Source organism: Lontra canadensis, unplaced genomic scaffold (assembly GCF_010015895.1).
Source record: "Lontra canadensis isolate GAN:19392208 unplaced genomic scaffold, GSC_riverotter_1.0 scaffold103, whole genome shotgun sequence".
Taxonomy (NCBI): Eukaryota; Metazoa; Chordata; class Mammalia; order Carnivora; family Mustelidae; genus Lontra; species Lontra canadensis.
The window spans coordinates 6,517,353-6,805,710 of NW_022631097.1; the positions used below are offsets into that span (position 1 = coordinate 6,517,353).

A 288,358-nucleotide genomic window follows, 5' to 3' on the forward strand; every position below is an offset into this window, starting at 1 on the left:
CCAATTCATTATGCCCTGGCCTGTCACTCTCCTTATGTCACTTGTCTAGTCCCATGGCAGGCTGTGTAAGGACAGATCCATGTCCCAGGGAGGCTGTGGAGCACAGCTATATGGTGGCTTTCTTGTCATTTCGTGGGCAGAATGGAGGTAGCAGTGCAAATCTTATGCCAGCGGTGACCTCTTTTTATATCTGGGATACAGAAAGCCCATGTAACATGCACATATCAAGAGTGAAGCTGAGCGCCAGTTGGAACTGACTATAGGAATCAGCAGCCCAAAAAGAGAATGAACATGGCTTCAATGGAGAGGAAAGAAGAACAGAGAATCACTGGGGAACCCCTGAAGGTGGTCCAACAGAGGCTATCGAGGGCTGGGACAAGGCCGCAGGCTTCGGTTTTTCCCATCTGGGCAATGGGACACACCACCATTTGCCATGTGGCAGATCGGCTGGAAGGCATCTCATAAAGTGGGTTTGTGAATCCACAGCATAGCTTTTGTCACACAATAATGCAGCCATGTGATTTCTCCTCCCCTCTTCTGTCTTCTCACCCTTGTTCTTTCCCTCGGCCTGGAAGGGCTTTCTACCTTGTGTGTGCCTGGGCAGGAGAAGTGTGTGGACATCCACGTGACACCATGTTTCACATTGCAAAGGTGGGAGGGACCAAGGGCATCATGGAGACAGGCTCTCACTGCCAGTGTGGGTCTGGCCGCTCTCTGCAATCTTGCCTTATCTCCTTCTCTGGCAGGAGGTCCGGCAAGGCTGGCCCGGCCAGTGCCACCTGGGGAAGACGGAGTGGAAGGTAGACGTCGGCCCTCCGTGAGCAGTGCCTGGAGCCTGCAGGTGAAAGCCAACTGAGCTCCAGGGAGGTGACAGGGCTGGGATGGGCTTGCTGGAGAGGCCCTATGAGGAGGTAAGAAGAGAAGAGGGAGAAGCCCTATGAGGAGGTAAGAAGAGAAGAGGGAAAGGGGTGCCAGCAGCTCCCGGTGATGGCACGGGCAGACCTAACACTTTTGGGGTCAGGGATCATGAACCTGCCTGGGGGAAGCTCTTCCTGGGCCTGGGATGAGGGACTCTGGCAGGACTTGAGCAGGAAACCTGGTTCTGAGTCTTCAGAGAGGACGCGTGGAAGAAGGGCATAGGGAATGTGCAGAGGTAGGACTGGAACCTTCTCTACAGCGGCCAGCTGGAGCTGTGGCTCTGCCTCCTCCTTCCCTTGCAGGAACCATTCGACTGGCCCTTCCTTCTCCTTCCATTTACAATGAGAAGCAAATTGGGGTTGAGACTACAACAGCAGGGCTCTCCTCTCGCTTCACGGTTCATGGAGGCAAAGACCAGAGCCCCTGCCGGCCTCTCTCAGGAGCTCAGGGAGCTCGGGAGCTCGAGAGCAGGAATTCCTGCAGCATCTTCCCACACCCTTCCCCTCCTCTGAAAGAGCATCACACGTGCCACACGGCTCCATCATCACCTATTTGCGGCTGAGCCCTGTCGTAGGTACACAGCGCAAGTGAATTCAACGGCAGGGGCCCGAAGAAAACGTGAAATAAAAAATAGAAAGCCTGAGATTTCTGCCAGCCATCCCCCCACGATCCTCCTTTGCCCTAGAGCGGGAATATGCGAGTCTTTGCATCCAGTTCTGAACCTCTCTTGCCGGGAGCATCTCACACGCCAGTGTTTGAAGCTACGATGCATAATTTTCATACAACATGACCTCGAAACACGAGCCAAGCCAAGAGCTTCCTCGGGTGCTCAGCCGCGGAAACAGCCATCTGTTCGAGGGCTGCGGGGAAGCCGGCTGTGTTGTAGTTATTGGGAGGCTGCATTTCAGATGCCAACATACCACCTCCCCGAGGCATTTTTTTTTTTCTCTCCAAGAGTAATTTTGATTATATTTGATTTTCCTTGTGATACTGATGTGAGAATCTACCTAGATACTCCCAGAGAGGCAGCTCCACTGGCTTTCTTCCTTGCTCAGCCGGGAGCTCCTTGAAGAGTGGACCATATCTAATTCATGTTTTTCCTCCCAGTGCATGCCTGGCACGCAGCAGGCATGCAACCGTGCATGAACAAACCAGCTCGAGGGCAGCCGAGGACGGGTTCCTGGACTGCTGGCTCCTTTCCCTGGGGGTGGGCAGACTGAGGTTGTAGATGATGATTCAGTCATACTCGAGATACGGGGGAAGGGGATGGATGCTGGTCTAAGCCATGCTCACCCACTATACCTTCCAGTATTTCTTTGCAGGCTCTAGCTTGTGTTGGTAAAACCCAAACAGCTGACACACGTGAACTCTCGCCTCTCGTAAGGGACTGCAACTTGGTCTCAGTTTCCTTTGCGGGATCCTCTTTCTTTACCTAACTTCAAAAACTTTGGGAGTCCTAGTTTCAGTCTATGTGACAGGCCCAAACTGAGACACACCATCAGTGTACGTACACACTGGATCTTGAAGACTTAGTACAGGAAAACATGTAAAATATCTCATTAATGCTTTTGTATTGATTATGTGTTGAAATGATAAAACATTGGCTCCACCGGATTAAATCAAATACAGGAAACTTTGTGTCACCTGCTTCTTTAGACCTTGTTTTTAATGTGACTACTAGAAATTTTTAGATTAGCTTAGTGACTCACACCTTATTTCTATGGGACACTCTGATCTATATACTAACGACTCTGAAATTTCTATCTTGAGCTTCTTTTCTCTGAGTTTTGGAATGGCATATTACGGTTGTCTGGAGAAACAGAACCTGTAGGAGGCGCATCCACACACGTGTGTGTGTGTGTGTGTGTGTGTCTGTGTGTGTCTGTCTCTCTCTGTGTGTAGAGAGAGAGGGAGAAAGAGAGAGAGAGACTTTAAGGAATTAGTTTGCGTGATTTGGGGCCTGGCGAGTCCAAGATCTGCAAGGTAGGCTGGGAGGCTCGAGACTCAGGGTAGAGTTGGTGTTACAGTCTTGAGTCTGAAGGCAATCTGTAGGCAGAATTCCTTCTTCCTTGAAGATCCTCAGTCTTTTCTCTTAAGGCCTTCAACTGATTAGAGGAAGCCAACCCACAACATGGAGAATAATCTGCTTTCCTCTAAGTCTACCAATTTAAATGTTAATCTTATCTAAAAAAAAAAAAAAAAAAAAAGGAAAGAAAGAAGGAAACCTCCACAGCAACATCCAGAATGGTATCTAACCAAATACCAGCACCATGCCCAGCCAGGTTGACAGATAAAATTAGCCATGACAAGTGGGTTGGCCAACTTGGGGTCTCCACATGGTTGTCTCGTGGCCATCGTAGACTTTATGTGCCCGGAGCAGACCTCTCTGCTCCTCTCCACTCCAGTGGATAGGGTTCCCATTCACCCAGTTGCTCAGCCCAAACCCTAGGAGTCCCCGTGGCACTTTTCTTCCCTCCCTTCCCCTCTCCTGTCCATCAGCCAGTCCTGCCAGCTCTGCTGTTAGATCAGATCCTGATTCTGACATGGCCACACTGGTCCAAGCCACCGTCATGTCTCACCTGCACATGACAGTTCTCCAAACCACCTCCCACGTCCCCTGCCACCAACCTACACACAAGTCCCACAGCAAATATGCTCTCCTGTTTAAGACACCAACTGACCAAGGAACCCCTGGTCTCAAAACTCCGATGTCCATCACATTCAGAATAAAATAGGAAATCTTTATGGAAGCCCACAGGATGCAAAGACCAGCCCTTGCCAGTTTCTCTGAGCACCTGTTCTACGGCTCATCCCTGGTCAAACCGGCCCTCTTGTGGCTTCTCAGACACGTCAAGGGCACTCCTGTCCCAGGATTTCTGTATGCTTGGCTCTTCTCCCTGGTCTTGCGCTCCGTACGTCCTTCAGTGCAGAGGAAACCTGCCAGGCCTGCCCACTGCTAAGAACCGCCTCCCTTGGGCTGACACGGGGCCCGTTACACCTCTTCAGATGCTGATGTGTCTGTGCGAACCTTTCTGACCTCACTTGCCACGTGTCCATGGAGCTTCTGGGCTTCCATGCCAGGTCACACTAACCTCTGCTATCCTCAGTCTCTCATTGGGAATGACCGTAACAGGGGCTTCCATTTCACAGGTTTGTTTTGGGGGATTAAAGCGACAATCTTCATAAAGTGCTGGCCCATGGCAAATATTCAACAAATGCTAGCTAAAACATTGCCGATTTTAGTAGTGAAACTGACAGGCTACAGAACTGAGAGCCATGCAACAGGACAGGGGCAGCCTATAATCCAGGTTTTTGACTGTTTATGTCACCCCACCCCTGACTAAGAGCCTAAGGGGTAGGATTATTTGGGGGGTGGGTGTGGGGTACATAATGCAGTTTTTATTTTATTTTTTAGAGATTTTATTTATTTGATAGAGAGAGAGAGAGAGAGAGAGAGAGAGAACACAGGCAGAGAGAGCTGCCTGCAGAGGGAGAGGGAGAAACAGGCTTCCCCCTTGAGCAGGGAGCGCAATGTGGGGCTTGATCCCAGGACCCAAGGATCATGACCTGAGCCAAAGGCAGACACACCCGACTGAGCCATCCAGAAGTCCCCATAATTCAGTCTTTAAAAGGGAATAAAATTTCACATTAAATACAAAGTTACCAATGGTTACAGAGAGAGGGTTCAATATTTTCCCTTTTACTCTGTGTTTTCTTTATTGGGTTTGAATCCTCACAGCCTTTCAGTCTTCCTTTCTGCCAACTCAGCACATTTGGTCTTATGGTCTCAGCAAGGGACATACTGATTTTAAGGTGAAATCTGTTGTCCTGGCAAGTTAAGAGTGTACTGCGAGAACAGGCTTCCCACTGAAGCTGGTACATAAAATGGGAAGTACAGCCCCAAATCAATGAAAAAATAGAAGGAAGCAACACGCTGCTTTGCAAACTGCTAATGGGATTTGCAGATGTCATCTCAGAATCTTTGAGAAACGCAACACAGGGGAAGCACCAAGGGACCAGACACAGATAATGAGGCAGGAATTGTCGAAATGTGGAAACAATAAGAATACATGGAACGCCAGACAGGACATAACCCAATTTTGCTTCGACGATCTGGAGGGCGATTGAGAATCATGCCTTGCTTCAGGGCCATTACCCTAGGCAAGTTCATTGTGTACTGTAGATGGACAGATGTTCCCATTAACACACAAACTGCTAACAGTTAGCAGTTTCCTGGGCAACAGGGGTTGATCTGTTAATAATCGCTTCCATTTACTGGCCCCCTCTGTGCCATGAGCCATGTTCAGTGCTTTCTTTACATTTTCTTATTCACCCTTCCTGCCGCCCTCTGACCTCTGCATTGAGAGGTTGTCGACTTGGAGTGAGATAGCGTATGCGCAGACATCCGGGGAAAACCGTAGGACCTGAGACTCCGGCGCAGACGTATTTGTGTTGGGAGTTTCTCTTCACCACTACTCTGCGCTGCCTAGAAAAACCCAGATGGGTCTCTATGAGCAAGAGGCCAAAGAGAAGTCAGCGAAGGTGGTGGAGATAGACAGTGGTGAGAACAGGCAGGCGAGGCTCCTGTGAAATGCCTCACTCACTTCACAGTGAGGGCGAACTTTCCATGCTGGAAATCACAGTGTCCATGTGGGATGAACGTCGTTCTGCATGAAAATGCCAGGAGCTGCTTTCAACCAAAGGTTCAAAGTCATGTCACGTGATGGGAACTTGATTGGAGACTGGGGAATCTAGAAACTCACCCTGTGTAGGTTGTAGGTTTCCCATCTGTACGACCAATATCCATGCTCTGAAACCAACGTGTTGCTTATATTCTGTTGAGAGAAATGATTTTTTTTCTCCCGTTTTCCCATGTGCTACTTTGAATCACTGGATACTTCACGAGTCACAGACCCTGACCAGAAGCAAGTGGGACCCTCAAACTACATAATTAATGAGAGTTTCATGAAGGGGATATTCACAAAGATTTGGACAGGGTTGAAGGAGACCAGTAGGTTATGGAGAAGGTCTCAAGACTCCTGAGCTCACCTGCCGTAGAAGGGCCAAGAGGAGGGAGCAGATTCCAGAGCCTGAAGAGGGTCGCTATAGGCAAGTCTGCCTGACCTGAGCCTGCTCCCATAGAAGGATCCACAGAAGTGGGGTTGAAGGAGATCTAGGGGCGCTATGTTTTCTCCCCTCACTTTCTTCCCAACCCTCAAACCCTGCTGGTGCAGACCTAATGGAAGCCTCTGATCAGGAGACACTGTTCGTGTTCCCAGCATACAGATCAAGGTGCAGAAAGATGGAGAATGGATTGGGCTGGGGTTAATGGAAGATGCTACCACAATTCCCTACTTCCAAAACAGAGCGTCTGAATCGAAAATAGTTAAAACAAGGGCAAAAAGAAAAAAGCCAAGTGACCAAATGAAGTGATGAATTTTTTTTAATCAAAATAAACAACACCCATTGAGAGGTCACAAACAGAAATAACCCCAAGACTATCTGATTTGGCCTGCACATGCCTCACACACGTTTGCATTTATTGCCAAAACTTAAACATTGGGAAATTTTTACACAGACATCTGGATTTCCTGCTTTTCTTCCTTTAAAAAAAAAAATGGAAGAATAGCTGATACACAATATTGTATTTTTTGAAGGTGTACAACACGGTCATTCAATGTTTGTGTGTATCATAAAATGGTCCCCACAGTAAGTCTAGGTCCCATTTGTCACCATATGAAGTTGTTACAATATTACTGACTACTTTCCCTATGCTGTACATTACACCCCTGGAAGTTGTACCTTTTAGTCATCGTCACCTGTTTTCTCCATCCCTCACCCCAAACCCCTCCCCTCCAGCAAATACTGGTTTCTTCTCTGTATCTACGAGTCTGTTTTGTTTTGTTTATTCACTTGTCTTGATTTTTATTTTTATTTTTTAAAGATTTATTTATTTATTTGTGAGAGAGAGAGTGCGTGAGCAGGGAGAGGGGCAGAGGGGAAGCAGACTCCCCACTGAGCAGGACTACCAACTCTTAAGATCATGATCTGAGCCGAAACCAAGAGTTGGATGCTTAACCAACTCATTTGTCTTGTTTTTTAGATTCCACATGTAAGTGAAATCCTAAGGTACTTGTCTTTCTCTGTCTGAATTACTTCACTTAGCATAATACCCTCTAGTTTCATCTACATGGTTGCAAATGGCAAGATTTCATTCTTTTTTACCGCCTAGTAATAGCGCCCCCACACACACACCCCTACCACATCTTTATCCATTCATCTACCAATGAAAATTCTATTACTTTCATATCTTGTCTATGCTGCCATGGGCATGGCGGGGGGCACATGTCAAAATCGGTTTTGTTTTCTTTGAGTACGTAGCTAGAAGTGGAGCTACTGAATTGTATGGTAGCTCCATTTTTAATTTTTTGAGGAATCACCATACTGTTTTCCACAGCAACTACACCAATTTACATTCCCACCATGCACATGAGTATTCCCCCTTTTCTCCACATCCTCACCAACACTTATTTCTTGTCTTTCTGAGACCAGACATCCTGACAGGTGTGAGGTGAGATCTCGTAGTTGTGACAGCGTTGCCCTGATGATCCGTGATATTGAGCATCTTTTCATGTGTCTGTTGATTGTATTTTTTTTTTTTTTGAAAAGTGTCTCTTCAGGTCATCTGCCTATTTTTAAATCAGGTGGGTTGTATTTCAGTATTGAGTTTATTTGGATATTAACCCTTAAAGAGATTAGTCATCTGTGAATTTTTTCTCTTATGCAGTAGGCTGCCTTTTCATTTTGTTGATGATTTCCCTCGCTGCGCGATATCTCTTTAGTTTGCTGTAGTCCCATTCGTTTATTTTTGCATGTGTTGTCCTTGCCTGACGAGACAGACTCCCCCCGCCTGCCCCGCCAAAATACCGCAGACCAATATCAAAGAGCTTATCACCTATGTTTTCCTCTAGGAATTTTATGGTTTCAGGTTTCACACGTGAGTCTTTAATCCCTTTTGAGTTTATTTTTGTATATGGTCTAAGAAAGTGGTTCAGTTTCATTCTTTTGCTTGTGGCTGTCCAGTTTTCCCAGCACCATTTATTGAAGAGACTGTCTTTCTCCCATTGCATATTCTTGCCTCTTTTGTCATAGACTAATTGACCATATAATCATGAGTTTATTTCTGGGCTCTCTCTTCTGTTCATTGATCAAAACCATCCCGTTTTGATGACTACAGCTTTGTAGTGTATCGTTCCTTTTGCCTTGAGCACTGACATATCTGCCTTCATCTGTATCCCTCTGGTATTACCTTAGCTATTACGTCACTTCTTTCGGGCAAGCGTTGTCTCCAGAAGCTCCTACAGCATCCCCAGGCTAGTGAGGATCGCGCTGTGTTCTCACCTCTGGAGTTAATCTACAAGGATAGGGACTGAGCTTGTCTTTCCTCTTGTATCCACAGGTCCTCTGCATGACAGCCACTCAATACTGCTGGACAAATACACGGCCACACCCCAATCCCTAACAGTTTTAAAGAAACCAAAGTCAAGTCCTCTGTAGTTTGGTGTCCAAGATAACCAGTATGAAACAAGCAGCTCCTTGAAGAAAGTGAATGAGTTTGAAGAGAGTCATGAGCTCACTTCCCAGCAAGACCCGGCTCTGGCAAGCTCTTATCATTCTACCTCTCATGAGAAAACATTTGGTTTATAGGATGCTTCTGACCTGGCTTTGAAGAACCAAGAACACATTCAATTTAATTACCATTCAGCATTAGTCGGCTTGGATTTGCAGAAGTCCTCACTCTACATATTTATTAAGAAATCCATCGACCCTCATTTTTCTAGACAGGGCAATTTCAGACACTTCCTGTCTCCAAGAAGTCATTGCTAATATTGAATTCCAATAGTATGTGAAACTGTGGCTGGCAGCCAATAAAAGATGCTTTAAACCCCAGCCCTCCCTCGATAGCCCAGCAATTTGTGAGCAACCGAACAGGGAGTGGAATTCATAGAATTCTGAAATCCAAGCCTTTCTTTTTCGGTGGCAAGAGACAAGAAAGGATTGATGGCCCCATGGGGGCCAGTTTTGGAATCAGAGTTGCATGCGTTCATCCATCCTGTGTTCCCAAGGAAGTATTATTTTTCCAGAAGACTGGAAAACATACCCCAACGTGACAAGGGAAAATGCTAGAATGTATTTACTTTCTCCAACCCGAAGGTAGATGCCATTCCCAGACCTGACTCAGGCAAGGCAGGTGGGGGCCGGTGCCAGCCAGCATGGACCCCTGGCTGGTGACGGACCTCAGGTCCTTGGGAGACGAGAAAGCCCATCTGCTTGCCTAGCGTGACGTCGCTGTAATGTGTACAGCGGGTCCCTTGTATTTCCTCTCTGTGGGGATTTAATGTAATGTCTGTTGAGTGCAACCAGAATCTCAAAAGCATGGAGCCTTAGGGAGAGAAAGGGCCTCAAGCTGTAAATAGCAGCAGAATGAAACACCATGTTTTTTTGTTGACAGGTGCTCCCTGGGGGAGGCTCCCCCCTCCCCAGGAGGAGTGCCATCACCAGAGGCTTTCAGCACCCCTGACAGAAAGACATGACAGTCCACAAAAAGGTGTAGAAATGACTGCTCTGTTAGTACAACAAGATTAAATGGGACTCCTTGTCAGGGACAGGAACAAGCAGCGGTGATACACTTCTTCCTTTCTGCAGAAAATGGTCTGAGCTGCTGGGTGGCACGTGCTCTCTAGAATTAAGTCCGTCGTGCAATTAACAACTGGTTTCACAGAATCACAGGCTGTCACAGCTCCTATGGGACGTTGATGCCACACATCCAAGGTTCCACAAAAGGCATTTCACAGAGGAGGCATCCCAAACGGAGAAGTGATTTCCCCAGGGTTGTGCAGGGGGTTAGAAGCAGAGAGGGAAGCCAATTTCCCAATCCAAGCTATTCTCTTTCTTAGGGTGCTACTTCCCCGAGTACTCCAAGCCCTTCAACCTTGGGGTTTAGACAATCAGCCATACGCCTGTTTGGGCTGCTATATCCAAACTACAATAAGCCAGGTGGTTTAAACAACAAACACTTGTTTCTCACAGTCTGGAGACTGCAAAGTCCAAGATCGGGACTCCAGCAGATTCTGTGTGCCGTGAGAGCCTGCCTCCCAGTTCATAGCTGGCCACATTCTCAGTGTCCTCCCAGGGAGGAAGGAGCAAGGCTCTCTTTCCCAGGGCACTGATCCCATTCGTGAGAGCTCTGTTCTCACGTCCTAATCACATCCCAAATGCCCTACCTCCTAATACATCACCCTGGAGGTTCCAATTCAGCGTCAGAATTCTGTGCGGGCGCAACAAAGGCTCTATGGAGGTACCGGAAGTACCTAGGCCCAGACAGACGCTCAGTGGGAGGCAAGGAAGCATCTTGCTGCCCAGGCCCTGCCTCCTCCCAGCTCCCAGCCCAACTTTCTTTTCTCCCAAGACAGAGACAGAAAAGCCCAGAGCAGGAAGGTTTCCAAGATGGCAGACCACACTGTCGCAGGTCTGGAAGTCACTGGGCGGAGGGAAGTTCTCTCCCACTTTCAGCCCATTCCGCCTGCATCTTCCTGACAAGGTGACCCGCGCTGACCGGAAATTTAGCCATTTCCTCTTTTCAAAGTAAATACTTGTGAAGGGGACAGTGTCAAGGAGCCCAAGAGGGCTTTTTTTGGGGGGGGGGGGGGGGGAACAGGTGGAGAAGTGTGTCAGATACCCCAAGATGAAAAGCCGGACTGAGCAGGAAGAATGGAGCCAGTGGGTTTTTATTCTTAGGGGGTCGAAGTGCATGACAGCTTGTCCCCAGGCTCCAGCTCCGGGTTTATTTCTAAGGCCAGTTCTCAAAGGAACTCCCAAGTGCCTACAGACCGTCCCTGATGATCCGGGTGATGGGCTTTTCTTGCAGCCCAGATTTTGTACCGAATGCTTCCAGGTGTCAATGAGCTGCCAGCTTCTGGGCCTCGTGGCAGATCTGGGAGGGAAGTGCCGGGTGTGGAAAGGGTTATTTTGACCCCCGGGCCTTCCTGTGTCTGGAGGCAAAACTTCAGTGTCTGTGGACACTGTCCTTTAGCGATTAGGCTGACAGCCCCTAAAATGGGCTTTTGCAAATAAGGTGGGGGAGGGCTAAGCAGGGAGATGGGCCCATTGGCTCAATCAGTATTTCTTCCTCTACAACTGGACATGGAATATAGATGATGGATCTCAGAGTATTAAGAGGGAAAAAAGGCACTTTGTTCTCTCATTCCATTTGCTCACCAGGTAGGAGTGGGGCCAGCAACCTGTTCCAGAAGGCTTGGCTCTCAAGTGTGTTGAGTTCTGCCTCATCATTAGCTTCCCTAAGAATGTTTGCTTTTAAAAAAAAAATATTTAAATAATAATAATTGCTGTAGGGTCTACTTAAAAAGGAATAACTTGATTTTCTCACAAAACGGCTAAGACTGCTGGTCCCTGGTAAAAAGTCAATCTCTTCCTTATTCCACTGTGTCAGCCAGTCTGCCGCTAGGAATTTGCCAAAACAAATAATCCTAAATTCTGAAAAATCTACATTCAAGACAATGTTTAGTATGGCACTACTTATTAGCATGTAGAAACAGTAAACACTTTAAATATTTAATGATAGGGTGATACGAGTTAAGTAATCCATGTAAATTCCCAGGAAGGAATATTATTCAGTCATTACAAGTGATGAGAAAAATGCTAAGTCCACTGGAAATAAAAATGAGGATGTAAAATTAAATCATATCTGTGTACTTCTCTAGAGACATGGGAAAACCCTGCCATAAAATTTCCTAAAGCATTAACAGGGATTGCAGAAAGGTAGCAGGATCATGGATGATTTTTTTCGAAATTTTCAGATACATAATTGTATATTTGTAATAGAAAAATATGAATGTAACTTTTAAAAAAATGATTGCACAGACCCCCTGAGACATCTCATTCTTCTGGACCTAAAAGTCAGGTGTATGACTTGAGAGAAGTCCCCGTGTAGAGGACTTGGCAGTTTCGTGACTCAACATGAGTCACCGGTGAGTCAGCCTCGTGTGGACCAAGCAGGTAGTTGCTAGGACGGCTACGCTGGTTGGGTGGTATTCATTAAAGTGTGATTCTGCTGTTCTCTGCACTGGCCATCTGACCGTGGACTTTGCTGTCCAGAGCTGCATGTTACGGCAGCCAGGAAGTAGGGGTGACTAGAGGTGAGAAGTCAGGGTGACAAGGGACCTGAGGATCCTGGGATGGGAGCAGCTGTAGTCCCCAGATGGGCGTGTCATGCTGGGGAAAAAGGTGTAGCAACAGCCCATTGGTCATCCTCAAATATCTGAGAAACTGGAACCTTGTCTTGTTCCTAATATCTGCTCCCTCTTCCCTAGGAAGTTGGTATCTTTATCTAAGAGCCACCCAGGAAAATGTCACTCTTCATTTGTCGCCCTGGATCTGAGTCTCTAGGTGCCACGCCCTCGACGTCAAGTCCAGTGACCATCCTGCATGGTCCTTGTCTCCCTTACATCAGGGCCGATTGGCCAGGCACTGAATTCTTCCCTTGTAAGTGCTTCGACTCGACATGAACTGAACGTCCCTTGTCATTATTTCTATAGATAGAGTTGCTGCTCTTCCTCCTTTGCTTCTGTCTAAATCCATTCATGCCACAAACATTTTCGTGAGCCCTCACCGCATGCCAGCCCTGCACTGGGCACGGGGGTGCTAAATTACCCCAAAGAGACTACGGCTTTGCCCCCAGAAAACCTACGTTCTAGTGAGGTAGGAAGAGACAACAATTGGTAGGTATTTTTGTGTATTAATTAAATACTCATCCCAACCCTGCCGAAGGAGCACTATGATTATCTGCATCTTAGAGATGAAGACCTGGAGGAGCAAAGGTCCCGAGCAACATCCAAAGAGACAGAGCTGGGGAGCCTGGGAGGCTCCACGGGGTAAGCATCCAACCCTTGGTTTTGACTCAGGTCATGGTCTCAGAGTCATGGTCTCAGGGTCAGGGTCTCGGGGTCACCAGAAAGAGCCCGGGGCAGGCTCCATGGGGACTCTGCTTGTGATGCTCTCCCTCTCCCCTCTGTCGCTCCTGCTCGCCCACTTGTGCACTCTCAATCATCTCCCCATAAATCAATAAAATCTTAAAAACAAAACCCAAAGAGACAGAGCTGACGGTCCTCCGTCCTCCGTCCAGGCTGGATTTGCCTCTGTGCCGTCCCTACTTGTCTGAGTTGGCTGTCAGGAAATCCTCCCTCTGCTGCAGTGAGGTGGGAGGCGCCCCGAAGACGGAGTGTGAACAGGACGCGGAAGCGGAGGGCTACCCGATATCCTGATGACCTCCAACGGCCTTTGCGAGCGGCTCTGTCACACAGACTCAGTGCACCAGGCTCAGGCTTCCTCCAGCCAGTTCATGAGAATATCAGTTGTATTTTCTTAGAGCACATGAAAGTAAAAGATTTCTTTTCAAGCAAAATATTTTCTTGGCGGTAGCTCACTCTGGGAGCTCGTGTCCTAACCAGCTGGGATAATTGCTAAGTACAAGCTAAGGACCAGCACTGTGATGCAAGTGCCTCCCGCTAAGCACAGAACACAGAACCGTCCACCGAGGTGGGCGGGAATTCTAACCCACCAACCCACAAGGCTGAATTTTTACAGACAGCAGGATTTTCCTGATGACCATGACAGTTATAAGTTCAATTACCAGTTTTTTAACGGCATGAATCGAATAGGAAATGCTAGCTGACCTGTTCGTATAATGTTGCCTGTGAGCATTTTTGTTTTGTTTTGTTTTGTTTTTTACTGCTACACAGCTGAAGATGTTGAAAAGATCCTGAATGAGGAAGACACATTTTCCCTAGACTCTGGTGCCGAATTAAGAGAAAAAGTATCCTATATAGGGTTTTCCTGTAGAACCATTTTTCTCTTCAGGATTACATCCATTCTTTTGTTTTTAAAATTAATTTTACTTATTATTGCATTAACCTAATATTTTTTGAGTGCCCATCACACGTCTGGCATCTTTCTGGGCATTGACCAGAGATAAATAAGGCACACAAAACCTCTCAAGGAGTTCATATTTTGGGGGGGGGGGGAAGATAGCTAATAAAGAAAATACAAATAAGCACCCTCGTACACACTCTGCTGCATGCACTATATGCATACACTGCAATGTCACTCGGTCATTAACCACTATGGGAGAGAAAAGACGGGGTAAGAGGAGAGAATGTGAAGGCGAAAGGTGGCTTTAGCTGGGTCTCTGAGGAAGTGACACAGGCTGTGTGTCTTCAATGTCTTCAGTGACAACAGCGTAAGGTTCAGACCTGGCTGGGCACAAAGCCCACCTCCTTACAGCTGTAAGCAAGAGAGAGAGAGAGAGGGAGAGAGAGCATGAGCATGGGGAAGGACAGGGGGAGAGGGAGAAGCAGGCTCCCCACCGAGCAGGGAGCCCGAGACAGGGCTCCATCCCAGGACCCTGAGATCATGACCTGAGCCAAAGGCAGACGTTTAAACGACTGAGCACCCAGGTGCCCCATGGCTTTTCTTTTTAAAAGGAAGATGGTTGCTGTAAGCATAAGAAAAGTGTTACATAGGTTAAGTTCAAAACCTGTGTGTGAGGTTCAATGCAGACAGACTCAGGACCCTCTGGAGATTTCAGTTCTGGGGGTACTTCTTGGAAGGTCCACGCTCAGGGTGGTTACAACTTCCAGTGGAACCAGGCGAGGCAACAGTGTCGTGCTCCCCATCTACTTTCTCACAAAAGCCCTGTTACAGGTCAGATCGTGTCCCCCTGAAAGAGATATGCTGAAGTCCTAACGCCCCAGTACCTCAGAAGATGACCTTTTTTGGAAATCAGGCCTTTATGGATGCAATCCAGTCAAAATGAGGCTGAGGGGTGGGCTCTGATCTGATATGACCTAGTCCTCATGCAGAGGAGAAATGTGGACACAGGCACACAGAGAGGGAAGATAACGTGAAGACTTGCAGAAGTCGACCTTCTACAAGCCGAGAACTGTCTGAGGCCACCAGAGGCTGGGAGGGAAGGAAGCCTGGAGCCTTCCCTGCAGGTTTCAGAGCAACCAAGGTCCTGCTTACACATTGATTTTAGACCTCTAGCCTCCAGAACTATGACACGGCCAATTTCTGTTGTTGCAAGCCTCCTTGCTTGTGGAACGTTGTTATGGCCGCCCTAGGACTTCTAGCTGGAGTTGGAATTCCACATGGAGAATTTTCTAGAAAGAGATTAGTTGGTTCCTGTTTGAAGACCAGATTGGATTAAAAAGGTTTTTGTTTTGCTTTGTTCGAATGACATTGTCTTTTTAAATATAAGCATTGACCTGGACACCCTCCACCTCCACCCGCACCCCAATCTGGAGAATTCCTTATCATTCTGGCTAAAGCAGGATTTTATTCCTACTTTGGAAAAAGGAAAAAAAAATTGACAGGTAGTTAAATTTCGAGGTTTGTCTCCTCCAGGGCTTTGAAGATGAAGAAAAGCAGCTTAATTGGCTCTGGACTGTCTTGGGGGTGATTTGATATTCTTTTAAAAAATAGATAGCAAGGAAAATTGTCTCATATTGAAATGCAACTCCCTCAGACTCAGTTGTAAAGGCTCCCTTGCAGGCATCCCTCCCAGCTTCCCGAGAGCCCTGCTGGCTCTCTCATCTGCTCCCCAGGGCCAGCTGGAGAGAACGCTGCCTGAAGTCCCCTCTACTCTCCCCTCTGCCAGCGCCTCCTCCATTTCCTCATCATTTTTAGGATTTCCCCCTTTCATGATAAAGCTGAATCCTGAGGAAGTTTGGAAGAGGAAAATGCACTGCTGCTTCTTAGCTATGCTGTTGCTCCCCTGCTGAGTGGGGGAGAGAGGGCTCTGGCTCTAGGCTGGCTCAGAGGGAGTCTGTTCTCTCTTCCTTGTGCATCCCAACCTTGGCAGCGGGGCAAATCCCTGTCTCTGCGGCTCCAACCGTAGTCCAGTGCTGCTGAAGTGTGTTACACACCATTAGCTTCCAATTGCCTTGGCTTCTCAATTCATGTCATTTATTCCAAGTCATCTCCGGTGGATTTAGTGGAGCATAACCCTGGAATTTGAGGAGGACGAGAACATTTTGAAACCTCGTTAACTGTTAGCATCTTTTCTATTAAAATTCGAGGCCATAAAATTGCTCCATTTGGGTTTTTTTTTTCAATGCCAAGTTCTTCTGTGCTCTGATGAATTTCAGGCCACCACACTTGCACACGTGTAGGTGAAATGCACGCTAATAAAACCTAGGAACAATTATATGCCCAGATTTATTGATGACAAAAGAGCACCAGAAATGCCTCCTTTCCACCTTGCTTAGTTTAAGACTGTCCCTGAAGCTTCTGGTGGTGTCTGCTGTGGTCCAAGCGCTTGACCAAAATCTGGAGACTGGGGGCCTGGGGGCAAATTTTATTTTATTTTATTTTTTGTATAATTTAATCTAATTTATTTTCTTCAGAATATTTCATTATGCATATTAACAAAGTGCATCCATTAAATACTAACACACAGTCTTCTTATGATATCAACAATTTTTATGTCTGGGGGCAAATTTTAAATTCCTCTTCGGGTCTTTCACTGAGGTGTTAATAGTTCATAACGTGGAATCCTTTATGAAGGTTTCTGTTAAAGGGAAAGAGATATATAAGGAAAGAATCAGAGTAACAGTACCGTTATTGCAAATTACAGACCTCTCTGGAATTGTGTTTGATGTGAAATTATAGTCTGTCTTCAACTTCCTTTTTGCAGCTGTGAGTTGTTTACTATTTAACCGTGCAACCTTAAATTATAGAAGAGATGGGAAAAAGAATCCCTGCTTGGGGCATAGTCTATGCTCATCTTTGCAGATATCTTGGTGCGAACATAGCATGTTATTCCTATTAGTTGTCATATGGGTTAATTTTAGCACCCACCTCCTGGTTGCTCATGTAGTTTTCAAAGCAGTACATTCATAAATAAGGAAAAATCTGGAAAATCTGGAAAAATTTCAAAGCTGAACTGGAATACAGTGATCCGGTTTTAACCTTTAAAAAAATCAGCTTCATTATTAATTTCCCTTCAGACATCTCCTGGGATCTGGCAAAGGCAAATTGCAAAAAGGTCAGCCAGATTGCACTTGGGCAGAGAATCTTATTTAGATCATATTATCACAACCAACCAGCAGTATTTGGAAATCAGATATCAATAATGCCAGGGAATGAGGGCGGTAGGAAGGGCTTGTAGCCCTCACAGTGCCCGCCCAGACCCCGAATACCATGGGTGCCCGGTGAGCATCTGCTCTGCGTGGGGACAGGAGCAGCATGGGGGCCCGGGGGGCACGTCCACCACACAAAGGCTGGGAAAGCATCTAAATTTGAAGGCTTTAGTTCCCTCATCTGCTAGTTCCCTCATCTGTAAAAAGAGAGAATTAAAAGAGATGACCTCTAAGATTCCTTCCGGTGCAAAAAAAGTTCTGATTGTAGGCCGTTTTTAATTGGCTGACATTGCGTGCTTGTAGGAAGTCTTCAAGGAAGAAATGAAATCTGAGCAGTGCCATGAAAATTTGGTTCAAGAGTTCCAAGGGTATTCTAGGCTAGAAAGTGGTGTAACTGATGCTTTATGGGTAAGTGAGAACAGAACACGTGTAAATGGATGGATTGAAATTCCATTGAATCAGAAAGGGTGTGTTGGGGGGCATCTGGGTGATTCAGTTGGTTAAGCGTCCAACTCTTGATTTTGGCTCAGGTCATGATCTCATGGGTTGTGAGATCAAGCCCCATATCAGGCTCCACACTGGGCCTGGAGACTGCTTAAGATTCTCTCTCTCCCTCTTCCTCTGCCCCTCCTCTCTCTGCTTTCTTGCTCTCACTCCCTCTCTCTCTTAAAAAAGAAAAGAAAGGGTGTGTGTACAGAGGAAGAATATGTAAGAAGGAGCACTGTTAAAAAAGTCTGAAGCCTTGAGTCACAGACTATAGATTCCTATGAGCTCATGGCAATTGTGACCATCTACTGATCTACAAAGAGAATCTAGGAGCCAATGCATGAAAAGTGGAATTAGGTGGACAGAAGTAGGACAGACCACCAATCTGGGAGGTATCTGGTGTGCTGTGGTTTATCCTAAGAGGTGACATAGAGAATTAATTCTAGAAATTCCCAAGAGGTCAATAGTAATGAAAATCATGTGAACAACCGTACAAGGAAACCATACGAGGGCCAATGCAGAGCAGAAAAGTCCTGGGACTGGAAGCTTAGAAGCCAGCCCTGGTCAAGGTGAAAGGACGGGGTATGGAGAGGAGAAAACGTAAGAAGAGGGTTTCCAACATGCTAGGACGGCTCCTGCTCGTATGGGACACGGTACCCATGCGTTCCATGATAGGTTAAACGGATGCATGGACAGTATTCTTGAAGCTACAGATAGAGAAACAGCAAAGCACTGATAAGTGTTGCAAAAGGCAGAGACTATGGAAAAGCTCCATCATTTCCTTCTGCCCTGGTTGTGTTTTTGGATCCTCACTTCCTCACTTGTCCAAGAACTGTCTCAGGTGTCCCCGAACCTGGTGAAAGCCCACCAAGTCCTTGACTAGGGCTTTGCAGGAATCTTGAATGCAGGGTAATCACAGTCATTGTGCCTTTTGCCATCTCCTTTTCTCTTGTTATCTTCTTTGCTATTTCTCGGGCAGGCTTTCATTCTCTGACTCCCAGCCCAATGGTCTCCTGGTTGGTCTGTTCATCCAGGTTCCCTCCAGCATAAACCTTCAGATTATGTGGTGTCCCTGCTCAAAAATTACCCAAGGTTCTGCCTTGTGGGTAAGTTAGAACCCCAGCCCCTTTATTTGGCTCTTTCTTCCCAGCACACCTGTTCAAGCTCCTACTCTCCTCCTGGAATGCTCCAGGCCATTAGAGCTCTGCTCTCAAACTCCAGGTCACCTTTGCCTGTATGCTTATGCATTTCTCTTGCCTGCGAAGTCCTGGGTCCACCCACCTACCAGTCTTGAGGCGCTAATCTGTGTGTCCCTCCTCATCCCTTCTCACACCTTTCTTTTTTTCCTCTGGCCTTCATTCATCCACTCTCTTTTCTTTTCTTTTGGTGACCATAATGCCAATCTCAACTAGATAATAAACAGCCTGAAGGTAAAGATTACATTTTGTATTCCCTCCCCCATAGTATTAATCATAATATTAATCATAATCATAATATTAATATTAATCATAGTATTAATCATCTGATTAACAGAAAACTATATTAGTCTTCATGGGGTTTCTAAAGCACTTGTGAATTTACAAAGCCATTTTGAGTAAGTTTTATTAGTTAAAGTGAAGGAAACCTACCTTTCCAAAGGCCATATAAAAAAATAGACTTTTAAAATTAGACTTCCCATCTGAGTAATAAATTGAATTAAAATTTTGGATTAAAAAGAAAAGATGTGATATTAGCTTTTCATTTCTTCTGCTAGTTGTTTCCAGGCAACTTTGAACTTGTCATATAAAAAAGTATAGACAGAAGACTGAGATGTTTCACCTGATTTTGAGAATCCCTCTCTTGGTAGACTAAGAACACTATTCAGCATTACGACTAGACATTCCTTAAAGACCAACCCTCTTGGGGTGCCTGGATGGCTCAGTGAGTTAAAGCCTCTGCCTTCGGTTCAGGTCATGATCCCAGGGTCCTGGGGTCGAGCCCCGCATCGGGCTCTCTGCTCAGCAGGGAGCCTGCTTCCTCCTCTCTCTCTGCCTGCCTCTCTGCCTACTTGTGACCTCTGTCTGTCAAATAAATAAATAAAATCTTAAAAAAAAAAAAAAAAAGACCAACCCTCTTTTCTCACATTTGGTTTTCTTGGGGGATTTTAGGAAGAAAACTTGGTGTAGTGAAGAACATAGGATTTGGTGTTACATCCTCTGAATCATTTGAATCCTGGCTTTATTGACATGAGATTGGGAAAAATCATTTAAACTCTCTGAGCTTTGATGTCTTTGTCTCTGAAATAGGCATAACCCCCCAACCAGTCTACTGCTTAATAATGACAAGCATGCCATGTGACTGAACGGTTGTAAGAATCATAAAGGTGACTTTTGTCATCATCACCATCATCATAATCATCCACAGAAGCTCTAATAAAAGGGCAGGGAGGCGAGGTGGCCCTTCTGCCTAGCCAGGGTTCCAGGAGCATCCCTGGAGCTCCCCTCATCTGCTGTCCTCAGCACATATGTGGCTGCTGTCAGTTCCTAGACAACTGTCACATGGCTCCATATTCGCACAGCCAGAGTTACAACCAGCTTGGCTATCCCTTCTTGACATCCATGTCTTTAGTCCATAGCCAGCAATGACGGACTCCCAAATCAGCATTCACTTTGGCCCTTGGCCCCTGGCTTCCAGTATTTTCCAGCCACTGAGACCAATTTGGGGTGATCAAGACATGGCAGTGGGAAGGGCAGTTCCAGCCTGATTTGGGGATAAATCCAAGAGAGGCCTTTACCACTTGTTCTGAACTTGGTTTGAACCCTGATCACCCCCAAGTTCTGCCTTTGGCAACTTTCCTTTCCTTGTTCACACAGGGAAGGAACAATTACTATCCTTGTGAAAATGGCCAGGCCTCTGTTCCCCTTCTCTGTTCTCAGGCAGCACCAGACAGGGGGAGAAGCAACAAGAAAGTCATGGGGAACCCCTGAGGCTATTAACTTCTCCAAACCTCTTCAGTCTTCAGAGACTAATTCTGAGGATCTCCAAGAGAGAATTTCTAAATAAAAAGAGGGAATACTGAATTTATTTATTAAAAAACAAACAAACAAACTACTTCCTCCTGGCAAGGTAGAAGGAGCCTCCTGTCTCACCACAAAATATGCCATTTCAGAAGAAAGCTTTTTTTTTTTTTTTTTTTTTTTCTATTATGACAAAATAAAACGTTCCTTGGTCAGGAATGAGTAAACCTCATAAGAGGTAGCCCTTCCCTCCCCAGACACAAAGACTGGCTTCTACATTTTCTATTTTAAGATCAATTCAAATCCCTCACACATGATTTGAGAGCAGTGGTGGAGAACAATTCTTTTGAGGAGAGATTTTTCAAATGGCATTTTATATCCTCGAGTCTCACTCCCAAGGCTGGTTTGGGCCTCACCTGTCCATGGTGGCTGGCCCATCATTATTCTGCAATAATGTGCTCTTAGGAAACCTCATTATTCTTTGTCCTGACCCCACGAAGCTAATGAGACAGGCCCAATTATTAAGCCATATGGCAAAGGGATATTTGGGTAAACAAATTTGTATTTCAATAAAATTTAACTGTCCCGTATGATATAATAATTAAAATGTAAATGGCAGTAGGGGCGCTTGCTTAAAGCTGACTTCATAGCTTACCAGATGGTACATTGAGGGTGATTTGTATTCCATGAGCAAAAGTTCTTTGGCAGGTAATCATTGTGGTATTCTCTCTGTCCATGTTTCTGTTTGTTAATACTTCTGGTTGGCTGTGTGTCACCCCCGAGACCAGCTTGTTTTTGCAGAATTGCTTAGACCATGAACCTAGCAGTGCAATCTACTGAAGGGTTTCCTTGCTTTCTTTTTTTGTTGTACTTTTCTTGTTTACTTACATGAGTTCTCTCCTCCGGGATTAGAGGAAAGAAATAAAAAAGAGCAATCCCCCACCCCAACAATTCCCCTCTGTTTTCCGGTCTTTACTTCAAATGGCAAAGGCTAAAAGCAGCTTTGCGGTAGGGAGTGCTTTCCCACACTTCCCCGGGTGGGTAGGGTTAAGCTGTTGTTGGGACTGAGGGCCCAATGGGGTAGGAAGAGCTAAGAGCGTTCTCCTCTCTGCACTCATGCTCTCCCCATTGAGCTCTTTCCTGTTCATTTCTCTGCCCCTCCTTAGTCTACCCCTGGACTGGAGCTATGGGAAAGGGAGGGGGTCAAAGGGCAGGGCGAAATTACCAGCTGATTCTCTCTCACCTGGATTCCCTTTTGCAAGCAAAGGGCCCCCTCACTCTCAGCCTCTATCAACCACGTGAACATCTCTCCCTCTCCTTCTTGCGACACACGCAGTAGCCTGCAGCCTCGCTTCCAGCGGTCTGTTTCTGAAAGTAGCACTAACCAGCAGGGAGAGGTTAGAAGATCTAGATTCTAATTAAGGTCGCCTCTGATTGCACTAGACAAGTCCCTGCTGCTTAAAACAGGCTGAAAAATCTCAGATTAAGAAGGTTGTGGAGGATGGCACAGATCAGGACCAGGCGCACACATCAGCCCTCTTCCTGTGGACACTATCTAAAATGGGAGCTTGAAGAGGTTGTACAGTAAAATTAAAATAGTCAACAATACCACCCCTTGCTAAACCATGAATTAAGATAGAGCACGGAGGGCACCTGGCTGGCTCAGTTGGTTAAGTGTCTGCCTTCAGCTCCGTTTATGATCTCTGGGTCCTGGGATTGAGTCCCACGTCCAGCTTCCGGCTCAGCAGGGAGTCTGCTTCTCTCTCTCTCCCTCTGCCCCTCCCCACTGCTCACTCTCTCTCTCTCTCTCCCTGTCCATCAAATAAATAAAAATCTTTAAAAAAAAAAAAAGTTAGAGTACAGGGCAAATGGTGACACTCAACTGGGCACGCAGCTCTATCTGGTAAACCCTTGGTATAGAAAGATTCCAGGCCCTAAAGATGACGTTAGAGAGGTTAGAGGATGTGTAGGCTTTTCCCTTAAACCAGCAGTGTAAGAAGGTTCTACCACAGAAGTGCACAAAGTAAAATTGAGGTCAGTGCTCCTCCACCTGAAGAGGAAGAGCTGCCTTTCTGTAGGTGGGAACGGCAGAGTTCAGTGACCATGTGGGATACCCCTACCCCTTCCATCAGAATTTATTTTTCAGTAACTTTAAATTTGAAAATACGTAACTTCAAATATACAGAAATATTGCAAGGATAAGAGTAGTACACAGGGGGCGCCTGGGTGGCTCAGTGGGTTAAAGCCTCTGCCTTCGGCTCAGGTCATGGTCCCAGGGTGCTGGGATAGAGCCCTGCATCAGGCTCTCCGCTCAGCGGGGAGCCTGTTTCCTCCTCTCTCTGCCTGCCTCTCTGCCTACTTGTGATCTCTGTCTGTCAAATAAATAAAATCTAAAAAAAAAAAAAAAAGAAATCTTTAAAATAAAAAAGAGTAGTACACAGAACACCCATATCTCCCAGATTCACGTACTGTTAATATTTTGTTCCATTTGCTTTATTACCTGTGCACTGTAATTTTTATTTGTTACATTATACCATGTATTATATGAGCAAAAGACTATTTTTCTGAAGTATCTGAGAGTCAGTTACATAGAGTTGACCTTTGAACAACATGACTTTGAAATGTGTGCATCCATTTATTAAGATTTTTTCCAATAAACACAGTACAGTGTTGTAAATGTATTTTCTCTTCCTTATGATTTTCTCAGCAATGTTTACTCTTCTCTAGCTTGCTTCATTGTAAGTGACAGTATATAATACCTATAATATACAAAGCATGTGTTTGATTAATTGCTTAATTAAATGTACTGTAAATGTATGATAATATATTGTAATGTATTCTAAATGTAATGTAATGTAAATTGATTAATTTTGGGGTTATCAGAAAGGTTTTCAGTCAATAGTGGGCTATTTGTTAAGTTTGGGGGATCCAGAAGTTGTATGTGGATTTTTCAGCTGCATGGGTGGTTGGTGCCCCAACCCCTATGTTGTTCAAGGGCCAACTGTATATTTGGCCTCTTAATGTCTAAATACCTCAGTGTGCACTTCCTGTGAATGAGGCTAGGATCGATATCCTGATCAACATCCTTCATGTAACCTCTTCTCCATGTAGCTAATTGGGCTTCCTCGTAGCATGGCAGGCTCAGGGAAATGGAACCATTTTCATCACTTTTATGAGGGAGCATTCTAAGCATCAAAGGCAGAAATTACAGATCTCTTGAGAGCCAGCTCAGAAGTCACATGGCTTCACTGTCACTCCTTTTATTGGTACAGACAAGCCACAGGATCAGCTGGATTCAAGGGCAGGGCAATGCAACCTCTGGTGGGAAAGAATTGCTGGCCATCTTGAATCCATCTTGAATCCACTCATTTTCTATCTTGTGGTCTGGACATTAATGGATGATTCTCTGTCCCCTGCTGAAGTCTAATCAGCAAGTTCTTCGGAGATAGGGTTCCCGTCTGTCTCTTCTTAGCAACCTCCCCATGAAACTCAGCTCACTGCATTGCACATAGTAGGTGCTTAATACTTATGGAATAAAGATTGATTAGAAACAGCCTCCTCAATGGTCCAACCTGCTCGCCTTATTTCTGAGGACTCTGAAACCCTATGAAAGCTCTTTGGTAGTTTCAAGGTCACAGAGCACCATTGTGTGAATCCCAAGGACAGTCCTGTGAAACAGTGTTTCAGTAGAGAGGTGTGCCTGGGGCCTAAGGAGGCTGCTACAGGTGGTAGGAACGTGATATGGAAGGGACTGTTGGCTTTCTCACTTGGTGCCTATGTGTTTGAATAAAAACCCTTGATTTGAATGGTTAATTGGCTTACCTGGGTCTGAATGTATCCATAAAACAAGGTGGAAATATCTTTTTTCTGTATATGCTGTGAGGATGTTAGATTTAATATACCATGGGAAGGACATTGAGGGGAGACGGGTCTGTGGTTCTGGAAGTGGCAGTGGAGATGGTCAAAAGTTTGATCTGTCCACTTTGTCCCTCCCTGGTCCTTGTGACTGTGCTTAGGAATCCATACCATGAGTGTGGTCAATGTACTGGTCCACATTAGCCAGTACTCAGGGTCCCTAATGCAGCTGTACCCAGAGCTGAACAGGAGGCTTGAGCATTTTTCCTTCAGCCCAGCTGTGCTAGGTCAGAACGAATGCCCATGGCTTCTGCCTCATGGGCCAATTTGTTCAACTTCAATTTTGGTCCTCAATATTTTTGTTTTGACATTAAAAAAAATTACCTCGTCAGTCTATGGGCCCTGATTTGGGGGATGGTTCTGAATGAATTCTAATGAATTAGTGTATCTTTATGGATCTTTATGGAGATCCAGGAAGATAAATTGCATCTGTCTTCCAGGAGAGTTACAAATTCAGCAGAATGTCAGGTACAGCAGCTCCAACCAGCAGCCAGCACAGGCCGGAAGACCACAGGCTCTCAGACAAGGGAGACGGGACACAGGTGAAAGATATAAATGAACCGCACATTCCAGACCCCTGGGAAACCATCTGTGCCTATTAGGGAAGACTGTCCACGATTTTGGCCAAAGACGCAATATCTCACTTACCTGGTTGTCATTTAGATGACCACCTCTAGTATCTCCGATGCTGTCAAAACCTGGGAGGATGTGATGAAGTCCATGCATCTCGGAGGTGCTAAAAGAGATGTCTCAGAATCTGTGACAAAATCCATGAATTTTTAGACAAAATTGGTTATCTGGTGTCCAATTCCCAGTCAATAAGAAGCAGCTTTGGAAGAAGGCAGGAGGCTTCTAGAGGCTGAAGCTGAAAGAGTGGAGGGAAATCACAACCTGATGGGGGAGGAGACCAAGACAAAACCGAAACAAGCCCTAAAAACAGGCCAAAGTTCTCACCAAGCGCAGCATCCTGGGGGACCCCCTGGGAGGAGGCAGGTAACTCTTTAATCTCAGGTACCTGAGGGCAGAGCAGTGCCACCCTACTGCCTGATGTAAGAATGAAGACAAATGGGGTCTGCTGGTACCCACAAGGGGTTAAGATATGCCCATTACATTGTCATTTATAGAAGCAGTTTAGAAATGCAGCTCTCCAAAAATGATTAGACACATTTCTTAAACTTTTTACACTTAAAGGAATAGATTTTAGTTATCTGGGGAATGTGTGAACTAACGGTCTTAACCTGCTATGGCTGCCATAAGCAAATACCTTAGGCAGAGGGCTCAGACAACAGAAATCTGTTTTCTCAGGGTCCAGGAGGCTGAGGGTCCAAGATCAAAAGGTCAGCAGTGTTGGTCTCTCCTGAGCTTGTAGTAGATCACATTCTCCCTGTGTCCTCACAAGGCCTTTTCTCTGTTCACCTGCATGTCTGGTGTCTTCTCCTCTTATTGTAAGGACACTGGTCATATTGGACTAGGGTTCCACACTTATGACCTCATTTAACCTTAATCACTTCCTTCAGGACCCTATCTCCAAATAGAGTCACATTCTGAGGCACTGGGGGTTAAGACTTCAGTGTATGAATTCAGGGGAACACAATTCAGTCTGCAAGACTAATAAAATTTTCCGTCTTTATTTTTGCTTTATTTTGCATCAACACAACTAATTCAGCCTTGGGGGAAGAATGAGCAGAGCTGCCAGTAATCTTTTCTAGTTATTCTGGAGCAACAGACAAGAGGATTGAGGAAAACCTGTTTTTATGTAGCTTTTTCAATACATTACCCTCTCTTTCTCTCTCTCTCAATCTCTCTCTCTCTCTCTCTCTCTCACACACACACACACACACACATACACACACCCCTAGGAGATAAAGTCTTATTTATTTTATTTCTGACACATCTTTGAAACTTCTCCTCTCTCCTGTCACTGCTTTCATTCAGACCCTCATCATTTTTTTTCCTGAATTACAACATCCTCATCATCCCCCTGAAGAGGAGGTGATTTCCCCAAAACGCAGGTCCCATAATGCCACTTTCTGCTTACATCCCTTCAGCAGTTCCCCTGTTTGCTTTCAGGATTAACTTCAAACTCTTCAGCAGGTTTGAAAGGTGGCTGACCAAACCGATGTTATCAAGTGTCGGTGAGGGTGTGGAGCAACTGGAACTCTCTTACATAGCTGGTAGCAAAGCAAACCAATACAGCCACTTTGGGAAACAGTCTGGGAGTTTTGTTTGAATTCACATACATTTACCATATGACCCAACATCCTATCCCTACATGATTACCTTCAGAAAAATGAAAATCTGCATTCACACAGAAGTCTGTATACAAATGTTTATTATTCATGATTGCCAGAACCTGAAACAAGCCAAAGTCCCTTCACTGGTGAATAGATCTCAAACTGTGGGATATCTATAAAATGGAATACTCCTTAGCCATAAAAAGAAACACATTTTTTAATAAATATTTTATTTATTTGTCAGAGAGAGAGGGAGAGAGAGTGAGCACAGACAGACAGAATGGCAGGCAGAGGCAGAGGGAGAGGGAGAAGCAGGCTCCCCGCCGAGCAAGGAGCCCGATGTGGGACTCGATCCCAGGACAGTGGAATCATGACCTGAGCCGAAGGCAGCTGCTTAACCAACTGAGCCACCCAGGTGTCCCAAAAGAAACACATTTTGACAGAAGTAATAACATGTATGAATTTTATATGCACTGTGCTAAGAAGTCAGGTTCAAAAAGCTACATACTTGGTGAATCCATTTATTCACGCTCTTGCAAAGACAACAAGGGACAGAAAGATCACTGATTGTCAGGGATTGAGCTGGGGGAGGGGTTGATTACAAAGGGCGCGGGGCATGTGGGGAGAAGTGTGGAACTGTATCCATATCTTGATTGTGGGGTGATGGTTACGTAAGTGTATGTATGGGTTAAAATTCACAGAACTGTCTACTGAAAAGAACGAGTTTTACTGTGTGTAAACAGTTCCTTAATTTTCAAAAGTGAGAAAACAAAAGCATTACCCATATGTTCTGATGAGCCTGGTATTGCTCAGTTTTATGCTTGTTGTCCCAAGGTAATTTATTCTAGTTTCTTCCTTTTACTCTAAAAAATGTCCCAAAATTGCATAATCACAGGTGCCCAGGATAAACCTAGAAAGCAGCCCCTGAACTGAGGATTTGTGAATAGACACTTTGTTTTGGGAAGTGATTCCATGGAATAGGAATGGAAACTGGGAAAGAGTGAAACTGGGAAAGAGTGAAACAGGGAAAGAGGCAGAGCTAACACTAAAGGGTGTCCCTCTATCCTGTGTATAGCCGGGGCTTGTCTCCACAGGTTCTTAACCCTGTGTGGTTTGGAAAAGAAGAGCCTCTCTCCCCTGCTTTTCTCCTGCATTGGTCCAGCATGGCCCATGGAAGGCCATCTTTGAGGTTGTGCATCCTGCAGAGTGGGTGTGTTGATGCTGGCCTCCTATTTGGCATCAGAGAAGCCCCAGGAGGCAAAGGGAAGGTACAAGCAGAAGCTGAGACATGGTTCTGTTAGTCTACATCTGAGTAAAGGCAGTCGCTGCAGCAGTGGTTGGTGTAAAGAGTAGGCTGAGTGGACATGAGGTGGGATGCAAGAGATGTCTGATTTAGACATCTTCCTTAGAAGGCCCCTGAGCACTGGGTCCCTGATTTCTTTTCTGACCTGACCTCAAGCTAGTCCCTCACACGATCCCATTGCAACCACCTGACCCTGGACACTCTGTGCTCTTCCTGGCCTGTGAGACCCCAAGCTATTTCTTCTTTAGGGCTGCCACCCACGATGATACAGGTTGTACACTCTCCAAGGGCTCCTGGTGCAGGGGACAAGTTAGGACTGACATCCAGCCCAGTCTCCACTTACTGAACCAGGTGTCTACAGAGCACCTGTGTTATTCCCAGAGAGAATAACTTTTTATGACTGGCACCACGGCACCCTCTGGCCTGGAAACAAGCCCACTCCACATGGAATGTACCCTCTAGTTTCCACATGTCTCATTCCTCATGTCTCATGTCCTTCTCTGCCTGCCTACTATCTATCCTCCCATAAATAAATAAATAAATAAATAAATAAATAAATAAATAAATATCTCCTCTGGGAAGTCTTTCCAGATCCTCCTCCACCTCAGCCTTAAATACCCCTTGTTATGGGTTGAATTCTGTTCTCTCAAAATTCATATGGGACTCTATTTGGAGATAGGTCCTTTAAAGAAGTGATTACATTAAAATAAGCCCCCCCAGGGTGGGCTCTAATCCTTATAAGGATTATAAGGAGGAGGAGACACCAGACATGCAGGTGCAGAGTGAAGGCCACGTGATCCTACCGGGGGAATGGGATCTACAAGCTCAGGAGAGAGGCTTCAGGAGAAACCAACCCTGCCGACTCCTGGATCTTGGGCCTCCAGCCTCCTAGACTGTGAGAAAACAGCTTGTGGGGTTTTGTTATGGCCACCTGAGCTGACAAATTCAACCCTGTTCTGTGCCCTTGTGATACCTTGAGCATATATCTATTAGCTTGTATTCCAGAGTTTGAAAATGCCTGGTATCCCTGCTTCCTCTCCCCACTGGATCATGGGCTCCTTGAGGGTGGTGTGATCTTGTTAGCATTCATTCCCTATCACCCAGTGCAGTGCTCCACATCAATATTTGTAGAATGAATGACTAGGCAGAAAAATCCTTATCTCATTTGGCATCCTGAGAAGACAGTAGCTGCTGGTGCCATTAGAGGCTCAAATGAAAGAAGCCTATTTTATGAAAAATATATTCAGAAACACAGTTTCATTCCATAAAATGTGTACAATATAGATAATACGGTGTCAGCAGCAGGAAATTACGGCTTCCCATTAGCGATGGGCCTGGCTTCTATCTGTGTTCCAAATTTAACTCCTCTCATTCTTTACCTGGGTCACTGTGCTGTAACAAAGATAAACATTTTGCTGCTTCTCTCCCTGCCTCTCTCCCCAGCCACTGCTGTCCACCTACCACACACTTCCTCAGCATGTTGGGTCAGATTACTTGCTGCTGCCTTGTGCTGCCCTTCTGGCTGGTTTCCCACTTCATTCTGATAGCTCTCATTCTCCTCCTAAGACTGTGCCAAGGTTCATCTCCTCCAAGAACTCTCCCATGACTGCTTCAGGCTAGATCAAACACTTCTGGATGCTGTCTTTACACCCAGGAGTACAGCTTTCATATCTTTACCACAGTATATCACAGATATCCATTTCCATGGCTGTCTCCCCAATATACCATAAATTCCTTGAAAGCAAGGACCTTGTTCTCTTTCATTGAAAAATCCTTGGTGCCTGGCAGTATGTCCAGTTTATGTCACTCAACACGGGATAGCTGTTATGATCATTTCTAATAAAATAGTAGTAAATCATGGGAAGGACAGTTAGGTATCATAAAAGTTAGTATGAATTATTTATAAACTACATTTTTTTCTTCTCAGTTTTGCTTCTTTTTCTTCAAATTGCTTTTTAACATAAGTTTTTTCTAACTACTGATCTTTAAGATTAGTGAGTAAAAATAGGAGAAAGAAAAGACAAAGTTAAAGAGAGTGAGGGAAAACATACGTAGACACACACACACACACACACACAAGTACAATTGAGCACAAGGATTTTATGTGCTTAAATACCCAGACTGTAGCACTGATTCCCTCAATACCCTAAGATAAAGTTTATATAGTCCATAGTCTCCAAAACTAGAGATGCAAAACATATCTCTTTTAACAAGGGGCTGAACGGATTAATAAATGCTTACAAAGTTCTTTAAAAATGAAAATTGGCACACAAATCCTTATTAATATTATTTATGCTCTGTATAATAAGGCTTAGATGTGAAATTTATGTAAAAAATCAAATAACATGGCTCAAAAGTAGGAAAGCATGTACAAAATACACATTCAGCATCCACATTAATCATCTAATCAACAACTCCCAAACGCTCCTTCCTGACTGAGCTACCAATTAATCCTTTGTGTACTTTCCAATGTGATTATTGGCAGTGTTGAGCTTTTTGAAGTATATTTCAATGTACTTCTAGAAGATTTCCCTTTTTTGTGTGGTAGATACATTAGAAAGACTCCATTCTGATCTTTCTTTTTCCCCCCCAGTGGAGGAAAAAACCAACAGCACTACGAAAATTCATATATTTTATTTTATAAGATTTGAAATGCTGGGTTTTGCCATTATGCATCTATTGTGCAGGAGACAACCAAGCCATTATAACGATAATGATTTCTTCTGTCACTTTTCTTCAGTTTGGATGAGAGTCCTTAAGCTCTTTATAAGAAAGAGCTACTTTTCACTACTCTGAAACAGGGAGATCCTTATAGGTGATAATACTCCTATTTTATGGTAATTGCTTATTTAATGTCTGTCTTCTCCCTCAGATGGTAGCCTCACAAAGCAAGATGCCTGCCTTCTCACATGATATTTGGCACAGCAGGTGTTCAGTAAACATCCTCTACAAAGTGGAGAAGGTAGGTGCAGAGAAAGGGAGCATAGATATTAGTGATATCAATACTATCTAAAAGAGAGAGAAAGACATGGAAGAAGGGAGAGACTGATGGAAAGGACACCGTCTAGAAGGCTAAAGAACAATGTTTTGAGATTGAGTAGAAGGTCCCAGTTTGCTAAGGTGATAAATCTGGGTTCAAACTACTCAATTATGTACATATGGTTTTGCTAATACTTAAGCCTTATTATCTGAAGGAAAAAAAAAGATAACATGGTTTTCTCTGAAATTGCTTGCTCTAAAAGGCAGGTATATGCCTTATGATAAGTCAGGTAAAAGGTCGAGCTCTCTGGAATTCAGTCTTGCTCATTTGGTTGTGCCAACAGCACTTTGGTGGTATTTTGCCCACAACTATTTCTCTGTGAGGTATGTGGACTGACTGTTGACGTTATCATTAGCTATCATTTATGGAACCCTTCCTCTTTGTCAGGTTGGGCTCAGAAATTCTCATTGTTCATCTCCGATTCTCACTGCTGTGCATCAGGAACCTCCTTAGAGCTATTTTACAGAATAAGGAAGCCAGAGCCCAAATTACACACAGATATTAAGAAGCAGAGTGTGGATTTGAACCCCCTTACTCGAATGATCTTTTCCCTACATTGTGCCGTGTTCGGGGGAAAGACTGCTTTCAGGACTTAAGCGTGTCATTTGAACATGTCGTTTAACTTTTATGAGCATCCGTTTCCTTGTCTGGAGTGAAGGTGTGAAAATAGTTAATCATTCAGGTCTGTTTTCCTCTAAAACTCTACAAGCAAAAGGAGGCAGGGAAGATATTCCCTGCTGTGTTGGAGCTGTCCACGGTCCTGACAAGACTGGAACCAATAAAGCCATAATCACCTTATCAAAGGAAGAAGCACAACAGGCCGGGAACGCCTCCATTAATAAAGATCTTACTCTTATTCTCTGGGTCTCTTAAGTAATTAAGCATGCTCTCTCTTACTGCTGAGCGTATGGATTATGCCAGGAGCCAAGCCACCGCAAATTAAAGATGCAGGTAAACATGCATACCCTCTTCCCCCCTCTACAGACACACCTGAAATAGTCCATGTGTTCCAGCCAAATGAGCTGTGGGCTATCTTGTCTCCATTTTTTTATTTTTATTTTTTGCTTGGAATTACAGATTCTTTTGCTGGGCAACAGATGTTCTTGAGCCTAATTTTCCAAGCTTAGCCACCCTAAGAACCAAGTGAGATTAATTGAACGAGTTATTTAAGAAACCAAGTAAGTTCATTTGTTTTAGTATATTTTCATTCTTTTTTTCCATTTATTCATAGGGATATGTATCTCACATGTATTTGTGTCAAGGGACATATATTTATTGTGTAAGCAGTAATTTAAAAAAAAAATTTGGTGGATACAAGGATGTGAAAACACAAGATGAGTACCCACTGGTATGTTTTCTCTGTTGATCATGGCTAGTCACTGAATTTTATATCATCATTTTTCATCATTTACAAGTTAACCCGAATGTATAATGTAACCTGTAAAATAGCATTAATAATAAACCTCTGGTATTTTGAAATTTTTTTACTCTCTGATGGCTTTGCAAGGTTTTTTTTTTTGTTTTTTTTTGTTTTTTTTTAAGCTATATTTAAAGGCATAAGGAGTTCTCTCCAAACACAGTGTGTCCCATTGAGGATTAATTATAAGCTAGAACTGTGTTAATAAAGGTATATTGGGCCACAGTAAAAGTAAAATTCTAAAAACAACAAGAGGTAAAATTATAGCTAGGCACTACTTTTAGTGGCTGCTTGAGTCCCTTTTTGAAATCTGTGTTCATTCATATATCTGCATATATAAATATGGTTTTACATTTTCAAATACACACACATATATTTCCTTACACTCATGTATTAGTAAATATATATGGTAAATCTAAGCCATTTCCATATAAGGCCAGTGAGGATTCATTGTTTTCTCTTGCAAATTACCTTCCTGAGGGATTTGCAAGAGGAAGAGGGTCTTCAAAGGGAAAGTTTTTTAAGGTCCTTGAAGCAAATAATGAACAGGTAAATTCCTAAATTAAGCCAAAGGAAGGAGTCAAAGAGCCTGGAGCCAATATGATGCTCATCCCAGCCTCAAAGACTAAGATAAATCTTAGGGAGAGGAGCGTTTCTCCCAATCCATGCATAGAAAGACAGACTCTAGTGCTGGGAGGTAGGGGGGGAACTGAAGTCTATCTGGGCTCCTAGAGAGTTTGCAGCTTTGGGGGTTTTGGAAGCAGCTGCCAGGGGCAGAGGCAGCATCACCCCCCAAGGCTTGGCAGAAATAACTACCAGTGATGAAGTTCTAGAACATAGGTGAGGTTCAGTAGGGTGAGGTCCGGAGCCAATGACCAAGAAGGAATGCTTGAGACATCTTTGGTGCAACATGGTGGTTTATTAAAGCACAGGGACAGGACCCATGGGCAGGAAGAGCTGCTGCCCTGGTATCCTGAGGAGTGGCTGATTATATACACAGGAGTTGGGTAGGTGAGGACAAAGGGGGTGTTCAGAAGGGCTGTCACAGTAAAGAAGACTGTCAGGATACTGGAGGCCTGGTTATTGTCAAGCTGATGAAGTTCTAGAACATAGGTGAGGTTCGGTGGGGTGAGGTCCAGAGCTGATAACCAAGAAAAAATTCTTGAGACATCTTTGGTGCAAAATGGTGGTTTATTAAAGCACGGGGACAGGACCCGTGGGCAGGAAGAGCTGCTGCTCCGGGGATGTCAGGAGTGGTCTATTATATACCTGTAAGTTAGGGAGGGGATTAAGGATGGCGTAAGTCTCTAAGGAATTTTGGAAGCAAGGTTCCAACACCTTGAGGGGCTAGCTATTGTCTGGGGAAAAGGTTATTCATTACCAGTAATAAATCCTTCTCATGAGACCCTTTAGATGTAGATCAGTGGGTCATATGCTTGGGAATGATTGTCGACACTATCTTGGAGGTTTAGAGATATAAAGTTTCCTAAAGGAATTGTTAAAGTAGACTTACAGGATCCTGGTTGGGGGTAGGGGTCAGTCAGGCTAGGATTGTCCTTTGCCCTTAGCAAAGCCTTAAGGTGGGGGTAGTTGAGTCCCTAGAGGAGAGTCACTTGGCCAGTTTTAAGCGCTTGTCAGTAGGTAAGGAAATTTAATAATTATTCTTCTGCCTCTGTTTCTCACATCACCAGGACATGGTTAGTGGCCATCACCCGGGGTGGCTGTGTGCAGGCCTGGCCAAGCAACAGCAACAGAGCGTGTACAGGCTGAGCGAATTCCTCAGTATGCAGCAAGGACCTAGGGAAGGCATCCATTCAGCTGTGTCTGGGGGAATTAATAGCAACCTCCAAATCAGTTCTGACATGCTTTTGCCACATTATTGTCTATACTTATTTAAATTTAATTTTTAAGTAAATTAGTAATGCACAAATATATGCTTCCTTGGAAAATATTCACAAATAGAGAAAGGCTAAAATCCCAATTACCATCACCCCTAAACCTGGTTTCCTCTTCTTTTTTTAAAGAAAAATCATGATTTGGTCCTGCCATATTAATATCTATCCAGAAGAAAAATTATAGACCAGAAGTCAATGAGAATATGGGTTTTAATACTGTCTTTTTTTTTTTAGACTAAAAAAGACATGAAACATGAAAAAGAATATAGGGAATACAAACAGGGGAAGGGGAAAAAAAAAAAAGAGCTTCTGATGAGATGTTGGAGATATTTACCTCTGTTAGCCCAGCCTTACAAATACAACATTTCTCAAGGGGAAGGAAAATGTAGTGAAAGGTTTGGGCCCACATTGATTGATGCACCCCTCCAGTGTGTTTCTGGAGAGAAAAAAAAGAAGGAAGGGAAGGAGGAAGGAAGGAAGAAAGGGAGGGAAGAAGGGAGGGAGGGAGGGAGGAAGGAAAAAACCATATTACCGAGGTTGTAGCTACATAGGGCAAGCCTCTGCTGGCAATGTCTAATCATCTTCCTCGAAGCTACTTCATCTTCCACGTTGATGATTCAAGGTAGTTAAGAGATAAGAGGTTAGGCAGCCTTTCACGGAGTGGCCTATTAACAATTTATAAGCAAAATTCCCTGATTTGACAGGTTTCATGGAGTAGACAGGATTCCTAAGGCACCAAATAAATAGTCAAGGCCTCCACATGCTAGTTAATTTCTTATTCACATGTTTTAATGGAGCCATGTGATTATCATTATTTAATTAAATGAGGCAGGTGTTCTGATTACTGTGAAATAGTAATCTGGTAAATGGCACTTTCATGGCCTCCTAGAGTTAATGCAGGTTCCCTCTGGCTTACTGTCCAGGGGCAGAGTCCCCACTTCTGGAGCATTTTGTTCTCTATCAACATGGCACATAACTGATGACAGATGACTTAGCAGTCCTCTGAAGTGTCTGGCAGGTGAGGCAGGAGTCCCGTCCCATCTAGGGGAGATAAGTTGAAGATGAGTGAGCTGGATGCCCATGACCAATACATCCCTAGTTATGGGATATCTCCTGCCTTTGCAGCCAGCATCTCAAGATCACCTTGCAGGACACAAGGACGACCAAATCTTCACAGTCGTCCCTTTCTGCAGGAAAATACTCTGTGGGCCTCTGAAGAAGAGGTCACCCTTGCTTTCTCTCCCAGTAACCGATGCCCAGGCAACGGTGTCATAACCCAGCTTATGATAAATGTGAGCAAGGTATTTTGTAGAAGTTATTTGGAAGGTGTGGCTTTTTGGGCTGATAGAATTTCAGCCCAAAGTGTTGATTCAAAGAGAGGATAAATTGGGGATTGTGATGGCCACACAGCTTGGGGGGAAATGGGTCCATGGCCTGTTGCCCTGAGTCTATTCTGGATTGCTCAGTTGTGTGTGGGCATCACAAATGATTTGGGAAAAAGAACAACCCTCCACACACACACAACTTGGGTGAACCCACAAAGCTGGGGAGTGGGTCTGGGTGGGTGAACACTTTCCTAACCATTAGCCTTCAGACTGAGAATCAGGTCTATCTATTCAACAACTGAGAGACTGTGAAGGATGAGGGAGGTCAACAAAGGAATAACCCAGTCCCTGACCTTGAGGGAGTGACAGTTATGTATCCAAGCAGTCAGAGATGAATTGACCTTGCTGTCACGTGCACACCACACAAGCCTAGCCGACACCAGGTACTCAGTACGGCTGTGCTCACAGCTGTAAGTATGACCAGGATGCTGTGAAAGTGGGCAGCCTGAAGCCAGAACGTGCCCGCACACGACGGGCAGAGGTGATGGGATCGAGGATTCCATGTGCGGTGAGGAAGTGTGGGTAGTGTCTGAGAAGTGCAATTTGGCCACGTGGACAGTTCATGTTTGAGAGCACTGGCATGGGAGTCAGGCAGGCCTGATCCAAATTCTGACTGCCACTTACTGGCTCTGTGATCCTGGGCAGATTCCTGCGTATTTCTGAGGCTCCGTTTCCTCATCTCTGAAGCGGGATCAATGATACCTACTTTGAAGCATTGTTCTACAAGTGAAGAAAGATGACATATGGTAAGCTTTTAACCCAGTGCCTGTTTACAGTCGATAAATAGAAGTGCTTACTCTTCTGGGGAAGGTATGAAAGAGCGATGTGTGGAGGGAACAACCAGTAACTTAGTCAGGGTGGACCTGGACACAGCCAAGAGGGAGGAGCTGGAAGCAGCCATCCTGAGAGAACGTTGTAGGTCAGAGTGTGGGCTACGTGCAGAGAAGTGGTGGAAGGTTGAGTTAGGACAGGGGTGAGGTGTGGACTGACAGCCGGGATAGTCAGGTGGTGGAACAGAGAAGGGAAGAGGGGTCTCAAGAAGTCCATCTCCACAGGCGCCTGGGTGGCCCAGTTGTTTAAGTGTTTGCCTTCGGCTCAGGTCATGATCCCAAGGTCCTGGGATCGAGCCCCGTTTCAAGCCCCACATCACGCTCCCTGATCAGCACGAAGCCTGCTTCTCTTTCTCCCACTATCCCTGCTTGTGCTCCCTCTCTTGCTGCGTCTCTCTCTGTCAAATAAATAAATAAAATCTTAAAAAAAAAAAAAAGCCCATCTCCACCCATTACCCCTCAACTGATTGGAAGAGAGAAGCCAACAAGCCCAGAAATCCTTGCTGCCCAGCGTGTTGGCAGCGCCACAAGAACTTACAAACTTCTCTAAGCTCCTTGTATCGTATCTTAACAACCAAGGGTATTTTCTTGCGCCACGTTTTGATTAAATGCACAGAGTGAAGATTGGTCATATGGGAAGCTGGCCCGGAGCTGGGCACACGGTGGGCTGTCCTTTAATTGGATCTGATTCCCCGACTTGCTCTCAAGAAGATACATGGAGACACTAATTTTCTACTTACAAAGGTCCTGTAATCTTTTTTAAGATAACTAAAGAAATTGTGGGGAATATGAATATTGATCCCAGGCAGGGAGAAAAAGAACTTTTCAAAACGAGACTTCACCACTTACCAGCTCTTTGATCCTAGAGGAGTTTCCAGACCTCAGTGTCTCCGTCTGTAAAATAGGGATGATAGTGTCTACCTCACTGGGGCTCCTGGGAGGACTCAGGAGAGCAACAGCCTGGAGCTCCTGGCAACGCGGAAGCCTTCGGTAAATGGTAAGGGAGCAGGCCTGCCGCTCCCGCGTAGGATGGTGATGGCGACAGACTCAGACACCTACCAAATGAGGATTCAGAGATGGGAGCTCCAGAATAGAAAGGCAGTGACTACAACTCATCTCTCCCTTCTGTTTCTGGAAAAGAAAGAAAGAAAGAAAGAAAGAAAGAAAGAAAGAAAGAAAGAAAGGGAAAGAGAAAAAAACCAAAACAAAAAACCCCCAAAAAACAGCAACAACAACCAAACCAAAAATAAAACGACAAAATATCATTCAGGGCCTGCTCAGTGCAAAATTTCAAAATGGGCAAATTTTATCTTTGGCTTTCACTACCCTTAACTTTAAAAAAGAAACTAATAAAATACACCTAATGTAAAACTTATCTTCTTAACCCCTTTCAAGTGTGTAGTTCATTAGTCTTTTTTTTTTTTTTTAAGATTTTATTTATTTATTTGACAGAGAGAGAGTGAGAGAAGGAACACAAGCATGGGGAGTGGAAGAGAGAGAAGCAGGCTTCCAGCTGAGCAGGGATCCCAATGCAGGGCTCAGTCTTGGGACCCTGGGATCGTGATCTGAGCCAAAGGCAGACGCTGAACGTCTGAGCCACCCAGGCGCCCTGATATTTGTCTTTTTTTATCACTGGCTTATTTTACGTAGCATAATGTCTTCAACGTTCATCACCATAGTAGCCTGTGGACTGAAAAATCTCTCCTTGTGCATACAGACTTCATTTTGTTTATCCATTCACCTCTCAATAGATATCTGGGTGGTTTCCTCCTTTTGGCTATTGTGAATAATGCTGCCAGGAACGTGGGAAGACCCATAAGTCCCCTTCTTTCTCTCTCCCTCTCTCCGTTTCATAATCCAACCTTCGGATCGCACCCTATTCAACATTCTGCCGTCAGGAAAGAAGATGTGAGAAATCATTAACACCTTGCTGCAAATGTGCTTGATGTGTTACCTCTAAATGAAAGCGTCTGAATTTTAAAAAGAGGACCAAAGGGAAAGGAACATAAGGGAATGAATATCAAATGGTAGAGTCCCCGGGTGGGCGCTCTGTGGGCTTATGGGCCTCCCAGCACATCTCAGAACCCATGGGAATTCGCTACCAATAGAAGCAGGACTCTGTTCCCGTTAGCCCAGAACTTTCTCGTCTTGGGTGCCAGCTCCAAACTGAGTCCATCTTTACCATGAAACGCACGGAGGAAATAGAAAAATTCAGCATACGCTCATCTTCAACTGTAATCATTTCATGTCGTGCTGGAAGAGAAAGTCCTTACACCGTGCTGGGGAAAGCTCATTCCTCACACTGTGGTTTCCTTCAGATCCCAGAACATGCCTTCCCACCGAGCCGTTCTTCGCTCCAGCGTCTCTGCGGCCACAGCTTCTGCACAGCTGTAATCCTCCCCAGCGAGGGTTTACTAATCTCTATTATCTTTTCCTTATGACAGGCTCTTGCTCTGCTTTGCCACACCTGTCAATTCATTCTCCTCTCCAAGTTCACCACCACGCTCACACTGTTGCCGGAAACGCAAGTCCTCCCACATCTAAAGATATGCAACCTAGGAAATCTTTTTCTTCCTACAGACTTTACCCACTGCATTCTCAGAAAATGTTACTAAAGCTGCAAGAATGCGTGGCGGGTTGAATGGAATCTCTCTATTCTTTTCTTCCGCTGTAATGTCGACAGCTGTGTCCTGTCACATCCACTCCGTTGCCCAGACCTATGTGCTTCCTTTTTGCAATGCTTCCAGCCTCTTAGCGGCTGGACACAGAAAATGGGCTTGATGCGGGACAATAGGGAAATACTGAGGCCGGTCTGGAAGGTTGATGCAGAGTTTGGAACCAAGCGGGATGCCTGGGTGGCTCAGTCCATTAGGCGTCTGCCTTGGTCTCAGGTCATGATCCCAGAGTCCTAGGATCAAGTCCCATGTAGGTCCCCTTTCTCAGTGAGGAGCCTACTTCTCCCTCTCCCTCTGCCACTCCCCCTGCTTCTGCTCTCTCTCTGACAAATAAATAAATAAAGTCTTAAAAAAAAAGAATTTGGAATCCTAACCAAGGTTAATTTGTGAGCAATGCACTGAGAGACCAGGACTTAGGTGAGCGGGAGTAGCCAGCTGTTAAGCAGGGGCAGAAGTGGAAGGGGAGAGGGATGGATGCCAGAGTAGTGGACCGGAATTCTGGAACTGCACAGAAGTGAGAGGGCAGGAACCAAAGAGCTAAGGAGGGTATGGAGAAATGAATTTAATCCTGGAAATAGCTTTTCACTGGCTGCTTTTCTTTTTTATTTTTTGTTAAGCGGGCTCTCACCCAACCTGGGGCTTGAGCTCATGACCCCAAGATCAGCAGTGCCATGCTCTACCTAGGGAGCCAGCCAGGCACTCCTTGATGACTGCATTTAAAAGATTAGGTATACCACTCAGCTATGCTTTGAGGGAATTTCCTTTCTTTAGGACTTCCAATTCCCACTTAAAACTCTCATGGTATTTTAAAAATATCTTCCTGCCTGAGTTAAATCAGAGTCTCTGAAGCCAGGCCTTAGGCATTAAATAACAAAACAGCAATTTCCCGGGTGATTTTAAAGAAGCCAGAATGAACTACTGCTTTATTTTTTTTTAATTTTTAAAATATATATATATTTTATTTATTTGATAGAGAGGGAGAGGGCACAAGCAGGGGGAGGGGCAGGGGGAGAGGGACAAGCAGGATCTCCGCTGAGCAAGGAGCCCAGTGTGGGACTCCATCCCAGGACTCGATATCATGACCTGAGCTGAAGGCAGCCGCTTAATTGACTGAGCCACCCAGGCGCCCAGATCCACTGCTTTGGCCTCTCCCCAAGTATGCCTTTCCTCTACACTGCTTCCAGATAAATCTTTCAAAGTCTGATGCTTTGGAACCCTTCATTTTCTCTCCATTTACCTCTGACATTGATCGGGTTCCCTGGCCTGTCTTTGGAGACACTTTGTGTGGTGGCAGCCCATGGCAGCCTTAGCGCTGTGACTTGCTTGCCTTCTTATTATGCCTCATGGCCTGGTTATCTCCTGGGTATCTCCTGGTCTCCTCCAGGGGCCCTGAAAGGGACAGGCCTGGGTACAGGTGTGGGAGGGAAATTCCATCTGGCAGGCAGAATGGGGTATCTGCAGGCCATGCGTGCAAACATGAGGGAAGCCCACTGCAGGGACGGGAGAGGTCACATGAGGCTGGGTAGTCATATTCAGAGGCTCAAGCAGATAGGAAAATCACAGACCAAAGCAGGCTCCCAGCCATGGATTTGTAGTCCTAGAGCCGTAGAAGGAAAGCTTATCAAACCCAGCTGGGCAATAAGATAGAATGTCAAGCCCAGCCCCAGTGCAGCTCTATCCCCAGTGTTCACAATAATGATCTGGAAATCTGTCATTCCTGTCCCCTCTCCAAGGCAACAGCATCTGCCCAGGATGGCCCCTAATCAGCAGGATAGGCACAGTCCTTGGTTGCCGGACTCTGGAGGCCTGGAGCCCAGAAGACCGGTGGGAAGACCAAGCCACCCATCTGGGCGTGCTCTCCTGCCTCATTCCTGGCAGCCTCATTTCCTGGCCTCAGCCTGCCTCCTGCTTTCCCGCACTTCCACGGCCTGGACCCCTGGGCTCTGACCCGGCTCTGCGTCTGCCCCTCCCATGTGCTCTGCTCTGCCCTTCTGAAGTTTCAGCTTAGCGGTAAGCCCTAGCAGAGTCTCCCCACCCCCTCCCCGACCCCAGGAGGGTGGGGGCTTCTGTACCGGCTGGGAAACAGGTTGAATGGGTCATGTTCCCACTGCTCACCTGAGCTAGGCTTGTCATTGTGATCCCTTTCCAAAGCTACCACTCGCTCCTACTTCAGCCTGCGTTCAGCTCCACCGCCTTCTTGCTTGGTTCAGACCCCAAATGGCCCCTCCCCGACCTGTATGCTTTGCATCCAACTCCCTATCAGAGGGTAATGCTTAGAGGGAACAATTTAAAATCATGCTACAAAGAAATGTTTATCCATGTGGGTGTTTGGGTTTAATGAAAAAAAAAAAAAAAAAAAAAAAACAGACTTTCAGTGTGCATTTTTTGTGTTCAGTCCAGCTATGGGGTTAGACCATGCACAGAGCAAGGGTATTCAGTGATGTGAATATTACAAGGGTACAAGGGTACAGTCTACGTGGGTATTCAGCAATGTGTTAAGAGTAGTTGTCTTTGGGGTGGAATTATGGAAGTCTTCCTGCTGTCTCCTTTTTGTTTATCTCTATCGTCTAATTACTCTATAGTAAATTAGAATTGTTTTTTAGTAAGGAAAACAGTAAGAATTTTTTTTTAAGAATTTTTTATTTATTTGTCAGACAGAGATCACAAGTAGGCAGAGAGGCAGGCAGAGAGAGAGGAGGAAGCAGGCTCCCTGCTGAGCAGAGAGCCCGATGCGGAACTCGATCCCAGGACCCTGAGATCATGACCTGAGCCAAAGGCAGAGGCTTAACCCACTGAGCCACCCAGGCGCTCCCCCCTTTTTTTTTTACAAATAAAAAACGCAAGGTAACTTCATGGATCCTGATTTTCAGAACACCGTCGAGCACCAGCCCAGAAGCAGAGTTCAGTTTAAGAACTAGAGGTTGCAGCTGAATCCCAAAATGTGGGACCCACAATCCTGAGGGCAGGTGCTTAAGACTTAAGGGGGTGCTTAACACTGGTACTACTAGTATCTTGCTTGGGTTTGTATTCCAGCTCACCACCTGATAGCTGTGCAACTCTAGGCAAATTGCTTAACCTCTCTGTGCCTTGCTTTTCTGATGCTGAAAATGAGATAAGACAGTTTCATGGACAAGCTTATAGGAGTATTTTGGAGCCAAAATGATCATATCATGTCACAAGAACTTCAAAGGGTGCCTGGTACACAGTTAGTGCACAATCAATGTTAGCTATTACTGGAAGGCCAACAGGGAGGTTGAGGGAGGTTGAGGGTTGAGGGGGAGTAACACAGTTGCGTGTGTACTTGTTTCATTCCCTTTTTAGAACTAGACACCAGGAACCCGTGTCGTCCCTTCTGTGCTATCGCACACATTCACTCTTTGAGTCGTACCACACGTTTTGAAGACGATGCATTTGTCCTGCCAAAATGCTAACTGCGACCTCTCACCTGGGCCCCTGGGAAGTGCTGAGATTTACCGCTTTAGTGGAATACTTGTTGCTTGACACGTAGAAGGAAGAGTAACTGTACATTTAAAATGGTGAACTTCGGTGACTGGAAAGGCTGACTGCACCCAAGAGTGCACCCATTCCCATCTGTGTTACTTGCAAAGTAGGTTGCAAATAAGATCTCAGGTTGTTGGAGGAAACCAGTATCTGGCCACAAAGTTGCAAATGTCGGCGATGGCATCCAAGTGCTGAAGAGGGATGGCATCTCATTCCCGGCCAATTTTAACGGAGGAACTGTGCAAGGCTATGCAGTTGGCCTGTAGTCAGCAACGTTCTATTTGGAGAAGAAAAATGCTAAACTTGCGAGAGTTTTGTTTTATATTTACCTCCTACATGTCTTGGCAAATAAACTACATACGTCGTTTGTTATTTTCCATCTAGACCATACTTCCTTCTCAAATGTTTCTCTATTACCTTTGCGGGGCAGCCCCAGTATCTGAACTGTAGTGTTGCATCAGCATCTGTCAGTGGGAAGCGGTTAGAGGGTTGAGCACCTCTTCGCACACAGCTGTATGTTAGCGGCGTACACCGAAGCGACGTGGCTACAAATGAGAATTCAATGTCACAACACATTTGATCTGGGTTCAACGGCACGCCACACCACCTCCTGTCCCAAGCCCACTGAAAATTGATTAGCAAGCACTGTTGTTGCTTTGGATGTGGAATAGGCTCTCAATAAATGCTTATCGATGGGTTGCCTCGCAACGCTTGTTTAATGCCAATTTTTGAAAGACAGTGATTGTAGAAATGGTGTCTGCCCATAAGGAACCTGCCGTGTTCACCGGACAAAGAATTCCTGAATTGGGCTAGGGTGGTGGGAAAATACAGAGTACGTAAAGAGAATTAAAGGCGATGGTGGGTAACACAGAGCTTTGGGACATTGTGTCCACTGATGTCCTGCCTTGAAAGGTTGAGACCTATCTCTCTAAGACTTTTCTGAGCAGCAGGATGTTGGGGTGAGGAGGAGGTAGTGGGAATGTAATCTGCCCCAGCTTTGACCTCAGGGTCTTTGTTTATCCAGAAGCATTCCTGCTTTTCTCCTTGGCTCTTGGGACTTCCTCTGCATGTGTGGGAGGGAGTTAGGCATGAATGGATAGATGGATGTCTGTTGAGTTTGAAAACCTGGGACATAATGCGGGCCAAAATGGGCCAAGTTATTGGGAGGAGACATGTATTATTTACTGATTCAGAAAGATTTCAGCTTTCATTTATGATTTTAAAAATACAGCGGGGATCATTTTAAAAGAGAAAATGACTTCATTTTGAATCATTTGAAGAGAAATGTTACTATTACTATGGCATGTGGGGACAAGGTGGGGAGAGTGACAGATCAATGTTCTGTTGTTTCAGATCTAAAGACCCAATGCTAGGAAAAGGAAGAGAGGAAGACATGTGGGCACATGGAGGGGAGACAGGACAATGCTAAGCGAGCGTAACTGCCCAGCACCCAGAGCCCTCAAAGCCTTCACAGTACGTGGACAACATATCTGTTGTGCTGTAAGTTTCATGGTGCTACGCTGAAGGTTCTTTATCTTTCAGAAAACTGAAATTACAGAAAGATTGTGGGGCACTGTTAGTCTCCCTAGCCTGGTTGAGCTTGACCTCTTCTGGTTTCCACTGACAATCGAGTGGGAAACCGCTTTTAGCAAGGCTTCACAGCAAATCCATAAGTCATTAACTGTAGCTATATTTAAACCTACAAGAATCAATCTCTATGATCCCAGCAATTGTTATTGACATAAAGACAGGTTTCTCAAAAACTCCTTTAAAAACAATGATTTCAGATCTGGGGGCGGGGATTTGCACTACCCTGTCTTCCAGTCATCTTTGATTTGTTCCCTGGGGCTGGGATGCACACTTCCATCATGTTCTTAAGAGTACCTATCATTGGGTGGTCTCACAAGCAGGACTGCGATGTATCTTGTGTGTTGGGGCAGATGCAAAGTTAGAAACCACTGTATAAATATAAGTCAAAGCCAGTGTTTTCCAGGGAGGCTTTATTAATAATGCTGTTATGTGTTTAATTGTGCTCCCCCCATTCATATGTTGAAGTCCCAAACCCCAGGCCCTCAAAGTGTATCCACGCTGGGAGATGAGGTTTTTAATGAGACAATTTAGTCAAAATGAGGCTTTTAGGGTGGGACCCTAATCTGGTATGACTGCAGTACTGATAAGAAGAGAATGAGACACCAGTGGGTGTGTGCCCAGAAGGAACACCAGTGAAGACATAGCCAGAGGGTGGCCATCTGTAAGCCAGGGAAAGAGGTCTCAGGAGAAGCCTTGCTGGCACCATGACCTTGGACCTGCAGCCTCCTGAATGGTGAGAAATACATTTAAGGCCCCCAGCCCATGGCACGTTGTTGGCACTTTTGTGTAACAGCTCTAGCAAACTCATACAAAGGCTAAGTCATTTCTGGGTATGTTTATAGCTAAGTATTAGACATCATCTCATGATACTTATTTTGGACAGAAGCCTATCAGGAAGTGTTTCAGATATAGTACTGTTAGAAGGAGATGGTTCACTCCAAGGATGTCATTGTTGAGTTTAAGGAAGGGATGATTTCCAGATGTGTGCGTAAGGCGGAAGGGACAGAGGAGGATGGGGCAAACCAGGGACTGGCAAACAGTGGGATGCCATTAGTATACCTGACCTGAGGGACAAGGGGAAGAAAGTGTTGCTGGAGCCCCTGGCTGAACAGGAGCCGTGGAAGAGAGGCAGCTGGATGGAAACAGTAAGCATAGTATGGCAGGGGTTGGTGGGGGTAGAGGGTAGATAAATAAGCTGCCCACTCTGTCCTCATGGTCTCTTAACCTCTGCCAATGCCTCCCATTGCCTGAACTGTGCATTGATACAGCCCTTCAAGGTCAGGCAGAGAAGGGCAGGAACAGAGGAGGGTGAGCGCAGAGAATAGCTATGCCTCTCTCAGAAGACCCACCCCAGAGAACCTGCAGCATTTAGAGTGACGCTCCTTCACCCTGTGTTTCTTTGCTTTCTCCTTCTTCTCTCACTTTTGGTATTTTTCTTAGTTGCAGTTTCTTCATTTTTTTTAAAGATTTTATTTATTTATTTGACAGACAGAGATCACAGGTAGGCAGAGAGAGGAAAGGAAGCAGGCTCCCTGCTGAGCAGAGAGCCCAATGCGGGGCTCGATCCCAGGACCCTGGGATCATGACCTGAGCGAAAAGCAGAGGCTTTAACCCACTGAGCCACCCAGGCACCCCAGCAGTTTCTTCATTTTTAAAAGGGGGAGGTATAAATACCTTCTTCATGAAATTGTCGTGAACGAAACAACCTATAAACCTATTGAAAGCCCTTGGCATAGAGGAGGTCCTCTGTTAATCTCATCCGTTCTCTTTCACCCCGACTAGCTCCCTTCCCCGCTTGTATCTTCTCCATGATCTTCTTTAAACCTTCCAGAGGTCCACGCTAGATTCTCCTAGAGTGGCTCTATCAGCAGGTCGGTGAACTCTACAAAAATGGGACAGGAATAGGAAAGGAATAAGTAAGAAAGCACTTTTGTGTAATGGCCAGAATAGAGATAAAATAAATGTCCATTAAAGAAATGGAGAAAGAAGAAAAAGTGCAGAAGATCCATCACGAGAGAAGAAACAGGTGCTCTCTGGTTCTTTTTCTTTCCAAGGTCTGAAATCTCACTCTTGTTGAGGGAGAAGGGGAAAGAGAGTTGGGTGGATGGCTGGGTAGATTGGTGTTTGGAAAGATAGACTGGTGGATGAATGGATGGATGGATGGATGGATGGATGGTTAGATGGATGGTTGGATAGGTAGATGGCTGGATGGTTGGATGGATGGATGGTTGGTGGATAGATAGACGGTTGCATGGGTGAATAGAAGGATGGATGGTTAGATGGATGGATGGGTGGATGGATGGATGGTTGGTTGGTTGGATAGATAGATAGATGGATGGTTGGTTGGATAGACGGATGCATGGGTGAATACAAGGATGGGTGGATGGATGGATAGATAGATAAGTAGATGGAAGCTTGGGTTCCTGCATAACATAACTGCTCTGTTCCAATAACACCATTATGATTTGGGAAGCACAGAAAGAAGTGCTAAAGATCCTAAGCCAGAGTTAGGAAGGAAATTCTTACAAGGGTATCTGGGTACTGTTTTGCCAGGTAATCTAGTTGTCAAGAGTGGATGGGAGAGTGACAGGGGTGATAATATTAAAAAGAGATACAAGGTGCCTGGCTGGCTCCGTTGGTAGAGCATATGACCCTTGGTGGCAGGGTCATGAGTCTGAGCCCCAGGATTGGCTATAGAGATTACTTAAAAATAAAATCTTTTTTTAAAAAGTCACAAAAAGAGATACAAAAATACAAGGTGAATTTTAGCTCTTGGTTTTATTTTTGAGATGAGAACCATAAATAGCCACAATCTTACCCAGTCTTCATCCTTCTTGGCTTTTCATAGGGAACTCTTACCTAAGCGCAGAAGATGCATAGTCAGATCTAAGCTTCAAATAGATTTCATATCAAGAATTAGGAAAACTAGCAAGAATGCTTCTCACTTAGCATGATGTCTTTCTTAGGCTATCCCACACAAACAAAGGGGCATTTCCTGTCCAGGAAAATGTAGCCCCATAGTGGGTATCCTTTGGTATCACCAAAAGAGTTAAGTGAACCTCAGTTCTCAATAAAAATGCCAAAGTGTGGCTACTAGTAAGAGAAATGATGCTAAGGTATCATTAGTTTTAACATGTCTAAGGTAATGTCATAACACAATTGTTTTTTCCCTAAGAATCTGCCATTGTTGGTCTGTGTTATGTTGCTCAGAGCAAGCAAGCATAACCATGTCCATTGGGTTGAGCACGCTACCCTGGGGACTGCCAGTTGCTTGGTGATGTAAGCCCATGAATGAGGTCTCCAGTCTGTCAAGAGGAAGACCAGATTCTGGAGCAGAGGCATCCCAGCACACAGTGAGTGTCCAGTGAAGCTCTGCTTTCTCTGCATGTTCTTCTGCTTGTTTTCATTTCTCAAGGGCAACCTGGTTATGCACAAATTCTATGCAGTTTAGACTAAGTGGTGTGTCTTCCACTGACAAGTGTAAATAACTGAAGGATGATTTCTGAGATTGAATTAGGCACCCCATAGGTGTTTGAGTTAAAGAGGCAAACCACCCCTGATTTCATATAGCACCCAAGAAGAGTCGTGACTGTCAGGGAGAGGAGATCTTGTATGGGAGGTAATGATCATGGCCTTGCTCAGAGTCCTTCATCTTTTATATCTTCTACCATTGCATTTTAATTTTTTACTTTTCTAGATTTTATTTTTTATGTTTTAGATTTTATTTATTTATTTGACAGAGAGAGAGAGACAGTGAGAGAGGGAACACAAGCAGGGGGAGTGGGAGAGGGAGAAGCAGGCTTCCTGCTGAGCAGGGAGCCGGATGCGGGACTCCATCCCAGGACCCCGGGATCATGACCTGAGCTGAAGGCAGACGCTTAATGACTGAGCCACCCAGGTGCCCCACTTTTCTAGATTTTAAACCTAAATTATATTTACCCGATCTCTATTTCATTGTTTACACTTTTTTGACTTTCAGTCTTGATTCTCTTAAAATGTTTAATTGATGGTTTAAAGTACCATGAATTAATCCTAACTGATTAGATTTATTCTTCTCTTAAACAGCTGCCTTCCCTTTTATTCTTTCCTTTCTTTTCTCTGATATTTTAAATACTTTGTGATTTCATTTTAGGGATCATGCATAGTCCAGAATTTGATCTGGGGGATCACAGGATCAGACAGGAAACAGAAATATGTGACTTAAGCCAGATGGAAGACGACAGGGGGGTTGCCGGCACAGGTCCCTGGAGAGAACACTTCCTGACTAGAAGATCCAAATGTAGAAAAGCAACATGGATGCACATATCGTGCATGAAAAGCAGGAGTTAATGGTGCTAGTTCTTGAGCAGGATTATAGTTTGGTTTTTTCCTTTTGGTTTGTCTATGTTTTCAACATCTTACGAACGTCAATTACAATAATAATGAGGGGAGAGTAAAAACAAAAGCAAAAGACAACATAACGGAAACACTATCCCAGCCAGATAAACACCTCTGCTGGCTGTATATGGCCCGCGGGCTCCATGCGTGACCTTGGTTTATTTTCCTAATGGCAGGACAGAAACCCACATTACAAAGAGGGGAGGCTGGAGGCCCTGCTTCTCAGGGCAGCTACCCTCCAGCCCTCCTCCTCGGGCTCCATGCCTCTCAAGGAGAGTTCTCCCCAAATCTGTACTTGTCAGGTCTCCAAGCTCCCATCAGTAAAACTTCTTACTAGGGAAACTTAAGGAGTACTTTGTACGTTCCAGCGCTCCTCTTTCTTCTGAGCAACTAAATTCTTTTTGTTTAATAACTATCGGGCGTCGTCTTTCATTCTTTGGGTTGGCAGCTAGCTCGGAACCAAATCGGACAGTTGCTGTTCGTGATTTTAGTATTATCTCGCAAATGTCCAACTCATGTGTTTGTTCTTTGATTTTCTCATTAATCTGTAATCCTGTTTTTGTTGTCAGACACTTTAAATCTTCTTTGTAATAATATAGTGTATTCACAAAGTAACTAAATGAACATGACCTGCCTCACTGACTTCCTCAGTCTCATTTCTGTAAAAGTCTTTTCACACTGCTCTTTTACACAACACACACACACACACACACACACACACACACACACACCATATGCAGGGCTATCCAGAATTAACAGAGATATCTACCTGAACACACCGTACATCCTTCCTGCTTTACATTTGGTATCGCTTTACCCCCAGTTGGCCCTTTGCTTACTTTACTGATTCCCACTCATTCTTCCAGAGTTTGAATCTCCTGCTTCAGCCGCTCAATCTCCTCCTTCAGTTTCCCTCTCCTGCCTTTCCACTTAAGATACTTCTCTCAACGCTCATAGAACCCTCTAGAATAGTGCGTATCTTGACTGTAATCATCTGTTTGCTTCTCTTGATCTTCTCCACTAAACTAAAAATTCCCTGGGGCCTGGGACTTTCACTTTTTTGAATATTCCCTTTAAGTAAGTGCAAGTAAAATGTTCTCTGGACAGGTGCCCACATTGAAATGAGTGACGAAACGTAAAATAGAAAGCAGTGAGGACACTTCCAGAGGTATGGGCCTTTGTTTGGGTGGATACATCTAGTCTATGTAGATTTGATCTCGTCATTTCATCATGCATCAATGTCAATGGATGACATTACCTTAAATCGCCTGGATGCCCCTGGAGAGAAAGGTTTCACTCACTCTATTAATATCTGTCATGATAGATCACTTGGTTTGCTACACACTGACCTTGCATTCAGTTGTGTAGAGAGATGGTTCGGGTTTTCAGACTCTAAACCTTCACACAACTAGTGTTTGTGCATTTCTATCTCTTCTTTCATACGGTACCCAGTACATTTCCTTAGCATTCACCATCCAGCTCCAGATGTTTTCCTTCAAACCTGCTCTTTCTCCGGTCTACCCTGTAAAAACATCCTCCTGCTCCACCCCCCTACCCCCCAAAGCCTGAAAACTTGAAATTGGCTGACATTTTAATCTTCTCCTCTTCCAGTGCAGGGTCAAACCCCGCAGATCACTCTAGAACACACCCCCCCGGAACACGCCCCCTGTGTGCTCTTGCCTGTCCTCTCAGTTGTCACCTTCATTGCCTGTCACGTACTCCTCTTTCTTCTGTGATCCACTGCAACTGGGTAAAAGGAATCTTCAAAAGCGCTGCCCCCCTCCCCCAGCTCCCCGGCTCTCTGCACTCTTGTCACAGCGCTGGGCCCAGCCACCGGGCTCACACACTTTGTTGAGCGGACAAATTGTCTTCAGGGATGCCTCACCATCTTTGTCTGAATTCTGTACAAGACTCTAGTGACCCTACAGAGGTACAACCTAATCTCTTCTTCCAGCTTCTCTGCAACTTTCTTGGCATTTCCCAGTTCTGCAGTTTCTCTCAACTCTGCCATTTCATACCCTGGGGGCTCTCATCCAGTCTTCTCTGCTCACGCCAAGTGACATCTGTCCCTGAAGCTCAGCTTGGTTGGTACTTCTTTCATGCTTCCACTTGGATGGATATATTTTCCCTCTCCATGATATTCCAGTGGGATTCAATTTATAATTTACTTCTCTCCTAGAATCTACTACATTTTTTCCCTTAACTTACATTTTTGTTTGTTTGTTTTTGCATTTGAAAACATACTGAGTTTCCCTTTCTGTGCTGGAGGGATTCTCTTTGATGGCAAGAAAAACCATTATTCTTGGCTTGGCATCCTCCAAAACATCTTGCAACATATATCTCCTTTTAGGAATGCTTACTGAACATAATTAGTCCTTTGCATGTAGTAACTAAGAAAGCCTAATTATCTCTTAAGAGTGCTATAGGGTAGGACATGGGGATCACAAAGACGAATAAAACATCCCCTTCCCCCCAGCAGAATGACTCCAGCTGGGATCTCAGGTAATCAGGAAATCTGGGATTTGTTAAAATAAAAATTGTCTGAGGCCCAAGGCAAGTCATTTAACTTCCTTGTATCTCAGATAACTGATCTGTCAAGTATCGCATCTTCAAGGGCTTTTCCAAGGAAAACAAACTTTTCAAAACTGCCCAAATCTGTTAAGATCTTCAAATATTATAGGAAAAGTCTTTGCATAAATAACCCCCATATACGTGGGTTTGGTGTGTTTAACCAGCAAAATTCGCAGGCGCCGATGGCCAGGGGGAACGACTGATAATGAAGGCAAGTTCTTCAGGTAGCTTCCACCTGGGAGTTACTGCCCTGGTTGGTTTACGTAACTCTACCTGACCACAGCACAGAGATAAAAGCCGTCCTGGTCAATTGCAGCAGGTAATTCTGAAAACCACGCATTGCAAGACAGTGTTGTAAGCCCATTTCAGGAGCAAATTAGGAACAGTAATAACCCAAGCAGTAGAACAAAGACTCTGCATTTTAATAACTGAATTTGGAGCAATTGCTCTTCAATTTCTGTAATAATCTGAAGGTAGGGTACATGTGGGTCTTAAAGCCGCAGAGTTCTCAGACAGGGATGAGCAAATCAGAGGAGGCTCTCTGTGGGACCGGCACAGGACCATTCCTCTGACAATATCAGGCAACGGGGTTTGTTTTTAAAAATGTCCTATTGCAGTAGATCGGTGTATCCTATAGCTTACTGGCCATTTGCTTAAATGCGTAGAGTGAACTTCAGTTCGCTTCCTATGCTCTGGGTTAGTCAGTAAACTTTCTGCACTGTTTGTAAAATACTGATTCAAAACAGATTTCCTTCAGGTGGTGAAGGACATGGATCTCATCCATCGACAAGCGCAGTCTGGAGAGGGAAAGGGTTGAACATCATTAATGTTCTCTGGACACCGGCAATTGCACAGGGACTTTTAGGTTCATGTTATGTGAGGGAAATGGACGGGGCTCAGAGACATTAAGTTCCCTTCCTAAGGAAATGGTGGATACGGAGCGTGAATCCGCAGTGGTTTCATTCAAGGGCTCATGCCCTTTGCATCCTGTCCCCGTGCCTCCTAAGGTTCTGGGGTTCAGAGTAAGCAGACAATGAATGGTGTCTACTTATGGCCCATTTTCATCTTGCTCTAACACTCTCTGCAGCCAGGACACTTCGGGAAGTGGAACTCCTGGAAGGTCCAGGAGTTCTTCCTCCCCTCTTCCCCCAGCAAGGTCAGGACTGTGTGTCTATTGGAGGAGGGTCAAGCAAAATGGACAAGTGTCACGTGGGGCTAGGGCAGTGTGGAAACAGGCAGCTTACACAGGCCATGGTGTTTGGGGCTGTGCCCGCTGCCCGGCCTACCATCACCGGGGCACCTTTGTTCCTCCTGATGCTATTGTCATCAGCTTCATGATAATAAGAAGCCCATGGAAATTTCTGAGACTGATGCCTTGGAGCCCTCTGTCTTAAGTGCTGTTTGGATTGCTTGCATATTAGTTTTCCCTATGATATCATGAAAATCCATTCAACAAATATTAACTATGTGCCTGGCATGTGTTAGGAGCTAGGAGTTCAAGATGAGTAAGTCTCTGCTCTCTGGGAATTGCCTGCCTGGTGGCAGACAATGAGATGTGGTAGGAGAGGAGGGCGAAGGAGGTAAGGGGAGTCCAGGCGCCGGTGTGAAGATCTGCACCGAGGCTCTGGAGAGGGTGGCATTTGAATTGCGCTGTGAAAAATGAGATTCCCCAGTGGAGAAAGGCAGGGAAGGTATTCAGGCAGAAAATGTCCAGGCACACGGGAAGGCAGGGGTGCAGGAGGCTTTGGGGAAATTAGTTGGAGCTGGGCATTATTAAGGGTTTTATTTGACTTACCTCGTAGACGGTAGGAGCCTCTGAGGTTTTGAGCAGTGGAGACATGCAATTAGATCTGTGTTTTAAAAATCGCCCATGAGGGGCGACTGGGTGGCTCAGTGGGTTAAAGCCTCTGCCTTCGGCTCAGGTCATGATCCCAGGGTCCTGGGATCAAGTCCCACATCGTGCTCCTTGCTCGGCAGAGAGCCTGCTTCTGCCTCTGCCTGCCACTCCCCCTGCCTATGCACATGCTCTCTCTCTCTCTGAAAAATAAATACATAAAGTACTAAAAAAAAAAAAAAAGACCATGATATAATGCAAAGACAGACAAGAGGGGAATGAAGCCATGGGAAATGTATTAGGAATGCTATTCCAGCACAGAAGATGATGGCAACATTCTCGGCCTGAGTGGTGGCAACACGAAAGGAGTGGGGGGACAGATTGAGTGAAGTCCCAGCTGCGGCATCAGAATGGTGTGGACACATTGTCCTGCTGACTCCTTTAGTGACTTTCAGGGCTGTCCTGTCCACTGCAAAAACAGCCTTCCTGTGATAGTATCTCTTGAGCAGCCCTGATAAATAGCAAACTTTCTCCGTGTCTTATCTGTAAAGTGGGCATAACACCATATATCCTACAGATATTGTATTAAATATAACAAGTAAAACCATATGGCAAGTAGTGAATTCTCAATTCACGTTCATTATATTCACCTTCTCATTTTTTTTCTCACTTAAAAATAAAGTTAGTACCAATAGACTGCCCTGCCCTCATGAGATAATTGGGCCAATATTCCAAGTTAAGAGGAAGTTCCTCATTTTTCCCAGGCAGACTTTATTCTTGGAAGATGTGGGTATGTAGATACGTGTATTTATTTCACTCCGGTGTCATGATAAAAATAGATACTCTCCTTCAAAAGGAAGCTAGACCGAGTGAAGCATGTTTATAAAGATTTATGTATGGAGCTAAATTAATTCTTGAAAACTGAGGTATTTGTACTCAGCATTTCACTTCATTCTGAGAACAAGTACAAACGAACATGTCGAAAGTATGACAGTTATTGGGCTTTTAATTTGGTTTCTTACATATTCTAATTATACTCTTTTAATCAGTAACCACTCTGGTTCTTTAGCTTCCCCAAAGTAGGACTGAACTCAGTTCCTAATGCAAAAGAGTTTGTAATTTTTATGTGCTATGACACGCTATTAGGTAAAAAGAATGGCAATTGTTTTTTCACTGAAGAATTTGGAATGGTAAAGGAGAACTTAAGCTAATCACTGGGCAAGTATCTAATTTATAGAGCCTCTTGAAAAAGACAATGCATCATCACTACCCACATCATCTGATTAACGAAAAGATGACACTAGGACTATTTAACTGTGGGAACTTATCCAAGAGCTTGACCAGGCAAGGGTAAAGAGGAACAAAGATGACACATTTCAAGAGGTTTTTAAAATATCGTTGGGAAGATCTTAGGAACACGTTTGAGAGCTTGTTCAGTTGTCACAATAACACTAGACATCAGGCATTCAGCTCGCTGGTGGATCCAGAACTGGCTGCACCTTGGGCTTCATGCAAATCGTTTCACGAAAACACGAATGATGGCTCACTCACCTAGCATCACCAGAAATCTCTTAGTGTGGTCCCTTACCACCAGCCTCCTTTGCCCCTGAGTTTGATTTTACTATTTCCTCATGATACTGGTTCATGGGGATAAAGACATTCTATGTCAGACTGGACAGTTACTTACAGAAAACAAAAAGGGGAACAATGCATCTTGAGTAATTAGACACACCTTGTCTCTGTGGTCCCATTTGATATGCTCTGCTTGTCTTTTTTTATATACTAGAGCAATCAAGACATTTTTGCTCTTGGAGATATGTACTGAAGTATTTAAAGTGTCTTGGTGTCTGCAATTTGCCTTCAGTGGTTGAGTGAAGAAAAGTCATGTACACAGAGAGACAGAGACTCAATGAAGAATGAAGAAGCAAATATGGCGGTGCCTAGACATTCGGTGAATCCGGGTACAAGGTAGATAGGAGTTCATTGTACCGGTCCTTACATTTGAAAATTTTCAATGTAAAAATTGGGGGGAACCCCTAAATTGAAAAAAATATATATGTGATAAACTTTTTAAGATTTAGACTTTTTAAGATTTAAATCTTTTAAGATTTAACAATAGCTGAAGGGCAATAGAATTTGTCTGTAAATCCATTAAAGGCCTATAAATAAAATGAAGGTGACTTCTCCAAAAACAAACCTTATTTCCTTTTTATTATGTTAACTTCTGTTATTAACACATCTTCTGTTATTAACAAGTTAATTTTATTATGTTAACTTCTGTTATTAACTTCTTCTGTTATTAACACTTTGCATTTTTGTGGTTATAATTAATGAACCAATATTAACACATTTTTATTAACTAAAACCCATAGTTTACCTTAAAGTTCCCGTTTGTGTTGTATATGCTATGGATTTTGACAAATATATAATGTCATGTATTCACCATTGTAGTATCATATAGAATAGTTTCCCTGCCCTAAAAATCCTCTGTGCTCTGCCTATCTATTGCTCCTCCCCCCAACCCCTGGCAACCACTGATCTTTTTAGTCTTCATAGCTTTGCCTTTTCCAGACTCTCATAGTTGGAATCTACAGAATGAAGCCTTTTCAGATTGGCTTCTTTCACTTAGCAATACACATTTATGATTCCTCCATGTTTTTTCATGGCCTGATAGCTCATTCTTTTTATCACTGAATAATATCCTATCGTCTGGATGACAACAGTTTGCTTATACATTCACCTACTGAAGGATTGGCTGCTTCCAGTGTTTGGTGATTATAAATACACATTTGTGTGCAAGTTTTTGTGTGGCCATAAGTTTTCAACTCATTTGGGTAAATACGAAGGAGTACGATTGCTAGATTGTACGGTAAGGCTATGCTTGGCTTTGTGAAAAACTGCCACATTATCTTCCAAAATGGCTATACCATTTTGCATTCCCATCAACAGTGAATGAACATTCCCATTGCCCCACATCCTTACCAGAATTTGATATTATTAGTTTTTGGAATTTTAGCTATTCTAGAAGATGTGCTATTTCATTGTTGTTTTAGTTTGCAATTCTCTGACATATGCTATAGAGGATATCCTTATTTGCCATCTGTATATCGCCATCTCTACCTTGGTGAGATGTTTGTTCAGATCTTTGGCTCAATTTTAAACTGGGTTGTTGGTTTTCTTATTAAGATTTGAATGACTTTTTTTTTTAAAGTGTGTCATCTCATGAATAGAGTGAGTGTCCAATCACATATTCATTTATGCCACAACTATGGCAGAAACTGCATTCCCCTTCTCCTTTACTAACAAAAACCTGACATTGTTGCAGATAAGGTCCCTGGCCTTAAATACTTAGTATTTCAGACTGGCATTGAGTGGGGGTCAGGGGCAGGTGGTGGGGAAACGGTCAGTGTGACATAGTGCAGCCAGTAAGTGCTGGTTGGGGCTTCCCAGAAAAATAGTTAAAAAGGAAGACCCAGTTGGCATGCACTTCTTTGATCTTTTGCCCTTTACCCATATCCCTGCCATTTTCCAGAATGTGATACAGGACCCAGAATGGGAACAATCATCTTGTGAGGAGACAAAGTCACCTGACAAGGACAGCAGAACTGATGGATAGAAGGAATCTGAGGTACGATGACACCATGGAGGTGTTGCAGAAGCCCAGGATTGTCTCTAGACTTCTTGCTGTGTGATGAGAAGCACCCTCTATTTGGTAAGAATTTAGTCAAGTTTCTGTTACAGGCAACCAATTCACTCCCTGATATGGCAACGTTTTTTAAGCACCGTTAAGTGTGAGACGCTATCTCCCTAACAAGACTATTCTGAGCAATTTTTATTTAAAGGACTGGTTCACAGAAGTACTACATTTGAAAAAAATTTCTGTATATTATAGACACAATGCTAGGATGGAGTTATATTTACATGTTCAGCACTGCATTAGACATTATGGGGAGAGGAAGCAAGAGTATAAAATTAGAGATAAGACCAACCTATGTGAAACAATCCTGAACGCTTCAGGACAGTAAGATTAAAGGTTAATAGTGGATGTAAACTGAGTGTAGCAGCAGTCACGTAAGGTGGGCTCACTGAAGAGGGAAGGAGCAAGGGAAATGTGATTAGTAACTCTGAAAACACACTTTTTGTATCTTACAGCTTCCTATTTTTGAGTTTTTAAGTCAACGACCTAAATACAGACATGGAAGCTATTGCCGGGGTAAGTGAAGACAAAAATGAAGGAAAGTCATTTTAATTTGTATACCAATTCAGCTTTGAATTCAGAAGAAATTTATCACTCTAGTATCAATATTTCAAACACAGAACACTGTAAGAATTCACTACAGTTCTATTTACGTTATTAATTGTCAGTATATTTCATGTTGACATGAAATGGAAACTAAGTACATGTTACCTTAAAATAGGGCTTTTGAAATCGTTCCTTTGGAAGTAAGGTGGGTTAACAGATTAACATGAAGAGGGGCTTGGGATTTTTCTTTGGCACCTCTGGTATTGCAAACATTGCTAATATTGTTAGCAACTGCTATTCATTTTTCCTAGCTGGTAGTTGCTGTAACTAGCTGTAACAGATGTGAACCATTATCACATGTCTGTACAGTCAAGAGCAAGACAACCTGAATTAGTTTTTTCTGGACTCTTCATTGGGATTTGAACTTTTTTCTTAAGTTCTTCAATTTAGTGATTTTACTTGTAAATCAAAAAGAATAAAGGCATGCAAACCAAAATATAGATAACATTTCTATCTAATGTTTTTAACCTTTCCTTCAGGACCTAGGAGAACATACTTGGCTTTTCTTTCTTTTCTTCTCTTCCTTTCCTTTCCTCTTCCATTCTTAAGTTTACGCCTGAGTCATCAAGTACCACCTGGCTGCGTTTCATTGCTACGGGGTTTAGTTTCAATGTTATGTCATGTTTAATAGGCATTGTGAATTTTCTCACATGTGGGGTGGAGGGAGACTGGAGACAGGATGATTAAAAAGGGAAGACTCTGCAGAAGGATATGAGAATAGGCAGAAACGCTAACGGATTTGAGAAGGGCATAAAACCAACAGATGACGATGGCTATAATCCTCTCAAGGTTGCCCGAACCCTTAACCCTGCAGGACCTCTGACTACCTACAGGTAGATGGACGTTTTTGCAGGAGCCCTCAAAACCCAGGGAACGGGTGGAAACTCAAAGGGACTGCAATGGGTACATCGTCAGCAAAGGTGATGGAAAGGCCCCTTAAAATAAACTCGGCCCAAAGTATCCCTGCCTCCTCCGGATGCACTAGGGCCAAAGCCTCAGCGGGAATGGGAGGCGGACGACGGATCGTGAGAGCCACCTCCTCCGCAATCCCCCGCCCTTCGGCGCCGACGCTCCGCTCTCCTTCCGTTTTCCCATTGGCTGAGGCGCTCGCCAATCCTGGTGAAGCGGCTTGGTGAGAGGCCTCTGGTTGGTGGAGCCGGCGCTGAGTCCCCCTCTTGCTCGGGCCGGGCCCCCAGCCGAGAGGGGGCGTGGCCGCGGCCGTGGCCGGGCCGGAGGCGGCGTCGCTGGCGCCGCTGCGTGCGGTGTGCTGCGGGGCGGGGGCGCCGGGCGGCCGCGGCGCGGCGGGACCATGGAGCTCGGAGCGCAGCCCCGGGGCCGGCGGCGGAATCGCGGACCGGTGAGTGCGGGTTGCGGCCGGCCGGACTCCTCGGTCCTGGCCCCTTCGCTGCTTGGTTCTGGGCCGAGCGGCTGCCCCGGGGGAGGGGCGGGCGCGGGCCGGGCCCCCGCAGCCCCGTGGCTGAGTGAAGTTGCTGCATCGCGCCGGGCGCTCTCGGGCGGGCAGCGGGGCCCACTGCGGGCCGCGGCGCCGCCCCGCGCCTTGCCCTGCAGCCCAGCCGCATCCTCCGCGCTGGCTCCTGCGCCGGCTGGGGCTTCCCGTCGTCGCAGCGCGGCCCGGCGGCTGCTCTTGCCCGCGCCGTCTCCCCCAGTCCTCGGCCCCGGCGCTGCCCGGTGCGCGCTCCCCGGGCTGCGGGGCAGGCGCCCGCCATCCCGGCCGCAGGTGGCGCCCGGGCCTCCACTCGCGCCCCACGCAGAGTGCCCAGGGCTACCCCGCGTCCGGGACTTTAACATCCCTCGGTACCGCGCGCCCTGCCCGCATGTGGCCCAGTCCCCGCATGCCCATCGCCCTGGGTCGGGCCCGCTCCATGGCTTCGCCCTCCCCGAGCCTCTGCGCCGGGTGCCCCCTCCCCGGGGCTGCGGGCCCGCGGGGCTACCGGCCTCCGCAGCCAGGCTCGGCTCCCCGAGCGCAGGGCAGGGGGTCGTACAGCCGGGGACGGGCGCGCTGCAGGGCGAGGGGAGAGGGCTGCGCGCCCGGGAGCCGCTTCGCCGGCCTGGATCATCTCCGGGAGACTTTCCCTGCGCGGCAGGCGGGGGCCGCGGCGCCTGGCCTCTCGCCCTCCGCGCGGGAGCTCCAGCGAGTGGAAGACCTTCCCCTCTCCGTCTGTGGTACTTAGAGGCAATGGCGATTTCTTCTTGGTTTAGCCTCTCTGCAAGGGATAGTTTCGTGGCGGAGAGTAGAGTTCTTAATTATTAAGAAGCTAACCGATGGGCTTACGGATGAATGGGAGCATCTCATTTTCTTAGCTGCTGTTATGCGTATTAGGAATTCTTTCTCATGTGGGGATCAGTTTTAAATTCGCACTTAGTACCAGTAATAATTTTGGAGTTTTTAAAACACCGAGAATTAAAAGGTTTTTTTTTTTTTTTGGTTTTTTTTTTTTTGCTTTGTGATTGTCCAAATCAAATGCATGCTAGGGCATGAAATTTTAAGATTCAGGGCCCACATTTTATGAGGGGAGGGGCTAAGTATTTGAAATATTTTTTCATTTTATAAAAATTAGGTTTGTCTTAACTTAAAATGTCTCTGTCAAAACTAAGTTTAGAGTGTTATAATTGACTTATTTTTCTGTTGCCTCTAGGGCACATTCTGCTGAACCTTGGTTGCTTCTTTTTTGTATATGCTTTACTCAACTTTCCTTTTCTTGCAGTGAAACAATGCAGTGATTCTTGAAAGCTAGTTCTTTTATCTACGTGAGAGGTTAAACAAAGGAAAGCGAGGTTTGACCTTTCCCATAGGCAGTTTTTATTGTGTCTGGTCTCCTTTCTAATAGGGTCCCCATAGTGCTCATTTTTCTTCATTTTTGAAGATCTTAATTTGTATTCTCTAAAGTCGTGTCCTTTTGGATGTTTAAAACTCACTAGGTTTGGGAAGTTTGACTTTATATATTTACAATCTGACCTGTATTCACTGTTGTCTTCTAGCAGGGAAAAGAAGCTTGTTCTGGAACTATCCACATATAAAAATTATTCTTGCTACTTCCGGTTGTTGACACGGAGTTTCTTTATAGCATTGTTTTATCTGTTTCCTTAAAATTTATGACTTTATAGTCAATGTTGTGCTACAGTCTTTTTAAAAATTCTGAAAATAAAGGTGGAATGCACTTGGATAAGTGGTCATGCCAACGCTGTAGACTCCTGTCTATTCTAGCCGGTCTTTGTAGGTCTCCTTTACACTTCCCGTAGTAACCTGCATGTGGAAGTCACCTTTTGGTTTTTGGAATGTTCCACTAAAACAGTTGCTTAATATAAGTATTAAAAGAATTGTCTGCCCTGGCCGGCCAGTACAAGTTGTCTTCTTTTAGAGTTCCCAGAACTTTCTTTGAAGAATAATCACAGGTTATATTTTCCACTTATATACTGTTGTCATTCCTTATATTTTCTTGGGACTGCCTCCACACTGCTGTACAGATGTAGATGCTCACCTTCTCAGTCCTTTTTTTCTTAGAAGCCGGTTTTCCTCTTTAAGGTCAAGTTTTCTCGGGACTTGCTCTAGGGTGCGTGGAGCCAAACGCTGCTTGCAAGTGCATGCGTTCTTCAGGACTGGTTCTTTACACAGGATACATTTTATGCTGGCAATATAGGAATAGTGTATGGCAGTCATACTTAAATAAGGCATATTATAAAATCAATGGAGTATCACTGTGGAGATACATGGAGTAACAAATCTCAGTTCTCTTTACCTCCTCTTATTGGTGCCCTGTCCTGTTTCTTTCTCCAGAGGTAGCCACCCCTAATCCGGTGGGGTGGGGGCATCCAGAATTTTTTCAGTCGGCTTTTTTCTTTAGAAGCCGTTTTGTGGATGCTTGCTAAGTACCTGTACTATTTTGATACAGGCATAGCAGAAATAAGAGAGAAAAGCTCTCAAGATGTTGGTAGTCTGCCGAGACACACAATTTCAGCACGGTGCAATCAGTGCTGTGATGGCGTTAGTAAGCAGAGAAGGATGTGAAGCATCACATGAATGACCTAGTCAGTTCATTCGCTTGCTTTATTGCAGAGTTGATCCTATGTGCTGGGGATACTAAGATAAGCAAGGCGGATACCTCTTGCAGAGCCTGTTCAGCTGGGTTCTCTTGGACAGTTTTAACCATCGGTTATAGTGCAACATATGGTACGTGCCCTGAAAGGGGTCAGCTAGAGGAGCTCACAGGATGACCTCAAACCCAAGCTTCGGGATGATTCAGAGAGATCAGAAAGGCTTTCCAGAGCAATAAGAGAGAAGGAAATTGGTCCGAGTCAGGGCTGAGGAGAGGCTTGATAAAGGCTGTCGGAGAGAGGGTGCATTGGGGCAACTGGAAATGTTTGTGGCTCGGCCAATTGCAGAAGGGCAGGGAAGTGGCAAGAAACAGAGACACAGGTGACTAGGGGCCAAGCCATAGGGGGAGGGGGTCTTGTGATTCTTATTGTAAGGAGTTTGGACTCCTCTGTAGGCAAAAGGAAACAGTTGCAGAATTCTGAAGCAAAAGGGCATGATCCGATTTGCCCTTTACAGAATGGATGGAGGGGAGCAAGCGTGGAAGGCAAGAAGGTCAAGGAGGTGGAATTGCTGGGACTTGGTTCTTGGCTGGGGCTTGTGTGTGCGGTGGGGGAGTTGGGAGAGGGAGGAGTTCAGGGTGGTGCTGAGTCCTAGCTAGCCAGTTGGGTGGGTAATGATGCCTTTCTTATGGAGCAACAGCCATTTGGAGGAAAAAAAGACAGGTGCATTTGGCCTTGTTAAGTTTCAGGTGGCTATGGGACACAGTGTTTTAGGGATCTGGGTGTTGGGGGTGTCTGGACTGGAGACAGACATCTAAGAGTCCTTAGCACCACAGTTCCTAAACTGTGTGCTGATGTAGTGCAGTGAACTCACAGGGAGACGGCAGGATATTGAATTGTAGAAGGAAGCTCAAGGGTGCATAACATTTGTCCAACCCTGTGGGAAATGATAGCTTAAAGTCGTCAACAGCTTCTACTGTCTGTTGCGCTACCTTCCTTTTGATGATAAGTTTGTAAGGCTGGGTGTTCAGTGGTTGCATTTCCTGTGAAAATCAGTGTGGAACAGGAAATGAACGAGGTGATGTCCAGTCCAGCTCCAAGGTTTGAGAAATTGTACCTGTGGTTTATTTAATAATGATAGAAAGAGACTGATTTTTTTCTCAGTTGAAGTGTGCTTTTAAAAAATGGGTAATAAGTTGTTAGAGTAAAAAATACTTAAGATATTTGAACTTATCCAGTGTTTCAATTACTCAGGCATTACTTTTGGCCTGAGACACTAAGAGTGCAATGAACAGAGAAAGTCTCTTCTAGAGAAAAGCTCCAGAACTTTCTGGAATCTCTGCCTTTGCCTGTATTTGTTAATGGAGGCTGTTGGAGTGGATGAAGTTATTCAAGAAGTATGTACAGAGTGAGAAAAGGAGTGGTGTAGAATGTGATCTGAGGAGCTTTTGTGTTCGAAAGATAAGCAGTAGAGAATAGGCTCCTACATTGAGACTGAGGAGGGCAGTTGTGTGGTGGGGGAGGGGTCCATGAAGAGTGTCTTAGAAGCCATGGTCCAAGGGAACATCACTAAAGAGGGATGCTAAACCAGGAAGTTACTAGTAATATAGGTGGTGTCAGCGGTGACACGGTGATGGGGACATGGGCGGGATGGCCAGGGGTTTAATAGTGGGAGCCAGGAAGTGGTGCCAGAGTGCGCGCTAGCCAGAGATCCAGATAGAGTGTTGTTCCAAAGTTTCCAGTGGATTTAGCCCTAGGATCAAATTACTGGTTTTCACAGGAGGAGTCTCAGGGGAGCCTTACTTCTGTGGACTAAGGAGTGAATGGCACTCAGGCAGGGAAGCTAATCAGGGTGTGCAATGCTTTCTAAAACTTGGTTATGAGGAGGAAAGAAGGGCATTCACTAGAGAGGGACATCTGGTACAGGGTGAAATTTTTTTTTTTTTTTAACAACGACTTTATTTTATTAACTTCTTTTTTAAAAAGGATGCTTTTTTTCTTCTTTAAGACATGCTTTTCTTGGGACTCATGGGTCCTTGTCAGGGTGGGGTGCTCTGGGCAAGGCCGTGCCTCTTGCCAGCTCCTGGCATCCCCTGAAGGTTGTATTGTCTGTGACTGTGCTGTCCTGTTTTCCTTTCTGAGTGGACGCTTTCTGCTGTCAGTGTTCAAGGTCAGTTTTGTTTTGCGTAAGAGCCTATCCTCCCATCTTAGCAGATATCCTACCATTTTAGCAGATGTCCTTAGATTAGAATAATTTTTCCATACTCAGATTTCGCCCTTAATCTTTGGAGCCACCCTGTTTTGTTTCTTTTCCCTGGATCTGTGTCTCTCCTCTTTCAGGTTAGCTCTTTTCTTCTGTTCATTTTTTTTTTTTTTTTTTTTTTTTTAACTTTAAACATCTCAAATATCCCAGGGTAATTTCTCCTCTTTCAGGTCTGGTAGGAGCTTCTGGACCTCAACTCTGAGCTCAGTATCTGGGATCATTTCTCAGAGACTTTCTGCTTACGGAGTTTTCCCTTGGGTCTGTTCTTAAGGTGCCCTCTGACCTCTCGGAAGCAGTGGCCTTGAAATTGATCTGAAGACGTCTTCTGCTGTATTGTATATTCTTGCATTATTGCAGAGTTTTATTTATTTTGTTATTTTTCTTTTATATTTTGTTTTACGGTTCTTTGCAGCAGTCCACATGTTTGAATGCCTACCACAGATCATTCTGGTTACCAGTGATAATAGCATTGCTAGGACCAAGCTCCTGTCCTCCACACCTAGAGAGAGAAAGCAGAGGTAAATTGTCTTGCTAACTGTAAACTCATTGTGGGCAGGCACCAGACAGTACGGTGCCTTGTATATAGCCAGCACTTAGTAGATGTGTTCCAGCTCTGTTAAGTAACCTTTTAAGCAGGTGGTCATGTGCACACTGTTGTTTGGGTCACAACCTTTGTGGCCAGGGGTAATACCCAGTGCCTCCTTCGCTCCAACTGGCCATTTTCCCATAGACTTTGTGATCTCTGGTCCTTGAGTACTTCCTTTTACTAGTGATTGAAAGCCGTATTGGATTTTTAAAGTTGTGCTTCGGTGCATGCTGAAGATTTTATTACCATGCTGCTGCGGTTCCATTTTAGCTCATCTGGCTCCTCTCATTGCGTGCTGTTATCCATTTCGTGCACACGGGCGGTTTAGAGAAATTATATTGCAACAGAAGAGTATGAATGTGATTGACTGAACTACGAATCCATGTGGCCATTTTTTATCAGCTAAATGGAAGAAATGGTGTATTCTTTGCACATAGTAGATACTCAACAAATACTTTTTCATCACCTGAACGTGTCCTGTGTTTTGATTCAAGACCATAGAATAAGCAGAACACAGTCACTACTGGGTAATTTTTAAAAACCTGGGCTGAGTCACTAGGCCCTGTTAATGTCACACTTTTGTTTTCAGCCCCTCAAAACATGTACATGACACCCCCAGTCCCTGTTTTGTAATTCCGTCCTGTGTTAAAATTGTTACCTCGGCACAGTTCAGCTCTGAACTGACTTTGTAACTTTTTGCGGGCCCATATTCTACGCTGTTTAGAATGAACATTTATGGAGAAGTTCGTGGATTTAAATCGCTCCCTGTGGAACATGGAAGGAACAGTGTCTACACACTTAGGGGGTGGAGTATCTAGTCCAGTAGGGGGATGACATTAACCAGAAGAGTGGCAGGAGAGAGAGGAGAGAGGGAGCAGCTTCTGTTATATTTGTATCATTCTGACATTGTGGGAGAGTCTTTTCACAGCTTACAATGAGGAGGAACAGGCGGACGTGACTTCCATCCCTTCAAAAGTAAGATATTAATTTTGTGGGAAAAGATTGTAGTTTTTCAATATAGGATTCATCCCCATTTTTGATAGAAGTAGAAAAATACATTTTGTTTATAACCAAACCTAGAGAACTTAAAACATATCTCAGTTCTTGGTTTTCCATAGTATTTCTTTCCTGTTCTGTACATCTTTTAGAATTAATTATTCTGGTTAAAAACCAGAAATGCACAGAAACCCCTAAATTCCCCAGTCACCTGTCTTCAGATTTTAATTACACACTGCAAACAACATTGTTTCCAAAGGCTTTACTAAAATGTGAATTGTCCTTTGAGATATGCCAGGGGGCAAGGTTATTAAAATATTACCCCCTTTTTTATTTTTTTTTTTTGAAGGGGCATGGAGCCCAACACAGGGGCTTGGACTCACAACCCTGAGATCCGGACCTGCACTGAGATCAAGAGATCACTTAACTGACTGAGCCACCCAGGCTCCCCAGAACATTACTATTTTTTAAAAGCTGTTATTGTAATACTGAATGATTGCGAGGCTTATCAATGATAATGAAGTTCATACCTGAGTTATAGTTAAAATTTTCATAGTTCATACACTGTTTGTCTTTTACATTACATAGACTAATTAAAAAGTTCTTCCATTTCTGACATGTCTAGTTTTTTCCATACTACTTCTCAAAAAAAAAAAATGCAGTAACAACATAGCTTCATTGCATCACTTGATAGAATTATATAGGGATTGGGTATTACAGGGGTTAGAACATTTTTTCTTTTACGCTACATTTATGGTTACTTAGTCCTAGATAGGAGTTTAGAAATGTATTGTTCCATTTCCTAGGCTATTTGGTTTCTAGTGATTGTCCAATTCCATTTGAGACAAAATATATTGCCCTGCATTTTAGTATTTACCGAGTCTTCTTTCTTTCTGGACCCTGATACAGTTTATTCAACTGTTTATAAGTGAAAGTTACAAATAAGGTTTTCTCTGAATGTTTATATTTATCCAAATATGTGTTTATCCAACTATATTTTTTGAGATTTTTGTTGTTGGAGATGCTTACGGTTTTACTGAACACAAACAGTGGAGGTTTGTCCCTTGTCCCCCATTACATAAAGATTTGAATCAGCTGATAGGAAATACCCGTGACAATGAAGCTGAATATAAGTAATGAGAATTAAAGGTGTGTGAAGATCATGACTGAAAACAGTAAAACCTATTCTTTCAACAAGGTTCCAGCCTCCCAGGTCAGTGTTTTAGTCCTAGAGAGCTAAGTGCTTTACTCATGAAAGATTTCAGTGACTCAGCACAAAAAAGTTTTGGGGTCCTTCTGGGGTGGTCTCCCACAGGGCCCTTCTGGTAGTCAGGCTTTTTCCACTTGTGACTCAGCCTCCAATAGGAAGTGGGAACTTCCTCCTGCTCAATTCAGCGGGTGGGTAGGGAGAGAGCCAAGTCCTGTGGGAGGTTTTATTGGCCAGCACACACCACTTGTCATCCCACTGGCTGTACTCAAATGTAGGCTGGCTCTGAACCCCCGAGAAGAGAAGACACAGATACTGGTGACATAACCAGTTTGCAGACTGGAACTTGGCTGAGTGTCCTGATGGCCAAAAAGAAGGGAAAACATCCTCAGTTCTGTGCTGTAGTTTCATCACCCACAGAAAACATACCAGTTTCCTTTCCTTAATATGTTCTCTGAACTTACACTTCAGGTTTTGTATTGGTTACATTGAAAGTTGAAGTGAGTGACATGCAGCACAGAGAACATGTTTTTAATTTTTTTTTAATTTTTATTTTTTTGAAGTAGGCTCCATGTGCAGCGCAGAGCCCATTGTGGGCTTGAAATCACTATTCTGAGATCAAGACCTGAGCTGAGATCAAGAGTTGGACACTTGGGGCACCTCAGTGGCTCACTCTGGTAAGCCACTGCCTTGGGCTCAGGTCATGATCCCAAGGTGCTGGGATCGAGTCCCATGTCATGCCCCCTGCTCAGCGGGGAGTCTGCTTCTCCCTCTCCCCGGGCTCATGCTGTTTTTCGCTCACTCTCTCTTTCAAATAATGAATAAAATCTTAAGAAAAAAAAAAGAGTTGGACACTTATCCAATTGAGCCACGGACCCCTAGGACATGGTTTTTATGAGGCTGATTCTTCTCTGGTTTTAAATGAATTGAAACACAACTTATTTAAAACATTTCTGCGGAGGGTCAAACTAACTTTTATGTACTTTCTAGTCCTAAGAATAAATGCATTGCATATCTGTCAAAGTAGCCATTCAGGACTATATATTAGCTTCAAGTGGATTTTTTGGTAAAAGATTTGTAGAAGCTGGTTTGGAGTTACCTTTTCTGATGAGGTTGGAATGCTGGTATTTTATTTTGTCAATTAAAGGTAGCCTTAGAGACCAAGAACAGAAATGATTGATTAATTCAAAGTCAATGTACTGCATGCAAAGCTTATTCTAGGACCGGGGTTGGTAAACAGTAGCATTTGGGCCAAACCTGGTCTTTTGCCTGATTTTGTAAAGAAAATTTTATTGGAGCATGGGCTTGCCAACTCGTTTATATATTCTCTGGGGCTGCTTTCGTGCTATAAGGTAGAGCTGAGTAGTTGCGACAGGGATGGTCTAAACTACAGAGTACAAAATATTCACTATCTCTTTAGAGCACAACATCCCAAAACATCCCAACCGCTGTTCTAGAGGGTGAGGTTCTGCCCTTTCTTAGAGATCACATTCTAGTGTGGAGGTGGGGGATAATAAGTAAATAACATAAATATATGTAATGATAAGGGCTGTAGAGAAAATAAGCAAGAGGATAGAGTATCAGGGACTGCTGTTTGTCGTAATGTGGTCAGGGAAGTGGTCAGGAAAGGCATCCCTCAGATGACAGTTGACAGAAGTGTGATGAAGGTGAAGGAGTATACCAGGCAGGCAATTATTTTGGCAGCAAGCCTTGTGGAAGGAGGAACAGTAAGTGCAAAGGCCCTTGAGGTGGTAGGAAGGTAGTATGAGTAAGTGGTGTGTGTTGGCAGGGGGGGGTGGGGGTTTCAAAGGTAAAGGGCCAGATCCTGTAGGGTCCATGAGACTATGGTGGCACTTTGGATTTTATTCTGAGTGAGTTGGAAAGCCATTGCAAGTTTTTGAGCAGGGAAACAATATCATTTGACTTAGATTCTAAAAGGATCACTAGGTATGCATGTAGAGAATAGATTGTAGGGGACAAGAAAGAGTATGAAGGAGTGTGTCTGCCTGCTAGGTATTGGTATGCTGAGGATATCAAGATGAATCAAATGCTTCCTTTCCTTGAGGGGCGATAGTGTAACAGCTGAGAAAAACATGTAAAAAGATCACCGTGGTATACAGCTTTGGATGGGAAAGCCGAAAGTGCCCTGGGATTGCATGGGAGGGGTGTTTGGTCCAAGTGGGAGATGACACCCTGACCTGAGAAAATGGGAGGACACTGATGAAGACTAAATTGTATAGTTGTCCATTTTGTACCCTAGCTTGGAGAGTCTTGGGAAGACTGCACAGACAGACCGTCAGAAATTTGACCATCAAGCAGAGGTGGCAGTGGGTTTCGGATTGTAACGATTGCTGTCTAGAGCACTGTGGGAGAGTGATTCTAAGATTGCATTGGGCCTCAATGGGATACAATGCAGTGGGCGCTGAAGGGGCAGGGCTAATCTTAGCCGTCTTTGCCAGAGAGCAAGACAGTTCAGAAAAATGGAAGAGAAATCATACAGAAAAATGGAAGAGAAGTCATACACTATGGAGTGTATTGTGGCACATTGCTAACCTTTCCCATGAACCAAGCAGTGTGAATTAGTTGCAAAATATACCTCTGAATAATTAAACAAGTTGATCTGCTGTCTGGTGTTATTGGATCTGACCCAGGGAAATCTTGGAGGATGTCTATAATGATGATTTTTGAGATAGGTGCTATGAACTCATTTTGGATAATAATTGGCTGAAAAAATTGCTGCCGTTTTTACTGGCGTTGAGAAAGTTATTCACCTTTCTGTTCTCTTTTGTAGTGTGTCTAGATCATCTGAAGAGAATTTTAGTGATTATAATATAGGCTTTAATAGAAATAGGGAAATGAAAGAGATTCATTCATAATCATAGAGGGAGTTACTAATTTTTTTTTTACACAATGCTTGTATCAGAGTGAACAAACTTTAGTAAGGGTGTAGAAGATTTGAACAGCACAATTAATAAATTTGCCTTGCATGCCTAGATGTTGCCCCTAACAACTGCAGAATACACAATATATACTAGTGTTTGGGCATTCACCCCGGCTGTCAGCTTGTGGGACAAAAGCAAGTCTCAGGATACTTCAAAGGATCCGAGTCAAACGGAACAGTATAAGTTAAACTAAAATCAATAGCAAAAAGCAAAATTGTTTCTAAATAACCCATGAATCATAGAAGATAGGTTAATTACCATGGGAATTTTAAAAGATTGACAAAATATTTTGATCAGAATTAACATAAAAATACTGCATACCAAAATTGGTCGGGTGCAGCTAAAGTTGTAGTTAGAGGGAAGTTTATAGCTGTAGATGTATATTAGGAAAGAAGAAAGACTGAAAAAAAATTTAGTGATCTGTGCAGCCATCTCAAGAAGTTACGAAAAGAACAGCAGACTAAACCCAGAGGAAGTACAGTTGACCCTTAACATGGGGGTTAGTGGTGCCAATCCCTGGGCAGTCAAAAATTCACATATAACTTTTGGGTATGGATTTTAGGTCAGGGTCAGAAAACCTTTCCTTACACAAATGATTTCTTTAAGAACTTGGATAGTTTTCATTTTTTACATTTAGATTTCTGCTGTACTTGGAGTTTATTCTGATATGTGATATTAAGAATGGATTCAGTTGTCCCAACATTTCTGAAATCTGTCTTTGCTCAAGTCATTTGAGGTGCCACTATTGTTATATATTAGATTTCTAAATAGTAGGTTGGGTCTATTTTTGGGATTTTGGTTGCATTTTTGGGGTCTGTCTGCCTACTACCACAGTTTTAATCATGGAGCTTTGTTCTAATATTTGGTGGAGCTAGTTCTCCTTCGATAGCTCCTCCTAGTCAGTGTTAATTGAGTGTCAACTTGTGTAGCTCCATAAAGAAACTTCTGAGTAATTTTTGTTGGAATTGCATTCTATTTATAAATTAATTTAGGGAGAACTGACAACCTGATAAAGTTGTGATGTCTTGACCAAGAATGGTGAATTCTGGAGTCTCATTTTGTGTGCCTTTTAGGAATGTGTGAATCTATAGATTTCTTCATGTAAGTCTTGAACACTTCTTGTTAAGTTTATGTTCTTTTTTGTTGCTGTTTTAAATGGGGTTTTCTCTTCCATTGTACATTCTAACCAGTTATTATTTGTGTATATGAAAGCTATTATTATTTGTGTATATGAAGGTTTTGTTTTTTATATCCTGCTGCCTTGCTGAATTCTCTTTCTTGAGTTATTTTCATCATTAATTTTTTTGGTTTTCCAGGTTTACTGTCCTGTCATCAGCCAGTAAAGAATTTTATTTCTCCTTTTCCATTGTTTGCATCTTTGTTTCCTCTTATCTGACTATATTGGTGAATGCCTCCAGAACAGTATTAAATCATAGAAGAGGTAGTGGGCATCCTTGCTTGGTTCTTGGCCTTTGTGGGCATGCCTCTGGTTTTGGCCCAGTAGGATGTTGGTGCTCCTACTCATTCATTCCCTCTCTCTCCCTCTATTTCTCTCTTTCTCTCTCTCTCGGTAAAGTCATGTTAAGGATTATTCCTCCATTCCTGTTCATCCAAGAGAGGTTTTTTTTCAAAATTAGGAATGGATGTTGAATTTTGCCAGGGGCTTCTTCAGCCTTTTTGGAGGTAATTGTATATTTTATTTCCTTCTCCTCCTCCGCCCCCTCCATCTCCCCCATCCCCTCCCCCCTTGGTAATTAGGTATTTTCATCTCCCCCTACCAAAATTCTGTACCAACTGAATACTCCCCATTGTTTTCTTCCCCCAGCTCCTGGCAGCCACCGTTCTCCTTTCTGTCTATGATTTTGACTACTGTGGGTACTTTTTTTAAAAAAATACTTTATTTTTTTATTTGTGAGGGAGAAAGAGAGAGCGCGGGCACACAAGTGGGGGGAGGGGCAGAGGCAGAGGGAGAAGCAGGCTCATCTCTGAGCAGGGAGTCTGTCTGATGCTGGGCTCCGCTGGATCCCAGGACCCTGGGATCATGACCTCAGTTGAAGGCACAGGCTTAACCAACTGAGCCACCCAGGTGCTTCTAGATCTTTTACTTTTAGTCCTTATTTTTCTCCCCTTGACCTGTTTTATGTATTGAGTGGTGCCTGTCTCTTATTTATAGAGAGTTTCTATTTCTTTCTTCTTGGATTGGTTATAGTTTCTGTTACTAGGTTTACAGATGTTAATAAGATTTTTTTCATTGTGAAATAATAGCTTTTAGGATTTATCCATTCGAATACTTTTTGTCTTAAATTTTATTTTGTCTGGTATGATTGCAACCTAATTGTCTTCCATTTGTCTGATAAGTTCTTGTGTGTCCCTTTATTTTTAACCTTTTTTGAATCATTGCATTTTATTTTTTAAAAAAGATTTTATTTATTTATTTGACAGAGACACAGCGAGAGGGAACACAAGCAGGGGGAGTGGGAGAAGGAGAAGGAGAAGGAGAAGGAGGCTTCCTGCTGAGCAGGGAGCCCGATGAGGGGCTTGATCCCAGAACCCTGGGATCCTCACCAGAGCTGAAGACAGAGGCTTAACTGAGTGAGCCACCCAGGTGCCGAATGACTATATGCTTTCTACAGTTGTGGATGGATATTTGAGATTTTGATCCCTAGTTTTGATAATTAAGAATAATTGTTCTGTATACACTTTGATGTAATGGTTAAAAGAATGGGATCTGGAGTCCCATGACTTAACTTCAGATCCTAATTTCAAAACATATTAACTGTGTGATCTTGAACAAGTTATTTAGCTATGTTTGCCTCGTTTCTTCATCTGTATAATGGGTGATTATACTCACATTATTGGTTAATCTGTTTATTATGTTAAAGAATACGAAGTCACTGACACAGGGCCTAGCCCATAGTAAGAACTCAGTATCTATGTTTATTTTTCAGTTACTTTTTTTTTTTTGCCTTCCATTGTATTCTCAGTGTTGCCATTTCTATATAGGCCATTATTATTTCTGTAGTGCATTTTTGTCTGCTCCCTTTCTTTAACCAATTCTGTGTACATCTTTTAAAATTTTGCGGGAGTATTTAAATGTGGAATTCTTTCAGAAGTTTTATGAATCATTGCATTTTAAATATGCCTTCTTATATGTACAGCATAGAGTTGGCCTTTGGTCTCTAAGCAAGTTTGAAGAATTCTCAAGTAGACAAGTTAAGTTCATTCACATTTACTGTTATAACTGATATATTTGTTTTTATATCAGTTATTTATGGTATAATTACTTACTGTTTCACTCATTATTAGGTGTATTTTCCTTGCGTTTAATAAAAAAAAACTTCATATCTAGGAAGGACTAAATTTTTGTTCTAGTGGTTACTTCTCAATTATATACATTTGTAGTACCTTTAATCCCCTTCCCAGTTTTTAACCTATTCTTCTACTACCTTCTATATCACCTTTAAATGGCATCTTTTGATTTTCACCTGTAACCTATATAATAGTGACTTTATTCTGTTTTTTTTCTTTCTCTTTTATCTTCCCATTATTTCAGTCGCAATTTTCTACTTTGTCATAACATAGGTTTATATACCGTTCATTTGCCCATGACCCCAGTCTTGTTTTTAGTTTTAGTTCTATAATTGAATACATAAACTGTTCACTTCTTCATCAGTCCTTTTGTGTAAACTTCTTCAGTCATTCTGTTACCCGTGGGAGAGTCTGCATTATGTGAATGGATGTCTCATTTCTTAGATTCCCTGTGTGAGATTTACGTTATGATCCACACAGTCGTGCTTGAATAAAGACAGCCAGAAGGAAAGTAGCAAGCACAAAGCAGTTTATTAAGGACAGTATACTCTCAAAATGAGAGAGTGGACAGGCCCAGAAGTGGCAACTGCACTGGGGTGAGTGGTATCTCTTCATGTTTGCATAGGTCGTGGGTCATAGTGAGGTTGGTCTCTGACCGAAATTGATTCCAGTCATCCAAGGGACTCCTCCTACTGGTTAGGAGGGGAGTTTTTGGCTCTACAAGGTTCTTGTAGTAACTGTCATGGCCATCATCCCCCATGGGGAGTTCAAACCACAATGTAACTATGTTATAATGAAGCTCTGGGTTACCCTGGGGCAGAAGTTGGAGAGAAGAGTGCATGTTCTGCACCTGCAGCTCTTGGTCTCTCAGCCCTGGTTGTTGGCAGCCATAAGGCAAGGGTATTGAAAGCCTCAAAATCAAGATGTTGTGCCTTCAAGCTTCTACCTGTCACCTGTTTATGACCATCTTTGCCTCCAGCCCTGTCTAATTGCCTTGTTTAGATGGAGTTCAAGCCATCATGCATCAATTGACTGTAACAGATTAACTTCTTTCCTGTGCATCTAGAAAGGTATTAGTTGTGTATCTTTGGAAGAACTGAAAAAACAGTCTCTCAGATTGTTCTGGGGTGTACTGTGATTCAGATGATGAGCCTGAGTTGAGAAGGGTGATCAGGATGGGTGCACATATAAGTATTTTTCAAGGCCTTGATACTTAAAAGACAGTTTGGCTGGGTATAAAAACCTTGTTTTTGCTCTTTTCCCTTACGTTTCTTGAAAATGATTTGCTACTTTTATGTAAGTCTGACTTTCTGATATTGTAAGTTATCTTTTTTGTATCTTAAAGTCTGACAGTTTATTAGGGTACATTTTATTTTATTTATTTATTTATTTTAGATTTTTATTTATTTGACAGAGAGAGGCACAGCAAGAGAGGGAACACAAGCAGAGGGAGTGGGAGAGGGAGAAGCAGACTTCCTGCAAAGCAGGGAGCCCGATGTGGGGCTCCATCCCAGGACCCTGAGATCATGACCTGAGCCAAAGGCAGATGCTTAACGACTGAGCCACCCAGGAGCCCCTATTTATAGAGTACATTTTAGAGTTACTTGTTCTTTTCAGTTTTCACTAATTGGCTCTTAATGTGTAGCTTCAAGTCTTTTTTAATTTCCAGAAAAGTGTCTCTGATTATTGTTTTAAATACTCTCTTTCAGTATGTTAAATATCTTTTCCCAGAATCTGGAGTATAAGTATCTTGGAATATATGTATCTTCAGTTACATGATGTTTGACTTTCTTTGCCTATTTTCTCTTTCATTCACTTCCTTTCTGCATACTCATTTCTTTATCTTTTTCTTTTGGTGGTTTTCTCATTTTTTATCAATGCCTTTCATTAAATTTTCATTTGTATTTATTCTCCTTTGGGCACCTTTTAATTCAGTCTTTTTAAATAAGATTTTAAAAAATCTCTTTTCCAAATAAGTTCAATTTGCTTTTGTTTCACTTCTTTTTCACACCATTTCTGATCTCAGTTTCTGTATTAGATTCGTATGTGCCTGTTGGAGGCTTGTTCAGTTCCCTTTTGAGTGTTGTGTTACAGATTTCTTTGGTTTCCTGGCTGCTTTCGGGGTGGGGGGAGAAGTTTTATTAGTAAAATGCTTTGATTTACATTTTGTTTTCTTATAGCAGTTTTGTGTGGGTATGGGCTTTATTTTCTTTGAACCCCTGTTTATTTTATGAGTAGGTTTTTTGGTTGGAGAGCTTCTTTCCGGTTGTTTCTTCCCCAGCATTCCTTTTCAGCGATGTTGGTTTTGATGGGTGGATGATTTGTCTTCTTTTGCTTTTGTTTCTGCAGTTCCTTAATTTTTCTCTTATTTCTTTGTTTCCATTTTCTGTCATGTCTCCAAGAAGTGCCACTCTCTCTAAATAATGACCCTCCTTCACAAACAGTGCTTCTTCAAGGCTGAAACTTCTGGTTTCACGCACTTTCATGCCCCTTTCCTATACCCAGTTCTGTGAACTTATTAAGCAGTGTAGTATTAACATGTATAAGTATAGCCAAACATGATTAATGAAACCGAGTAGAAAGCCCTGAAGCAGGCCCACACACAGGTGGATGTTTGATTATGTTAAGTGTAAGGATGTAAAGGATGCTTTTTTTGATAATTGGTGTGTGATTGTTAAGATGGGTATCCATAAATTACATTTGACCCCTACCTTATATCACACACAAAAATCAATTCCAGATAGACTGTAGGTCTGAAGGTGAAAGGTAAAAAATAATATAGAAAAGTCTCTTGGCCTAAGAGTAAGAGAACCTTTCTTTAACAGGACACAGACTAATTAAATGAGTAGATGCTAAGTTGAACTCAGTTAATATTAAGAACTTCTGTTTATTAAAACATACAACTAAGATTATAAAAATAATCTACAGGCTAGGAAAGAATGTTTGAATCACATGTGAACTGACATGTATCCTACCTAGAAAATTTAAAGAACTGGCAGAAATCAGTAAGACAGCCAGATAATCTAATAGTTAAATGGGTAAGAGACTTGAACTTGCAGTTTTGAAGAAGATGCACAAATAGCCAGTGAAGATATGAAAAGAAGTTTAAACTCAGTAATCAGGAAGTGCAGATTAAATAGTAATGAGATATAAGCGCAGTCTTCAGATCAGCTAAAATTAAAAAGACTGGCAGTGCACAGTGTGGAGAATGTGGAGCAGCTGGAAGGCATACCCTAACCGATAGGGGTGTAAGTTGGTACAGACATGTTGTAGACCTGGTGGGGCTTGTACTGAAGTTGAAGATACTTTATGAACCAGAATTGGTCTTCTGCATATACACTCAATAGCTGTGCAGGCACAACGGTGCCAGGTTGTGTGTATGGTGGTGTGCATGGTAGCATTATTTGTAATAGCCCCATGTAGATAGAACCCAAATGTTCATCAACCATGGAGTGATTGTGTAAGTTGCGTTGTATTCGTACATTATTCAGTGGTGGAAATGAAGAAATGGAAGCTGCGTGCAACAGCAGTAATAATCTCACAAACTTTATGTTGAGTGGAAGATGCTAGACATAGCAGAATCCAAGCTGCACAATTTTGCTTAAATAAAATTTTCAAGGGGTGTCAGGAACAAGAAGAGTGATTATTTTGTTGGGAGAAGAAGGGATTCATAACTGACAAGAGAGCATGAAGGGTACTTCCAGGGGTGCTGACCTTGCCCTATTTCATGACCCTGTTGGGTCCCTGGATTGGTCCACTTTGCAATAATCCTTCAAGTTGAAATTTCTTTTAATCACTGGATTTATTTTATATATCACTTTTATACCAGTGTTTGGATGTAGTGTTCCATTTCAGCTAGTGTCTGGTTTTTATCCAATTCGCTTTTAAGTGTTAATCTTTTCAGTGAAAATCAACGTGGTTTTTGAGCCAGCTCTTCCCCCCCTTCCCGTCTGATTTTTCTAGTGGAAGTCCTGCCTTTCTGGAAAGCCTCTGACAGCTGCAGACCTCATTAGTCCTCGTTTCTTTTATGCTTTATACCACCAGTTCTCTAAGTGTAGTACGGGGACTCCTGGGGGTCTCCAGGACCTTTTAAGGGGTCATTGAGGTCATACTTATTTTCATAATTACACTAAAACATTATCTGCCCTTTTTACTATCATTATTTCAGAGCATACAGTGGGTTTTTCAGAGGCTACGTGACAGAGCCACAGTTACCTGAAAAGACTGTTAAAACACTCCTCTTTCCTACTAGGTATCTGTGTAAGACTGAATTGTCTTCATACACTGCAGTCAAAACAACATATCACAGTGGAATGAATTCAGAAAGCAGATAGGAAAATCCAGCTTCCTTCTTTTAAGCCAGACATTGAAGGAACTTGTAAGAATATAACAGTGCTGATAGTTTTTTGTATTGAGAAAAAGAGTTAGTTTTTTTGAAGATACATTTGTTAACACATAATGAATTTATTTTGTTGTTTTCAGTGATATAATAAACATTGAAAATGTTTCTGTCTTAATTTCTAGTATTTGGTGAATATTGATAAGCAGTGCTTGGAAATTTTACCCAGTTTATAGTTTGGAATAGTTGTATATCATATGTTTATGTAACTTCTGTTCTTGAGGTCTTGAAAACAAATATAAGTTGGAGGGCCCCAAGTGTGTACAAAAGAATCACCTTAGGGATCTTAATTTCATCATTGATTGTTGCTCTTATGTAGAAAAATTTATTGTTTTTTAAAAAATAACCTTTTGTTTTGAAACAGTTGTAGACTTGGAAGTGGTAGAAGTAGCACAGAAAGGTCCTGTGGACTTCACCCAGATTTACCCCCATGGTGACATTCTGTGTAACTGCAGAATGTCTCCAGAAAATTGATATGGTACTATCTGTAGACCTTTTTCTGATTCCACCACTTTTTACATGCACTCATTTGTGTGTTTTGTATGATCACCTGTGTAGATTCGTGGAACCACCACATCAAGGCACATGACTGTTTCATCACTATGAAGGAGCTCATTATGCTTCTCTCTCTCTCTCTCTCTCTCTCTCTCTTTTTTTTTTTTTAGAGAGTGAAAGGATGTGCGTGCATAAAAGCCAGGCAGGGGGTAGTGCATGACAGAGGAGAGAGAGAAAGAGAATATATCCCAAGCAGGCTCCAAGCCCAATGTGGAGCCAGATGCAGGGCTGGATCTCATGACCCTGAGATCATGACCTGAGCTGAAATCAAGAGTCAACCACTTGACTGAGCCACCCAGGCATCCCCCACACCTCATGCTTCTTCTTTTGGTCATTGTGGTTGATTTTGGTATAGTGATTTGTATCATGTGACCTTGCTGAGCTTGTGTTTTCGTTCTAGTTTTACTGTGGATTCCTTAGGATTTTCTGGGTATAGGATTATGATATGTTCTAGTGATGAAATTGTTTAGCCAGTTTTACTTCCTTTCCGATGTGGATGGTTTTTCTTCCTCTCTTTTTTGCTTTATGGCCTCGGGTGGAATAGAAGTGGTAAGAGTGGGCATTATTGCCTTGTTCCTGATTTTAGGGGAAAAGCATTCAATCCTTTACCATTAAGTGTGATGTTAGTTGTAGTTTTTTTGTAGATCACCTTTGTCAGGTTGAGGAAGTTTGTTGGGAGTTTTTAATCGCAAATGAGTGTTGGATTTTGTGAAACATTTTTTTCTGCATCTATTGAGATGGTCATGTAGTTTTTTCCTTTATTAATATTCTGTATTATCCTAATTGATTTTTGGAGGTTAAATCAACTTTGCATTCCCATGATAAGTCACATTTGCTCATGGTATATAGTCCTTTTTATATGTTCCTAGATTTGTTGTGTTTGTTGAGGATTTTTGCATCTGTATTCTTGAGTGATATGTAATGTTTTTATCTTGGTCAGTCTAAAGGTTTGTCAGTTTTTTTGATCTACTTCCCTCTAGGTAGGATTTAACCTCAAAGTTGTTTAAAAAATAACAATTATCTGATGTCTATGATTGTGTTTTAGATGGTGGAATTTTAGGATGATGATTGTCTGGGACTGTCATTTGAATGTGAAATGGATATTTAGTCCCTCTAAAAACATCAAGAGAGAAACTAGATTAAAATACAAAAGTAAATAAAATACCCAAGCTAGAGAAAGGGGAAGGATACTGATGATTCATTATCAGTGAATTAACTATAATCATTTTTTTGGCTTACCTTTTATTGAGTAATTTTGGATGCTAGACAAGTGACACTCAAATATTTTAATGTTCCATAGATTATGTAGGTGAGTATCTAGGTCTCGACAAATGTTGAATTGAAGTGCCAAGGGTGGGAAATAAGGTTGAAAATAATATTTCTCCTGTACTGAGGAGACATTTGTATTTTGGGTTGTTTTGCACAACAAAATCTCACATACGTTGTCTCCTTGTCCATTTTACCATTATTGTTTTTGGCTCTGTGAATTCCTGAAGGAAAAAAAAAAAAAAAAGAAAGAAAAACAGCACTATCTTGCAACTCACCCCCACTGATTTACAGACCTGATACATACCCTTGCAATGACCCTTTTCTGCTGGGAGGTGACATTCCTCATTGGTGAGTGTGAATGCTGATTATGCGTGCATTGTCATCAGAAATGGATGAACTGGCAATGCAAAGGCATGAATGAATCCAGAAAAAAATGAAACCAACTCATGGTGAAAAACAGATGATTTCTAGATTGACTGCATTTCTGAAACCTTAGTTGCTGAAAATTGGCGATGTCTGCATTTCCAGTAATTTCTTACTGTGTATTTTTGGCTTTCCGGTATATAAGATTTCATTTAAAAAACAAAATAGTCTCTTAAACTTTTCCTTTTAGAAGACTATTGGGACAGGTTCATTAATATGAATGTGTCTACCAGCGGGCTTTCTCAGAGGTGCTGTAGCATAACATGGGTTAAAAATATGTTCATTTTCCATTTCTGTCAGTAACGTTGGAAAGAATCTCAGTGAATGGCATTTATACTCTCCATGGGCTTTATATAAAACTGGCCGAGCATTAGATTTCATGTTCTTTTGTAGGTCTAATTAGCATTCAAATATTATTTCTTAACTGTCAGATTTCATATAGTTTAGTGCTTCTTGACATTTTCCCCCCTAATTTTCTAATGTCAGCCTCAAATTATTTCTAGTAATTTTGGAATTTCTTTTCTTACAGATGGCGTTTGTTTTTGCAGGCATTGTTAATGAAATGAGGAACCCTTATCTGGGAGGAATGGAATGTGATTTCTCTTCCTAAATTGAGTAGAATTTGATTTATCCTAGTCTTCTCACCAAAGTGCTAAAACAAATGATAAGATTTAGCAAATTACATTTAAATTTAAGTTCCTAGAATTTCTGAAGTGGTACAGATATGAACAATTAACTAATTACAGCAAATTTGTGAAAAGTTGAATGACTAGAAGCCTAGGGTGGCTTGAGTTGACCAAAGTATTTTGATCTGTTTCCTTTCCCTCTCCCCCAGATGCAGAAATGATAAATACTACATCTTCAGATTTTATTTTAAAGCTTGCTTTCTGGTTGTAGGATACTGAAGTCAATTTAGCATAATTCTATAACTTTTTTGAGTCGCTTATATTTTCTTGCTGCTGTTTATAAGTTGCCTCATTAGCTTCAGTTTTCTTAATTTGCAATTTTTCCTTTCTAGTGAGATTTCCTGTATGCATTTGTTCAATAGCTTTATTATCCAGAGTTTTCTTTTCGCCGATAATTGTTCCTTTAGGGAGGAAAGTAAGGGGCAAGCTTGATAAATTTATCTTGTGGTAGAAGAACGCAGTAGGAGATGGGTTAGCTCTAAATGTCAGAGGACAGGCATTAGTGATGAGAGTCTTGTCTGGTTTCAGACCGGTTAGGGTGGAGAAATCACTTGGAACCCTTCCACTCTCATTCCCTTTGTAGCTGCTTGGCACTCTCATGGAAAGTTACTGTTAGCCTAAAAGAATGAAAACAGCCAGTTATTTTACCACCTAGATGGGTTTATTCGGGAGTAGCAGAGAATTGCCATTTGGGACCTGCAACCCGTGGCAGGCAAGTCCCACAAATGAAGGAGAGAAATGTTAGTTTATGGAGGAGGAAGTTGGGAGGGGTTGTTTGGAACCAAAGTTCCTTGGAGAGAAGCAAGAGTTCAGGGTGACGATGATTTCTCTTTGGCTGAGTTGCAGGCTGGCTGATTCCTTGTAGGAGATGCAATGTCCGTCTTTTCAGTTGGGGCCTGTAATTGGCAGTTCTTCCTGTAATTGATGTTGGGTGGACCGGGCTCTTCTTGCTGGCCTCCCTACTCCATTTTAGTGAGGTTTCCTGTTACTTGTTTTCACATTACAGAACCACTGCTTTTGTGGGTAAGGGGCCCCAAGTTATGTTGTCAGTGGGCGAGAATCAGAACTTTCTGGCTTTTTGTTTTTTATTACCTCTTCCCAGAGGGTCTTTGACAATCATTTGCTACAGACCAGCCTTTAGTATCAGAAGAACAGATGGGGCTGTTAGGGATATTGAGGAGGAAGGAATATGTAGTGGTGCTTTGGGATAGGGTGTTAGCAGGTGTGGACAGAAATATGTTTGCTTTGGGAACTTAGAATCAGAAGTAAAGGCATTGTCTCTGAGTATTTGGTAGGTTTGTGGCCGATAGACATGGAATTCTGTAGTATTTCAGATTCCCCTTTACAAGTTCTTCAATTAAATTTGTGTTTCACCTGTAGCAGATGTCTAGGGTTAAAGGGATGCTTTTTGCCCTTTAACTCATTTCTAGCTCACTTAATGCTGCTAGACTTTTTTTTTTTTTTTTTTTAACTGACTCGCAACAAAGGAACACTATCTTTTTGGAACAGTGGGATGTACATAAATGCAATCATATGTGAATGGCTCCTGGTTAGACCTCCTCCTTTGCATGTTTCAGGCTCAGGGCCAGACGATTGATTGCCTCTGAGACTGGATGGGACAGAATTGCAACTCTATCAAGAGCAGGGACTCTGGGGCCAGACTGATTGGGGTTCAGGTCTTGGCTTTGCTGTCAGCAGTGTGGATTGGGGGGGCATTTGTCAACTACAGTGAGCCGTGCTCTAAAACAGTACCTACTACATAGAGTTGTAAGGAGTAAAGGAGAGCATATAAATAATCAATAAAGGGTTGAGAGTAATGTGTCAAAACTAGAAAATGCCCAGTAGCCAGCAGACAAAGGACAACAGTAAGAGTAAAAAAATTCTTGAGAAAGTTTCAGATCTTTGTGTTTCAGATACTTTTGAAGAGAGGGACAAAACAGCCTAGGTGTCCTTTTTGCTATTAGAAGTAATAGGATAGAATTCTGAGGGCATAATTCATCAATAAGAAAGAGGATGACAGGCACTTCTGTGGATGTTCAAAACAGGACAGAAAGAAATTAATGCTGAGTTAGTCATTTGGGGTCTTAGGGCCAAGAGAGTGACAAACTCTGTGTTGTGGTTTGGGCAGAGTTAGCGTGGGTAATTTGTGTTAGTTTTCATAAGACTGCCTTCCTGTGTGATGATTTATGGTGTTAAGAGTCTTAGTGATATGGTTGAATTTGATGTTTCCAGCTCAGAAGGTAACTTATTATTCAGATGATTCTGGTTTGCATGGGGGCAAGTTCCAGAGGGTTGCGGGGGAGGGAGCAAGCACGGATGAGAAGTACAATTATTTTCCTTAAATGAGTGAGACACAAAAAGGTTCACATAGTCACGCAGTAAGTCAGTGCATCAGGCTGGTAGAGAATAGGTGTTTGTAGTGCAGGGCTCTTTCTTCTAGAGCTTGTGTTGTTGTTCTGTCTATGCCCAACATGGGAGTGCTGAAGGATGGAGAATAGTCACGGAGTAGACGAGGTTGAAGCGGGACCCCAGCTATCCTTAAACCCAAGTGGGAATTCCTTTCTGCCAGGCAGTATTTTCATAGAAAATTCCTTACTCTATTAAAAAATGTTTTTTTTTTTTTAAATTATGGATTTGGTTATATTCCTTGTTTTTGTGGTTTCTTTAGACAGCTTTTTAGAAAAGTGACCCTGAACACACTTTTCCTGTGGGGTTTGAACTAGCTTTATTTTTTTTTTCATTGATTTTATTAATTTTTAAAAATTCTTTAATCTTTGCATGAGTCCCATGTTTTCATTTTGCCTTTTTTTTCATTTGTTTGGTCTTATAGTTTATTTTTTTCCCATCATGTTAAGTGTGCTTTAATCCTCATCCCTTATTTCCCCCATTTTCCCGCCCCCAGAACATAACTGTCAGTTTGTTCTCTATGGTTAAGAGTCTGTTTCTTGGTTCGTCTGTCTCTTTTTTCCTTTGCTAGTTTTATTTTGTTTTTTAAAATCCACATATGAATGAGATCATATGGTTTTTGTCTTTTCTGACTTATTTTGCTTAGCATTATACTCTCTAGATCCATCCTATGTTGTTGCAAATGGCAAAAGTTCCTTCTTTTTTATGGCTGAGTAATATTCCTGTGTGTGTGTGTGTGTGTGTGTGTGTGTGTGTGTGTGTGGTGTGTGTATACCACTTCTTTATCCATTCATCTATTGAAGGACACCTGGGCTACTTCAATGGCTTGGCAGTTGTAAATAAAGCTTTATTGAACATGGGGGTGCATGTTTCCCTTTGAATTAGTGTTTTTATATTTTTGAGATAAACACCCAGTAGTGCAATTACTGGGTTGTAGGGTAGTTCTACTTTTAACTTTTTGAGGAGCCCCCATATTGTTTTCCACAGTGGCTGCACCAGTTTGCATTCCCACCAACAGTGCAAGAGGGTTCCCCTTTCTCTGCATCCTTGCCAACACCTGTTGTTTCTTGCATGTTTACTTTTAGCCATTCTGACGGGTATGAGGTAATATCTCATTGTAGTTTTGATTTACATTCCTCTGACGATTGAATGATGTTGAGCAGCTTTTCATGTGTCTTTTAGTCATCTGTAAGTCTTTGGAGAAAAGTCTGTTCGTATCTTCCACCATTTTTAATTGGATTATTTGTTTTTGGGGGGCATTGAGTTTTATCAGTTCTTTTTATATTTGCGGGTATTAACCCTCTATTACATATGTCATTTGCAAATATCTTTTCCCATTCAGTAGGTTGGCTTTTAGTTTTATTGATTGCTTCTTTCTCTGTGCAGAAGCTTTTTATTTTGATGTAGTCCCGGTAGTTTACTTTTGCTTCTATTTTCCTTGTCCCAGGAGACATAGCGAGAAAATGTTGCTATGGCCAATGTCAGAGAGGTTACTGTTTGTGCTCTCTTCAAGGGTTTTTATGGTTTCACGTCTCACTCTTAGGTCTTTAATCTATTTTGAGTTTTTGTGTATGGTGTAAGAAAGTGGTCCAGTTTCATTCTTTTGCATGTGTCTATCTGGTTTCCCTAATACCATTTGTTGTAGACACTTTTTTCCTGTTGTATATTCATTCCTCTTTTGTAGAAGATTAATTGACCATATAATTGTGGTCTTATTTCTTGGTTTTCTGTTTTATTCCATTGATCTGTGTGTCTTTTTTTGTGCCAGTACCATACTGTTTTAATTAAGACTGCTTTGTAATATAACTTGAAATCCAGAATTACGATATCTCCAGTATTGTTTTTCTTTTTCAAGATTGCTTTGGCTGTTTGAGGTCTTTTGTGATTCCGTACAAATTTTAGGATTGTTTGTTCACTTCTCTGAAAAATTTGGTGATGTTTTGACAGGAATTGCATCAAATGTGTGGATTGCTTTGAGTAGTATAGACATTTTAGCAAGAGTTGTTCTTCCCAGTTTGGATTGTCTTTAAATTACGTTTCTGTATTACATTTATACATAAGTATCCTCTTTCTTCTTCTTAAAGCCTTGGCAGTCTTTTGAAGCCACTCTAGCTTTGTTGTAGTTTGCTTTTGTGATTAGGAGGGTGCATAAAAACCAGTTCTGTCTCTTCCAATAACCAGGTAGTAATAGGAGTCACCACTTATGTAACCTGGAAAGGTTTGGAGTGCAGAAGCCAGAAGGCTTACCAGAGACTTAATGTGCTCCAAAAGGTCCTGAAAACTCAATTCAGTAAAGTACATTTTGGGCTCAGTGCATTGAATCTGTGACCTCCTGTGAGATACTGCCATTTTTACTTAATGTTTACTTAAACCTCTAACTTTTAAGAGGTACCCCTTGTGCTCTCCCACCATCTCCATTTCTTCCTCCAAAAACACTCACTTGGTTTGGCAGGATTATGGAGATAATAATCCGGCAAACAGTTTAACAAAGGCATTTCCTTCTAGGTGCCTCGTTCTCTGGCATCATAGATGAGTTACTTAGTTGTAAGGGGCCAATAAATTAGAATGCTTTTTTTTTTTTTTTTTTCTGTTGCTTTTTCTTGAGGGCTGATGGTTTCTGCTGGAATGCAAATGACACATCTCGGAATTTTATGGATCTTTACTATGAAAATCCCTGGCTGTGGCAAATTGAGAATGTTTTATTAATTCCTGGGAAATACTTGCTAAGAGTACTTCTCTAGAGTGCTTATGTGTAGAGTAAAAGTGTGATTTTAATTTCCATTACTATGCAGTGAACATAATTTTTATATGAAACAGTAGTAGGATCTGGAATTAACACTATATGGCCTCTGTTCACCTAATCTGTATTTGATACATTTAATGCAGATTATTGAGAGTTCTGGTTGTTATCCAGTGGAATTATTCATTAGAGCAATTTATTAAGGACAGCTCATTGGAGTTGACTTATAATTTCATTCATTTTTTTTCCATAATTGAGCAGGTAAAAAGATAATGTATTTTGAGTTCAATCACTTTTTTTTTTTTTTTAAAGATTTTATTCATTTTTTTGACAGAGATCACAAGTAGGCAGAGAGGCAGGCAGAGAGAGAGAGGGAAGCAGGCTCCCTGCTGAGCAGAGAGCCCGATGCGGGACTCGATCCCAGGACCCTGAGACCATGACCTGAGCCGAAAGCAGCGGCTTAACCCACTGAGCCACCCAGGCGCCCTGAGTTCAATCACTTTTTTAAAAGACTATTTATTTAAGGGTGCCTGGGTGGCTCAGTGGGTTAAGCCTCTGCCTTCGGCTCGGGTCGTGATCTCGGGGTCCTGGGATCGAGTCCTGCATTGGGCTCTTTCCTTGGCGGGGAGCCTGCTTCCTCCTCTCTCTCTGCCTGCCTTTCTGCCTACTTGTGGTCTCTCTCTGTCAAATAAATAAATAAAATCTTTAAAAAAAAGATTTTATTTATTTATTAGAGAGAGGGAGATTGAGAGTAAGCATGAGCAGGGGAACAGCAGGCAAAGGGAGAAGCAGGCTCCTCACTGAGCAAGGAGACCGATGTGCGACTCAGTCCCAGGACCCTGGGATCACAACCTGAGCTGAAGGCAGATGCTTAACTGTCTGAGCCACCCAGGTGCCCAGTTCAGTCTTTTTTTTTTTTTTTTTTTAATTTAAATAAGGAACTTGTGAAATATTCTTCACAGTATTATGTTCAGTTATGTAGAGCACATTCACGGACAGCAAAGAAATGAAATAATTATCCAGGAATTTCAGTTGCTTGTATTTGTGCATTGAAGGTACATAGGGGAATAAGAGGTTTTGTAATCTCTTTGTAAAGTCATTATTGTCTTACAGACTGACCTTACAGAGAAAGTTGTAACCGTTTCAGAGTCTTTTAAGTGAAAAAATGAAAACAGTTATTACTCCTTTGGTAGTTGTGATAGCTCATGCATAAGGGCCAAGGGAATGGAGGAACACCACCATTCTGTACTACAAGTAAAGATTGTAGGATGGTGGCTACCTCCCTGCAAATGGGAGCTTCCATCATAAAAGCCATAATATAATTCTCCTAAGCAGTATTTTGGGAAGCAAAAAAGGAAGAAAAGCTTTCAAACAAATGGACTGAAGTGAGCTAGTGTATAATTATAATAAGTAATATGTCTAGGTCAAAAAGGAAAAATGAATTGATAAGAACTTGAAGAAATACCAGATATGGATAAAGGCAGGGGGAACTGCATGGAAACAAAAATAACCTGGTTTCTGGATCAAGGTGATATGTTAACTAATGACCTGAAATTTTATTTTATTTTATTTCATTTTATTTTATTTTTTGAAAGCAAACATGCAGGAGGTAGGGGTGCAGAGGGAGAGAGAAAGAATCTTTTTTTTTTTTTTTAAGGTTTTATTTATTTGTCAGAGAGAGAGAGTGAGTGCACAAGCAGGGGGAACGGGAGAGGGAGAAGCAGACTCCCCACTGAGCAGGGAGCCCAACATGGGACTTGATTCTGGAACCCTGAGATCATAACCTGAGCCAAAGGCAGATGCTTAACTGACTGAGCCACCCAGGTGTCCCAAGAGAGAAACTTAAGTAGGCTCCAGGCTCAGAGTGTAGCCCGACTTGGAGCTTGATCTCACGACCCCGAGATCATGACCTCAGCTGAAATCAAGAGCCAGACACTTAGGTGCCCCTATTAATCTGAATTTAAAGAGCAGCTGTTTACCCACCCCTTACCCACCCTCACTTAGCTGATACGCTGTTGCAGTAGTGCCTTCAGGTTTTGAGCTGAGTCATTTAGGTATACCTATAACTAGTTTCAAAAAAATCTCATGGTTAGTTATGACTTGCTTATAGTAAGAAGTTAGGTAAGTATTATTTTGCTTCATTCAGGCAGTCATCTGGGGAGATTTGTGATTGAAGCATAGCATGTTATTGCTATTGGTAAGCAGATACACTTTCCTCATTGTTTCTTTGACTAATAAGCTAGTTTCTGGAAGGCAGAAGACTGGTTCTTTATCATCTTGGAGCCTGGCATAATACCTTCCGTAACAGTAGGTGCTCAGTCATCCCTGTTGGTGCTATAAATTTGGTCAGCATTCACTGCTGAACCTGGCTGTTGCCAGTCTGGCCACATACCCCAGAGCAAGCTTGTCAGGGGAAACTGTTAACCTCTTAATTGCTTTACCATGTTTATGTTTTGTTGAAATTAAACTGTGGTCCCAAAATGCATCACAAAAGACATTGCCTTATTGTATGTCTGAAAGTTTCTAACATGAGTGGAGGTGACAGCTGTGGGCGGTGCTGTGGAAGCCTCCTGTCATAGGCCTAGGCAACGTTGGAGATTGTTACCATGCGTTCTGTAGGATTGGATTTTTGTTTTGTTTTGTTTTGTTTTAAAACTTCCTAGTGATTTGGGGTTGTATGAAATACAGAAACAGTGCTGTCCTTGCATGGCTTAGGACCTGGGTTGTGTGCTGGTTGGAATTGTAGTGCATGGAAGGGACTTCAATTAATGCCTCATTTTGACTTTGCTGATGGAATTTTCTGTAATGAAGTAATATTTTATGTTTTCAGGTAGTTTCATGTTTGGCTTCTGTTGTTTTTTGGTCAGGATTTGGAACACCTTGTCCACTATGAGATCATTAGAAAAACATTCTTCTGTGTTTCTTCCAGTCCTTTAGTGGTTTCATTTTATATATTTTTGCTCCATTTAGAACTTCAGGTGGTATAAAGTGTGAGGTAAGGACTCAGTCTGGGGTATTTTTATTTTTCTCCTCTGACAGGGTACTCCGATTTTGATACAATAGCATTTAATGAGTACTTCTTACCCCAGTGATTTGAAATGCTACATCCATTTATACTGAGTTCCTCGGCATGCTTTAGTCAGTTCCTGCACTTTCTCCTCTGTTCAGTTATTAGGTTGATTTCCTCAGAGGCCAGCACCACACTCTTTTAAAGTGTTGCTGTTTTGTAATGTTTCAGTATTTGATAGGGATGTCCTCTACTCTTTAGTCTTTTTCAGACTGCCTTATCTTTCTTTGCTTGGTTTTTCATAAGAACTTTAAAATCATCTTGTCTTGTCCCTAAAGGAATCATTGGGGGTACCGAAAAGAAAACCTTCCTCATTGATGAATGACCCCGGATTCTTAGAGCCCTATCTGTATTGTAAGTCCGGAGACCTGGTTTTAGACCTAGTTTTGACATTAACTGGCTGTGCAATAAAAAATTAGATTTATGTTTTACAGTTCTACAGATGTTTGCAGATGCTTTTAAAGAATTACTATGTATTTGCAACTGTTTTTCTTTACTTTCTCAATCCGTAGATACAGCTATTATAAGAATCCTCAAATTTTTTTTAGCATTTACAGAGAGGTCCTTTATACTTTCAAAAGTTGGAAACAACTGATTGAGAGTTCTCTAAGCTCTTTTCTGTTCTGAAATTCACTTCTAAGTAATAAAAGGTGGTATATTATCATTCCAATCAAGGGTTGAATTTGGATATTTGTAGCCACTGAAAGGGCTACTCTACCAAGAGAAGCTGCAGAAATGTTTCTTGGCAAGATCATTTATCTGTTTCTTTCTTTTCCTCTGTAAGCAGTTGGTGTTTTGAAAGGAAGCATATTGTCTAGATTTTCAAAGTTCTCTAAAAACAGGATGGAGGAATGCGTTATTTTCGAAGCCTGTAACACATGATTGCATCTTAAGCAGAGTTAAGTGCTTTGAAAGCTTGAATTTGTGTTGTCATAGTTGAGCATTATGATTGAAATAACTGTGTATGTATCTTCTTCCATTTCTGAGTGTTCATTGTTAGGTGCTGTGAGAGCCTCTGGTCAGAATGATTGGTTTATGGGAGAAGACAATCAAGGCTGTGATAATTCTTAAAAGTCGAACTTTACATTTTGAAGGACAAGTCACATCTATAATTTGTATAATTCTGTAACAGATTGGGAAATAACGGAACAAATGAGGAGAGAAAATTGGCCTTCATCTGTTGGTGAATGGCAGACACCACTAAATTAAAGTGAGTTTTTAAAATGAAAAATGACCTTTTTAAAAAAAGATTTATTTATTATTTGAGAACGAGAGAGCGAGCGCATGCGCATGTGGGGTGGAGGGATGGGGAAGTGGGGGGGCAGAGGGAGAGAGAAAAGTGCAAAAAGACTCCTGGCTGAGCGCAGAGCTCTATGTGTGGCTTGATTTCAAGACCTGAGATCATGACCTGAGTGGAAATCAAGAATCACATGCTTAACTAGCTGAGCCATTAAAGCGCCCTGAGAGACGACAATTTTTTTGGCTCCTTTTGGAAAATTACTTATAGATTTCACTGATTTGAAGTTGCTAGTTAAAAAAACACAAACAAAAAACAAAACAAAATGAAAAGCCTTAAAAAGATTTACCAGAAATCCTATAATTCTATGAAGAATAATATTCTGAAGTAGAGGGTGAGGTTTGGGATATGTTGAGTCTAGTTCTACTAGACTCAGTCTATTTAAGAAATGTAAATAATGTTCTTAAGAAGGAATGAATATGATAATTAGGTAAACTGATATAAATTACGACTATTGAAATTAGGAAGGTTGGTGGGGGTGTTAGGAAAACAAAAATATAAGCAGAAAATAATCTTAAGAGTGAAAGTCGGTTCATTGAATCCCCAAATGTTGTTTGTGTGCTAATTGGAATAGAGTAAGTATCCTAGGAGTGTGAGACTTCAGATAAAGATCTTGAGTTTACATTTCCTTTCTTGAAGAGTACATGTGACTAGAATAAACTAGAACCAGAGACCCAATTCTGCATTCCTGGGAGGGAAACTGGCCCCTTCTGGACCGTGTCTGTCTTGGACCAGTTAGTTGTGGCCAGGAGGTGGGGGTGGGGTCACGAAGTCAAGGGCCTCAGACAGTCACTGACCCCTCTTGTTTCTGCTAAAGGCAACCAGTACCCTGAAACTGATTTCCAGTTCAGTTGTCATCGCAGATTGCGTTTTGGGAAATACGAGTTTTCTTCCTTGGAATCTGTGTGATCTTTGGGATTCACTGCAGTCCTAAAAAAAACTTAATTTGCAGTTTATAGTTCCACCAGTAGAGTGTAAGAGTGTCTGTGTCTCCCCATCCTGGCCAGCCCTGGGGTTTTTCATGTTAATCTAGTAAGTGATAGTGGTGTGACACATTGTGGCTTTAATTCGCACTTCTTCGGTATCATAGAAGGTCAGGTGTTTCTTCATGTCTGCTTTTCCGTCAGCCGTTGGGGTGAACAGTTACTTAGTTCCCTCCTTTGGTTCAGCCAGATTGGTGGGCTGCGGGGAAGCTTCTGTTTTGTAGAGTATTGCTTTGGAAAAAGTTTCGGCTTGTTCTGTCGGGCGTCAAATTAGCACTACAAATGGTTCATCTCAGGACTGGCTTAGGTGGAGTGGAGTGGGCAAGTGTCTGCAGAGCATTAAAGGGAAGTGGTCACAGAGTGAGGTGTCATGGCGGGAACCGTCGTGATTGGTAGACAGCAAACTGTTACTGCAAATTGAGCGCAGCAGGGATCAAGGACTGTATGGTTTAGACAGGTACTTATGTAGGCAAGCGGCACGGTCCTCTGAAGGCTTAGACATTTGGGCCTGGTGCGGCATTGTCAACAGGTGCCTTTGTATGAGGGGTCTTGCTGTTTAACATTAGGTAAATGTTCGATCAAATTGGTACCACGATACTGCTTTCAGAGTGATTTTGCATATACCCAGTATTTAAACCTTTCCTTGTGTTATTTCTTCAAAGCACAACATAGCTGGGCAGATTGATATGTGTAGTTCTCTCGCAATTAAGTTAAAAACCATTGTGTTAGCGTAGGTTGGTTGGGGAGTAGGGTCTTGTCTACTCATGCTTTGGATTGTCTTGAACACAGATGACTATACTCCCTTTGGCTGGATGTTTCTTCAGATTTTAATATTCATGAGCACCGTTATCACGCTTCTTCTTACATTGAATTAAAGCCAAGGTAGGGTTGTCAGAAAGCATCTTTGCATTTCTTTTGCATTACTTCCTTGACTGGCCTCTCTCCGTCCCTGGGTTTCTGCCACTGCAGATGATGGTTTGCTTCAGTAGCTCTCAGTGTACAGGAGTGAATGGAAAATGTAAACATGCTTCTGTTCTCATATGTCCAACTTTCCCCTTCCCCTTTGCAACCAGTTCCTTTGGGAAAGCTGAAACTGAAGACCCATGTCTGAATAGCATTTTAACAGTATTTCTCATTAATATGCCTTGTCCGTCCTCCGTTTGCAAGAAAGGCACTGTCAGGATGTTCTTGGTTTGAAGCCTGGACGCTTTGATTTCTGTCCTGTTAATTTCTTATCTGTGACCCTCTGCTGAGAAGTGTCCCCCCGCCCCCCCATTTAATCACACTCAGAAGAAAAGGTAAAACTTCTGTATCTTTTTTTAATTGTGTTTCAATAAGATTGCTGCCTCATCCTCTCTGTATAAAGATGTAATATGGTATTTACTTTTGCTTCAGTATTTTTTTTTTCATTTTGACCTTTTTTATTTGAGAGAAAAAGACTAAAGGAAGGCATCAAGTGGAAAAGTGTTGATTATTCTCTTTAAATGTCTTTGCTCCTACAGATGTCATCTTTAAGAGTAGGTTTTAAACCAGAAATATCCCCTAGAAATTTACTTGCAGAAAGCAGTCTGGATGAGATTTAAGTGCTATGCAGATCTACATGAGATCACCGGTGAGGTCACCAAGGAAAAATTCCAAATAAACACATTTAAAATCTGGTAATCTCGTAATTCTCTAGTTTTGCCTAGAGAAAAAGTAAGAATAAAATGCCATACAAACTTCATTCTTTCTGCAACTAGTTATTGAATACCTACTGTGTGCCACGTGCTATTCTGTGCACTGGAGGTAAGTCTGTGAGCTAAATGCTAAAAAAATCCCTGCCCTTCCCTCAGAGCTGACATTTTAGGCAGTAAAGGAGATAATTAATTAGACACATACACAGAGCATATCAGAAGATGATAGGTACTATGGAGAAAAAAATCATTAAAGAATTTGCGATTTTATGTTAGGTTTGGGTCAGGGAAGATGGTATTCAAATAGAGGTTTGAAGGAAGCATGAGGGGTGTAAGGTGGGTGGGGAGGAACATTCCAGGAGAGGTCACAGCAAATGCAAAGGTCTTAGGGCTGGCTGCTGCCTTACGTGGAGGGAGAGCTGGAAGGAGGCCAGACTAGGGAGGTGGCCTGAAGTAGAATGAGAGAGATGGGGACACAGTGGTAAAGGGAGGGAAGGAGGCAGATCCTGTAGCTCTCCTGGGTCATTGTAAGGGTTTTGGCTTTTATCTGAATGAGATGAACAGCCTTTGAAGGGTCTTGAAGCGGGGAGAGACATGGTACGACTTCCCCTTTGGATAGAATTGGGAGCAAAGGGTAGAGGCGGGAGACCAGCCAGGTAGAGGTGTCAAGTGAGACTGCCTGACAGCCTAGGTGGGGATGGAAGTGGTGGAGGTGGGAGGAGCAGTCTGATTTGGGTAGATTTAGAAGGCAGAACCTTCTAAATCAGTAGGATTTCATGATGGATCCTGTGTGACGTGTGTGAGGGAGAGAAGTTAAGGATGTGCAGGTTTTTTGACCTGAGCGTCTGTGACTGTGGAGCTGCCGTTAACCGAGATGGGGGCACAGGGCAGGTGGCAGTGAGGGTTCATTCCTGGGCAGGTTAAATTCGAGCGCCTATTCGACCTCCATGTGAAGATGTTGAGGTCACTGTCAGGTATACCGCTTCGAAGTTCAGGGGAGTGGTCTCTGCCGGAGATGTAAATGGGAGCTGGCAGTGTACGTTCGGTATTAAAACCGTGAGACTGGATGAGACCAGAAAGAGCAGGAGTGCGGATCATGGAGAGCAAATGTCCAGGGACTGTGTTAGGGTTCTTTAGGTTGGGGAAGCTTTAGGAACAGCTGGGTGTTGATGCCTGTAGCTCTTGGTTACTCCTCGACATACTACTACTTCTCTACCTGGTTCACTGTTACATTTTAATCCCAGCTTTACTTCAGGATGGATGTCTGGCTGGAGGACATGTTAGGTAGTAGTTCTCAAGGACCTAGGAGGAGAGACGGAGTTTTACTCTTTTGCTTTCCACATCAGACTGATTCTGGATTGTTCTGGTTTTTTTCTGATCTTTCTACTGGTAAGCTTTGCTATATTATGGTTTTAATGGAGTTTCTGATGTCACCAAAGTGATTTATTTAACCAGTCTCTAATGAAATACTATCTCTTTCTGACAATTGACTTTTTTTTTTTTTTTTTTTTTTTTTGCAAATAGTTAATATTATTTAAAGCACATTTACTTTTCAGGAAATATTTTGGAATACTAGGATTATTTTTGTGGGTTTTTTTGTTTTGTTGTTGTTGTTGTTGTTTTGGAGTGCATCCCAACAGTTTCTTACTTTACAGTGCTTTCTCATTTCTCTGTCTCTAATACAAAGACATTCTTTTTCTTTTTTTAAATTTTTTATTTCTTTTCAGCGTAACAGTATTCATTGTTTTTGTACCACACCCAGTGCTCCATGCAATCTGTGTCCTCCCCAATACCCACCACCTGGTTCCCCCAACCTCCCACCCCTCACCCTTTCAAACCCTCAGATTGTTTTTCAGAGTCCATAGCCTCTCATGGTTCACCTCTCCTTCCAATTTCCCTCAACTCCCTTCTCCTCTCCATCTCCCCTTGTCCTCCATGTTATTTGTTATGCTCCACAAATAAGTGAAATCATATGATAATTGACTCTCTCTGCTTGACTTATTTCACTCAGCATAATCTCTTCCAGTCCCGTCCGTATTGCTACAAAAGTTGGGTAGTCATTCTTTCTGATGGAGGCATAATACTCCATAGGTTATATGGACCACCTCTTCCTTATCCATTAGTCCGTTGAAGGACATCTTGGTTCTTTCCACAGTTTGGTGACCGTGGCCATTGCTGCTATAAACATTGGGGTACAGATGGCCCTTCTTTTCACTACATCTCTAATACAAAGACATTCTTATCAATTACCTGCTGCAGGGTAATTTGATGAAGATGAATGTTCAGTTATGTGTGTGTATTAGATACAGAGAAAATATTTTCACAGGGTGTTTCTGTAATATGTTGTACAACTGTGACAGTATTTTCAGTGCTTTTCTTCAGCACTGAAAGTTCAACCAGTTTTCACAAATTGGTTACACTAGTGTGATGCATGCATTATGGGAAGTGGTCCTAAAGTGTCAGTAGCACATTCAGTCATGTTTCTAGGGCCAGTGTGATTTAAGTGAGTCCCCTGCCCTGCTGCCATGTAATACTGATTCACTGCATGAGTGAATGCACTTAGGTGAATGTGTGTGTGTCTGTGGGGGTGGAGAGTTGTACTATAATGAAGATGGAAAATGGAAAAAATTCCATCTTAGCTCATACAGAGAAGGCTCACATGGGAGATTTTCTACCTTCCGCCTTACAGAAGCATTCATTTTGGCCCAGAGTGGCTCAACAGAAGCACAGGCTTCCTTATGCATGTTGCTTTCCTGTACTTTCTGAGTTACCTGGTTCCAGAGTGGGAAAGTGAGAGTTTTCGGGAAGTTCCAACTCCTGAGGATGATGGAGGAGAAACCAGCAAGAGCGCAAGCACTTGTCGTTTACAATTACAATTTCATTTTTCTAGACCATTTACTAAGCCACCTGAAATTTGCTTTGTTTTAAATTTTTATTTTACATTATTTTTACTATTAATCTTGAGGCTTATTTAAGTCAGTTCTGGGTATTTTTATATAATTAATCATATTCTCTTATTATATCATCTCTTATTTGTTTTTTTAGCATTTATTTCACTTGAGATTCCCTTGCAGGTTTATTTTTCTACTCTTTCTGGGTCATTTCCCAGTAGAATCCAAGCTTCACAAACACAAGAAATTGTCTTGTACTGTGTTTGATGCCCTCTACCTGAGTAGTAGTACATAATCGGTATTCAGGAAATAGTCTTGTATCAATAAATACTGTAGACTCTGCTTTGTATGCTTTTTTGTTCAGTGTCAAGAATTTTATCCCATAGTTAAAAAGTCTTCTGAAGTGCTACCCAGGTAATTGCATAATAACTTATTTTCTAGATCTAGCATAAATTTGCTTTAAATTAGTTCTTTTGTTTGTCATATTTAATTTCTTCTATTTTATTATTGGAAATAACATTAAAGGAAGAATATCTTTATGTATAGATTTTTTGCTCACATTTGTGTTTATTCCTTTAATATATATTACTGAAAGAATTATTAGTTGAAATAATTCAAGTCTGAGCATGTGCTGACCACGGAAGTATAACGATTTATACCCCCACTGGCATTTTAAAAGAGCCCCTTTCTTCTAGGATTTGATCTCTAATGCTGTTTCCTTCCTGTTTTGTGCTCACTCCCTTTGGCAGTCCCATCCGTTGCTGCTTCTGCAGCCAGTGCTGGAGATTGTGCCTCTTACCACAGGCTCTAACTCTGTGTACTAGATGCTAGAGATCCCCCTGTACCTCAAGTTCTCATTCCCCAGCAGTGTAGTCATTATCTTTCCATCAAAATCTGTTCCCAACTGCTCTGTTCCTTTTTACGATCAATGAAAGTAACATCTTTTCAGCACCCAAGTTGGCAGTGTGGGTGTGATTCTTAGTCCTTCCCTTTTGCTCTTTATCTTTAACTAGTTGGTGCTTGCCCCTTCATGTCCATGCTTTTTGCTCCTGTTTTGGTTTATGCTGATTGCCACCTCTTTCCTGGACTGTTAGATTGTTGTTCTAACCTCCTGTGTCACTTTTCTCCAATGCGTCATCCTTACTGCCAGAGCTGTCTTCCTGAAAGGCCCGTCGTCTATTGCTGTCCCGATTAAATTCCTTCAGACTCTCCCAGGTGCTCACAGAGTGAAGTTTGGACTTCAGCCGGGATTGTGTGCTCTGCTTGCCCTGAGTGCTGTCTGCCCTTTGTCATTTCCTGTAATGAGGGCTTCTCCTCCGCCTCATTCTCCAGGTGTGTGAACTGTTGGAGTTCCCCATTTGTGTCTTAACTCTTTTGTCCTTCGGTGGCTGGATGGACTCTGCCTAGAATACTGTCCCTCACTTGTTCATTTAACATTCATTTGAAAATTAGGCTCTAAGAGGGCTTTCTTACCGTTTTGTAGTGACAGCTTCCTTTCCTGTATGGACTATATAGGTGATGTTTAAGCGCTTTGATTGACAGAATCTTCAATATCAGTGTTGTTAATATTCATTTATAAGTTTGTGAGCTAGGCTGTGTGACTGAACATTATTTGTCCTTGACAAACAAACAAAAACAAGTAGACTCATAAATGCAGAGAACAAGCTGGTGGTTGCCAGAGGGGGAGGGGGAGGGTAATTAAGAGGTACAGATTTCCATTTACAAAGTCAGTCAGTCACAGAGATGGAAAGTACAGCATAGGGAATATAGCCAATGACATTGTAATAACTTTGGTGACAAGAGTAACTGTACTTATTCTGGTGATCATTTCATAACATATATAAATGTTGCATCACTATGTTGGACACTTGAAACTAATAATAACACTGTATGTCAGTTATACCTCAATTAAAAAAAAAAAAAAACAGGGCACCTGGCTGGCTCAGTTGGTTAACCACCTGCCTTTGGCTCAGTCATGGTATCAGGGTTCTGGGATCGAGCCCCGAGTGGGGCTTCCTGCTCAGTGGAGAGCCTGCTTCTCCCTCTCCTCTCCTCTCATGCTCTTAGTCTCTCTCTCTCTCTCTCTCTCTCAAATAAATAAATAAAATCTTAAAAAAAAAAAAGTTTCACCAAACCCAAGATAATAAACTAATTAAAACTGACTCTATGGGTATGACACTTTTTATTTAGAAGACTTGGTAAACAATTCTGTCTTCTCTGGAAATCCTGTTCTGCAGCTGTGATTGAAGATAGGAATAAGAGGTGAAGCGAATCATCTTGGCTCAGGGTGTCTGAGTAATATCATTTTGCAAGAAGGGCTCCATTGTAATTTATAGAGACAATTTTGAGTAAAGTCAAGTGAATTAAAAATTTTAAAAAGTGAATTAAAAATAAACTGCAGGAGTGAACAGATTCCCATTTCTAGAAATACTAACAATTGAAAGTGACATCATTTTTCTTAATTTCGCTATATAATCCATAAATATTTGGGGAAGTTAAAATAATAGTAGTGGTAATATTTGTTACCTTCCTAAATATTTACAATAGCACTTTTGCCCACCTAATTAAAAAATTTGCCAGAAATATACTCAGAATGTGCTTCTAGGAGCATGTTTGTGACCCATTTTTTATAACACTGTTTCTCATGTCCTGCATCATAATAACATTTTATTACAAAAACAAAAACAATCCAAAATGCCCTTACGGCCCATTCAGATTGTTGTATGTATCGATACTCCTTCCTTTTTACTGCTGAGTTAAACCATGGTTTGTTCAGCCATCCACCCAAATAACATTTGAGCTTTTTCTAGCATTTTTGTATCATGAATAAAGCTGCTAAGTTTTAATTTCTCTGGAATAAATGCCCATGAGTGTGCTTACAGGGCCCAATGGCAAGTGCACATTTAGTTTTCAAGAACTTTCGGGGCGCCTGGGTGGCTCAGTGGCTTAAAGCCTCTGCCTTTGGCTCAGGTCATGGTCTCAGGGTCTTGGGATCGAGCCCTGCATTGAGCTCTCTGCACGGCAGGGAGCCTGCTTCCACCTCTCTCTCTCTGCCTGCCTCTCTGTATACTTGCAATCTCTGTCAAATAAATAAATAAAAATCTTAAAAAAAAAAAAAAAACTTACAAACTGTTTTCCAGAGTAGTTGTACCCATTTTACATCCCTATCAACAGTGTATGAGTGATCTAGTTTTCTTTGGATCCTTGTCAGAACTTGGTGTTATTACTGTTTTTAATTTTAACTGTTCTAATATGTATATAGTGATATCTCATTGTGGTTTTAATTTGAATTTCCCTAGTGGCTAGTTGATTATTGATGTTGGCTATTAATAATGATTACCATCTATGTCTCTTCTTCAGTGAAATGGTTCTTTATGTCTTTTGCTCATTTTATACTTGGATTGTTTGCCCCCCCACCTTTTTTTTTTAACTGCTGAGTATCATGATTCTTTATATATTCCAGATAGGAGGCCTTTGCTACATACTCAGTTTTCAAAAATTTTCTTCGTGTGTATATCTTGTTTTCATCCTCTTAACAGAGTCTTTGTAGTTCAAGAGTTTTGATGCTTTTGTTTTTGAAAATATTTTTGCTGGATAAAAACTCTGTGTGACTGTTTTTTTCTTTCTTTCTCAGCATTCTAAAAATGTCACTCCATTGCATTCTGATTTTCATTATTTTTGATGAAAATTCATGTCTTATTGCTGTTCCCAATATTCAGTATGGCTCTTTTTTTCTGCGGTGGCTTTGGATATTTTCTCTTTATCATTGGTTTTCAGCAGTTTGGTTGTGCTGTGTCTAGGTGTGGTTTTCTTTGTATTTATCCTCCTTGGAATTGGTGAGCTTCTTGGATCTGTAGGTTGATATCCTTCATTGCAAATCTAGAAAGTTCTCAGATGTTGTTTCCTCAGATATTTCTTTGTCCCATTCTTCCTCTCCTCATCTTCCAGGACTCCCATTTACACCTGTAGTTGAGCGATTTGATGTTGTACACAGATCTTGGGAAGTTTTATTGTTTGTTTTTAAATTATTGTGTTTTTTTACCCCTCTTCAGATTTGCAGAACCTTCTGCTGTTTCCAGTTTGCTGTTAAGCTCATTGTAGTAGTTATTTTGGAAGTCATAATTTTCATTTCCATCTCTTCTGTTTAGCTGTTTAGTTTCTGTTTTATTCTGCTGAAACCCTTCCCTGTTCATGTTTATCTGTTCATCTTTCTCACATGATTCTTTAGTACATTTAACATAGTTATGTCTGCTGATTGCAACATCAGGGTCATATATGGGTGTATGGAGATATAAACTATATGACTGTTTTTTCCTCTTTTCTTTGAATAATGTTCTCCTCTTATTCCATACTTTTTTATTGTGTACTGGTCATTGTGTGTAACAAACAGTAAAGACTGGTGAATATCTGCCCCCCTCCCTCACCCCAGGAAAGGGCTTGTCCCTTTTTTTGGTCATGCTGCTAATGTGGGAGACCAGGCTGGGCCTGGACTTTGCTATAGCAAGAGTTAGATTGAGTTCATCATTACCTTCAAATATTTTGAGAATGGGATCAGGACTTTGTTTTTGGCAGAGCTTCAGAATGATCCCAGTAAGACCTTGGAGATCTCTCTGTTTTAGAGCGAGGCTGCCAACTTTCTGAACAAGGAGGGACTCTCAGTTTTATAGCTTAGCCGCTAGCTTTAGGGGCACTAATGAATTTTCTTTGCTTTCCAGTCTGTGGCTTTCTTCTCCTCAGGAGATCTCTCTTTGTCCTCCTGTTTTTTTTACTTTTTACTTATTTTTTTAATAGAGCGAGCGAGAGAGAGCAGAGGGACAGGGAGAGAGAGAATCTTAAGCAGGCTCCATGCCCAGTATGGAAGTCCACACGGGGCTCATTCTTGCTACCCTGAGACTGTGACTTGAGCTGAAAGCAAGAGTCAGACACTTAACCAACTGAGCCACCCAGGCATCCCTGCCCTACTGTTTTTTAGAGGAACTTTCTCAGCTCTCTTTTCTTCCTGCTGCTCTGTATCCAGGGAGATAGGGAGCCTGCGATAGGGAGTCTCTCAACTCTGTGTTCTGTCTCTATGTGCACTGTCTATATGTATTTGGTAAAAACCCAAGTGAAAGAGTTGGCTGGTAAGTGCAGACTTGCCATGTGGGGGGCTCCTTGAGATTCTGACCTAACACTTTGGCTCATGTGAAGACATTAAAAGTTGGTTAATAGGCACCTGGGTGGCTCAGTTGCTTAAGTATCTGCCTTTGGCTCTAGTCCTGGGACCTAGCCCCATGTAGGGCTCTCTGCTCAACAGGGAGTCTGCTTCTCCCTCTCCTCTCCCCCTGTCCTCCACTTGTGCACGTACTCTCTCTTGCTCTGTCTCTGTCAAATATATAAAAAAAAAGAGTTGGTTAACAGTTCAGCTGGTATTTTCTTACCCTTATTTATGGCAGATTCTTCTTGTAACTCTGCTAGGGATGAAAACAGTTGTGGATCACTGGTCTCTTTGGAAGACCTTGTGAATATTTGGTATTTACTTCGATTCATCTTTCTGTTCTGAGCTTTTTTTTAATGGGTTTCTTTTTCTTCTTTTTCTTCTTCCTTTTTTTGGGGGGGGGAACTTGTGGTTTTATAGCTTTATTCAGCTTATTCTCATTGTTATGGAAATTTTTTACTAATTTTTTTCTTAGCTACAGATATGTTTAACATTTTACTAGTGAAGCATCAATAGCTTCTGTATTAATTTCTGATCCTTAGGCAATCTGTTTCCTTAAGCAGTGGTCTTAAAAACCTTCTGATTATGTATTTCATAATAAAATGAGCACAGAAGTCCAATATATGTACATCTACAAATTATAGATACATACTACTTTATTGAACTGTTTTTTTCCACATTTTAAGACATTAAGCATTATAAGATTCTTGAAATTTTTAAAATTTTGTATTCATCTGATACTGTTGATAGTGGATATAAATGTATTTCAGTTCATTGCACTGATGACTGAAAAATAATTTAAGTTCTTGTAGATCTGTTTAGATTATGATTGTATTCAACTCATCTAACTGACAAGAGGACAGATATCAGCCTCACTATTTTCTTGTTAGCTTATTCTTGTATTATCAGTATTTAATCCTTTTGTTGTTGCTTCAGGAAACTCTTTTTTTTTTTAACACTCCTCTTCCATTTTGTGAGAATTAGTTTCACTCAAACTGGTTAAGATAGTTTGTAATTCTACTTCCCCAGGCCCCCATAGACTGAAACCCTGCAGAACATCAAGCCTGCCGGTAACTATCCAAACCGGGACCCTGCTTTCTGTGTAGGGTAATTTTATACTGTGGGGGAGGAAGACTTTTCCTCTGACCTTCGAGATCCTTCTAGCAGGACTTAGAATCAAATTGACCTGAGACAGATTAATGGGAGAAAGATCAAATCCAATAGCATACATAAGGGGAATCCACACAGACATGAAATTTCAAAGACAGTGAAGCAACATGAATGAGCTAAGGAGAGGGGTAAGACCTGAGGATACAAAGGGGAGGAAGGCCATTAGCAGGAAGGTGAGAGATGTTTGGAAAAACAAAGATTTCCCTGTTATGCAGATCAGTTACTTAGGTAAAACCTCTGTTAATAGTTCTCTTCCTGATACAGGCTCTCCTTTCCAAAGTAAATTTAGGCAGTTGAGGGGACAGCTGAGAGCTACCCCCCCCCCCCCCGCCCCATGGACACACCTCTGTCTGCCAGATTTTGATTACTTTTAACTCAAAATAATGTCGATGCCAAAGTGGCCCATCCTGGGGCAGCCTGCCCTTAGCGCCTATAATACCTTGTATGATGAATGACTGCTGACCTGTTGTCCACAGGAAGACCTATCTTACCTGTGTTAACTATGAATAAAGCTTCTTTTCCTTTCTCTCTCCCTATTCAGTCATTTTGTGTCTCCATTCCCCACTGCCTTTGGTGCCCTGCACTTTGTGGATCATTGTCCTAGAGAACTAGAGCCAGTTAGGGATTCTGGGAGCAGCTCCTCCTTTCAGATTCTCAGAGCTGTCATTGCCTTTGTTCAGGCAACTCTCTTGTTGCTCTGTTAGAGTAGCTGTTTCCCCCTCAGCCCATGGCAGGCAACATCTAGAGCCCAGCAGGATCCTTCAGGAAGGATGCTTCCTTGGTAAGTCCTGGGCGAGCCATCTCTGTAATGTTATAGAATGGAAGTTACAGTTATCCCATGGGATTAAATTCATTTAGACAAAGGAAGGCATCTCTGCTATAGGTGGCCTGGGAGTTTAACCTTGCCTTTGCCTCTTAGAGGCTTGAGGTAATGTTCAGCTTTCCCTACTCTCTGAAAGGTACTCATTTGTTAATTGGGGTTTATAATACCTACCTCTGCCCTCCTCTTCGAGCTCTAAGGATTAAGTGATGTGCTGAATGTAGGAGTCCATGATAGACTTCCCAGAGCCTGAATGGCTTACGTAGGTTTGCTGTAGAGAGAGATTGTGAAATTTACCTTTGATAGTGGAGTGCACAGTAAGGTGAGTGGGATGGAAATTTGATAGCTTTCCATTTCCCGAGTTTTCTTTATAGTAACATTCTTAATTTCAAAAGGAAGGGGATGGACAGTAGTTAAAAAACGTAATCTCTGGAAGCAGAGACTTTTTCGGTTGGAATCCCAACCCTATGATGTATTGCATGATCTTGGGCCAGTTTCCTCTGTTGCCCAGTTTCCTCCTCTGTAAAATGGGGATCATGCTGGCATGTTCCTCGGAGGGTTGTCATGAGGATCAAGTGAAAGACATAAACACGGAGGGTGCTGGAGCAGCGCGCCCAGCTTGGCCTTGCGGGCTCGGTAAATGTCAGCTGGCGTGCTTCTCTTTTTTCCTTTCTAAATGCCCTGGTGCAGTACAATCCTGGTTAACGTTTCGGCCCAGCAGAGAATTCATAATACAAATCCTGACCAAAAAAGGTGTTTTAAATGAGAATTCTCAGTGGTGTTTACTGGAGCCAGGATTTTCTTTGTTTTGTTTGGGTGATTAGTTTTGGAGGCCAGATATTTTCAGCGCTTTTTTTGCATGAATTTAATCTCCTTGTGTTCAGGTTACCAGCAAAAGAGGAGCAGGAGCACTCGCTCTGCGTCACTTCCGACCTCCGCGAAGCAGCGGGGCCACCCTGCCCACCGCTCCAGCGGATCTTGTCAGTTTCCCCTCTGCACATCTCTTCCCGCCTTCCCACTTCTGTCTTCCTTCCTTTCCTTAATTGTTGTAGGAAGGTGCTCTGTAGCGGTGGTGGTAATGATCTTTGTTGGTGGCAGGGGAGAGACTATCAATATGCAGTTCTTTAGGTTGAAAATTCTTGAAGTTGCATGTTACATAGTCAGAGAGGGCCATCATATATCGAAATCGCATGATTTTGTTATTTATAGTGTCTTTTCAGTATTTTTAAATCCAGTAACTCACTAAGTTGCCTTCAGTGGATTTTGGCCACTTTGTCAGGAATATTTAAGGGCCATTTATTTTAAGCATTGAGATCGATAAAGTATAGTATTTAATCTCATTGTATTTGTAACACAGGAGAATTGATACTGTGATACGCCTTTGGTTTCTGGATTATGTAGTATTTATTTTAGTAAATTTCCATGGAATTTCATTTATCTCTGTAGTTGTGAAGGGAGAAGATAAAATTGGATATGAAACTTGCTGGAGTGTGTTTTGATTTCAAGTCTTCTGACCATCCCTGAATGGGTTGTTGCCACTGAATTCTCTCAGTTTATATGTGGAGTCAGTCGCTTAATTGGGTCCCCTGTGCCGAAAGGCTCTTTAGACTTGAGGTCTGTCTTTGGGAGAGTGGCCTTTTCTTGATTTGGAGAGAAGGCTGATGTCATCCATTTGGGATTATGGTGGGTGGTGGAGAGAACAGAACAGAATCTGGATCTTGGCATCGTCACGACTTCAGGGTTGCCAGATTTCAGGCAGAATTCAAACTTAACCAAAAACTACAAAAGCAAAGGAGCTTTTGTTATGTAAAATAAACATGGGGCTTTCAAATATCAAAATGCCTCCTGTTTGGAAGATCCACATTTCCATGCCCTTTCTTTCACTGGGTAAATTGGCCATCGTCTTTACTTGCAGAAATCAGACAAGAGCTGGGTGGGGCACGTCCTGTACATTGGCCACTTGCCATAGGCATCGGCTTTGTCGTTTTCGGACAGGTGGGTGTTAACTACAGTCACTTGAGAATGAGAAAGCAGCCTTGCTTCTGCATTCACAAAGGCCTTGGTATTTCCATTTCCCCTTTGCCACAGTGGCCTAAGTAACACTGCCCAGTTGTGGCAGGGTTTGGGGGGAGCGGGTGCTTCTGCCTCCTTGTGTAATGACAAGTACATGACAGGTGCCCAACAAGTATGAGTTTAGCTTTCTGTAGTAGCTGCTATTAATTAAACATCTTTGCTCCCTGCCGTGTTCTTTGACAACATGGCTCTTCCTTCCCTCATGTTTATACTCTGAGGGGGTGGGGCGGGGTGGGGTGTTGCCGTTGACCTTATTTTATAGAGGCCCAGACAGTAGTAACTTCCCCAGAATCCATGGCTTCTGGTGGCAGATCCAGGCATGGAGTTCCCGTCTCTGAAGCTCACATCTCTGTTCTCTCCCCATTATCGTGCAGCCGCTGGTCCTCAGAAAGTGTTTTCTCCAAGATCCTATTGGATGCCACTAATTAAATGATTACTGCTTAATAAAGAGCAGACAGAACTTAATGTTAGAAATATTTTCAGTGGCAGTAAATTACTTTCTAGGTGACTGAAAGGTGGGCACTCATTTCGGGGTGGTGATGATTTTTTCCCCTTGTGTTGGTCTTCTGTCACAAGCTGTGGTAATCCTGTAGTCTGTTGGTGAGCCATTCAGTTCCCTGATTACTTTAGATATAGTGGACATTAGGGTTTGACTAGAGGCCTGTGGGGGTTGAGTGGAGATGTGCTATAAAGTGTTGCCGCTGTGATTGTCAGTCTTCTTTGAGGACACAGGGTCCCTGGGGGTGGAAGTTGATGGACCCATTTGCTACATTGGCTGGTACTATAATTTATCCTCAAGGGGGAAAACAAGTAACTGCAGGAACTTGTTGAACGGCACATGGAATCTTTATGTCGGGTTTGATATTACAGAGCTGGCTTTGAAATAGATTTTGATTTTGGAATATGTAAAATTTGTCACGGGAATGAAAAAAAAAGAGGCCTCTGCCACACAGCGCTTACATCTGCTGTTTCCATCCGACATTGCACAGATTTCCCAAGTACTTTTGGGCGTTTCTGTAACAATTCTCTTTGTCCACATTTAAGACTCAGCATATTTCATGAAACCGAACGGTAACCCTGATTTGGTTTTGATGTGTCTGGTTTCCAGCAGGATGTTGATTGCTGACTGTTTGGTATGTTGGCCTAGGTTGTCCTGATGTTTCATGTGAGTTTGAAGAGGAAGGATATAGAGTCACGGGGAGCTGAGAGCAGCTGCCGCTGGTACCTGTGTTACATTTGTCTTTCTCTTGAAATTGCTACGGAAATGTAGAACTCCAGGGATTAGCTAAAGATACAAAAATAAGGCACTCTCCCTCGCTTGACCACTCATGACAGGCCAGCTGGTCCCTCTGTAGGGGCCTGGGTGGGATCCGTGGCAGCATTGGGCTGGGGCTGATGTGAGGATGGGTGAGAAAGTCAGGGTCAACAAAGCTTAGGAGGGGGCTGGAAGTTAACTGTGTGAGACCTGGCCTGAACAGAAAGCAGGTGAACATCGGAATCAAGGAAATAAAGACACAGTTAACGAGGGAGTCAGGTTCCCAGGTGCTCACAAACCAACATGCAGTCAGAAACCAGGGACAGCTTATAGTACAGGAGAGCAGAAGAGACTCAGACCAGTTAAAGAGCAAAGCCGCTTTAATCATCGTTAAGAAAACCGCTTTTTTAAAATTTCTTTATGATGACCCGGGAACAGCTTCCAGGAATTTCTCACCGAGTTGCAGCTGGGATGGTGGAGACAAAGGGGAGAGCAGTGCCGTTGTTGGAAAGTTGGGAAAAGAGAGACATTTGTCTACAGGATGGTTCTTCAATAGGTGGCATCATAAAAAAGAATTCAGTGTCTGCCTGTTATGTCCATGATTCTAGACATTAAGAAATGCGAGATTCAGTTTTTACCCTCCCGGGGCTTCTAACTGAGTTGAGAAGACAGAGCGTGGACGTCCCAAAGCAAACCACAACGGAAGTAGATGTGTTGGGTAGCCCCTGGGTGGTACTCATTGTGAGCTCTGTTGGAGTTGCGGGGGAAGGGGTGACCCGGCTGGGCTGAGGGGGACAGTCCAGGAAACCCTTTGGAGGCCACAGGCTGCGTCTTTGAAGGGGCTGAGTTTGGAGTACAAGGTGGGACTGAAGGTGAGGAAGATGGAGGTGAGCCTCTCCCCCGCCTTCAGGTGACGTTTCAGTCTTTGAGCTAACTTCCTGATTTGTAAGACGGTTAAAAAATTCCTGCCTCTCCCGTTTGTATTCGGATGGTTGTGGAGATTAAATGAGATGATTCATTCGAGAAAGCCCTTTGTAAGTGACTCAGTGGGTTCAAATTGCCATTTGTAGTGGAAAGCCTGTGGGATAACAGGCTTTGTTTTAATTCATTTGTCACGTGTAAATGAGGTTGTACTCTTCAGTCAGAGGCCTTCCATGAAGGTCACGATTGAATGTAAAGGGAAAAGGTTAAGGAACTGTTTTTAAGCAAGGTTAGTATACGTCTGAGATTTCACTTACAAACTTATAAAGCATAATTGGTATTGAAAATGAATGTATATCTGAAGTGTTTTACATTTTTGGTTAATAAAAAGAGGAAATCTATTTCAAGAGTAAGTTACTGAGCTATGAAAAAAATAGAAGTCCACTTAGTAGCAAAATTACATGATGCCTCTCATTCTGCATTCTGAAACAAGACTATTTTTAGCATCTCTTTGAATCAGTGATGAATTCCAATTACAGGATTCAGTAATTAAAGCAGAGAAAAATATAACATCGTTTAGGCAAGAAAATCTCTCACTTGAATTGGATCTTTTTCAACTTTTAAGCTATTATGTTCAGGGACCTCCCCAGAATCATTGGTTTGTCATCTTTGTGGGGTCACAAGCAACAGGAAAAATGCCAGAACATCAGCCAAGGACACAGTGTCCCACTTTTAAGAAAGGAAGTTTAAAAAATTCTGGGATTCTGGGATGTCTTAATGGGCAAGTGTGTTGTAGCTCTTGTTTGCTAAATTCTGGAACAAATCTTCAGGGACCTCTTGGCCTTGCCCTGTTTTCCTGTCTTTCCTGTTGGTCAACTCACTCCCCCACTGGGACCACCACTGTCCCTCTGTCTCCTGCATCTGTTCTGCCTCCTCCTTTCTTTCTTGTGCTCTCAGGCTGTTTCTAAGTGTCGTGAATGAAACTGCCTGATGGTGCCAGTTGGTACCCCTCCACATTTGTATTTAATGGTTGTAGATTGTTCCATAATGTTGCTAAACAGCGTTTAAAAAACTTTGTCGAAGTCAGCAATCTTTTCTCAAGCTGGAAGCCTTATTTTATCTCAAGCAAGTTATTTATCTCTTTATGCCCCTTGCACAAAAGCTCATTAACCGTTTGGCTGAATTGAAATAAGTGTTCTGTTGACCCAGATTCTCCTGCTCTTTGCTTGGTTGAAGCCCAGCACTTTAAAGCACTTAGAGTGGTGACCCATGGGGGCAAATACGAGGTCACTGGACACACTCAAGTTCAACTTTCCAGGTTGAAGTAGGTCAGGAAGAGGCATTGTGATTTTTCTTTTACCTAGGCATTCAAGAATATTCACTTATTTGGCAGATGTTTTTTGAGTGTGGGCTGTGGGCCAAGCACTGAGCTGGGTACTAGGAATTTATGAATGAAAATGAAAATGAAAAAGAAAAAAATTTTCATAGTGAAGAGTGGAGTAAGGAGTCAAAAGTGTTAGGGACCACAGGTGGCTGGCTGCCCAGGGCCAGACTTCTCTGCCATGAACATTAAAAAACCTCAAACAAACAAACAAAAAACCCTTAATATTTGCTGCAGGCAGAAGTACCATACAACTAGGTAATCCATTTTGCCTTTGAAAGTGGATTCCATTAACTGTGAATTTCTGAACATTTTTGCATTGCTGTGATAATGAATAACTAGGCCAATTTAAGAATAGAATGAAATCTGAACTTCGATCGTCTTGGTTTTTTAGGTTCCTGTATGCTCATGTATTCCCTATTTCCTCCTGGACCAGGAGGTTGTCGTGAACCATTCTCTGCAAAGCCCTGGGGGTATAGAGATAGATGCAGGCCACCCTCCCTGGCGGGTGGATGTGAGTGGGTGTGGAGGGGAACAGGTTGTAGTTAGTGGTGGTGGCAGAGAAGTAGTTAGTGGTAACAGCAGTGATAGGTGCTGTCTGTTGCTCACCCCGTGTAAGGCCCACGGTGTCCCGTGGGATAGCTCACATAACTCACCCAGTCTCATTTTTGTAGTTCAGGAAATGTAGGCTTACATCACCTGCCGGAGTGCTGGAGTCTATAAGTGCAGCTCAGTTCCAGCTTGCGAGCCCACTGCACTGGGGCATTCGGTACTGCCCCTTTGGTTGGTGGGCACGGAGAAGGGGAAGGTGGCTGCTTCGGGGAAACTGAACAGTGCTTTGTGGTGGAAGTGACCCCGAGCCCGCTCACGGGGAGGCCCAGAGAGCAGGGAGAGGCAGGTGCTCAGAAATGTGGGAGTGGACAGCTCAGGAGAAGCGGCAGAGGCCGCCCTGCAGAAGGGCAGCCTGGGGATCCTATTCCAGAGTGGCGGGGCAGGGAGGAGTCTTTCCAGGGAAGACTGTGCCCAGCTTGGTGGCATCGCCCAGAAGACAGAACCAGTGAAACAAACTGGCAGGCCCCACCGTGGTGTCGATGGGCAGGGTGTGCTGCCTCCCTCGGGCCACATCTGGTATGTGTTGTTCTGGGCGCTGCACCTCCTGGAAGGACAGGCCGGAGAGCACCTGGGAAAGGCTGGAGGGACGGGGACATCGAACCCTGCCTTCAGATACTTGGATGTTTGCTGAGCTGAGGCTGTGGTAGGTTCTACTTGGTTTCAGTGGGCAGAACAGAGCGTTGGTTGGTTTGCAGTTAGAAAGATGTAAGCTTTCACTAAATATAAAGAAAGCCTTATTTCAAATAGTGTTTCTTAACAAGTGGGGTTCCAAACTCACAGCTTCCCTCTCCCTGAACAGTGTTCAGGCAGGTGGGTGCAGGGAGAGCGAGGGCGGAGGAGAGCTCTGTGCTGCCTGGGGGCTGGATCTCAACCCCCTTCTAACCCTTGCCCGTGAGTTTCTGTTAGCTTCCTTGGAGACGGGCAGGCAGGTGCACACTTTGCATTTTGTGAGCAAGCGCTGGATCTGGTGCACTTGATCCTGACTTCCTCATGCTGTCCTAATAGTTAAGTGATGATACAGCACTTATCTTTATATTAACTCTGTATACTCTCTGCATCTCACAAGGCAGTAATCAGTCCTTGGTGTCACTTTGAGCCCCATGCAGATTTGAAGTCTTTATCCATTTATTGCAGCTGCCACTAACGTCCTCTTTTCTTACCGCGCACTGCCGGTATCTATGGCCACTTAGCACTTTCAGACTTGCTGTGTGGTGTCTTTCCGGGTATGGGCTCACCTTTGTCTGACTCCTGGTTGTATCTCTCACGCACAGTGGGAGTAAGTGTTTGAAAGGACCAGTGAGTGGTTGACATGACCCAGAACTTTATCTGGGCTATTCGATTCTTTGACCATTATTAGTCCAGAGGTGTGGACCAGCTGTGGATCTCTGCAAAACTCAGGTCAGGAATTGATGGTTTGTTCCTTGTATTTTACTAGGTAGTTACACTGTTCGTTAAGTTAAGGGGAAGAAAATATTATTTTATGATCCTTGTATTAAGGTCTGGGATAAGTACTTTTTAATGAACAGATTACCCAAAACGGGGAGAATTTTTCATTTGCACTCATAATTAATGTGGTTTTATTAATTATTAAATACGTGAAAGTGAACCTGGCTGAGCGTGTGATACCTATAGGTGACCAGTGAACGTCAGCTAGCTGCAATTATTTCTGTTTTATTCACAGCAATATCCCTTCTGTGACTTGTTTCATATTTTTTGTATTTATTTACTCTTTCCCACCAGATAAAGCTTTCTGGAGGCCAAGACCTTGTCTTATTACTTAGTGTTTTTGTTTTACCTTCTACAAAAGAACTCACTCATACATTGAATTGAATTGTGGGGCCAGCTAAGTGTGTGTGTCCCTTCTGGCTCTGATTTCAGACACGTAGGGCTGATCCAGCCTTGGGAATTAGAACACAGGTGTCAATCCGAGAGGCCAGGGAGGGGAAATGCCAGACTGCCGTTTTACTGTGTTGTCAGATGATTTTGGCTAAAAACATTCTTATTAGACATTCTGATGAGCTCTGTTTCTCTGAAGCTAACGGAGGCTGCGTGGTTCTAAAGTGCCTACCAGTCTTGTACATAGAACTTTATATGTGAACAGTTAGGAACACTGACGTGGTCTCCTAGGGAGGGAGGGATGTAGAATTTGAGTCTGGTTAACAGGGCAGCCCTGGAAAGCACGGCAGGGGAACAGCTCTCTGAAACAGCTTCTCTTTGCAGAACTAGAATTGGGAAGCTGTAAGGGGATGGCAAGGACCAAAATAGTAAACAAAGCCTTGTACAATCAGATTAGGATAACCTTGGCAGATTAACAGGGACTCATTTGGACACAACCTGTTCTCAGGTTAAACATTTTCGTGTCCCAGAGTTATTTATCTCACATTGACTTGGATGTTGTGGATAACTAAGATAAAGGGGCATATTACTGGGGACAACTTTATTATCATTGACCTTTTAAAAATGCTCTGGAGAACAAAATTAGGTGTTTTGTGATATTAAATTCAGTTATTCCTCTCAGCAGAGTGTAGAGGAATGTAAATTGAACATCAGCTGAACTGCTTAGGAGGTGAATGGGCTGTAATAGATTTGTAATGACCGGAGCTCATCATAAAGCCGTTTGGTCCTCATCCATAAATGTGTTTGGACACATTTCCCTAGAGAGTTACTTACCCTGGCTTGATTATTCTTGCTCTGTGATTATTCCTTGCAATAATGTTATGGTACCATTTTTTCTTTTCTTGCTTTTTACACTGAATAGCATAAGGAATTTCAATTTTAGCAGTATTTTAAGAATTAGGCTGCGGTCTGATTCCCTCATATTGAAAGTAGTGTTGAAAACCTGAAGGAGCAGGGATAAGTACCTCTTGGAAGGGAACTTTGTTCTATTTTTTTATTTTCTAAGATTTTATTTATTTGAGAAAGAGCGAAAGTGAGAGCACAAGCAAGGCAGAGGAGAGGGAGAAGCAGACTCCCCACTAAGCAGGGAGCCCAATGCTGGACTCAATCTCAGGACCGTGGATCATGACCTGAGCCAAAGGCAGATGCTTAACCGACTGAGCCACCTAGCGCCCCTGAATGGAATTTTAGGGGGAGGAGTCCTTACAGATCATCCAGTTTGTACCTCTGTTCATTGGCTTGTTCATTCATCTATTCAGCAAATACTTGAGTGTTCATATACCTTTCTCTTGGTATTCCTTTCCCCAGATACTGGTAATAACCCCTCAACTCAGTGTCTCAAGCCTGAATTGTTAAGAACTGCACTGTTCGGCACAGTAGCTGTTAGTCATGTGTTGCTATTTAAATTAACATTCATTAAAATGAAATAAAATTAAAAATTCAGTTTCTCAGCCACACTAGCCACATTACAAGTGCTCAGTCAAGTGCTCTGTGCAGCTGGAGGCTGCCATTTTGGATGGTGTTGGTCTATAAAACACATCCATTATTGCCGGACAGTACTCTGTCTTCTGAGAGACATTACCTAGCATCCCATCGACTTCATCACCCACCACCTATGTCTCTAAGGTTTGTTCCCTTTAAAAAATTCTCCTATCTTATTTTAGGTCATCATCATCTGTCCTCTGAATTAAGGCACCTATGTTACCACGGCTGTGATGTCTTTCCTGCCACTCCCTCCCCTCAGTGGCTCCGCTCCCTCCCTTGTGGTCTCTTAATACCATGTATATGCCTTTATCTCACTGAATACTAATTCCTTGTTTGTACGCTTTTCTTCTGGTGGACCAAGAGGTTGTTGCTGTTGTAGGACTGGGCTTTGATCTTCCAGGGTGGGGACACACACCGTGCCTGACACATCACTACAATAAATAAGTGTTTATTGAGCAGATAAAGAGCTGAATGGATGGGGGGGAGGAGGCTGTATTGGTTGCATTCTGAAGGCTAGGCACAACAGGGATGCATGGAATCGAGAAGAAGGCCTTCATGCTGCGGAAGCATCATGGATGTGGGCCCGGTGGTAGGAAGTGACAGGGCAACCGTGCTCTTAGACCACGGCCACAGAGAAGCATTTTCAGCACCATCCAGAGCTTAACCATGGGACATGAATAGAATTTCAGTTCTGGTGTTGCATATAAATGTGTTTCCCTGACACCTCTAAGTAGAGGTGCTGGATTTCACACTTAATAACCTTAAACTGTAGCTTCAGAGGAGTTAAAGATATGCTCTACCCTGTAAAATTAAGCACCACACTCACAAAGTCTAGTTGATTCTTCAAGACTGTTATGGTTCCTGACTTAAGTAAGGCATGGGAGCAGCCGAGCAGGAAAGAAAAATGCACGTCTACATGTCCAGAAGGTGGCTCATACAGAAGAGTGACCGCAGCCAGACAGACCGATCCTGACCCTGCTTCCTCCAGGCTCTGTCATCCTGGGCATGTCACCTTCTGGTCCTTGGTTTCCTCGTTTTTTGATGGAGATGGATATTACCTGGGTTGTGAGGATTAAGTTAAAATGTATGTGACATGTGAGCGCTGTGCTTAATCCTGATTAAAGCTATCACCAAGTGATAGCTGTTACCAAATTAATAGTACATAGCATTTTAGGCAAGTGGGAAAACTCACAGTTGTATTTCCCAAAGGAAGAATTGACATGATTGCTAAACAGATGGTCATCCTGAAAACATGCGCATCGGACCCTTTCCTCCACAGTTAGCTAGACAGACCATGTCTAACGTGGAATGTACCGGGCTAGTTGCTTTCAGAATCATGCAGATAAGGTGATCTGGTAGAGGTTAAAATTGGGCCCGGAGAATCAGAAACCTAGGGCTGATTCTCTGTTTGGAAATAAGGTGATCACTAATGCAAATTACTTAGGAAAAACTCACTTTTCTTTTACTGTGCATAATCAAGAGCATGCTCTACAGCTGCTCCTAAGGAAGGGGAAGAAAATTAGGTGCTGCTTTTAATTTTAAATAAGCAAACTCGTGGGACGTGTGTAGATTAGAGGATCATTGAATGATCTGTTTTTTCCCCTACTTTCAAAATGATAGTGACAGTCTCAGCTGTGTATGTTCTCATCCAACCGGCCTACGTATAATTCATGCATATCCAGAGACTCCTCTTCGGGAGACTCAAAGTTGCTTTCCCTTTCGGTAATTGTACACAGCTCCCTTTCTGTGCCTGCATGGCCTTTGCCTGGCCTCATTCCTCCCTGCTCCTTGTCCCTCGAGACTGTTGGATGTATCCCACTCCACCGCCTCGCTCTTGCTTTCACACAGCTACCTTATTGTATTATAATTACTGGCAGGCATTGGTCACCATCACAGGACTGTGAGTTCTCTGATGAGCAGGCATTTTCTTACTCATTTTTGTGTCTGCATTGTTGCCTTACAATGGGGAGACTTACTCATACAAGATGGCTTGGTAAACTTCTGCTGAATTAACGAACAATGGTCACCAAATTTTTCTTCTGCGTATTCTTCCTAAGTGAGCCATAACTCTGGGTAGGGAACTCTATCATCCTTTCTGGTACCGCCTAGCTCCAGAGCATTTATAAACAATATCAGATTGATCTAGAGTCTTGTTGTTATGAATATCTGGTATTCTGGAAGCACTTCTTAGGGTAGATTCAGCAGGTATTAAATCTTTGATACTGCTTTATCTGCATACATTCTATTAAAGTCTTTAGAAAGGGATCACCGAGATTTTTATTGAATTTAAACAGATTTTTAAAAAAGATTTATTGTTTATTTGGGGGGTGGTGTGGAATAGGGGGAGAGAGAAAGAGTCATTAAGTAGACTTTCTGGGGAGCCCAGAGCCTGATGCCAGGGCTCAATCTCAGGACCCTGAGATCATGACCTGAGCCGAAACAAAGAGTCCACGCTTGACCAACTGCACCACCTGTATTTAACTTCAGGCGCCCCTGAATCTAATATTTTTGTGTGAAAAATTGGTACAGAAGCTCTTGTCTGATAGAGTTCTTGTGTGAATCATCAATGTTCAGTTCATTGTGGGCAGTACTAAAACCTTAAATGTATGTGTGTTGAATCTATGAACTGAGCTATTCAGTTGAATATACCTGTAATATGCTTGGCTTTTTGTTTTTCTGCCCCTAAGCTATTTACTCTGATTTCTTGATGTTAATTTCAGAGCTCATTCCAGGATAGGGAGTTGGAATTATACAGGAATTCACATACCTTATTAGCTCCTGGCTTAAACTAATTAAAAAAACTAGTTCTGGGACTAGAACTCCCTTGATGAAATCGTTTAAATGTGAAATTTGAATTTAAGACTTTTATGAAGACTTGAATGCTTTTTACTTACTGTTATTTAATTTTTTTTTCAGTTTTAATTTTGATTGCTGTACTATTGATACCTGAGCCAAAGTGGTGATGCTGCCTGAGGGGAATTTCTGTAACCCATAAGTCAGCAGTTATACGGTAAGGATGTGTACCTCTTACCCTTAAAGCCAATTAATTTCTTTAACATTGTAGTTCAGAATTTTAATTTGAAATGGAATACTATAAAATAGTTTAATATTTCAAAATATTACATATTAATATATTTTAATCTATAAATATTAATAGCAGATAATATTTTAGAGTTTTAACTCCTAATCAACAGTTCAAGAATTTGAAAGAGAAAAAATGTAACTTGATATATTCATTTCATATTAATTTTTGTGTGAAAAACAAAAGTGGCTATATAGTTTATGACTTATTAAACTGGGGTCTCATTTTTCCTTCCTCATATTTTTCCCATTTACTTTTTATCCCTAGGCTTTAGTTTTTTATTATCTGATTTTTGTTAATAATGAATGGATATGAGCAGTCAAGATGATAAAACTTAAACCTCGTTGGATTTTACTACAACTTACTCTGAACTGAGGTGGTGTTGATTCCAACAGGGGCTGAAATGAGGTTTTGAATTATTTAGAGATTTAAATGATCTATATTAGCTTTATCTTCAAGGGATAATTCAAGAGTAATGAAATATGGCCAACCAGTAAGACGAGTTACTCCTTTGAGCTTCATTTCCATGTACAAAATGTTTATCATTTGTTTTATAGAGTTGTAAAAATCAAATGAGATGATCTATGTGAAATTGTCTTTTTCTTCCTTTCATTTATTAATTTTTTTTGGAAGGGTAGAAGGAAAATAACAAGTCTGTTGATTTTGAGATGGGCTTTAGAGAGAACATAATGCTCTTAATATCCTTTAGAGGAAAGGATGCTGGAAGACTTGATCTTCAATTCTGTCTCACTTCGTAGACAAATCATTTCATTAATTTACTATCAGAAATTTGAATTTTGTTTTCATACTTTCCCTTTCCAGCTAACTTTTCAGGAATATATCTGTATTTCTTGACTATAATGAAACTAAGCCAGAAATCATTATCAGATATCTTTGAAATCTCCAAACATTTTGAAATTAAATATCACATTCTGAAAGTCCCATGGGTCAAAGAGGAAGTCACAAGGGAAATTAGAAAATATTTTGAATTGAATGAAAATGAAAATACAACATATCCAAATTTATGGGATTCACCTAAAGCAGTACTTCCAGGGGAAATTTATAGTGTTGAATGCTTATAATAGGAAACAGAAGCTTTGAAACAACAATCTAAACCTTTACCTTAAGAAATTAGAGGGCAAAGAGCAAATTAAACTCAGAACAAGCAGAGAAGAAGTTATCAAAGATATGAGCAGAAATCATTGAAACAGAAAATAGAAAAACTGTAGGAAAAAAGATCAATGAAACCAAAAGCTGAGTTTCTTTTTGAGATCAATAAAAATTGATCTACTTGTAGTTGTACTAATCAGGGAAAAAAAGAGAAAGCAAAAATTCCTAATATCAGAAAAGAGAGACCATCAATATAGATTCTACAAAAGGAAGCTCAAGGGAATATTATGATAACTTAGATATATGGACAGATTTCATCAAAGTCACAAGGTATTTAACTTGATTTCCATGCTTTCCCTTTATAGGTAATTTTTCAGGAATATGTCTTTTTTTTTTTTTTTTTACCTTATTGAAACTAAGCTAGAAGTCGGTATCATATTATCTGTGAAATCTCCAAATATTTTGAAATTAAATATCATATTCTAAAAATCCTTTTAGAAGGAATGGATAACATGCATAGCTCTTTATTCAAGAAGTTGAATTTGTAGTTAACCCCTCTCTTCCCCCAAAAAACCCTCAAAGCCCAATTGGACTCACTGGTGAATTCTACCAACTTAACTAAGAAAGAAGTAAAGCCAATTATATACAAAATCTTCAGAAAATAGAAGGAACACTAATTTATTTTAGGATGCCATTATTACTCTGATATTAAAAAAAGGTATTTCTCAGAATACTAGCAACCTGAATAAAGTTTATATAAAAAGTATAATACATCATGCTAAAGTGCCATTGGTTCTTCTTTTGAAGATCAATTATGTAATTCAATCAATATCAACAAACTACACAGAATTCTTCAAACCTGTATGATCATCTCACTAGGTGTAGAAAGAGCATTTGACAATAGACCTAATTTATTCATGATAAAAACTCAGAAAAGTAGGAGCTTTCTCAACTTGATAAGAGGTATCTATGAAAGACCTACAGCTAGTAATTACAATTATTGGTGAAAGACTTAATGTTTTTGCCTCATACTGGGAATAAGGAAGGATGGTCACTTACTGTTCTTACTCAGAATTGTCCTAGTCAGTGCAATAAAGCAAAAAAAGAGATAAAATGAATATAGATACAGAAAGAAGAAAAATTAAATTCCATGGCAAGAGACCTGAGAAATGAGCTTTTAGCCTTATAGTCTCTGTAATATAGGGAAGGAGACAGTGGGGGTGGGAGTAAATATTGAATGCCTGTAGACAGTATCTACTACATTTTGGTTTCTTTGGTTATGATCTGAAAGTCATAAGAGCAAGGCCACATTTATATGACTTGTAGGTTTAAGTTACTGTTTTCTCTAAAGTTAAAAGTCAGCATGATCTGATGGGAGAGTCTCAGTTCAGCATTTCTTCTTTCTTCTAATATAACCAGAAAGCTTTGTGTGGTACTTAAAAGTTATGCATTGGTTTAAACTTCATTAAATAGCTCTTGGTTTTTGATTTAAAGAAAAAGGCTATTTGAAACAATGCTAAGATGTTTCTTTAAATTCTAAGGCAGGGTACAAAATTACTTGGTAAATCTATTATAACTATCATATATCTTTGGATGAGTTAAAATTACTTCGTATGCTTGTTGTCCGTATCTTAGAATACATTGACACGTTTTGTATAATAATGTAAGCCACGTATTATGCCCGTTGATTTGTGCTAGGTAATTTCCATATACATATTTTTATGATCTTTGGCAAATAAGAATTGAGGAAACCCTGAGTCCTTGTCCTAATTGCCTAGAATAGTTGTATGGCGAGACAGTGTGTCTCCAGATGGTGTTACTGGAATCATTCCTAAGTCTCTTGCAGGCATATAGTGTTTCAGCCTCAGTGGAATAGCTTACAAATGTAAACAAATATATAGTTTACCCTTGATCTTAGCCAAAAGGCCAAGAAGCGATAACAAATATATGGTTTAATAGTTGTGTGCGTTTCCATTTTAATTGCAGTTGACCCTTGAAACAGTGCAGCGGTTAGGGACGCTGACCCCCACACAGTCAAATGCACTTAGAACGTTTGGCTCCCCCAAACTTAACTACTGAGAGCCTTGATTAGAAGCCTTACCAATAATATAAACAGTTAACATGTATTTTTTATATTATGTGTATGTATACTGTATTCTTACAGTAAATTAGAGAAAAGATGTTACTAAGAAAATCATAAGGAAAAGAAAATCCATTTACAATACTGTACTGTTGTAATAGAAAAAAATCCACTTACAAGTGGACCTGTGCAGTTCAAACCTATATAGTTCCAGGGTTAGCTGTGCGTGTTATCGACCATATCAGTTGGTGCTAGATACTAGGTACGGCAGAGTAGCGGTACAGTAGAGGGAGTGTAAGTTTAGGAGTTAATAGAAAATCTTGGGTTCAAATGCTAAAAACATACAGGCTTAAGCTCTTGAGCAAAATCACTTAAATCCTTGATCCTCCTTTCCCTCATCTAAAAGGAGGATAATCTTGACGAGCTGCTGAAAACATTAAAAAAAATAGAGCTTCTAGCAGACAGTGGGTGCTCAAATGGTGATGCTAAAAGAGGGTCTTAGTTGCAGAAATGTTATACGACTTTGATATCTTACAGAGCTGGTTTTGAATTGGGTTGGAAGAATTAATGTTTTTAAAATACCTCTACTGCACAAAGCAATCTACGGATTCAGGGGAAACCCTATCAAGATTCCAAGTGTATTTTTCATAGAAATAGAACCTAATTTTAAAATATGTATGGAACCACAAAAGATCCTGTCTGGATAGCCAAATCAATCCTGAGAAAGAACAAAGCCAGAGGCATCGTGCTCCCCGATTTCAATCTATATTACCAAGCTATACTAATCAAAACATTATGGTCTTAATATAAAAGCAAACACATAGATCAGTGGACTAGAATAGAGAGCCCAGAAATACATCCATGCGTATATGGTCAATTTATGATAGAGCAGCCAAGAATATACAATGACACAGTCTCTTCAACAAATGGTGTGAGGAAAACTGGACAGCTACATGCAAAAGAATGAAACTGGACCACTACCTCTACAGCATACACAAAAATTAACTCAAAATGGACTAAAGACTTGAATGTAAGATCTGGATCCATAAGAGTTCTACAAGAAAGTATAGGTGGTCTGAGCGATTATTTTTTGGATCTGAATTCCAAAAGCAAGGGCAACAAAAGCAAAAAAAAAAAAAAAGGAACTACATTAAACTAAAAAGCTTCTGCACAGCAAAGGAAATCATCAGCAAAATGAAAAGGCAAACTACTGAAGGGAAGAAAATATTTGCAACTCATATCTCTGATAAGAGGTTAATATCCAAGATATATAAAAAGCTCATACAACTCAATAGCAAGAAAAATATTAAAAGGGGGGCAGAAAATTTGAATAAATATTTTTTTCAAAGAAGACATTGGATGGGCAGCAGGTACATGAAAAGATGCTCAATATCACTGATCATCAGGGAAATGCAAATCAAAACCACAGTGAGATATCCCTTCACACATATTAGAATGGCTGTTATCAAAAAGACAATAAATGTTGGTGACAATATAGAAGAGAAGGAACCCTCATGCCCTGTTGGGAATGTAAATTGGGGCAACCAGTGTGGAAAACAGTCTGGAGCTTCCTCGAAAAGCTACAAGTAGAACTGCCTTATGATTCAGCAGTTCCACTTCTGGGTATTTATCCATTGAAAACGAAAATTTGAAAAGATATCTGTACCCCTGTGTTCATTGCAGCATTATTTTCAATAGACTAGATATGCAAACAGCTTAAGTGTCCATCAGTAGATGAATGAATAAAGAAGATACGGTGTGTGGAAACTGGAACGGAATACTATTCAACCATAAAAAAGAATAAAATCTTGCCATTTGAGGGAACCTGGTTGGAACTTAAGGAGATTACGCTAGTGAAATAAAGACAAATGCTGTATGATTTCGCTTATATGAAGAATTAAAAAACAAAAACAAAAAACCAAGGTTATAGATGCGGAGAACAGATAGATGGGTGCCAGAGGCAGAGAGTCGAAGGTGGGAGAAATGGGTAAAGGGTTCAGAAGGTAGAGACTTCCAAGTAAGTCCTGGGGATGTCATGCACAGCATGGCCACTCTAGTTAGTAATACTGTATTGCATATTTGAAAATTGTGAAAACAGAATAAATCTTAAAAGTCCCCATTACAAGAAAAAAAGTTGTTGTCACTACATGTGGTGATGATCATTTTTATATACAAATTTCAAATCACTATGATGTGCACCTGCAGCTAACACAGTTGACCCTTGAACAGCACAGGGGTTGGGGTGCCAACCCACACACAGTTGAAAATCTGCATATAACTTTTGACTGTTCAAAAGCTTTACTAATAGCCTTTTGTTGACTGGAAGCCTCACTGATAACATAAGCAGTTGATAACATCTACTTTGTATGTCATATTTATTAGAAATTGTATTCTTACAATAAGGTAAGTGAGAGAAATGTCAGTGTCACTAGGAAAATCATAAGGAGAGAATATGTTTACAGTACTGTACCATATTTATAAAAAAAAAAACCACAAAAATAAAAACCACGTATAAATGGACCTGTGCAGTTCAAACTCTTGTTGTCCAAGGGTCAACTATATATGTTAAACCTCAATTTAAAAAAAAAAAAATTGGCATTTGACAGAAATCAGTTTTGAGTTTAAGTTCTTTTGTATTTTACTAGTGCTGTCCCCTGGGATAAGTTACTTTTTGAGCCCTGACCTCTTTAGCTGTTAAGTGGGTGCCATTAAGTTGTAGCATGTAGGACATAGGTGACGTACTATATATAAATGCTTCTGTATGCAAATGTTCCCATTCATCATCTGTAACTAGTCCACTACCGTCAGCTTTATGATTTGGGTTCTTTGGTCGATTTTTTATAAAGTTACCTAGAAACCCTGTCTGATCCTTTGGGTGGTGCTCATGACTTCCTTGCTGGAATACGCTCAGAAGAATGGAGTTGATAGGATGCCAGACTTGAAGTTTTGAGACCAAGGACATAGGTTGCAAATTTGAGAAATTTTACCCTCTCATATTTCTCTTCCTGCTTTCATGGCCTAAACAATTGGGAATAGTTAACTAAAATAGCCATTTAATTGATCTTAACTTTCTTTCGTGAGTGCAGTTTCTTGTTGCCAAAAACATTGCCATCAGAATGCTTTTTGTTTCGAAAAACACCGAAATTCAGTGTAGTAGCACGTATGCTAGTAGGGAAACAGTTGCTAGATTTCACAGCTTTATTGTTATTTTAATTTTATTGCTTTTTAATTGTGTTCTTTCATGTGAAATTACCAACATTTGGCTGTTTTTACCAACAAAAGTGGTAATTTCATACGGTTCAACTGGGTATTTTGGGGTTTGGTGATAATATTTTTGTCACACGCTTGGCAAATTGTCTAATTTTGTATCTTATAGTTTGCTGTTTCCTCTAAGAACTTAACGAGTTTTAATGCATTTTGGATTTTGTAAATTTGTTTGGTGAATGCCATTCTCAAATGATGTGAATGAGTAAAGTAGAGAAAAATAGGTGATACTTCTTAACAAGAAGAGGAGGTGATGACTAATTTTTGAGAAAACTTTTAATTTACGGCTGACTGGATAATTGGAAACAAAAACTAGAGCTTTTAAAGCCTTACCTCATAGGTGATATCAAGTAAATTCTGAGTACCTAAAAATTATTTCTGAATTTTTAAAGTTCTTTGAGATCAGCATTTTTCTGAAAGTTGTGTCTCTAGCACGTGTTAAAATGTTGATGTTTCTAGGTTCTGAGTGTTTACTGTTGTATTTTATGTTATAAAAACAATGCCTTTTAGCTTAATTTAACATTCTATTTGTAAAATGTATATAGTTCTCCTGTTTATTATTACCTTGAATGAGGAGCTGACAGTTTGACTTTTGTTTAAGAGGGCATTAATTTAACAAATACTTCTTGTGGATTAGAAGTAATAATATTGTGGTAAACTGTGTAGGAGCTTTTCATGTTCATCACAATGTGGTACTAGTTAATGGCTTCTCTTGCTGTCCAATTAAGGTGAAAAGGGAGGTAGTTCAATTCTTTTTTATTTGTCAAAGAAGCATTTGTTTGTTTCCTAGGAGTAACATGTAGTGGCTTCCTTGCACTTGGTGGTGTTCCGTGGGTCTGCAGGTGGGCTTTCTCCTGGAAGCCCTTTCAGGCAAGCAGGCAGGGGTGATGGCTGCTGCAAGGACTCGGATTTAGTGGGACTTAATGGCTCCCCCAGGCCTCATATCTTGAGGAACGAGGGTTTCTGCTTGCTGCTTCCCCGAAGGGCTGGAGAGCTAAGCTGCTTGAAATCTGTTTCCGGTAACACACTCCTTGATGAGGCTGGCGGGTTCAGAGCCCTCTGGGTGAGGGGATTGTGTAGGGAGAAAACTTGCCTTAGGGAACTGAGCTCATTGCTGCTTATGATGCCATGAACTGGCCCTTTGTAAATACTCTTGGAGCAGTGGCCTGTCTCTGTGCTAAATTTCTCTTGTGTGTCTGTCTCTTCCATGGTGATACTCAGTCCTGTGTCTGTGGCTCACAATGGAGTCATCTTGGCTTGGCCATCATTTTAGAACTAAGTAGTAAAGAAATGTTCAGGGATCTCCCAGTTAATTTTCTGTCCTCATTTCATATCCATCTCCACTGATCCATTTTTGGAAGTTTTATGGAGCCATAATTGACATACAGTAAACTGTGACTATTTGAAATGTACAGTCTCGTAAGTTCTGGCATGTGCGCACACTCATGACATCATCACCATCAACAAGAAAGCGAGTAGTGTGCCATTACCCACAGAAGTTGCCTGGTGGCCCTTTTTCATCCCTCCTTCCTGTCAGTTCCCCACCTCCAGAGCCACCACTGATCTGCTTTTTGTCTCTGTAGATTAGTTTGCATTTCCTGGAATGTTATTGTAAAGAAAGAACACTCTGTGATGTGTCTCCTGTACACTAAATTCTTCACACAACACTTCTTCTTTTCTGATACCAAATGTGTGGGTTTTCCACACATCAGGCAATTTGACACAGGCTGGGTGTCCTGCAGTTTAGCTGAATTCTGACATTTATCTCCCTGGAGACAGCATCAGATCTCACAGGTTAAGAGTTCTGTCCCATTGCACTGCCCCCTCCCCCACAACCTGCCCAACTTCATTCTTAAGCCCAGACTGTTCCCTCCACTTCCAACTGGCTCTAAATTGGGCATTCCCACGACCCCCTTCTTGGGGTTTATTAATTAGCCTGAGTGGCTTACAGAACTCAGGACACCAGTTTGCTTACTAGATTCCTAGTTTATTACAAAATATTTTGAAGGATACGGTTGAATAGCTAGAGGTCTGGCACATCACATGAGCTTCTGTCCCCATGGGGTTTGGGATACGCCACTCTCCCAACATAGCAATGCATTCTGGCTCACCAACCTGGAAGCTCTATCCTTTTGGGTTTTTATGGAGGCTTTATTACATAGGTTGATTGATTAAATCATTGACCCGTGGTGTGCTTGAACTCAATCAAGTCCATCCCTTTTCCCCAAAGTTGGGGGTGGGTGGGACTGAAAGTTCCAACCCTCTGATCACATGGTAGGTTCCCCTGGCAACCAGCCCCCATCCTTAGTGGCTTTCCTGAAGTCACTTCAGTAACATACTAAGGTGAGGTGGAGAGGGATTTTATTACAAATATGAAAATCATAGCTCTTATCACTTAGGAAATTTCAAGGATTTTAGGAGCTCTGTGCCAGAAATGGGGATGAAAACCAAATATATATGTCTTACTATAAATCACAATATCACAGTTATATAAAAGGAATATACTTTTTATTCAGTATATACTCTTTTTATGGTCTGTTTTTTATTCAGCATAATTATCTTGAGGTTCATTCATGTTGTTACATGTATCAATAATTCATACCATGTTATTGCTGATGAGCTGAGTTTATCTAGTCACCTTTGGTGGGTTTGGGGATTGTTTCTAATTTTGGCTCCTTTTGAGCTACTATCAGTAAAGCTGTATGAACATTTATGTGCAAATTTGCATGTGGGCGTGTGCTTTTATTTCTTTTGCATAAATACCTGGGAGTGGAATGGCTGGATCATATGGTGAGTGTGTTTAACTTTCTAGAACACTGCCACACTGTTTTCACAAGTGATTGTGTTAGTTTCCATTTTCTTCAGCAGGGTGTGAGCGTTCCTGTTGCTCCACATCCCTACCAGCACCTGGTGTGGTCGGTCTTTCTAAGGCTGGCCACTCTCTTAGTGTGGTTGCACCTCACTGTGGTTTTCATTCGCACCGCCTTCATGATGAATGCCATTGAGTTTCTTTCAGTTCATCCTCTGCAAAGTGTCTGTTCAAAACATTTGCTCATATATTTAATTGAATAGTTTGCTTTATTACTGAGTTTTGAGAGTTCTTTATGTATTCTGCATATAAGACCTTTAGTAGATATGTGATTTTTACTTCTGTCCATTTTATTAGCAATTTTTCCCCTTTTATTCCAGAATGTAACTTTGGGGAGTGATGTGTGATTCATTTATATTCTTATTTTTGGCACTTTCCCCTGTCAAGTGACACACGAACTCCTTGCCACTCTCTTCACTTTTTCCCTACCTTTTCTTCCCCTTTATGTCAATATATTCTGTCTGTGTTCTCTTTCCTTAGGACCAGCTTCTCAACCAGCTGTACCAGAGTTAATCCCTTCCAGGGTATAGTCCTCTCTTCAGGGCAGAAATGGTTTTTAATTATTATTGAATGTGTTTGTTGACTCTAAGATGGTCAGTTCATTGTTTCTGGAGTCTGGAGATCTACCATTCTAGTGTTGATCAGTGTTGGGTTGGCCTGGCCTCAAGTACCCCAGACTCCTTGTCAGAATCCAGAGCAGGGGTTCAGAATCAAAGATGGAAACCCTGGAGACAGACTTACCAATATCCCCTAGTTACTAAATGTTGTTTATTTTTAATTTAATTCACTGTGCTTACTGTGTGATTTAAATTTTTTGGAATTCATTCACTTTTTTTGGTGTTACTTAGTTCATGGCCAAAGTTTTCATATATGTTTAAAAAGAATACATTCTTGTATTGTTATGTACAGATTTTTAAAGTGCTGTCAGTTAAAATCTGCTAATTATGTAGTTCAAAATATGAATTCTTTTGGTTTCTGAAGTATGTTGGCATCATGTACAAAAAAAGATAATAAAAATTCTCAATATGAAACATGCATTTGCCTTCATTTATTTTATTGCTTTTCACTTGAGTTTCTCTCATGTCTTATAGTAATATTGCTGTCCTTGTCCCCTTTTTGTTGTTAGCATTGGCCTGGTATATATTTGCAGGCAAAATTTTCTGCCTTCTTGCTTATTTTGTTTTGGATATGCTCTTCAGCTTTAAAAAAAAAACTGAGTTTGTGTGTTGCCTTTTTTTTGTTGTTGTTAACAGTGATTTATGTACAGGTTTGAACTGCATGGGTCCACTTCTGTGTGAATTTTTTTTTTTTATATCGTACAGTACTTTAAATGTATTTTCTCTTCCTTATATCTTTCTTAATATTTTCTTTTCTCTAGCTTACTTTATTGTAAAAATACAGTTTATAATACATATAATACACAAAGTATGTTAGTTGACTTTACGTTACTGTTAAGGCTTCTGGTCAACAGTAGACTGTTAGTCATTAAGTTTTTGGGGAGTCCAAAGTTGTATGTGGATTTCTGACAGCGCAGGGGGGTGAGAGGAGCCCCTAACCCTAATGTTGCCAAAGGCTCTATGTAGTGGGTAAAAATAGTGATGCCGGGTCCATACTGCCTGCTTTGGAATTTAGGCTCCGCCACTAACTGTTATGAGGTGTTGGTCAAGTCTACCTAACTCTCGGTGCTTTAGTTTCTTCTCTGCCACAGGGAAGTATTAATAAATAGTTTCTACCTCAGTTTGTAAGAATTAAATGAATTAGTATATTTAAAACACATAATAATGCCTGGCACATTATGTAAGTCTTAGCCACTATACTACCAGATGAGTTCATCAATGAACATTCATTAAAATTATGCAGAAGACCACTGTTAGTGCTTTTTATTTCATTAAAAAAATTTAAAATCCATTTCCTGCCCACTGCTGAGTTTATTCAGTTTTTTCCATAATAGTTTTTTATTGATATACCAAGTATTTTTTACTTGTTTGCACTGAATTAAAACAATAATTAAACATACAATACCTGAATATATTCTCTTTTTTTGAGAACTTGGAACCCATTTGAGATTAAAGTGCTCTTTGACTCTCATGTCCATCCATCCCCCTTAGAGGTTATCACTGTTATGAACTTGGGATGTTTTCTTCTAGACCTTTGATAGGCCTATCTGTATATACACACATAAAGGAGATATGTAGTCACTTTTGCACAAATACTGTAGTGTTATTGTGAACCTTGCTTTTTTCATTTATCACTGTATTTTTGAGTTCACTCCATATATATTTACCTTGTTGCTTTTGACAGCTACGTTTCCCTCTCGTAGTCATTTCCAGTTTTTCACTACGGCAGTGATGTAGTGAATATTATTGTACAGGAATCCCTGTGCACAGTGATAGTATTTCTCTCAAAAGAGTAAGAAGCAGAAATGGGAGGTCAAGGATATGATATTCTTAGTTTTACTGGTTATAATCCTTTGGAAAGACAAGTTGCCGTTATTTACACATCCATGAACTAACTCTACTATTTAACTTTTGGATACTTGATAGACACACTTAAATATTCCCAGTATAGTAAGGGAGAAAAATCGTATTTCTTGTGGTTCCACAGGGAGATGGGGTATCCTCCTATCTCTGGGTTGGTTGCTATTTGTGTTTTTCTGACGTGAGTTGTCTAGGTCTTCCCATTATGATTCTCCAGCCACACACACTGATGGCCACATCCTCTCTGACCTGTGTTTCGTTTATTATGTTCTTTAGTCCAACATTTCTGCTTTTTAACTTCTGGAGAGTATCTATCATTTATAATTCTCACATCTTACTGCATATATTTTAAGTATAGATCTGTTTTTTCCATTTCTGGGGATTTGAAGCCTAAGGAGAAGCCTAGACAAGATGTTCTGTTTATACCTTTTACCTAGACTTGTTTCTCTTTCTTCAGTCTTCCTGTTCAAATTACGTATCTGTTGAAATGATTTCCTGTAAAGAGTTAATAGCAACACATACACACACACACACACACACACACACCCCCACACCCTAGTTCTTATAAATGCCTCATTTTGATTGAGAGATTTACTTAGTATTGCTAGGGCCTAAAGAAGAACAATGAGTTACCTATTACCCAAGTCAAGGAAAAGGAGAGGGTCCCTTCCCCCTGTCCCAAAGATTATGTTAAACTTTAGTTTTCTTTACCATACCCACACACTACAGCATTTCTCTGATTCCCCTTAGAGACCATATAACTTTCTGGCCGATGTCAAACGAGATTTGAGTTACCGGGCGTCATGCTGAATCATCCTCAGCAGAGATGGAGGTGGAATGCTTCCCCGGCCTGGGAGCTAGGATAGGACGCAAATATCTGGCTTTCCAGGATGGTTAACCAAAGGCCAGCTACTTACAAAAACTCATGTGTATCAAAAATACAAACCAGAATAAGATTAGGAGCTCTATGGCAACAGTGTAGCATCAGGAATTGGGGGACCAGACAAGACCACCTATTTAGTACAATAATAAGTTATCTTCTGTAAACAGAAATTTGAAAATGTAGATCAACTTCTTCCTTTCATGGTTGGAGTGGACCACTCACAGCAGATTGTCAGGTGCTTGGTTCAGTGTTGGGAGGGTACCTGGAAGAGGAGGGAATAGAAGCATCATATGGGAAGTCAAGGCTTACGTGGATACCAAGGCAGAGAATTGTTGCTGCCTTGGCTGCCTTTATATACTGATAGAACACAGAAATGAGGTTGCCTTGGCTTGGTGGCGTATTTACAAATGCGGCTCATGAGGGAACATTTACAAATGGGAATGTGGTGGGCAGAGCACCAGCCAAGTCAGAGAGGAAGCCTCTCATGTCTCCTGGGTCCTTGGCAAAGCTCAATTATGCGGGTCATCTGGGATGTCTTTGTCTTGATCTCTGATTATAAAATGTGAAGAAGTTAGTCTATATCTCCCAGGTTCCATTTATCTAAAAAAGTTTATTTTATTAAATAGCTGATTTTGTCTGACTGGTCAAAATAGGGAAGGAAAATAGTTCCTGGCAAAAGCATCTTCAGGGCTCCTAGAGTAGTACCATGCATCAGGATGAATTTGAATCACAGGAAAGAAACAGAAAACTGATGTATGCTCAAGTATAAAATATATATAAAATATATTCTGTCATGTCAGATGTACTGAGTGTCTGGTTATATGGGCAGCAGGGCCTTATACAGGGACTTGGAAACAGAAGACGAAAACATTTTTAAAACATTTCACATCTAATAAGAGCTTAGTAATTTATTTAAATAAAAAATCCATACTAAAGAAACGTAAGAATCAATTTAGGTAAATTTGGATAAATAGAGATAAATGGTGGAAAGTTCTAGAACAGAGGCTTTCTTTTTTTTTTTTTTTTTTTTTTGGTAGCACTCATCACCCTCCCCCATGATCCCCAGGAGGGAGGAGCAGAGGAAAGAGACCCAAGGATTGTTCTTGGTGATTGTTCTTTGCCAAGATTTCATTCTACTTCCCTGTATTCTCACCTATGACAGATTGCTTTTCATCACTTATACTGGCTTTGAGTTTTCTTCCCTCAGCAGAGAAACTACAAGACAGGAGCCAAAGGGGAAAACCTGGGTGGGGAGAAAACTCAACCTAGACATCGAATCTCTGCCTTTTCAGTCAGACCCACATATCAGCTTCCACCTGAAGTGTCTTCCAATGCCTTTTTAAAACCCACAAAAGGCAAATGGTCACTTCTTATGTCAGAATGCCCTCATTAAATAGGTACTTGACAGGCTTTAGGTACATCACATTAGTCTGCAGACATGAATCTGCTGTTTTTCTCTGGGATACTTGCATAGTTATTGAGGCTGCTTAGCAATTTTTAAAAGTGATGGAATGCATCCCTTAAACCTTGAGTGAGGACCTCCATTTTCCCATCTGCTGTGCTTAATGAGTAGCAGCCCCTGTGTGCCAGGCGTGGTGCTGCAGGGTCTGTGATGCCGTGTCCCCCTCCCTCGCCCACCACGGAGTCTTTCTAATTAAGTTAAATTTAAATTAATTTGCCAGGTACGAGAAATACCTATAATGTAGTGGTTGTCATACTGAGTTGTAACTTAATTTATACATCTTTGTCTCTCACTAAACCATTAATTCCTTGAGTAAAAGGATAGTGTCTTTTTTTTTTTTTAAGGATTTTATTTTATTTATTTCTTGTGAGAGAGAGAATGAGGAGGGGGAGAGAGAGAAGCAGACTCTCTGCTGAGCGGGGAGCCCAATGCAGGACTCGACCCCAGGACCCTGAGACTGTGACCTGAGCCGAAGGCAGACTCTTAACCAAACAAGCCACCCAGGTGCCCCTAAAGGGATTGTGTCTTCTTTTTCTTTACTCTTTGTATTGGTACTGGCTAAAGAATGGTAAGAATGCACCAAGTGCTTGGAGAGCAGATGACTCCAATATGGTAGTTTCTGAAAGGCAGTGGAATATCTAACTGAAAGGACAAAACAGCATGTCGGAGCTGGAGGGAATGGAGGGAGCGTATCTTCTTCTTAAGAGGAAACTGAGGCCCACCTTAACTGTGATACCTGCTCAGGGTCACGTGGTGTTAGTGACAGAACTGGGACTACAAGCCTGGCCCCCTGTTCCTAATCTAGTGTTGTTTGGCCATACCTTCCTGTGTCTCATCATGTAAAAATATACAGACCGTGTTCTGAATAGCAAAATGTAATCATTTATCCCAGCAAAGCGCTATTGATTAAATCTCACCCAGTTCCCCCCGCCCTCTCAGCCCACCCCTCCCAGTTATGATCTAAAGCTTAGAGCTAAAAGAGGAGGCGAGGCAGGAGAGCTCTAGAAGGTAATGGAACCGGTTGGGAGTTGATGAATCTTAGGCTCTTCCACGGGCTGTGGGAATGCAGTATGAGAGGCGAACATCTCCCAGGGAATGTCAGTAGGCAAGCAGCGTGCTGCGAGACTGGGGTGCACAGACATGGCCTTTGCCCTTCAAAATAAAAAGGGCCCAGTGGGAAGTATGGCGGGAAGCCGGAGCAAGGGCTTGGCAGCACTGTGTCCCTCTGTTCCATATGAGTGTGGGGCCGGGACCACCTCTGCTGGGGTCACTCTTGAGTACAAAACTCACACATTGAAGTCAACATGATTAAAAAGCCAGACATCTATTGCAGTACGCACGCGTTTAGCTCGGTGTGGGTAATGTCCGCACCGCGTGATTTAGTCCTACCTCGCACAGCACTTTGATTGCCTGGCACGCGGCAATCAGAGCAAAGGTTACCAGCACATCAAGAATAGAAAAGACGGAATCATTAGCACTGTCAGGTTCTGCTGGCCGTGCGTGCTCTCAGAACTCACAGGATGGTCTTTATGGCTGCAGAGGGGAGAAAGGAAGCCATCCCCAAATCTATTCATGCGATTTTGTACACTCAGCTGTCACTATCAGTAATATTGTTTTAAAATATGTCATAAAGACTGAATGCAGTTAATATAAGTTACTCTGGATCCGGTCAGCCCTTCCTGCAGTTGCAGTCCAGGCTGAGGAGTGATCACAGTTGTGGGTTTCAATTTAATTTATACTGCCCGTTGCAGTATATTCCATGCAGGAAAGTGATCTATTATCCATACTAATGATCCACACTAAGTGTTATTCCTTTTTTTCCAAAACAGTTTGCTCATTTTGGGGTCTGCGTGCAAATACTTCGAGTACACTCAAATATTCAGTCCTTGAGAATATGTTTCCTTTCTTTTTGCTTTGTGAATATAGTTAGCTGTTTAAAGTCTTAACAAAAGAGGAAGCTGATATGTTCTTCTTGTTCTTACCATGATGACAGAGGGTTTCTCTTTCAGTTAAGATGTAAAAAAGTTGCAAACAAGCATTGCTTCCCTCAGTAAGAAAGAGAAGAAGCCATTGATCTGTGAATTATTAACTTTTCTTGAATGGTGACGTGTAGCAAGCCCTCTTGAGGACAGAGGGACACTTAAGTTATTTTGTGTTTTGCAGAGCATGGGAGGAACAGGTGACTACCATAGAAGTGGCTAAAATGAGTTCTTAAAGGTTGAATGTGAGTTAACACATCTGTTTAGAATAACTAGGAGTCCAGATACAAGTGGGGGTTCACACTCACAAGCTCTTTTCTGCAGGCCTCTACCAAGTGCTCATGAGAAGGATGAGTGGCAAGCCTGGCGACTAGAAGGGACCCCACTGGTGGTGCAGCCATGTGGGAGATGACCATATTGGGGGACTGGCAGGATGGGACGTCTGTTATCCTGCCCCTTCTCTCCTTTGACACAGAAGATGCTGGGAGGGTGGGAGATTGGCTAGCCCCCAAGACCCACATAAATTTTACTGCTTCTAGAGGAAGGCTTAGAAACCCTTTTGTCCACACTTTGTAACCAGCAAAGGTCTGTTTCTGGGGCCAAGCATAGTAGCAAAAGCAGGACAACTTTTTAGCCCCATGATCTTTCACTGACAGAAAACAGAGTACTCTTTGTGTTGCATGAGGAACAGAAAGCTCTCGTGCCGAAGACAGGGGCAGATACAAGATGGAGTTTAGCTGCCATAGGAAAGAAAGGCACAGATGCTGAGGAGGCTCTGCTCCGTGGTCCAGGTCCATAGGCCCTTCCTGGGATACAGGCTGGACCAGGGGAACCAAGAACTTTCGCTGCCCCTACCATGAACTTCACATCTAGACACAAAGCAATAACAGTTCTCTGCTGGAAGGTGAGAGTGTGGAGAGGGACTCCTTTATGACACAGGTGTGAAGGGACTGCTGGGTGGAGTAGGGACACTAAGAAAAATCTGGCATTTCAGATCCTACACCATGTACAAGGTAGCAGCCCATCGCTGGGGGATTTTCGTGCTCTGCTACATCGGATAGCCGTAGGTTTATTCAACTCCTCTGTAGTATTGGCATGCTGGAAGACCACGCAAGCCCGTTTCCAGGCGGAAATACTGTTTAGCTAAGTTGCAGTGTTCTATGAATGATGACCAGCATTGAGCAAAAAAAATTATGCCACACAAGGCAAGAAAAATAGCTGTTGTCAGGAGGTAACACTATCAACAGGAACAGGCTCAGAGATAACCCAGAAGTGGGAACTAGCAGAAACTTAAAAGTAACTGTGATTAGTGTATTAAAGAATATAGTAGAATAAAGTGGACAATATGTATGGACTCATAGAGAATATCAACAGAGACAAAAACTTTTAAAAAAAGTTAAATGGAAACTACTGGAAACAAAAAACATGACTTGAATTTGTTAGCAAACTGGGCATAGCTGAGGAAAGAACCTGCTAACTGAAGCTTAAGTCAACAATGTAAAATGAAATTATTGGATCAGGTGGCATTTTTGTTTTTAATTTCTTGAGGAATCGCCATACTGTTTTCCACAGTGACTGCACCAGTTTACATTCCCATCAACCATGCACAGGGGTTCATTTTTCTCCACATCCTCGCCAACACTTGTCATTTCTTTTTTGTTTTTTTTGTTTGTTTGTTTGTTTTTATAATAGCCGTGCTGCCAGGTGTGAGGTAAGATCTCATTGTGGTTTTGGTTTGCATTTCCCTGATGATTAGTGATGTTGAACATCCTCTCATGTGTCTGTTTTTAATCTAATTATTTGTTTTTAAAACTAATGTGAAATGATATGTGCACCCTTATGTTTATTGCAGCATTATTTACAATAGCCAAGATATGGAAGTGACCCAAGTGTCCACTGATAGTTGAATGGATAAAGAAGATGTTAGGGGGATAGGGCATGGGGCTGAAAGTTCGAAGCTTCTAATCATGGTTTGGTCTTTCTGGTGATCAGTCCTCATCTAGGAACCCACCGTTGGTCACCTCATTAGAACATAAGACATTCCTGTCACCCAGGAAATTACAAGGGATTTAGGAGCTTCATGTCAGAAGCCAGGATCAAAGACCAAGTATTACAATAAAAGATGTTCCTAGTATCCTTATCACTTACAAAGCTTTTGGGAGCTCTGTGCCAGGAACCCAGGGCAGATATGAATATACACCTTCTATTATTTCACAGAGGGAAAAAGAAAGTACAGAGGGTAGCACAAAACATCCAAGAACTATGGAACAATATCAGTAGTGTAATATACACGTAATTGGAAATCTAAAAGGAGAAGAAAGTATTATCCGGAAGAAATACTTGAGGAAACAGTACTGAGAAGTATCCAGAACTAATGGAAGCAAAAAAAAGAAAAAAAGAAATACACACAGATCCAAGGATTTCAGAGAACCCCAAGCAGGATAAAAAATGGGAACTGCTCCTCCAATTCTATAAACACAAGAACCAAGCTGCCAAAGTACCAAAGATAAAGATGAAGGTCTTGAAGGCAGCCATAGGAAGAAGGAACATTACAAATGGAGGAACAAAGATAAGAATAATACTAGAATAACATCTTTAAAGTTCCAAAAGACAAAAAGCACAATCTTGTCAATCCAAATTTCTATACCCAGCAAAAAATATCTTTTAGAAAATAAGGGGTGCATGGCTGGCTGAGTCCTGATCTCAGAGTAGTGAGTTCAGGCCCCAGTAGGTGTGGAGCCTACTTAAAAAAAAAAATTATTATTATTATTTTTTTTTAAATAAGAGCCATTTAAAGACTTTTTCAGACAAACAGAAGGTGGGGGAATTTATTGCCAGGAGATCAGCCCTAGCATGGAGGACATGGGGAGTTAGGAGAAGGGAGTTGGGGGAAATTGGAAGGGGAGGTGAACAATGAGAGACTATGGACTCTGAAAAACAATCTGAAGGGTTTGAAGAGGTGGGGGGGTGGGAGGTTGGGGGAACCAGGTGGTGAGTATTAGAGAGGGCACGGATTGCATGGAGCACTGGGTGTGGTACAAAAACCATGAATACTGTTATGCTGAAAATAAATTTTTAAAAAATGATTAAAAAAAAATGTTAAAAGAAGTTCTAAGTACCAGATGGCAGTTTGGATCTATACAAAGAAATGAAGAGACCCTGATATGAAAAATGAGGGTGAATGTAAACACTTGTTTTTTATTTTTAATTGGTTTATACAGTAATTGTTCAAAGTAAAAATAACAGTGTGTTGTGGATTTATAACGTTAGTGAAATGTATGACACCATAGGACACAACATTGGAGGAAGAAAACAAGTGCACTCTTCCAGAGTTACTGTTCACAACTATGTTGAAGGTAGACTGTGGTATGTTAAACATATTTTAAGACCTAGGGAAACCGCTTAAAAAAAAAAGTTAAAACAAAAGTGAATAAAAGCCAGCTATAGAGATAAGATGACATAATACAAAATAATTATAAGAAAACAGAAAGAAGCAAATGGAGCAAAGAGCAGATGGGACCTATAGAAAACCACTGGCAAGATGGAAGGTTTAAATTCTACCATACCAACATTACATTGAACGTAAATGATCGAAACACACCAATTACAAGCCACAAATTGTCAGACTGGATAAAAAAGCAAGACTGAGGGCACCTGGGTGGCTTAGTGGGTTAAGCCTCTGCCTTCAGCTCAGGTCATGATCCCAGGGTCCTGGAATCGAGGCCTGCATTGGGCTCTCTGCTCGGCGGGGAGCTTGCTTCTCCCTCTCTCTCTGCCTGCCTCTCTGCCTACTTGTGATCTCTCTCTCTCTCTCTCTCTCTCTGTCAAATAAATAAATAAAATCTTTTAAAAAAAAGGCAAGATCAAACTACATGGTATTTTAAACCTACTTTAAATATAAAGACACAGAAAGGTTAAAGTTGAAAGGAAGAACTTATATTGCATAAACACTGACCAAAAGAAGTTATGACTGAAGTAGACTTTGGGACAATGATTATGTCCAGGGGTAAATGGAGCATCACATAAAGACATTGGGGTTATTTCATCAAGAAGACTTAATAATCTTAAATGTGTATATAGACTTAACAACAGACTTTCCAAATACATAAACAAAAACTGATAGAACTCAAGGGAGAAATTGACAAATCTAACAATTATTGTTGGCAGCTCCAGCCCTCCTCACAGTTCATAGAACATGTTTACAAAGAATCAGTTCAGAATATAGAAGATCATATCGTCTTAGTCACCACAGCTGAATATGCATCTGTGTGACATCCTTGTGGAACCAAGACCCTTTTTTGGGGCCATCAGACAAATCTCCACAAATCTGGACAAATTCAGACAAAGCATGTCCTCTGAATACAATGAAATTAAACTGAAAATTGGTAACTGTTAGAGATCTGGAAAGATCCACCAATTATTTGGATTGCTAAGATGACTGCTTGTCCCAGATGGTTTGGTGTAGACAGGAATGGTTTGGGAAGGGACATTCAGAGAACTTTATACTGCTTTAAACATTTGTTGAGGTTGCTTTTATGACTTTTTAGAAAAAAACATCCAATTAATCATGCTATAGGAAAGTGTGAACAGGTATAGGTTAATTGTAGAGTTAATAAAATTGGGGGAAAATATTACATATCTTATTTTAAAGTAATAGTACCATTAGTATGTTACTTCCCCCACCCCCAACACACACATTCTCGTATGAGCCTCTGAACCAGCCGTAAGGCAGACAGGGGAAGTGTAATGAGCACACACAGGGACGTGGGGTTAATTTGTTAAGGTTAATACATAAATCAGAGTAGAGTGTATGTTTATGCTATTTGCCTTCCCCGTTTTTACCCACTCGATCCCTGTCATCCCTTGCCAGTCACCAATCCCTTTCGGTTTTTCATGAAACCTCGTCACCGGTTGATGTGCATCACTGCTTGTTGTTCAGAGTTTGAGGACCACATTGGGGAGGGTTAGAGGAACAGGGAAGCATGATGCATTAATAGTGATGGAGGGAGAGGCAGAGCTCGGGCTGGGGTTCTTAAGAGCATCCTCCCATGTGATTCGTAGGCAGTACAGTGAGCTACTCGAGTTGCTGTGAACTCAGACATGCTTGTTCAAGCCTAACTGAGAGTGTGTGCGTGTATGTGTGGGGTTTTCTTTAGACTTTATTTATTTATTTGAGAAAGCGAGAGCCCAAGTGTGGGGGGAGTTGCTGAGGGAGAAGCAGATGCCCCGCTGAGCAGGGAGCCCGATGTGGGGATGCGGGCTCGATCCCAGGACTCCAAGATCATGACCCAAGCTGAAGACAGACGCTTAACCCACTGAGCCACCCAGGCACCCCCCATGTATGAGTTTTTAATAACATTGCCATGCTGAAAGGAACACACTGGTAGCCCATCCATGGGTGTTGGAAGCTGCGGGGGTCTGGAGGGGGAGGGACACTGGAACAGGGCTGGAGGCTAGGTTCTAATGATGGCCAGGGTGCGGAAGTGTGTCTTGGGCCAGCCTGAAGCAGCAAGGTGGAACTGAGTCCTCCGAGTGAACGCTGGCATGTTCAGAGGGTTGTCAGAGCCCTTGAAAATGGAGTAGAAAAACTGCTCGCCAACCTAGAGAAGTGGCTTGCCATCTGCCCGGGGCTCTAGAAGTCAGAAAAAACCTTGAATTCTCAGTGAGAAATTAGAACCCCGGTCCTGTGCCAGGCTCTCAGTCGAAGCAAGCGCAAAATTGCCCTGTAAGGAAACTTTCCCGAAACGAAGTGCAGAGAACAATCCCCACCCTGAGAAATAACTTAACAGTGATGAGTTAGGGGATCACTGGGCGGGTGATGGGTGCAGTGGATATGGGCATGTGTGCACACACATGAATTAGCACACTAAGTAACATAGGTCATTCAGTGATCCGGATCCCAGAAGCGGACAAGATGGGCATCAGCCGGTCTCCACACATGTTCCTCCCTGCCCCTTGTGTAAACACAGTCCTTGCTCCTGCTCACAGTCAGCTTCCTCTGCCTTTATGGGGGACTCCTCTTGACTTCCTGGTCCCTGGCCCAGTGAGTCCAGAGTACTGTCCAGATCCAGAACGTGCAGTTCACTGGGACCCTGACCATGCCTCTGCCAAGCGTGAGCTATCTGGGGGACTCTGACCCTTAGCCCTGCCGTGTCTGGTGGTGCAGGGTTGGAAGCACAGAACCCCTCAGTGGGCTCTTGGCAGTGATGCTAAGTGGAGCCATTCCTGTTTCTACCTCTTGGTTTCCTAAACTGGTATGTCATTCTTAGGCATATTGCACCCTAGAGAGTTCTTTGACGTAACAGACTGCGTGGGGAAGCACGGTGTCCATCCTTTCAGGTTCTCCTGAGCTAGTGCTTCGGTGTGCTTTCAGAAGGCTACTCCAGCATTCACTGGGGCCATCCGCATCTGGGTGGTGGGGTGTATGATACTGCTGAGAAGTGGGGCCCTGGTCAGATGCAGCGATGTATGGGATCCCATCAGGCCAGTTCTGGGGGGCTGATGCTACAATCCTGTGGGTCTTTTCCCCTTTGTATGCAGAACCTTTTCCAGGGTGGGATCCTTTGCAGTGAGGGTTGGCGTGATACAAAAGTCTTCACATGATGGCCACTCCCAAATTTCCACCCGCTTGCTTTTATCCAGACTGCCTTGTCACTGATATTGCTGCTCCTTTCCTACCAGTCCCCTGATCACACAGACAGGCAGCCCAGTATCCATATTTTCAGCCGCGACAACTCCGTCTCTGCAATGCAGTGTGAACTGGTGTATTGCTCACAGCCTCATGTGGGGGAAGAGGTTCCTCTCCAGAATCTTCGAGGTCCATCCCCAAATGCTGCTGTCCCAAAGCCATGGTTGCTTTTTGGTCCTCCCCCCCCCCACCCCCGCCTTGTCAGGCTGACCTATCAACCCAGCTCATGTTTGCTGTCTTCCTCCCTTTAGATATACAAGTCAGGATATCACCAGAGGTACAGGGCATGGAATGCGCGCTTGCTGTGATGAGTGGCTTGGAGGTGTGGACTTCTGCTCATGGGGGTCAGCCATGCCTCTCACTCTGGCTTGATCTGGGTCGTGCCAGTTCCATCTTTTGATGGACCAGTTGACTTACAGTCTTCACTCACCAAGGGGAACCTTGGCTACTTGGGCCCTTCCTGTTCCATGATCTCTACCAGGGCCTGGTAATACACACACCAAGAGCTTCTTCTGAAGGTATGTCATTCTTTGCTGTGATGCCATGACCTTCTTCGGAATCCCAGGGGGCATGCATTTGATTTTCCCCGGGAACTTGCCAGGGGCTCCATATGTGCCTTTTACCATTACAAACACAGCCTGCACCATCCAGGGTCGCTGGGTCATATGGCCCAAACATCATGTTGCTTGTGCCAAGCCTGGCCCTGAGACAGAGTCTTTTTGAGCTCTGGGCCACACTCAGAGCTGGCAGCTGCTGTGTCACCCAGTCTCTGGCCAGGTTGCCCTGAGGACCCAACCTAACAGTCCCTGTGCTTCCTTCCCTGTAGGTTTGTCTTTTACTTAAGAGGGGCTATCCCAGCATGCCCTTACCGCCACACCCCTAGAAGCTTCACCAGAGTCATCAGACCCAGAACCTCCATTGAGTTTATCTCTCACGCTGTAGAAGCGTGTGTCTTATGAGGGCCTCCAGAACATAACCATCAACCACTGGCTTGTCCGCCCCAGTCAGCACCTGTCAGTCTCCCTGCCCAGGCCTGGCACTGGGCACCCAGGGGACATCGGGGAAGGGTTGTGTGCCACTAGTGCACCTGCTGACTGGTGGCCGGGAGGCCTCTAGAGTGGTGTGCTGACCGCTTCCGGAGGGTCCTGGTGGGCGGTGGGGAGGTGTTTGGAGTCAGCATCAACGTGGGTGTCCATCAGAAGTCCCTGTTCCAGTTGTTAGGATTCCTGAAAGCCACAGCCTGGACCTGCATAATAATAGAGCACTTTGAGCACTTGAACGTCCTGAGCTCCAGAGCTGTCACAGTTAGGTCCATAGTTCCATTACAGGTCACGATGAGGACCTGTTCACACCCACCAGGAAGGCTCGAATGTTTCCGCTTCTAGCTATTAACTCCTTGTGAATAGCTTTCAATACTTTGTTACCCTCTGGCAGGCCACCAGTACACACTAGCAGTAGCTAGCCAACTCTGCTCTTTTTGTAGATGCTTTTCCTTCTGTGTCTTCTAGGGGTCTGCCTTATTATGCCCATCATGGCCTTTCTCTCTACCAGGGCAGTTTCCAGGTCCCTTACAACAGAAATCTCTCGCCAGCGCACCACAGTCTCGTGGCAGCGCTCTCCATGCCTGCCCATTCAGACTGCCTGCTCGTTGCCTGCAGAGTGGTCTGTGTGCAAGGCCCAGATCCCTGTCTTACCACTCATTTTCCCAGACTCTAGCAGCCACTTGGATTCGTCTGGGTCCTCAAGAGACGGCCCTCAAGATGGGATCACACCTGTGAGGATCTGGTTAGGGGAAATGCCTGTGTGGCAAGAAATAGAGGAAGTGAGAAAAGGCTGGAAGAGCCATTAAACTGGGAGGCAAGTCTGACCCCCCAGTGAAGGGGGGGAGGGGAGGCTGGGTGGAAGCATCTTCTCCTCGTTGGCCACGCCGTCTGAGGGAGATTGGGCAGTCTAGAGTGTCCTTGTCTGTCTCTTGTCTTTGCCAGTCTGTTACATCATTTTGTTCCCTTGCTGCTAACTAACCCTGCCGATCTGCATTTCCTGTGGTGGAAGACTTACCCATCCCTGCGGTTCAAGAGAGCAGCTGCTGAGCAGGGTGTGGGGGTCCCACTTCCGAATTCCCAGGGAAAGGCTCTGGCCTGGTTTCAGCCGCATCTGGAATCTAGTTCACTGTTATGTGAACCAGGTTGTCTCTCTCTAAATTGAAACTTTCCCAGAAAAGCTGGACAGACTGCAGATTTAATAGTAATGCCTTATGTAACCTCTAATAATCCTTACACATCTGATTAGTAATCTTTGGGTGTTTTTCTTAGCATACAGAATAACCTGGAAGAATGATCTGGAAGGGTCATAGTTCTTCCAGCGAAGGACTTGAGAGGCGTACTTAAGTCATCTGTTGGTGACTAACAGGGTTAGTTCATTACATGTCTGTTTTTGGCACTGCAAAGCATTTTCAAGAGTAATGACTGACCCAACATTTTCTCCTTTACCTCTACCCTGCTGTTCAATTTGTTCAAAACTGGATTAGTGTCCGATAAAATAAAGGCCATCTGGGGAAAAATACACGTGTCAGAGTACTTTGCACTGAATTGGAAAGCCATAAAAGTGATTGCTAGATAATTAGAACTTTAAAAAGGAGCCACAAAACAATTTGTCTAAAATTGGGAAGAGAGTAGCATGGCCTCTCTCTGTTGTCATTTGTATTTAGACGAGAGTGGGAGTGCCAAGTAGATGCCTAACGGTTGCGAGAAATGAAGGCTCGGGTTAATTAGAGCTGAAATGCTGTAACAACCACAGACGAATTCCTGAGGAGAAGGCCAGATTGAGATGTGTCTGTCTACACATGCGGGTGTGTCTGCAACTGGCAGAAGGTTTTTCAGCGCTCAGGCTTTGTTGGGGAACCGTAAAAGTCAGTGTGGAAAACATGGAACTTGTAGATGCGGTTCCGGAGTTCAGAAAGCTCAGAGTCCACCCTGGGAGAAATTCCCAGCCTGGTTCCAGGCCCAGACACGGTGGCAGCTTGCTTGGAATGGTCAGTGGGGACACCGATGAGCAGCTGCCCTGGTGCCTCATGGGAGTCCGTCTCAGACTTCCCTGCCGTTTTGAGATACAGTACATTAACAGAAGAGGTGACATATGATGAGGCCAACACATGGGGCAGTGGCTGCCAGTGATAAGATAAATGTTGCAGATGCCAGGAGGAGGGGTGGGCCACATCATGAGGGGTCCACGTGGGGAGGCACCAGCTTTCGGGGCTACCTGGAGATGGAGGGAGAAAGAGGGAAATGGGGGCAAGAGCTTTTATTGTGGCTCCTGTGGGAAGGGATGGGTAAGGTGGGGCGAGCAGTTTTGGGATTGGCCGGATTATTACAGCAGGCTTTGGGGCATACTACTGTCCCTAGATGCCTAGTCTCTGGCACTGGGGTGGTTAGGGCAGGCGGACAATGGCCTGGGGTGTGAGAGCAGAGAGAGGAGATGGAGGCTCTGGGTTAGTAAGTTTGCATATGAAACATGAGCTCCTGGGTGAGTTACCTAGCTCTGGGAATTGGCTAATTCTGGGAGGAGCAGTCTGTCCAGTCCAGGGACCTGTGTCTGCCTCCAAGATGTCAAAGTATCAGAATCCAGGTGTAGGAGACATGGTTAATACACGTGTACAGAGTTAAGCTTTTCTCTTTTGTGTCCTAATAACATCCTGAGCAAGCCTCTGGGTCAGCACCTTCCGTGGGGCTGCCAGATACCCCCGGGGTGTTAAGTCAACGCTATGTGACACCAGAGGGGGATGTCCGGAATATGAAGCCGAAGGATGGGGCAGGCGTGGGTGGGGTATCAGAGCGGGATATGAGCCCTTCCCACTGAGAACATCAGCAAAGTCGTGTGTGCATTTTCGAGAGACACCCTGTGTGGGAGACGGCCTGTGCTAGCTCCCACCGAGTAAGTACAAAATGAATGAGGAAGAGGGGAGTATTATATGCATAACATTCAGCTCCTGAATCTTATATTTACCCCAAACTCTTATAAATCCCTCTTTTAAGAAATGATTTAAGAGCTAATTCATGCCTGGGCCAGTTACACAAACCAACTTTCCAACTACCCACGAATTTGGATTCTCCTACAACATCCGGGTCACTGGCTTTTCTGCGCCGTCTGTAAAGTGTTTGCCACCGTACGCCTCCCCCTGCATCGCTCTGTGCTTCTTTGTGGACATCATGATTTTTGTTGCTTAATTTTCTTCATTTCATTGCAGTCCCTGTTGATCAGTTTTCAGTATCTTTCTTTCCACACTCTATGCTTTTATTAAGTTTATCAGCGATATTTTTTCCCTTATGACAGTTTCTGGTTTTCTGATTCGTTGCTATTGTGATTAGTTACCATCCTGTTGTTCTAATGCGTTCTCCCAGAAAGTCATGGCAACTCACAGTAGATCTTATATTTTTGCCTTGAGACTTGGAGATCTAGAATTTGCGTGTTTTAGGACTCCTTCCTGGAGCGTGTCCTTCTTTCACATAATTTTTATACAAATATTATTATCTATTTCCTGTGGTCCAATCATCAGCTAGTAAACTGTTCCATTTTTTATTATAATAGGAATAATAATTAACATTATAATCACCTGTAAGATAGCATAAAATGAATACGGTAGGTCACGTTGTTGAATGCCACTATAAGCCAGGCTGTTCGAAATTATTTATATATGTAATAACTCATTAGATCCTCATTTTCTAAGGTAGGTAGTGTTCTTATCCACATTGTATGGGGGGGAAACAGAGGCACAGAGAGGTGAAGTGATGTGCTGTAGGCAATGCACCTAAGTCAATGAAGTAGGATTTGAATCTGAAAATATGGTCAATATATTGAGCTCTCACCTTCATGGACATAAGACAGAAGTAGTCGAACATTGTATAATTGAAGAGAAATTTTCCCACTTTTGCTTTCCTTTGCTTCATTCTCCACATTACCATAGGACCCTTATTCACCCCTCAGATTTCAGTCAGTGGTCATGTCCCGCACCCACCGGAGGCTGCCCATGACTCTGCAGACAACTCAGCATCCTGCCCCCCAAAATGGTTTTCTGACCCCGAGTTCATTAATCTGTGTGTTTGGATCAGTGTCTTGCTTCCTTGTAGAATAGAACTCCACTGGGGGAGGGACCTTGTCTGCTTTCAGTCCCCACTGGGTCCTTATGACTCGCCATAACACCTGGGTAGGCTGTAGGCATTTGGTAAGTATTTATTAGATGCTCGAGCAAAGATTTTAAAGAAAGGGGAGAAGAAAGACAAAAATGTATTACATGCTTACCACATTCCAGGTTTTTAGATACAGTATGCCATTCAATTATTGTACCAGTTGGGAATAAGTTTTACTCCAAGTAACCGAAACCTGACTACAGTAGTTTAAGCAAATAGGATATTATTTGTCTTACATAATGAGAATTCCAGATTGGCATTTCAGGGCTGGTCTGACTGCTCACCAATGTCCTAGGCTTTTCAGTTTCTGTTCCTACAAGTTGGGCAGTATGATAATCTTGTCAAAATGACAGTAAATCTCAGTCATTGGATTTTCTACTGTTGTATGAGCCGTAGATTGGTTACATAAGCAGTAGGTTTGAAACTCCCGTGTGCCTCCTTAAGCAAAAAGTTGAGATTTTATGTTAGTTTATAATGTACTTCTTGAGGAGAGAAGTGAAAAGAATTGCTAGAACATTGGGGAAGGCTCTCCTGAAAGGTCACTGTCCATTCTTACTTAGATCTGAGGCATCAAAAGCTGATGGGAAATCGTGTGGGAGAGATTCTTGGCAGGTCTAACTATAGGGTGACCTGGTTGGCATTTTCCATAGGGAGAGGCCCTGGCTCAATGTCCATGTTTGTAGATCTTTTCTTTTCCAACATTCTGGGGGGAATGTCCCGGTCTCTTTGGATGGGGAGTGGAAAGGAGGCTGCCAGTGCTCTGGGAACTAAGAGCTAGCTGGAGAAGTGAGCTAGGGAATGAGGGTATGGGGAGCAGCTCTGTCTTACATTCAGTGTAGACTTTGATTTAATACTCTTGGCCTTAGCGCATTTCCTACCATAATCTTTAGCTGTGTTTTGTGTCTCAAGTCCAAATTCTGGAATTCACCGGAAAGTAAAACAGCTGGCTGGGTTGGAGTAGGAGCAGCCCGGGAAGGGAGAAGGAATTTGCGAATGGATTTTTGAAAGCCAGCCTCTTTCCTCTTTCCATATTCGTCCTTGAAGATCCTTGTAGTACATCTGGTTTATTAGCTTATCCCTGCTGGGGATCCATTCTCCCCCAACCCCTGTTTCATGGATACATGGCAGCTCAGGCTCCTGAGCCTTTGCTGGGGAGGGTGGGCATGGTCCAGGCGGGCTCACTTCCTGTCTCTCTACATTTCCACCTGGGTATGGCCTTTTCTGTGTCTTCATCTGGTTGGGCTCGTCGAGTTGGGGGCGCTGTATTCTTTCCTGCCGTTAGCACTTCTGGGCTTATGCCTTTTCTGTCTCTTTCATTTTACTAGAGAGGAAAGGAAGGTAAAAATGCATGTATTCAGTTCATACTTTACTGGAAATCTTGCTTATGTTATCTTTCTATAAAAGTAGGATTGTATTCTCCATATATCTTTGAAATTGATAAAATTTATGTAAGTAATTAGGCATCTGTTCTGTATTTAGCTGATTCATATAGAAAGGGTAAAGAAAATTCCTGGGAAGGAATCAATTTTCAAGGGAATTAAAACTCTAAATTTGTTAAAATGTGAATATGAGCTTTTAAAAAAAAAATGTCTTTTTAATTTTCAGATTGTGAGCCATGCCTTTAGTGAAGAGGAACATCGAACCCCGGCACTTGTGCCGGGGGGCCCTGCCTGAAGGGATTACCAGTGAACTTGAATGTGTAACCAATAGTACTCTTGCTGCTATCATACGCCAGCTAAGCAGTCTAAGTAAGTCATCTCATTTCTAAAGCACCTGTTTTCTGATAACCAATGGCATGTTGTTAATTTTACCATTAGCAAATTGATTTCAATTCATTGGTTAATTTTGTCTAAAGAAGAGACCACAACTTTAAAGGAAAGAACCTGCTCCTGCTCACCCAATTTTCCCAGTGTGAAATAAATCACTGGTCTCATGATACCAACTTTATGTGCTGAAGATGTAAAGTTAAAATTGACCAGTTTACGAATTATTAGATAAGACCAAATGTGTGGATTCAAAGTAGTGTCGATTTTTAAAAGCTTATTAAAATGAGGATAAAATGATTGATACTTTTTTTAAAAAATGTGAATTTTCGGTTAAGCTTGGACAGGACTAATTGTTTTTTTTAAATGTGATAAATTAAAAAATTGTTAACTTTTGTAACATGCCTGGCGTAGAGTAGATGCTCAAATATTTGTTGATTAAATAATATTCCAAGTGAATCAAAGATTAAAGCCAAAAAATAGTGAGATTTGCTGATTTTAACCTAAATGCAGGTACTAACTTCTTAATTGAGGTCAACAGATAAGCTGATTATTATATATACATAGTACTGTGTATATATTATACATGTAGATTATATAAATCCAAGCAAATATAAGGAAAAAGGGACTTTCTATTAATTTTTTAAAGACTTTATTTATTTGAGAAAGAGAGAATGCAGGAGTGGGATGAGAGGCAGAGGGAGAGAGAGAAGCATGGACTTTCCACTGAGTGGGGAGCCTGATGTGAGGTTCAGTCCCAGGACCCTGAGATCATGACTGAGCCACACAGGTGCCCCCAGGACTTTGTTATTTTAATTTTGAACATTAATGTGAAATACCCAAGAAAAATAGTTCATTTATGTTTTTATTTTTTATTTTTAGAAGAGGTGGGGAGGGGCAGAGAGAGAGAGGGAGAGAGAGGATCATAGGCAGGCTCCACCCCCTGCATATAGCCCAGCAGAGGCTCAGTCTCAGAACCCTGAGACCATGACCTTGAGCTGAAATCAAGAGTCGGATGCTTAAGTAAATGAGCCATCCATGCACCCAGAAATAGTTCATTTCTGAAGACTCAGATGTGTCTGAAAATGCATTTTCCTTCAAAGCTTTTTGAAGTTGGAATGTTTTCCCCCTAACTTTTACATTTATATCATGCTCTTGTTTTCTCACTTTGTCCCACTCCTTTCTGGTTTAGATGCATTTTGGATGACAGGTTTTCACAGTTAAGTTTTTCAAAAACTCTGTTAATAACTAGGAAAACCTCCATGATTTCACATACTGGTTGTTTCAACAACAAGAAAATGTTTGTTGAAAATGTTCAAGTGCTTTTATTTTAATTTTGAAGAAGGAACACTGTGGATAAGTATTTTTCTTTAAAGGAATTGTACCGTGTTGTTCCATTTTTAATATATAATCATTGGCTAAGGCAAAAGCAATTTGGAGATTGCTTAAAACGTGTTTTAAAATAGATTTCTTTTGGAATCTAAACTAATTACAATTGATTTTGGCTAGTGGTTGTTGATAAAAATGTATAAATTGTGTAATTATAGGAAAATAGCTTATAAATTATTGAAGGGTAAAAATGTTGCTGTTTGAGTTCATATTATCTTTAAAGAATGCTTTGGTCTCTTGTTTATATGGCTGAAATGTCTATTGATGTGGAGTATAAAAGATGAAAACTAACATAAATGATTAAAGTTTTAGTAGTCAAGCTATACGTCATTTTGTAATAATACTCAGCCTGATATTATGTTGGTTGTGTTTATGGTGCTTGTGAGTAAAACCCCATACCCAGTATTTTCTGTTCCATATAGTCTGCTCATAGTAAGCAGAATAAGAATGGCTCCTCCAAAGATGTCTGTATCTTAATCCTTGGAATATGTGTGACATGATGGGGAAGTGAAGGTTACTAACTAATCTTAAAAAAATGGTGTTAGTCTGGATTATCCAGTGTAATCCCAGGGTTCCTTTAAATGTGGGAGGAGGAGGTAGAAGAGCCCATGTCAGAATGATGTGATGTGAGGCTCAATCCACCGTTGCTGGCTTTGAAGATGGAAGGAGAGACTACAGGCCAAGGAACGCAGACCACTTCTGGAAAGTGGAAAGGGACGAGGAAATGCATTTTCCCCTGGAGCCTCCAGGAGGAACACAGCTCTGCCAAAACTTTGATTTAACCCAGAGGAATCCATTTCAGACTTTTTTTTTTTTTTAAGATTTTATTTATTTATTTGACAGAGTGGGAGAGAGAACAAGAGTGTGAGTACAAGTAGGATGAGCAGCAGAGGGAGAGAGAGAAGCACACTCCCCACGGAGCAGGGAGCCCAGGGTGGGGCTCGATCCCAGGACGTGAGCCAAAGGCAGATGCTTAACCCCCTGAACCACCCCGGGGCCCTCCATTTCAGACTTCTAACCTCTAGAACTGTGAGATAATTCACGTGTGTTGTTTTAAGCCACTAAATTTGTGGTCATTTGACACAATAAGGAGAAGCAGCAATAGGAAACTAATGTACCACCCAGCCTTGGTTTCCCTGTGTCCACCTAACCCACTCTGCCTCATAAGTGGCCCAGGGATGGGCACCGGCCTCAAAGACAGTCGACCTTAGTGAGGCTGCCCCAGTGGGTCTCAACCCTGTCTCCCTTAGATCACTGGGCGAGCTTTAAAACAAGATGCTAGGGATCCCTCCAGAACGGATGAATGAGCATGCACTAGAGATGTGATCTGTAGAATGGGATACCATGTATCTGGATTGAAAAGATGAGCTGGGCCAGTCCTGTGCTGGCAGGAAGCTTGAACTAAGAAACACAATTTGTGGGTTTGTTACGGGATCTGCTGCTGAAACGTCATCGTCCAGGACTGAAGGACTGATGGCCCCCTGCAGGCGGAAGCGGGAGTTGTGGGCAGAATATAAGAGAAGGCGGAGGAAGCCAGCTCGCAGAAGGCGAAGGAGTGTGCAGGTAGAGACAGGAGCTGAGGGTGAGAGAGAGCATGAGGTGTGGAAGGCGGGGAGAGAGACCTGGTCCCTGGACGGGTGCAGGAGGGCTTCCCCTCCCATTCAGGGAGCAACTCGGGGATCCGTAGAGCAAACCTCCTTTCTTCCTGTCCCTTGTGTGATCCGTGCCTGTAGCCCAAAGCGACTTACAGAAAGAAGAGTAGAGTGATACGGATGCCAAGGATCTAATTGTAAGAAACCAATATACTTAGTTACTTATTAGAACAACTTACTAGAATAACACTTACTACTTATTCTAATATTACTTATTAGAATATCACACTTTTGGTAACCAGTAATTAGTTCATGAGTGATTATTCACTCCATGCCCCTCTAGGTACAGCATGCAACAGATCAGTTCGGTGCCTACTTAGAGTTTTAAAAAGCATATGTAATTGACATTGATATGGTCATAGAACAGGAAATATACTATGACATGCTACGGCACTCACATTGTAATAAATGTTCCATTTTGGGTGAATCTTTAGGTTTTGTGGGGGCTTTCCAATAAGTCAAAATATATTACAGGAGGTTTTTTTTATTAACTTATAACATATTATTTGCCCCAGGGTACAGGTCTGTGATTATCAGTCTTACACAATTCACTGTGCTCACCATAGCACATACCCTCCCCAGTGTCCATAACCCAGCCACCCTATCCTTCCTTCTCTCTCTACCCAGTAACCCTCAGTTTGTTTCCTGAGATTAAGAGTCTGTTATGGCTTGTTTACCTCTCTGGTTTCATCTTGTTTCAATTTTCCCTCCCTTTCCCGGTGATCCTCTTCTCTTGTTTCTTGAATTCCTCATATCAGTAAAATCATATGATAATTGTCTTTCTCTGATTGACTTAATTTCAACTTAGCATAACACCCTCTGGTTCCATCCATGTCATTGCAAATGGGAAGATTTCATTTTTGATGGCTGTATAATATTCCATTGCATATACTTATACCACATCTTCCTCATCCATTCGTCTGTTGATGGACATCTATGCTTTTTCCATAGTTTGGCTCTTATGGACAGTCCTGCTATAAACATTGGGATGCAGGTGCCCCTTCGGATCACTACATTTGTATCTTTAGGGTAAATACTCAGTAGTGTGATTGCTGGGTCATAGGGTAGCTCTGTTTTCAGCTTTTTGAGGAACCTCCATACTGTTTTCCAGAGTGGCTGCACTAACCTGCATTACAGGAGATATTTTTTGATCTGATATTTTTATGATCTGTAATTGTTGGGAAGAATTAGAATTTTAAAAATGTTTTTATGTTTTTTTTTAAATTTTGTAGTCATTCATCAGGTATTTTTAAAGTGACGTTTTAGCAATGCATGTATCTGTCATATTAAACATCTTCTAAAAAATAGTCTTCTTTTACTGAGTACTAATTCCCAAGGTAAAGTCAAAATAGTATTTTTTTTTACTCCTTTGAGTATCTAACCATTATGCAGTAGGTCCAGATAAGAGCAGACCATCTCAATCTTCTCCATTTCCCTGCAGACACTCCCACATGCCATTCGCACCACCCTCCATACCTCCACTCCCCAGGTTTGGAGTGGGTGACGCACACCATCTGAACTTTGCATGAGCAGTACAGAGAGAATCTGGACTTCATCTAAAAGGCCATCTGGGCAGATAGCCTGGGAACTTGAAGGATTTGCCTTGACCATAGACCTATCATATCTTCCTGAGCAGCAGAGACTTGCCCTGGGATACCTTCTGTGATGGTCCAGGGGAACTGGTTCTCTGGTAAGTCCAAGAGGGGAAGAGCAGACCAGGAGGCCACAGAAATTTCTTTGCTCTTCCAGAAAGGAAGACTTAGCCATCAAGGCCCTGATTCACCAGCTCATTCAATCCTTGCCACATCTCTAGGGGCAGTTCAGTGTTGTGCGGGTGCAAGTGACTTTGTAATAAAGAAGAGAATCTGGTCCCAGATACCAAATAGACCTCTGTAACCCCTAGAACTCTACATAACTTTTGGGGAATTTGGAGGTACCATGTTCCCATTACGTCTAGATGAGATGTTCAACTTTAAAGGGTGAGATTCTTACCAGGCTTTTCAGGGAATTGAAATCTTTTCAGTGAGAAAATATTGATTATTGTAATGAGTTTAAGAACAGTCATAGAAATGAAAGAGGAAATTTATAACTTGAGCAGCCTCATAGCTAAAGGACCAAAGCTTTCTCCAATAAAATAAAAGATTAGTCTAGTAATTTTTAGATTTTTTTTCTTTGCATGTTTCTAATTTTTTTTTTTTTTAAGATTTTATTTACTTATTTGAGAGAAAGAGGGACAAAGAGAGAGAGCACAGAGGGAGAGGGAGACAGACTCCTTGCTGAGTAGGGAGCTTGATGTGGAGCTCGATCCCAGGACCCTGGGATCATGACCTGAGCCGAGGGCAGATGCTTAACCCACTGAGCCACCCAGGCGCCTCATGATCCTGACTTCTAATAGGCTTGATCTGGGGGGAGTGGGAGGGGGACAGGGAAGCCATTTTTTAAAAAACAGTTGTGGTTAGTAATGTGTTATTTGGTTTTCTAGCTATGAAATATTGATTTTTTCTTCAAATGACAGTTTAGTGTAGCAATTACTCTTACATCAAGAGTACTTTTTCATCATTTTCCTGGATTAATAATCTGAGTACTCTTGTTCCTATCAACTAGTTGCTCAATTAAAATTATGGTATCTTGGGGCGCCTGGGTGGCTCAGTGGGTTAAAGCCTCTGCCTTCAGCTCAGGTCATGATCCCAGGGTCCTGGGATCGAGCCCCACATTGGGCTCTCTGCTCAGCGGGGAGTCCTCTTCCTCCTCTCTCTGACTGCCTCTCTGCCTACTTGTAATCTCTGTCTGTCAAATAAATTAAAAAAAAAAAATTATGGTATCTTGCAGTCAAATTCCTACTGATATTATAATGTAATTTTTATATAATTTGTTGAAGAAAAGAACATGGAAGGCCCCTGGGTGGCTCAGTGGGTTAAGCAATGACTCTTGGTTTCCACTCATGTCTTGATGCTCAGCAGGGAGTCTGCTTGTGGATTCTCTCCCCCTTCCACCTCTCTGCCCCTGCCCCTCTCCCCACTCATACTTATTCTCTCTCTCTAAAATAAAAAAGAAACCTTGAACAACAGCAACATGGGAACTTAGGGCTTTTGTGCCAAGTATGACATACGTCCTCTTTAATACCTCTAGCGTGTTTTTTACTACTTTTCTCTTTGTTCTTGTGATAATAGATTATAGTGGTCTTCCTCTCCTCCCCCCTTATGAAGGCTCCCAAGATTCACAAAGAAAGGGGTCTTCCCTCCCACCCCCAAGGTTTTGGCTCATATTAGATGGTATTGAGATAGTATAAAGAACTTTAAAAGAACAGGAAAACACAAAGGAGAAAAATTACAAAATTTTCATTAATGAGAGAAGATAATCTGTAATGCTTTATATATACCGTTATAAAAATGGTATCTCATACATATGTTTTTGTGGCCTGTACTCAATATAGTAAGCATCTTTGTTGATTCATCTAAGATACAATTTTTAATAGCTAGAGATTATTATAAAGATATACCATAATTATTTAACCATTTCCCTACTGTTAGATGTATAAATTGTTTCCTTGTTTGGGGGTTGGGGAACACTATCATAAATATTCTTGTATAAACCACTACATACATCTCTGGTTCTTTTGGTATTTAAAAAAAATTCTGAGACTCCCATTAATTTTAAATATGTCTTTCCTTTAAAACAATTATTACAGGGGTCCCTGGGTGTCTCAATCAGTTCAGCGTCAGACTCTTGCTTTTCAGTCCAGGTCATGAGATTGAGCCCTGTGTCGGGCTCCGAGCTAGTGGGGAACCTGCAAGATTCTCTCTTTCTCCCCCTCTCCCTGCTCGGGTGTGTGTGAATGCTTGCTCGCTCTCTCTCAAATAAATAAATATCATCTTTTGAAAAATAAAAAATTTGTTACAAAATCTATTTTTCTGTTAATTTCTGTTTTAGGTAATTGCATGAATAAGAAAGGAGCTGTGTTTTTGTCTCAAAGATTTTAAAACGGGATTAATATTTTTGCTAATACTCCTTATGGTACATACTGTTTCCTATGACACTAAATGACAGGTCAACATAAAAATACTACCTTAAGGGCTTGCTCACATTTGCTGTTATCTAATCGGGTCTAAAATTTGCAGTTGTATTAACTGATTATACCAAGTGCTGTTCTACTCAGAATAGAGAGCTAAGTATTTTGAAGGGCATGCCCTGAATAGATTTCTAAGATGTTTTTAGCCAAATGGGATTTGTGGGAGGAAGGGGAGATATTCAAACTCAGTGTATGCACAGGAAATAGATCACAAGTACATTTCCATGCAGTTTAAGGCTGGGTTAAAAGGGCATGTTAAAAGAAAATGTATTGCTGTATCTGGACAGAAGTAGACTGGAAGAAACAGTAAGAATTTTAAAATTTTAATGCTTCAAACTGAGATAAATGCTTGCATTTCTTATGGACTAAAATAGAAAGCCAGTGAAGCGAGGTAAGTATGTATACATAGGAAAGTATAAGATAAAAGTCCTGTTAGCAAGCTGGAGGCAGATATAAGAGCCCCCTCCCCCAAAAGGCAGAAGTGTTGGGAATTCAAGCACTTTCTTGACCCATCCCTTGACCTGGAATATCAGAAATACTTCCTTGAGGGCATTATAAAAGTAAATATGAGTGAGGTTGTTTTTCATTTCTCCTTTTCCTGGGTGGATCTCTACGTAGCAGAATTTAAATGTAGAATAATTCATAACAGCATGAGTTGGAGAGTCTGCCAAATCTGAATGTTTAGTTCTTCTTTGGTTTATCCTCTCTATTCTTCCTATTTCATGAGTATATAGGTTTATGCAATTTACAGATGTTTTTCTAATCGTTTTGATGTACAGTGTTACTAAAGCAGACCATCTAAAAACTTCGAGGAAAGATTTTAGAGGTTCAGAGGTTCTTAATATTCTAAAACTTTACTGTGCTCACTCCCACATTAGGAACACAATTGATACTATCAGCAGTCTAAAGTAGTTGTCTTCTGTAAAGCATATGCCTTAGGACTAAACATTCTCTACCTCAGTCTCTACTGTTCTTCTAGCTACATTGTTTAGTGAAAAAATGAAACTGTAAGACATATAGAAAAGGAGAAAAATGTGACTCATAATTTTTATTTTTAAGATTTATTTATTTTGAGAAAGAGAAAGAACACACGAGCGTGCAGAGGGGAGGGGCGGAAGGAGAGAATCTCAAGCAGACTCCACACTGACTGTGGAGCCTGATGCAGGGCTCAGTCTTCAGATCCTGAGATCATGACACGAGCCGAAATCAAGAAGTTGGACGCTCAACCCAGGCACCCCAAAATGTGACTCAGAATGAAGAGAAAAAGCAGTTGGTAAAAGCAGGACCCACAGATGACCCCAATTTTGGAGTAGCAGATAAGTACTTCAAAATAGCAATGAAAAATATATTGAAGGGACTTCCAGTTTCCAGTCTGACATTTAAGGAACTTAGAAATCATTCCTGGTCCTACAGCAAGAAAAATACTGATCAAATTGAAAACCTAACAGCTTTTCTTAGATCCTTCAGAGAACTGAGGTCATAATTCAGACCACTGCCCCCAAATTTAGAGAGACTAGTGGATTACTGGGGGCTCAGTGAGAACAAGTTTGAGAGTGAAAAGCTCTAGGGGATCCATTCTTAGTGGGCGCTCCCACACTTCTGTGAGTTTTACTGTCAAGAGTCCTACCAGGTTCTCACAGTGCTTCCCTCAGAGAGAGGGGAAGAGAAGCCATTTTGAAATATAACCAGAGCGTTCTGTGTTTTCCTTAGTGCCTGCCCTCAAAGGAAACTGTTTCACTGGAGCCTAAGGTGGTTGGGTTTTACCAGAGCCTGACCAACCCCCCGGGGGCAGGGAAATACCTTACTCTAGCCCCTTCTGTCTTCCTTTCTCATCTAAGGGGGAGGGGTATGAGATCCAGGGACCTAGGCTCACTGAGAGTAGATCATAGCACCACCATAGATAGATGAAGGGCAAAGGAAGATCTAGAATATATGGAATATACAATGGAATATGGTTCAGCATTGAGAAAGAAGGAAACCCTGCCATTTGCAACATGGATGTGTTAAGGGACTTTACGGTAAGTGGAATAAGCCATACAGAGAGTACTGTATGACCTCATTTATGTGTGGAATCTTTTAAAAAAGTAATTTGAACACAGAGCTAAGACATAGAATGGTTATTACCAGGTGAGGGCTATGAGGGAGGGAAGATGCTGTTCAGAAGATACAAGCTTTTAGTTATAGAGGAATAAGTTCTGGGAATCAAATGCGTAGCGTGGTGACCATAATTAAAAATACTGTATTGTACATTTGAAATTTGCTAAAAGTAGATCTTGAGTTCACACATGCACGCGCACACATGCACAGAGTGTATGAGGTGATGGTATGTAAGTTAACCCAATTACAGTAATCATTTCACAACCTACATACATGTATATCACAACCTATATATATGTCAAATCATCACATTGTACACTTTAAATATACACAGTTTTGTCAGTTACACCTCAGTACACCTGGGAAAAAAGGTCATAGGACTCCAGAACACTTTCCTTCCTGCCACACCTTCCCAACATGTCACTGAAGGCCTACACACCCCAGTTCCTTTTATCCAGTATAGCATGTCTGGCTTTCAACAGAAAAATTAAAAAGTGAAAAACACGGTTTGAAGAGACAGAGTAAAGCATCAGAACCAAAGTCAGATGTAGTAGGGATGTTGGAATTACCAGACCAGGAATTTAAAATAGGCTATGGTGGGGGCGCCTGGGTGGCTCAATGGGTTAAGCCTCTGCCTTTGGCTCAGGTCATGATCTCAGGGTCCTGGGATTGGGCCCCACGTCAGGCTCTCTGCTCAGCAGGGCACCTGCTTCCCCCTCTCCTTCTGCCTGCCTCTCTACTTGTGATCTCTTTCTCTCTTTCAGATAACTAAATAAAATCCTTAAAAAAAAAAAATAGCTGTGGTGAATATGTCAGGGACACTAATGGAAAAAGTAGACAACATTCAGAAATAGATGGGTCATGTCAGCAGAGATATTGAAATTCTAAGAAAGCATTAAAAAAACACATTGAAGGACAGAGTAAAAAAGGTGAATGGCATACATGAAGAAATAGGGAATTTCAAAGAGAAATGAAAACTAAAGAGAGAGAGAGAAAAAAAAAAAGAAATAGAACTGAAAATCCCAGTAACAGAAAGAAAGGAATTCACTTGGTGGGCCCAACTGCAGACTCTTGAAGGAGGAGTAGCTTGGATACTAGCCAGTAGAAATTATTCACACTAATTTGCAAAAGAAAATGAGAAAGAAAAGAACAGAGAGCCCAAAATGTGGGACAATACCAAAGGGTCTAATACATAGGTAATTGGAGTCCCAGGAGAAGAGGGTAGAGCAAGAATAAGCTAGAAGAAATAATGAATGAGAATTTTTGATTATTGGTGGTGGTTATCAACCAAAGGGTTCAAGAAGCTCATCAAATTTCAAGAAGTATAAATGAAACAAAATCCCATTTAGTCACCTTATAGTAATATTACTAAAAGAAGAAGGTAAAGAGGAAATGATAAGCAAGAGGAGGAAATTACATACAGGGTGGGCACAGTGTTCAGAATGACCGCTGATTCTCATCAGAAACAAGACCCGAAATGAAATATGAATGAAATGAAGTGGAATGAAAATGAAAGAGACATATTTTTATTTTATTCAGACGAAATCCCAGAGAATTAAGTCTCCAGGAGATCCGCATTACTAAAACATGCTAGAAAAATTCTCGAGGCTGAAGGAAAAAGATACCAGATAGTAGCCTTGATCGGCAAGAAGGAATGAAGAGCAAGAGAAAAAGTAAAAATGGGAGTAAATATAAAGGCTCATTAAAAATTATATATTTATATCTATTTGTTTAGAAGCCTGCTGTCTATTCAGAATGTATCAGAGTTCATACCCTATGTGAAATTAAAATATATGGCAGTGAGAGCTATAAGGATGGGGGGGGGTGTGAATGGAATGATACTGTGTTTTACTTTGTTTTATGAAATAGTATATTATTTGAAAGTATGTCATGATGAATTCGGAATGCACATTTTAATTTCCAATAACCTCTAAGGTAACGCATGGAGGAGGTAAAATGGAATCCTAAGATAATCATTTGATTTTCCAGAAGAAGGCAGGAAAGGAAGAAGAAAGGAACAAAGAACAGAAAGGACAAATGGAAAAGCAATGCCCAGGTGATGGAATTAAACCCAGCCCTATTAAGAATTACGTTAAATGGAAACATTTTGAACACCCACTTAAAATTTAAGGCAGAGCGTATCAGGTTAGGTAAAAAAGCAAGACTAAAATACATGCATTTTTAAGGATATAGATACAGATTTAAAGGAAAGAATGTAAAATAGATACCATGTAAGCATAAAACATAAGCAAGCTGATATGGCTATGTTAATGTCAAGTATACTATAATAAAGAAGGAGGTTCAATAGTGGGAAGAGTTCATTTGTCAAGAACTCACCATTTAAAATTTTAACTTAAAAGAATATGAAATAGAAATATAACCAAAAAGGAGAAATAGACATTGCAGAATCGCAATGGCAGATTTTAACAAAAACCTCCAGTGAATGATAAAAATAAACAGACAAAAATCTGTAAGAATATAGATGGCTTGAACAACACTACTAACCAGTCTGATTTAATTGACCTTAATAGAACACTGAACTCCCAAATTATAGAATATACATTCTTTTAGTGTTCCCATGGAATGTTCACCAAGATGAACGTAAGCCCAGCCATAAAATAATGTGTTTGAAAGATTGATATCATAAAGCGGATGATGGTAATGAGACAGTAATTATAATAATCTTTTTAGATAATTCTGATATATTAGAAAATGAAGCAATATCTTTTAAAATAATCCTTGGGTCAAAGAAGAAATAAAAAAGGAAATTAGAAACTATTTCTTATGTGTGATAATGAACCATGTATTTGTGGGATTTACTTAAAGAAGTGCTTAGAGGGAAATTTGTACCTTTAAATGCTTATGTGAGAGAAGAAGAGAGATTTAAAATCATGAGCACATTCCTCAGGTGAGCTCTCAGGGTTGCTCGGCAATCCTGCTGTAATTCCTTTGTTAATTAGTTTTCCTGCCCTTGGAGTGCCTATTTCATATCTTTCTTTCCACCTCAAATTTCCCCCCTGAGCTGATGACCTCCTTCTTATTTCGCTGGGAAAAGAAAAGCAGTCAGAGGAGAAGCAGGCATCTTCTTCTGCCAGATCAGTCCACTGATAAGTTCTGTACCGATGTGTCCTGCTCACCCTCCTTTAAAGTGGTGAGTGATGATGTTTCTGTCAGAAACACGGGACCCCACATCCTCATGCTCACTCCAAGACTGTGTTCACACTCCCTCTTTTCTGCATCATCTCCACCCGCACTCCTTCTACATTATGCCTACCACATATTAGTATATGGAGAAATCTCCAGACTTAAAGTTGAGACCATCCTCTACCAGTTTACCCATTTCTTGCTCCCCTTCACAGCAGAATATCGTGAACGAACGTTCATGCCCTCACTTCCTGTACCTTCTTCATTTTCTCTTATCCCCATTAAAGTTTTGTCCCATCCACTCTTAAAATTTGTGCTTGTCAGCATTACTGGGGACTGACTTCCCCATGGCCAAGTCCGGTGCTGAGTCGCAGGTCTGGGGAACATTTCTTTACTTGGCTTCTGGGCCGGCACCCTCTGGTGTTTCTCCTCCCTCACAAGCTATTCCTTCTTACTCTCCTTTGATGATCTTCCCAACCTCTGCATGTGGGAGTGCTCCAAGGCTTGGTCATTGACACTCTTCTCTGCCTTCTTCCGTTCACTGGGTGATCTCATCCAGTCCCATGGCTCGAAACGCCATCTTTGTGCTGATGTACGTCTTCTGTTTCTCCCCTCCCAAAGATTTCAAACTTGCGGATACTACTGCCTACAAGAGAGCTGCACTTGGATTTCTAATAGGCACCTCACACTCTACACCTGAATTCTTTCTTCCCCCTCTTCCCTGTTACCCCATGAGAGCTCTCCTCTTCCAGCTCTTGTTTGTGTCTTCTCTCTCTCATACTGGATATCTTCCAACTGTGCATCAAATCTGTACAGCTGTTGGCCCTTCTGTGGCTCCTGTTCTAGTCTGAGCCACCAGCCTCCTGTCTGGTCTCCTGGCTCTACTCATCACCCCAATCCACAGGGAAGGAGTTTGTCCGCTTTCTTCTAACCACTTTTCCCTCCATTCACTGGGTTCCAGCCATACTGACCTCCTGGAGGCTGCCTTCCCACACCAACCAGGTTTCTGCCTTCTGCCTGGAAGGTTCCTCCCTGAGATATCTACATGGTTCCCTGGCCTTTTGTGACCACCTATGTACCACCCACTTTCTGCCCCTCTCTGTTCCCTCACTGTCTTCTTTTCTTCATAGCTCTTGGCATCATGTGACATTATCTGCTCATCTGTTGTCTGTGAAGAACATAAGCTTTGTGGCTGTGTTCACTGCTGTGTTTCTTCAAGCAGCTAGGATGCCACCCAGTGCACAGTGCGTGCTTATTAAATATTTGCTGAGCAAACTGAATATGCTTAATAATCATCCTCTGTTTTCTTAGTTCTTATGAAATGCTAGAAAGAATATTGTTAAAGAAGTATACAAAAAAAGTTCACTATGGTTAACTCTGGGTGACATTTCTTACTTTTTATTTTTCTGAGTTTTCCAGATTTTCTGCCACAAGCATATATTGCTTTTTTTTTTTTTAAAGATTTTATTTATTTATTTGACAGAGAGAGATCACAAGTAGACAGAGAGGCAGGCAGAGAGAGAGAGAGAGAGAGGGAAGCAGGCTCCCTGCCAAGCAGAGAGCCCGATACGGGACTCGATCCCAGGACCCTGAGATCATGACCTGAGCCGAAGGCAGCGGCTTAACCCACTGAGCCACCCAGGCGCCCCATATTGCTTTTATACTCACAAGCAGATTTCAGTAAGAATCAGGGCATGCATATATATATATATATATATATATATATATATAATCTTACACAGACTCATAAACATAACGAAGACAAAAGAAAGAAATCAGAATGTTAGTGGTGGATGTTTTGGACTGGACTTTAGTCCATTTTCCCTATTGTTTAGCTTCCTGTGTTGTCTGTGTTTCTTCTAATAAGCATGGATTGCTTTCATGGTAGAAAAAAATAAAACTTTAAAAAGGGGGAAAAAAACCTAGGGTCCAATAATTATAACTTGCTATTTTATGGAATTCAATGATAATTGGACTTTACTACAAACACTATAATAAAGTTTCTTTTTTAACTTTCTTATTTTAAAATGATTTCAGACTTATAAAAAGGTCAAAACCAGGAGAGAATTCTCAGACTTTCACCTGCATATTATTTTACCACATTTTCTTTTTCTCAGAGACTCTTCCTCCTGCCCTCCTTTCTCCTATACACACATACATGTATATATTTAATATATGTTTACTATTTTGTATTTTTAATATTATGCATTTTAGTTTAGTTTAAACTAAATTAGCATTTAGTTTAGTAAATACATATATACTTAACTCTCTTCTTTAATCTGGAACAGTTCCTCAGTCTTTCTTTGACTTTATAACTTGACATTTTAAAAGGGACCTGTTTATTTTCTGGAATGTCTTGGTCTGTGTCTTCTGGTGTTTCCTCATGATTAGACTTAGGATATTGGCAGGACTATGACAGAGTGATGACACCTTTTCCTCAGTGCTTTCTTCTCAAACCGCAGTCTCTGCCTGTCCCAGTACTGCCCATGGTGACTTTAGTCACGTATTGTTTTCAGTCACGGTAACATTTGGTTCTTTTTTTTTTTTTTTTTAAGATTTTTATTTATTTATTTGACAGAGACAGATCACAAGTAGGCAGAGAGGCAGGCAGAGAGAGCGGGAAGCAGGCTCCCTGCTGAGCAAAGAGCCTGATGCAGGGCTTGATCCTAGAAACCTGATATCAGTCATGACCTGAGCCGAAGGCAGAGGCTTTAAACCACTGAGCCACCCAGGCGCCCCCCCCCCCCCCCCCCCCCCCCCGACTCTGTGGGTTCTAATCCATTATCTTTATAATTTAATTTGATGCTTACATTTTCCCTGATTAGTCCAGTGGAAGCCCTCTGGGCTGGCTCCTGTGTCCTTTGTGACATGTATCTGCCACTCTCTGAGCGCTTTTGGACTTTTTTAGAAAAGTACAGCTAAGTATGCTAAGCTCATGTTGTACTTTTCCACCCTCAGCTGTGGAATCAGTCCTTTTTCCAGGGAGCCTTGTTGCTTTTAGAGGAGAATGAAAAACCAAAATCTCAACAAATCAAGATCTAGGTGCTAGATGTGTCTGTTAAAATTTCTGAAGGACCTTGTTATGACTGTTTTCTTGTTCTACAGAAAGGACTCCTGTCAGACACAGTGGTTGTTTCCAGAAAATCTTCACTTTTAAGTAAAACTGAAAATCCGGGCATAATTTTGAATGCTTTGGCAGTTTAGAGGCATGCCTCTCAACCTGACATACTTGGACATAAGTTGATAATGGTACTAATAAAGCCATAAGTGGATCCTTTGTCGGTAAAGAATGAGTACATTGCGTTTACCTCAGCATGGTTTTTAATTCAATTCAGAATTATTTTAGTTTAGCTATTAATGGACTTGCCATCGAAAGAGTGAGTAAAATTAAGCCTTTCAAAAAAGTTGCTATTTGCAAAACGGAATACTGTAATTTGCAACATTTTATTCTTGTTCATCAAGAAAATATAATTTCTTCCATTTTCTTTAGTCACTCATTAGCTTTTAACAGCTGGCAAAAGATTAAGTATGAGTCCTTAATTTCTGCTTCCTTTTTTATAAATTGAGTACTTCCTATAGAAATATAGTGTCAATTGCATGCTTTTTTTTTTCTTCAAATAGGGTTAATTTTAAGCATTGAAGGTAAAGGACACGTGTTACTGACCCCTTTCAACTTGCATAGCATCTAGCAGAGTGTGTTCTCAACAGTGGCTGCTATTGCAAGAGGGGATGGTGTACACTCCCATATTCTTGGTGATATGTGCTGCCCCTATTAATCAGATTTCTGCATAACCGAAGGGGAAGGGAAAGGATATTTTCCTAGGGCAGAGATATGGACTGGAATATGTCTTTTAAACTGAATGGGCAAATAGAGAAAAATTAGTTGGTTACATTTTTGACCGTGACTGATATTCAAAATAAACAACTGATAGTCTTGGATATAAACTATTTGGAATGTGGTACTCTGTCTACGGATCATCCAACTGAAGGGGCAGTCATTCTCCTAAATGGGTGTCATGAAACAGTGGTTCCAAAGGATGTTACCAGGTGTTTCCAGGCCCCCGTCAGTTTGAACACATGGTATGCTAGATGGTCTCTAGTAGGGTCCTATTGCACCTAGAGTATTAAAGATTTGAGATACCCCAAGGCATAGAAGCATGTTTAATCTTTACAGCCCAGTGTTTTCCAAACTTACTTGGGCCGGGAGGATTTGTTGGTTGTGTACTTGTTAACAAGAAAGCACTGAAAAGAGATCATATGTTTTTTATTCAGGTGGTACTCTCTGAACACTAACCCAGCACAGGCAATACAGAGATAAAAGACATCACTTATACTCTCAGAGAACTTACACAAAGATAGCATTCAGTTATGTGAAGAGTCCTGTGACTGAGGTATACTTAGGGTACTGTGGGGACACAGAGAGAGGCATCTGATCTTATAGACCCCTACCTGCATCCTGAAGGATTGATTTTAAGTTAATGCATTTTTATTCATTGATTCCACAATCTTTTTGAGCACCTACTATTAGCCAGGCATGTCCTAGACCTTGGGGATTGATAAAGCAGTGCACAGAACCGAAGAGAGCCCTTGTCCTCTTAGATCATACAGTCTCAAGAAAGGAGACGAGACAAGATGAATAAGTAAAGTGTACAATTACAGCATGGTGATAAGTGCTAAGGAGAAAAATAAGTGGGTGGGTGGGGATGGGGGACAGTGTGTGTGCATGTGTGTGGTGAGGTGATGGCACTTTTAGCTAAGGTTGCTAGCGGTGTCTCACTTAGAAGGTCCCATTTGGGTATAGATCTGGATAAAGTGAGGGACCAAACCCTGTGAGTCTCTGGGACAAAACAGTCCAAGGAGAAGGAGCAGGAATACGCCCGACCGGAAGCGAGAATGATTGGCATGTCTGAGAAGGAACAAGGAGACAGTGTAGGCGGAATGGAATATGCAAGGGAGAGGGTGATAGTTGCTGAGGCCAGCAGGGTAAAGGAAGTTAAATCACTTTATAAGCCTCCTATGGCCTTCGGCTTCTATTCTGAGTGAGGTGACAAGGCATGGAAGGGATTTTTGAAAGTGCAGTACCAGGAGCAGAATCTGTGGGAAAGGGGAAATGGGTTTAGACATTGCAAATAGTTCATTTTGACTGGAGCACAAACGATGGGCACAAACTTCTGACTGGGCAGAAGTGAGGTGCACAGGGCCTTCTGCGTCCTTCTGAGAGGCCTAGATTTGAGCTTGAGAATGATAGGGAGCAATAAAGAATTTGAGTAGGAGGGAGGGTCAGGTCTTCCTTTAAGAAAGATCATTTGGTAGCAGTGTGATGAACAGATTTGAGGGTGGGAGGTGAACCTGAAAGCAAAAAAAGCCAAAGCTGTTGATCTATGTCATGCAGGAGGGAAACAGGGAGGGTGTGAGCTCAGAGGTGCTGGGGAGAGACAGGTGCCATTGGTGTTCCATGAGCTTTAGGGGGAGGCAGCAGCCACCGATGATGACTCCATTTCTGCTTGGGCTTCATTTCAGGTTGGTTGATGCCTTTCCACACAGGGATGCAGGGTTGAGTTAACGTGAAAATGAATTCCTATTGGAATTCCTATTTGAGATTCTTATAGGATATCAACATGGAGATGTTCATGAGCTAATTAGAAACACAAGCCCAACACTGGGGAAAAAGTTTATAAGCCAGTGAACAAACATTAATTCTGGATACCACATCTAGTTAGCAGAGTTGGAAAAACATATGATTTGTGTGAAGACTTTATTTTATTCCTTTGCCTTTTTGGAAACTGCTTTATCTTTTGTGGGAGTGGAAACTGTTGGCAGAATTTTAAGTGACTCCAGAGGACCATACAATAGATACCAGACTTACAGAGAAACAATTTACTGCTCTGCTGAAATCAGTAGTCTTGGGGATCCCCCTTCCAGTTTTGGCAGGAGGGATGACTTTTTAGATACAAGATGTTTTTATTGATTTCTTTATTGCTTTCATTTTTTAAGAGAAAGCTCCTCTTGTTAAGACAGTTATACCATGAGGGGTGCCTGGGTGGCTCAGTGGGTTAAAGCCTCTGCCTTCGGCTCAGGTCATGATCTCAGGGTCCTGGGATCGAGCCCCGTATCAGGCTCTCTGCCCAGCAGGTAGCCTGCTTCCTCCTCTCTCTCTGCCTGCCTCTCTGCCTACTTGTGATCTCTGTCAAGTAAATACATAAAATCTTAAAAAAAAAAAACAACAAACAGTTATACCATGAGAATTTATGAAATTATATTGCTTTTAGATTCAGAAGAAATGCTCATCCATTGTCTTGGAGTGGCCATTTAAGAAGCAATATTTCAGTCCATTTCATTAATTAAACAGGTAGTTAACAATGAAATAATTCAGGGAAGTTGCTAATTTCTAGACAAGGAAGTTCAGGGAAGTATATGATAATAAAAGCAAGGGATTAGAAGTTAGAAGACCAGAGTTTTGTTTCATCTCTTACTGCCACAGACTAGCCATGAGATTTGGACAGATCACCTTTCGATGGTCAGGTTAGTCACCTGGAAAGTGAACGCAGTAACTCACTGTTGACCTCATGAGCTGGTGCATTCATCGAACAGGCGTTTGTCAGGAGGCATTGTTCTAGGGCTGGACTGTAACACTAAACAGGGCATGGTTTTTACTCTCACAGTTTGCCATGTTGTAAATTACAGCAGTCTGGAAAGTGGATATCAGAGCACCATATAAATTATAAAGCACTGTGAAAATGTCATGGTGATTCTTGCTTTAAGTATTCTTTCCAGAAGATTTAGGTTCTCTTCTCATTTGGGTGATAAACTGGTAGAAATGCAAATAAATGGTAGGTTTACACACAGACCTTAAACCCTTCCCAAAAATTAACTAAAAATGGAGCATAGTCCTAAATATAAAACTATAAAACTCCTGGAAGGTAACATGGGACAAAATCTAGCTGACCTTGGGAGTGGTGGTGACTTTTTAGATACACCAAAGAAAGGCACCACAATGAAAGAAAAAATTGATAAGCTAGGCCTCATTAAAATTAAAAACTTGGGCTCTGTGAAAGATACTGTCAAGAGAATAAGACAGGCCACAGAATGGGAGAAGATATTTGCAGAAGACATAATCTGATAAAAGCTGTTACCTATAATATACTAAGACTGCTTAAAGTTCATTACTAAGAAAACTGACAACCTGATTTAAAAACGGGCAAAAGACCTGAACAGACCTCTCACCAAAGAAGATGTACAGATGGCAGGCACAGAGCACATGAAAACACATTTAACCTCATCTGTCATCAGGGAAATGCAAATTAAAATGAGATAACCACCTCACACCTTTCAGAACGGCTAAAATCCAGAAAACCGACAACACCAAATGCTGATGAATGTGTGGAGCAACAGGAACTCTCATATGTTGCTGGTGGGAATGCAAAATGCCACTTTGGAAGACAATTTGTTTCTTATAAAAATTAACATACTTGGGGCACCTGGGTGGCTCAGTGGGTTAAGCCTCTGCCTTCAGCTCAGGTCATGATCCCAGGGTCCTGGGATGGAGCCCCACATCGGGCTCTCTGCTCAGCAGGGGGCTGCTTCTCCCTCTCTCTCTGCCTGCTTCTCTGCCTGCTTTCAATCTCTCTCTCTGTGTCAAATAAATAAAATCTTAAAAGAAAAAAAATTAACATACTCTTACTATATAATCTGGCAGCCTTGCCCCTTGGTGTTTACCCAAGTGAGTTGAAAACTCATGTCCACCTAAAAACCTGCACACAGATGTTTATTCATCACCACCAAACACTGGAAGCAACCACAATGTCCTTCAGTAGGTGAATGGGTAATCAAACTGGTCCATCCAGACAGTGCGACGTTATTCAACACTAAAAAGAAGCAAGCTGTCTTGCCATGAAAAAACGTGAAGGAGCCTGAAATGCATGTTACTAAGTGAATGTGGTTAATTATAATTAATTATGATTTCTACTGTATGACATTCTAGGAAAGACAAAACTATGGAGACATTTAAAAAATCAGTGGGTGGCAGGGAGTTGGGGGTGATAAATAATGTGGAACATAAAGAATTTTTATCAGTGAAACTATTTTGTATGATCCTGTAATGGTGGATACATGTCTTTATACATAGGTCCAAATCCGTAGAACATTTAACATCAAGAGTGAACCCTAATGGAAACTGAACTTTGGATGTAATAACATGTCAGTGTGGGTTTATCAGTTATAACAAATGCATATAACAAATGTGTGAGGTTGATAGTGGGGGAGGGTACCGGGGGGGTAGGAAGTATATGGGAATTTTCTGTGCTTTCTGCTCAGTTTTGCTGTGAACTAGAAAGTGTTCTTAAAATTAAGGTCTATTTTTTAAAAAGTGGTTCTTTCTGGCAGAGGAAGTATGCCGTGCACACTCAGGATAGACAGTTATTAAATGTTTGTTGAATGAATAAAGGAATGATGTTAGGATTTGGAAATCCAAGCAGGTACTTAACTCCTACGTTTTCAGAAATTTTTTTTATTACATTTTAATAAAAGTGGGAGTAGTTATGTCTGGCATTTACAAGAATCCATACAGAAAATTTAACTCCAAATACAAAATAACTGATTTTAGAGAGTGCGAGAGTCAGCACTGTATCCTTAGATTTCAAAATACAGATTAGAACAGTTTCTTGCCATTGGAGAGTGTTAGGCACAACGTAAGATATCTAACGTTTCTGAGGGCGAATGAAGCAAAATCTCAAATTTAGAAACCAACATGATTTATTTATCTTGGGAAGTAAAAGGAAGGTTAAGGTCCCAAGATTCTATTTATTTGTGAAGTATGCAAAATGAGAGTCATTTTTTTCCCAAAGAAGTTTAATGGGAAACAACTTGGTGATAGCTCACGTAGCAATTAAATGAAAGTTCTGTACTCTTCTGGGTATTCTAAAACCATACAACTTTGGGTCAATTTCAGATAGATGATTATATCCACAATACATTTTCAAAAGTTCTAAAGGCCCTTGACTGTGACACTTTATTTTTATAATCATTTGCACAAAATCCCACATGTTGACAGTAATCGGCATTAGCAAGAACGTGTGAAGGCTGCTTCAGCACTTCTTAACAGATGGCCTTCTCCATTCATTTTCTTCTCTAGGCAAACATGCTGAAGACATATTTGGTGAGCTGTTTAATGAGGCTAACAACTTCTACATCAGAGCAAATTCTCTTCAAGACAGAATTGATCGTCTTGCTGTCAAAGTTACCCAGCTGGATTCAACAGTGGAAGAGGGTAAGTAATTGCATGAAAGCAATGAGCTAGAAGTGATGTTGACAAGACGATAGTCATTAATTGCGGTGTAATCACTGCTTTTTCCTTGGGGTAGTGTGCTGATATTTCATCTTGTCCTTTCTAGAAGAATATTGTGGGGTGGGGGCCACAATATTGGGTAAGATAGTAATTAAAGAGTCTTATCTTGTCTACCTCATAGATGCCTTCAATACTCTTTTTTAAAAAATATACCCGTATAGTATTTATTTTAAAGGGTTCTTTGAATATTTTTGCTATTAGAAACCCTAGTTTATGTCATTGGTGGTTCTTTTAAAGATACTTTCTTACCTAAAAATCACAGAGTCACTCCAAAAATGTGGTCCAGCTATGAGGGAGGGTGGTACTTACACAGCGTGACTGAGGGAAGGCATGAAGGCATCCGCCTGCTACCCTTGTTGGGATTGATGCCTGTAAATAATCATGGTGATCTGCGATTTCCCGTCTCAATAAATAGCATTTACTGATGGCTTTAGGCATCATGGTTGTAAAATGAAGTTAATATTGGTAAGCACTGTGTAGGTAACTGATAATAATTTTGAGGATAGACCCTGAAATTGTGACAGTTTCAATAAAATGAAAATTCAGCAATTCCTTTTTAAAGATTTCCCTTTCTGTATCTTTTGGATGAGAGACTGAGATTACACTGGAAAAAAAAATATGCAAAAATAAAGTACAAGATACAACATTTCATATTTCCTTGAGAAAAATGTTCAGATTAACAATTATTTTTACCCTTATGTAGTGGTAGTTTTGATTTCTCTTGTTGCAGTAAAATGATCTTAGTATTTGATTTTTCTACTAGACTTACAATAGTTGTATTAATGAAAAAACTGGAAGGTTTTTTTTTTTTTTAATGTAGTGTTTTAGGGAATTCATCCCTCATCATTTAAAAAAATATATTTACTCATGTTCAGGTCTTTTTCAAAGGTCAATATTAAATTTGTGAATTAGAAATTGGACAAAAATGTAAAGCATTGAAATTTTAATATCCCTTATGAACATTCTTTAATCTGATTTTTAAGGTTTATTTTATTTGAAAAAGTAAAACCTTGGCTGGTTATTTGGCCTATTCAGATAAGAAATTTTAGCATCTTAAGCCAGTCACTCATTTTTCGCCTTGGTATCACAAATAATTTTTAGTATTTACTCATCTTCCTTCAGTTTCTTTGTGGGATCTTGTAATTGGAATACCAGTGATAAACCTTGTGCTCGAAAAGGTTAATCTGTACACTAGAGTTCATAAGATTTTACACTGTATCTCATATCCTTAAAATTCTATCCAATCAAGATTTACCTGATTACTATTTGGCATAGATTTTATATTAGAAAAAAACATGTGACCAAGTTAGGAAATCTGTGTTCTATTTTGAGTTTGCCCTTTTTTGCTGGGTGATCTTGGAAGAGTTACTTAACACCCAACTCTCAGCTCTGTTGGTCAGGTGGGTTAATGGACCACGTTGCCCAATTCAAAAGTGTCTGTCAAGGTTAGATGAGTTAATACATGAGATGTAAAGTGTTGTGCAGACACAAGAAGTAAGTATTATCAGCCCTGATTTTCTTACCTCTGAGTGTAGTTTAAATGCTGCTCCTTAATTTCTAGGACTTTTCTAGGTATTTTGAAAAACCTTGCCATCTTTCCTTAATGTCAGTGTCAGGAAAACGTCCATGTGTTTTTTACATTTGTATATATTTTTTGCAGACATATTTCCTACATGTATTATATTCAACCGGTATTAACTGAATATTTTTTTCCTCCAGGATACCCAAACCTTTGTATTTACATACCTGTTATGCTCAACTATATTCCTGTGTGGTTTCTGAAAAACGCTATTATAAAGAATGATGTTCTAATATTAGGTTCAAAGAAATAATTAGATCACTACAGAAGAAGAAAAGACGTGATTCGTCTTTGTTTTATAGAGACCGCTTTCTTTATAAGAGGGAAGGAATATACATGCTATTTAAGCGTAGTTTTAAATGAACAGTATAAACATGATGTTGTTATTCTAGAATCATAAATTCTACTTATGACTGTGTCTCAAATGATACTCATTGGTGAACAGTTAAAATATTTCTATATAACTCAACCTGGGGGACTTTTTTCTAACTAGTGTCACTACAGGATATCAACATGAAAAAGGCTTTCAAAAGTTCCACAGTCCAAGACCAGCAGGTGGTTTCAAAGAACAGCCTTCCTAATCCTGTTGCTGATATCTACAACCAGAGCGATAAGCCACCTCCCCTGAATATCCTTACACCGTACAGGTATGGCTTCATGCATTCCCAGTGCCTTTTTAGTCTAGATAAGCTGAGAGAGGAGAATAGTGCGGTGGACGTATTTTTTTTCAAGCTTTGAAAGTAATTGCAGGTATTATATACAACGAAATCAGTTCCTAGTACAGAATTGTTAAAGGTTTCGAATTTCAAAATAGAGATTAACTCACCGAGAGAAGTGTGAGCTCTAATGTTAGCTTTGGTAGATAGCTATAGTAGATAGCTACTTTTGTAGATACCTGAGTGTAGATATCTGAAGTAGAATTTTGTTACTTTAGAATCAGAAATTCTACTTATGATTGTGTCTCAAATGACACTCATTGCTGAACAGTTAAAATATTTCTATATAACTCAACCTGGGGGACTTTTTTCTAAATAGTGTCACTACAGGATATCAACATGAAAAAGGCTTTCAAAAGTTCCACAGTCCAAGTAATTATAAAATTACACATTGTATAATGTGTGTGGTTATGTTGTTCCTCATATTCAAAGTCAGTTTTAAAGGAACTGCGTAATTCATTTATCATGCAGCGAAATACCTGTGTCAGCATTTCAGCCCTGCAGAGACTTTTGTCATTTAATTCAGAAAAATGCATGCTGCAGCTAGGGATTCTTAAAGAGTGAATAATACAGTCAACAAATTAACCTGTTACTGTAAAATGGTAGGACTCGGTATCAGGACCAGACTTTCCAGAAAAAGAATGGAAAATCGGTGGTGCAAAAAGTTAATATTAAGCAATTGAAAATACTTGTTAAAAACACCTCTCCTACCTCTTACCATGTTAGTGTTTTCTTTCCATATTTTGTCACCTTCTTTCCCATCTCCCTTTTCCATATGCCTTCTCATTGTCCTTCATCGTACAGCTTGTTCTTCTCCTGCCTTTGCCCTCCAGGTAAGCTCATTCCCTCAGCCTCTGATGAGCACAGGCTGTGTGGTAGAGGGTGTCCTGACGGCCCCCAGGACTAGCTTCACTGGGTAACAGACTCCCTTTACCACTGAATGGGTTCTCTCTTTCTGGTGCCGCCATCTTGGGCCTTTGGTCCTTCTCAAGGAGTGCTCAGAGTATTTTTGGTCTGAATTCCTGTTCCTTCTCAGGGTCCAAAGGAGATGTTTGGACCTACCTCTATTGCAGCTCTGCTAATAAAGCAGCAGTTCCAGTTATGTTCTTTTCTTAAGCACGGACAGAAAGATTCTCTCCAAAAAAAAAAAAATCAATAGAAATCCCATGGAAACTATAATGGAAAAGGGCCAATGGGCCACAGTTTCCTGTGGAACAAGTATGCTTTTCTGGAAGTTTTAGCACACTCATCTAAAAATTAATAATCTATATGAATAGTAGTATTGTAAGTCTGATGTTTTACCTTACAATTTCACTTTCATTCAATAGGCATATTTTGGGGGGCAGTTTCAGATTTATTTAGCACTAGAAGCCACAAGGGCAGGCCTGTTAAAACTGTCCTAAGACACCTCACTAAATAATCCTGTTCCAAAGGAAAAAGCTGAGAAAACTCAGTGGGCCATTTATCTTTGATGAATTGAGATCATGATTAGCTACTTGTGGTGATAGAAAAATTTTAATTTTGTAAAAAAACGAAGTAACTTTCATAGATATTGTATGTGTATATTCAGTTTTACAGAAAATAAAAATGTCTAACTCTTTAATAATGTGTTTAAGAGTAACAGTGCTAAAAATTCAAATGTACTTTTTTTTTTTTTTTTTTTTTTTTAAAGATTTTATTTATTTTTTATTTGACAGACAGAAATCACAAGTAGACAGAGAGGCAGACAGAGAGAGAGGAGGAAGCAGGCCTCCTGCTGAGCAGAGAGCCCGATGCGGGGCTCGATCCCAGGACCCTGAGATCATGACCTGAGCTGAAGGCAGAGGCTTTAACCCACTGAGCCACCCAGGCGCCCCTCAAATGTACTTTTTGACAATAAATATTTGAGGTATATAAAACACTAAGGACAGTGTTAATATGAACACGAGAACATGACTTGAAAATGAAGTATTTGGTTGCTATCAACACCGGGCATTCCGGCTTATATTCTTATGTTGAGATTAATATTTGCTCACTGACATGAGCTACTGCCTTCATTAAAGTATTAGCTCCCCTTTTTTTAAAAAAAAAAAAAATATGCATTTTATATGTCTTAAATTTTGTAACAAATTACTGTTGAGTTTTTCTCTATCTTCATTCCATTTGAAGGCCTGGCTTCTTTGGGCGACTCTATTTTTCACAGTAATGTTGTTAATAAAATCACTGTAATGGAGGTCTCCTATCAGTTAGGAAATTTGGAAAGGAAAAGAAGGATTTCAAGTCATCATAGATGAAAGTATAAAGCAACTTGCATGGTTAGTGATTTTCAGACCGTCGATTGGGCCAGAGTAGCCCCCAGAGGAACCTGGGCCATAGTTTGTGATGATGAGAAGCTCCCAGAACATGGCATAGCAGGAGCATCAGGGAAGGGCAGGCAGGATGCCCCCCTGGGCTCATTCAGTTAGTTTGCATTTACTGTTCGGGCATAAACTCTTTCTTATACTCATCTCACTGTGTCTCATCTCATTTTGCTTTTCTCTGGGCCTTAAATGACTTACTGAAACCCTGATTTGAAATGTAAATGCTCTGCTTCCTCCTGAAGGTAGTCTACAGGCTAGATCCTTTTTTAAAGCATTAGTCTTAGAGAGCATTTAGTTCATGTTATGATTGTTTTGAGCTTTACTTTCGATTTATATTACAACTTGGGAATTGCATTGGTTTTATGATAGATGAATAATTATATAAATCCTTGAAATAGTCTTTAGACCACAGTGGTTGTAGCAGGACTTGAAAGTGCAATGCCATAATTGAATTCTCTTTGTGAGTTACTTCCACTCCCATCACACTTAATACGCTGGGAACTAATTTTTGCTTCTTTCCGAATTGAGTAGATGTTGGGCCAGCGTACTTACTAATAAAAAGAAAAAGGGACAGCATACTTACTAATTTTTATCCTAATAATATTGAAGCTCCAGAGTAGAGGTGAGTATCTGTACACACCAAGAACCCATTCATCTCTGTAGATAGCCCCTCTTAGAATAAACAAAACATTTCCTGACATAATTGAGGTATCAGATATCATTGTTTACGAGCCATATTGTGATTTTGAGGCACTTTTATACTTAAGTCTAAATTAGCCACAGTACTTTTTACGTGATTATTCTAGAAAAAGTTGCCAGTCTTTCATGTTCACCTTTTTTTTTTTCTTCAAATGAGGAGATCAGAGAGAATGTGTAGGACAGTCAAAATGCCTCATGCAGATGTTATCATCTCATGAGTTAAATTAAGTGAATATTCACCCCACATGAAAATGTCTAACAGCCTCTTCCCCCCACCCCTCAACTTGTGATACATTGATTTACAGAGATGATAAAAAGGATGGGCTGAAGTTCTACACTGATCCTTCCTATTTCTTTGACCTTTGGAAAGAAAAAATGCTGCAGGACACAGAAGACAAAAGAAAGGAGAAGAGGCGTCAGAAGGTAAATAATTCTAGTGTGGGAACTCACAAATCGACGTTGAAATGAGATCCTGGTTTAGAAATAAGTCAGTAAGTCCTTTATGCAAATGGTTGGTATGTTGAATTTAGTGCAGAAGTAGAGGTTGCATTTTTACATAATGATACTGACAATTCAGTCTAACACAGTAATACTATTTTTCAGTAAATACTTTCTGATTTGTTCCCTAAACTTGCTTTGCTTTAATAGAAGTAGTGACTAGAACTTTTGTATGTAACCATGTTTTATAACTTTTCTCCTGCTCTTTAAATTTCACAAAGCAGTCAACATTTCATATCAGATATAATGACTTGCTCTCATCTCTGTAAAGCATTCCCAACTGGTGCATTGCCACCTAGCTTTAATTAACACCTTGATGAGATGTTCATATTGGATCAAAAGGCATGTGTGATCTGTACATTTAGGGCATAGTATTTACCAAACAATGAGGTTCCTTTTGGTGAGGTGTAATAGGCAGTCAACTTGTAAATCTGAAGGTTGCTGACCACATTATGACCACATAATCACTACATCATGAGCACTCTTGGAAGAATAATCATGCTTTGCCAAGAACTGCCCCTTTAGGGCCCAGAAATTCGACTTAACCTCCTGAGAGTTAATTCTCCAAAGGCAAATATTTGTCAAGACTTTTATATGTAAACTGTGTTTTTAAAAAACGAGCACCTGGTTTGCTTGACAAATCTTAGAGTGCTTTCTTTAAGACAAAGTCTTAGCAAGTTGTGGGTTAGTGGCCTTAATGTTTGGAGGCTTCTAGATGTACTGGAACCATAGAAGCCACAGTTTGGGATGGAAGAAAATTTAAGATTTGAAAATGGGATTTAAGAAAGGGAACATGGAAGCAGTTTACAGACTACAAGGGTAAGGTGTTCCCACTGAAGTCCAAGAAAGAATTCTAAAGGTTGGTTATTCGTGCTCTCTCCTTGTGCTGTGGGTGGGGAGATGAATGGAGAAATCTTGGAAGGGCTGCTGAGAGTTGAAGTTGGAAAGTGTCCAAGTGAAGAAAGTATTAAGTATTTAAGTGAAGGAAAAACTGATCCTGGTCTCTTGACTGGAAAAGAAACAGATTATCTCAAGGCCCATTGGTCCCTACACCTTTTTGTACTAACAGGGATTTAAGGGTATTTTCCTTTAAAACATGCCTGTCCTTTTAAGTGGTCTTCTAGGTTTCCTTTCTCAGTGATACTTTTGGCAAAAATATCTAAGTTTTTTAGCAGTGTTCTTCAGGGGAAAACAGTCTTAGTGTATGGATGATTATCATGTCTTCAAAATTACACCATTTCCTTGACTGTTTTGTCTCATTACACATTCCTCCAACACATAAAATTCTGATAAGAATTTCTTATTCATTTATATAATAATGTTTCTTGAATGCCTTCTAAATGCTGGATAAACAGTGGTGAGGAAGGATTATCACCCTCACAGAGATTACAATGTAGTGGGGGAAACAAACATTAAGTAATCATGCAGCCCACTGGAAGTCATAAAGAGGGAAAGTATTTTGAAAATTCTAGCACGAAATCTTCTATTACGTAGGAATAGAAAATGAGACCAGTTAATCCTTTGTTTCCCAGGATTTCCAAAACACAGGTTACTTTCAGTTTGGAGCTGAAAATTCTCTCTGAAGGAAAAATTAGTTTAGAGGATTTGGGGATGAGAAATCCATTGTTTCTGAACTTCGTTTCCTGAGTTTGCTGGTTTAAAAACATTTTTTAAATGATGCAAGTAAATATGTAGTTGTAAGTGTGTAGTTCCAGTGCCTAGTAAATGTTGTGAAGGGAAAGTACAGTGTGCAGTGGGTGAAGTGACAAGGTGGGTGGGGGGGTGACATTGCATATGAGGTGGTGTCATTCACTGAGCTCCAGCAGTGGGGAGTTAGAAGTCCGCTAAGGAGAGTCCACATCAGTGCATATGTGTGCACGTATGCATGCGCATGTTTGTATGCGTGCATGCTCGTGAGCCGGGATGCTGGAGGAGTGGGGGCAGAGGAGGTGCAGGGAGCTTCCGAATTGAGGAGCATTAGAGGTAGAGGCAGCTAGGATCGTCCCGGCTAGGAGATGGTTGGATACATTCCAGGGACTTTAACAGAAGCCAGTGTAGTTGGAATACAAACACTCGACTGTGAACACTTGGTCATAATCGGTTTGTACATACGTGTGTGTGTGTGTGTGTGTGTGTCTTGTGTGCACGTTGATGAGTGGATTTGGAGGCTAAACCACTGTAAGGAAAGTCACAGATGATCATAACACTTGATCTAAACACTTGATCTAAATGCATCTAAACACATACGTCTTTTAAAAGTAAGGGTGACAGTTACTGATGACTACAATGGTTCTTAATCAGGAGGTATGTTGAAATCCATTGAACTCTCCCTCCTTTTGGTTTCTACAAGTATACGGGCAATGCGTGCTGGTTGTAAAACGCTCATGTTACACTGAAGTGAATACATTAGTGTAGAAAATTTGAGGATAAGATTTTCCTTTCCCAGGTGTCACCAATCATTAGGAGTGACTCAGTGTGTACATTTTTAGACGTTTTAAAAAGCATTCATAAATATATGCATACACTTCACAAAGCACTTGTATATGCATAGAATGGTACCACACCCGATGTCTACACAAGCACATGCAGACATATACATACATTGACATAATTAAAGATGTCCTGTGTTCTTTTTAATAGTTGTGTAGTACTCAAAGGTGTGCATGCTACATTAACTGTTTGCTCTTTACTGTGTTAGGTCATACTTTGGTTGCTTGTGAAGAGTTGCTTAACAGGACTATGGTATTGCCTGATCCATGTGCAGATAAGTCTTCTGGGCAAACTTCTAGAAGACAAATAATGAGCTTTGAATTTTGAAAGATACCATCAAATTGCCCCTTGACCATTAAAAGACTGAACCAGTTTACGCTCTTAACAGACCTCTTCCAGACCTGCATATCATTATTATTTTGAAGGATATCATCCCTCCCCCATGAAAATCTCATTTGCACTACATACCTTTTCATATCTTTATTAACTGTGTATACATGTTCTGTGAATTCCATGTTCGCATCATCTACCAGCTTCGTCCAGGTACCCACCGTGAACCATCAGCTACCCTTTCACAGGACCTGCCTTCCCCCTTCTAATCTGTTCTCCACAACCTTGAGGGATCTTCTCAGATTGCTTCCGCAGTGTGACAGCCCCTCCCTTCTCACCTTTGATAGTTTCCCATTGCCTTTGGGATAAAGAACAACACCTCTGACCCGCCCTGTAAGGTCTGGCTTACCTTTGAGATCTCAGGAGCCATTCCCCCTAATTGCCCATTTACCGTCTTTCATTCCTCCTGATGTGCTGCTGTCCTCAGAGCTGGCTCACATTCTATCCGCTCTGCCCATGCACCTGCCCTGCTCGCTGCAGAATGATACCTGCTCACATGTCGGGGCTAGTCTCGGCCACTCCCTGACTTCCAGATGAGGCGCCATTCAGTATATGACGCATTTATGTTTTACCATATTTTATACCTGGACATTGTTTGTGTCCTTTTCTGGGCCTCTCGCACTGGACCGCAAGCTCCACGGAGGCAGATTCCTTGTCTTTTTGTCTGCTGTTTGTATCCTCAGCGCCTGACCCGGTGCGTAAGCTCACCTGGGTCTGATCACTTAGCGCTCGTGTGTCTTCTGTAAATCCGTGTGCGGGGAGTCTTTAACAGGAGTCTAGGAGTTAAGAGCAGGTAATTCTCATCTTTAAAGACCGTGACCTCTTACTTGGGAATTATGAAAAACACATACACATATAGCAATAACTGTCCTCACCTTTGAAGAAACACCTGTGTAGGACCCAAGTTTTTACTGGATACATTTTTGCTGGCAAAGTAGGGCTGGAGCAGACTGATTCTCGGTATGGTAAGGTAAGTTCTTAGCATGTTTTTGTTCCATGTTAAACTAGTTGCAGGATTAGCTTAAATATTCTGTAATAATCTTATTAGAAACTGGCAATAGAGTATTTTGAGTTATTTTGTGAAAGATGATTGCATGATAACCATTCAGTCAAAAGTGTATAGTGGTAGACGTGATTTGTCTGTATCTCAGTTATCTCTATCATGCAGATCTAAAAGATCTAGTACATTAAAACAAGCTAAAAGCCTAGTAAGATGCGAATTCTTTACCAGAAATGATGGTAAGCGGTTCCTGGAGTTAGCTGCTGCAGAGTAGCTTCTGTTTATTGAGGTTAAATGGTTACGTGTCAGTTACTGCTGCTGGGTCTATGTCAGGTAAGAGAATGTATACTGTGTTCGAATTTTTCAGAACGTTCGTGTGATCTGAAATGGGAATATCTCTTGTCTGCGTGCCGGGCTTGTTTCCCGTTCATTACAACTGCATTTAACCTGCTCTTTTCCTTTCCCTTCTGTCTTGGCATGCTTACTTTCTCTTCCTGCACATCAGGAGCAAAAGCGTATAGATGGCACAACCCGGGAGGTGAAAAAGGTTAGGAAGGCCAGAAACAGGCGCCAGGAGTGGAGTATGATGGCATATGACAAAGAGCTTAGACCCGACAACAGGCTGTCTCAGAGTGTGTACCACGGAGCGTCTTCCGAGGGATCCCTGTCCCCAGACACTAGGTGTGTGTGCGTGTGTTGTAGAAAGCCTCTGTGTAGTAAATTGGTTTTATTATATGTTGGACATGCACCAGTGTCTTTGGTGTTTATATGGCCCATGATATGTTGCAAAAACTTGCCTTAAAAATTAATGATATGTATTTTTTTGACTTTGAAATAATACTTGAAAGTGGTTTCATTGTACGTTGGGTTACTTTGTATGATTTTCCATCGCTCTAACTCATTTATTGTTCCATTAACCTAGATGTAGTGTTTTTAACACTGATGCTATATTTGGGCTTAGTAACTGCCAATGACTTACATTTTTAATAATCGTTTACTCCTTTCTCTCCCTCTTTAGCTTAGAATGTTGAATTTCTTTTGCCACGTGATAGCTAAAAATAATTAGTAGGTGGTAATTGATGTGCCTAAGACGGAACTTCAGTATTTTTTCTGGAAAACTTTTCTAAGATTGATGAGCCAATGAGTTAGTTATTTCTTCAGTTTACTAATCTTATGTATTCTAATTTCAGGAGAAGTTTAAGAATTTGTAAGCATTTAAATAAAAATATTCCTTGCAGGTGCGAATGATATGGTCGCTAAGTCACATTTGTTGCAAAAGGGACTCTCGGAATAACAGAGTCTCACTAGTCAGTTAGTACTTCGGCTTTAATTTCCCAACTCTGCTTGTGTAAGGTCGGGGTCTCCCACTGGTCAGAAGCCTCAGAGTTTTCCATCACCATTTCAGAATTTGAACAGAGAATTCTTATATGACTCAAGAATGTTTCAAAAACAGCAACAACCTATACCTTACGTTATATCTGTGTCCTTTTTTCTTAATTTTTCTCTCTATAACCTCAGTGTCTAGCACAGACTCTGCACACAGAAGATATTTCATATTTGGTACTTACCGCGCCCAGAAATATGCCCACCCCGGAAGGGCTCTCAGTCATTGGTTGGCTATGCTAGAAGACAAGTTCTAGGCAGTTTTTCTGTACAAGTTGTTATCTGTTCAGTACTCGAGAATTATTGGAGATGTAACTGAACATTCACCTCAGGTGTGAATCTCTATGTCCATTTTTGTCCATAGAAAATAATAATGATGATTCAGATTTGCTCACAGGTCTTCGGGTGAGGAGGGGTACTTGAATATTACAGATAGCCCCCAGGGTGCTCCCCCACCAAGTAATTTAATTGTGATTATTTATTCATGTTAAACATATACTTTATTTTATAATGCTCCATATATATTCTTATTTCAGTAGGTACAGGTGGAAAAATGAGTTTTTTTTGATCCCTCAGTTGAATGTTTGCTGTTCATTCTAGCATCTGAGATTCACTTGTTCCATGTTGGGTATAAAATCAATGATTGCTGAGATCATTTAGTATTCTGCTTTTGTATTTATGTTGTTTAGATAGATCTTCATTTCTTTTATTTTTCAGAACACAAATCCTATTTCCTGTGGCCTCTTACTATCTGTAACAGATAATAGATTAAAAGTTCATCGTTGTACTTGGATTCTATGCCTTAATTTAGAATCTTTTATTTTTTATTTTACTGAAGTATATCACTTTTTTTCTTATTGTAAAATAAGAGGAACTTCTAATATTTGGAAGTTACAGAGAAAAATTAAAATCTTATCCATAATCCCATCACCCAGAGAAACCACCATTTGCTTTTTAGCTTATTTCTTTCTTTGGTCATTTTTCTGTACATATATATGTTTTTCTCTTACAAAATTGAAATCATGCTCTATGTTTTTTATCTGTTGACCTTTGTTATTTCATATTTATGTCTTAAGCATTATTTAGAAACATGGTCTTTCGTGGATGTATGGGGGACAACAGAGTTAAATCTAATATCAGATTTCATGGCATGTATATGGTCTGTTCATGTAAGTAGTCTGTTTTAACCCAATCCACATACACTAACCATAAAGTTTTGCTTTCTCTGTAAATCAGGAATGGTTTGATTGTAAGCATAAATTTAGAATGAGAATGGACATGCTTGCCTATTGCTCTCTCTCGCCATTATCAGGAGATGTGAGAACTCCAGCGCAAGTGTCCTTGTGCTCGTCCCCTCCTGTCCTGCACCCTGTGCTGCAGCTGACGACCCACCTGTCCACCCACCTGTCCACCAAAAGACCCCAGGGGAGTCTTTTGATTCTCCCACTGAGTCTCCACTGCCTACACTTCCCTTCCTCCGTTTTCCATGTGATCTTCACTCTTACCAATGCTCTTTTCTGCAGCAGATAATCGGTGCCGATCATGACACTTCAGCCTCATCCCACTCATCTCCACGTTGGTACAGCGTCTTCTGTGGGTGACTGCTACCTTCCCATGGGGCTGTCTTTCCCCCAGCAGGCCCCCGACTCCCCACCTCTCCTCCAGCCGCTGGCGCCCCCCTCACCGAGCAGCCCTCTTGAGCCCACCCTTCTCCAGAGCCCTTCCCTCTAGAGCCCTCCTGCTGGAGTTCAGGTCCTCGGATGCTCACTGCCTGTTCCTTACTCCCTGCTCCACTGGTCCTCCCCTTTCTCAGGCTCCACTGGGGCTCTCTCACAGAGCCACTTTACTGGGGTAAGGACTCTGAGTCCCGCCACAGTGTTTACAATCTCTGGCTCCTCCTCTCATCAGAAGCACTCTGTATTTTGCTAGATAACTTTGTCTCCTTGAGAAAGTCGTACACAATCTGTGACATAGGCACACGGAGTCATAGGCACACCTCACCAGTGACTGGAGAGTTTTAGGTATTTGTGTTTTTAAAATGCGTTAAACCTAAAGCTAGGTCAGGTTCTTCTCCCATTAAAATTTTTTAATTTTAAATATTTCCATCTCCCTTGCATAGTTTGCATAGTTCAGGAGACATACCCCTAGCTACACCATAATCTAGAACTTACACTGCAATTAAGGGAGGGAAAAAGTGAGTTACCAGTTATTGTTGTACTGCAATCCAGGAAGAAAAAAAGCAAAAAAAAAAACAAAAACAAAAACAAAAACAAAAAAAACCACAAACAAAACAAAACAAAGCAGGCTCTTGTCATTTAGGACAGTTGGCTCTGCTGTGTGATGCTCCGGTTAGGGAAGCTACTGCCTGAGTTTCAAAGATGGAAACTTGGTTGGTGTCTTCCCCACCCCGTCTCCTCCTTCCCCAATGTGTGTTTGCCTGTTTCCTCCAGAGAGAGAGACACAAGCTGACCCCTCACAGAAGCCAGCAAATACATGTGAGAAGAGTAAGGACAAGAAGAGAGGAGTGGGAGAGAAGGAAAATGGGCATTGAGTTCATGAGTGACGCCAAGGAGCTGGCGCAGGCAGGGGGCGCCACCGAGGATGCAGTGCCCAGAGGGTTCGTCACCTTGCTTTCCGGGACCCCAGCCTCAGCTTGCCCACCCTGCTTTGGCTGCCCTGACAGTTCGCGCATCCCTGGAGCTGGCCTGTAGCCCGGGCCAGGGACACGCCACTGTCCTTACTAATACCTAGGTGGCCGCCACCCTCACAGGCCACGCTCCCTCCAGGCCCCCTCGCCCCACTGGCATCGTGGCCCCCGCATCTTCCCAGGCTCTGCTCATCTAATACCACATCTCCATTCCTTCCAGAGTTTCACACTGTGCCGTGCAAAGAAAAGAAGCCCTTTCCACACTGCACCGTGCGCCCTCTCTTTTGGCTAAATACCGTCCTTCTGTTTAAGAAAACTACAACCCACTGAATTGCATTCTTGATTTCTTCCGCTCTTCTTACTGTTCATATTTATCCAGCTCACCTGCCATTTTATAATATCTAATTATATGCTGTCAGTTCCATTGCCACTGAAATCCTCTGTCTTAGGCCCTGTGTTTTAATTAAATGGAATTTGCCTTGTAGCCTTCTCTCTTAGAGAAAAAGCACGCTGAAATATTGCGAAAATGGGGCTCTGTTGTCTCCTGCTTGCCGATCTGTCTGACTTACCCACTTCAGCGCGGGGACCCTGAAGCCACATAACACTGGGGCTTGCTGCTAAAGTAGTTGTTTTGTCGTTGCTCGGAAGCTCTCACAGGGCTGGACCGAGTCCAGAGTGAAGGAAATCAGTGTGTGATTTCTGTATATTGGCAAAGTTATTATTCAAATAATATGCTTATGGCTGTTGCGGGGAATCTTTTTAACTGAATTGGACTTTCTCTCCCCCCCCCACCCCTTTCCTGAACATCAGGTCACATGCATCAGATGTCACGGATTACTCTTACCCAGCGACTCCCAACCACTCTCTGCACCCACAGCCCGTGACCCCTTCTTACGCAGCCGGGGACGCGCCACCACACGGGCCAGCAAGCCAGGCCCCCGAGCATGAGTACCGACCCCCCTCTGCCTCGGCGCGGCACATGGCCCTAAACAGGCCCCAGCAGCCACCGCCGCCACCCCCACCACAGGCCGCAGAGGGGTCCCAGGCCTCCGCACCCATGGCACCAGCGGACTACGGGTAACTCGAGACTCCTGTCTTCTACCTCTGTTTGCTGTTGCGTTGGGAGTTTGCTATGTGTGGTCTAAAACTTTCTGCTGAATAATCATCCCTTAGGGGCCAGATGTGGCCAAGGATCTCTGGATGTAGATAGTACCAGCCATGACCAATTCTGTGTTAAAATATTCAGTGTCACTCTGGTTCCCTTTTTCTTACAGACGGGTCTCAGGTTTGTGTCTGTATTCATGTATACACACTCCCTCACACCTACTTTGAGGTGTGTGTGAAGGCATTTCTAAGCCAAGGCATTGAGAAAGGATGAAGTGTTGCTTTTGTGAACCTGTCACAAGCCCTCAGGTCTCGTATATGTTCTGGGTGAACCACAGACAGTTCCTGTCACAAGTGAGAAAACTCTCCAGGGCTGCCCTCCAGGAGCCCCTGCTTGCACTTGGCCATAGGTGACTATACCCTCTCTTGATCTCTTGGTGTGCAGACCTCCTACCATCAGGCCCTTTTGTTTTCTGTCACTTGAGTAAAATCCAAACAGCTCCTAAAGAAAGAGCCCTGTGGTCACGTCTTTATTAACGTAAGCACTCACCTTTATTTTGATAGGCTGCCTTTTGTCCTCTATTTTCTGAATTAACTGTAATCTTTAAAGAGTTCATCCCTCCAAGATAGTGCCTAGGAAAGTTGAATGTGTCTTTCCATTAACGTGTGTGTTCTTCAGTCCAGAGCAGTGTGTGTCACCTTCTAAATGTATGTCCCTCTGCTTTCAGAGGTTCTCTTCCGTTGTTTCACCTGAAGGGTCCCCAGAGTGTGGGAGTGCCCAGAGAGTGAAGCCCTAATTAAGGGTCCGGCAAAGAGAGGGTCTGTGGTCCAGTAGGATTCAGTGGACTTCTTAGGCATAGGACTTTTCAAAGATTTTTGATATTCTAATGGGCCCTGTGGGCTTGAGGAATTTCCATGGGGATGAGGTATAAAATACAGAATTTTCCGAATCTGACTGACCACAGGACCCTTGTAAGACAAGTTTGCGAGCCACCCACCTTTGATGCCCACTATAAGGATAAATTTGAATTGCTGTTCATAACCTTTGCAGTCAACTGTTTTATTTTAGCCTTCCACAGAAAGTTAATTTTTAAAAAAGATTTATTTATGCATTTGAGAGAGAGAAAAAAAGACAATGCAAGTGGAGGATGGGGGATGGGCACAGGGAGGAGAGAGAGAATCTTAAGCAGGTTCCACGATGAGCATGGAGCCCCACATAGGGGCTCATTCTTAGGACTCTGAGACCAGGACCCGAGCCAAAATCAAGAGTGGGATTCTTAACCAGCTGAGCTACCCAGGTGCCCCCAAAGTTGCCTTTTGAGTGGTTTTCTTTCTGGTTCATTTGTGTAGATGAATTTCATCATAGTGAATAATGTAGACATGTAAAAATGACTGGCCCAAAGTGCGGATGTTTGCATCCTGCAGTGTTTAAAGTGCAGAGGACGGTATATATTGGGTTTGGGGGAGGCCTCTGAATTGGACATGTTCGACTTTCCGAGGCTATGACTTTGTCACTGTTGTAATGACTCTGTGTGTTTCATCTCTTTGTCAGGATGATGCCAGCACAGATAATTGAGTATTACAACCCCTCAGGACCTCCTCCTCCACCACCACCCCCCATGATTCCTTCAGCACAAACTGCTTTCGTCAGCCCCCTCCAGATCCCCATGCAGTCCCCCTTCCCTGCCTCTGCCGGCACCTCCTACGCCACTCCTCCTCACCCTCCCACCGCTGGGCTCGTCGTCACAGCCCCACCGCCTCCAGGCCCACCACCTCCTCCACCAGGCCCTCCTGGCGCAGGCTCTTCTCGCTCATCCTCCCCGATGCACGGCCCCCCTGCAGCTGAGGCGAAGCGCCCAGAGACAGCACAGCCACCCATAAGTGACGCTCGAAGCGATCTTCTCGCTGCCATTCGAATGGGTAAGTGAGCGCCTCAAACACAGTGTTCCTTTTAGAAAGAGACTTCTTTATGGCTCTAACCAGCCTCAGCCTAGTCTTCTTCAAATGACTGCTCTCTCCACTGAACTGTTTTTTAGAATAGGGTTAAAGGATGCTTGTTTGAGTTTGTTTTCTTAACAGGAGACCTATTCTTGCCAGTGCAAGATAAATACACAATAATAAAGTATTGAGAGAATTCGGGAAAGCTGTACTTGACTAGAAATAGATAATAAAGATGATCATCGGTTAACTGGGTCTTTTCTCTGCATTCTACTGTGGGGGTAAACGTCTAAGTGAAAGAAAGTGAGCTCGTAGCAATGATTGAGTTATTTTTATAAACCTAAGCTGTGTCCTAGACTTCCCATATTTTTAGCTTGATGCGCGAAGCCAGTAAGTTTTTCAGCATGTATTTAGCAACAAGATTCTTTTGTCGGCTAAAAGCCCTACACTGAACCCCAGAGCATGAGACATACAGAAATAGAGCCTTTCTGATCAAATCAGGATAGAGGAGCCCAGACACTCACCCGTTCTGGCATCCCCTCAGCACCACACGTTAACCATCTGTTCCACCCGTTTATTCTCAGCCCTGGGGCATAGCCCAGGCCGGGTGAGGGTCACTGACAGGATGCGCAGATGTCCTAGGAGCTCCTCATTCAGTGGGGAGCTGCACCATCTCTTGGTCACAGGCTTGTTGTTTCCGTCTGGAAGGGATTGAGAAAGGCGGCACTGTCGTCCTTCACAGGACAGCTGGGACATTACTGTCTCTGCTTTTGCCTTGAGTGCCCCCAAATCAGACCCAAGTGTGGCACATGAGCCCAGCCTTCTCATATGTCTCCAACGTCATTGACACACTTTGATTTTGTCAAGAAAAGTCCCAGAGCTCTACGACCTCACTGATAACAAATTTAGGGTCATAGTAGGACAGTGTTTTTGTTTTTGGATACCTGTTAGCCCCATCCAATAAGAGTGATCACATAACCAGGATCTAATCATGAGGAAGCCTCTAAGAAGCCCACATCAAGGGACAGTATACAAAGGAGCCGCCTGTGTTCTTAAAAAATGTCAAGATCAGAGCCGCAAAGACTGAAGAACTGCCCGTATTAAGGAACATTAGTGAAAGACGACAGACAGTGTCATCAGTATTCCCACGTTGGATCCCAGGCCTGGTGGAAAACTTTCTGCTGCTTTTAAGTCTACTGGCAAAATTTACATAATATTTATAAAAGAGATGGTAGTATTGTATTTATGCTCATAGTCTGATTTTGATCATTGTTTTTTAGGAATTACACATTAAGTATTTTAAGGACAAAGGAACGTTACATGCTACTTATTCCCAGGTGGTCCAGAAAAAAGTTGTATGTATGAGCAAGAATGATAAAGGTTGCTAAAAAAAAAAGTGGTCATATGTTATCAGTTGGGGAACCTGGGTATAGTTTTTATGGGAATTTTTTTTTTTTACTTGTCTTTCTTTTGGTGGGGAGAAGAGCAGAGAGAGAGAGAGGAGAGAGAGAGAGAGAGAAACTTAGCAGGCTCCACGCCCAGCATGAAACCCATCTCTGGGCTCTATCCCACAACTGTGAGATCATGACTTGAGCCAAAATTGAATCAGTTGCTTAACCAACGGCACCACCCAGGTGCCCCTTTTTTCTACATCTTACAGGGAGGGATTCTATAAAATCTGAAATTGTTTCAAAAGAAAAATTAAAGAATTAACTTTAAATTATCTTTGTCACCTACTGTTACTTTATAAGAAAGTAGATGATTGTATCTTATATTCATTTTTAGAAGTAATTGGTGAAACACAGATCTCCCTTACCTCCCGGCACTAATCAAAAGCTATTAGCACAAAATGCTCCTTTTCAAGCCTTTGGATTACAGCAATGTCCAGGAAATTGTTCGTGATAGAAGAAGTGCTCCATGTTTGTACGTTCCAATATGGTAGCCACTAGGCACAATAAATTTATCCTTAATCAGCCACGTGTAGTGGCTTCCCTAGTGGAAGGTGCAGGCCAGAATTTTCTTTCATGATGTTCAAGTGCACTGGAATTCAGCACATTTCTACAAACAGTGTCAACGACTTTGAGTGCCTTTTTTTTGGTCGTGACACTTCGATTTCCCAAGCTTTTCTCACTTCAGGTTTCCAAACTTTTTACCTTTGGGGGCGGGGAGGGGGTGGTAAGGCTAAATAGACTTCCTAGTTTGTTTTCCTTAATTTGGAGCAAGCAGAGCGATTTAATTCTCCTCTCCGGGTTGCGTCCCCAGGGATTCAGTTGAAAAAGGTGCAAGAACAGCGCGAGCAAGAGGCCAAGCGGGAGCCAGTCGGGAACGACGTGGCCACTATTCTGTCCAGACGCATCGCCGTGGAGTACAGCGATTCCGACGACGACTCTGAGTTCGACGAGAACGACTGGTCCGACTGAGGCGGCGCGCATGCACAGCGGGGCCACCAGGGGCCACGTGTCGGAAATGTATTGAAAATTTTAAGTGGTCCCAACACCCACATAGTGGTATTATAATCCTGTAGCGTAGCAACTTTTGTATTAATAATGTGATATTGCTTTTGCACATCCAAAAATTCTGGGTTTTTTCAGTATTTACTGTGTAATACTTAAGTGCCACTAAACATAGCAAATTGTGCTGCACCCAAGGAAATACGCTGTAACTATCGCATTGTCCTGAAAACAGCCTCTTGCTTCCTTTTTCTTGGCCACGAGAGTACTTCGTGCAGTTTGGGTCTCCTCTTCCTGATCACTGTAATTCCGCAGACTTGCTGTGTGTTTGTGAAGCTGCCTGGTGTTAGGTCTTTGCAAGATTAACGACCATGTGTCAGAGTGACGTCTTCCAGTCAGTGATACCGTTTCACCCTTTCTGTTCGTTTGTTTCTAACGTGTTTCCCAAGAAATTGGCTCTAGGGGAAAGATTTAACAAGTCAGGGGCATCCAACGTTGCTGCTTCCCTAAGCTCAGCCGCCCGCGTGTGAATCGGAACGTTCCCTGAGATGCTTTTGTTCCCGTTGCACGCTCTGGTGAAACATGAACTTGGAAGGCCCTTCCCAGGCAGGGTTCCCTGCGGGCGCTCCCTTGGTCAATGCTTGGCGGTGATTCCGGAAGGGGCTCCAGCTGCTGCGCAGTCACGAGTATGGAGAACAGGGTGCTCTTCCTTCCGGGGCCCTCGGGGCTGACCCTGGGAACCCCTGAGTCCCTAGAGCCCTGGGGGGGGCCAGCCGGCCGGCACAACACGACGGGGGCGGGGGGGCACAGGGTGCGGAGGAGCCCCCCACCCCGGCCTTTCCTAGAGCCGCGTCCTAAGTTCCCCACTCCTCAGCGCGCTCCGGAGAGGGCGCCCCACGGCCCCTCGCCCCACTTGGTCTGAATTTCACAAAGCTTAGATTGTAGGTGGAAGTAGATGCTGACAGCTCTGCGCTTTTCCTGGTGCTGTGGCCAGATTAGGGATCCATCACCCAAGCAGGGCCTCGGCCCTATTCCTAGAAGCACACGGTTCTCTTTTCTCATGGTGTCGTCGGCACATTAAACTGTAAAAATTACCTCAGATTAGACGAGGCGTGTAGCTGTTCCAGATCACGTTCCCTTCACTGCAGCGCTTCCTGCTGCGCTCCCCACACGGCAGTTCGGAGACCTCCGGGCTTTACCTTCCTGGCGAAGGCGGAGCCACGGAAGGCTCACGGCTGGCAGCCCGGCTCTTGTCATTTTGGGAGGAAGGGTAGCTGCTTGTTCAGAATCAGTAAACGCCCCCAGGCTTCGACTGTAGACACGACTTCACAAATATACGGAGACACTTCACTTCCTAGGGATTGTCACCTACGTGCAGCATTTCAAACGGACGGGTTATTTGTGACTCTCAGTCATCATGGAGGCTTTAGCTCAAAACAGTTGTCTGGTTCAAGGTAGTCATCTAAACAGGACCATGGCCAGTGGATTTTTGTTAATGAGTCCTCCTGAGGACTTCTGCGGGGACCCCAAACCACGTCCATGTGTCCCCTAGTGGACACCGATTTGGCTTATGGACGGTCATCAGATAAAGCCCATCGTTGGGTTTTAGTCACATAGATTTTGAAACTCTGAAAAGCCTAATGTCTGCATCTCCTTCCCGAGACCATGCTTCTTCTATCGGTTTACCTGAGTCTTTTCAGCTGTACTAGCTGTTGGGACACATGCTTCTCGGGTTTCCGTTTCCTGGAGCTAGTCACCATAATTTTATTGAATTTAAGTGGTAGTTATTGTGGACTTTCACATTTCTTTCCTTGATTTCCCCCCCCCCCCACCTTTTTTTTTTTTTTTTCCTCCAGCATAAAGGCCTACTGTGTTGGCATTATTCTTGGGACTTTTACCATTTGTAGTCTGATTTTATCGTTATTACAGTATTTTGTTTTTATTGTTACTTTTCAGTTAGGAATTCCTTGTATAATTCTAGAACATCTATTTGGTAACACTTCTTTGTTTTTTATGTCCCTTCTGTTCTCAGGATGAAGAGAACATATAAAGCTACTATCCATGTCAGGATTTCTCCTATTTATATCTTATTACAGTAAAATTACTGGCACTTTATTCATAAATATTCATAAGCCTATTAATTATTAGTTGTCTTCCTGTAGTTTAATCAACAAGTTATTTTCGACTTGATTTTCCTACTAGTGAAAAGTTTTTGCCCTAATATGTTGCATAGCCTTTAAAATGGAATGGAAAAGGACTAAAATTCAATTTAGATTATTTTTGCAGTATTTTTCTCAGCAAATCTGATTTATTCTAAAATTAAATCCAGACTTTTTCTAATGTGCTGTTACATGAAAAGGAAAAAGTGAATATTTTGAATCTTCAGTTTTCGTTTTCAAAAAGTATTTACCGAAACAAATGGAGAAGGACATTTAAAAGCCTATTTCGTATCTGCGGATTTTACATCTTAAAGTAGTAGTTATATTTTAAATTTTAATTTTTAAATCTCTCAGTTTTTTCCCTCCATGTGTATTTTAGATTAATTTCTTACAAGCTTTTTTCTCATATCATAGATTAGGCAGAGGGAATGAGAAGGTTACTCGGTACCACACATTAGCTACACAAACATAATGTGATTGGTTTTCCATTGTTAACCCCAAACCATGAGATTTGGTACACTTATGTTTTTCTTTAGTGGAAGTATATGGTTAGAAAATTAACATTTTCATTTCAGTAAATTTTTAGAATATCAAAATCTTTTCTGAGCACCAAGTGGCTAGGTTGTGAAAGTTTTGTAATAATTTGCAACTGGAGTACATGATACATTTTAATCCATTAAAGACTAGTGGGAATGTATCAGCCAGAGTAGCAAGTAATTTTTGTTTTATAAATCAGAGTATCTGTCACCTTGCAGTATTACCAATGCTGTTGTAAATTGAATTGAAAGTGGTATTAAAAAAAAAAAAACACACACCTCCTGTTAAACAATTTTTATCTGTTTGTATATCTTACTATAGATTATGTACAAGTAACATCTAAATAAAATTACACTTTTAACCCTAAAAGGTTTTGTTCATTGATAACAGTGTTGTTGTTTAACCTTTCTTGGAGGGGAGAAGTTGGGGTTTGGGCAGGGTTTTTATATATCCAAGAGTTCAGATTGGATTCTGGGAATGACTCGGGAAGCCCTGGCATAATTAGGAAGAAAAAGCCATTCTGGGAGCAGGAAGCCACATGCTCAGATGAGGCTTCTTGGCCACATCTAGTCTCAGTAACAGTGATGAATACTCTGTACCATTTATTGCTTAATGAGATGCTTTCATTTAGTCCTTATGATAATCCTTTAAAAATGGGCATTCTCTCTATTTCATATATGAGCAAACTAACATGAAGTTAAGTTGCTGGTCAAGGGCCTCGGTTCATGTCAAACACACACAGTAAGTGTGACCACATTCAGGAAAGCAGCTGGAGTGAGCTTCTGGAACAGCTGCGTCTGAGTTGCCTGTGCCCGCTGTGTCCACTTCCCACAGCATGTGTCTCCTGGGGTCCTAGCTGGAGTCTCCCCACCCGGCGCCACGTTCCGTGAATACAGTCTGCGTCTGCATTTTTGTATCCCGAGAACACCTGGCTAATCTGTTAGTCCTTGAGCAGCCCCTTGTTGAATGACAGGGAAACCAGCCATCACTCACATTGCTTGGGGCTCCAAGCGTGGTCTCTTAGTTCTTAAGTTTCAAACTAAGGTCTTTCTGTTCCCCAGTAGATCTCAAGAGTTAGGTAAACATCCCTTCCCTCAACATTTTATTATGAAAAAATTGAAACCTACAAGAACATTGTTTAGTAAACACCCATGGAGCCATATCGGTCCGTCTAGCCATCCATTTCAAAGTAAGTTGCAGTATACTCACCTCTGAGCACTTCAGTGTACATATCATGGTGTGATATTTATAGTTAATATTTTTAAGGTAAAAGTAAAATGCAACATCCCAAGTATACCATTTGATGAGTTGTAACCCTGTGTACACTCATGTAGTACCAATCCCATCGAGACAACATCGCTGTGACCTCAGAATGTTGTTGCATTTCCTTTCAGGTTCTGCTCTCCTCTGTCCCAGTCTCTGCAGCAGCCACCATTGTGGATTTTTTTTTTTTTTTAAACTATAGATTGATTTAGCCCGTTGAAGAACTTCACATAAATGGAATAAAACAGTACCATTTTACACTTTTATTTCTTTTTGAGATTTAATTTATTTATTTGAGAGACCGCGTAAGGGAGAGATCACAAGCAGGGGGGAGGGGTAGAGAGAGAATCAGACTCCCCGCTGAGTAGGGAGCCTGCTGTAGGACTCGATTCCAGGACCCTGGGATCAGGACCTGAGGAGAAGGCAAATGCTTTACTGAGCCACCCAGGGGCCTGACACCTGCTTCTTTTAGCATAATGTTTTTTGAAATCCATTCATGTCATTACATATATCAATATTTTCTTACTTTTTGTCACGGAGTACTTGTATGAATCCATTGTATGATTCAGTGATTTTATCCATTCCCTTGGTAAGATTTAATGCAAGTCCTTTCTGGACACACCTGTTCATCTATCCTGGGTAAATAACCAGGAATGAAATTGCTGAGTCATAAGTAAATGTATGTTTAGTTTCATTTTTTATTTATTTTTTTAAAGATTTTATTTATTTATTTAACAGAGTGAGAGAGATCACGAGTAGGCAGAGAGAGGGGGAAGCAGGCTCCCCGCTGAGCAGAAAGCCCGATGCGGGACTCGATTCCAGGACCCCGAGATCATGACCCGAGCGGAAGGCAGCGGCTTAACCCACTGAGCCACCCAGGCGCCCTAGTTTTAAAAGAAATTGACAGACTTGGTGCAAAGTGGCTGTGCTAGTTTAAACTCACCAACAATGCTGCTCCACATGCTGAGTTATGATTTTCTTTGTATTTATCTTGCTTTTGGGGTTCACAGAGCTCAGATCTATAAATTTATGTCTTAAATGAAATTTGGGAAATATTTGGGCATTACTTTTTCCAATATATTTTTCATCCCTTTCCTTTTATCTTCTTCTTACATTCCTTTTACACAAATATTAGACCTTTTGAGGTTGGCCCACAATTTCCTGAGGCTCTTTTGATTTGAAAATTATTTTTCTCTCTGTTCTGCAGATTGAATAACTTTTATTCATTTATCTTCAGGTTCACTGACTCTTTATTCCATCACCTACAATTTAGTCTAAAGCCCATCTAAAAAATCTTTTATTCAGACGTCTTTTTCCACTGTAGAATTGCCTATTTTTTTTTCTCATATAGCTTCATTTCTCTGCTGAGAGTCCCTACCTGTTGGTTTATTACAAGCTTATTTTCCTTTACATCTTTGAGCATGGTTACACTAGCTCTTTAAAAACCCTGGCATGCTAATTCGAACACGCGGATCTTTTCAGGATCATTGTCTAATGATTGCCTTTTCTCTTGAGTGCCTGCCCAGTAGTTTGGGATTATATCCCAACCTTTATAAATAATGTTTCAGAAACTCCAGATTTTGTTATGTTCCTCTGAAAAGTAGTGGTTTTCAAGGGAGTTGCCGTGACTAGAATTAAGCTCCCAATTCTCTCCACCCCGCCCAGTGATGGCTACCAACAGAACTCTCGGAAGTTCATGTAGCTTAGCCAGATTGCTTTGAGTTTGCCTTTGCTTACATCTGGTTACAGGATCAACCAGAGATTTGGGCAGTTTTGCACAGAATTTTCAGCTCCTACTCTCTGGCTCTCCTTTCTAGTATTCTCTGTCACTTTCTCCCTGTTCTGGTCACTCTGACCTCGGTCCTCTCACTTTTTTAAGCCAGTAAGCGTGTGGGGTAAGTGTGTGGGGTAAGCGTGTGGGGTAAGCCAGCAAACCTACGGGTTTTCTACTAAAGCGTAGCAACCCTGCTTGGCAGGATGGAGCCTGTCTTCAGGCAAAAAGCCACTAAAAAATAGGAAATGCACCTGAAGATTTTCCTTCTGAGCCTCAGCCCTCTGGTGTCCTTCAGATTTTGATTTTTCTCCAGTGCCTTCAATAGTTGCAAAGTGTATTTTTGTCCACTAATTGTTAATCTGTAAAGAATTGTTCTGGAGTGGGCTAGTGCTGCATTCTCAGGAGTCTCATTGTATAAATATTTGATATAATGTTTATTTTTAAAATGCAATTTAAAATGCAGTCTGTTCCTGAATACTAAATTACAAAGAAAGGACCACTTCAATTTCTCGGCCAGGTGAACTTGACGTTGCAGGGGCCCTGCATTAAAACTTGTGATATCTTTGGGGCTCCTGGGTGGGCTCAGTCGGTTAAGCATCTGCCTTCAGCTCGGGTCATTATCTCAGAGTACTGGGATCGAGCCCCATGTTGGGCTCTCTGCTCAGTGGGGAGCCTGCTTCTCCTCTCCCTCTGCCTGCTGCTCTGCCTGCTTGCACTCGCTCTCTCTCAAATAAATAAAATCTTAAAAAAAAAAAAAACAACCATACTTGTGACATCTTTATTTAACCAAGTGGTGTCCAAGGATTTTGTGGTATGGTTTGAAACACTTGCTGCCTTCATGTCCTTTGTTTAAACCGTCCTAGTAGAACACAGTACCTAACTAATGTGAAGAATGAGACTACGCTAAAAACTGCTGGTCTTAACCCCAGGCTCAAATTTTTACATTCACTGCAGACCTTGGATGTTTTCACGGAGGGTTAAAAATTTAGATTTAGGAATAAATCTACACCGACAAAATAATTTTTATTTTTTGCTCTTTTTTCATTTGAACAAAAGGGGTTTCACTACCTGAAAGTTTGAAAACCACTACTTGACGTCTTCACCATCTGATTCTTTTTTTCTTTAGACCAAGACGTGTTCACGCTGTGCGAGCACATTGTACTGGGGTCCAATTCTGCCTTCTCTGACGACAGTACCAATACGGAGGCGTGTCAGGAGCTAGACAAGACTTACATATTTAATTTGGAGGGGTGAGCAACTTGCAGATGTGTCTTGACAGGGACTTAAATGATAAAGAGATTTGCTTTCAAAATACACCTTCTTCACAGAGCTGACACGTGGACATTTATTTGCCAAAACACAATAGCTCCCTGTTGGGAATATTTGCATATGTCACGTTTCTAAATCCCCCCACTGCATTCATAGCACTCTTGTGATTTGAGTAATTGGCTTCAAATATAGCACCATGATTAGTTAGAGGTGGTGAACTGGTAGATGATTTACCATGAAGAAAAATTAAGAAAATATTCCCCTTGAGAGCAATTGAAAACCTACCAAGTGGTACTTACCACGAAGTGACATTTAAAAGCGTTTAATATTTTAGGATGTGCTTCAGCTGTTCTGGCCTAAAACCAGTTCCAACAGCAGTTAAGCAATTGGAGAGTATGTAAGCCTCCGGATCCTGGAAGTGTGAATATAACTTCGCGCCTCCGCGGATAAGATGTGGCGTACGTGACGGTGGCTCACAATGTCCCTTCTACCTTTTGAAATCAAGACGTTCCCATCTCAATAATTGAGTTAGGGTGTCATCTTTCAGCTCTTTTGAAATGGCGTTTAGTATTTCAAGGACATAGGTATTCATTTGATTTGCAAGCTAGGGTTTCAACAACCTATGCATTGAGGGCAGGGGCAAAGAGCAGCAGTTAAGTCGCTACCGCATGGCTGTTCACCCTGAGAGCCTCCCGCGCCCGCCCGTGAGCACCCATCACTCATCAGCAGCTTTGTTTTGGGTCAACCTTGGGCGTTTGGCCCAGTTTCCCATCACCCCCGGCTGCGGCATTCCCGGGACTCACGCCAGCCCTGTGCCCTGCTCCTTTCCCCATTTCTGAATGGCTATAGGTCACTTTCTTTTGCATGTTTTCTCCCACCTGCACCCCCCTCCCATGGACTAGGCTCCTTCCCCAAGGTGGCTGTCCGGGCCGCGGATCCTCACATCCTGTCACTGTCACATCCTTCCATTGCCCCCGAGCCTCCTGCTCGCTGCTCCTTCTTCTCCTTTCCCCCGGTGCTCCCATTTCCTGCCTGGCCAGATGCCATCATGCAGAGTTTAAGGCAATACTGCTGATGTAGAAACCCAAGGAACCTAATAGGGGAGTGAGCTCTGTCAGAAATGGGTATAAAATTGTCTGAGCTGGGATTCGCCTGAGTGCCATGGACCAGAGTCCCCGTGCCGCTCACCAGCTGAGTCTGAGTTCTCCAAGGATGGTTCCAGCACCACCCACATCAGAGTTCCTGGGGATACATGTTAAAATGGAGATTTCTGAGCCCCATCCCAAGCCTACTGCATCAATCCTGGAGCCGGGACCCTGGAATCCACAGTTTATCCCAGAACCAGGAGTGATTCTTAGGAACACCAAAGTTTCAGGAACCTCATCTTAGCCTCTGACCTTGCATGGCTGCAGTGATGCGGGACTGGTCAGCTGACTGATGTCACTGCCGGGACTGTGCGCTAGACGCTGGACCCCACGGCAGTCTGGGGCCCTCTGTCTCTCCAGTGCCTGCTTGGTGGAAGGTGAGCACCCCCGGGGCCCACAGGGGTGAGCTGAGTAATGACCTGGTCATCTCGGGACTGCAGCCATGTCACTTCTGCATCTGGTGGTCCAATTCCATGTTCCTTTCAGAGCAGCTCTTCCTTCAGGTTCAGACCTACACAAGCTTCTCACGTTTGTGTGTGTTTGTTGGCGTGTGTGTGTTTAAGATTTTTTTTATTTGTTTGACAGAGAGAGACACAGCAAGAGAGGAAACACAAGCAGGGGGATGGGAGAAGGAGAAGCAGGCTTGCCGCGGAGCCCGATGCAGGGCTCCATCCTAGGGCCCCGGGATCATGACCTGAGCCAAGGCCAGATGCTTAATGACTGAGCCACCCAGGCACCATACTTCTCACATGTTTATATTTCTGGGTTGTGGCTGCACAGTTCCTCTTCCAGCAGTTGTTTGAGCTGTTGGAGGCCATAAATACCGGCCGCAGGCACTCTAGCCCAGGCCCCCGTTGGGACAGGAGCATCAGAGGAAGCATAAAAGAAAGCAGAGCGCTTCACTGATTTTCTCTGGGTCATGTATGCCTCCTACAAAGATGCTCTGGGTTGGGGCTGTCCACACTTGATGGCGCTGGGCAGTGACGCGGATAAGGAAGTTTCCCTCTCCCCCACCTGTAATCAGTCTGTGGGCTGACGGAAGGAGGCAGGTCCCTAAGCAGCTCCCTGCAGGGAACTCTCTAGGAGTGGCCTTGCTCATTTTATTAAGGGACTCCAAAAGGGAGGCAGAATAAACATCCTTGAGTTGGCTCCACATCTAGTCATCATGGCTGTCTGTCCTCTGCTAAGACCAACTGCTGGTGACCATTTGACTTTATGAAGGACCCTAGTGTGTGTTCACTCTGGTGACCCAGGACAGCATGGGAAGCTGTGTGGCCATATCCACCCCTCCCCCGCATGCCCGCTGGACTCGTTCCCAGCCATGCACTGAAGAAGGAGAGACACTGTCGGTTCTGAGGCCATTGCAAGAAAGAGATTTTGAAAGTAGGTTAACACAAATGTCTCCCTTCAGGACTCGTGAGAGCAGGAGGTGGGGCTTCCTGTGTTCGAACTCTTCCCCAGTTGTTAACTAGGGAGCAGTGAGAGGTCAGCCAGGGGGAGGAAAGGAGGGCAGTCCCACACCTCTGCAGCGTGGGGCCACCAACACAGGGCCGGGGGAAGCCCGAGTCCCATTTAATCAAGCGTAGGGTGACCCAGCTCTTAGCCCCACGAAGGAGATGGCACTCAGTGCCGGACGCTCAGACTGATCCCCTGAGGGACAGGTGATACCCAGTAAGCGGTCGCTGTGTCCCTGAGGGCCCCGTGCACGTCAGCCAAAGAAACGAAGTACATGCAGGGCTGCTGGAGGGATGCCCAGGACTGCCCCTCAGGGTGCGTGGGGCTGAGTGTCAGCCCGGCCCTTCTCTGCTGTGGGTGTAGCCAGAATGCCCACCTGTCCTGAGGTGAAGAGGGTTTCGGGGCACAGCCGCGGGGCTGAGGGCGGGCGGAAAGGCCCAGAGAGGTGGGAAGTGCCGCCTGGCTACCACTCAGAGCCAGGCCTGTGCTAAGACTGTCGTATTTGCTGCACCTCTGTGAAGCAGGAACCGAGATCCATGTCATAGGGGAGAGAACGGGGGCCAAGTCACCTGCCTGAGGCTCCTAGAAGGGTGGCTCAAAGCCAGGCCTTCCTGAAGAAACTGTGCACTCCGGCTTCTGCTCGTCCTTCCCAGGCTACTGAAGGAGGACGGCGGTCAGCTGGTCCGCCTAACCCCTGCTGGGACAAAGCTGAGTGGGGACTGTGACTGGGAGAGGGATGGGTCAGGACCCAAGGGGACAACCACGAGTGGGTGAGCAGCAGGGCCTCCTAAGGGTAGACTGTAGGGTGGCCTGAGAGGCCTGCTGGCTCCCTAGTTTGGGCTAAGAGCGAATGGTCAAACTTCAGAGGCTGGGTTCCTTTCCGTGTTCCTGACTCCGCACCCCATCTGCCAGCCTTGCCCTGGATCTCAGTGCTTGAGGTGACCATCGGAGACGGGCAAGGGGGACATCTGCTCACCTCACTCAGTGTGTTACAAGGTTCGTGTGCAGGGTGGGGGGCAGGGGCAAAGTCTGGCCTGATACCCCCAGGATCTCACCCAGGGCCCTGCGCAGGAGAGCTAGGGCAGGCGAGGGGCAGGTCTCGGGAGTTCCAAGTCGCCCCTGGAGGTGACCAAGGGTCCCACTGGAAAGAGGGCGTGGGGAAGGGGCCACGGGCCCCTGGAATCACCCAGGGGAGGTGCCAGAGGGCGGGGCTCGGCTCCTGCAGGGCCTCTGCTGAGCCACTGTTCCAGGTCTTAGAACTACCACCGCTGGAGATGTGCCTTTGAAGGCAAAGCCTCAAGCCCCTAAGGCCCCTACAGAGGACGAATCTGTTCTGAGCTCTACACGGGCGTCAGAAGCCTCCTGGACTGTAAGGAGCGAAAGGAACGGCGAACTGGGACTCCTGCTCCTTCCCTCTTCCGGGCTGTGGAGGACAGCCAAATAGGGCATAATCCCACACACCCGCACCTGGATGTAGAGAGGCTTGAGCCTCCCCCCACCCCCACCTCCCGGGCCCAAAGCAAAGGGCACTGACGTGCTCACAGACAGTCTATCCCAGGGCGCCTCCCTGCGCTTCCATGGGTAAACACCGCCCCCCAGTGGCCAGACGATCAAGTGTTTATCTCCAGACCAGCTGCGCATTCATTCATTCCGCCCACTCCTTCACTCACTCCTTCCTCCTTTCCGTCAATCTTTCCCTCCTTTGGGCAACAAGTATGTGCGTCTCATGCACTGCGGGTGGGAGTGAATTAGCAAAAACTCTGATGGGCAATCAGCAAACATCTATGGAAGTTAGAACTGTACACACCCGTCATGGAACAATTCCGTATCTAGAATGTATCCACGACTGATCGGATTTTCCAGAAATGTGACAAAGCCAGCCTGTCTCTCTCAGAATGTCTTTCTGGAGCTCAGACACCATGTTGTGAGGAAGCCCAGGCTGCCTGCAGGGGCCCCACGCAAGGGTCTGGTACCTGCTAAGGTCTCAGCCAACAGCCAGGATGGCTTGCTGGCCCTGTGGGTGGACAAGACTTGGTCAGAAGACTGGGTCCTCCAGGAACCGGCACAGCTGATGGCCAGACCTCTGTCCCCACTGAGTCCCGCTGGCCGCAACTGTAGATCTGTGAGCAAAGATGAATGCCATTGCCATAGGTTACTCTGATTTGGGGTAACTTGTTATTCAGCTTTAGAAATGGAGGCAGATAGCCCACAGGTAGTGGGACGGGTATCTATTTCATGGGCTTTATTTGCCCATGTGCTAAATGATACATTCACCACCAGATTATTTGAAATCACAAAAGGTTGGAAATACCCTCCTGTTCTATCAAGAGATTGTGAAATTCTACTAGATGTCCAATGGAGTACCCTGCAACTATACTAAGAATGAGGCTCTTTGACTTGAATTGGTGTGACCTTCAAGATATAGCAGTAAAGGGGAAAAACCAAAAGCAGTGAAATGTGCATATGCGCTATTCACTAGATAAAGAGAGGAACAGGGAACACATTTGCTTATTTATATGAACACAAGATGCTTTCGACAGGATCCACCTGAAGATGAGAGCGTTATCTCAGGAGAGGTTCCCAGGGGGTGGAGGTGGGAGGGAGACATCTACTGTTTACCGTTTTAGGACCTGTATGTTTTGTAACCAAGTGAATGTTCATGTCTTTAAAAATGGACTGTTTTTAAATGTATAAAGCCTTTTCCATGTGCTACACATGGTGACATAGAGACGAAGGACAGAACGGCTGCTTACCGTCATCACGCTTACACTATACTCTTTTGCGAAACAAAAGAGTAAAGCATGAGGGTAGAGAGGGAAGCTTCTAGAATCAGGCTGCTGGAGTTCGAAGCCTGGCTCTGCTCTGTGACCTTGCAAGTTACTCAAATGATGGAGTCTCTAGACTCCTTGTCTAAACTCTGGGTGGTGGGGGGTGGGGTGGAGAGGGCTTAGGTCAAAAAGTTGTTAAGGTTTTGGCAACTGGCTTTTGATCTATGCAGATTTGCTATTTCTCGTGGCAACTGAACATTGAACATTGTTACAGAAATGTTTCTGTTTCTTCTTCTATTTTTCTTTTACATTTTTGTTTATTTGAATCTCCTCTTGAGTAGTTTTCCTGCTGGATTGTCTCTATGAGGAGACTTTTCAAAGAACCAATTATGTGGTTTTATTCATCTTCCACTTTTCTATTATTCCCTATTTTACCTATTCCAACTCTTCTCTTTGGGTGCTGTGTTTGCTTGTTCACTTGCTTGGGTGCTCTTATTCTTTTTGGAGCTTATTTTTAATTTTTATTTATTTTTTTTTTTCAGAGAGGGGGACAGGAGGGGCCGAGGGAGAAGGAGAGAAAGAATCTCAAGCAAACTCCCTGCTCAGCATGGACCCCATTGCAGGGGCTGAAAACCCCAAGATCATGACCTGAGATGAAATCAAGAGTCTGATACTTAACCAACTACCCCAGGCGCCACCCCAGGTGCCCCACTATTTGGAGCTTATTAAATGAGAACTTAACTCATTTGTTGTTTGAAACTATAATTTTACCTCTAAATGTTACTTTAGCTTTGTCATATGCATTTGGACATGGGGTATTTTTCATTTCAATGAAGAATAGTTAATACTTTCCTTTATTATTTCTTCTTTATTCCAAAGACCATGTAGTCATATTACATTTTGTTTTCCGTTTTCATTCATAAGGTATTTTATAAATTGATCCTTTTGATATGGATTTATTTTATATAAGGTCAGAAAACATAGTCTAACCTTGCTGTGAATTCTCTGGAGTATACTGAGGTCTCCTCTGTGGCCTTATTTGTAGTTCACATTTGTGAATGTTCTGTGTTCACTTGAAAGCAATGTGTATCCTTTCTCTAATATTTAATTGATCAAGCTTTGTTAGACACATTAATCAGACCTTTTGTACCTTGGTTGTTATTTGTCTACTTGATCTTTCCAAAGAGAGTATTTTAAAATCTCTAACTCTTTTGTCTAATATCTTTTTATTTATAATATTCTTTCTGTTTCTTTCTGATTTTTAAAAGTTTGGCCTTAAAACAGCTCTTTTATATCATTTATATAATTTTCTTGCCTTATTATACTATACTATACTATACTATTTCTTGCCTTATATACTATACTATACTAATGGGTTACTATAATAATGGGTTCTGTGATATTTACTGTGGGTATGTTTTTTAAAAACTTCATAGATTAATAAAATAAATTAAAATAAAATTAATATTAATTAATTAATATTAATTAAAAATTAATAAAATTCTTCAATTTCTTTTCTCAATTTTGAAAAAAATCACAAATAGATGTTGAATTTTACAAATGACTTTCTGTATTGATTTCAATGCTTCAGTAATTTTTCACCGCTAACCTGTTAACTAACTATAGATTACATTAATTTGTTAATGTTTTGTTTAGAAATTCTGTTTACGTTCATGAGTAGATTATAATTTTTCTTCTTTAACTATCACTAGATTTTGGCATCAAGGTTATGTTTGCCTCATAAAATAAGCAAGAGAGTATTTTTCACTTTATTTCTATTCTGTTGAAGAGTTTGTTTAAGATCAGTCCTTGATTTAAGGTTTCATAGAAATCAAAAGTAAAGCCATGGGAGTCTGAGCCTTTCACTGAGGAAAGGCTATGGATTGCTGATTCAGTTTCTTAAATTTCAATAGGGCAATTTAAGTTCTTTATTTTTTCTTGAGTCATTTCTAATAAATTACTTTGTTCTAAAAATATAACTATTCCTTCTAAATTTGGAGGAAAATGTTGCTCATTACATTCTTTTATCTTCCTTTTTTCCCCAGTTAACTTTTTATATATTTATTTAACAATGTGTATCTTTAAAAATACACAGTATGAAAAATATATATATCTATCCACAATATCAGTTGCATTATGCTATTAATTTCATTCTGTTTTTCCATTTCTGTGTCTTTGAGTTGAAAGAATCATAAATAAATATAGTTCTTATGATCTTTCTTAATGCAAGCAGAAACTGTAGTAATTTCCCTTTGTTCCATCACTGAAATAGGTGTGTGCTGTCTCTCTTTTTCTTATCTGGGTCCACCAGAGGCTCGCCAATTTTACTCGTGTTTTCGAAAAAACAGCTGTTAGCTTTGTTGACCTTCTCTATTGTGTGCTTGTTTTCATTTTCTTTTATTTCCACTTTGAATTTTAGTGATTCCTTCTTTCTCCTTTTTTGAGTTTATTCTGCTATTATTTTTCTAATTCCATGAGATGAGATCTTAGGGTTTTCAGGGTTATCTTTATTTTTGTTATTTCTCAGGTTTCTCTTCCCCCATACACATATTAGTGCCATGGTATTCCTCTACATTCTGCAAAATTAAATTCCATTAGTTGTGACATTGACATTTTCCAATGTGCATGTGTAAATTATCTAGATGCCTGTAGAAGCCTATTTCTTAATTTCCAAATGTATGAGGATTTTATAAGCTTTATGTAGTCCTAGAACATGATTTGCATGATTTCTTGCATGCATGCTCGAATAAATTGGATAAGACTTACTTTTTGACCCAGTATATGGCAAGTTTTGGAAAATAATGTATACGAGCTTGTTGGATGCAATGTTTTATACCTGCCAATTAATGTAAGTTTTATGTATTGTCAATCTTCTATATCATTACTGGGCTTTTTTTTTAATCACTAGTAAGATGTATTTAAAATAGCCCACAAGGGAGGCCCTGGGTGGCTCAGTTGGTTAAGTGTCTGACTCTTAGTTTCAGCTCAGGTCATGAGCTCAAAGTCATGAGATGGACCCCTGTGGGGCTTCTGTGCTCAGCTCAGAGTCTGCTCCCTCCCTCTTCTTCTCCCCCTCCTCCTGCTTGTTGGGAGCCCTTGCCAGATAAATAAATAAATAAAATCTTCTAAAAATATAGCCCGCTAAGAATTTGGACTAGTATGTCTCATTTTTGTATTTCCATTAACCTTTCCCACACATATTTTGATGCATGTGATTAGGGTTTGTAATCTCATGCCTTATTTATGTGATGCTTCTTAGGTACATATATGTCCAGCATTGTTCTAATCGCCTTAAAGGTATACGGTCTCCCTTATCCTCACAAGCACCCTGCAAGGCAGGTACTTGTAATATTCCCACTTACAGGTGAGGAAACTGAAAACCGCAGAGACTAAGTACTTTGCTGAGGATCCCATACAGAAGCCGCAGAGCTGGGATTTGAACAGGCGGACCATGAGAACTGTTTTTTTAATTAGCTTTTTGCAGACTTTCTGATGAATGGGCTTCTGTTCTTATGACACAAGCTTCGTCCTGGTAACAAACTGTCTTTGCCTTAAATCTGTTTTGCTTGATACACCATCCTCCACGAGCTTTCTTTTGATTAACATCTTCTTGGTGACTCTTTTTCTGTCCTTTTGCTGCTTTCTGTTACTTTATGTTTTAGATTTGTCTCTAGTTAACAAATATTTAGATGTTACCCTCATTCTGACACTTCTTGTGTTTCAAAGGAAAAAAGTTAAAATGTAATACAACTTTCTAAATATGTTGTTTAGAGCCAATAGAGAATGGTTGTGCATTCTTTCATCTCCTTTCTCTTTTTCCTTCCTTTCTCGTGTTCTTTTGGGTTGATTTTTTTGAATCACTGTGATTTTTTTCTTTGATAAGTTAGAAACAGATACTGTCTATATTTTTTGAGTCATTACGCTAAGAATTACACCAGGGAAACTTAATTTATCAAAATGTAGGGTTGAGCAATGATTTTTCTCAGATGTAATTAAAAGGTATCTTTTTAAACAGCCAGTGTGACATGCGCATGGTCTAGTCAGCGCACATCATGGCTGATTCATTCCAGACAACGTTCAAGTACATACTGCCTAGATGTGAGCCCCATCTATCCACTCCTTGGGGGCTGTGCAGGAGCCTGCAATCCATGTACCTCTGTCTTAGTCTGCTGGGGTATTTTGTGCCACCACAAAATACCATCGACTGGGCGGCTCAAACAACAGAAGTTCAGTTTCTTGTGGTTCCGAAGGGTTCCAGTGAGCTCAGGTATGGGGGAGCGCCCTCTCTCGGCTTGCAGATGGCTGACTTCTCACAGGTGCCCCTGGTGCCTCTTCTTAGAAGGACTCTAATCCATCCTGAGGGCCCCACCCTCATGGCCTGGTCTCAGCTTCATCACTCGTTCTTAAAGGCACCATCTCTAAATACCATGGCAGTGGGGGTTACGACCTCAACCTGTGAAGTTCAGGGAAACCCAGTTCAGTCTAGCAGCCCCTGTCTGACTCCAATGTTCTTATTCTTTTTGTTTTTTTTTTTCCCTCATAAGATACTATTGTTTCATGCAATCAATGGTCTTTTAGTTTATCCTGGTATTTATCATTATTATCTTGGCTCATCATTTCTTTATATATTCAGGTCTTCCATTTGGGATTTTTTTTTTTTTTCTGGAAGGCTGTTGTTTTAGAATTCTCTTTCATGAGGATCTGCTCATGGAAAGCTGTTATGTTCATCTGAAAATATCTTTATTTCACCCTCTGTTCTAGTTAATGAGGGGCTGTCAACTCCAAACACCACCCTTCTCCCCCCAGCACACATACATCCCACTGGAACTGTGACTCGGCCAGCAATGTCCCTGCTTTTGCCAACTGACTTTTTGTTTGTCTCTGCCAGGGGGTGCTCTATTAGATAGGGTCCCTCAGGAACAGAAACAGAAACTTCACAGGTTATTAGAACAAGGATATTTTAGCATAAGGAATTATGAAGGATATTTTGGGGATATTTTAGCATAAGGAGTTATGAAGTAGAGCAAGACAAGGTGGTTCTTTGCTAACAGGAGTTAGGCAGGGAGTCTGGAGGTAGAAGGTGCAAAAGAACAGCTACTATTTCTAGGGCGAGAAAGAGAGGACACTGGGGGAACTGAGGGCAGGACAGGGACCCCCTCCAAGGCCAAGAGGGAATGATGACCCCAGAAACATGCAGGGTTTCTGTGGCAAAAACAAAAAACAAAAAATCTTGCCAGAGTGTGAGCTGGCGCTGGTCCATAGAGGCAGCCCACCATTCCTGGAGGATGTGGGCAGGCTGGAGCTTGTCTGTAGACATGGCCTGACCCAGCTAGAGGATGCAGAACTGGTGGGGCTGTTCTAGAAGCAGTCCACTTTGGTAGAGGGTGTGAATGGCATAGTGCTGGTCTGTATAGGTCCAGAAGCAAAAGACCCAGAACAACCAGCACAAGGTTGAAGAAAAAGAACAAGGTCAAACTGATGGCATTCAACTTCAAGACTTACTACACAGGTACAGTAATCAAGACAGTGCTATTGGGGAAAGAACAGGCACATAGATCAATGGAACAAAAAAGAAAGTGCCAGGGTGCCTGGGTGGCTCAGTGGTTAAAGGCTCTGCCTTTGGCTCAGGTCATGATCCCGGGGTCCTGGGATCGAGCCCCGCGTCGGGCTCTCTGCTCAGCAGGGAGCCTGCTTCCCTTCCTCTCTCTGCCTACTTGTGATCTGTCTATCAAATAAATAAATAAAATCTTAAAAAAAAAAAAAAGAGAGAGAGAGAGAGTGCCATAAGGATCCAGTCAAGTTCTCAGAGTTCTGGAAGCTGGTTAGTTCAAGGTCAGGGCATGTGGCATGTGCATGGTCTGGTGAGACCCTTCTTTGTTCATAGATAGCGGTCTTCTCAGTGTGTCCTCATATGACAGAAGGGGCAAGAGAGTTCTCTGGGGTTTCTCTGATAAGGGCAGGAATTCCATGCAAGAGGACTCTACCCTCCTGATCTAATCACACACATAAGTTCTCACTCCCTCAATTACCATAGTTCTCACTCCCTCAATTACCATACCGAAGATCAGGTTTCACCTAATCTGGGGGGACACATTCAGTCAATGGCACAGAATAGTCAGTTGATCTTTGACAAAGGAGCAAAGGCAATACACTGGGGCAAAGAGTCTTTTCAACAAACGCTGCTGGAACAACTGGAAAATCACATGCAAAAAAAACACACACACAAAAAAACCAAAATCAAAACCAAAAACAAATGAATCTAGACCCAGAAGTTATCCCTTTCACAAAAATTGGCACGACATGGATCATAGACCTAACTGTCAAAAGCAAAACAGTTAAACTCATAGAAGATCACACTGAAGAGATCAAGGTGACCTTGGGTTTGGTGATGACTTTTCAGATTCAACACCAAAAGCACCATCCATGAAAGAACATTTGGTAAGTTGGTCTCCATTAAAATACAAAAACTTTTGCTCTGCAAACTATACTGTTAAGAGAATTAAAAGACAAGACACAGACTGGGAGAAAATATTTGCAAAACACATACTCGACAAAGGATTTGGAAGATAATGGATAGTCATATTTGCCATGTGTTAATCAAATATTTGAAAATTTGCTTTCCGTTGTGGCTGGGGAGCTGGGAGCAAAGCTAGGGGAGCTCTGACTCTCGGAAGGAATGCATGTCTTCTGTGATGGGCAGAAGTTTGTTATTCTTCCCACACTTAGATCTTGGCATTGTTCATTCAGACTTCCTGCCTGCCTTCCTTCCACAAGTATCTGTGCATTGCTTTTGTGTTGCCAGCATTAGGCTAGGCCTGAGGAAACCCCTGGGAGCAAGTCCCCACGTGGAGCTATGAAGGTTCCTGCCCAGAGAGGAGGAAGATGAAGACCCTCCCACCCCTGGGCTGGTGGGGGTTGGGGGGTTGGAGAGCACAAGTAACTCTGCACAGGGGAGAAGGGGGGCCGTCACACTCACAGCCTTGGGGGACTGAGAAGGGTCATGCTGGCCCCTTCTCCTAAAAGTCTGGGTGCTGTACTAATGTACCATTGGCGTTTCCTTTTCCACAGCTGCTCGCAGATGGTCTGCACTATGGCTCTCTTGCTCTGGGCCACACCTGCAAGAAAGTCAGGTTTGCTTGGCATGGGAAAGCCAAGAGGGTCTTGGCTGAAAGTCTGGCCCAAGGTCACCCAGAGAGGAGGGTTCAAGCAAAGCCCCAAGTCCAGTATACATCACTTGGCACAAAGGCCCTTCGGGGTGACACCAGGGACTGTGGGGGGAGCACTATGCAGAGTGAAGGCCCCTGACCTTGGACAGAGCTCCAGTCACTCCTCTGCCTTCACTGACTGCACGACCCTGGCCCATGACTGAGGCTCGGTGTCCTCACCTGTAAGGTGTTGAAAATGATACCTACCCCACGGTGTAGCTTGTGAGCATCAGTGAGCCTGAATCTGGTGACAAGAAAGGGCCCTACAAATGCTAGGCATTGCTTTAGCCCTGCCATTCTGCTTGTTACTGTGAGCTTAGATCACAGGCAGGCCTGTCTGAGAAGCTAAGCTGCAGAGAAGTTCACAGGCTTTCCACAGGGTGTCAGTGGTGTCTCAAAGCACCTCTGAAGCTTTCCAGTGTCTATGTTTTAAAGGACTAGGGGATCTGGGCACCTGGATGGCTCAGTCGGCTAAGCCTCTGACTTTAGGTCATGATCTCGGGGTCCTGGGATCAAGCCCCAGGTCTGGCTCTGCACTCCGTGGGGAGTCTGCTTGTCTGTCTGCCCTCACCCCTGCTCATGCTTTCTTTTGCCTGGAGCCCTCCTCCCTGCCTTGGCACCTCCCTGCCCCCAAGTTACCCGGCAGCCCTGATCCCGCCAGGTGGCCAGCAGCACAAGGCCCATCCTCACAGAGCCTGCCCCCTGCCCGGGGTTCCAGCTCCCATCAGCAGAACCTTCTAAGTGAAGGGCACACAGTTAGGGTGAATCAACCTAAAACTTCTGTTTCCCAAGTCTTTCTCTCTGAACATAGGCTCTTCTTAACACTTGGGATGTCTACCTGACAGACTGTGGGAAAGGGGGGCAACTGGCGGTGGGGAGCAGTAGAAGCTTTTTGATTCTCTTTACCTATCCTACCTGGGTCTTCATTCCTCCTTGAGAGGAGCAGGAACTTAACAAATTGACCCCTTCCCCCCACCCACACACATGCAAGGCCTTGGGTTCTGGATCTTAATGGGCTCAGATGCTGTTGACTTCCTCCATGAAGAGCCCACTCTGGAGGCAGAGGCTACTTGCTCACTGGGTGACCGGGCAGCTGGCCCCCAAGTTGCTCTGGGTTACAGTTAACAACTGAGTCTTAAAACAGAGGATTGAGGGGCGCCTGGGTGGCTCACTGGGTTAAAGCCTCTGCCTTCAGCTCGGATTATGATCCCAGGATCCTGGGATCAAGCCCCACATCAGGCTCTCTGCTCAGCAGGGAGCCTGCTTCCCTTCCTCCCTCTCTGCCTGCTTCTCTGCCTACTTGTGATCTCTGTCTTTCAAATAAATAAATAAATAATCTTAAAAAACAAAAACAACAACAAAAAAATAACAGAGGATTGAGAAAGCCCGGATGCCATCAACACGGCATCACCCAGTTCAGAGAGGAGACGTGCCCACGAGGGGGCAGGCTGGAACCCGCGCTGCCCCGAGCTTGGGGTGCACATGAGAGCACCAGGCAACGCCCTGGCACAATGTCTGGCATTAAGTGTGAAAGAAATGGGAACTCTCAGCTCATGCTGCCAGGACGACTTCTGCCATCTTCTCCATCCCCAGCCTCTCCTGGCTGGGGTCTCTTTTGGCGCTATGCTTTCTCTGTCCCTCCTGCTGGCACACTCTTCTGTTGTATGGTCTACCATGTGTCTGCAGGATCATCTCCCCCTCCAGAGTCAGATGCCTCTGGAGCCAGGACTCTCTGGGGTGGAACTCCGCTCGGCCACTCACTTGTTTTTCAATCATGGGCAAATAACTTCATCCCAAGCCATCATCCCCGCGGGATGGGCATGGTGGTTGGCTCCTGTTTAATAGGGTGCGAGTGGGAATTGCGGGAGTTAGCGTGTCCCGTGCTTGCATTGGTGCTGACGCGTGGAAGGGTGAGGAGTCCTTACTATAGGATCAGGTGACTCCTCGGAAGCAGGATGCTGTGTCTCCGGGTGCATCACATGACATTGGCATCTCGTGGGTACTCTCTGAAGGCTGGCCGATAGGGCACAAAGGGTCCTTTGCAAGACCCGTGGCATGCAGTACTGCATGAATGGGAAACAGGGTGTGGCTGACAACTGGAACAAGGTGGCCAGGTTGTGGAGCGGCCTCTCCATCCTTGCCAGCAGTCTCACAGCATCCTCTCTGTGCCATGAACTAGGGGATTGCTCTGGACCCAGGAGAAGAAATCACAGAAAGCACAGGCAGTCCAGTGTTGGAGCTGCCGGCTTCTTGTAGACACAAAAACTGAGGCAAGAGGAAGCAGAGCAGTGGTGGGGGCCACCCTGGCCACAGACTGGGGTGGAGGGGTGTCAAGTGAAGGTGAAAAGTCACAAATTTTTTTAAAAGACCTTTATTTATTTATTTGAGAGAGAAAATGAGTGGGGGGGAGGGAGAGAGAAAAGCAGACTCCCCTCTGAGCAGGGAGCCCAATGTGGGGCTTGATCCCAGGACCCCAGGTTCACAGTGAGCCAAAGGCAGATGCTTAACTGACTGAGCCACCCAGGCATCCTAAAAAGTCACAGACTTATCTGCCTTATGTGCTTTGGGACCCTGGAGAACCTCTTGGGCTCCTCTTGGAGGGGAGGGAGGGAGGAAGGCAGATGACGCCATTTCCCTCCTGAGGTCCTCTGCCCATGGTGGTGGGGGATTCTGGCTGTGGCTTCAGCCGCTTCCATCCCTGCCCCATTTCCCTCACCTTCCAAATCCTGCACCTGATTTGCATTCCTGAGTAGACTGACAAGCCAGGAGACCATTCCTCCATCAAAGAGAGGAGCTGGTATGTCCCGGTACCTCTGAGATCCCTCCTAGGCTCCCACTAGTTACATGGCCAACGGCAGTTCAAGTAGAAGAGCGGAGTGGCTCCCGCCATCATGGGCCCCTTCTCTTTGGGTCTAAGAGACCCTTCTTTATACAGTGTTGTGCTTCAATTTGGTGAAGACGTTGAAGTCCTTTTCTCCCAGAAATGGAGGTGAGTGCATCAATGCTAACAGGGAGCCGATGCTGGAGACAGGCTCAATTTATGATCAGTGATGCAGCCGGCAGGGTGACTGTTGGTTTGGGAGGATTTTTTTTTTCCCCCTGTATCAGCAATTTTGATTCTAAACACATTACAGGGCGGACATCCCAAGTGAGTTGGTTCAGTAACGACACAGCTCTGTCAAGAGCAAAGTGGACTGAGATTCGCTTAGCGGTTTGCAAGATCTAGCCTCTTTTTTTTGAAGCTGAAATCCACCAGTGGAAGTCAACCCACATCAACAGGAGGTTGCCTTGCGTGGGTCCGTGAGTTCTGCGGATTTCTGCTGGCTTCTAGGGAGCGGACGTTCCTTTCTGCCCCTGAATGTGGTCTCTTATACTCAGCACATGAAGCCTCCCCGAGGTCTGACCTTCTTCCTGGCTGAGCAGCCCCCTGATGGCCCAGGCCAGCTCTCTGCATCCTGGGAGCCTGAGCGCATTCATTCTGAACCCTAAATCCCCCCGCGGAAGTAAAGCACACCCCTCCCGGTGGAAGCCTCCAGAACATTCTGCAGGTGTGAGAAGCCTTCGCTTTCTGTCCGTACTCGGTAAGACAGCCGGGGCAGGTGAATGCACTCGCTTCGCTGCGAGGAGACGGGCTTCCCTCCTGTGGTGGGGCACCAGCTGACCCCAGAGCGCTGACCGTGATCCGCTAGCAGGCAAGGTCAGCATTTGCAGTGTGAGTAGCACCCTGCTGAAGGAAGGTCCCCACAGAGGTCCCCAGGCCCAGATCTCTCAAGTCCCAAGACCCTGGTGGCTGGAATGGGATCTGAGCAACTCACTTTCCACCACCCAGAGAAATAGGTGTGTAACAGCACAGGAACCTGCCCCACACAGGATCATTGCTAGTCTCCCCATGTCCCTTGTACTAGTCAGGATTATCAGAGAAACAGAATTAATACAGCCTTGGAAAAATGGTGTACATTAATCCCCATAATTTGTATTATTTTGTCATTGGAAGTTTATACCTCCTGATCCCCTTCACCCATTTCACCCACCCCCCAAACTCCTCTCCCTTGGGGCAACCACTGGTCTGTTCTCTGCACCTATGAACTTGTTTTATTAGTCTGGTTTGCTTTCTTTGAGTTCACATAGAAGTGAAACCATATAGTATTTGTCTTTCTCTGGCTGACTTACTTCACTGAGCGTAGTATCCTATAGGCGGGTCCCTCCATGTTGTTGCAAATGACAAGGTCTCTTTCTTTTGGGGGCTGAGTGAGAGTTGTGTGGACTACACCACATCCTCTTTATCCATTCGTCTATGGATGGACACTTGCTGGTTTCCGTATCTTGACTATTGTAAAATAATGCTGCTGTAATGAATATCTTTTCTAATCAATGTCTTCATTTTGTTTGGGTAAATATCCAGTAGTGGAATTACTGGATTATATGGTATTTCTATTTTTTATTTTTTTGAGGAACCTCCATACTGTTTTCCACAGCGGCCACACCAGTTCGCATTCCCACCAGCAGGGCACGAGGGTTCCTCTTTCTCCACATCTTCACCAACACTTGTTATTTCTTGTTCTTTTGTTTTGTTTTGTTTTGATATTGTTTTTTATTCTAGACATTCTGACAGGTGTGCGGTGGCATCTCCCTGCGGTTTGGACTTGCATTTCCCTGATGTCGAGTGATGCTGAGCAACTCCCTTTCCATGGGTCTGTCACCTGTATGTCTTCTTCGGAAAAGCATCTACTCAGGTCTTTTGCCATTTTAAATTGGATTATTTGTATTTTTGGTGTTGCGTTGTATGTGTTCTTTTCATATATTTTGGTTATTAACCCCTTGTTGGCTATGTCATTTGTGAAATCTTTTCCCATTCAGTAGGTTGCCTTTTCATATTGTCAATGGTTTCTTTCACTGTGCAAAAAAGCTTTTTATTTTGGTATAGTCCCAGAGAGTTTATTATTACTCTTCTCTTCCTTACTTTTCCATTTTCTTAAGGGTTTTTGAGGTTTGCTTTTTCTTTTTGCAGGGGGCTGAGGAGCAGAAGGAGAGGGAGGCAGAGAATAGTAAGCGGGCTCCACGCCCAGCATGGAGCTCAATGTGGGGCTCAGGCTCAAGACTCTAAGATCACGGGGCACCTGGGTGGCTCAGTGGGTTAAGCCTCTGCCTTCGGCTCAGGTTATGATCTCATGGTCCTGGGATCAAGCCCGCATCAGGCTCTCTGCTCAGCCGGGAGCCTGCTTCCTCCTCTCTCTGCCTGCCTCTCTGCCTACTTGTGATCTCTCTCTGTGTGTCAAATAAATAAATAAAATATTAAAAAAAAAAGACCCTAAGATCATAACCTGAGCCGAAATCAAGAGTTGGACACTTAACCAACTGAACCTCCCAGGCGCCCCAAGTACAAATTTGTTTTAAATGTAAAATCTACCAAAATTTTCCTTTATGGTTTTTGCCTCTACAAACCTATAAAGACCTTCCAAAGCTGAGAGATCTTGGATTATTTCTTTCTTTCAGAGAGAGTATGTAATGATCTGTATGCTAAGAACTCTGCATTAACTCTCCATTCTGGTCACTGGTATGTTGTGCAGTAATGTGTAGTCAAAATATTACGTCTGTTGTTTTTAAACAAAGTGTTAACATCTTTTAACTTGAATTTTGTATCTGTTTATTTTCCCTCTTGCATTTTCAAATTTTGCTTCATGTGTTTTGGAGTTCTTCGGTAGATGTATACAGGTTTAGGAACATTGTCTTCTTGTCCAAGTGACCCTTTTATCACTATAAAATGTTCTTATTTAATCCTTGTTTTGAAGCCTACTTTGTCTACTACGAAGATAGTCATTCCAGTTCTTTTATGACTGGACTTTATATCATATCTTTCCCCATCCTTTTACTTTTAGCCTATATGTGTTTTTATACTTCAAAGGACATATATTCTAGACAACACAGTTGGGTCCAATCTGATCATTTCTGTCTTTTAATTGGAGCATTTAGTCTATTTATACTTAATATTTATTTGGAGTGTTATTCCATTCTTTAGTGTAATTGTTGTTATAGTTGGCTTTGTGTCCACTATCTTGCTATTCATTTTTATTTATCTCATCTATCTTTCTTTTTTCTCTTTCTCCACCTTTAAATTGGTCAAGTATTTTTAGGTATTCCATTTTCTATCTTCTGTTGGCTTTCTAACCATACCTATTTGTTTTGTTTATTTTTGCTCTTGGCCCTAGAACCTAGGGATACCATATATATTCTCCTATGGTGTACTTTGAATTAATACACTTCTTCCCATATGAGAACTTTACAGCAATGAGCACTTCCATTTATCTCTCTCCTGACTTTTGTGCTATTCTCTTTGGCCTGAAGAACTTCTTTTAACCTTTCTTGTATTGCAGGACTTTGTGTTGTATTTTTGTTTATTTTCTTGTTGTTCTTGTCTTTGTTTTTCTGGAAGTACATTTACTTCACCTTCATTATTAAAAGGGAAAGAATGTTTTTGCTAGGCAAAGAATTCTAGGCTGTGTGCTCCCTTCGGAAGCAGAATAAAATTGGAAGATGTGGAGAATATTAGCACAGCCCCTGAAGAAAGATGACAGGCAAATGTGTGGAGCAGTTCATATTTAAAAAAAAAAAAAAGAATTCTGGGTTGACTTTTTTTTTTTTCTCTCAGCACAGTTTGGCTTTGTTTCTCACAAGAAACCAGGAGTTTTTGTTATCGCTATTTTGCTGTATGTACCATGTCTTCTTTCTTTAGATATGGTTAAGAATTTCTCTTTCATTTGCAGCAGCTTGGTGATGATATATCTAAGTGTAGTTTTTTGTGTGTTCATCCTCTTTGGGATTTGTTGAGCTTTTTGTGTATGTATGTTGGTAATTTTCCTTAAATTTGGAAAGAAAGATAGCCATTAGTTCTTTGATTCTATTTTTTTACCCCAGGGTCTTTCTTTTCTTCTTGTTGCACTCTAATTACATATTTGAGAGACTGCTTAATATTGTTTCACTGAGATTCTGTTGATATTTTCAATATTCTTTTCTCTATGTTCTTCAGTTTTGATAGTGACATATCTTCATGTTTACTGATTTTTCCTTCTGCAGTGTTATAGCTACTATTAGCCCACTGGGTGACTTTTTCATTTCAAATATATTTTTTTGCCTCTAGAATCTTTACTTTTTAAAAGTAAGCTCCATGCCCAGCATGGAGCCCAACACAGGGTTTGATCTCACAACCCTGAGATTAAGACAGGAGCTGAGATCGAGAGTCAGATACTTAACTGACTGAACCACCCCAGCAAACTTCTTCATTTGTTTTTTTTTAAAAATTGTTCCCATTTTCCCTACTGATTCCTTATCTGTTCACTCATTATGTACCTCTTTTTCTTTAATTATAATAATTGTTTTAAAGTTCCCATTTGCTATTTCCAGAATTTGTGTCTTTTCTGAGTCTGTTTATATTGACTATTTTTTTTTCTGATTACATGTCATATTTCCTACTTCTTTGCATAATTATTTTTGACGTTGTGCTAGGCATTGTGTTAAAAGTCTGGATTTGTTTTCTTTCTTTAAAGAGTGCTGCATTTTGCCCTGGCTGGCTATTTATTCATGAGCAGATCATCTTGATTTTTCAAGACTTGGTTTAGGGCCTTCTACAGGAACTCTTACTCTTGGCCTGATATAGATCATTTCCTTTTTTAGTTACACCTGAATGCTTTTAGTGTTTAATGAGGTGTCTGCATTTTGAATGGTCAAATCTGTAATGTCTCTCAGCACTATGTGATCTCCAGAATCTCTGTCCAACTCATACCTCTTTATATGTTTTTTCATGGTTTTAAATAACCCTGGTGGGACTTTAAAAACAGAAAATATAGAATTAGTTGGGAAAGAACATATAAGCTTAAACCCAGAGACATAGTAAAATTCCCATGTCCCATGTATCCCTGAGTGTCTAGAGCCAGGGTTTCGTGCCAGTTTCTGATCCTTGAGGGCTTTTTATCACTCTCTCTTTTCTTTTTCCTAGTTGTCTCCTTCTTGGGGTTCCACTAATGATACTAGCTTTCACTAATAAAAGTCCAACCCTGATCTGCCAAGATTAATAACAGAAGGAGAGTATCCAAGGGAGGGTGGCTAGGCCTTGTAGATTTCCATTCCCCTTAGGGTTCTTTTGTTTGTTTACACTGCTAGACTGTGTTGAATTTATGGGAAGTTACTCTTCCTCATTCTACCCAGCATGTACTTGTGACTATTATCTTCATATTCCCAGAGTGTGACTGAGACTGGGCTGGGTTTTAAAGAAGACTTTATCTAAGCCTAGAGAAGATTGAGAAAAGAAAAAAAAAGTAAAAAGAGAGAGGAACATGAAAATGGACTTTCTGGATTACAAAATATGACCTGGTTCTTTTTCTTTTTTAAATATTTATTTATTTATTTATTTGAGAGTAAGAGAGCATGAGAAAGTGTAAGCAGGGAGGGGCAGAGGGAGAGGGAAAGAAGCAGGCTCCCTGCTGAGCATGGAGCCTAATGCAGGGCTTGATCTCACAAACCTGAGATCATAACCAGAGCCAAAATTAAGAGCTAAATGCTTAACTGACTGAGCCACCCAGGCACCCATGACATGTTATTTATCTCACATGCTTCTCTGCCCAGTTCCTGGAACACCTGCTTTAAAATGAAAAGAGCCCTTCAGTGACCCTTCAGTGACTCCTATAAAAATGTGACCAGAGGAGCAACCCGAGATGCTTTAATCTACCTTTACATTGAATGACTGTGTGCAGGAGTTCCTGACTTGTTGCTCAAGTCTGATAACACTAGTACCTGGGCTTGCTGTACTTCCTGGGAAGAGCTACTGTTTTGGCTCCTCCCATTGCTCCTGTTGCCCTGTCTCTCTGCCTTCTCCGAGCTGTGTGCTCTGTGATCTCGCATTGCTCTTCATTTCCCTTGTGTGTGCTTCGTATGCTGCTCAATCAACCCTTGGTCAAGGTCATACTTTTCTTCCCCCCTTTATCTGCCCTGATCTCTAAGGACAGACCCTGGTTTTCTGGGCTTTCAGAAACAGTCAATGACATTACTAGTCACATCTGTCTCGCTGACTGCTGACCACATTGTCCGTCCTGGCTACTCTGGCAAGTTACCAGTGTCACTAAGACCATTCACACTGAGGTTAAAAGTATCATTAGAACTCTCACATCTCTCTGTTTCTCTGACTTCTCACAGTGAATAGTGAAGGGTCTATTTACTTACCACTTGGGAATGTCCATGTCTTTGTGGAATAAACTAAAGTCTAAGGGATCCATTTGGGAGACTGTTCTATCTGGGAACCAACAGTCTTTCTAATTTTCCTTCAAGATTTTTCCTGTGCTCTTCTGAGCTCATAATTATCTTTGCAGCCAAATGCTTATGTGTGTTCATCCTTCCTTTGGTGCATAAATACCTCATTCTGAACTCTGACTCTAAAGAAGCTGATTCTTAGGTCAGCAGGTCAAGCGTCCTACATTGTGCCCAGCGTTGTACAATAACAGTGAGGGAAAACAACCAAGATGCCCACTCTTCTATTATTATTCAATGAAAATAGGCAGGCATTTCTCTCTCCAGAAAAGGGTTAGAAGAAGTGTTGTGGCTGGGGTGGAAGTTAGCCCAGAATTAAGCAAGTTAGCAAGTGGCCTGGCAATCCCTCATGCCCATTAGAACACCCACTCTATAGCCATTGAGTCAAGATTCCGAGGGTGGACCGTCTTTTTTTTTTTTTTTTTTTTTTTTTTAAGGGGTGGAACTTCTAAAAGCTCTGCTGGTGATTCTAATATGCAGTCAAAGGTTGAGAACACTACCTCTTTTTTTTTTTTCCTTCCTTTGGGCAAAAAGTTCTGTGAGTACAAAGGTGATTGTGTTTTCCTTATGGGGAGTGATACATGCAGGCAGTCCTTAAATTTTAGCAGGCATCAGAATCACCTGGAGGGCATGTTAAAACACAGATTGCTAGGAACCATTCCCTGAATTTTGGTGGGATGGTGCCATTACCCACAAGTTCCCAGGTGCTGCAAATGCAGCTGGGTTGGTCCTGCAAATGCAGCTGGGTTGGTCCTGCACAGGAGGAACCATTGCTTTATGCGATGAAGCATTTCGGTCACTGTGTTTGTTCTCAGCCCAGGAAAAGATGAGTCCCTCCCCATGAGGTGAGAGGGGCAACCTGAAATAGAGCCCCCATTTTAAACCATCTCATCGTAATGAAGGCAATCCCCTTTCTCATGGAGTTTGGAAAAATTCTTGAGGAGCTTCACAGATTACTTGGCACATGACATCAGGAGCTCTGGGTTTTCCCTCTGTGGAGGATGAATCCCTGGTCTCAGTCTTTGGTGGAAGGAGAGAGCTGAAGGGTTGGTAGTCACAGGCTTGGGAATTCCATTGCTTTTCATGCTGTGGAGTGGGTCACAATCCCTTTATTTGCTCATGGCTCCGGAGGTGACTTTAAATTTTTTAAATATATTTTTATTGTGATAAAGTATACATAAGATTTGCAGTCTCAGTCATTTTTAAGCTTACAGGTCAATGACACGAAGCACATCCACACTCCTGTGCAGCCATCACCATTTCTAGAACTTGTTCATCTTCCCAAATGGAAGTGCTATACCCACTAAAAATTAACTCCTCGCCCCCCCCAACTCACCCCTGGAAATCACCATTCTACTTTTTGTCTCTATGAATTTGACCACTCCACGTAGCTCATGTAAGTGGAATCATACAGAACTTGTCCTTTTGTGCCTGGCTTATTTCACTTGGCATGATGTCATCAAGTCTAAACTTTTTTTTTATCTCAGCCAGAATTTTTCTACCCGAATGGAGCAGAGAGAAAAGACTGGACTCAGAGAGACCCAGCTTTGAGTCTTATCTCTGCCTTTTCTGGTTGTGTGGCTTTGGATGATTTACTTAATACGGTGGGGCCTCAGTTTCCCCAAGCCTAAAACAAGACTAATGATATTTATCTCATAAAGCAGCTGGGGGGACTGAGAGACAGCAAATATAAGACACCTGGCCTGACACATGTTGGTAGTGAGAGCTAACAAGTTTCCTTCTATTTCCCAGCCCAGGGAAACACAAGCTCCACAAGGTTAGCCGGCCGGGCAGGGGAGTGGCTACAGATCAGCAGGTCACATCCTGAGTGCTGCTGCTTCCTGGGCTTGTGTTTTCTGTTTCCTGCAAGGCTGAAGTCTTGTTTCTACAAAGTGAGCTTGGACAACACCCATGTCTGCAAGGCTGGTGTGTGTGAAGAACTGCTTTTGCCTTTTGGAGTATTTTAAAATGAGCTATCTGCTCTGTTCTTTTTTTTTTCCCCCCCTCTCTCTCTTGTGTTTAAAATGCAGTGCTAACAAAATATTTTTGGCATAGTAAGCATAATATATTGAAAGATTTTTATAAAGGATTAACGTAACTTGGAATCCTATTAAGACCAAGAAAGCAGTTCTCATTAAGATTCCAAATTATGCCATGCAGTACAATTTTTATGATGATTAGGATAGGCAAAATAGCAAGATAGCAGAATTTTCTTAGCATAGTGCAGACTTGATGTTATGATCATTTAAAGCCATCTGTGGTTGTTTCCCTGTTTGTAAGGCCCTGGTTAATGGGAAAAGAGTGTCCTGGGTGCTCTGAGGCCATGGTTCCTAATGTTGGCTACCCATGAGAAACACCTGAGGGGATTTTGAAACTCTCAAATGCCCAGATAGTGCAGTTACAGCAGAATTCCAGGGAGGGAGAGGTTGGATCCAGGAATCTGTATTGTTCTTAAGTCTCCACGCCATTCCAACATGCAGCCACTGTTAAGAACTCTGCCCAACCCCCGGTAGTAATACTTGCCTTTCCTCCAGATGTCCTTTTATAGTCCTCCTCATACAGATCTTGTATGTATTTTGTTAGATTTATACCTAAGTATTTAATTTGGGGAGAGGGTTAATTTAAATTGTATTGTGTCTTTAACTTCACTTGTTCATTGCTGATACATAAGAAAGTGATTAGCTTTTGTGTATTAACCTTGTATCCTACAACCTTGCTCTATTACTTTCATTGGTTTTTTTTTCTTTTTTGACAATTCTTTCAGATTTCTACATGGACAATCATGTCTTCTGTGAATAAGGACAATTTTATTTCTTCCTTCACAATCTTTATGCTCTGCCTCCCTTTTCTTGTCCTACTGCATTATTTAGGACACGCTGTACGATGTTGAAAAGCAGTGGTCGGTGGAGATATCCTTGCTTTGTTCCTGACCTTAGCATGAGATCATGGGTTTCTCACCATTAAGGATAATGTTAGCTGTAGGTTTTTTGTAGATGTTCTGCATCAAGATAAGGAAGTTCACTTTTTTCCCTAGTTTGCTGAGGCCAGATGTACTTTTGTGTCCACTCACATAATGTCTCCCATTGGCTGAACCAAAGCCATCACCCACTCAATGTGCGTGTGAGTGTGTGTGTGTGTGTGTGTGTGTGTGTCTGTGTGTGGGGGACTTTGTTGATAGGCTCTGTCAGTAATCATACTTTCTTTCATGCTACACTCATTCATTGAGTGTCTGTGATGTAGGTACAACATTAAACAGGATAGAACACACACAACCTACACTGCTTGTTTTTTTTGTCATTTGTATGAAATAGTTTCATTACTTTTTTTCTGATTATAAAGATGCTACCAGCAATACGGAAGACCATAAAGAACAAAAAGAAAATTATCTCGTATATATATCCAGAGGCAGCCACTGTTCATAATTTTTTTATTTTTTTGAAGGTTTTATTTAGTTTTGACAGAGAGAGCAGGAGAGCACAGGCAGGGGGAGCGGCAGAGGGAGAGGGAGAAGCAGGCCCCTTGCTGAGCAGGGAGGCCAATGTGGGGATCATGGGATCATGACCTGAGCCAAAAGCAGTCGCTTAACTGACTGAGCCACCCAGGTGCCCCATGTTAACAATATTTTAAACGTTGAGCAATGTTTAAGAGTTTTTAATAGCAAAAGGAACATTAAATTAAATAAAATTGGGAACAGTAAAGGGGTCTAATTAAATTTTTCAGGTTTTTTTTTTTAAAGATTTTATTTATTTGTCAGAGAGAGAGGGAGAGTGAGCGAGCACAGGCAGACAGAATGGCAGGCAGAGGCAGAGGGAGAAGCAGGCTCCCCGCCGAGCAAGGAGCCTGATGTGGGAATCGATCCCAGGACGCTGGGATCATGACCTGAGCCGAAGTCAGCTGCTTAACCAACTGAGCCACCCAGGCGTCCCATTTTTCAGGTTTTTTTATGGTGATAAAATATGCGTTACATCAAATTTATTATTTTAAAGTATAGTATTTAATGGCATCAAGTACATTCACAGTGTTGTGCAGCCATCACCACTATTCATGTCCAGAACTTTTTTTGTCATCCCAAAGGAAAACCCCATATCTGTTAATCACCAACTCCTCACTGTTCCCATCTTCCCAGGTTTTGTAACTTCTATGCTACTTTCTGTCTCCCGGAATTCACCTGTTCTAGGTCCCTCTTTGAAGTGGGATATACAATATTTCTCTGTTACTATTCTGACAAATAGCCACTCAGGTTATTTCTTTTATATGTGGTTGCACATGCACACACATAATTTTATATTTATTAAATATTTCAATTATATGATAATGTACCTTATCACACAATGATCTTCTGTCATCTTCATGTAGACAGATACAGATACTGAAAGCAGTTGCAGAGCATTCCACCAGTGTCTCCTTGACATACATGTAAGACTCCTTCTCCTCATTTTATTAAACAATGCTTGCAATGATCATCCCTGGACTTGTATCACTACAAACTCCTGGAAGTGGAATTATTGTTGCAAGGCTAGGAACTAAATTCTCTTACACAGAGTCTTCAAAGAAATGCATTTTCCCTGAGGCCAGTGACTCTAGAATGGTAGGAAGCTGTTATATTTGTTGACTTATCTTTAAATTTTTTGTATAATGGCCAATTCAAGAAAAAAGTGTCTACAGGTAGCCGGGACTGAAGGGTGCAAGAGCTCCTGGCTTTGGAGGTCCACAACAGACCAGGTTGAGCCCCACTCACTGCTGACAAAATCCAGAGGCAGAGAGTCTAGTGGTGGTGACACAAAAAAGGAACTGATCTCAGTGAGGCCAACACAGGGAAGCAGTGAGCTAGCATCTCAAAGACAGTCTCCAAAGTGCTGAAAATGCTTCCAGGTTTATATTAGGACAATGTGGGACAAAGGTCAGTGATTATGTGCAGGTGGGCAGTGAAGGTCAAGTCATCATTGTCTTGGGGTCAGTCATGGGCAGGATCTTACGGGCTCCAAGCAGTCCTTATTGCTTGAGGGGGTCCTTTTGGTTCCCACCATGGGATGCTTTCCCTGCAGAGTCTTTGCCTGAGTTAAGAGATAAGTGGAAAGAAGAACCTAATCGCTTAGAAAGTAAAGATCGAGGTCAAAGTCGAGATAGTCATAGTCCTCTTTCCTACAGGCACATTTTTCTTGATTCAAAATCAAAATACTATAGTTCCATCAGTGAAAAAAGTATACATTCTTACAAGCAGAATATATGTTTATTGAATAGAAGGATGTTGATAAAAATGGATTAGTCCTTTTTTTAAAAAAACAATAAAAGTATTACTATCTAACAGCGTGAGGAAAGTTTGGGAATCTTCTCTATGAAATCGGATTAAGGGCCTAGGTTTGTAGGAACAGCATGAAGCCCTTGATGTTGTGGTTGGCTGTGATCTATTTATTCGATGTGCCAAAGGGAAGGTTATGAGGAAATGAAGACGTGTAGTGTGTTACAGTGGAAAGAACACCAGCAAAAGTCGGACCAGCAAATTCAGGCGCCACTAGGTGTCGCTCTAAGGAGTTACATCCTGCTTCCCCACTCAACCTCAGTGTGTTCATCTGCCAAGTAAGGGTTTGAGCTAGAGGGGACTGTATGAGTCCCCATAACAAAATACCCCAGCTTAGGTGGCTTAAACAATAGGAATTTATTTTTTTCACTGTTTTGGAGCGTGGAAGTCCAAGATCAAAGTGCCAGCAGGGATAGTGCCTGGTCAGAGTTCTCTGCTCGCACAGCAGGGCCATGTCCTTGCTGTGTCCTCACGCGGCCCTTCCATGGTGTAAGCATGCAGAGACAGAGAGTGAGAGGAGAGAGAAAAAGTTCTCTGGTGTCTCTTCTTAGAAGAACACTATTCCTATAAAATCCAGGCCCCACTCTTAGGATCTCATTTAACCTTGCTTACATCCTCAGAGCCCCCATCTCCAAATACAATCACACTGGGGGGTTAGGGCTTCAACATAAGAATTTTGAGGGGACACAAACATTCAGTCCATAATATATCTCCCATGCCTACTCTCAAATCTGTGTTTTTTCTTGCATGCAAAATACATTCCACCCCAACAGCTCCCCAAATCTTAACTCATGCCAACATCAACTCGAAGATCTAAAGTCCAAGTCATCATGGAAGAGACTTAAGGTAAGATTCTAGCTGTGAACCTGTGAAACCAGATACCTGTGTCCTATGTGCTTCCAAAATACAGTATGGGGTAGGTATAGGATAGATAGTCCCACTCCAAAAAAAATTCAAAGGGACAAAGGGGTGACAGATCCCAAGCAAGTCCTAGATCTAACAAGACAAATCTCATTAGATCTTTTTTTTTTTTTTAAGATTTTATTTATTTATTTGACAGACAGATCACAAGCAGGCAGAGAGGCAGACAGAGAGAGAGGAGGAAGCAGGCCCCCTGCTGAGCAAAGAGCCCGATGTGGGACTCGATCCCAGGACCCTGAGATCATGACCTGAGCCGAAGGCAGAGTCTTTAACCCACTGAGCCACCCAGGCGTCCCAAATCTCATTAGATCTTAAAGCTCAAGAGTCCTCCACTTTGGCTTGATGCCTCATGTCCTGGATCCACTGGGGCAGGGGTCCTGCCTCATGGCTCTAGGGGGTGGTCCTGTCCCCAAGGCTTCAGGCAGAGACCCCATCCTTTGAAATGGGGTGGGCAGCTCAAACGACCTCTGAATTGCCTTTGAGTTCTTTTCCTCTCTCTAAGCAGCACACATTCACACCTGCACAGCTCAGATCCCACCACATAGAATGCAAGAGCCCAACCCACAGCCTCCCTTCATCAGTTCCATCTCCTTCCACATCAGCTCAAACCGCCAGTGTTTCTGCTCAAATAATCTCATCATCCCTCTAAAGTCCAGTCACACCCTTCTCTTCAGAACCAGCTTCCTTATTTTTTGCAAGATGGGCAGGGTGAGGATTTTCCAAATTTTGAAATTCTGGTTCCTGTTATGCTTAACGTTTCCTTCTTCAAGTCATCTTTCTTTTATGGTGGTGAGCAGTCAGAAGGACCCAAGAAACACCTTCCACATTTTGCTTAAAAATCTCAACTAAATTTCCCATTGCATCACTTAATACGTCTGTCTTCCACAAAACACTAGAATACAGCTCAGCCAAATTTTTGCCACTTTATAATAGTGACTGCCCCTCCTCCAGTGCTCAGTAATCCGTTGTCAATAACCTGTTCCTCATTTCCAGCTGAGGTCTCCCAGAATGTTCTTAAACATCCACATTTTCAGCAACATTCTGTTCATGGCTATTCATTCTCTGAGAAGATGGGGACTTTATCTCCAGCTCTCCTTTTTTGCTTTCTCAACAAAGTTGCCTTTACCATCCATATCTACCAATAGTCCCATCATGTCAGGCTAGGTTTTTTCTAGCATGCACCTCAAAACTCCTTCAGCCTGAACTTATTACCCGGTCCTAAAGCCACTTCCACACTTTTAGGTATTTTTTTTTTATAGCAGTGCCCTACTTCTTGATATCAAATCTGTATTAGGCAGGATTCTCCAAAGAAATGCATCCAATATTTATTTATTAACTTATTATTTATTCGTTTTTAAATTTATTTATTGTAAGGAATTGGCTCATGTGATTATAGAGGTTGAGAAGTCTCAAGTTCTTTGGGGCAAATCAATAAGCCGGAAACCCAGGAGAGAGGGCAATGTAGTTCCAGCCTGAAGGCCAGCACACTTGAGCACCGGGAGGAGCCAACATTTCAGTTTGAGTCCAAAGGCAGGAAAAAACCTGATGTCTCAGCAGAGAGGCCATCAGGTAGGAGGAGTTCCTTACTCTGCCTTTTTGTTCCATTAACCTCTCCAACTGATTAGATAAGACCCATCCACATTGGGAGAGCAATCTGATTTATTCCATCGACCAATTCAAATGTTAATATCATCCATAATTATTCTCACAGACACACCCAGAATAATATTTGACCAAATATCTGGGCACCCCAAGCCCTAGTCAAGTTGACACTTAAATTTTATCATAACAGGTACCAAACTGGGTCCCCTTGGTGGGAGTGGTGGTGTTGAAAGGTGATCCTACCACCTGCACTTTGAGCACTCCTTTTATTTTGGAAGTCCTTGGCCCTTCTGCCTGCCCTAAATCCTTGTGTCCTTTGAATCACTTGTTTGACCCCCAGCTTTCTTGTCTCTTCTCATTACAAAGGATAATTATATTGAGATCTTTTCCTCCTAAAAGCTGAGTTCTTGTCATTTCACAAAGCATGGTAGATGTGTTTGTGCCAATTAAATGTAATTTTACTTAGAAAAGAATGTAACCCCAGTAGAAGAGAATCTGTCATTGTTTTGCAATGACAGGCATCGTGGTCTCTCTGGGCTTCATAAACTCCATGGCAAGAGAGGGCAGTTTTTTTTTTTAGAAGTAGAGCTTTTCTTGTAATAAATATTGATCATGCACAATGAACTAAGCTTTTAATGGAATGATAAAAAATATTAGATGTTATGGGGCGCCTGGGTGGCTCAGTGGGTTAAAGCCTCTGCTTTCGGCTCAGGTCATGATCCCAGGGTCCTGGGATTGAGCCCCGTATCGGGCTCTCTGCTCCGCAGGGAGCCTGCTTCCTCCTCTCTCTGCCTGCCTCTCTGCCTACTTGTGATCTTTGTCTGTTGAATAAATAAATAAAATCTTTAAAAAAAAATATTAGATATTAGATCTCTGGCTCTCTGGCTTAAAATATGAACGTTCCCATTATTAATATAAATATTGAAATGAGGGATTTGCCCATCTCTCAGAAGTATTTGTATATAGTCTTAGGAATAGTGTGTGTATATATATACACACACACACACACACACCATATATATATATATATACACCATATATATACACACATATATATATACACCAACCTATAGGTTGGCCATGGCTTAAGGGTTGGCATATATATATATATACCAAAAATATATATATATATATTTTTTGGCATATATATACCAAAATAAGCTAAAAGACCTACACAGTAATGCTGCTAAGGAACACGAGGAAATTCTTTTTTTTTTTTTTTTTTTTTTTTAAAGCAGAGGCTTAACCCACTGAGCCACCCAGGCGCCCCCACGAGGAAATTCTTACATGCTGTACATATTAAGACAAATAATAGGATCAGGGCGCTGGGTACAGACGCCTCCTCAGACGCACGGAATTATGTGGGTCTGCCCTGGGTCACGTGACACCCCCTCTGAAACAGGTCTGGACTTCATCCCCTTCTGTCCATCTTCACGGCCTGCCCCCTTATCCACATCTGTGTTCTCCTTCCCTCCCTCCCGCTCCCTCTCTCTCTATCTCTTTGGTAAGTCACTGCCCTCCTGCTGGTGTCACTCTTCCCTCTGTGTTCCTTGCAGTCTGCCTTTCGCAGAGAGGCTGAGTGATTACAGGACCTTCCCGACTGAGCCATCACAAGTAACAGTGCTGTTCGGGGAGCGGTGGGGGGCTCATAACGCAAACCACAAATGGGAGCCACGTGCGTAACTTTATAATTTTCTAGTAGCCATGCTGAAAGTTAACAGGAAGTGAAATTGATTTTAATGATGTATTTTATTTAACCCAACACAGTGTATACACCATAATATCATTTTCATATATAAGCACTATAAAAACTTGCTGAGTTGCTTGACATTATTTTCTCCCTACCAAGTCTTTATAAGCCTGCATGTATGTACATGTGCAGCCCAGCTCAGTGCAGGGGGGGGTCTCTTGCCAAATACTCAGCAGTCACCGGGGACAGAGGCTGCTTTACTAGACAGGACGGCTGAGGACCTCTGGCTTTCACCCACCGGCCATGACCCCAGGCTCACTGCGCTGAGATCCACTAGGCCTCTGGTCTTCACCCTTAAACTCATCAAGTTCTTTCCCACCCTATGGCCTTCATACACAGGGATCCCTTTTCCTGGGGACTTGCCGTCATTCATCACACCATCTAAATCGTTCCCTTCTGGGGCACCTGGGTGGCTCGGTGGGTTAAGCCTCTGCCTTCGGCTCAGGTCATGATCTCAGGGTTCTGGTATCGAGCCCCGCATGGGGCTCTCTGCTCAGCAGGGAGCCTGCTTCCCCCTCTCTCTCTGCCTGCCTCTCTGCCTACTTGTGATCTCTGCCTGTCAAATAAATAAATAAAATCTTAAAAATAAATAAATAAATTGTTCCCTTCTGCTGTCTGCTCTCATAGCACCGAATACAACTCAGAATTCCCGTCTTTGTTTTTCTAATGCCCATCTTCATGCTAAAATATATACTTCATGAGCCCGGGGATTATTTCCTTTTAGTCCAGTCCTACAAATTAGGTGTCTCACCTGCAAGACACATCAGAAGTACTTGACATTATTTATTGAAAGAATGGATGAATTCCTAAGGCATAGATTGTCTGGTCTAGTATTTTTCACGATGTGAGTTGCAACCTATTCGAAAGCATGCAATCAGTTGGGCAGGTTATAAGGACCGTGGTAGAATAGATAGAAAAACGAACGAGTATATGTGTATATACAGTTATGGTGGGTCACGTATTTCTTACTGTGAATTACTTTCAGAAATATCTGGACGTGCTTGCTTTAATCTGTGCTGAAATGTAAGAGGAGAGTTTCAGTTCATCTGGGGGCAAACAAGCCCCCAGTTCTTGGGTCTGTGGGATCAGAGCTGGGTTGCTTTTTTTTTTTCCCCTTAAGCCATGGCTAACCTGTAGGAGAGATGCTGCTGGACAGGATGGTGGTCAGCTTCCTCAGGAGGACATTCAGCAAGGGAAGGTGTTGGCCTCCGTACTCTGAATGTTCTGGAGACCGCTGAGTAGATCAGTGGAGTCAGATGCAGGCCTGAGTGCCTGCTCATCAGACCTCTTTAGGGACCAGGATAGGCGCCCGCGTCATGTCTGTCCTGAGGGATGGCTGCCCTGTGGAGGACGAGAGTGATTTGGTTGCTCAAATTTTCAAAGGATTAAAATCATACAGAGGATATCCTTTTTCACTTCAATGCAATTAGGCTAAGAATCTACAACAAAAGGTAATTGTTATTTGTTTGGAAATTAAGCAATACTTTTTCTAAAAAACAAAACAAAACAAAACAAAAAACCCTATGGGGCAAAGAGGACATCAGAATGGAAGTCAGAAAACACCTTAAACTAAATTGTGATTAAATACTATGTATCAACACTTTTAAGAATACGGCCAAAGCCGTGCTTGAATTCTATTTGACAAGAATAAATGCTGAAGATCAATGAGCTAAGAGTCTATCTCAAGAAGTTTGAAAAAGAGCAGGAAAATAAAGCCATGGGAAGTAGAAGTAAGGATTTAATAAGAATAAAAGCCAAAAATAATGACTGAGAAAAATAAATGTACAAAAGAGCATCAAGAAAGACAAAGATTGGTTCTTTGAGAGGACTAATACCATCAAAGCCTCTGGCAGCTCTGTTAATGAAAAAAAGAAAGTAAAAAAAAAATTGATATCAGGGATTATAAAGGGGATTTTTGCTGAAGATCCCACCTTCCTTAAATAGATAATAAGTATTATGACAATACATTTGAAAATGTAGGTGAAATGGACCAGTTCTGGAATCACAGCTTGGGTTCAACAATTTTTTATGAAGACTGAGAGCATAACTCTTACCCACAAGTGTTGCTCGCTTCCTGCTATGCTCTGGAACTCGATCTTGGCAATGACAGACATGTGCTTTAGAGAGGGACACTCACAGTTAAGTGTCTGCCTTTGGCTCAGGTCATGATCCCAGGGTCATGGGATCGAGTCCTGCATCAGGCTCCTTGCTCAGAGGGAAGCCTGCTTCTCCCTCTGCCTGCTGCTCCCCCTGCTTGTGCTTGCTCATGCTCTCTCTCTGCCAAATAAATAAATAAAATCTTAAAAAAAAAAATTCACCCCACAGGAAGGATGTGGTCACCTCTGACAGAGCAGGAGAGGCAGCAGGAGGACCCGCTGTACCCCATAAGCTCCCCATAGGGGCTCTACCAGTCCCTGGATGGAAAGGGGGGCCTCCCTGAGGAACATAATCCCTCTTCATACCACTCTCACATCAGTACCAAAAACAGCTTAGTGAACCAGGCAAACCAGGTAGAACGAGCCAGCTCCAACCTCAGAGGACTTTCCAGGAGACACATATCCCTGGGACAAGGGCTTTTAGGTACCTTCATGCTATTTAAGGGAACATGGCCCATTTGCCTCCAGTTGCGTTGAGACGCCACCAAACCTTCGTGGTGGCTTCAGGCATTTCCAGGAATTGGCTATTCAGGGCCTGGCCCCACCCCAAAGCCTGCTTGCAAAGAGTGCTAACTGAATGCCATTGCTGCAAGTTTCCTGCTGGGCCAGGGACATCTCGCTCTTTTGCAAAAAAACCAAACCAAAACAAAAACCCTGAACATTCCAAGCAATCTCAGCAGGCTCCCTGTGCCAACAGGAAGTGTCACCTTGTGCCTGGGCCGCTTGCATCGGTTCCTTCTTGCGAAGACCAGGGCGCAGGGGTGGAGGTGGGAGGCGGCCCTTTGCAGAGCTGCTGGCCCCGGTCGCCCACGGTTAGCTTCAAATGGCTCTCTCCAGATTGCATGTGTTCAGAAACACAGCAGACAGTGTTCTTGCAGTGGTAATGAGCCTTTCAGCCATGTGTACCCAAGAACAGCTCAAACAGCAGAGATCAGTGCTCAACAATAGGACCTCACCCTTGGGGCTATTGTCGGCTGGCAGTCAGGGAAGGGTGGGTGGCTTGTACCGCCATCGACTTGCTGGTGGAGGGAACTATTTTCGACTATGCTTTCTTTTCCCCTAATCACAGTGTTTAGATCACCTTGGCTGTCGTTAGTCTTCCTTCACAGCCCTGTATTTTATTTTCATCTCTGTAAGAGGTAGAGATGTGAACACTCCAAATGCTTTATTCTTGCGAAATTTCATTTTTCTCCAATCGATGTAAAACAGTAATATTCTGAGCACCTACTGTGTGCGAGTCCTATCAGAGTATCTGGCTTTATGTGTCTCTGGCTGGTCATGAGCGCCTCTCCCATCTTCTGGAGGCAGGTGAGTTCAGAGGATAGTGCATGGTGGAAAAGATCTTTATGGTAAGAAGATCTGGATTCAAGTTCTAGCTCGGCCACCTACCATCAGTGGGGCCCTGGGCAAATTAGGAAAGGCTCCAAGCCCAGTGTTCCTCACTTACAAGGGCTGGGTATTGCTGCTCTCGTGAAGAACATACCTGGTTGAGCTCTGAACACAAGATACTCTTGGTTTCTTTGTTTGAACCTCCCCAGCCCCACTTGTCTGGAAATGACAGATTCCATATATTTAACCAGATTCCATATCTTTTTTTTTTCTTTTTAAAGATTTAATTTATTTATTTGTTAGAGTGAGAGAGAGCACAGGAAGGCAGAGTGGCAGACAGAGGCAGAGGGAGAAGCAGGCTGCCCGTGGAGCAAGGAGCCCGATGCAGGACTCGATCCCAGGACACTAGGATCATGACCTGAGCCAAAGGCAGCCGCTTAACCGACTGAGCCGCCCAGGCATCCCCCAGATTCCATATCTTTTCACCAACTTTTGTTTTAAAAAAATTTTTTTTAATTTAATAAACTTCTCCTTTAGAGCATTTTTAAGTTTATAGAAAAATTGCACGGGAACTACAGAGAATTCCCATATACCCTCCTCTCCACCCACAGTTTCCCCTTGCATTGGCCCAGTTACATCTGTAACAGTTGATGAATCAATACTGATACATTCTTATTAATTATTCATGGTTTACGTTAGCGTTCGCTCTTAGTATTGTACATTCTATGAGTTTTGATAAATATACACACATATATCCACCATGATAGGATCATACAGAATGGTTTTCCGGCCCTAAAGATCTGTGATCTACCCATTCATCCCTCCCTCCACTCTAACCCCTAGCAACAACTCATCTTTTCATTGTCTGTGATTTTGCCTTTTTGAGAAAGCCAATTAGTTGAAATAATACCGTATGTAGCCTTTTTATTTTATTTATTAATTTATTAGAGAGAGAGTGCATGTTCATGTGAATGGTGGTAGGGAGAGGCAGTGAGAGAGGGGGAGAGAGAATCCCAAGCAGGCTCCCTGCCCAGTGTGGGGCTCAATCTCACGACCCTCAAGAGATCATGACCGAAGCAGCAATCAAGAGTCAGATGCTCAACAGACTGACCCACCCAGGCACCCCAGTATGTAGCCCTTTTAGATTGACTGCTTTCACTTAGCAGTATGCATTTAAGGTTCCTCCTGTTCTTTTGTGGCTTGAGACCATCACATTCCATTGCACAGATGTGTCACAGTTTGTTCATCATTTACCTATTAAGGGACATCTCGATTGCTTTCAATTTGGGGTGATTATTAACATAGTTGTTATAAATATTCATGTGCAGGTTTTTGGGTAAATGTAATCTTTCAACCCTGTTGGAAAAACACCTTGAAGCATGATTGTCAGATCGTATGGTAAGACTGTGTTTGGCTTTGTAAGTAATTGCTGAACTGTCTTCCAACGTGGCTGTACCATTTTTCATTCCCACCTGGAACAAATGAGAGTTCTGTCTCTCTACTTCTCTCTTGCATTTGAGGTTTTTAGCACTGTGGATTTTGGTTCTCTTAATAGGCGTGTAGGGGTATCTCATTTTTGTTTTCACTTGGATTCCCCTCGTGCCATAGGATGTTAAACATTTTTCCGTATGGTTATTTGCCACCTGCGTGACTTCTTTGGGAGCGATGTCTATTCATGTCTCTTGCCAATTTTTAAATTGAGTTGTTTGTTTTTCTATTGAGTTTTAATAGTTCTTTGTATATTTGAGATACAGGTGGTTTTTCTTCTCATTCTTTAGTAGTATCTTTTGAAAAACAGAAGTTTTTCATTTTAATGAAGTCCACATTCCTAATTTTTTTCTTTCATGGATTGTGCGTTTGGCGTTGCATCAAAAAGGTCATCACTAAACCCAACCTCACCTAGATTTTCTCCTGTGATCTCCTAAGAAGTTTTATAGTTTTGCACTTTGCATTTAGGTCTATGATCCATTTTGAGTTGATTTTTGTGAGTGGCGTAACTTCTGTGTCTAGATTAAGTTTTTTGTATGTGGATATTATCTACTATGTCTCTCTTCCCCCTCCTCTCTCACTCACTTGATGCTATGGATTCCAGTTACTTCTTTGCCCTGAATTCTAACCTCCCTGTCTGGAGTTGTATTTTAGTGTTGGACCTCATCTAAGTTTGAGAATTCACATTCAAGTTCAAGTTTCACTGAGATCCTGATTCATACAAATTAGAATCAAAATTGGGTGGGCTTGGCTTGACTCAGTGGGGCTGAGATGTATCCTGCCCATGAAGATACCCAGCCTGGGTGGACGGCAGGGAGGCCTGACCTTCAAAGCATTAGCCCCTCATTTCTCACTTGCTTTGCTCTGCCCATGATTAGCCACTTAACAGCACTTCATGGTTGTGTAATCCGTAAAACGCTGTTGCATGTGCCTCCTGCTCAAGGAGTACTGGATTTGTTGGATTTGTTCCTCCCGGCTACCTCCCACATTTCTAGAGGAAAAAAGAAGATACAGAGATCAGACATAGAGTAAGAGTTCAGCAGAGGCAGGAAATCAGAGCAATGATGACTTGATGAAACATAAACCTTGTGAGCATCTCCAGAGCCAAGGAAGGTGGGTTGAAGGAAGAGCATAGATTTTCTCTCATACATTGAGTGGGACTACTCTTGACTAAAACAAGGTGATATATGAGGGATAGGTAACAAAATGACAATGGTTTAAATAAATAGAGGATCATTGAAGGGCAGTGTTTACATGGTGGGTAGAACCGTAATTTGGGATCTGAAGGACAATTTGTCAAAATCAGAGGAATCAACTCAATTGGTATAATCAATACAGACTGGTATAATACACCACATTACTGGAGACCCAGATCTTTCTACCATGATTCTCAGCACGTGGATTTCAAGTCATGGATAAGATAACGGCTGTAGCTCTGGCCACCTAATACGTATTCCAGCCAGCTGGAAGAAAGAAGGTGCGAAAGGGTGTGTTTCTTCCTTTTAAGGACTTTTCTAGGTGGTTGTAGACGCCAATCCCACTTATATTTCATTGGCTATTCTAAGGTGCAAAGAAAGTGAGTAAGTATAGTTTTATTTTGGGTAGTCATATACCTACCTAAAGTGTGGGTATAATGCTAACAGAAGGAGGAAAGAAGTCCTGTGAGACCATAACACCTTGTCACAGCGTCCTAAACAATTTTTATTTTAATATTTAAAAAAAAAAGTATAGAGAATGTCAGGAGATTCAGTTCATCTCTTCTCAAAGTGAGGCTGACCCAAAGTACCAGGAGAGCGAAACAAAGTCACATCTTAATAAAAATGCCCCATGGATGGTGACCTTTTTGATTAATTCAGCAGTTTTGGTATTTTGTGCCTCTGCTCCCTCTTAAAGCCTTAAGTACTCTTTGGAGGAAACGATCACTGAGTCATGGAACAATGACCGTTCAGTGATCCTGAATGGAGGCAAGGTGGCCAGACCTCTGTCCCCACTCTCTTCCAGAGCTGATTTCTGTTCTCTTTAGTGGGGGCCGGATGTGGAATGTCACAGACAACCTTGTCACTTACATGTACACAAGGTTTCACAGTGATGAGAGTCTCAAACATTCATTTCCACCTTCTTAGATGGGGGGTTTGAGACAGAAATTGGGTAGATCTTGACCAAGAAGAGGCCACACCTTTCCTAAAATTCCATTCAGCTTTTGTTGCCTCCTGGGGTGGATCCCATGAGTGCCCACTCCACTATCAGCAGCCACAGACCCCTCTGCCTCAACATACTGTTCTGGCTGCCGATTTTTTGTCCTGTGGAAATGGGCTTGCCTTCACCAAAGTGTGAATTCTGTTTCTCCAGATTGGTGAGAGCCCTGTGTTCTGTTTCAGAAGTTCCCAGTGGCAGGGGGAATCCCATTTGGGTGTCTTGAGCAAATTATTCTTGACAAGAGAGGGCTAGAGCTTGAAATATTTACTCTTTCAAACCCATGGAAACAAATCCCAGGTTATCTCCAGAGTGACCGTCACCCCGGTGTGTCTTCTTGGGTGAAATTGAAACGGGAGGAGTGACAACCCTGTGTGAGTGACAGGGGCTCTGGGGTGTCACCCAGGAGTGTCCGCCTCCATGGGTGCTGAGGGGGTGCTCGATTTTTCTGACCGTAAGACCCAGTCTTACCTGGTGTTCTCTACATAGAAAATGTTACCCCTTCAACAACCACCACAAGCAGGCGTGGTTCTCTGGCCAAACCAAGAAATGACAAACAGCCACGAGTGTGGACGGTGGACAACCTGAGACCGTGTGTGCCCCGTGTCTTATGTGACAGAGTCTACCTGGGACATGTGTTCTCAGAAGTGCAGCCTCAACAAGTGGCATACGTTGGAAATTGTCGGAGGTCCACACTGCCTACAGAATTACACGTGTACACGTCTGTCTACATTCATTCGAACCCCCAGTTCTAGCTGAGTTTAGCCAAAGAGGATGCTTTAGAAAATGCAACTGCTTAACCTCTCTGATGAAGAAACTAATTTGGATATGCCATTCTGCTCTTCCACCAACCCTTCTTTTTCTCCTGAAATGGTATGCTCTTCTGTGGCCATTTCTAACCAAGGAGGGGGTCACGAGCTTCCCTTCCCAGTCCAGGCAAACAGCCTCCTATTCTCAGTTGAACTCACTGACCTTCAGGATCTTGGAGGTTGCTTCTGCTCTCTCTCTCCGACAAATAAATAAATAAAATCTTCTTAAAAAGATTTTATTTATTTATTTGACAGAGATCACAAGTAGGCAGAGAAGCAGGCAGGGGGAGCAGGGAAGCAGGCTCCCTGCTGAGCAGATAGCCCGATGCCCAATAGCTGGCTGGATCCCAGGACCCTGAGATCATGACCTGAGCTGAAGGCAGAGGTTTAACCCACTGAGCCCCAGGTGCCCCAAATAAGTAAAATCTTAAAAAAAAAAAAAAAAAGATTATTGGGCATAGATGCTCTTCGCAGCAGCTGCTATGAGAGTCTCCCCTTGATGAGACCTGCTTTGGGAGGGGAAGGCTGCCATAAAATCTACAGAACTCAGGGTAGAGGCTGGGCTCTGGGGTCTGGCGCCCTCTGCTGCCTACGACGGGGACAAGGTGGCAGAGCTGGAACGAGCAGAGAAGAGTTCACTTCTAAAGGAGGTGGGAGAGGGGCCCATCTCGCTTGACTGCTCCCTGGGAAGGGGATGTGGGGTCCAGAAGTTCTCGTCTGTTGGGACAGGGGAGGGCAGGGATTAGGTCTGGACAAGAGACAGGCCCAAGGGGCATTTGGGGAAAGGACAATACACGACCCCATGGACATCTTCCATGGAATCATGTGTACTACATACAATATGCTTGGAGTGAGGGCTAATGATGGGACCAAGATTTATGTCACATTTGCAAAGGAACAGCTCATATCTGGGTTACACTGATGCTTTAACATGGATCAAGCTTTGACGGGACACTGGGGACAGTGTACCCCAGGGGTTCAGAGCCTGGGTTTTAGAGTCCAGCAGATTTGGGTTTAAGTCCAAGTTCTACCACCTATTATCCATAGTCAATAAATACAGGTTCAGTGACAGATTCTTTTCCAGGCACAGTGCTAGGGGTCTGGGCATACCACAATAATTGGAATATTGACTGTGGACTCCTTAGCAAGTTGTCATTCCTTTAGAGTTCTGTCTACAAGCTGTAAACACGGTATCTTCACCGATAGGTTGTCATCGGGGTTCAATGACAGAAGGTGTTTAAAGCATTTGCATTGTATCCAACTGGGAAATCCCTGTTTTAATATGATCTAACTTTCTTAGTCAAAACTCCATTCATAATGAGAAAAAAAATACTCTCAAGTTCTTTATACCTTTAAGATAGTAATCAGGTCACCAACTGGCCTCCTTTTCTTCAAGACAAATAACCCCAGTTCCTTCTATCCTTCTTCATTGACTCCATTTCCTGACCCTTTAATCACCTTCTAAATAGGATTTATTCCAATTTGTCTGCAACCATTTTCAAATACGGTGTCCCTGAGTGGGCACGATGGACGAATAGAAACATTACCTGTACGGAGGTGAGTGGAAAGGGAGTTTCCCTCCCTCCTTCCAATTTCACTTGAAGCCTTACTCCCCACTAGACCTATGCTCTAGCTTGAGACCCCAACAGCTTCCACCGGGTTGTGACCTGCAAGTGCAGCCACTCACTCAACAGAACCATCAAATCTTAACTGTGAAATGCATCTAAAATAGAATCAAAAGTCTATGGAGAACATTTGCATGCATTTCTGGGAGGGTTACAAATTCTTACCTGGAAGGCAGTTTGGAAATATGATATAATAATTCTCGGATTTTTAAAGAAAAATCAAGTGTGGGCAAACAGATATGCGGAGATATTCCTTGAAGTGTATTGCCAATAATAAAACTGGAAATAGTCTGGATAATCAATAAAAAGAAAATTGGCCAAATAAACAGCAGTATTTCCATCTGATATAATTCCGTGGAGTCATTATGTAGTTAAAAACTACACTGTGGGTAAGTATGTTCACTGCACATCAAGGGACAAAGCAGCACGTTTAAAAAATTATGTTACAAGACAGAATGCAGGTAAAACACTTAGGGCTTTGCGTGGCTCTGTACGTGTGAGCTATCATCATTTGTAACAACGTGATCTGAGGTTTTGGAGAAGCATTAATAAATAATGGAAGAAAATACATTACAACTTCAAGTGGTTATCAATGGGTAGAAGACTTACAGATTTATGTATCTTCCTTCGTGCCTTTTTGAATTTTCTGAAACGTCTGTAATGAACTAGTACTTTCACTTTCATGTTACAAAGGATTCTGGAAAATGGCCCATCTCTGTCCCTTTAGGAAGTCTCCGACAAAGAGCCCTGTGCTGGGGAGTGGGAGGAGCGCCAACCCTACTCTTCATCCTCAAGCTGTGATGTGAGATATTTCTGTTTACATCTCTGGGCTTTGTTTACCTGTTCGTGGAATAACGTCTGACTTTTTGGGTCAGGGGATCTGTGCTTGTGCTGCCACTGGGGAGAAGTGTCATTCATCATAATAAAAATAGCTCCACGTCTTCAGCCCATTGCATACCCGTGCTCTCACCAGTGGCACCTTATGCACAAGGACATTTACGCTTAGCATAACAAAATGACTTGCACTGAGGCCAGACAGTCAGAAAGTGGGAGCTCCAGGCTTTGGATGGGTCTCTCCAACTGCAGGCACAACCACCTTCCTTAGTGCTAAAACAGCAAAAATCTGCAAAGGCAAAATCAGAATTCATTTTTGGGGACACACATATGTTTTATTTATTTGCCACTTAATTCTGTGGCTCAATCTGCATAGTCTTTGTCTGTTTCATGTCTTGTACATTCTGCAAGTAGTTAGTGTGCCCAAAACCATCTTATCAGGATTCTGTAGAAATGTATTGAAATGAAATTTTGTCACCTTTTCAAGCTTTTGCTTTTCTGAAGCCTGAACTTCCAGAGTCCACCTCTGCTTTCTAGAGATAGGCGGTCTCCTGTCTCTGAAGGGCCCTTGTAGATAAATTGCAAACAAACAGCTCATGTATCAATTCAATATGAAGAAATACACAACTTTTCAAGGAGCCAAATTTATGTATCATTCATCCCTCACAGACAATGTTCTGTTTTTCACTAAGCTATCACCACATGAGCCAGAAAACTGCACGTTTTCAATTCAGCCTGGTGCAATTGTGATGCTTGACAAAGAATTAACTTGTGCCTTTTAAAACAATTAAAATAAGGCACATTCATTATCATGCAAGTCATATGAAACTGGTTTTAAAACATAGGTGAAACTTTGAGGATATGGAAGGAAGAATTTCATATATTTTCCATATTCAGCATTTTAAAGATTAGGTTTCAGAGTGTCCCAATAATTTTTAAGATGCAGGATGAAAGTTAATTACAGCATCTGCACATCATCAGCCCGTAGTTAGCATGACTGTGAAAAAGGGCCCCTTTGGAGCTCAGGCCTGGTCACACTTCAGAGGTTAGGCTGTTTGCTTTCATTAGAAGGTGGCGGCTCATACAGTGAAGCTGAAGTCATCCCCTGGGATTAAAGTGAATTAAATTCCCTAGGGAAAGCTGTGTCGGAAGAATCATACAGAAAGAAGACCACTGTAAATTACCTTGCATTTTCCTCCTTCTGTTACTCAAACATCAATGGTTGTGGGGGAGGGAAATGTACAACTTCAAAGATGAAAGTATTCTATTAGAATTGAGAAAATGTATTCCTCATTGCCTGTGATCTGGTGAGTGAACCTGAAGGTGACTGTATTCGTGATGACAGTCACTCTTTTACCTGCTGAGTGTCCAGTGCCCACCCCTCAATCCCCACCTCAGGGCAAGCAGGAACCTGACTACCCTGCTTTGCTGACTGGTCCCAGCTCCCCCACCAGTCCTGAAACACAGGGCTTTCAGACTGACCACACTATTTCTAATTCTGATCTAAGCCACCTGAAAACTGACCTGTTTGTTCTTTCTGAAGCCACAGTTAGCAACACTAAAATGCATCCTCATTCTCTCGCATTCCTCCTGCCCTGCCCATCTTGCTGGGCAGGGCAGGGCGGGAGAAATAATTCATATATAATGAATTATATATGTTTTTATATTCTTGAAACTTTACTAGAATTGATACAATAAATTTTATTCATTCATTTTAAAACTACTTTATGGAGATATCATTGACATACAAAATCTGTACATATTTAATGCATACAACGTGATGCATTAAGTTTGGAGATAAGTATACACCTGTGAAACCATCAACCAATCTGAGCCATAAATCTATCCATTACCTCCCAAAATTTTCCTCCCACATTCTTTTTCTTCTCCTTCTTCTCATCTACTCTTTCTTCTCCTTCTTCTTTCCTCTCCTTCTCCTCCCTCTTCCTCTTCTTCTTTTCCTCCTCCTCCTCCTCCTTCTCCTTCTTCAACACTCAACATAAGATTTATTCTCAGCAAATTTTCAGGTATATAATACAGTATTGTTAACTACAGGCTCTATGATGTATGGTCGATCTCTAGGACTTACTCATTTAGTATGACTGATACTTTATACTCTGACTAATTAAAGGTTAAATGGATTACATTTTAAAAGCAGCAGGAAAAAATACTATATGTAAAGCATTGTGAATTGTGGGAAGTAAGGTTCTTGTTCAAAGTGATAATCACTCCTAGTGTTTTAATTTCATCAATTTATAACCTGCACACATTAGATTTTCTTAAAACAGGACATAGTGCCTAATTTAATGCTAGCAGGATGGTAAAAAGGACTGAGAGGCAGAAATTCAAACGTCTTCTGTGCTTACTTTGAAGAAATGGAGACTCATGAATTAACTTTGTATTTAAAGGGCCTGGGCTCCCCCCGCCCAGCAGAGTGACAGGGTGGAAGTGGGGAGGGGAGCCGTCCTCTGTTCAAGCATTTAATACAGTTCGCTGAAGTTGTGTTCAGGGGGTTCAAGCAGAGGCAAGGAACCTTCCTCCAGTGTGTGGCAGAAGACAGTGTTGTAGTTCGGGATGTCACAACCAAGAAACCCTGAGATACCCTGTCTCCCAGCACTTGCCTTCAGGGTCATGTAGATGGCCCATTGAGAGAGATAGCCCCCCACAATCCTTGAATTCCTCCCCTGTGAAATGGATATAATAAAAGTGCCTATTTATCTCTGAGTCATTTGTAAAGACTGAAAGAGCTAATTTATGGAAAGTGCCAAGTACAGTGCCTGGAGCCTCAGTCACCCAATAGATTTTGTTATTTGCGGTCACCTTTAATAACAGTTCTATCATTATTATTTCCACAAGCTTGCCACCCTGCTTATCACGTGTGGGACTGACTTACCCCTTCTCAGAAAGGCTGGAAAAGCGGGCAGTGGCTACACACTTTCTGGCAGGACAGAAACAGGTTCCAGACCTCTGCCCATCCCTTTGTAAAACTTGCCAGCCTTCGTGTGAAGAAGACTCACAATGATTAGCGTATTTGTCAAATCTTGTGCCAATATTTTGGGTATGCAACTGTCGTACAATCTGTATTAAAATGCAGTGACTTCTGAAATGCAACACTGCTTATTAAGCCAATAAACCAGAGAATGTTGGCCCAGAAGTGTGTGAAGCTCCTGGATGTGTAGAGAACAGGATTGGGGAACCCAGAAGAAGGGCTATAAGACTTGCTTCCACTTTGCATTTGTGAACAACCCTCTCTTGAAGGTTAGAATGTATCCTTTCAAATATTACCTTGAGGATGTGAAGACCAAGTAAGTCAGTCTAAGGAAAGCCCTTAAAATGGTGCCTGGAACCAACTGCCCAGAAAGGGTTAGCCTTTGCAGCAATAATTATTCTTCAAATTATCATGATAATTTCTAAGAGTGGTAACAGTAAATTATTCAATCATGGGAAGGAACACCAGACAAGGTTTTCACATTTCAAGCTTTTCCTTGGCAAAAAACATCTGTCCCAGAGCGAAGCTCTAGATGAGGAATCATGATGCTGGTTTCTCGCTCTGGGCCTGCTGCTTCCAAGCCCATGACCTCGGGATGTCAGCATAACCTGAGCTTCCCCGTCAGGGAAGTGAGGTGCTTGCAAAGTCATCTTTAGCTTGAGAATGTGCTCTATGATTCCTAAGACATCTAAAGACTTAAAAAAACAAAAACCAAAAAACAAATTTGTGCTGTGTTTTATGTTTGAAAAGTCTGCATGTAGGTTAGCTGATTTTTGGAAACATAAATGTTTCTGAAGAATTTTTGTATTCATGCAAATGCATGTTTACAAACGCAAACTTTTGGCTGCTCAGCTCTTTTCCCGGACACTTTATGGATGTCAATAAACATAAATTTTTAAAAATCTTGTATTTAACAAGGTTTACAAAAGACCCAAATGTGAGCTTTGAGTGATGATGCAGAAGTTCATTTCAGTGCAGTTGTCAGAAATGTTTTAAAGAATTGGTCCCTAAGTTAAACGTCATTAAAAGAAATTCTGTGTAGTCAGCTCCAAATTATTTCCACTTTGCACTTTTGAAATCCATCATGGTCACTCCTCTCAGAGAACTATTTTTCTTCTTTACACTCAAAGAGGTCCAGCCTAGTCTTTGGGACCTATTGGCTTCCAAATGCCTCCATGAGGCCTGTCTACACTGCAGACCACGCCCTTCGGGCCTCTGCCTGCCACTCCTCTGCCACTGAGCCCAGCCTACCTTCAGAGTCATCTGATCTTCCCAGGCACAGGCCACTCTTGGCTCCTCTGGGTGTCTCTTGGCAGGCACTGCCTATCTCTAAGTACCCTCAGTTCCTAGCACCGTGACCCACAAAAAGACGGTGCGATCTTAGGTAAGTCACTTAACCTTTCTCCACATCATTTTCCTTATATAGTGGAGAATATCAGTACATGCATTGCTGAAAAGATCACAAGATAACATGTGTAAAGCTTTTATCTCGGTACTTAGCTAATTAAATAGTAGAAGTTGTATTAGTAGTAGGAAGAATAAAAATACTAATGAAGGGGCACCTGGGTGGCTCAGAGGGTTAAGCCTCTGCCTTCAGCTCAGGTCATGATCTCAGGGTCCTGGGATCGAGCCCTGCATCTGGCTCTCTGCTCAGCACGGAGCCTGTGTCCCTCTGTCTCTCTCTGCCTTTTCTCCACTGCTTGTGATCTCTGTCTGTCAAATAAATAAATAAAATAAAAAAAAAAAAACTAATGAAAAGCAACATCCAAGAAGTTTTGGGCCAAGCCCCGTATTGAACCCTTCCTATGTCGTTTCTTACCCAGCACTGAGAGGCATGTGCTGGTATCACACTTGTTTTTTGTTTTGTTTTTTTTTAAGATTTTATTTATTTATTTGTCAGAGCAGGAGAGTGAGTGAAAGAGAGAGCATGAGCTGGGGAGCAGCAGGCAGAGGGAAAAGTGGGGTTTGATCCCATGATCTTGGGATCACGACCGGAGCTGAAGGCAGATGCTTAACCGACTGAGCCCCTGGGCATCCCCATCACGCTTATTTTATAGATTCAGGACACAGAGGTTCAGAGAGGTTAAGCAGCAAGCCCAGAGCCCTGCACTAAAGTGACAGAGAGAGACCTGGATCCAGGTGTCTGTGTCTGGAGCTGTGTACCTTATTGCTTTATTCACAATGGCTATGTAACTCTTGGTTTACGTCCTTTCTGCTTACAAGTAACAATTTCATCTATTTTCACTCCAGTGGAAAAGACATCTATTGTCAACATTGCGTATTCAAGCCGAGTCACTCTGCCAGGTCTGCAGGTGGGTGGGGAAGGTACCCCGAAGTCGGTAAGTTTTCTTTTCCAAACTTCTTCACCCCAGTGGGGTCTTCTGAAAGAAGTCCATGGAAAGCAGCTAGTAGCTGAATGGAAATTCTGGGAAGTGGAAACTATCTTCCCATTACGAGCAAGGTTGGGCAGGGTGAATTCGGCTTTGAAATACACTATTATAGAAAGAAACTCCCAGGATGTGTCAACTGTTCCAGGACTCAGACATTCACCTTCTGTAGGGTGAAGACTTTTGAAAGGGAGCAGCTTGCCTCAGGCTACCCTGTAGTCCCCAACCGGCTCTGCTTTCTCCTGTGTGCATGTCTTGTTCGCATAAGGTTAGCTGTGGGTGGGAGCCCAGCCCTTGTCCCTGGGACACACTTGCTGTGGAATAACAACATTCAGAGTGTGCAGGGGCCACTGGGCTCATCTTGCTGCTTTTAGCAGTGGCTCCTGGGTCAGTGCTCAGGGCAACAAGACCAGCCTTCCCCGTGACTTTAGTCATAACCTCTGGATTCACATGTTTCGGAAATATCCAGATTTTCATTTGAAGACATCCCAAATTCTCAGTGAAAATGCATCCGTCTCTGAGAACAGTCAGTGTAAGGCAGCACGGCACACTCTGGAATCATCTCTCAGAGGACAGTGTGAGGAATGCCTGGCATGGACAGAAAAGGCTAAACATTATGTTAGTGTGTGAGGATTCAGTCAGCGATACCATGAGCTTCTCAGACTCAAGAGTGCATCAGAACTATCTGGATGGCTTGTTAAAAGATTGTGGGTCCTCACACCCCGAGTTTCTGAGTCAGTAGCTTGGGGTGAGGCCTGACATTCTGCGTTTTTAATACCTTTCTGGGAGATGCTGCTCTCACCGGGTGGGGCCCAGACTGGCAGGCTCGTTGCTGCACAGCAGACGCTCAATTATTGTGTTCTAGAAAGCTCTATGTGTGGTGGGTTCAGCATCCAAGCTTGGCTTTCTAGTCCTGAAGAGGTGTGCAGAGAAATGGTAGAGGATATGGAAAAAAGGATCAGTGAAATAATCTCAAGGCTCTAAAATAAAATAAATCAGAGAAAAAATGATCAAAGTAATCAGGTTAATTGTATTTGAAAAGAAGAGACCTATATTGGTTCATCAGTATTTGCACTAGATAAATGTTGACGGGGACTAAGGTGCTCTCTCGATCTTCAGGGGCTGGGGCAGCATAACTAGGATTTGCGTACAGTAAGAAAGACAGAATAGAAATGTTCAGACACTGCCAAGCGCTGAGGGAAAGTGAGAGGTTTTGGTTTCCAAAGAGACTTGGGCTTAGATGGTCTGGATTCAATATATGAAATTGCACTGCATACGTTTTCTGGCAACAGATAGATTCTACAGCATCCAATGAGAAATTTGCTTATAGCTCCAAAGCACCCTGGAAGGAGTAAAGATATTCAGTTGCATCAGAACCGGGGTCCCTTAGCTTGTAGCCCAGTGACCACAACATCTGTGAAAGACAGGCCATTGTCCCTCCTCATGTGAATGGGTTATAGCAGCTTCACCAACCCAATCAAGAATCTGCTCGATTCAAAGTATGGTGTCTGGTGAGGAACACAAATCCAAGCCTTGCAGAGAGTACCTTTAAGATGTTCTTTGACTTCTGGGGTTCCTTGGTGGCTCAGTCTGCCTTTGGCTCAGGTCATGATCTCAGGGTCCCAGGATCGAGTCCCGCATCAGGCTCTCTGCTCGGCAGGGAGCCTGCTTCCCCTTCTCTCTCTGCCTGCCTCTCTGCCTGCTTGTGATCTCACTCTCTGTGTCAAACAGATAAATAAAATCTTTTTTAAAAAAGATGTCCTTTGACTTTTTAAAATAGTCTGCTTGTAATTGTCCATTTGAACGGTCAACAGCAGGGAAGTCTGTGACATAGTAAATGTTTTTATTTCTGCTCCACACTTATTTCCAGTTGAAAGTTAGTTCACAGGTGCTTGATGCTACCATTTGATTTTCAATGATTAAAACATTCCCAGATTTCTTCCGTAAATATTTTATACTATAGACATATTTAAGTTATATATTAAAATCCACTTCAGCTATGGACTTTGATGGGGCACCTGGGGGAACTTGGCTAAGCATCTGCCTTTGGCTCAGGTCATGATCCCTGGGGTCCTAGGATGGTGTCCCACATCGGACTTTCTGCTCCGCGGGGAGTCTGCTTCTCCCTCTCCCTCTGTGCCTCTCCTCCTCTCCCTCATCCTCTCTCTCTCCCCCTCTCAAATAAATAAATAAAATCTTTAAAAAACCCACAAAACTATGGACTTTGACATGCTTCTATTGGATCAAAAAATTCTCACCTTCTTGGGCAGAAAGGAAGCACAGTGGATATAATTACCACTGTTAATGATAAATATTAATAGTATTTTTGATGTTGGAAATTAACAAAAGATTACAGATAAACATCAAAGTGAAAATTAGATATTTTAAAAATTCTCTGATGTACTTGGCTAGGAAAAGGCTGCTTTGGGATGAGTTTAGCTGAACTGTACCACACAGAGAACAAAAGTTTCCTTTTCAATTATCTCAAGATGAATTTGTGCATGTACACAAACCACATAGGTCATAGAGAAAAATGTCTTTCTTGAAGAGATGGTGACGAAAATGAATCTTTGTTGCTACTGTTGGGTGTGTGAGTACGCAAATCCTTTTGTGTACTCACACACATACACAGAAACACATTGCATGGATTTATAACGCTCTGAAAGAATCGCCTTAAGATAATGGTAATTGGGATTTTAGAAAAAGTGAGAACACTAACATGGAAAAATATATTTATAGATCTTTACTAGATATGAGAGAAATTTGGGGCAAGTTCAAAGTTCATATCCACTGAAAGACTAGTTATCTCTTAACTGCTGGCAAGAATAAACACTTTTAATTTATATATGTAAAAAAATACATATATATAATATGTATGCATTTAAAAGTGTTTATTCTTATCAGAACTTAATATATTATAGATTATAATTATATTACTATATATGTATATTACATATATAAATATATATATTATTATAAGTATAGTTTTGTTTTAAGAACGGGGAGTGTGAGGGCTCCTGAGTGGCTCAGTGGGTTAAAGCCTCTGCCTTCAGCTCAGGTCATGAACTCAGGGTCCTGGGATCAAGCCCCACGTCAGGCTCTCTGCTCAGCGGGGAGCCTGCTTCCCCCTTTCTCTTTCTCTGCCTACTTGTGATCTCTGTCTGTCAAATAAATAAATAAAATCTTAAAAAAAAAAAAAAGAATGGGAAGTGTGTGACAGTTACCAGTGTGACTCAAAGTGTTGCCTTAGACCACCAGCACCAGCAACTGCATTGCCTGGGAATTTGTTAGAAATTCAGCCATGTCTCAGACCCACCGAAGCAGAATCTGCATTTTAACAAGATCCTTGGGTGATTTGTATGCTTTTTTTTTTTCTTTAAGATTTTACTTATTTATTTGAGAGAGAGAGTGAGAGAAAGGGAGCATACAAGCAGGGGGAGCAACAGGCAGAGGGAGAAGCAGGCTCCCCGCTGAGCAGGGAGCCCAAGGCGGGGCTCCTTCCCAGGATCCCGAGATCAGGACCTGAGCCTAAGGCAGATGCTTAACTGACTGAGCCACCTAGGAGCCCCAATTTGTATGCTTTTTAAATAATGAAAATTTAAGGATCCCTAGTCAAAATTACCAGTATTTTTTTTCTGTATTGTTTGCCAGAAGATAGTAAACCTGTCTGCTGATTTAAACCAGGTTTTAATTCCTTGATACACACAAACTACATCTGATTGTTCTAAAAGTTCTAAGCACATTTTAAGGTTCCAATCGGATATCAAAACTACTCAGTAATCATGAAAATTTTTAAGGGGACAAGAGGCAGTTTTTCTCTTTATTATACCAGGCATGTATTTCAAGAGAAAAACATAATCATTGTTCAATGAAAGACCATAGTAGTATCTTATTTAATATGTATCTTAAATCTGAAATGGTAAGGCACCTTAATTTCATACAATATATTTATAAAACTGTGAAAGTCAATCATTATTTTAATAATGGATTAAACATTTCTCTTTTAAAAAAAGTTGGACGACAGATGTTGGAGAGGATGCGGAAAAAGAGGAACCCTCCTACACTCTTGGTGGGAATGTAAGTTGGTGCAGCCACTCTGGAAAACAGTATAGAGGTTCCTCAAAAATTGAAAACAGAGCTACCCTACGACCCAGCAATCGCACTACAGGATATTTACCCTAAAGATACAAATGTAGTGATCCGAAGGGGCATGTGCACCTGAATGTTTATAGCAGCAATGTCCTCAATAGCCAAACTATGGAAAGAACCTAGATGTCCATCAACAGATGAATGGATAAAGAAGATATGGTATATATATACAATGGAATACTATGCAGCCATCAAAAGAAATGAAATCTTGCCATTTGTGACGACGTGGATGGAACTAGAACTGAGCGAAATAAGTCAATCAGAACTATATGCTGAATGAAATAAATCAATCAGAGAAAGACAATTATATGATCTCTCTGATATGAGGAATTTGAGAGTCAGGACAGGGGGTTGTAGGGGATAGGGAAGGAAAAAAATGAAACAAGATGTTATTGGGAGGGAGACAAACATTAAGAGACTCTTTTTTTTTTTTTTAGAATTTAAGGTTTTACTTTTTTAAAAAATTTTAATAAACATATAATGTGTTTTTAACCCCAGGGGTACAGGTCTGTGACTTGCCAGGTTTACACATTTCATAGCACTCATCATAGCACATACCCTCCCCAATGTCCATATCCCTACCACCCTCTCCTGTCCCCACTCCCGCCAGCAACCCTCAGTCTGTTTTCTGAGATTGAATCTTTTATGGTTTGTCCAGTAAGAGACTCTTAATCACACGAAACAAACTGAGGGTTGCTGGGGGTGTGGGGAGGTAGGGATAGTGTGGCTGGATGATGGACATTGGGGAGGGTATGTGATATGGTGAGTGCTGTGAAATTTGTAATCCTGGTAATTCACAGACCTGTACCCCTGGGGTAAATAATACATTATATGTTAATAAAAAATAATAATTTAAAAAAGAACAAGAGCTTTCTAATCTTGAGAGAACGAATAATAAATATAATAAAACATGAGAATTCTCTTTAAAAATAAATAAATAAATGAAAATTTAAAAAGTTTGAAAAATCTCCCAGATACTTCATTGGCAATAAACATGTTAATTTCTCATCTGCTCTTTTAAACTTTTTGTTTAAATCCTGCTTTAAATTCCGGAGGGATCTAAGACCGTTCCTCCTTGTCAAGTGAGTGATCCTCCCCCTTCCTGAACTTAGCTCTTTAATTTAGGTTTCCAGGGAAAGAGGTATTCTGCCTCCCCACTCCAACTCATTCATCCCTTTTTAACAGCAGGAAACAAGGTTGTTGCTATAAAGTAAAAAGTTAAAGGAGAAAGGAGACAAAATCCTGGATAATCGCAGCCTGGATAATAAGCCTTGACTAAGGAGTCTGCTAAGGTAATTGAACTGTCTTAGTTAACATAATCTCTTTGGTAGCTAAACATGTTTATCATACGGAGTAAAAGATTATCTGGTAGCTTAGGACTATTGGTGATATGAATGTTTTCCATAATGCATCTAGTTTTTTGCAAAGTTAATGTTATTGAACACATATATGCATTCATATATGTATACATTCATACACAGACAGAAATGTATACGTATATGTTGAGACAGGTACACATTTCCTAATAATTAACTTCACAGAAACAAAGAAGTTTTGTAGGAAACCACAGAAACATGCCCAAATCTTCACAATTTAAAGTAAACAGTAAGGACACGTCATAGTTGAATTGAAAAAGATCTTAGCTGAAATCAGGTGTTTTAAAAACAGGGTCAAGGGGTGCCTGGATGGCTCAGTTGGTTAAGCGACTGTCTTCAGCTCAGGTCATGATCCCAAGGAGCCCTGCGTTGGGCTCCCTGCTCAGCAGGGAGTCTTCTTCTCCCTCTCCCTCTGTTGCTCTGCTTGTGCCCTCTCTTGCTCTTTCTGTCAAATAAATAAATAAAATCTTAAAAAAAAAAAAACAGGGTCCAAAGCAACCCTTTAGTATTTATAAGACCATTATAAACTGTTTTAAGTATATAATATGAAATTCTAAAATAATAAATGAAGGAAAAATCTGTATAATGAGTGCCCTCATCTTATGGCACTACAATATTGCACTGTGCCCCCTGGGCCTTGGCGCCTAAGCAGGAAAATGCTTGGTGAAGAGCATGTTAAAAACAAACTTCTGTTACCCAGAACCACGTCGACAGTCACACCACGTGTAATTTTAAACAGGAAGCTTTGTCTTTGTTGTAGAACTAAAACTGGGTGACAATAACATGTTCTAAGTCATTTCCCTCAGCCCCCCTCTCCAGGGGAGGGATTGCAGGCAGCCTGTGCAGGGAAGGGGACAGCCTAGGCTTGGGAAAACCCAGGTTCGGATCCTGACTCTACCCTGGAGCTCCGTGGCCTTGAACCAATTTCTTAGCCTCTCTTCGCCTTCATTTTCTTACCTGTAAAAGCGTGTTCTTGTGAATCCAGCAACAAAGCAGATAAAGGGGCCTGGCACACAACATAGGGTGAAAAGCAGTACATATTATAATGATTATAGTTCTTACTATTATGCAAATATGCAAATGGACTACCATTTCTACAAAGTCAGTATTTATTGCTTTACAAGCTCCGTATGGATATTTCCCAGTCCATGTCCAAACCAACTTACCTTAGTCATTGCTCACAAGGAGATGCTATCAAGTTTCATATCATTAAAAACAAACAGACCCATCGTTTCCAATCTACCAACTCCATCAAATGTTTAAAAGACATTTTTCAAAGGCATCAAGTTGATTAGATTGGTCGTATGGTGGTATGTATTAAAAACCCTTTCCCACTTCTGCAGTATTTTAGTCCCTCTCCTGCTCCCGTAAGTAACCTAGGGGAGGAGACCCAGATTTAAGTATGGTATTTAGTCACACTTGTGCTACATATGAAGGGGCTTTGGAGAGACGGCATAAGCATGCATGTTGCCAGAATGCTCTTGAGACCGCCACCAGCATAACATTTGGGACAAACCGATGAGGTTAAATTATGACAAATGATTTCCCCACAGACCCTGAAATACCGGTTTTGCCACCATCTGAATGGGCTTAGTTGATGTCCCGTCCAGAAATTCTTCCACTGGTTGTACAGACAGAACTGTACGTCCACGGCAAGTGGAGGGAAGGTCTCTGCATACAGAACATCTGTCCGTACTAAGAGAAATGATGCTCAGACACAAGGACTTTGCAATATATTTAAAATTCATTCTTCAGTGTCAATTCTTGACTAACTCTTTGCTCTCTGAAAACAGGCAATACAGTTTTTATTGCATGTAAGTTGTTTTTTGGTGAAAAGGAGGAAAAAGGAATTCAAAGTTAGCTTCCCATGAACAGCCACAAGGTCATTCTGCTTGTGAACTTACATAATATAGCTAACATATATCACAGTCAGATACACGGGTTATGCACTCACAAACTTAATCATTAAAATAGGAGACCACCTGTTTCAAATGCACTTTGCACCACAGACAATATGAACCAGAAATATTTGGTCTACAATATTTAATTCTATTTGTCTCAATCAAGAATCACTAGTAATACATTCTCAGATATAGAGAGACAGGAAAGTGATGTTTTTCATATTTTGTGATAGCTTCACATCGATTTATTTTTCAGAATATACTAAAATAAATGTAACCTACTTTTAAGAGCTGTTATTAAATTTTTTCTTTTGCTTCGTGAAAACAATCAGACTGTGACGTGGAGACTAGACTGGTGTGTCTAATCAGTCGAACTTCATACGCAGATCAAACAAATGTCATAATTCATTTTAGAGACACATTGAAAACCTATATGGAAAATGGACTCTTTTGATTCTGGATTTACATGGCAACATTTGAAACTAGTGGTCGAGCTAACACAGGCAACCATGCAGAAAGTTACAACATTCATAGAAATACCAAAGTAATTCTTGTGAGCAGTAATTGCTCAAAGCAAAGAAAGAACGAATAAGAATGGGTACATGGTTTCTGTGTTGGAACTTATTACTGAGTTCATGTTAATAAAACCAGGTCTCTTCCAAACATAATCATGTAAACTATTGGTGTAGGCTTGAAAGAGATTATATTCAGTAAGGTACATGCAGTGTTGAAAATCTCCCTTGGCGTTAAAAAAAAAACAACAACTCTAGAAAAAGTCATTTCTCCTCCCTTTTTCTCAATAGCTCGATTTTATGTTAAAGTCCAAGTAAAAACTCTCTAGGATCAGTTTACTTTTTATAACATCATGGCCATATCATATACTTTCTTCCCCCCACCATGACCAAATCCTCTGAGTAAAGTATAAAACAAAAAACCTGCCTCCAAGTAAAACAGAAAATAAAATCCCTAAACAAAACAAAATAATCTTGAGCAAAGAACTCGGTCATTTTTTTTCTCTTTTTTTAAGGTTGAAAACACTGGCAACATTATTTTCACTTCACTCACTTGACTCATCTACAATGCTAAGTGCTCCCGTGGCTCAAGAGAGAATCCGAGAGAAAGAATTTAAGGACAGCAGTCTCAACCATTTGGCCGGGCAGTGGAAGTGCTTGGTAAATGCAGAACGGAGTGGGCAGGGTGTCCTCCTAAGGGGGAACGCTGCTACACATCGCTGGGTGACCGCGCTCTCTGTGAGAGGCTGGAGGGGACGCAGCCACAGCAAATAAGACAGAGGGCTTTCTGGATCTCTTGGTTTCTGAAAGCATATATGACAGGGTTGATGATGGAGTTGTAGGTGGCGGGCAGGAGGGTGGCGTAGGTGTAGATGGAGGGGTAGGTGTAATCAGCTATCAAGGAATAGAGGGTGAAAGGCATCCAGCAAGCAGCAAAGGTCCCCAGAATGATGGCCAGGGTGGAGACCCCCTTCCGGGTGGTCACGTAATGGGACGTGGCCAGGAAGTGATGCTGCAGGGCTATCTGGTGGGCGTGCCTCATCACAATCTTGCAGATTTGGATGTACAGCTGAAGCATGAGCGCAAACATGAAGAGGAAGGAGACGGAGAGGATGGCCGCGTTGTTCTTGGTGAGAGGTCTGACCACGCTGCAGGTGGACTCGTCTCTGAGGCAGTTCCAGCCCATGACAGGCAGCAGTCCCAGGCAGATGGAGGTCCCCCAGAGCATAATGAGCATGACATAGGTGAATGTGACCGTCCTCTCCGAGTGGTATGTCAGAGCGTAATACAGGGAGAGGTAGCGGTCAACAGTGATAGCCAGCAAGCTGCAGACAGAGGCAGAGAAAGAGGCGACAATGAGTCCAATTGTGACCAGCTTGGTGGCTTCTGACTGAAGCAGGTAGGCAAAAACAAAATTGATGATGAGTCCGATGCCGGCCAGCAAGTCTGCAAGAGCCAGGCTGCCTATCAGCAGGAACATGGGTGCTCGCAGGCTGGGGTTATGGAAGATGATAAGGACCACAATGGCATTTTCACAGGAGATAAGGGTTCCTGAGGTACACAAGACAATGTCCCAGGGGTTGACAACGAGCTCTGGCTCCGGCTCTACAACAGGAACCTGGGAGGAGACGGCCGCTGAGACGTTCTCTGAAGCGCCAGCATCTAAAGAATCCCGAGGCAGCCCGCTTAAATTGACCTTCAGGTCTTCATTCATTTTAACCCCTGTCCTCTTCAATGAAAAGACAGGCTTTTTAATGTTTAGACACAGCAGAGTGACAATCCAAGATCATGCAAAAAACACACAAACAGAAAGCCAGCCCCTACTCAGACACTACCATCAAACGCCACGAGCTTCATGAATTATAAAGTGTTATGGAATTAAACAAAAGGCAAAGTCTCCGTGGTTTCAAACCCACGACCACAAATGCCGTTTGGCGCTGGGGACAACACAGGATAGGACTTGAAAACACGGGCGTGAGTGAGACAGGCACACATGGAACCGCGGCGGTCTGTTTGCTAAAGTGCTGGGAACGCACATCTGAAAATCACAACCTGCATGCTGGAAACGAACCACTGTTTGACATCTGGGCTGCTGCGCCGCAGCGACAAGTCGCGAGCCGGGGGCCGCCATCCTCGATGGAATATTTCTATCGCCTATTTCCATCGACACCCCCCCCCACTCCAAAACAATCCCTCGCGCGCGTGCACACACTCACACACACACACGCCCCCAGCCAGAACAAAGAGGGGTTCCAGACGTCCCCCCTGTGCACAGGGCAGTCGGGCCAGGGTCACAAAAGGCAGGTGTGTGCACTGGGGGTGTGGAGACAGACAGACAGACACACGCGCATGCACTGCCGCCGCTTCCCCGGCGGGGACGGGCGGAGGACGTGAGGGGACAGACACGGCGCCCGGACAGGCGGCGCGCGGGGGCGGGGGGGGGGTCATCGAGGGGGTCACCTTGCCGCGCCCAGGCCGACGGGGGTCCTCCGGTGCTTCCGAAGCGCGCGGGCTACTCGTGTCGCATGTCCGCGCCGGGGCCCGCGGCGGCGAGGGGCGGCGGCCGCGCCCGGGAATGGGCGGGAGGGCGCGGGGCGCGCGCTCGGCGCCAGGTGAGCTGCGGGCTGCAGGTGAGCGGCGGGCTCGGCTCGCGTGCCCGGTTCTCCCCGCCGCGCGCCCGCCAGCCCGCCCACCCGGCCCACACGTTCCCCGCGCGCGCGCCCGCGCCCCCGCGCCCGCCCGCCCGTGCGCGCCCTGCTGCCGGCCGGCGGGAGCCCCGGGAGGCCGGCGCGCGCCCCCACGGGTCGGGGCGCACCGGCCCGCGAGGGCGGCCCGCTCGCAGCTAGAGCCCCCCACCCCTTCTGGAGGCGGAGATCTGCACCCTCCCGCTCCCTGCCTGCGACCCCGCGTCCCACCGCAGCTGGCGGTCTGGGACTTGCACTGAGGCGGGGGCAGAGGCTCACCGCCTGCGAACCCGGTGACCTATTTCATTCCTGAGGTCTCCCTGGGGAGTCCCAGTCTCTAGCGACCTGCTTCTCCAAGACTTTCCCTAAATTGCCACATCCACAGCCAAAAGAACTGCTTAGGGTGGCGTCCGGGATTAGCAGTAGGGATGCAGGGTGAGCAAGTGGGGGCGGGGGGGTGTTAATCTTTAACGCAGCAAAATGATTGGCCAGCTATTTTAGAATTGCCATTGACCACACGGCATCCTGATCCCCAAGGGGTTCCTTTAGGTGTGTCTTAGATCTGGTTCGTTATTACTCTTCCCCTGGAACATTTGCTTAACTGCATATAAGGTGCTGTTATGTGAATCATCATTATCATCAAACTGGACTTACTAAGTGCTCCTTGAGCTGTGTATTGAAATGGAAATCATTTACTGAGTTCCTGCAGAAGCATCCTGCAGATGCTGGCCAAAACCCATTCATTTAGGTACTGAAGGAGCAATGTTAATTTATTTTTTCATTTTAACGCATCAGTAGTTCTAAGATTAAGAAACTGATAGCCGTCTGCTGTTAGGAGCTCATGTCTCCTCTGGATACAAAACCTAGGGCACCTAGGAGACCTTAAGTTTAAGAATGATCTCCAGCTTAAGGATGGGAGAAAACAAGGCATGATGTTGGGGTTTTTCTTTTCAGCAGTGAAGGTTTTCCTGACTGCCTTTCTCCACGATCACAGAATGGGTCCTGTATGAGTAGAGATGGGCTACAGAACACAGAACCCTTCCTACCGCGGTATCAACCTCTGGCCATCCTGCCTCCCCCTGATGCTCACGATCATTTCTCACCCCAGCCCTGAAGGTTCATCAACCCTTGACTTCTCCTGTCCCATTTCCTCCCATCCAGGAGCTCCTGCCTCCCCCTGCAGGCCAGTTCTCAACTACAGATCAGTAGTTCCCCGGTGGAGCCCAGCCTGCCTTTCCAAACCTCTGTCCCAGAGATCCTGCTCCTGGTCCATGGACTACGCTTTGAAAAGCGAGGTTCTTGTACCTGGTGGGGACGCGTCAGAGCCGCTTGTACCCGGTGGGGAGGCATCAGACACCTGTACCTGCCAAGAACCAAGCTAATTGCTGGGAGCACATATTCAGTATGATACAATCTTTTACTCACAGGCCTGGATGTGTGCTGGGGACAGACGCATAGAAAGGAGCAGTAAGTAATACAGGCAGCAGATGCTGTAATGAAGGAACGTATATGTTCCTGTTAGTTTCTCCGTGATGAATCAAAGGAAGTGTTGAAAAATCGTTGTTTGAACATGTATTAGCAGTTTTAGCATGGCACTGTTCAAACTACCCGGTAACACTTCGGAGGCTCACGCGGGCACTGCAGCTCAGAGCAGGCAAATGTGCGGTGCTGGGCAGACACTATTCGAGTCAATAACACGGAGACAGGCCCTGCCCTCCGGAGCTAACAGTGGTGGAATGGACTCCCTCTTTAATGTGCTTGGGAAAGTGTGGGGGAGGCAAGGAGATGCAAGCATTGGGAAGAGAAAAGGTAATGAAGTGGTTGTGTTGTCTTGTGGGTGATATCTGGAGTTAAAGGAAGAAACTGAGGGACCTTCCACCCGGGGCTGGATACGGCCACAAGGCAGCACTGAGGGGATACGGCTGGGTCCTCCAGATTGCCAACATCAGCTGTGCATTCACAGTTCTGCTCTGTTATGCCTTCACCTTGAGTGATGACTTGTAACAAAACAAACAAAAAAAGAATTTAAACTTTACTGCAAATTCTACGTTTCTTTGTATATTTGTTAGGACTTTTGTTGCCAAGGGGGCAGCAATCCAATTCAAACTAACTTAATTCAAAAATGGGTATTCTTCCTGGCGTGGCGTGGCGGGGGAAGAGCCTGGAGTGACTCCTGGAAAAGAAGGAGAAGCTACAGAAACAGAACTCTGTGTGCCGAGGCTCCCGGTCAGTCCCCATCTCTGGCTTATTTCTTGTCTTTGCTTCTCTGTGCTCACCACCCTCAAACTGACCTTTCCTAGACAAGCGTCTCCCATGCAGCCGTGAAAGTGGCCCCAGGCGGCCCCCTGGCTGGCATGCTGAGACCGTCTTCCTAGCTGGGGAGAGGTGTTCCCATGGAGAACTCTGGCCCAGCCTGCTGTGTGTGCCCAGCTATGAACCGACTGCGAGGCTGATGGGAGGGTATGAATCTGTTGACAAAGCCTGGAGCATACACAGAGTCCTGCAGGGGTGGGGCTCCATCTGAACTTTGCTGAATGGGCACATCCCCACAGCAAAAGTGAAGTGGGAAGCCAGAGGGCCTCTGCAGCTTGGAATCCGGTGGGCAGATCAGGAGGGTTTGCATGGGTTTTAAAGTAGCGGTCTGCAAGGCTACCTTCTCAATTCCTCCACCCTCCATCATAGGACACTGGAGCAGATGCCTTCAGTAGGTGAGGTTTCCTGTCTTTTCATCATTTACATTTTTGTTGCTTTTTTTTTTTTTTTAATGTAGCTTTGTCCAGAAACCTTAAGCACAACCTGGCATTTTCACAGCCCATACTAACAATTACTGTTCTCTGTGAGAAAGGCTCTGTGCCCATCGTAAATGCACACAAGGTCTTTGCTAAATTGGACCCTGTACCCACATTTCCTGGCTCTTCCTTGCGAATGAATTTACAGATTGCGGGGCTGTCCCAGATTACCGGCTGGAGCAAGTCATAAACGGAGCCAGGGCTGTATGGAGGACGTGGTGTCTTTGTCGAAATGCTGCCGGCCGGTTTCTCCACTGCCTGTGTTAATAACTGCGCGTCAGTTTCTATGTATTCGATTAACTGTTGTGCTAATGGGAACCGAGATGAGCTGCACCTCATTCTGCCCAGCCAAGACTTATATCACACCTGAGAATAAAACAGACTTCAAATTAAAGTTTAATTTTTATTTCTTTCTCTAATTTACAGTAAGCTTTTTTTTTTTTACAGTACAGTCTACATGTAGGAACTGCATGTTTCACAAACGTGCAGGTTGAGGCAGGGATGCCAAATGAATTTATTGATGCCATCTCTAACCAGCCTGAGAAATAGAATATCACCACTGCCCCAAAGCAGTCCTTCTGCCTCCACTTCTGTTATTATCCCCACTAGGAAAAGGATACCACTGTGCTCAAGTTTAATGCCGTAGATTGGATTTGCCTGTTTATGAACACTCCATAAAGGGAATCACACAGTATGTATGCTGCTGTGTCTGACTTCTTTCACTCAACATTATTTCTGTGAGATTTATTGATCTGTTATGTGGATTAGGAGTTGATTCTTTTTCCTTGCTCTGTAGTATTTATCACATACTGTGCCACAATTTCTTAATCCATTCTCCTACTGGTCACTTTGTGTTGCTTTCTGGTTTTGGCTATTGTGAAGAAAACCATGATGAACATCTTGGTACATGTCATTTATTTTTTTTAAAGATTTTATTTATTTATTTGACAGAGATCACAAGTAGGCAGAAAGGAAGACAGAGAGCAAGGAGGAAGCAGGCTCCCTGCTGAGCAGAGAGCCTGATGCAGGGCTCGATCCCAGGACCTTGAGATCATTACCTGAGCTGAAGGCAGAGGCTTAACCCACTGAGCCATCCAGGCGCCCCTGTACATGTCATTTAATGCAGATATGTGTGCATTTCTATTAGGTATGTTCCTAAGACTTGATCAAAGTATATTTTAATATTTAAGTCTCTATTTAAACAAACTCTGGCTGCTACTTAAGGGCAATGAGGGTTCTATAAAAAATCATAACATACCCCTCCTTTCCCTTTTATAAGACCCTCCAAACTTCCCATTTTAATAGAGGAGGAACATATTTTATGGGAATAACAAGGAGATAACAAAAAGAAGGACATACCCCAAAAAGACAATATTCAGTCTGAGATTCTGTGTGAGAAAGAAGATTCTGTTGTCAGTGGTAACATCGCCTCATTTCTGCACATATTTTTATGTTTTTAGAATTGTATTAATTAAAAAAATAGAAGTCTTTTTCTGATTATAAAATAATACATATTCATTACAGAAAGTTTGCTGCCTGCAATTAAAACTAAAAAGTAAAATTATCTGTACTTTCAAATCCAGAGAGAGACACTATGAACTTTTTTTTTTATAATATACATTTTTAATGCATTTGTTGGAGTTTTCTTTTTTCCCAGAGTTACTCGAGGAATTACTTTCAGAAGTATTTTATACTCATTATTGTATGGAGAAATCGTTTTAAATGTTCTTTGGATTTTGAGCCACTGGTCGGTCATCTCCGTGTCTTATGATGTAAGTGGCCAGGCAGGGACACTTCCTGTTCACCCTCAGATGTCCATTGACCCTCCGTCTCCAGCACTGGCCTTTCCTGCAGGACCTCTTGCTGCCTCTCTGTCCCTGTGGGAGCTGAACAGTGGCCCCCAAAGATAGCCATGTCCTGACCCCTGGAATCTGTGAGTATTACCTTATATGGCAAAAGGGATTTTGTAATGTGGAAGTGATGAAGCATCTTGAGATGGGCAGATTGCTCTGGATTATCCAGGTGAGCCCTAAATATAATCACAAACTTCCCTTTTTTTTTTTTTTTAAAGTAGTCTCCACATCCAGCATGGAGCCCAACACAGGGCTTGAACTCACAACCCTGAGATCAAGATCCGAGTAGAGATTATTGACAGTCAAACACTTAAGCGACTGAGCCACCCAGGGGTCCCACAAACGTCCATTTGAAGGATATTTTTTGAAGACAGAGGAAGGGACCCAGGAGCCAAAGGGTGTAGACAGCTGGAAGGAGCAATGGAATGGATCATCTCTGAAGGTCTAGAAAGAACACAGTTGTAAGGACCCACTTTTGACTTCTTACCTCCAAAATAAATTTAGGGTTTTTTTTTTTTTTTTTTTGATACACACCATGACTAACTAAAGTGTGTCGTCTCTATCAGCGTTCACTTATAGTGTTGTACATTCTGCAGGTTTTAGCAAATTCGTAATGGTATGTCTCCATTATCATAGCATCATACAGAGCAGTCCTGAAAATGTCCTTTGCTGCACCTGTCCCTCCCTCCCACTTCCCCCAATCCCTGTCCACCACTGATCTTTTTACACTATCTGTGGTTTGCCTTTTCCGGAATGTCATGTAGCTGCAACCCTACCATACAGAGCCTTTCTGAACTAGCTTCTTTCGCTTAGTAACATGGATGCAAGTGTTGGTCACGGGGTGGGGAGGAGGGGAGTCTGCACCTCTTGGTAGAATCCTGAGACCTTCTCTCAGTTGCGACATCAGAAACATGGAGGGTCAGGAACCGGGCACTGTGTCTGTGCCAGGGCCACCCCCTGAGGGGCAAGGCCAGCATTCCCTCCTAAGGTAGATGGGCATGGGATGAGAGGGAGGCTGAACCTGAGACATGTTTTTGGGGACTCCTCACATCACTAGAGGACGCCTTGAGGTCATCTAAATTTTAACACTCAAGCCAGTAGAGGGCTACTATTTGGGTATAAAGAGGAGGTGTTCATGGGGCAACCCATTCAGGCTATAGACTGAAGAGAGATTTTTCTCCTCCAGCCTTGTAACAAGGACCGCCAACCCTGAGTTGGACCTCATAGCCAGGAACAGTCCCATGTCGCTGACTCAACGGTGTCATGCACCACTGGGCAGAGGTCCTGGAAAGTTCTTTTCTTGGGCCTTGACACTCTGGCTGTGTTTGCACGGGAACTCAAGGAGAGAAATGGAGTGATCAGGCTTGGTATTGATTTTTTTGAATCATTAAAGAGCGAGCACTGTTCACACAACGTAAATGCTTTGTATTTGAGCTGAAGAGTTAAACGTCTTTGCAGACAAGCTTGACAACACGCACTTTCTTTGCAAAGAAGTGTTCCTAGGGGACCTACCCCTGGATGCCTCATGAATCATGTGTTCTCAGCCTCTATCTTTTCTTGCGACCTACATTTCATTGTATCTGATGGACTTCCCTAGGAGGTTTGGAGGAAATGTATGCTGAGCAAAGATGCAGCCTTTTCTTCTAATGTGGTTTTAAAATGCTGGCACGCTCCTACTGAATGCTCCTTCTTTCTTTAAAGGAGGTAATGGAAAGATCCTCGGCAGGTAGCTAGAAGTAGAAAAACAGTATTTTGCTGATGTGCTACTTGGTTTCCAATTTTTCTTTTACTATGTTAGGAGGCCCAGGGAGCCAATTATAATCAATACATCTTAGCCAAAACATGATGGTTTGGCATGTCCTCCATCCTGTGGTTCTCGAAATGCTGGCTTAAAATGCTGGTGAAAGAAACAGGAGAAGGGACAGGAAGAGAGGAAGAAATAACCAGGTCCCAGGGTGCTGGCTCAACACCCCGCTCTCAGCTTATGTAGAATGAACTGTATCTTCCCCTCTATGTGATTCCCTCAGCAGCACAAACAGGTTGCAGCTGCTAAATTTACAGGCCGACTTCTGCAAGGTGTATACATAGGTGTGACCCTGTGTGACTAGGGCAGCTGTGGCAGCGGTCTCGGTAACAGGGAAGGAGAATGATTTCGTTCTGAGTTGGTGTCTGCATGAGGCCTGCCTAGCTCAGGGTCATGTGTGGTGGGTAGTTAATGCATGTTTTGCCTGGCAACAAAATTGACTTGTCCTAACTCTTGATGGTTCTGCATTGGAGGCTCACATTTCTGACTGCTTTGCAGCCAGTCGACTGAGTTTATGTCAATTATGGAAGATCGACAGAACTTTGGATTCCTTGAGTTGGTAAATTTCACCACCAGCAGCAACAATGACAAAATGGGGAGACTGACATGGGGTTTCCAAACTTTTATTTTGCTGGAATAAGTTCCTTTAAGCAAGCAACCTTTATTATTATCTTACATTAAACGGACATTTTTAGCATACACACACACAAATACATACACATAAAGATGAATCTTGAACAACAGGAGAGCGCTTTAAGTGAAATACATCTGGTTTAATGAAAACTCCCTGCATGGTTCTGATTTTTGCAGAACACCCATTTTCCAGATGGGTGGAAACATCACAGCCCAGATTGGTCAGAAGATGGCTCTTGAAAACCACTGATAGAGGTGATGGTTTTGTATCTACTCAAAGAAATCCTGGAAGAGTTTTAATACTTTCTGTCACATCCACAGGGAAAATGTACAGGTAGGGTTTCCAGATATACACAGTTTTCTCTTAGGCACTCAGGAACATTCTTCACCTCTCCAAACTCATAGCCCGTGTTTAGGGAACACCCAACCTGTGTCATGAGCTCTTCACTTTATGGGGATGAGAAGGACTCAGTCCCTGCCACCGTGTTCTGTGTTGTCATCAGTGAAATGGCCAGCTAGCTGCCTCCCACGAAGGCTTCCATAGTGACATTAGTTTCTCTGTGAATGTACTGTGGTTTGGGGAGATCTACATTAACTAGACTGATGCACTTGCATTAAATGTCAGCTATCGTATAATAAATATTTACTGTCTCGGGAGCCAAGTGTGCACAGACCCACTTGACCTTGAGCAAATAAGCCACTCATCTATTTGTAAAATGAGAAGGTTTATAGCATCTACCTCCTAGGGCTGGTGTGTGACGCGAGGTAAAGCACACAGCACGCTTATCCCAGCCTGGCACAAAGCTGAGGGTCTGCTCACCAGAGTTATGATCACTGCTGTGGCCATCGGCAGTGTATGTCACCTGCCTGTCCCCTGTGTGAGCAAGGATTTGGGTGATTCCTCTCTTTTAGCCACCCTGGCCACACACCGGGGCAGCCTCCTTGGAGTCATCGCCCACAACCGCCCCCCCAACCTGTCAGGAAGTCCTGTTGATCCTCCCTTCAGAATACTTCCAGAATCCCTAAGTGTCAAAACTCTGAGGCAAGCGAGATGTCCTTCAGTAGGTGAAGAAATAAATAAACTGCGTACATCCAGACAGTGGAATATTATTTAGCTCTTAAAAAAAAAAAAAGAAAGAAAGAAAGCTCCCAGGCCACAAAAAGACAAGGGGGAGATTTACACTGCACATCACTCAGTGAAAGAAATCAGTGTGAAAAAGCTACATGCAGCCGTATGACATTCAGGAAAAGGCAAAATTATGGAGACGTAGGAAGATCAGTGGTTGCCGAGGGTTTGGGGGAGGGAGGGATGAATCGTGGAAGCCCTGAAGATTTTTAGGGCAGTGAAACTACTCTGTGTGACCCTGCAATGGGGGATTATACATTTGTCCAAACCTACAGAATGTACAACACCAAGAGTGAATGCTAATGTCTATTACGGACTTTAGGTGTTAATGATGTGTCAGTGCAGGTTCATGGGTGGTAACGAATGGACCGCTATGGTGAGGGATGTTGGTAATAGGGAAGCCGTGTGCATGTAGAGGGGAGGGGTATATGGGAACTTTTGGCTCAATTTTGCAGTGGACCTAAAACACCTCTAAAAACTGTCTATTTTTAAAAAGACTGAGAGGGCGCCTGGGTGGCTCAGTGGGTTAAGCCTCTGCCTTCGGCTCAGGTCATGATCTCAGGGTCCTGGGACCCAGTCTGGCATCGGGCTCTCTGCTCAGCAGGAAGCCTGCTTCCTTCCCCCTCTCTCTCTTTGCCTGCCTCTCTGCCTACTTGTGATCTCTCTCTCTGTCAAATAAATAAATAAATAAAATCTTTTTAAAAAATAAAAAGAAATGTTACAGGAGATGAATTCAAGTAGTGAATTAACTATTAAGTGATCAAATAAAAATTATAAAAAAGGAAAATAATATGGCTTCTCACCTTCTCCTTCCACTGCCATCACCTTCATCCAAATGACTGTCATCCCTTTCCTGGATTTTGCCAAGGGCTTTGCAGTTTCCCACCCGTGTTCTCACTCTCTTGCAGCCTGTTCTTCATGCACCTCTGTAAAGTCATGTTCCTCCTCACCAAAGCCCTCAATGGGGCCCCTGATCACCCAGAGTGAAGCCAGGTCCTTATGCTGTCCTTAACCATCCAGCCCTCGTGTCACCGTCCTTCCTGCCAGCACCAGGCTCTTCTGCAATGCCCCACCACTGGCCCCTGCCTTCCTCAGGTCTTCCCTCAAATGCCACATTTCAGTGACGCCTCAGCCCTCTGTCCACACTGTGGGCCCCCAACACACCACAGTGGTCCTCCTCCTACTTTATTTCTCTCCTTCGCGCTGATGACCTCTGATATGCTAGGCGTTGTCTTTCTTTCCCTCTTGTTTATCTGTGCTTTCCCCACAATACTACCTCCTCCATTTGGTTCCTTGTTGTTTCTCTGGTGCCTAGAAGGAGGCCTGGTGTGTGGAAGGGACTTATGTCCAACGAATGGATTATGGAATTGGGAGGGGAAGTTAGGAGACTTGGATGTTGCAAGGTTGGACTGAGATCTTGTATCTCACTGTAGGGCAGGTCTTCCCAATGTATTGGGGACACTAAGTGTCTGATGACTGAGCAAGCCTCTCCATGGCCTACTTAATGGGCCTCAGCTGACTGAGAAATGCTCCCTCACAGTGATGTGTTCTTTCAGCCATACCCATCTATGGGATCAGTTTTGAGGCAAGTCCTGCTGTCTTCAGAGGCCTTTGGTCTTTTTCAAGTGACTTTCCTTGATGCCAGTGGGGGAAAGATGGTGCTATGGGTTGGATTGTGTCCCTCTAAAATTCTTATGTTGCAGTCCTAACATCCAGTACTTCAGAACATGACTGTATTTGGAGACAGTGTCTTTCAAGAGATGATTAAGTTCAAGTAAGATCATGAAGGTGAGCCTCACAATCTGACTGGGCTTCTTACAAGAGAAGGAGACTAGGGCACAGATGCACACATAAAGAGGGAAGACCAAGGGAAGACAGGGAGAAGATGGCTACCTACTAGCCAAGGAGAGAGGTCACAGAAGGAACCAGCCCCACTGACACCTTGATCTTGGACTTCTAGCCTCCAGAACCATGAGAAAATAAGCTACTGTTGTTTCAGCCACCCAGCCTGGGGTACTTTGTCATGACAGCTCAGGCAGACTAATATAGATGAGTCCAAGCAGAGGACAGATTCTGACAGGAAAACAAGTTTTTCCAGAGGGTTTGAAATTGGTCTAGAGCAGAGCTTTCTGATTGGTGTCAAGGAGCCTAACTATTCCACATGGTACTAGTACATGCTTGGAAAATAAACCAGGTGCTGTTGATGTCTAGACATGTCTCCTTGCCCCTCAGGCCCACTAACCAATTCCCAGCAAGCAGTACCTACATCTCTTACCTGAGAACTTTCTTTGGTCTAGAGCCCATCTTGCCACCAGCACTGCAGACTGGAAGTGCTAGGAAGTGTATGGCCTTGGAGCGGCCATCTGCAGATGACTGACAAGGACTAGGATATACATACCCCAGCTCCCTCCTCCCTCGTTCTCAGGTAACTCAGTCGCCATAATCTCCTCAGACTGAAGAAGCCACCACAGCTGGGATGACGGGTAAATGGCTGTGGTTGTGTTGTTCACTCCATTTCAGGTTTGTCAGGGACTCCTCCAGCACAGAGAGCTTGCTCTGAGTTGCCTTCTTGTTGGGAGATTTCAAAGTCAAGCTCTGTGACTTGTTTCCCTGTGGTTTAACCATGTCCCTGGTGCATGTTTTCCTCTGACTCTTGGAAGGTCTAAGCTCCAGACACTCACAGTGGGAATGCCTTAGTCAGCTGGGGCTGCCAGAGTGAAATGCCACAGCCTGGGTGACTGAAACACAAGTTTATTTTCTCACAGTTCTGGAAGCTGGAAATCCAAGTTTAATGTTCCTGCTGAGTTCGGGTTCTGATGAGAATCCTCTTCTGGCTTGCAGATGGCTGTTTTCTCACTAAGTCCTCACACGGCCTTTCTTTGGGACATATATGCAAGTGGAAAGAGTGAGCAAGCTCTCTGTGTCTCTTCTTACAAGGACACAAATCCTATTGGACTAGGGCCTCACCCTTATGACCTCATTTAGCCTTAATTACACTATGAAGGCTCTATCTCCAGATTCAGCCACACTGAGGGCTAGGGCTTCAAATCATGAATTTTGAGGGGGTACAAATGTTCAGTCCATGACAGGTAATGAGCTTTTAAAAACCTGCTTATTGCAGTCTTCTTTTTCTTGTCTCACTTCACCCCTACGTGTTTCCTAAGAATAGATCCAAAATAAATTACTTATACTAAATCTTTGTCTCAGGGTCTGCTTCTGAGGAAACCCAAACTAAGAAAAGCTGAATCCTGCATGCCCTCCTAGGAATATCATAGCACTTGGTAGCATATCAAAGACTGTAAGAAATCCTCCATAAAGAAACATTTCTTTGAATTTAACCCAGAGTTTTACAAGCTTTCTTCTCAGGGAAACCTTTCCTTATCTCCCTTGGAATGTTCTTGAACATTCCCCGAATTTACCTGGAAATGCTGCTGTGGGGTTGGTGAAAGTCAGAAATGGACGTAGTTTGTTTATTTTATGACTGTTGCTGGATGAGCAGGGTGAGGTTGGGGTGGACCCACAGGACACCAAAGTCCTTTTAAGTTGAGGAATGTATCTGAGGGAAGAGGCCAGTGTCTGCACTGGGCAGCACTGGCCATCAGCATTGATAATTCATTCAGGGGAGCCTGGGTAGCTCAGTTGCTTGGGCGTCCGACTCTTGATTTCAGCTCAGGTCATGATCTCACGGTTGGGAAATCGAGCCCCAAGTCAGGCTCCATGCTCAACCCAGAGTCAGCTTCAGATTCTCTCTCCCTCTGCCCATCCCCCTCCTCACTCTAAAATAAATAAATAAATAAATACATAAATAAATAAATTCTTAAGAAAATAATTCCTTCAAAGGCATTGGGCTAGAAGCTCCTCAAGAGGGCTCAAAGACCCTCAGGGCCATGACTTCCATCACAGGGCTCACAGTAGGGAGGGAGAAAGAAGAGCGAGCAGCAATTTCAGTAGTCACCTGCTGTGATCAGCATCATAACTGCTCCACCTGACTCTTGGGAACGTTAGGCATGGAAAAGAGAAGGGGTCACATATCTGCCTTGAGCTGAGCCCCCAGATGCTTCCGAGGTGCTTCAGCTCTGGTCTTCGGTCATGGGACAATGCTTTATTCATCCATTGTCAGATTTATTAGAATTTCAGTCAGCTACCTCTGCGGCCACTAAAAATGTCTCCTTCATTTCCCCTGAGATGAATCAGATTAAATGATGTTGAAATAATATCTTCAGCCCAACAATGAATTGTACATATTCATATTCCAACTCTTTAAAAGTGTTATTTATGGGCTAATATTCTTCCCATTAAAATTAAATGGCATGAAATTTGAATTAGCTCAATTGAATTCATTTCCTTCTCTAACGTATTTATCCATGACTCAGAGAAGCGCAGGCAAAGGCCACCTTGGTTTTGTTCAGTAAGACACAGTTAGCTCCATGCTCCCTAATTTGGACTTTGAAAGTATCCCTGGGCCTGGAGGGAGTGAAAAAAACCCATCTACCACCCTGAGTCTACTTAGCTTAGAAACAGGGATAAAAATGGTACCAGTTTCATAGGGTTTGTATTTTAAAATTGAATTAATTAATGCACATGAAACTCTTAGAGCAGAGCCTGGCATGTGATAGGTGCTCATGAAGTACTCGATAGTAAGATACTGTTTTTTCATTCCTGAGAATTTCCTTCCATTCAGGCACAAGGATAAGTACCCAAGGATTGGACTGGGAGCCAAAGGACCCTTTTCTGGTCCCTAACTCGGGGATAAGCTAGCCCTCATCCTTTTGCGTGAGTCTTAAACTTTCCAGTTCATAACAGCAGCAATGCCTTTCCAGGTCTGGGGAGGTGCTAGGCACAGCTGACATTCTGGGGTGTGATCTGGGCTAGGGAGCTTGATTTTCAACCCCAGCACACTGATGTTTGTTTAGGCCCCCAAGATACAAAGAAAATGAGCTGACAGATTTTCATATAATACACTTGTTTGAAGGTCTCAAAGGCAAGGTCTCTGCTGTCTTTCTGTGGTTCAGCCCAGCCCTTGAGTCACCCATGTTTCCGGTAACCCTGGACTGATAGGAGGGTTCATTGTCCAGGATGGGTGTAAAGAAGTCAGGAAGTCTCACCTCCTGCTCCTGAATGAGCAGAACATTTTCACCTTTCTCTGCTGACACCCATGAGGTTCCAGACCCTTTGAAAATGCCAGTTCATTTCAGACCTAAGGGCTGTAGGCACAGCAATTTACTCATAGAATATTGCAACTGGAAGGAATCATGGAGACCACCACTTCAACTGCCTTAAGTCACAGAAGAGGAAAGGATTCATTCCTCATTCCCCTCTGCATTCTCTTCACTGCACACACCTTTGGCTTGATTATGTACTACTGAGTGCTGGTCCCTCATTACTCCTGATGTAAATTCTATGGTACCTAAAGGAAGGGGAAGTTTTAAATTAACCTCAACCAACCAGAATGGCTGCCACTCTAGAATTCTCAATGAGAAAGTGGGGGTTTTCACTGAGCTCTTTGAAGAATGAGTCAAATGACAAAGATAACATGACCTTTAGTTCTCAAAATAAATAAATCCCTGTGCATTTTAAAGGTTTATCCATACTCAGCCAGTTCTTTGTTGAGAATTACTAATCTGGGGCAAAAGTGGAGGTTTTCAAACCGCCCTTGCAATCCATTAGTGGATCATGAAGTCAGTGAGCAGAATTTCTTAGAAAATAATATCTGGATTAAGCTAATATGTACAAGAGCTCAAGAATGCTTCCCCAAGGGATGTTTGGCTGGCTCAGCCAGTAGAGCATGTGACTCACGATCTCAAGGTCATGCGTTCAAGCCCCACATTGAGTGCAGAGATTACTTAAATTAAATCCATTATCATCATTTTTCAGACGAAGACACACAGGTCCACATGGATTAATCGTCCTGCTCCCACCCACCAGCTGAGTCTTAGGAAAAAGCAGAATTTGTCCTGAGCTCACTAACCCAAGATGTTCTCTGCTATGTGCCTGGCTTTCTCCAAGTTCCCATTAAAGCAGAGCTGTCTCCTTGGGTCCCCATGAGATTCTATCCTTACTAAAAAATTTGGATTTTGTTTAGCAAATAGTATTTATTTTTGCAGGAAAGTGGGCTAGCCCATTTTATATTATTTTTTTAAAGGTTATATTTATTTATTTGAAAGAGGGATAGATAGTGAGAGAGAAAGAGAGCGCCTGAGCAGGGGAAGGTGCAGAAGGAGAAGCAGACTTCCCAAGGAGCAGAGAGCCCAACACGTGCTCGATCCCAGGACCCTGGGATCGTGACCTGAGCCAAAGGCAGATGCTTAACCAACTGAGCTACCCAGGTGCCCCCATGGACTAACCCATTTTAAAAAGATTTATTGTGAGGGTTGAAATAAAAGAGGTTTTCTGGTGGATATTTTTGTCAATTAGGAATGATCGTATCTATTAGAACACTCCCATCTCAGTTTCTGAGAATTCTAGTTGACTATTCATTTTCATGCCTTCCTGTCCCCCTACCCCAACCCGTCCCACTCCCATTCTTTAGCATCATGTTGAGTACATACGTGAACTTGAATCTGTTTCAGAATTGCCTGAGTGGAGGGAGTATTACTATTACCCTGCTGTTCTGGGAGAGGTCCCAATTAAGCTTGGGAGTTAGAGGAACTCATGTTTTAATCTAGTTTTGGGGAAGCATTCTTACATAGATACACCACATTTTGTTTATTGTTTCTATTTTTTTTTTTTTTATTTAGGTAATCTTTACACCCAAGGTGGGGCTCAAACTCATATTATTGACCAGTTAGATGGGTTAGCCAACCCAACTTAGCTCAGCAAATTATGATGTATTTTGACCTTTGGAGTAAAACATACCTGAGTTCACCTCTCAGTTCTACCACAAACGAACAACCTTGGAAACTTTTGTAATCTCATCAAGTCTCAATATTTCCATCATTCATCCAACAAATATTTCTTGAGAGCCTAATAGGTGCCAGGAATTGTGCTAGGGGAAAGAGCAGAGCAAAATAGTGCCTGCTTTCATGGAGTTAAAAATATATGGGAAAAGAGATTCATTGCACAAATAGTCATTTAATTATAAATGGAGTGAATCATCAAAGAAATGTTATAGGGTTAATAAAATGGAAATATTCAATATCATAGGCTCATTCAATAAAGTAATACTATAGAGTTAATCAATAAAAAATATTTTAAGATTCTTTGAGATCAGGAAAACCCAATTGATTAACATAGGGAGGACAAGAGAAGCCACTTTGAGGAAGTGATTTTTTGAGGCCATCCCTAAAGAAGGTGACACAGAGGGGTGGAGGTGGCAGTGGGGGGGGAAAGGTTCTATGTGGAGGACAGCACATACAAAGGGCCTGATTCCACTCAGGTCACAGAGCATAAGGTGCATAAGGGGAGAAAGTCAAGGCAGCATATTGACTGGAGCTGGAGGAAGCATATGGTGAGAGGTGGAATCTGAGGGCTTTCAGGAACAGGAAACAATACCTACCTGGTAGGGCTGCTGTGAAAATTAATGAGTTAAGGTGTCCAATATACCTAAACTGTTTGAACACGAAAAATGAATAGCTATTACTAAGGGAGCCTTTACTAATTTACAAAGTGTAGTTGGAAACCCTTATTTTGGAACACGCCAAAATTTCTGTAGCCAGTGTTTCTCCCCCAGAGAATCAGAAAATAGCATGAGCATCACCTGCTTGGGCCCCAACCCCAGGAAGCACCCCTGCTTCCTCTTTTCCTTACAGCTCACATTGAATCCATAGCTCTACCTCCAACAGACACCTGCAACCACTCCACCTCACCCACCTCCACTAGTGGTGTCCTAATGTCCATCCCAGACTTGGGGCGAGTTCCCTGGGAAACTATCTAAGATGGGGGTTTGCATTTTGGACAGTTATTGGAATCAACACATGCAAGGGTGGGGGCAAGGAAAGGAGGCCTGGACAGAGGGAGCCCTGAGGTTCAGTGGTACCAGAAACCTCCGCCAATCCAAAGGGGAAGTTCTGGATGGCTCCGGATTGCCCCAGATCGAGGGGAGAAGACCTGGTCTTTGCTCACTACTCTTCAGGGACCAATCACTGGCTACAGGCTGGCCTTCCGGGAGGCAGCTCCCCAAAAGGAACTCAACTGTGAGTTGTGGGCAGCCAGCTGGAAAGGATGAATGTTCTGGCCAAAAGGGGTACGTCTGCCTCCTCTAGAAAGTGAGCTCCCAGGAAGGCAAGCAAGTTGTCTGTTCACCAATATATCCCCAGGGTCTAGAATAGTAGGTGCTTAGTAAATATATGTCTAGTGGAAGCCAATTATTATTTTATAATTCAACCAATTATTTTGAGAACTGGGAGTAGGATATGAGCTTCTCATAGTATTACTGGTGGGATTTTCAAAGGAAAGAGCACAAGAGAGGACAGAAAACAGAGGACATTTTTTAAAAAAATATTTTATTATTTTTTTTATTTGACAGAGAGAGAGATCACAAGTAGGCAGAGAGGCAGGCAGGAAGCAGGCTCCCTGCTGAGCAGAGAGCCCGATGTGGGGCTCGATCCCAGGACCCTGAGATCATGACCCAAGCTGAAGGCAGAGGCTTTAACCCACTGAGACACACAGGTGCCCCCAGAGGACATATTTTTAAGGTGAAAACCCATGAAATGTTATTACTCTCACAGATACTGTAAAAAGGATTATAGAGCTACTGTAAAACAGTGATCTCCACTGTGGATCTCAGCCCCAGGGATTCTGATTTTGTTCGACTAAAGGGCAGGCCTGGGCATTTGGGTTTTAAAAATCTCCCAGGTGATTCTGTGGGGACAAGGTTGAGAATCAGCATCGGAAAAGGTGGAAAGGGCTTGACAGTTGCATTTGACTCAGCAAAGACTCCATCAAGGAATAATTGTGTGCATTGTGAACCCTCACTCCTGTGCGCAACAATGGAGTGGATGCCGACAGCTGGGGCCAGAGGTATCAATAGGGCCAAGAAATCAGGGTGCACAGGCATTTGAGAGAAACTTGACCTTCATGGAATTTAGCAATTTGCCAACAGCTGTGACCAAAGACCCCTGGTTCATTTGACAATGGCTCCTGCTTTTATTTATCATGAAGAGAGTGGGGGGGGGGGGAATAAAAACTCTAAAGAAAAAAAAATCCCAAAGCAAACCAGTTGCACCTGTTTCTATAAATGATAACTGTGTCCTAGTTTTCTTACAGCTGAGATTCACTTGGTGTCCCTCTTTCAAAGTCATTCCTGCTGTAAATTCAGAATGTTTACACACAAAAGTAAACTGGATGAGCCTGTTTTGTTCTTCGAGGAGGGGATTGCTCCCATTTGTTGTTGTTGTTGTTGTTCCTCTTGCTTTTTAATTTTAGGTGTATGTGAACCCCTGGTTTCTGTCATTTGGGGCTCCCATTAGTACCTGAAGCAGAAAGCATTTCTGCCACCCAGGAGCTGTCTTCGTTTGCATCAGCCATTCCTTGCTTACTGTGGTAGAAATACAGAATCCGACATGCGCCATTTTATCAGTTTGTGTGTGGTTCAGGAGCAGCGTACGAACTCACTTTGTTGGGAGGCTGTCACGCCCCGCCCACTTCCGGAACCCCTAGGAACCCCGCACCCATGAAACAACAGGTTCCTATTATTCCCTTGTCCCCTCCCTGGCCCCTGACGGCCAATTTTACTCTTTGTCTCTGGGAATGTGACTGCTTAGGGTTCTCTTGTGAGTGGAACCGTACAGTATTAGTCCTTTTGGGTCTGGCTTACTTATATATCCCCAAGGTTCATGCATGTTGTAACGTGTCAGATTTTCCTTCCCCCACCTTTTTTTGTTTTAGGAGCTCGTTTTCCTTTTTATTTTTAACTATGGTAAGATACAAGTTTTACCATCTGAACCCTCTTTGAGTATGCAGTTCACTAGTGTGAAGTATATTCCTCTTGTGCAAGGCATCTCTGAACTCTCCCATCTTGCAAAGCTGAAACTCTCCATCCCCATTCAGCCACAGCTCCTGCTCCCTGCTCCCGCCTGCCCCTGGCCGCCACCATTGGAATTGCTGTCTTCAGAATCTGACAACTTTGGATACCCCATATAAGAGGAACCATATGCTCTTTGTCTTTCTAGGACTTCCGTATTTCACTTAGCATCATGTCCTCCAGGTTCATTCATGTTGTAGCAGGGTGGGAACTTCCTTCCTCTTTTGGGCTGAGTAATGTTCTATTGCATGCACATGCCATGTTTGGTTGCTCTGCTCACATGTCAGTGGACACCTGGGTTGCTTCCCCACTTTGGCTCTTGTGAATAATGCTGTTTATTTGGTTGCACAAAGAGATTACTAATTTCTGAGCAAATTGCCTGAGACCTGGAGCCACGGCCCACTGCTAAGGACACCAGAGTGGTATAAGATGGACACCTGCTGTTGGAAATATCCGATGACATCCTGCGGGATGGTGTTCTGAAGATTTTCTCTCCTGGCAAAAATAGGGGACGGTATGTAACTCCAAGCTCCTTCAGAAAGTCGTTTGCAACCGGAACACAGCTCTCATGCAGCCTTATGAGATCGGTTGCTTAGGAACCGTTGGCTAATCCCTCATTGATTTAACCAATAAACGAGGGATGAGGCGGCAGCAGCACCTGGAATTTTAGTGTTAGCTCATCAAACCCCGAGGCCCTATATTTTTTAGTAAGTCGCTCAGGTTGTAGCTGCGAAGCTGTGTTAAGACAGAAATCTATTTTATAAGAAGCCTCCAAACCAAGTCCAGGCCACTTGTCTCAGTGCCAGAATGTTCTCTGTGCACAAAGGAGATTGCAACTACCGGATTCTCAAGTGAAAACTAGTTTGGTGGTTAGACCTGAGGTACTTAAGAATGATAAGACTGGGTGAGGACAAGGGAAAAATTCCAACATCAGACCAATAACATGAACAAAGGAAGACATAAGCAGAAGGGAAAAAGAAGATGTAGCAACTGATTTTTATGGGGCAAGTCAAAACAATTGGGAATACAAGTTCATGATGCATTCTCTACAACCCCAAAGTCCAAAAACTGAGGGTTTTTTTTTTCTTTCTTTCTTCCTCTCATTTGGTGGCGAAACCTGACCTAAAATGGTCTGAGGCAAATTAAGACCTTTCTTCATTCTTCGTAGGGTGACTGTTCAGAGTCTTTGCCACAGAACTATTAATGAGTTTAATTATGAGGTACTATCCTAGCCCCTGGGGCTGTGACATAAAATACGATATTTGCACTATATTACCTTCTCCCAAACTGAACATTTCTGAAGCGTGAAACACATTCGGCCTTGAAGGTTTTGAGTGAGAGGCTGTGGATCTGCTCAGCATACCCAAGAGGCAGAGAAAAACATAGCTACTGAAAATGACCGAAAAGGAGGACCTCAGATTGCTTTCGGTATGTTATTTTATCTGTATGGTTCTCTCCTTGGGAAATGAAACAACCTAGTGATAATTAGATCCACTCCTTTGCTTGTTTTCTGGATGAAAAAGGTTCAGAGGCGTGTTATTTTCCTGTGGCACGGAGTACCGAGCCAAAGTGTGGAACAAAGGGAATGACAAAGGAAACGGAGCTAAGCCCCCGGGGTCCGTCAGTATGTGGCCCTGCAGGGACAAATTGGGGGTCCCCTCAGCCCCGCTGCACAGGTGCAGTTTGCAGCTTAGGGGCGCAGGCCTGGGTGTGAGCGTACACACACGCGCATCTGGAGCTGACGGCTGGAGGCCAGGTGAATCCTTTCCTGTTGGGATGAGAACAAAGTAGGGGGTAAGGAGGTGGAGGGTGGGAGAGAGAAGGGAAGACCAATGACTGTCTTCCGGAGAGACACAAAAATGACGAAGCCCAACATAGCAAAAGGTAAGCGCCGAGTACGCACGCACCTGCTGGTTGCTGTTTATGACCTCCAGCAAACACCTGAAGCTAAATTAGAGCATCGCCCAACATAGGCTCCACACACAGAGTCATTGGGCTTCAGCACAGTTCTCTGCTGTCTACGTCAATTTCAAATGACAAACCAGCGCATCACTTGTCGCAGGACCTATGCTCAAGTTTCTAGCTGAGGGAAAGGAATGCCGAGAGCTCTTGGTTCTAAAGGAAAGTTCTAGACTTGTCGATGCAGTTAAAATAAGACCAGGTCAATCCAACAACCGCCAACCGCAGACTTGTTGAGGAGGCTGGAGTTTCCCTGAGAAGAAGTCTCAGGAAGGAACTCCTGGACACAGAGTACAGTGGGGGCTCTGCTCCACGACAGAGCAGAGTGGAGAGAGCGCTTCCTCTGCCCGCCTTCCCCCTGCTACCACAGGCCACAGGGAGATTGAGGGAGCCTCCACAGAAGGCTTCACAGAGACTGAGGTTAGCTCTCAGCAGCTCACTTTGTTGCCAAATGCTCACTGAACTGGGGAGACAACCCTTGGGCCTGACCCATGCTGCTACCAGAGCAGACAGTTCTGGAGAGAGTGTGACGGGTGTCCCTGGACGTGTGGGGTACACCTGAGCAGGGAGACTATAACCAGCCAGGAGTGGGGAGAGAAGGCACCCATGGGAGCTGGCCACCCAGGACAGATGGCAGGGCAAGGAATGTCCCCACAGAGGGAAATGGGGCCCATGTCATCCTGAAGGATCCTGCCCAGGAGAGGTTTTTAGCCAAGAAGCTGTAGGTGTTATCAGAAGTGCAGGACTAGGGACGCCTGGGTAGCTCAGTGGGTTAAAGCCTCTGCCTTCAGCTCAGGTCATGATCCCAGCGATCTGGGATTGAGCCCCGCTTCGCTTCGCTTCGGGCTTTCTGCTCAGCAGGGAGCCTGCTTCCCCCGCTCTCCGCCTGCCTTTCTGCCTACTGGTGATCTCTGTCAAATAAATACACAAAATCTTTAAGAAAAACAAAAAAAAAGAAAAAAGAAGGAGAAGAAGTGCAGAACTAGAAGATTTGTCAAGACAGACCAGCCCTGGGGTACAGCTCACGAAGGGGAAAGCAAGGATTTGAAAGTCTTTTAAAACAGAAGGCCCAGGGTGCCTGGGTAGCTCAGTCAGTGAAGCGTCTGCCTTTGACTCAGGGTCATGATCTCAGGGTCCTGGGATCGAGCCCTGCATCAGGCTCTCTCCTCAGTGGGGATCCTGCTTCTCCCTCTCCCTGTGGCTTTGCCTACGTGTGTTCTTTCTCTCTGTGTGTCAAATAAATAAATAAAATCTTTTAAAAAATTAAATTAAATAAAATAGAAGGCCTACAGGGAGAGCTCTTTGCCTCTGTCCCTGTGCCCCTGCTCCACCCCATACCAAACATGGAGGCAGAGGGTGGGGGAGGGGCTGAAGTGAAAAACCAGATCCGGTTTCCTCTTCTTTCCTCACCTTCTGGTTCCCTGGGCTGTAGGCTGGGCCCAAACAGTAAGGGAGCAGAGGTTGCTGGTCGTCCCGGCTGAAATCTGTCCCATCTAATGGTCTTTCCTGGCTGGGACGCAGTGTGCTAGATCAATGATTCACGTTTTTTCCTCAATCCTGGAAAATTCTTTCTTCTCTCTGTTCTTTCCTGCCGCAGTTCTGATGCGGTGTCTCATCCCTCTCTCTTATCACCTCTTTAATATCTTCGACATCCTTTCATTCCAGGTAATCGGGTACAAACCTTCATTTATGGTTCTTCCTCCGACTGTCTAATCCCCTATTTGACCCTTCAGTTACGTTTTTACTGGAACTCTTATGGTATTTTTCTCATTTCTAGAATTTTGATTTTTAAAATTTCACCTTTCTCTTCCTAATCATGTCTTGCTGATAATCTTCCTGGCTGAATTTTTTTATTTCTTGTATCACCGATCTGTAGCAAGTCTGTCTTCTCTGACAACTCCAACGGCTACTGCCCCAGGCAGTCTATATCTACTGTCCCTTGTTTCCGCTCACTCTGACTCACAGTTCCTTGCTCTCTTGGATTTGGTTACCTCAGACCATGAGGTCACTATTTGATCTTAATCTGTGTGGATATTGTGGGCTTACAACCGGGACGGGGAGTGTGGACTCTCTCCCGCAGAGAGCTCTTGCTTTGTCTTCTGCCAGAAGCCAGAGAGCATCATTCATTGTTTTCAGCTCTTGTGGGGAGGACAGGCTCGTTTAGGGGGGGTGCCTCTCCTTCCTGACCTTTGTCTGGTTCCATTTCCCCACAGCATTGCTGTTACCAGCAATTCCCCGCAGATGAGCCGTATCCCTAACCTCTCCACCCCCCTGCTCCCGCCGCAGAATCACCTACCCAGCTAATTGTTGCTCTGTGAGCCCAGCAGTGTGTTCACTGCTATGTCTTTTCAAGGCTTTGTCGTTTGGTGGGGGATGGTTCCTTGTAGCATGTAGGCTGTTGTCCCCATGTTTATAATCATAAAGAAGTATTTTAAACATATGGATACATCTTAGCACAAATTCCTCCCGACAAAACCATGGTATTCTCGTCTTTGCTATTGATGGTCGCTGCAACTTCGTGTGACTGGGGGCAAGTGGCTTAAACTCTTTGAAGCCAGAGGTTCCTCATCTGTAAGTGGGCATGTCGATACCTGCTCACTAGAGTAATAAAATGGCTAGAGTAAAGCAGTTGGCTCGATGCCTGGTGCCCATTTCCCTACAGATGGAAGCCTGTTTCTGGTCATACATTTGCCACTGTTGGCGAAGATAAAAGGTTTAAAAATCTGTGAGGACTTAAAAAAAAAAATCCAAATTACAACTAATCTCATCTAACGGATTTGTGCAGCAAGGAATTGTATTTCTCAAGAAAAGTATTCACACTGGCCGGTGGAAAATGAACCACGGGCGTGGAAGCACGACTTGCTTAAAAACTATGCAAAGTCTAAAAAAAGCAAACAACAACAACAACAACAACAACAACAAAAACCAAAAACCCCCATAAAACCAAAACTATGCAAAGTCTAGCATGATGGAGCAGGAAGCAGGGCTGAGGGAAGTAGGGCATGAGTCTCGAGACAGGGCTGGGAGTGAATGTCACCAGAGAAGTTTCAGGATTGTTACCTCTGGCTGCACATTCCTTAGTCTCTGTCATGTGTGCTGTACTGTCCACCCCCCTCCCCAGCCAGGCCCCACACCTCAGTGTTGACAGAGCATGGGTGCCAGCAGGGCTGGATCAGGAACCAGGACCCAAAGCAGACCCCAGGGGGGCTCCTAGGATAAGCATGGCCCTTGGGTAGCTTTGGGGTCAGGTGGGCATGAGGAACGAGGAATGTCAAGATAGCCCAAGTCCCCAGCCCCACCTTCCCAAGGTCGGCAGTATGGGGAAGAGATCCCAGAGCATCTGGTTTCCAGGCCGGTGTTCTCTGCTCTGTTTATGTGTCCCATGGTGGTGGGATCGACTCTGACCATCAAGGTGCCGAGCGCTACAGGTGCAGCTCCCGCTGGGGCAAAGCCACAGGATGGGCGCACAGGCTCACTGCCTCTCTGTGCCCAGCCCGCACCCCCTCTCTGGCCAGCCCTGTGACCTGTGTGTGGGGTCCTGGGAATTGGTGCCATGGCCTGGAAAGGACTTGCTGTGCCTTGTAACACTCAGTAAAACTGCTGCTGGGAAAACCTCCCATTGTCCCAGAGGATTTCAAAGCCCTCAGTGCAACGTCAAGGTGTTTTATTCTGACCCGAAGCCCATTTAATTAATTCCTTGGGGAAGCTAAGTATCCCGTTGAGTGCAGGGAACACGTGGAAAACCTGGGCTGAACTGGCCAGCCGGCAAGGAGGTTGGAGCTGTGGGTCAGCCTGGGGGGTCTTGGGTTCACAGTGATTAGGGTCCCATGGTGCAGTTTACATGTTCCCACAACTGGGCCCAAGTCCCTGTCGGAGAGTTACCCACACGACTTGGGGGGAGGTGACAGGACTCGGAGACCCCAAAACTGATGAATTTTCTCTGTTGTCCAAGCACATCCACATTAAGTATGAATAACTCGGTTCCAGAATGAAGATCTGAGTATTGACAATAAACGTGAGACCAAAACCATCATATGGATTTTAAGTATTGCCAGTGGGGTTTTTTCCCATCAGAAAGAAAATGTGTGAGCATGTCTGGAAATACAGCTTTCTTGCATTAGGACAGATGCACAGGAAACTTCAGCTCTTTTAACAGAGGGTCAGCGCTCTGGCTTTCCCAAATTTGCATATGCAGAGGCCAGAAAAGTAGAAATCTTGGGAATTAAAAATGCAAGAGTCAGCCACTTAAAAGCATTTCTCTAAACAGCTGGATTTTCGCTGATTTGGGGTATAATAGGACGGTTTGGTTTTTCATTTACTGTTGGTTGCCTAAAACATGAAGGCTTCTTTTTCTTATGAAGCCTCTTTAAACTAATTTTCTGAGGATAATTCTAAAAGCCTTGTTCCCAAATGTTGAGGGAAAAGCGCCTACCAAGGTGGTTATTCTGTAGAAAACAGGTTGCTTAGGTACATACCGTGGCATGTTCAATTCGATTCAGTAAGTAGATATGAGAGCATGTTGGACATGAGGGACGCCACGTAGAGGCTCCCTGTCCTCCAGAAGCTCATTACGTGGTGGAGGATCCGAGCATAAAACAAATGAACAAATAAGGATTGCGAGTGAGAAGTGCAATGAAGGAAGAAAATTTTTTTTGGCAGGGAAATTCTGATAGAATAGAAGCTTGCAGAGTGCTGGGTGGCTCAGTCGGTTAGGCAACTGCCTTCAGCTCAGGTCATGATCCCAGGATCCTGAGATCAAGCCCTGCATTGGGGTCCCTACTCAGTGGGGAGCCTGCTTCACTCTCTGCCTTCCTCTGCCTTTGCTTGTGCTTGCTTTCTCTCAAATAAATGAAATCCTAAAAAAAAAAAAAAAAAAAAAAAAAAAAGAATAGAAGCTTGATAACTCCACAGCCCTACTTTTTGTTATCTGCTCTCCCGGGGCAGAGCAATGACTCGGGTGGTAGGACAGGCTGGTGAGTGGAAGTGAGACAGTTCTAGTTGAGAAGCTCTGCACGGGAGTTCAGGACCTAAACTGGCTAGCAGAGGCAAGTTCATACTGCGGCAGGTGTGGCCTAGGTCTCCAATGTGTTATGGATGGGGTTTTTCCTACCCTCCTCGGGCTGTGTTGTCTGTTCACTCCCACACTTTGTGCGGCGACTGTGCTCCTTTAGGTTGCCGGGACCAAGAATACCCTTAGGCTGCCCCAAGTGATATGTTCCCTTTTTAAGGTACAAGACAGGTTAAAGGAAATATCAAGGCCATGCAGTGGCCAGGAGTTGGCAGGTGCTGCTCAGCACCCGACAGGAGCCTGGTGGTCACTCCTCTCAGGTCTGGGGTATATGGGCACCCCACTAGTTGGCTTCAGGGAACAGGCACCCATGGCTCCCTACCCAGGCCTCATCTCCACCGTGACCTGGCCATGCCATCACTGCCACTAACCAGCTCCACTCCACCTTACAGCTCTCACGTACTCCCATATCTCTGTGCTCTGTCCCTGCACTGCTCTCTCAGTCCCTCTGCATCTTTTAAGATCCTACCTTATAGATCCTACCCCAGCTGGGGTACCCCTCATCCGGTATACAGAATAGGTCTGGGAAGAGTTTTGGGGGATCAGCCTCACCTCTGAGCAGGTGTCCAGGTCAAGTGCCCAGAGCCCCTGCTCCCACCAGCAGTGCCTTTCTGCGAAATAGAAGCAGATGCCCTGTCATGGAAAATGATTATAGAAAGACTGTCTCTGAGTCGGTGGATTCAAAAAAGGGGTTCGTGCCCCCCAGCTGGTGGAATGGCTTTTTGCAGCTGAGTGTGGCCTGGATCACTGTGCCCATTGCCCCTGGGCCAGGTGTCCCGACCAAGGCACACCCACATGGTCACACGCAGGGGCCCTCAGGTATGCATCCCCTGTCCAACTGGCTCGACTCCCCTGAAGAGTGGTCAGGTGGCGCAAAGGCCTCTGGGTAAGGAACCATGCTGAGAGCTGTGGCCACAGCAGGAACTCAAGTCTTCCCAACCTAGGCTGTGGACTCGGTGGCGATGGAAGTGTATCCTCCTCAAGGGAAGGAAGACAGCAATAGATGGAGCCAAGCAGTACCAGACACAGTGTGACTCACTGATAAATTAATTAGCACCTCGGTTTTTTTGTTTTGTTTTGTTTTTCTGCAGTGGCAATGCAGTTTCCATTCCCCAGTAATGGAAAAAGGTATCTTTCCTCTTCCCCTGGACCTTTGGGTTTCAGAGTTGTGGGCTCCTCTGCCCTAGGGAAAGGTGACAGCTTTTTTCTGATCTAAGCAGAGTGGGGATAGGTGGCCCCCCAAATTATCCCTAACCCCAAACGGCACAACTCTTTATATGAACTACCTAGGCTAATAAGAATTACGTAGCCGAGAAGAGCAGGAGGTGTGAGGGGAAAGGGTGAACATGTTTAGGAGAGGAGACACGATTTGTATAGTCCGGGTGGGAAATAGAGCCCTGCCCTGTGCTTCCAGCAGCGCCTGGGATGCAGGACCTCTGTTGGTGGAGGCTGCGGAGATGCCTGGCACCTTCATCCTGGGAACCATATCGAGGGTTCTTCTGCATGGCCAAGCTGGGGTTTTGCACGGGGGCGCTGATCCCACCAGCAGAGCGGTCTACTTCCAAATGGCCTGTGCTGGGTAAGACACAAAGCAGAGGCCATCGTGAACTGACCGGCGGCTTTGCTATAGAAAAGAGACCGCATGTGGATTTGCAGGTAGGTTGTTCGGGTCTATTTTAAACCGTATAGAATGCCTTCCTCTGGCAACGATTGGAAACTTTTATAGCAACTGAAAAGCCAGAAGCCAAAAGAGCTATAATTTACAAGCAATTTATTTTGCTATTTTGCATGTGTGCACATGCACACGGTCGTGTGTGTGTGTGTATGTGTGTGTGTGTGTGTGTGTGTGTGTTCAAATAGGTTGGAACAAATGTTTTCAAGTGTCTGTGCCTCTTATTATGATTTTGACTTTTAGACAAGGACAGATGGCTGGCATTTTGGGTCATGCAGATCCAAATTCCTTTTAGAATCAAGTGATAGACACAGCTCAGCCTTCTCTAGATGGAAAGAGACCACAAGGCATGCAAGAATTCTGACATCCCTGCTCAATTTTTTTATGTGTGAGTACTAGAGTGACCCCAGAGATGGGTGGCCCTCCATGACATCACATGGGGACCCATGACAATGAAATAAAATCTGGCTCCATGTTGTCACTCCCTCTCAATTGGTGAGTGGTCACTTGGAGCCAACTATGGTTTGATTTTTAAAAAAAGAAATGGAGCATTTCCTGCCCCTTGGGAGTCACGAGGCAATTCATACCTGCTATACCTCCTTCTCTACCACCAGCTCCTGGGTCCACATAGCATCGTGTCTTGCCGGAACCACTCCAATAGCTCCCTTGCCAAGCCCGACTCCATATGCAGTGCCCTCCAGTACATTCTCCACACTGTGGCCAGAGGGAACTTTTCAGGTTCAAATGTGATCCTCTCACCAACCCTGTGCTCCAATCTACTGTCCTTTTCCACGGCTTCCATGCTTCTTGGCATGAAATGCTTCATTTTGCTCCACAACCCACCTCATTCTCGGGACTCCATCCATCACTTGCTTCCTTCCTCTTGAAAACACCGCAATTCCTCCCACCTTGAGGCATTTGCACTCATCATCCCTCCTATCTAATGCACACCCCTCTTTCAGGCCTTTGGTCCCACCCGCTTCCCTGGGCAACCTTTTCTGAACCTCCTGGACTGGGTCAGATCCCGGATCTATCCAACACTCATGTGAGATGTACCCCTGCTTCACACATGTGTCACAGCCGTAAGTCTACATTGGTGATATGGTTTCATTAATGTCCTTCTGCACGGACTCTAAATGCCACATACACGGGGACCTCTGTGAACATTCAGACCTCTGTTATTTTGCTCACTGCTACATCTTCAATGCCTTGTGCTGCTGCTAGAAGAAGCAGATCTTCTATACTTTGTCAAATGAATGAATAAATACACATAGAACTATCAACAGGTGACCCATGAGATCATGAGGTCATTTATCAACAGGTGACCCATGAGGCACTGCCAAGAAAACTTTGGATCCTCTGGTATGGAAACAAAAAAAGCTATATGATCTCTAAGGACCTGTCAGGCCATAAAATTCTATGGCAATGAGGGAGGATTTCTAGACAAATGACCAAAGAAAGGGAACACAAAAGAAACAAGCGTTCAGTAAGGAAGACCACAGAAAACATGGCTAAAGGGTATTATTTTCTCCGCGAGCTTTTTGTAGGGATTTCCTTCTTATCCACCGAGGTTGAAGAGTATATCTTATTTATCTTTATATTCCCAGTGTTCCGCATCTCACATGCGGCAAGTAGTAGGCACTCAAATATTTGTTGAATGGAAAGACCAATTCATCACTTAGAGAGCTATGAACATGGTGACATTATTCTCCATTATTAAATCAGATTTTACATTAATAATTGATTGTGGTCATTGAATTCCTGTATTATGATTTTATTAACTGTTCAGCAACATTCAGGGTTTGTATTAACCTTCCGACCTCTTCATGAAATTGAATGTAGTGGCTAGAAAAGGTTTGTGATAACAAGGTTAGGAAGATTCCATGCCCTCAATTTGATTGTCCGCTGTTCTGGTGTGTAGCGTGGGTGGGTTTGCCCATCTCGGGGCAGCAGACCCTTGATTCCCTGCACTGCCTGTCTGCTCAGCTACTTCCTGCTCCCTTTGCTTCCTTCCCCTCAGCTGACCTCTTGTCCTGGTGGAAGTCATAGATTGCAGCAACTGCTTCCGGTTAGAAACAAGAGAAGCTCTGGAAGCTACCAGGTCTGCTTCCGTGAAAATATATTGATTTACAACCCAAGGACTTTCATCAACTGTTCAGAAATGCCTATCACTATTTTCTGGATGGCTCTTTCAAAGAGTTTTAGTAGGGCTTATTTAACTGATTTGTTACCCAGAGACCCAGAGCAAGGGGTCTGAATTTACAAAGGGTCCATGTGCTAACATCTGGTTCCTTACATGAGCCCTCTCTCCAGGCCTTTGCTCATGCTGTTCTTTCCTCCTGGGACTCCTCTCTCTTGCTCTCTTCATGCCTGGATAAGCTCAGCTCATCCTTGGGTTCTCAGCTTGGACCCTCTAAGCCTGAGTGAGGTGCTGCTCCTTTGAGCTTCCAGCACCTGTGGTTTCCCTCGAAACAGTTTCCCACACACCATGTTTCCTTATTTCTATCTTCCATTCCACCTAAAGCTGAATGAAGGCAGGGACTGTGTCTTAGCTACTGCCAAGTTCCCAGGACCTGAAATAATGCCTGGTACACAGTAGGGACTTAATAGAGGTTTGTTGACTAGCAGATGAATAGGTTCACTGACCCTGGGAATAAGGTCCCTGAAATACAGAGAATGGGTAGAGCTTAGCTTTTTCCTTGGGTCCAGAGGTCTGGCACTAGCCTGGAGTCAAGGGTTAGCTCGGTAAAAAGTGGGTTTTTTTGCTTATTGTTTCATTACGATAATTATATTGTTTCATCTATAACAAGTTTAAAAATCTTGCCATATACCTTTTTTTAAAAAAAGATTTATTTATTTATTTGAGAGAGAGAAAGAGAGAGCAGCGTGGGAGGGGCAGGGGGAGAGGGAGAGAGAATCTCTAGCAGACATCATGCTGAGCCAGATTCTGGGTTCGATCTTACAACCGGGAGATCATGACCTGAGCAGAAACCAAGAGCTGACCACCCAACGGATGGCAGCACTCAGGTGCCCCCCAATTTAGCCATATACCTTGATGACCAGGTAACTGCTTCTTCTTGCTCATCATAACAAAAACAACACATACAGTCAATGATGAAAACACAGAAACCCTTCAGCTATAAAATGGCATATCAGTTTTGATTAAGGTAACCTTCTACGAGGATCACATTTCTTAATAGTCATAACTAGATTTTTCCAAGAAGAGTAATTCGTGCAGTTGCTGTTTAAGTCTATTTTAAGAGATAAATTATGGAAAAACCTCGTGTGTTTTCAAAAAACATTAGCCATCCACATTCAGTGTTTCAGGAAAACTCAGCTGCAGCAGTAGATCTCGTTGTGGAAGGACTCAGAGTACTCCAGTACGGCTAGATCCGCTACGGGGTCCACAACGCCTTTTTGGCTCACCACAGGCTGCTAATACTTTCAATTCAACTAATTTGTTTGGAGGGTAGAGATCATTTTCATAGTTTGAAAAGGAAAGACATTTCTGTTCTTCTTCACATAGACTGATCGGGTCCTCACCTTCCAGGAGAATTACTCTTCTCATGATTCTGCCAACGGCACTGGCGTGTGGACAGGGTAGCTGGAGGAAAAAGTAGCTCCCGGAGAAAGCCTCGATCGGGACCCTGGTCCTGTGTTAGCATCCTTCTGCTTGTCACGACACAAGATGCAGATTGTTTCTAACAGTGTCCTGGCCCTTTCAACATCAAGAGATGCGGACAGTATGCATTTCATTTTTTCGCATAAATGATTTTGGGTTGTTTGTAAAAACTTTTGCAAATCAGGAGGTGCTTTGTTCACAAGCACACAAACATGAGGTAGGCACCCTGGTGGGCAAACACACTGCCTTCTGGGGTCCAGAGGACTATCTTATTCCTAGGATTTCTTCCAGGAATTCTATCCATTTTATCTCTGAGGAGGGTTGGGAGGTTTTCACTGTAACCAGTAGAGCATCCAGGGAAATAAATTCACAACTCGCTCTTCTGGTCTAGAGAATGTTGTCATGGCCCCATTGCCCTTAAGAAAAACTGACCTGTGAAAATCCAGATAAAAGAATGGGGTTTGGACTACTAGAAATGAGCCTTTGCTTCTTCTGAAATTCTCCTGAATTTCAGGTGCATTTTTGTGTCGAGATTGCAGGTAATGAGCCTCATCATTCCCGGGCGGACAGGTTGTGAGCACAGGCCTCTGTGTGCAAGGACAGGACCAGACAGTTGCGAGGTCTGGAAACTCCATCTCTGCTCTCTAGGGCTGGCCATGCTCATATGTACTGCAGAGAGCCATAGAGGGATTGGAAAATGTGAAGCTCAAATGGGAGAAGGAAGCTCCCATCACAGGAAACCAGAGTGAGGTGGGGGGCTGGCCTCAGTATACCTCAGCTCCATCCCTGCACCAGGTCCTCCCCTGGGTGCCCTTCTTGATGCCAGACTCCTACCTACCCTCAGATGTTAACAAATATGCCATTCCTCAGACATCCATCCTGATGACAGCCCCAGACCTAAACTAGGTCCCCTTACTGGTCCCCATCGTGTCCACCTATCCCGGCGTTGTGCTGGGTTGAGGGAACCCTGGGCAGTGTGACTGCTCCTGGGATCGACCTTTCGGGAATGTGTCTTGCATCCTTTCATTCATTCCACCGTTGTTTGCAATGCTCTAATTTTCTCCCAGGGAATTTACTGTCCGGAGGTGCCTTTCACCACCCTCCCCAAGCCTGGCTAACACTGCCTTGTCCTTTGAGACAGACCTTTAGGCAGCCACATCTGTCTTTATCCCTGCTCTTTGTCACCCCACTTAGCAAAATGAAGCATAATTATAGTCTTCTACGTATGTCTGTCTACCATCCCCCTCCTGTGAACTCCAGTATGGTAACCCAAGACCAACCACAACGTAGGTGTCCTGCTATTATTCTTGGATGAATGGCATCACTTAGTCATTTTGGATCCAATGAGAGCATGAAATGTAAGAATGGATAGTTTCTTAATCATGGTTATGGCTAGTTTGTTGCAAAATTCAGACTACAGGGTTATTCCCATGCCTTTTCCACTGTGTCTGTTGGTAATTAATTTCAGCATTTTTAAGTGTAACACTGTTTAAAGAGAGGCTTTAAACATTATAGAAATATAATATAAATATAAAACAGACTGTAAGGAGGGTCCAAGCAAAGATTCATAATATGGATCTTTTCTGAGTCCTGAAACTAGCCCTACAGATCTGAGAACAGAATGTTATTCAGGGTTAGTAACTTGAGTGTGAATAAAAGAATGCAGAACAGCCTCTTTGTCAAATTGTGAAGCTAGGCTGTGAGAAGGGGAGCATTCATTCAGTTCATTTCTTCACTAGCTGCTAGTTTTAGATTCATTGAATGTCTACGTCAAGCCTGTGTTAGGCACTCGCAGTCCAGGGACAGTTAATTTAAGTATGTGCGTAAGATCTGTGAGCAATATGAGATGCCCTGAGCACACAGAAGGGGCAGTCACTGTTTTTGAATAAATAAAATCAATTGGAGAATCAGTGGGAGACCAGGATGCTTTTAAGGGCAAGTGGGTGGTTACGAAGCTGGGCAGATAAGTAGAGACTAGTGCAGGAAAGTCCTTAACGCCACTGATGACCCTTTACAGCTCAGGCTGAACTCTGGTGACTTGGGGAAACTCCGTCACTCCATTCTGCTCCTAAAGTCTCTAATGTTAGAGGATAATGGCTCATTCTGTGTGTGGGCACCTGCGTACCCATCCGCGTATATGTGTGTGCACACAGGGAGGGAGGAGGGAGGAAGGCAGGGCAAGAAAGCCAATTCTCTCCTAGCACTGTTTTACTCTTCCCAATAATTAAATGTTCCTATGCAGAGGCTCACAAAATCATGTCATGCTGCAGAAGAACAATTAAATGGCCAAATGGTCCTCGATGCATATCCTTCATTAGCCAGCACCTGTCGTGCTTGAGTGTAATTCAGAGGGACTGAAACAGGCCTCGTGTAAGACAGTCGTTACATAATGTTCATACTTTTAAAACACGTCTGTGGACTTCCCGAACATTTGCTCCTTCCTTTACGTAACTTCTTTCCTTAAAAAAATGCGTACATGCTAAAAACAAAAACAAAAACAAAACAAAATGTGTACATGCTTAGAAACTATTGTTGAGTGGAAGCTCGTGACAGAAGTCACCATAAACCCTGGACTTACTGAGGCAGACAAGGCCACGCCATTCCCAAAATCTGCTCTTTCCAACTGTTCTGCTTCAGGGAGAAAGTGTGTGCTCTGGGCTGGTCTTTCATGCCTGTTGTGTTTTCCTTCGCTTTTATTTTCCCAGACCCAGGACGTACGATGTAATTTCTTTTAAAATCCTGAAAAGTTTGATTTTTAAATTGGAACAAAGTTTTCAGACATTGATTTCATAGCTTTCTGGCAAAGATTACTTAGATTTTTATGTCCCTGTGATTATATCATCAAATAGTTTTTGTTGTTGTTGTTGTTGCTGTTGTTTTTTCTGAAGCTCTGAATGTGAATGCTCTGGGTTTGTCTTTCCCTTTCATAGCCAAACAAAATATTTGCTGCCCTCCCCGCTCAACTGCAGCAAGCTCCATCCCTCCCCCCATGTTCTCAGGCTTTCCTGGGCAAGAGGCACCTGCAACTCGGGTATCATCTTGACTTTGATCCCCCTGCTGAGCTGGTTTGCCCCATTTTCTCCTTCATTTTGCCCTGAAGTGTGAAAGTTGCTTGGTCTCCTGCATGTAACAAAGTCCCATTAACACATGGTCTGTTGGTGCAGCAAATTTTTATTACAGGTTTGGAGATAATGGAGAATTATAATAAATAAAACGAGCTAAACAATCAAACCAATGAAACAAGAAGAACGCAACCCGAACCAGGAAACATTTTAAAGCTCAGCCCCCTCATTTGTTGGGAGCTGCCTGTTGCATCCACAAGGGCTGTCTCTCACACCCCCTAACCTGACACATTTGCTCTTTCCCTTTAGATAACTTTCCCCCTTGTCTTCTGAAAGGATCGGAGCCCCCACTCACTTCCATGTCAGGGGACAATTGAATACCCCTGTTAAGGATTCTATACCCAATTCCAATGTATGTGGGGCCCTCCCCCAGCACCCCCTCAAGCAATTCTCTGGCACTAGCCAGGTGTTCTAGACATCAACTTAATCCAGACACTATCTATCTGGAGACAGCATCAGAGCCCACAGGTTAAGGGCTCAGTCCCACAAGACTCTCATCCACGCAGATGTCAATTGCACAAGGTTGTTACCTAAATCAGAGATTCCCGCCACCCCCTCTTGGTCTCGCAGGACTCAGGAACCAAGTTTACTCCCTAGATCATTGGTTTATTACAAAGTATATTAAAGAATATGAAAAAGCCTGCAGAAGAGAGCCACAAGGCAAGGTATGTGGGAAGGGAGTTGGCATTTCCATGACCTTCTTGTGTAAACAATTCCCCAAATCTCCATGTGTTCACCAACCCCGAAACTCCCCAAACCCTGTCCTTTGGCGGGTTTATGGAGGCTTTGTTACATAGGCACGATTGATGAAATCATGGGCCATTGGCCATGGACTCAACCGCACCTTTCCCTCCCCCAGAAATGGGGTGGGACTGAAATTTCCAACCCTCTAAACAGATGGTTGATTTTCCTGACAACACTCCCCATCCTTAGGCATAGTCCCAAAGTATCTTCATTAGTATAACAAAGACATCCTTGTTGCTCTCGATACTTAAGAAATTCCAAGGATTTTAGGAGCTCTATGCCAGAAACAGGGGCTGGGAGAAAGACTAAACGTGTATTTCTTACTATAAATCACAGGATCATACTTGCTGGTAGCAGTGGGGGGCTAGCAAGAAGCAGATGGAGCATGGAAGTGTTCGACCCAAGACAGGTTAGTGAAGGGGTTATCAACACGGGCCAAGGGAAGTAACAAGAAATGGTGAAATCCCCAGAGATTAACAATGGTGGGAGGATGTTATTACTGCTGGGTCTGACTAGTCTGGTGAGAATCTGGTGATGGTTGGAGCCTCAGAAGAGGGAACTCCATGACAAGCTGGGGCAGCAGAGAAAGACAGCCGACACTGGACTCTTGGGGAAGTAGGGATTGGGATACGGGGTGGGGTGGGATGCGATAAACACATCTCTCCTCTTCTCCTCTTTTTTCCTGCAGGTGCCTCTCATTGACTGAACCCACCTGAAAGCCAAGGGGCAGGGGAACCTGGGTGGTGCAGTCCTAGAGGTCAGCCTCCCTGGGCACAGAGGAATGCAGCAAGAGGAGTACTAATAATAACCAGCCCGTTCTTTATACGGAGAAGTTTCATCTCCCTCTTTGTTTGAACTTCTCCCACTCAGATTAGTCCTGTATTGGCAGTCTTTAAGCAACCAAAATCTTACCAAGTATTTTTTTCCCCTCAAACTAAAGAGCATTTCTCTCCCTAAGGAGAATTCTGCCATTTGTCTAGAACAAATGTCTCAAAACCACCAGCATTAACAATAGTTGCTCCTTCGTGGTTCTTAAGGTTTAGAGCATCAGGTCTTTACAGTCTTTTCTCTGTGTATTTTTTAATGGTCTTATTGAATGCTCCCCCACCCCCAACACACACACCCTCAAGCAGCACAGGGCCGGGCTGTCTTAGCTATTAACACACAACAGGTGGTGTCCCCTAGCTCACCAGTGAATGTCTCTCACTGATTGTTTTTTATTAATATAGAAAAGGAAAAAAAAAATATATATATATGGGGAGAATGGGGAAGGTGTGATACTGATAATCGTGTTCGCAAATTAGTAAATGGTAGGTTGTGGGGATACCTGGATGTCTCACTCAGTTAAGCATCTGCCTTCGTCTCACGTCACAGTCCCAGGGTCCTGGGATCGAATCCCGCATCAGGCTCCCTGCTTTGCTCCCTGCTTTGTTTCCTAAGAAGACTTCTCTTTCCCTATCTCCCTCTCTCTGGGACTAGAAAACAAGAGACCCCATAAAGGACTGCTTTTTTGCTCCTTTTCCTGCTTCTGTTCTTCTAGGACCTGCGCCCCCACCTTACAGACGCCTTATAGAACAGATCATGTATGTTCTCCTTGTAAAGGGCAAGGAGTTAATGATTTCTTTGGAGTCTTCCAGCACTCTAGGTGAGATCTAAGGAGTATCTGGCAGGATCAACAAGAGTGTTTTCCAAGACTACTGACTCACCAGGAAGCCTGGCTCTGGGGCATAAGTGACTTATAGTGGATCCCTAAACACACCTCCTGTTCCAGGATGCCTGGGAAGACGTGTGTCCCCGACCACAATTCTCAGTAAAAACCCCAGACCCCAAGCAAAGACCAAACTCTGTCTCTTTTCCTTTCTTAGTCACCCAGATGCTCTGTCTCTATGTCTTCAATAAACTCTACTCTCACTTCTTCTTGTCTTGTGTTTGATTTTCATTTTGCTTAAAGCTAATGGCCATCTTGACTGGTCCTACAGGACCCCCTCTGGGTCCTTGGACCTGCCCAGCCGGCATCACCTCTGGGGCCTGAACAGCTCCAGCTGCAAGTCCACCCCCTCCCCCATGACCTCAGTACCCTCCCCCTTACTCTAAGAAAGACTGGTGGATATTCAAAGAGATGCGAAGGGTGGCTGACACACAATTATCCCAGGAGAATTAAAGTAAGATTTCAAACAAAACACTGGTAACAAAGGCAATTTTCTCTCTCTTTTTCTGTTAGGAGTAATTATTTGCTGGTTTATCTCTTGTAGTGATATTTTTATTTTGGGTCTAAAGGATAGACTGGTTGTTGGCTGCTTTGGTAATGATATGATCTGAAGGTTTTTAAGTGTCATTGTTCAGTTCCTGTGAGGAAAATAGTTAAGGTCAATTATTCAAAATAAAATAAATAGGAAAAAAAAATTATCAGAGTAGAGGTGTGGCTAATGAAAATGGCTCCTAGCACAGAAGGATTTCCTCTTTCCTCCCTTCCCCTCTTAGAGTCCTAGAGTTTAGCCAAGAAGCTGGATGAGGGAGAGGATGGGCCTTGCTGGAGAGGAGGGAAGGGGAGCACCCTCTCTTGGAGGGAGGCCAGGATGGCCCTTCTTCAATGGGCTGATAGCAGGATGCCTACCCCAAACTGCTTAATCTCCCTTTGCCCTTTTTATTGGCATGGGAGTGGGTGTGCATTGAGGCTGGGGTGGGGGACTGGTTCTCAAGGGAAATAATGTGGCACGTGAGGGAGAGTTGTCCCAGGATCAATGAATTCCAAAAAGAAAATGCATGTCAGGGACTTACCCTGGTCACCACTCTGCTGAGGGCTTCTAGTTCCTGCTATTGTGACAAGGCAATGTTCTAGGTTAGATTCCTTACTGTATCAAGACAGGTGTGTCACATGTTCTAGGCAGAAGGAGCAGGTACGACATCTGGGGGCGTGGTGCCCGTCTTCTAAGAGAGACAATGACATAGAAATGGTGGTAAGAATATGTCGTAGATAACCACCTTTCCCCTCAGCATCACAGCTTCATCTCTGGGTTAAAGATACTGCCTGATCTTCCCACAGGGATGGTGAGATAATTGCTATTAAGTGCTTTATAAAGGGGACAGGTCCTCTCTTAGTGATGCTGTGGGTTTTCTCCTTTAACACTTGTATGACCTGCTATATTCATTTGACACTTTGCAAGTTCTTTATCCTGCCTGGATCTAGTTTCCTCCTCCACTAAAATAAGGATATTTACAGTCCCCACTTCACAGGGTTATTGTGAAGTCTGAATGACTTAATGTACGTCAAGCACTTACAACAGTACTGTCACTGTTTATGTTGGTCAGAATGGTTGTGCGACTAA

General features: G+C 42.9%; 2 protein-coding genes and 1 pseudogene across 3 annotated transcripts; 2 read left to right on the forward strand and 1 right to left on the reverse strand.

Annotated features, from left to right (window-relative positions):
- The first annotated feature begins 58,717 nt into the window (after positions 1-58,717).
- Positions 58,718-186,307, forward strand: WASF3 (WASP family member 3). Of its 2 annotated transcripts, none has more exons than XM_032838193.1 (10): positions 58,718-58,844; positions 114,956-115,049; positions 144,722-144,864; positions 166,361-166,495; positions 168,646-168,799; positions 172,212-172,329; positions 180,118-180,284; positions 181,125-181,391; positions 182,971-183,338; positions 185,619-186,307. In XM_032838193.1, exons 3-10 carry the CDS (start codon positions 144,732-144,734, stop codon positions 185,774-185,776), a joined length of 1,500 nt encoding a protein of 499 aa, XP_032694084.1. In that variant the 5' UTR covers positions 58,718-58,844; positions 114,956-115,049; positions 144,722-144,731; the 3' UTR covers positions 185,777-186,307. The 2 variants fall into 2 exon arrangements, with proteins under 2 accessions (XP_032694084.1, XP_032694083.1); XM_032838192.1 differs by lacking the exon at positions 180,118-180,284 and adding an exon at positions 176,790-176,965 and having other exon boundaries at positions 58,719-58,844.
- A 25,574-nt stretch (positions 186,308-211,881) lies between these two features.
- LOC116855510 lies at positions 211,882-211,981 on the forward strand (annotated as a pseudogene).
- Positions 211,982-248,500: 36,519 nt separating this feature from the next.
- Positions 248,501-250,679, reverse strand: GPR12 (G protein-coupled receptor 12). The gene is made up of 2 exons (XM_032838262.1): positions 250,456-250,679; positions 248,501-249,724 (listed from the first exon to the last, which is right to left on the reverse strand). The coding sequence occupies exon 2, from the start codon at positions 249,707-249,709 to the stop codon at positions 248,705-248,707; it is 1,005 nt and encodes a 334-aa protein (XP_032694153.1). The 5' UTR covers positions 249,710-249,724; positions 250,456-250,679; the 3' UTR covers positions 248,501-248,704.
- Positions 250,680-288,358: the final 37,679 nt, after the last annotated feature.

Coding starts and splice junctions, on each gene's coding strand:
- WASF3 (XM_032838192.1), top strand. CDS start 144,732: ATGCCTTTAGTGAAGAGGAACATCGAACCCCGGCACTTGTGCCGGGGG. Junction 172,330..176,789: donor AGGAGAAGAGGCGTCAGAAG/GTAAATAATTCT, acceptor CCTGCACATCAG/GAGCAAAAGCGTATAGATGG. Junction 181,392..182,970: donor ATGGCACCAGCGGACTACGG/GTAACTCGAGAC, acceptor TCTCTTTGTCAG/GATGATGCCAGCACAGATAA.
- GPR12 (XM_032838262.1), bottom strand. CDS start 249,709: ATGAATGAAGACCTGAAGGTCAATTTAAGCGGGCTGCCTCGGGATTCT.